Below are 288,358 nucleotides of genomic sequence, written 5' to 3' on the forward strand. Positions count from 1 at the left end.
GTACCCCACCATGGAACTCTGTCAAAACCCAACACTGTGCACAAAGAAACACATAGTCAGTCAATTTTTCCTCCAAATACTCACAAATAATATTATATCCAATGTCTATTCCAAAGCATAAATGGTGGTTCCGGGAATCATTAATTTTTCTATGGTGTTTGCATGTTTTTTTTCCTGGTTTTTGGTTCCTTGATGCATGGTCCAGAAACATGCAGCAAAGTGTGAGTGTGTATTATTAATCCTGCTCGTGCTCACCCACCTCGGAACAATTTCATTTGGTAGATGGTGTAAAGATAAGTGTGACCAGTAAACGGCAGTCACACATAAGAGATACGTGTGCAGTGCAGGTTGACTAAAGCCTGCTGAATAAATGAAGCTAGCAGGTATCCGTAAGCAAGCAACACCAAAACTTTGATGCTTCATTGAGAATATAGAACATTACACACAGCGCTCAAAAATCTGTCAAAATGTCTTAGCATGACTTTGATAAGATACAGAGCCGCAACGCTTGATGGATTGTCGGAGAAACGTACTGTGCTTCGAAATAATGGTATTACTATGGTGTGTGTGGACAAGGACCTCGAATGCCACCTATTAGGAAACATATTATTTGGCATTTTGTTTCGCAATATAATGCAAAACCAACTTTTTACCAATTGGAACCTGCTGAAGTGTATTTGGGATCTGAAGGGACGGCGTGGCACAGTGGGGAGAGTGGCCGTGTGCCACCCGAGGGTCCCTGGTTCAAATCCCACCCAGTACCAACTTCGTCACGTCCGTTGTGTGTTGAGCAAGACACTTCACCCTTGCTTCTGATGGGTGCTGGTCAGCGCCTTGCATGGCAGCTCCCTCCATCAGTGTGTGAATGTGTGTGTGAATGGGTAAATGTGGAACTAGTGTCAAAGCGCTTTGTGTACCTTGAAGGTAGAAAAGCGTTATACAAGTCAACCCATTTATCTGCATAAGTCACAAAAATGTGTGCGCGTCCACCATTGTAGCTCGCACTATATTCAATAAGCTTCTTACTTTTCTTTATCATGTTGCGGGGCATTCATCCTCCACTGTTGCCTTTTCTATCATAAAGTACTGTAGAGTTGTAACTTATATCTGTCAATAAACTCGCTACGGAACCGCTAAAACTACCAGTACAACAAAGATGACGGAGAGAGGACACTGTTGAAGTGGAGCCACTTAACGGTGTATACTGAAGAGACAGTCGGAAAGCGACTCGGAAGATAGTCCTTAAAACATTTCCATCAAAAAACCACCATTACATGTTGTGTAGACTACAAGGAAGTGTTTTGAATGTACAAATGTATGAGTTGGGAAATTCTGTTGGATGTAAATATCAACGGATTTCAATGACTTGCAAATCATTTTCAACCCATAGTCAGTTGAATATGCTACAAAGACAACATATTTGATGTTCAAACTGATAAACATTTTTTTTTTTGTGTGCAAATAATCATTAACTTTAGAATTTGATGCCAGCAACACGTGACAAAGGAGTTGGGAAAGGTGGGAATAAATACTGATAAAGTTGAGGAATTCTCATCAAACACTTATTTGGAACATCCCATAGGTGTGCAGGCTAATTGGGAACAGGTGGGTGCCATGATTGGGTATAAAAGCAGCTTCCATGAAATGCTCAGTCATTCACAAACAAGGATGGGGCGAGGGTCACCACTTTGTGAACAAATGCGTGAGCAAAATGTCAAACAGTTTAAGAACAACATTTCTCAACGGTCTATTGCAAGGAATTTAGGAATTTCACCATCTACGCTCCGTAATACCATCAAAAGGTTCAGCGAATCTGGAGAAATCACTGAACATAAGCGATGATATAACGGACCTTCGCTCCCTCAGGCGGTACTGCATCAAAAAGTGTCATCAGTGTGTAAAGGATATCACCACATGGGCTCAGGAACACTTCAGAAAACCACTGTCAGTATCTACAGTTTGTCGCTACATCTGTAAGTGCAAGTTAAAACTCTACTATGCAAAGCGAAAGCAATTTATCAACGACACCCAGAATGCCGCCGGTTTCTCTGGGCCCGAGCTCAGCTAAGATGGACTGATGCAAAGTGGAAAAGTGTTCTGTGGTCTGACAAGTCCACATTTTAAATTGTTTTTTGGAAACGATGAACGTCGTGTCCTCCGGACCGAAGATGAAAAGAACCATCAGGACTGTTCTAGGTGCAAAGTTAAAAAGCCAGCATCTGTGATGGTATGGGGGTGTATTAGTGCCCAAAGCATGAGTAACTTACACATCTGGGAAGGCACCGTTAATGCTGAAAGGTACATACAGGTTTTGGAGCAACATACAGTATGTTGCCATCCAAGCAACTTTATCATGGACGCCCTTGCTTATTTCAGCAAGACAATACCAAGTCACTTGTTACAACAGCGTGGCTTCATAGTAAAAGAGTTTGGGCACTAGACTGCCCTGCCTGTAGTCTAGACCGGTCTCCTATTGAAAATGTGTGGCACATTATCAAGCCAAAAATACCACAACGGAGACCCCGGACTGTTGAACAACTTAAGCTGTACATAAAACAAGAATGGGAAAGAATTCCACATGAAAAGCTTAAAAAATGTGTCTCCTTAGTTCCCAAAGGTTTATTGAGTGTTGTTAAAAGAAACGGTGATGTAACACAGTGGTGAACATGCCCTTTCCCAAATACTTTGGCACGTGTTTCAGCCATAAAATTCTGAGTTAATTATTATTTGCAAAAAAAAAAAAAAAGTTTATGAGTTTGAACATCAAATATCTTGTCCTTGTAGTGCATTCAATTGAATATGGGTTGAAAAGGATTTGCAAATCATTGTATTCCGTTTATATTTACATCTAACACAATTTCCCAACTCATATGGAAACGGGGTTTGTAGAAAAAAAAATCATAAATGATGCGCCTTATATTCTGGTGCGCCTTTGGTGTGAAAATAGACCTGAACAGAGCCGCTTATCGGCATTAAATCTTATAACCCGGTGTGCCATTTGGTCCGAAACATGCGGTATATATCAATCAATAAATGTTTATTTATTTAGCCCTAAATCACAAATGTCTCAAAGGACTGCACAAACCGTTACGACTACGACATCCTCGGAAGAACCCACAAAAGGGCAAGGAAAACTCACACCCAGTGGGCAGGGAGAATTCACATCCAGTGGGACGCCAGTGACAATGCTGACTATGAGAAACCTTGGAGAGGACCTCAGATGTGGGCAACCCCCCCCCCCCCCCCCCCCCCCATTAGGGGACCGAAAGCAATTATTAAAAGTATTAAAGTATTAAAAGTATTAAAAATAATATCGTGAGGAGCTATACTTGATGAATGGAGAAATGGACCTGTGTTAATTTTTGTTGAGTTGATTCTTATGTATTTCTGATTTTAATAACAGAAATTAGCACGCAAATTACTTAATAACAAACAGCAAGTAACACAATTCATATAAATAAGTTGTTCTGAAACTTTTTTCACGTAGTACCAAGTTAGAAAACCAAGTACCCCCATAATGACCAACATAAAATACAGTAATGTAGTAGGCCTAAGTATTCATTAAAAACAAGGCAGAGTTTTTGTATTTAAACTAGTATATCATTATTTTAGCCGAATGTTAAATTACACACGGTTCGAGCAGAAACACAGTGTTTGAATATTTCATTTTGTGATTCTTTAGTGTACCACTAGATAGAGCCCGTGTACCACAGTCCGAGAATCACTCATCTAAATGTAAAAAAAACATTTTAATCTCCCTTTACACTTAAAAAAGGCATTGGGTTGGGTGTGGTGTGTAGTATCTCTCACTTGGTGCTCCTGTAAACATAATGGAGAACAGGTTGATGCTCACAACGATGGCGTAGAACACTGGAAGAACTCGGAGACCGTTGGGCAAGGGGTCAGCCTGCCGAAAGGGTCAAACAAATATAATATATGAATGCAAATTGGGTGTGAGACCACATTTAAAATAGTGGTTATAAACAGTTTAATGTTGCATTTTATCAAATATAAAAAATACAATTGCCACATTGACCTGAATACAACAAACAATTATTGGCAAAAAGTCTGAAAATCTTATAGACTGGGTCTAGAGATTCTAGATATAGATCAACAGGTGTGAGAAAACGACTTTTCCCCAAGTGTGTCACAGTTTTTCTTCCTGTCACTCACACATAGGACTGTGTAGCTTTCACATTTGAACCGCTACGGTGCCTAAACCTGGTACCTGTTAGTCGATACAAATGGTAACACTTTTCGGTACTTTTATGTATGTTAATCAATGTTATTTTTTTGATAATACAATCAGTCCAGTCCAGTTGTTATAACTTGTTTTCTTCCACTTTTGAGTTTCATTTGCAAGTATTATAAAGAAGACTGTGCATGCAGTTGCAATACCAAGACGTTAGATGGCAGTAGTGTATAGACTACGGTGTGTTACCTAGATAAGAAGTAATCTTAGCCATTAAGCGGAATTGTGCCAGTGTAGTCTTATGTTGAGCCCTACAAAGTGTTCATCCTGTAAGTATTTATTACACCCCAGCTATTTGATTGTAATGTGCATCTTAAAGTCAAAGTACCACTGATAGTCACACACACACTAGGTGTGGTGAAATTACTCTCCGCGTTTGACCCATCCCCTTGTTCCACCCCCTAGGAGGTGAGGGGAGCTGTGAGCAGCAGCGGTGGCTGCGCTCGGGAATCCTTTTGGTAATTCCAACCCTTGATGGTGAGTGCCAAGCAGGGGGTCCCATTTTTATAGTCTTTGGTATGACTCGGCCGGGATTTGAACTCACAACCTACCTATCTCAGTGTGGATACTCTAACCACAAGGCCAAAGGTTGAAATTGCCATGTAAAATTGCTAATGCTAATCAATGAGCTTGTGAAAATTAACATTATCTTGCCCATTTTGGGAAATTGAAGGCTTTCCACACCTTCAAGTTTCTTCTATCAGGCATACTTGCTTTGTTGGCATGGAAAATTGTAACATTTCCAAGAGGCAGTTTGACTAAGTCGGTTTTGAGTGCCGTTTTGGTGTTTGATTTCCCTTCAAGTGTTGAACCGGTTCATTCGGCAATATCAAAATAAGGTACCGTAATACCTGGTTGTACCAACGGAATTCCTATCCCAATAAAAGTAGCGAAGTCCCTACTCACACACACCAGTAACTTGGTGAGATGCGGCCGAAACACAAACAAAAAGTTCGGGAAACAGTTAGCGACCAACCGGAGAGGCGTGATGATGGCAATTTCCCGATAATAGTGATCAAGAGCTACCAAATAACTCTTAAAGGCCTACTGAAACCCACTACTACCGACCACGCAGTCTGATAGTTTATATATCAATGATGAAATATTAACATTGCAACACATGCCAATACAGCCTTTTTAGTTTACTAAATTGCAATTTTAAATTCCCCGCCAAAGTATCTTGCTGAAACGTCACGGTATGATGACGTATGCGCGTGACGTCACGCATTATAGAGGACATTTGTTTTCATTGCATAATTCCACAGTATTCTGGACATCTGTGTTGCTGAATCTTTTGCAATTTGTTCAACGAGTAATGGAGACATCAAAGAAGAAAGCTGTAGGTGGGAAGCGGTGTATTATGGCCGCCTTTAGAAACACAACCACAGCCAGTGTTTCATTGTTTACATTCCCGAAGGATGACGGTCAAGCTTTACTATGGAACAGAGATGTCAAGCGAACACGGCTGGATTGGACCACACACACGAAGTACAGTGTATTATGAATCGATCATTTCGAAAGATCGTGTTTCGAAGAGGGTCCCTTGCGAAGGGCAGAGATGGGCATCGCCACCACTTGTCGACTGGTGCTGAAGAAAGGTGCAGGGCCGACCTTCAGGTTGTACAGGTACGACCATATAGTCTCACTAAAACACTAGTAACACAATAAGCAGATAAGGGATTTTCCAGAATTAACCTAGTAATTGTGTCTAATAACATGTGAATTGCTCCCACTGCCCTTGTCTTTTTTATTTTTATTTTATTTCTTATTTTTTTCCCCCTAGTCCAGGGGTAGGGAACCTATGGCTCTAGAGCCAGATGTGGCTCTTTTGATGACTGCATCTGGCTCTCAGATAAATCGGGGCTGACATTGCTTAACACGATAAGTAATGAATAATTCCGCTGGTAATCACAGTGTTAAAAATAACGTTCAAAATATTTTCATGCATTTTGATCCATCCATCCGTTTTCTACCGCACCTGCTCAAGAAATCACATTAATGGTAATAAGTATTGTATTTATTATTGGTTAGCTTCAGAATAGCGATGTTATTAAAAAGATAAGTTATGTATTATACACTAAAAATGTTGGTCTTACTTAATACTACGCAAATTTAGTTTTATTCAGTGTTAAAAAATATTATATGGCTCTCACAGAAATACATTTAACAATATTTGGCTTTCATGGCTCTTTAAGCCAAAAAGGTTACCGGCCCATGCCCTAGTCCTTCACTCTCACTTTCCTCATCCACAAATCTTTCATCCATGCTCAAATTAATGGGGAAATCGTCGCTTTCTCATTCCAAATTGCTCTTGCTGCTGGTGTCCATGAATGTAAACAATGTGAGGATGTGAGGAGCTCCACAACCCGTGACGTCACGCCCACATCGTCTGCTACTTCCGGTAGAGACAAGGCTTTTTTATTAGCGACCAAAGTGTGTTGGCCCTGCGATGAGGTGGCGACTTGTCCAGGGTGTACCCCGCCTTCCGCCCGATTGTAGCTGAGATAGGCGCCAGCGCCCCCCGTGACCCCGAAAGGGAATAAGCGGTAGGAAATGGATGGATGGATGGAAGTTACGAAATTTATTGTGGATGTTCTCTACTAAATCCTTTCAGCAAAAATATGGCAATATGGCAAAATGATCAAGTATGACACATGGAATGGACCTGCTATCCCTGTTTAAATAAGAAAATCTCATTTCAGTAGGCCTTTAAGCAGTTGATATTTATGAATTAATTTGGAGTTGCAATCCACCAGTATTTTTATTATTCTATTTAAAAAAAAAAGGGGTGTTGTCTTATATTCAGGTCAATCAGCAATTAGCCCTTAAAACACTTAAAAAGAGTTGCCATACCTTCCTAAGAATGAACTTGCGGAGAAAGTAAAAGAGAAATCCTGACAATATACCAGACAGCACTGGCGACAGGAACCAGGATGCCACTTTGGACGGCAACGGACAATAATAACCATGAGTTTTACGTCACACTTTTAATTTGCGTACTGTATACTTTATACTCACCTATGCGGAGAAGCTCAACCCATTTGATCCCATGGGGACCCCTGGCTACCATGGAATAACCTATTGTCGCGCCAACAATACAGTGAGTTCCAGAAATGGGGAGCCTCAGGAATGATGCAACCAGCTGCCACACAGCAGAGCCTGTAAAAAAAGACAAAGTGCATGGTCTGTGAATGACTGAGCATTTCATGGAAGCTGCTTTTATACCCAAGCATGCACCCACCTGTTCCCAATTAGCCTGTTCACCTGTGGGATGTTCCAAATAAGTGTCTGGTGAGCATAATTCAACTTTCTCAGTCTTTTTTGCCACTTGTGCCAGCTTTTCTTGAAACATGTTGCAGGCATTAAATTCCAAATGAGCTAGTATTTGCAAAAAATAACATTTTCCAGTTTGATTGTTAAATATATTGTATTTACAGTGTATTCAATGAAATATAAGTTCAAAAGAATTTGCAAATAATTGTATTCTGTTTTTATATACAATTTTTAGATTAATTATGTATATATTATCACACAACCCTTATGCTTAAGGGCTGTTGCTATAAGTATTATCAATTGTGCTGAAGTTGTACTTTTTCTATCAGTGCAAAGCAAGTCGTCTCGTATCAGTGTTTTCAGACCCTGAATCGGTCTGCTGACTGCCAAGGGAACATCGAGTGCCGTGAAGTAGACAGGGCGATATCATCAGTATCAACACATTTGCATTTCATTAATAGTCATATATTGTGTCTAACTGGGGCTGTTGAGATTACCCCCCTCTTTCAGCGACAGCTTCAGTGATGTAACCATGGACCTCCCAAATTAATAGAGGAAGCACGTGGCCTGGACTTTAGAGCATAGTTTGGATCTGTAACTAGAGTACAGCCCGAAAAAAGTCTCTCCTCAATTGAGCAAAATTGAACTCTGTCTCTGCATGATTCCTTGCTTCTTGTCTGTGTAATTGATTTCATCAGTGTTTGAACCTAACAACCATGTACACAACGTGCCAACTTCACTAGTTTTGGGTTTTGTAGTTGACCTTATACTTGAGTCGATCTGTCTTGTCTTGAGACTTGAGTTGTACTTGGGGACAAAAAGACTTGAGACTTACTTAAAGGCCTACTGAAATGAGATTTTCTTATTTAAACTGGAATAGCAGGTCCATTCTATGTGTCATACTTGATCATTTCGCGATATTGCCATATTTTTGCTGAAAGGATTTAGTAGAGAACATCGACAATAAAGTTCACAACTTTTGGTCGCTAATAAAAAAGCCTTGCCTTTACCGGAAGTAGCAGACGAGGTGCGTGTGACATCACGGGTTGTAGGGCTCCTCACATCCTCACATTGTTTACAATCATAGCCAGCAGCAGCTAGAGCTATTCGGACCGAGAAAGCGACAATTTCCCCATTAATTTGAGCGAGGATGAAAGATTTGTGGATGAGGAAATTTAGAGTGAAGGACTAGAAAAAAAAATAAAAACGTTAAAAAAAATAGGCGATTGCAGTGGGAGCGATTCAGATGTTATTAGACACATTTACTAGGATAATTCTGGAAAAATCCCTTATCTGCCCATTATGTTGCTAGTGTTTTAGTGAGATTAAATAGTACCTGACAGTCGGAGGGGTGTGGCCACTGGTGTGTTGACGCTCGAGTCCCTGAGGGAAGTAACGGCAGCTGCAGCAGGACGGAAGCTCCGCTGATGTCTCTGGCAAGAGGCGACTTATCACCGCAATTTTCTCAGTCGGAATCCATGTTCGCTTGACCGCTCTGATCCATAGTAAAGCTTTGGCTGTGTTTTTGTGGCTAAAGGGTAAAAGCTTCCCACCTCCATCTTTGTACTTTGAGTTCTCCATTATTAATTGAAAGAAATTGCAAAAGATTCAGCAACACAGATGTCCAGAATACTGTGTAATTATGCGATTAAAGCAGACTTCTTATAGCTGGGATCGGGCTGGAAAATAATGTCCGCTTCAACCAGTGACGTCAAACGCACGCTTCTTCTTACCGCGACATTTTCAACACGGCACTTCGCAGGAAATTTAAAATTGCAATTGAGTAAACTAAAACGGCCGTATTGGTATGTGTTGCAATGTTAATATTTCATCATTGATATATAAACTATCAGACTGCGTGGTCGGTAGTAGTGGGTTTCAGTAGGCCTTTAAGACTTGCCATATATTGGCTTTGACCCACATCTACTGATTACTTACCAAACATTGCACTTATCGATCCCGCCATCAGGACATGTTCAGAGCCGTTGTACATTTGGACGTCGATGATGCCCTTTCGAATGGTCTCGCTGACTTTGGCCCCCAGTAGGACCGAGCCCACCGTCTCAAAGATGGTAGCCAGGATGCAGGCCTGCCGCAAGGTGACCACTCCAGATCCGACCGCCGTGCCAAAGGAGTTGGCCACGTCGTTGGCCCCCACAGAGAAAGCCAGGACGAAGGCGATGATGAAGCCCAGCACCAAAAGCCACATGTGACCGGACATGTCCGACAGCGAGGACGGAGCCACGGTGGTGCTGCCTGCGGCGAAGGCGGCTAATGTGAAGTCCATCCCGAGCTTCCAAACAGAGGTTTTTTTTTTATACCAAGTTGAGATGGTTGTGGGAAATACTCTGATATAAAAATAAGCAATCAAAATGCATCACTATCTAGGTGTGCGTGGTGCTTCCCATTGTGAAGAATCCGTAGGCAGAGAACCACATCCATCGTCACAGCAAACCTGTGCTGCAAAAATAGAAGTGAACGAGTTATTCAGCAGTGAATCCGTGTGATCTTTGGAAGAGACATACATCCTAGTGCTGACATGCATAATCTATTGTAAGTATAGAAAAATAAATCAATCAATCCATTTACATGACATATAGGTTTTATACAGTCGTGGTCAAAAGAACCTAATGTCATGGCTGTCAAACTAGTCTACATTTTCTTTGTGGACTTGGAGAAGGCATTCGACCGTGTACCTCGGGAAGTCTCGTGGGGAGTGCTCAGAGAGTACGGGGTATCGAACTGTCTGATTGTGGCAATCCGCTCCCTGTAAAATCAGTGTCAGAGCTTGGTCCGCAGTAAGTTGGACATGTTTCCAGTGAGGGTTGGACTCCGTCAAGGCTGGCCTTTGTCACCGATTCTGTTCATAACTTTTATGGACAGAATTTCTAGGCGCAGTAAAAGGCGTTGAGGGGATCCGGTTTGGTGGCTGCAGGATTAGGTCTCTGCTTTTTGCAGATGATGTGGTCCTGATGACTTAATCTGTCCAAGATCTTCAGCTGTCACTGGATCGGTTCGCAGCCGAGTGTGAAGCGACTGGGATGAGAATCAGCACCTCCAAGTCCGACTCCATGGTTCTCTCACGGAGTGCCATCTCCGGGTTGGGTAGGAGACCCTACCCCAAGTGGAGGAGTTCCAGTACATAGGAGTCTTGTTCACGAGTGAGGGAAGAGTGGATCGTGAGATCGACAGGCAGATCGGTGCGGCGTCTTCAGTAATGCGGACCCTGTATCGATCCGTTGTGGTGAAGAAGGAGCTGAGCCAAAGGCAAAGCTCTCAATTTACCGGTAGATCTAGGTTCCCATCCTCACCTATGGTCATGAGCTTTGGGTTATGACCGAAAGGACAAGATCACGGGTACAAGCGGCCGAAATGAGTTTCCTCTGCCGTGTGGCGGGGCTCTCCCTTAGAGATAGGGTGAGAAGCTCTGCCGTCCGGGAGGAGCTTAAAGTAAAGCCGCTGCTCCTCCACATCGAGAGGAGCCAGATGAGGTGGTTCGGGCATCTGGTCAGGATGCCACCTGAAAGCCTCCCGAGGGAGCTGTTTAGGGCACGTCCAACCGGTAAGAGGCCACGGGGAAGACCCAGGACACGTTGGGAAGACTATGTCTCCCAGCTGGCCTGGGGAGCGCCTCAGGAAGAGCTGGACGAAGTGGCTGGGGAGAGGAAAGTCTGGGCTTCCCTACTTAGGCTGCTGCCCTGCGACCCGACCTCAGATAAGCGGAAAAAGATGGATGATGGATGGTCATGGCTGTATTGAGTTTCTAATAATTTTTACAACACTTATTTTTTGTGATAGAGTGATTGGATCACATACTTGTTGGTCACAAAAACATTCATGACGTTTGGTTCGTTCATTAATTTATTATGGGTCTAGTGAAAATGTGACCAAATCTGCTGGGTCGAAAGTATACATACTGTCACGACGGGGGGGTCGCAGCTTGCTGCGAAGTTTGTTCCCTCGGAATGCAAACGGATCACTCCGGACAGGACTTGCAGGTAGGGACATTATTCAATCTTGAACAAAAACTCAAAATGGTACAAAAATTCTGGGTATCACTCCATCTTATCTGTCTTGTCTTTTAACAAAGAAACAAGGAAGTCACAATCTTCGTTCAATTAATGTTCTGCAATTTGTCGTCCCCAAAGTAAGAACTGAACTGGGCAAGAAAGCATTTAGGTTTTCAGCACCGAAGCCTTGGAATAACTTACAATTGAAAATTCAACTTCAAACCCTTGTTATATTGAATGAGTTTAAAGCTTCTGTGAAAGGATTGCAGTTTACCTTGTCTGTATGCACATGTGTCATATGAGCAAGTTTTAATGTTGTAAATTTGATGTTTTATGTGTTGTTTACTGTTTTTAATGTAACCTTGCTGCTGCCCTCTTGGCCAGGTTTGATTGATTGATTGAAACTTTTATTAGTCGATTGCACAGTACAGTACATATTCCGAACAAATGACCACTAAATGGTAACCCCCGAATAAGTTTTTCAACTTGTTTAAGTCGGGGTCCACGTTAATTAATTCATGGTAAGGTCTCTTTTGGAAAAGAGATCTTTGATCTCAATAGGATTTTTACCTGGTTAAATGAAGTCTAAATAAATAAAAAGCAAAACAAAACAAAAAAATGTAAAACAAGGCGAAGGAACAAGGTGCAGATCGCACTTGAAGCTAAATTGTTGGGATAAACTATGGCCTGGAACACTCTGGGAACTGTGGCATGAAACTAGCAAGACTACTTGGCAAGGTAACAAAACTTAAGTGGACACGGCATGAATCGAACAATGACGCCAGGCCGACTGACTGGCAAAAGCAGGCTTAAATGGTGCCTCTGATTAGACACAGGTGAGCGTCCCGAACACCAGAGGCAGGTGAAAACAATAAGCTGCCATGGCAACCAAACCAAACTAGGGAGGTGTCAAACAGAAACTAAAAGAGTCTAAAACTAACACAAAATAACTCAACAAAACATGATCTAGACCACAGATCATGACACATACAGCAATTTTTATATTTGGTTACATGTTCCTAGGCAAGTTTCACTGCAATAAGGCACTTTTGGTAGCCATCCACAAGGTTCTGGTTGTATTTTTGACCACTCCTCTTGACAAAATTGGTGCAGTTCAACTAAATTTGTAGGTTTTCTGACATGGACTTGTTTCTTCAGCATTGTCCACACGTCAGGACTTTGGGAAGGCCATTCTAAAACTTTCATTCTAGCTTGATTTAGCCATTCCTTTACCACTTTTGACGTGTGTTCGGGGTCATTGTCCTGTTGGAACACCCAACTGCGCCCAAGACCCAACCTCCGGGCTGATGATTTTAAGTTGTCCTGAAGAATTTGGAGGTAGACCTCCTTTTTCATTGTCCCATTTGTATGATCATAGACTTCAGGAAAATCACAGCCCCACCATCCCCCTTCACTTTGATTGACTCTCCCACCCCCGTCTCCATTGTGGACTCCCTCCGTTTCCTGGGCACCACCATCACCCAGGACCTCAAGAGGGAGCCAAACATCAGCTCCCTCATCAAGAAGGCCCAGCACAGGATGTACTTCCTGCGGCAGATGAGGAAACTTAAGGTGCCGACCGAGATGCCGGTGCAGTTTTACTCAGCCATCATCGAGTCCATCCTCACCTCCTCCATCACCATTAGGTCCCCCGGCGCCACAGTCCAGGATAAGCACCTGTTCTCCCCCAGGACCAGGAGCCATGTGGGTCAGATCACTACTGACTCTTCTCACCCTGGCTGCAAACTATTCTCCCCTCTCCCCTCAGGCAGGAGACTACAGTCCATCCAGACCCACATCTCCTGCCACCAAACCTTCGCGACTTGGACTCAATATCCCTCTTCAAGTCAAGACTCAAAACACACATATTCCGGACTGCTTATTCTTTGTAATCATCCTATCTTATCTATCTTTGTTGTTATTATTGTTGTTTTTATCCGAATGGATTTTATTGTTTTGATTTTGTATGGTGTCCTTGAGTGCCCAGAAAGGCGCCTTATAAATAAAATGTATTATTATTATTATTATTATTATTAACAGTTTTTCCCCTTGGCCATCAGGCACATGAACAATAACAAGATCTGATAGCTCAGTTACAGCTCAATTTATTACCTATTCTGTGTTATGTGTTTTATGTTGCACGATTGCACCGAAAAAATGTCCTAGTTTGTGAACCCGTTCTCAAACAATAGCAATAAAAAAACTATTCTGATTCTGATTCCATTTACTCTCTGTAAAGCACCAGTTCCATTGGCAGCAAAACAGGCCCTGAGCATAATACTACCACCACCATGCTTGACGGTAGGTGTGGTGTTCCTGGGATTAAAGGACTCAATTTTTGTTCTCCAAACATATTGTGGCCAAACAGCTAATTTATTTGTTTCATCTGACCACAGAACTGTCCTCCAGAAGGTCTTATCTTATTCCATGTGATGTCGGATGGAACAAAAATTGAGCAGTTTGGCCACAATTGAGTGTATGAAAACTTTTGACCACGATTGTAGGTATGATATAAGCGAGACGTGGAATTTGAGGAAGTGTCCATGCAAAGATAATTTCTGCTAACTGCCCAACTGTTATCTGTTTCAACACATGAGTCTGAATTTGAACCCACCCCACATTTGTAGTCATACTTTATTTCTTTTTTTAAACTTTTTAAAAGTATGGGTGACATACTTTTTTTAAATTAATATTTTATAGGGTTTTATAACAACATAATGGTGTATATTATCAATATATCATTTATTTGGTCAGTTTTTCCTACTACAGCTATATAACAATAATAGTAGTATTGGACCCACACTAACAGTATCTGCTTAAAAAACGTTCAAAACAGGGTGAATAATTGGTCCTTTCACAGTTCAGTATTAATGAACAAAGTTATTTCAGTCACAATGGAAAGTAGTGTGACTTAAATCTCTTTAGCTCTTCTTGCATAACACAAATGGAGCAACATGATGGCAAAAATACAAAAAAAAAGTGAGCTCATGTGATTCCAGAAAAAAACAAAAACAACAAAACAGTTGGTACTCACATTTGTGCCAGAAGAGAACGTTCCCTCTGGTCTTTGTTGTTCGGAGCCAAGCAGCCTCGATGGAGCTGAATGCTAAGTGCTGTTTGGAACACCGGCTCTGGCTGTGAGGTCTGCCTCTTTATATATTCAGCAGGTTGGGGTCATGAGACTTACGGCTAATGTTTAGCCTGTTTTATCGCCATGTGGAAATAATTGCACCGGGCCTAATGGAAAATGAGAATTCATATGCTGAATTTCCACCAGGGATAATTAAAGTACTTCTATTCTATTCTATTTTATATATATATGATCCAGGAATTAAAAAATATATATATATTTGTTAAATTTAAATCATTGCACTGCCTTTTATTTAGCTACCTCTCTTTGTTTATAATATATATGTTCTGCTGGATCTACTGTTATTTTATGCTGCCCCATTTTTTTCTTTTGCTGCAGCTGTTATATATAATGTAATATCGTACATGGTAATCGGGATTTGTTATATATTGTATGAATTATACACAAATATAATACAAACCCCGTTTCCATATGAGCTGGGAAATTGTGTTGGATGTAAATATAAACGGAATACAATGATTTGCAAATCATTTTCAACCCATATTCAGTTGAATATGCTACAAAGACAACATATTTGATGTTCAAACTGATAAACATTTTTTTTTTTGCAAATAATCATTAACTTTAGAATTTGATGCCAGCAACACGTGACAAAGAAGTTGGGAAAGGTGGCAATAAATACTGATAAAGTTGAGGAATGCTCATCAAACACTTATTTGGAACATCCCATGGGTGTGTGGCCTAATTGGGGACAGGTTGGTGCCATGATTGGGTATAAAAACAGCTTCCAAAAAATGCTCAGTCTTTCACAGGAAAGGATGGAGCGAGGTACACCCCTTTGTCCACAACTGCGTGAGCAAATAGTCAAACAGTTTAAGAACAACGTTTCTCAAAGTGCAATTGCAAGAAATTTAGGGATTTCAACATCTACGGTCCATAATATCATCAAAAGATTCAGAGAATCTGGAGAAATCACTCCACGTAAGCGGCATGGCCGGAAACATTGAATGACCGTGACTTTCGATCCCTATCAAAAACCGACATCAATCTCTAAAGGATATCACCACATGGGCTCAGGAACACTTCAGAAAACCACTGTCACTAAATACAGTTCGTCGCTACATCTGTAAGTGGAAGTTAAAGCTCTACTACGCAAAGCGAAAGCCATTTATCAACAATATCCAGAAACGCCGCCGGCTTCTCTTGGCCCGAGATCATCAAAGATGGACTGATGCAAAGTGGAAAAGTGTTTTGTGGTCTGACGAGTACACATTTAAAGTTATATTTGGAAACTGTGGACGTGGTGTCCTCCAGAACAAAAAGGAAAATCACCATCGGGATTGTTATAGGCGCAACGTTCGAAAGCCAGCATCTGTGATTGTATGGGGGTGTGTTGGTGCCCAAGGCATGGGTAACTTACACATCTGTGAAGGCACCATTAATGCTGAATGGTCCATACAGGTTTTGGAGCAACATATGTTGTCATCCAAGCAACGTTATCATGGACGCCCCTGATTATTTGAGCAAGATAATGCCAAGCCACGTATTACAACAGCGTGGTTTCGTAGTAAAAGAGTGCGGGTACTTTCCTGGTCCGCATGCAGTCCTGCCCTGTCTCCCATCGGAAAAGTGTGGCGCATTATGAAGCGTAAAATACGACAGCGGAGACCCTGGACTGTTGAATGACAGAAGCTCTACATAAAACAAGAATGGGAAAGAATTCCACTTTCAAAGCTTCAACAATCAGTTTCCTCAGTTCCGAAACGTTTATTGAGTGTTGTTGAAAGAAAAGGTAATGTAACACAGTGGTGAACATGCCCTTTCCCAACTACTTTGGCACGTGTTGCAGCCATTAAATACTAAGTTTATTATTATTTGCCCAAAACATTTTTTTTATGAGTTTGAACATCAAATATCTTATCTTTGTAGTGCATTCAATTGAATATGGGTTGAAAAGGATTTGCAAATCATTGTATTCCGTTTATATTTACATCTAACACAATTTCCCAACTCATATGGAAACGGGGTTTGTATATACTCTGCATGAGTCTATTCAATGCCGACTGAACTATTATGTACAAAACGGTTTTCTCTATAGCTCATGTGTGTAAATGTACAGGGTGTATATAACCATGCCGGCACAAAATATGTTACTCTTCAACCTTTTATTTACTAACAGATGACTTCTACCGGAGAAACGTGAGCATCAGCAGAACGGGACTTGTTTCCGAAATGCTACAGTGCTTCCAGATTTGCTGACAGCTTCCTCCTTATCACTCATTTATTTAGCGCCTGTTGGACGAGGTGGATTTTGTGCAAGGTTGGAATAGTCAGCATACAAATAATGAACCAAATTTGGAATAGTTTGACCTTTCTGCTTGTAAAGGGAGGGAGTTCTTCTAATTAAGGTTATTCTCAAGGTGGATGTTTTTTTCCTCCCCGTGTATTCGAGGTTAATCAAAATAACTTTTTTTGCTGTCATATTGAACCATATTATTTATTCGGTATGGTGATGGCGAAGATATCCTCTACGGTGAATAGGATGGGAATTATATCCAACTTCTTAACAGCGGTGCCGAGGTATGGTGGAGATTAAGATGCGGGTGGAAAGTTCTCCAGATATGGTGAGTAGTGTGATTCCCCTGTGGTTGCTACAGGTGGTCTCCCTTATGTTTCCAGAAGGGCAGGATTATGCCCCATAGTCGCCGATCCATATTTCTGCCAGTGGGGGCTCGGTGTTAGTGATTTCCCGATACCAATATTTTTGTACCGGTTTTCTGAAGTGTTCCTGAGTCCATGTGGTGATTTCCTTTACAAGCTGATGTTGCTTTTTGATGCAGTACCGCCTGAGGCATCAAAGGTCATGGGCATTCAATGTTGGTTTACAGCCTTATTGCTTGCGTGCAGTGATTTCTCCAGATTTTCTGAATTTACAGACCGAAGATGATGAAATGCCAAGATTCCTTACAATAGCTCGTTGAGAAATGTTGTTCTTAAACTGTTCGACAAATTCTTCATGAATTTGTTCACAAAGTGGTGACCTTCGCCCATTCTCGTTTGTGAATGACTGAGCATTTCATGGAAGCTGCTTTTATACCCAGTCATGGCACCCACCAGTTCCCAATTAGCATTTTCACCTGTGGGATGTTCCAAATAAGTGTTTGATGAGCATTCCTCAACTTTCTCAGTCTTATTTGCCACTTTTTGAAACATGTTCCAGGCTTCAAATTTCAAATGAGCTAATATTTGCCACAAATAAAGTTTTCCAGTTTTCTAAAATTAAGCATTTGCGGTCCATTTAATCAAAAATAGGTTGAAAAGGATTTGCAAATCATTGTATTCTGTTTTTATTTACCATTTACACAATGTGCCAACTTCACTGGTTTTGGTTTTTGTATCTTATTCAAGAATAGTGAGATAAAGCTACACCATGGAAAGCCCTACTGTGGCCCGGCTGCTTCAGACAACAACAAAAAAGTAGTCGCTTGCCAAGGTTCCACACCATCAGGATTCTAGGAAACTAGCCAGGAAGATGTTATAGCTGGTAAGCTCACGTAAGAAAAGGGCTGCATGGCCAGGGCGGAGTAGTGTTTTGTACGTTTGATATAGCGATGCTAAGCTTGTTCAGATCTCATTGTCCTGCTGCGGGCAGGGGTCAAATTCCAGAGTGGTCTATCCAGTTTGTTCTGGGTAGTTTTGTAACAAAGGGTATTTCTCAGTAATAGTCAGCTATCGGGGATGCCACCTAATAGCATGCTGACAGGCTGTGAACCCTCAACAATTGGGTGGCATAAAGCGCGACTGCTTATTAATGCCAACTTGGTGCCATAAGCCCCCCTGTGGTTATGAGATCTTCTAAATACACAAAACCCGGGCACAGACCAGGTAGGGTTAAGCTCTGCCACACCTCAACTAGGTTGCAATGTTTCTTGTTCAAGTGGGGCGAAACCCTAAGGCCGTGGCAATAACTGTAATAGTAAGCTTACTCAGTAAATTGTTATTCAGTGATATGCTTTCAGTATGTTATTGAAGGAAACGATTGACAGCATCGACTATAAAAATATATTGAAAAAGATTGGGTATTTGGTATTGAGTCCAAGACGACTAGGGAACCTTTTCTGCTGCAGCCTTCCTCCGCCATCGCAGCCGTTGTGGTAGTTCTTAAAATCTACCGTCTTCCGCCTGCACCGCCGTTGAGTCTTCACCATATCCCGGGCTAGGGGCAGTCAGGTACTAGGCCTTTGCCAAGGGCCACCTGGGGTAACAGGTGTAAAGGGGTTAACCTCCTAGTGCCCCAAGACCCCATAGAGGAGCGTCCACTTCCGGATGCACTTTAACCTCAGGCCCAGGACAAATGTATCCGTTTACGTCAATAATTGCACTTCTGTTGATTTTCTTGATTGTTTTATATACATTGTGTAATAAAGTAAAACTGTTCATTTTTCAGTAATTTATGTTTTTTTTTTAGTTAGTTAAAATCAAGTCAAATTTAAATGTGTAGAGCAGGGGTGTCAAACTCATTTTAGTTTGGGGGCCACAGGGAGAAAAATCTACTCCCAAGTGGGCCGGACTGGTAAAATCACGGCACTTACTGCGGGGTCCGTTCTCCCGAAATGCAGACGGACGACTCCGGACGAAAGCGTGAGGTAGGAACATGATTTATTCCTCAAAATGACAAAGTAGTACACAAAAAAACGGAACACAAGGCGAAGGCACGACGTGCTGATCGCACTTGGAGCTAAAGCTAACACTTAGCATGGACTGTGGACAAGGAATTCTCATGAAACTGTGGCATGAAACAAACAAATCAAATATAGACAAGGCATGAAGCAAACAACTAGAAAAAGGGCAAAACTCACGTAACAGGTGCCTGTAGCAAAGAATGACGCCAGGCCGACTGACTGGCAAAGGCAGGCTTAAATAATGCCTCTGATTAATGCTCGAGCAGCAGGTGAGTGGGCGAACACTAATCAGAGACAGGTGAACATAATTAGCAACCATGGCAACCAAAACAAACTCAGAGGTGCACAAACAGGAACTTAAGGAGTCCAAAACTAACAGAAAACACAAAACATGATCGGGACCACGGATCATGACACAAATAAAGACAACGTCAGATTGTTTTCTTGGTTTGAAAATACAACAAGCACATTCTGAAATTCTTCTAATCATAATGTTGTTGGGATTTTATTACACATACATGTTGCGGTGAATAGTGTTCTATATTTATTTGTCGTTATTTATATTTTTCTGAATAAATGATGTGATGATGTTCATCAGTCAACTCATCGGTGTTCATTTCAAATCTATCAAGATAAAAAATTATATCAAAATCAATATACAGGATGTTGTTTATGTAGTTTGTTCATTTTCCTCGACGGATGTACTGACATCATGTGGTTTATTCTTTACATACCGTATTTTTCGGATTATAAATCGCTCCGGAGTATACATCGCACCAGCCGAAAATGCATAATAAAGAAGGAAAAAAACATATATACATCGCACTGTAGTGTAAGTCGCATTTTTGGGGGAAATTTATTTGATAAAATCCAACACCAAGAATAGACATTTGAAAGGCAATTTAAAATAAATAAAGAATAGTGAAAAACAGGCTGAATAAGTGTACGTTATATGAGGCATAAATAACCAATTGAGAAGGTGCCTGGTATGTTAACGTAACATATTATGGTAAGAGTCATTCAAATAACTATAACATATAGAACATGCTATACGTTTACCAAACAATCTGTCACTCCTAATCGCTAAATCCCATGAAATCTTCTTCCTTGATGTCGCTTCTAAACAACTCTGCCAACTCCAAAGGTATGCGTCGCTTCCTCTTGTCGTTTTCTGCTGCATATTTCACTACGTCCATCTTGTAATCTGCAGTACATGATTTACCTTTTGGTGCCATTTTTGTTCAGCCCTTCTCAGTTTTTATAAGTTACCGCCAACGATGAAATGATCCATTTTAATAGCTACGGCAGTAGCATATAGCATATAGATGTTAGCATTCCATGACCCACAATGCACTTCTGCCATGACCCTCCCCCGCCGAATTCTTATTGGTTGACGTGTGTGTGACGATTGCTGACAATTTCTTCGTCTCTTCCGCGAATGAGATAAATGATATTATTTGATATTTTACAGTAATGTGTTAATAATTTCATACATAAATCGCTCCGGAGTATATGTCGCACCCCCGGCCAAACGATGAAAAAAACTGCAACTTATAGTCCGAAAAATACGGTATGTAGCATCATCTACAAAGATACAAAGAATTGCTATTGCGACATCTGGTGGACACATTTAGAACTGCAGTTTCTTTCATTCAAAATTCCAGGGACATTTTTATACTTAAAGGCCATCTGAAATTAGATGTTCTTTTTAACGGGGACAGCAGGTCCATTCTATGTGTCATACTTGATCATTCCGCGATATTGCCATATTTTTTGCTGAAAGGATTTAGTAGAGAACATCGACGATAAAGTTTGCAACTTTTGGTCGCTAATAAAAAAGCCTTGCCTGTACCGGAAGTAGCAGGCGATGTGCACTTAAGGTTATGGGTTGTAGGGCTCCTTACATCCGCACATTGATTACAATCATGAACACCAGCAGCAAGAGCGATTCGGACCGAGAAAGCGACGATTTCCCCATTAATTTGAGCGAGGTTGAAAGATTTGTGGATGACGATAGTGAGACTGAAGGACCAGAAAAAAAAGGCAAGTGGAGCGATTCAGATGTTACTAGACACATTTACTAGGATAATTCTGGAAAATCCTTTATCTGCTTATTGTGTTACTAGTGTTTCAGTGAGATTATAAAGTCATACCTGAAAGTCGGAGGGGTGTGGTGACCGCCAGTGTCTCTGATGGAAGCCATGGAGGAGCCAAGAAAGTCGCAGCTGCCTCTTTGACAGGTGCAGGAGGACGCAAGCTCCGCTCATGTCTCCGGTTAGAGCCGACTTATTACCACAATTTTCCAACCGAAACCTGCCGGTTGACATCTGGTAGAGGAACATGTTCGCTTGACCGTTCTGTTCCATATTAAAGCTTCACAACAAACAAAGAAACACCGGCTGTGTTTGTTTTGCTAAAAGCAGCTGCAATCCACGGCTTTCCACCAACATCGTTCTTCTTTATAGTCTCCATTATTAATTGAACAAATTGCAAAAGATACAGCAACACAGATCTCCAGAATACTGTGTAATTATGCGGTTAAATCGGACGACTTTTAGCCGTGAGTGGTGCTGGGATAAAATGTCCGCTCCAACCAATAACGTCACAAGCACGCGTCAACATAAGCGTCATCATTCCTCGACGTTTTCAACAGGACACTTCGGGGGAAATTTAAAATTGCAATTTAGTAAACTAAAAAGGCCGTATTGGCATGTGTTGTAATGTTAATATTTCATCATTGATATATAAACTATCAGACTGCGTGGTCGGTAGTAGTGGGTTTCAGTAGGCCTTTAACAAACTCATCCCGTGGGCCGGATAAAACCTGTTTGCGGGCCTGATCCGTCCCTCAGGCCGTACATTTGACACCACTGGTGTACAGCAATAACAGTTTGATTAGTCACCTAATAAAAAAAAAAAAAAACTGGTTATTTGTTGCAGCCCTATTTGGAAGACTTTCAGATAATTAAACATTATTTTAAATAAAATTTTACAAAGTGTTTGGTCAATTTTACATGTGTATACACCAGGGGTCACCAACGCGGTGCCAGGTAGCCCGTAAGGACCAGATGAGTAGCCCGCTGACTTGTTCTAAAAATAGCTTTATTTTTTGAATTTTATTTATTTACTAGCAAGCTGGTCTCGCTTTGCTCGACATATTTAATTCTAAGAGAGACAAAACTCAAATAGAATTTGAAAATCCAAGAAAATGTTTTAAAGACTTGGTCTTCACTTGTTTAAATAAATTCATTTATTTTTTTTACTTTGCTTCCTATAACTTTCAGAAAGACAATTTTAGAGAAAAAAAAACAACCTTAAAAAGGATTTTAGGATTTTTAAACACATATACCTTTTTACCTTTTTAAATTCCTTCCTCTTCTTTCCTGACCATTTAAATCAATGTTTACGTATTTTTCATTTATTTATTGTAATCAATAATAAATACATTTTAATTTAATTCTTCATTTTAGCTTCTGTTTTTTCGACGAAGAATATTTGTGAAATATTTTTTCAAACTTATTATGATTAAAATTCAAAAATAATATTCTGGCAAATCTAGAAAATCTTTAGAATCAAATTTAAATCTTATTTCAAAGTCTTTTAAATTTATTTTTTAAAATGTTTGTTCTGTAAAATCTAGAATAAATAATGATTTGTCTTTGTTAGCAATATAGCTTGGTCCAATTTGTTTTATATTCTAACAAAGTGCAGAATGGATTTTAACCTATTTAAAACATGTCATCAAAATTGTAAAATTAATCTTAATCAGGGAAAATTACTAATGAAGTTCCATAAATAATTTTTTAAATTTTTTCTAAAAGATTCAAATTAGCTTGTTTTTCTCCTCTTTTTTTCGGTTGAATTTTGAATTCTAAAGAGTCGAAATTAAAGATAAACTATGTTTCAAAATTAAATTTTCTTTTTTTTTCCTGTTTTCTCCTCTTTTAAACCGTTCAATTAAGTGTTTTTTTCATCATTTATTCTCTACAAAAAACCTTATGTAAAAGGAAAAAAAATGTACGACGGAATGACAGACAGAAAATATATATATATATATATGTATATATATTTATTTATTTAAGTGTGTATCAAACTGGTAGCCCTTCACATTAATTAGTACCCAAGAAATAGCTCTTGGTTTCAAAAAGGTATATACTATACTCTGTCTGAGCTACATACTCGGTTAAACATATTTTTTTTCCACTGTAGTTGGGGTGTGAAAAATTGTAATCTGTTGTTGCTGAGTCAAAATACAATGCACATTTGTTTTGCAAGAACCGTGAGAATGTTGTCTTCTGTCCTTCTCATGGCTGTGTTCGGCTGAGTGGGTGACAATGACTCATTTAAATAACTTAATGTCTGTGTACATTCATACAGAGTAATTATATATGTGGTGTTTGTGGATACTTGTCCAGGGTGTACCCCGCCTTCTGCCCGAATGCAGCTGAGATAGGCTCCAGCGACCCCCCGCCACCCCAAGAGGGACAAGCTGTAGAAAATGGATGGATGTTATGGGATTATTTATGATAACTTGCATCATATTGGACAGACATGCACGATCTTATAAGATCCCCAAATTCTCTCTTAGCTCGGCTGGTAGAGTGGCTGTGCCAGCAACTTGAGGGTTCCAGGTTTGATCCCCGCTTCCGCCATCCTAGTCACTGCCGTTGTGTCCTTGAGCAAGGCACTTTACCCACCTGCTCCCAGTGCCACCCACACTGGTTTAAATGTAACTTAGATATTTGGTTTCACTAGAGAAAAAACGCTATATAAATATAATTCACTTCCCTTCACTTCACTTCTCTTAACAAAGACAATGAAGTGGGCTTTTTCTGTTTTGTGTTCCTGGTGTTTCCCTCTTGTTTTCATGAGTTTTATTTTATTTTATTTTATTTTTTTGCCTTTTGGCTCAGGACGCTTTGAGACTGTGCAACAAAGGGTGGCACATTCGTGACTTCTGCGGTGCTTTTTTGTAAACTTCTGGATCGGCATCCCGGGAGCCTTTTGGCCGTGCGGACCTGGTGCGGAGCTGGCGCCGGGACGGACAAACTTCACAGTGTCTTGGCTGAATGAGCAGGTATCGGACACCACCTCGGTCTCCTTGGACGTATCCTGGCTCATCCATGCAGACTGGACACTGGCCGAGAGTTGGTTGCTTTGTTGGGTCTGCTCCTGTCCCTGGACATCCTCCCCCCCACCCCAGCAGACGATGGCGTGGAACACCGCAGAGGCCACCGCAGTGTGTGCGGGTTTGGTTGCTCGTCTATGCATGGTGCAATCCTGTGTATCAATGTATATTATTGGTTGATTATTTTTTTGTTGTTGTTGTTGTTTTACTTTTGTGGCTGTGTGTAGAAGTGGCACTGCTGCAGTGGCAGCTTGTTGCATCAGCTCTGCTCTTTTAATATCTTTAATGCCCTTTGTGGTCTTTGATTCCCTCTTACACACATGTTTATGTTTGCTATGGCAATGAGGTTTTTTTTATTCTTCCTTGGCCACATTCTGGACTCCCTCTCCAGGGGCTCAGGCTTAGACATTTTTTTTTCCTCATTCCCCCAGCATTTACCTGTTTCTCACTTTTTTTGCAAGGGGCGCCGGAAGTTGTCAGACCCGTCAGCGATCCTGTTCTGTCTCCCTGTAAAGTTTGTCTGATCTTGAATGGGATTGTGCTAAAAATCTTAATTTCTCCTCGGGGATTATTAAAGTATTTCTGATTCTTATTTTGATTCTGATTTGCAAGTATTATAAATCAGACTTTGTATGCAGTTCCAATTCCAAGACGTTATATGGCAGTAGTGTATAGACCATGGTGTGTTGCTTTGTCAGGGAGTAGTCTTTGCCGTTAAGCAGAATCTAGTAATTTGTTGAGCCGTAAAAAGGGTTTATATTGTAAATATTCTATTTTATACACACTAGTAGTTTAATTGTAACGTGTGTCATGTTTTGTGGTCACATTCTTTTTGGTTTTGGACTCATTGTGCACTCTTGTTTGTTTTTGTCACCATGACAACTCATTAGTTTTCACCTGTCATGTCACGCACCTGATTGTGTGGTCCTCTGTCCTCTGTTGTCCTCTGTGTTTTTTATACACTTTGATTTTTATTTTACTGTTTTAATTGATTTTACCCTTTAAAATAGTTTTTAATCATATTTGTTTTTATATTGTTTTTATTGGTTTTATTTTTATTCATTTTTTGTTTTATTCAGTCATTGGTGGAGCATAATATTGTTTTTAACATGGCTGTGCAGCACTTTGGAAACGTTATTGTTGTTTAAATGTGCTATATAAATAAAGTGGATTGGATTGGATTGGATTCACATGGACTCATACACCTGTTATTCACCATAGTACTATTTAAGCCTGCAGTTGCCAGGCAGTCAGCCTGGCGACACCACCCTCTACACACCCTTCATACCCGATTGATTACGCGGTCCATGCCATAGTTGTTTTTGACTTCTTCACGCCACAGTAAGTGTTTCGTATTCATGTCCACAGTTTAATGAGTTTTTTTTAGTTCATGTTTCAGGTCCTAAGTTGTTTTTGCCTCCGCCTTGTGCGCGCCTTGTGTTTAGTACTTTTTGAGTGATTAATTAAAAGATGTCAGTACCTTCACGCCATGTCCGGTCCAGTTGATTTGCACTACGGGAAAAGAAACCGCACCATAATCCACGTCATTACAACATGCATCTTAGTCGTAGTTTCCATAATGAATTTAGAACTGAAGCTGAAATTGCTATGGAAAATAGCTAATGCCAATCAGTAAAATTCATTTATATTTAAAAAATGGTTGGACTGTTTGATGATATATTTTTGCATATTTAGACAATTATTATGTTAACATAATTTGTGATTATGTGGAGTACATACCGTATTTCCTTGAATTGCCGCTGGGGTGCTAATGAATTTAAAACTTCTTCTCACTCCTGCGCTTACCAAAGGCATGCGGTAAAAGTAAGCATGTGCTAATTATTTTAAAACCTCTTCTCACTCCGGCACTTACCGAAGGCATACAGTAAAAATTTGAGTGTGATGTAAGCTTGGACCTTAAATCATACTGAATAGCTCTTAATCTTCTTCCCTTTACGCCATGGGTGTCAAACTCTGGCCCGCGGGCCAAATATGGCCCGCCGTGTAAATTCATTTGGCCCTTGAGGCAATATCAAATTAAGATTAGAGCTGGCCCGCCGGTATTATACTGCGGCGATGCCCCTGTAACACTGCATTCACCGCTGAAACTCATACTTGCCAACCCTCACGATTTTCCAAGGAGACTCCCAAAGTTCAGTGCCCCTCCCAAAAATCTCCCGGGCCAACCATTCTTCCGAATTTCTCCTGATTTCCACCCGGACAACAATATTTAGGGCGTGCCTTGAAGGCACTGCTTTTAGCGTCCTCTACAGCCTGTCGTCACGTCCGCTTTTTCGTGCCGGTCCAGTCACATAATATATGCTGCTTTAACACACACAAGTGAATGCAAGGCATACTTGATCAACAGCCATAATGGTCACACTGAGGGTGGCCGTATAAAAAACTTTAACACTTTTACAAATATTCGCCACACTGTGAAGCCACACCAAACAAGAATGACAAACACATTTCGGGAGAACATCCGCACCATAGCACAACATAAACTCAACAGAAGAAATACCCAGAAACCCCTGGAGCACTAACTCTTCCTGGACGCTACAATATACACCCCTGCTACCACCAAACCCCGCTCTCCCAATTTTTATTTACATTTTATTTGATATGCCATTGATATTTTTTACTCATTATTATAATTTGAAACTCGATTTTGTATGTGACTATAAAGCTACATAAGCCTTGCTTGTTTAATATTCAATGCAAAACTTGTTTGGGTCCCTATTAAAAGGTTAATTTGTTCAATCTTTGTTCAGTTTTAAATTTTGGCCCACTCTGTATTTAAGTTTGACACCCCTGCTTTATGCGATTTCAAATTACTGGTATTGAAATCAGCCTCCTCCATTTTGAAAATGATGACAGGGGAAGTGTCACTCGTGACGTCACGAGTTTGACCCGGCAGTAATTCAAGGCAGGCGCATACTATATGCCCTGCGGCAATTCAAGGAAATACGGTACATATGTTTTCTTCTAAAACATTTAGTAAGACTTATTGGGCTTCACGGTGGCAGAGGGGTTAGTGCGTCTGCCTCACAATACGAACTTCCTGCAGTCCTGGGTTCAAATCCAGGCTCGGGATCTTTCTGTGTGGAGTTTGCATGTTCTCCCCGTGAATGCGTGGGTTCCCTCCCGGTACTCCGTCTTCCTCCCACTTCCAAAAACATGCACCTGGGGATAGGTTGATTGGCAACACTAAATTGGCCCTAGTGTGTGAATGTTGTCTGTCTATCTGTGTTGGCCCTGCGATGAGGTGGCGACTTGTCCAGGGTGTACCCCGCCTTCCGCCCGATTGTAGCTGAGATAGGCACCAGCGCCCCCCGCGACCCCGAAAGGGAATAAGCAGTAGAAAATGGATGGATGGATGTATGGATATTGATACATAATATTTCCAGGCTTTCGAGGGCCAAATCAAATGAAGTGGCGGGCCACATCTGGCCCCCGGACCTTGAGTTTGACACCTGTGCTTTATAGGGAGTGAGAGGACTTCATTCATTTCCCCTTGGGGATTAATTAACTCCTTATGATTCTGATTCTGATTCTGATTTTGAATGCCATCCATCCATTTTCTACTGCTTATTCCATTTGGGGTCGCGGGGGCGCTGGTGCCTATCTCAGCTGCATTCGAGCGGAAGGCAGTGTACACCCTGGACAAGTCGCCACCTCATCGCAGATTGTCAGAGTGTTATTCATGAACTAATCTGGTAATGTGGGTATGGTTTGTGCCATGTTAATTGCTGCTGTTAATGCAATTGCCTGCAGATGGCGCCAGATCCCCTTTTCTCTCCCCAAAGGCCCAATTGTTCCTATAGTGGAAATACCAGTTTTAGCACCTGGTGATGACAAGAAACAGCTTTCAGTTCAGTCCCTCGATGCTCATGGGGGGTGTTGGAGGTGCAAAAACAATGTGTTTGTTTAAACAGCCTTTAGACTGTGTGGAGAAGTTGAACACACACACTCACAAACGCACGTTCATTTGGGTTAAAACACGTGTCCCGTCCACTCTGTCATGAAGCACACCTCCACTCGAACGTACAAACTGAACCCAAGACACAATTTCGTCATACCAAACGTTAGGAATGTGCTCATATTTAAGGCCAGACAAGACAAGGCATGCAAATAAGTAACTGAAGTGTGCGGCTGGTTCTCCAACCCAACCCTTTTTTATTCCCCTCTTCCCTCCCTCCCTCCCATCCCTTGCCAAACAGGATCTGTGGGATCTCAGAGTCATTTTCTCAGGAGACAGGAATGTCAGAACACAGGGCCTTGTGCAGGCCGCAACATGCTACCCGCATTCCCTTCCACTTACAGTAAAAAAGTCTTGCTCACGCATCAATTTCCCGTTGTGTTGTGTTGTGTAAAAGACGCCAGGAGCGTACCAGACTAAGTCTTTTGGTCAGTGAGTCAGAGTGCGTCTGCACCAGGTCTGGAGCTCTGCCCTAGCCTCTGTGAACAAAGCCGTTCATGGCTCGAATCTCCTGTATTGACGTCATTAAACAGCAGTCATCAACAGTCGACAATTAAAAGTCGATATTACATTGGCGATGACAAATTCAACAATTTTAAGCAATACCTTTTTACTCATTGACTATGACCAACGAGGTCTTACCTAAGTAGGGAAATTATCATGAATAGTGCAGTTCCCTCAAAATTTTCCATTTATTTATTTTCATTGATTGACATTTTTTTACCTAATATATTCCCATACTGGTCCTGTGATGAGGTGGCGACTTGTCTAGGGTGTACCCCGCCTTCTGCCCGAATGCAGCTGAGATCGGCTCCAGCACCCCCTCCACGACCTCGAAAGGGACAAGCGGTAGTAAAAAGATGGATGGATGGGATATTCCCGTTTGGCCCTGTGATGAGGTGGCGACTTGTCCAGTGTGACCCCGAATTCCGCCCGAATGCAGCTGAGATAGGCTCCAGCAACCCTAAAAGGGACAAGCGGTACAAAATGGGAGGATGGATTGATAGCGCAGTTCCATCAAAATTTTCCATTTTTTTATTTTCATTGGTTTAAATATTTTAACCTATTATATTCCCATTTTGGCCCTGTGATGAGGTGGCGACTTGTCCGGGATGTACTCCACCTTCCACCCGAATGCAGCTGAGATAGGCTCCAGCAACCCCCGCGACCCGAACGGGTCGAGAGATAGGAAATGGATGGATGGATGGCTCTTTTTATTAATTTAAATACTTGAACCTAATGTATTCCCTTTTTGGCCCTGTGATGAGGTGGCGACTTGTCTAGGGTGTACCCCGCCTTCCGCCCGAATGCAACTGAGATATGCTCCAGCATCCCCCCCCCACCCCCTGAACGGGACAAGTGGTAGAAAATGGATGGATGGAGGGGATATTCCCATTTTGAACCTGTGATGAGGTGGCGACATGTCCAGGGTGTCCCCAAATTCCGCCCGAATGCAGCTGAGATAGGGTCCAGCAACCCCAAAAGGGACAAGCGGTAGAAAATGGATGGATAGATGGATAGTGCAATTCCGTCCAAATTTTCCATTTATTTATTTTCACTGATTTAAATATTTGAACCTAATATATTCCCATTTTGGCCCTGTGATGAGATGGCGATTTGTCCAGGGTGTACACCGCCTTTCACCCGAATGCAGCTGAGATAAGCTCCACCACCCCCACCCCCTGCGGCCCCGAACGGGACAAGTGGTAGAAAATAGATGGATGGGATATTCCCATTTTGAACCTGTGATGGGGTGGCGACTTGTCCAGGGTGTCCCCGAATTACGCCCGAATGCAGTTGAGATAGGGTCCAGCAACCCCAAAAGGGACAAGCGGTAAAAAATGGATGGAAAATGGATAGTGCAGTTCCGTCCAAATTTTCCATTTATTTATTTTCATTGATTTAAATATTTTAACCTAATATATTCCCATGTTGGCCCTGTGATGAGATGGCGACTTGTCCAGGGTGAATACCGCCTTCTGCCGGAATGCATCTGAGATAGGCTCCAGGACTCCCCCCTGCTACCCCAAAAGGGAAAAGTGGTAGAAAATGAATGGATGAATGCAAAGTGCAGTTCCGTCAAAATTTCCCATTTATTTATTTTCATTGATTTAAATATTTTAACCTAATATATTCCCATTTTGGCCCTGTGATGAGGTGATGACTTGTCCAGGGTGTACCCCGCCTTTTGCCCGAATGCAGCTGAGATAGGCTCCAGCGACCCCAAAAGCGACAAGCGGTAGACAAAAGGATGGATGGATGGATAGTGCAGTTCCATCCAAATTTCCCATTTATTTATTTTCATGGATTTAAATATTTTAACCTAATACATTTCCATTTTGGCCCTGTGATGAGCTGATGACTTGTCCAGGGTGTACCCATAATTCCGGGACGCTATAATAAACACCCCCCCGCTACTGCCAAACCCAACTTACCAACCACCTCACCCCGCTCGGAGGTCTCAAGGTTGGCAAGGATGCTATATAATAATGTAATATTTGGCATGATTAGTTAATAACTTGGAGGGGCGTGGCCTGCGGACATGCAGCAAAGTGGGATGTGCCAGGACCAGCTTCGAGATTAGCGACAGGTGCGTAGATGATACAGCTGTTTGTCTGATCACCTGTCGCTCTGTTAAAGGCAGCAGTCAGGAAGGAGAGGGGGGGTTGGATGGTGGAGAACGAAGCAGAGTGATAGCGAGAGCGAGACACGACTCACGACACGACGCAACACAGGAGGAAAAACGTTTGTGTGCTCACTTGAGAAAAAAAAGACAACTGCTGAAAAGCACCAAAAAGACTGGGACTGTGGAGAGGCGCCATCTTGGGCCGGGCTCTGGCATGCCCTGCCTCGCTGTCGGACTGCAGGCCACTCCTCCTCGCCGCCATCTTGGAGCGGGCTACAGTGTCAGACTGCCGGCTCCGCCTCTCCACAATAACATTTAAAAGATACACATTTTTTTCTGTCAAAATCGAAACAATTATTTTTTATTTAGTAAAAAAAAATACTTTATTAACACACACTTTTCCCAGGCTTTCGTTGGCAACATACAATGATGTAGCTGGCCAGATCTGGCCCAAGGGCCTTGAGTATGACACCTTAATGAAACTTGAAATTAAACATATTTACAAGATATTCATTGTTTTATTTTGTTATGCGAGTCTCCATAGAAATAAAGAATTGCATCATTTTTACATGTTTATTTTTCTCCAAACTTTACAAAGCCTTTCAAGGCCTTTGCAATAATGTACATGAAATAGAGGCCTGCCAGGTAAACCATAAATGACATTAATATAAATACCATACAATGAAATGCCAGAGGGAAATGTGAAGGAATATTTGGCCACTTCTTCAATTCTACCAGCATCTATTTTTCGATATCAGTAAGCTGAAGAAAGAAATGTAACAAGACAAGATGACCCCAGTTGATGCTACAATTGTCTGCATCTGTGAAGACACACCGCGGGCCAATTGGACATCACCCCTAGAAAGTCTTGATTTGCCCAACAAGTGAAATGAAGAAAGTCAATGGCTGGAGGTCGGCGACGGGTTGCCTGTGGCCTCTTGATGGGACGGATGTGGGCTTGGCCTATAGGCCGGGGAGTGAGTCGTGCTCGGACTGCTGAGGGGCGTGGATGAGCAGGAGGAAGACTTGGACTTAATCTGCAGCCACTTATCTCCCAAGGCCTTGGCGAAGTGGTCATCGACCGACACGCTGATGGAGAGCTGCTGGGCGTGAGCCTTCTGGTAATTTGCTCCCAGGCTCCTCTGGAAATGTTCTTCCACCACATGTTCGTAGTTGCATTTGGAGATCACTGGCACAGAAAAAGACACGGATGATTTGAGCATAAGAGGGTGTAAGAAGCGCGCTTTTGTTTTTGAAAAGTGCGAGACGCACCTGGTGACTCGCTCTGGTGGACTTCAGATCTGCAGGCCGGGTTCCTCAGCGAGGACGCACACGTGATCACGGAGGGACGCACCTGAAATGATCCATAGAATATACGGATTGGCTTATGAATGGAATTACTTTCTAATAAAATAGCAATCAATCACGTAGATGTATTATTCCATCATCATCATCATTTATTTTTATTCCGTTCATGAAAATGATAATACATATACAAGCCGTTTACAGTTCACACCTTCATTGTTTTGTGTTTCTTATACATTTCCATGATCAGAAAGGAGCAGATGGAAGAATAATATTCTTATATGTATCTGTCAGGTTCAAACACTGATGATATCTATTAATCAGACAAGAAGCAAGGAACCATGCAGAGACAGAGTTCAATTTAGCTCATGAGGAGAACGCATGGCGATGAACACTTAGTCACAGTCTCGCCCCTACGCTCTAAGGTTGCACCTACGGGGGGTGGGGGGGGCGGTGGGGGTGGGGGAGGGGGGGGCGGCTGCCCACATATGCGTTCCTCTCCAAAGTTTTTCATAGTCATTCACATTGACGTCCCACTGGGGTGAGTTTTTCCTTGCCCTTATGTGGGCTCTGTACTGCGGATGTCGTTGTGGCTTGTGCAGCCCTTTGAGACACTTGTGATTTAGGGCTATATCAATAAACATTGACTGATTGATACTTCCGTACCTATGAAAATTGATCATTTCAACATTGGCGGTAACTTCTAAAAACTGAGAATGGCTGAACAAAAATGGCACCGAAAAGGAAATCATATACTGCAGGTCAGTGGTCCCCAACCCCCCAACCACCGGGCCGCAGAATAATGTTTTATTAATTTTAATTATTTTTTTATTTAAAAATTTTTTTTAAAAATTATCAAAACAACATAAAAAAGACAAGATACACTAACAATTAGTGCACCCACCCAAAAAAACCCTCAATTTTTCATAACAAAAACCTCCCTTTTTCATGACAAAGGGAAAAAAAAAAAAATTGCAGCAGAAAACGGCAATCGAGCAGCAGAAAGAAAGTATGGAGTAAGGAAGAAACTTGTAAAGGGCCTGGCGACTGATACTCTAGTGCAGGCCCGGGCAATTATTTTGACTCGGGGGCCACAATTAGAGAAAAAAATGTGTCTGGGGGGCCTTTATATCTATTTTTAAGAACACTTAAACAAAACCTCAAAATGATCTCTGATAAAATGCTAAAAACGTTATGACAGACCGCCTTAAAAAACTTAATGGAATTTTACATTTTTCTATGAACGATAAAACACGGAATATTGACAGAATATGAAAGTCACTCCCCCTTTCCATCGACATATTTTACAATCAAGTGAAACGCAACAAAAATGCAGCAAACAGTGAAATATGAACGCGAAGGGTACAAAATAAACCCACCTACAATCTTATATATCTGATATATCACTAAGCTTTAGAGCTTTGTTTTGAAAATCTCCTTCCGTGTCTGAGCTGCTGTGACGTATATGACCATTAGTTTATTGGTTTATTAGTTTATTAGTTTATTAAGGATCCCCATTAGTCTACACTGCAGTGGAGACTATTCTTCCTGGGGTCCAGGCAAAAAACATCACACAACCACAGAACAAACGATTAAAATACAGAACAACATGATCCAATAATAAATTGTCATAATACAAAAATAGCAACAACAAAGAACCAAAAAATACTAATAAATGTTGTTACATAATAATTTTCATACCAAAGATAAAAATAGCAATATAAAAATAGATATACTGTATACATTTTTGCAAAAATTAAACAAAGAACCAATGGCCTAAAATATACACATTAGTGTACCAAAGACAAACAGTAAGTGACCATAGTAACTAATTAGATGACCATAGTAACTGATTAGTTTACCATAAATACTGGTATATTATCCAGGTTTGTGCAGCACTTTGAGACACTAGTGATTTAGGGCTATATAAGTAAACATTGATTGATTGATTGATTGATAAGCGCAGATTCCAACCATTGAAGTGCTTTGTATAGTTGAAGACTTCCGGTCAGTAGAAAACATGATTGCACATCATAATAGCAGCTACACTTTACATCTTAAAGATCTGAAAAAAAAATATTTAGGAATGTCCAGTGGGCCAGATTGAAAGGCCTCAATTTTCCCAGATCTGCTCTACTGCGACTTATATATGTTTTTTTCCTTCTTTATTATGCATTTTCGGCCGGTGCGACTTATATTCCGAAAAAATAGGGTAAGCATTTTCACAATGACACGTCCAATGAAAATCAAAAATCAGTTTGATATAATTCCAGTTGTTTCTCTTTGTAACTTTTTTTTTTTTATTCCAAAAATATTCTTGCAACTTTTTAAGTCTTTCTTTAGAGGAATTCCATGCTTTCACACCATCAACAGACAAGCACATTTGTTTCAAATTTGTTCGCACTCTTGGATGTTTAAGGTGATACGGCCTCCTCTGATTCTCATCTTCAGACGTCAACACGAATAATTTTCACAGGTCCTTCGGAAGAACTTAATTTCTAGCTTTGAACATCACTAATAGAGTATGCAATTTTACAATGTCTTTTAGTTTCAAATATCCTGACCTAATGAAGAGAGGATTTGAGTGGTCTCGATATCCTACTTTGAAAATAATACAAATTGCTCTTTTCTGTAAAAGAAATAAAGGCATTATGTTTCTGTGATATGTACTTCCCCATATTTCTGCACAATAATAAAAATAAGGTAGAATAATTGAACAATTTAACATTCCCCACACACAGAATTGGAGAAAAAAAAAAAAGCTTTTCTTATAATAGCCACACCCACATATACATAGCCACACCCACATATCATTGTGAAATTCAATATTTACATAGAAACATTTTGTAAATGTTTTTTTAACATATCCCAATTGTTTCCAAATGTTGCCAATAACTCGGCAGTAAAACGGCTAATTATATAAAACAGAAACCTCTTATTCATTATCTAAACTGAATAATTTTTTCTCTTTTATTTTTCTCTCCTTTTTTTTTCATAACCTTCAAGATTTTTATTAGGACTTTTCTTTCTCGTAATTTGTAAATACTTTTCTTTTAGTGGATTGTTTTAGTTCCTTGTTGACTACTTGCTTAACTTTTGCCGTTCCTGAGGAATGCTCCTGAGAATCATAAATACTAACGTACTATCTTTCTATCTATCTATCCATCCATCCATCCATCCATCCATCCATCCATCCATCATCCATCCATCCATCCACTCTTCCATCTATCTATCTATCTATCTATCTATCTATCTATCTATCTATCTATCTATCTATCTATCTATCTATCTATCTATCTATCTATCTATCTTCTTAGCAAAGAGAAAACCCCAGAAATGAGCTGCACCCTTGTGTAAGCCGCAGGGTTCAAAGCAAGGAAAAAAAGTAGCAGCTTATATTGAGGTTAATATGATAAGCATTCATTCAAGCATAAAATGGCGCTAAATAAACTATGAATATGAATACTTAGCCACTAGAGGGGACCAAACCAATCAGAGCACAGCACGCTGATCAGTATCATGGCCACTGATTGCTCAGCCTCAGGCAGAATTATTACATGAGATTAAAAGAGTAGAAGTGACTGAAGGATGTTCTTTCATGTTTAGAGGGCTCTAATAAATGTTGGAATATGCATTTCAGAAGGTTGTAAACAGTTTTGTTTGTCATGCTCTTGGAGTGTTATAATTGATTCCTATACTTTGCAGAGTCATTTTATTTTATTTTTAATGTATTTAATTGGGACAGTGCACATTAAAACCTCTAAAGGCCTTAGTGGACAGGCACTTTTTGCTCTTATTTCCAAAATTGTGTACATTACTGAATTGGGGTCTTATGCCGACATATGGGACACTCATACCGATATCTGGTGGTGTCAGAAAAGTATAATAATGGAATTGGGGGGAAAAAAAAGGGTAAATATACAAATGTGCATGTCACTACACATTAAGTACACATTTGTGTACTTATGGACCTGAAATATTATTTTTAGTTTTTATTCTAATGAGGGTCTAATAAGCCCGAATAGCAAAGAGAAATAAAAACAAGCATGTAAACAAACAGCTTGGGCCTTAAAGGGTTAATCAACGCTTGAATAAACGGACTTAGCATAAATGTTATTGTCTCAGCTATAGTCCCAATTTTTTGGGTCATTTGTATTTTACATTTTATCCTATTAGTTATGCAAACATTTTATTTAGTCATATATATATATATATATATATATATATATATTAATATATATATATTATATATATATATATATAAAAATAATACAAAAAATAATTTAAAAAAATATATATATTTTTTTGTATTTTTTTATTAATTATTTATATTTTAAATTAAAAATAATAAAAAAATTAAAATTAAAATAAAAACATATATATATTTTTTAAATTTTCTATTATATTTTTATATATATATATATCTATATATATATATATTTTTTTTATATTAATCTTCATACTGTATGTCTACTTGTATTTTATTCTTTATCTTTACACATGGTTCTTACTATTTTAGAAATGTTGTCAGACGAGCCATCTGCCTCAGGGGTTATCGGCCATGCTTGTGGGGACGCTTTTGTGTCAACGTCCTGGGGGCCATGGTGTGATGACCTCCTGGTGCAGATGGCTCCTGTGATAGTGTTTACTCCCATGTCTCCTCTGTACTCAGCCATGCAATCATTGGTCCATATCGTTGCATGTGTGTATGTTGTGTGTGTTTATGTTTGGCATCTGTGTCCGTGCGTACGTATCTGATAATGGGGGATATGGGTCACCGGGGTATTTTTTTTAACTTTGTAAAGCACTCTGCGTTGCATTTCTTTATAAATAAAGTTAGCTTAAGGGACACGATCATGTCCATACGGACGATTGTAGTGGTAAAGAATAGCTTTCTTTGAAATGATGGGGATTGCTAAAATTGGATGCCATGCATTATTGTTAACTTTCCGCTTGATTTTCTTCTGCATTTTAGCTCCTGAGAAGAGTTTATGTCCTAAAATGTGATGTGAAAACTGGTTTATGCCACCATGCTCAGCCTGGCATGGTGGCATAAACAGGTCTGTTCTGTTGGTCTTGTTGATGACATTCCTTCCCTGGCTCACATTTTCTTCACCAATCTTGCTGGATTGCATAGCTGGGACAAGCCGGGACCTGCTTGTGTACAGCTGGGTGGACTACCACCACAGTTGACGAGTAGCCCGGAGCTACAGTGACTCGACAAAGAAACAAAATGTACCAACGCTTTCCATCTTTACAGCCTTCATGGCTTTGATCTTGGTGAAATTTTTAATTGCTGTCTTTTATTTTCCCCAAACTTACCTGGATTCTGACTGGTGCATGGTGTGTTTTTTAGTCTTGTCGTCTGCATTCTGAGAATCCTTTCTCGGCTTCTTGATGAGGGCAAGAGGTTCGTCCATGACGGGGGCGTAGTACGCATAAGGACTGGTGGACTGGGTGGACGGGCTCCAAGTCGACGTTGGACTCTGAGGGCTATTTAACGCCGCCGGTGCCAATCTCTGGGCGGCTTTTGCCATTGCTTCTGCTCAGCACCCGCTCCCGCTGCTACAAAAATACAAAAAAAATCAAATAAAGGTTCCATTATTGTGAGGGACGTTCAAATAAATCCATCTATGACACTGACTTTTCCTCCAGCGTTAGGCATCTTTCATGGCTGCGCTTGCGTTTGATGGGATAGACTGCGGGGGTTCGAGCCCGCTCATTCGTCATATGCCTGTATCGGTCTTCACTTTCTCAGGTGAGGCTGACCTGAAAAGGAGGAAAATAGTACAATAAAGCAGTGTTTTTCCAACATTTTTTTGAGCAAAGGAACATGTTTTGCGTTGAAAAAATCCTGAGGCACACCACCGGCAGAAATCATTAGAAAATGAAACTCGGTTGACAGTAAAAAGTCGTTGACGCAATTGTTGGATATGAATTCAAACCATGACTAACCATGGCCTAAATGTAGCTCTTGTCTCAAAGTTGGTGTACTGTTACAACCTCAAGTCACTCCTTGACTTATTTGGAGTTTTTTGCTGTTTTCCTGTCTGTAGTGGTATAGTTCTTGTCTTGCGCTCCTATTTTGGTGGCTTTTTTTGTATTTTGGTATTTTCCTGTAGCGGTTTCATGTTTACTTCTACCCGCATCCATCCCTTTTTTTATTTTAGAAATTAAGAATAATTTCAGTAGTTTTTTATCCTCTTTGTGGGGACATTGTTGATTGTCATGTCATGTTCAGGTGTACATTGTGGATGCCCGTCTTTGCTTCACAGTAAGTCTTTGCTGTCGTCCAGCATTCTGTTAATGTTTACTTTGTAGCCAGTTCAGTTTTGGTTTTGTTCTGCATAGCTTCCATAAGCTTCAAGTCCTTGTCTTAGAGACACTCACCTTTTGTTTATTTTTGGTTTAGGTGTCAGACGCCCTTTTACCTGCACACAGTCATCTGCATATTGTGATCACCACAAACCATGTTTCCGACATCGACAACGCAATTAGCTACTTGCTGCCAGCTGCTGATATGGAAGAGTATAACTTGGTTACTCTGCCGAGCTCTAGACAGCACCGACACTCAACAAAGGCACATTTGCAGATTATTACTACTGGTTTTGCAAAAAATATTTTTAACCCAAATAGGTGAAGTTACATATTCCCCCAAGGCACACCAGACTGTATCTCACGGCACACTGGTGTGGTTGAAAAACACTGCAATACAGCAAAAATAATTCACTGATGAACTGTTTGTTTTGATCCATGACTGACAGTCCTGTGTTTTTCTCCGCCTAACTCACCGTTAATTTTCAACTCCGTTTAGTTGCAGAACTCGATCGACCTGATTTGTGAAGGTTACAACACTACACAGCTGATTTGAGGCTAACGATAAATGTTGTTTTTCTGCGTATTGCTGGTGTTTGGCCCATGAGTCATGTCTTCCAAGGGGCAATCAACACATTTTGTTATGATAGAGAAATAAACACTTTGAGGTGAAATCCCAGATGGAATTAAAGACAGACCCCCATTGGTGCTTACAGTCAATTCCCCGCTCAGTTACATGTTATATATATATATATATATATTATATATATATAATTATATATATTATATATATATATTATATATATATATATACATACAGTAAAGGCCAACCTTCTCATTCAAAGCGTTTTTTTAATTTTCATGACTATTTACATTGTAGTTTGTCACTGACGGCGTCAAAACTATGAATGGACATATGTGGAGTTATGTACTTATCAAAAAAGGTGAAATAACTGAAAACATGTTTCACCATTGTAGTTTCTTCAAGATGACCACACTTTGCTCTGATTACTGCTTTGCACACTCGTGGCATTCTCTCGATGAGCTTCAAAAGTAGTCACCTTAAAGAGTTTTCACTTCACAGGTGTAATAGTTTTGATGCCTTCAGCGACAATCTACAATGTAAATTGTCATGAAAATAAAGAAAATGCTTTGAAATGAGAAGGTGTGTCCAAACTTTTGGCCTGTACATATATATATATATATTATATATTATATATATATGTATATAATATAATTATGTATTATATAAATATGTATGTATGTATGTTATGTGTGTGTGTATGTATGTATGTATATATATATATATATATATATATGTAGATTATACATACATATATATATATATATATATATATATAAAATATGATAAATTATATATAATATAACAAGAACCGGCAGCATGGTGGGAAGAGGGGTTACTTGCGTCTGTCTAAACCATACGAAGGTCGTTCGTTCCATCTACAAACACATTCACGGTACAAACATACACATACATATACATTCACTGTACAAACATTCATATACACATTCTGTACATACAGTACACAAGTACATATATAATCACATTTCATCAAACATATATTAACGTTGTTGCCCTAGGGTAAACTGGTACAACATGGCATACTGACAAAGCTTAACCCATTGTTACTATAAAAATCTACAAGATAAATATGGTATCATTTTGTATACGTATTGTTGCATTTGAACAACTGTATTGTTGATAATAGAGGTAAACTATTGGTATTGTTCTTGATCAATTGCGCTTTTTCTATTGATATTTGTATTGCTCCAGTTGTAGTGTAAAAATGCTCATTGTCATTTGTATATTATTATTTATTTCGCTAACTGCTTCTTTGCTATGACTTTTACGATCATATTTGTACATATCGTATGTGCTGGTGTTGTTTTATTGTTGTTGTTGTTTTTGTTGTTATTGTTGTGTTTGCTGTTGTTGTTTTTGTCTCTCTGTCTAAACCCCCTCTTATCCCCACAATTTCCCCCTCTGTCTTCCTTTTTTTCTCTTTCTATCCCTCCTGCTCCGGCCCGCTGCACCAAATGATAATATAAATACATTTAATAAAGTCAAATTCAAATAAGGCAACAAGAGAATTATCCTACAGGGGGCGGTATAGCTCGGTTGGAAGAGTGGCTGAGCCAGCAACTTGAGGGTTGCAGGTTCAATCCCCGCTTCCGCCATCCTAGACACTGCCGTTGTGTCCTTGGGCAAGGCACCTTACCCACCTGTTTCCAGTGTCACCCACACTGGTTTAAAAATGTAACTTAGATATTGGGTGTCACTATGTAAAGTGCTTTGATTCACTAGAGAAAAGTGCTATATAAATATTATTCACTTCACTTCACTTCTCTTTTGTAAAGTAAATCTGAACAGCCGATATGGGCATCTTCATCAACTATGTGATTTGCCTGAGAAGCTGGAAAGGACAAAAGAAAAAAACAAACAAAAAAAACAATACAAAGGTCTTAGTAGTCCTGGGTTCAATGCCGGGCTCGGGATCTTTCTGTGTGGAGTTTGCATGTCCTCCCCGTGACTGCGTGGGTTCCCTCCGGGTACTCCGGCTTCCTCCCACCTCAAAAGACATGCACCTGTGGATAGGTCGATTTGCAACACTAAATTGGCCCTAGTGTGTCCAGGGTGTACTCCGCCTTCCGCCCGATTGTAGCTGAGATAGGCACCAGCACTTCCCGCGACCCCAAAAGGGAATAAGTGGTAGGAAATGGATGGATGGATAACAAGAACCCTATTGGCCATCATATGTTGCTGTTAATGGTTTGACAGAACACATTTGTTTTAAAATTGGCTATATTTTTCTCAATTATTTATTTTATGTACTAAAAAGTTTTTACCGGCCCAAATAAAACTGGTGTTACCCAGCCTCGTATGCACAGGGAGCGTGTGCACACATACAAAAGCAGTCCAAGAGAAGGAATGCACAATTTGAAGCAATGTTGTTGTTATAATAACCTAAACATTCATTGATAGCTAATGATCCATCCATCTAACTATTAAAATTGCTATTATTAGCCAACATCACTCAAAGCCAGTGCATGTGTTACGTACTGGCATAGTTATGTCATTACGTCCTAGAAGAGGCAAGATAGAGTGTGTAAAATACTTTGAAAAGTTAGCGCCCTCTAGGCATCTGTGTAAAATTTGTTGCCAACAACCCCTTTATACACATATATACACACATACCTATACACACATAAACGCATATACTGCATATATATATATATATATATATATATATATATATATATATATATATATATATATACATACACACACACACACATATATATAACATTTATATATATATATATATATATATATATATACCCATATAACATGTGTGTGTGTGTATATATATATATACATACACACACACACACACATATATATATAACACTTATATATATATAATTATATATATATATATATATATATATATATATATATATATATATACACATATATATACATACGTATATATACATACATACATACATATATATATATATATATATATATCTCCTCTCTGAGCTGCAACCTTATCGTGGTAGAGGAGTTTGCGTGTCCCAATGATCCTAGGAGCTATGTTGTCCGGGGGCATAAAGCCCCCTGGTAGGGTCTCCCAAGGCAAACAGGTTCTAGGTGAGGGATCAGACAAAGAGCAGCTCGAAGACCTATATGAAGAAGAAACATCATGGACCCAGATTTCCCTCGCCCGGAGGCGGGTCACCGGGGCCCCCCTCTGGAGCCAGGCCCGGAGTTGGGGCACGATGGCGAGCGCCTGGTGGCCGGGCCTGTTCCCATGGGGCCCGGCCGGGCACAGCCCGAAGAGGCAACGTGGGTCACCCCTCCAATGGGCTCACCACCCATAGCAGGGGCCATAGAGGTCGGGTGCATTGTGAGCTGGGCGACAGCCGAAGGCAGGGCACTTGGCGGTCCGATCCTCGGCTACAGAAGCTAGCTCTTGGGACGTGGAACGTCACGTCACTGGGGGGGAAAGAGCCTGAGCTAGTGCGCGAAGTCGAGAAATTCCGGCTGGATATAGTCGGACTCACTTCGACGCACAGCAAGGGCTCTGGAACCACTTCTCTCGAGAGGGATTGGACCCTCTTCCACTCTGGCGTTGCCGGCAGTGAGAGGCGACGGGCTGGGGTGGCAATTCTTGTTTCCCCCCGACTCAAAGCCTGTACGTTGGAGTTTAACCCGGTGGACGAAAGGGTAGCCTCCTTCCGCCTTCAGGTGGGGGGACGGGTCCTGACTGTTGTTTGTGCTTATGCACCAAACAGCAGTTCAGAGTACCCACCCTTTTTGGGAACGCTCGAGGGAGTACTGGAAAGTGCTCCCCCGGGTGATTCCCTTGTCCTACTGGGAGACTTCAACGCTCACGTTGGCAACGACAGTGAAACCTGGAGAGGCGTGATTGGGAAGAATGGCCGCCCGGATCTGAACCCGAGTGGTGTTTTGTTATTGGACTTTTGTGCTCGTCACAGTTTGTCCATAACGAACACCATGTTCAAACATAAGGGTGTCCATATGTGCACTTGGCACCAGGACACCCTAGGCCGCAGTTCCATGATCGACTTTGTAGTTGTGTCATCGGATTTGCGGCCTCATGTTATGGACACTCGGGTGAAGAGAGGGGCGGAGCTTTCTAGCGATCACCACCTGGTGGTGAGTTGGCTGCGATGGTGGGGGAGGATGCCGGACAGACCTGGGAGGCCCAAACGCATTGTGAGGGTCTGCTGGGAACGTCTGGCAGAGTCTCCTGTCAGACAAAGTTTCAATTCCCACCTCCGGAAGAACTTTGAACATGTCACGAGGGAGGTGCTGGACATTGAGTCCGAGTGGACCATGTTCCGCACCTCTATTGTCGAGGCGGCTGATCAGAGCTGTGGCCGCAAGGTAGTTGGTGCCTGTCGGGGCGGCAATCCTAAAACCCCCTGGTGGACACCAGCGGTGAGGGATGCCGTCAAGCTGAAGAAGGAGTCCTATCGGGTCCTTTTGACTCATAGGACTCCGGAGGCAGTGGACAGGTACCGACAGGCCAAGCGGTGTGCAGCTTCAGCGGTCGCGGAGGCAAAAACTCGGACATGGGAAGAGTTCGGGGAAGCTATGGAAAACGACTTCCGGACGGCTTCGAAGCGATTCTGGACCACCGTCCGCCGCCTCAGGAAGGGGAAGCAGTGCACTATCAACACCGTGTATGGTGCGGATGGTGTTCTGCTGACCTCGACTGCGGATGTTGTGGACAGGTGGAAGGAATACTTCGAAGACCTCCTCAATCCCACCAACACGTCTTCCTATGAGGAAGCAGTGCCTGGGGAATCTGTGGTGGACTCTCCTATTTCTGGGGCTGAGGTCGCTGAGGTAGTTAAAAAGCTCCTCGGTGGCAAGGCCCCAGGGGTGGACGAGATCCGCCCGGAGTTCCTTAAGGCTCTGGATGCTGTGGGGCTGTCTTGGTTGACAAGACTTTGCAGCATCGCGTGGACATCGGGGGCGGTACCTCTGGATTGGCAGACCGGGGTGGTGGTTCCTCTCTTCAAAAAGGGGGACCGGAGGGTGTGTTCCAACTATCGTGGGATCACACTCCTCAGCCTTCCCGGTAAGGTTTATTCAGGTGTACTGGAGAGGAGGCTACGTCGGATAGTCGAACCTCGGATTCAGGAGGAACAGTGTGGTTTTCGTCCTGGTCGTGGAACTGTGGACCAGCTCTATACTCTCGGCAGGGTTCTTGAGGGTGCATGGGAGTTTGCCCAACCAGTCTACATGTGCTTTGTGGACTTGGAGAAGGCATTCGACCGTGTCCCTCGGGAAGTCCTGTGGGGAGTGCTCAGAGAGTATGGGGTATCGGACTGTCTTATTGTGGCGGTCCGTTCCCTGTACGATCAGTGCCAGAGCTTGGTCCGCATTGCCGGCAGTAAGTCGAACACATTTCCAGTGAGGGTTGGACTCCGCCAAGGCTGTCCTTTGTCACCGATTCTGTTCATAACTTTTATGGACAGAATTTCTAGGCGCAGTCAAGGCGTTGAGGGGTTCCGGTTTGGTAACCGCAGGATTAGGTCTCTGCTTTTTGCAGATGATGTGGTCCTGATGGCTTCATCTGACCGGGGTCTTCAGCTCTTGCTGGATCGGTTCGCAGCCGAGTGTGAAGCGACCGGAATGAGAATCAGCACCTCCAAGTCCGAGTCCATGGTTCTCGCCCGGAAAAGGGTGGATTGCCATCTCCGGGTTGGGGAGGAGACCCTGCCCCAAGTGGAGGAGTTCAAGTACCTAGGAGTCTTGTTCACGAGTGAGGGAAGAGTGGATCGTGAGATCAACAGGCGGATCGGTGCGGCGTCTTCAGTAATGCGGACGTTGTACCGGTCCGTTGTGGTGAAGAAGGAGCTGAGCCGGAAGGCAAAGCTCTCAATTTACCGGTCGATCTACGTTCCCATCCTCACCTATGGTCATGAGCTTTGGGTCATGACCGAAAGGATAAGATCACGGGTACAAGCGGCCGAAATGAGTTTCCTCCGCCGTGTGGCGGGGCTCTCCCTTAGAGATAGGGTGAGAAGCTCTGCCATCCGGGAGGAACTCAAAGTAAAGCCGCTGCTCCTTCACATCGAGAGGAGCCAGATGAGGTGGTTCGGGCATCTGGTCAGGATGCCACCCGAACGCCTCCCTAGGGAGGTGTTTAGGGCACGTCCAACCGGTAGGAGGCCACGGGGAAGACCCAGGACACGTTGGGAAGACTATGTCTCCCGGCTGGCCTGGGAACGCCTCGGGATCCCCCGGGAAGAGCTAGACGAAGTGGCTGGGGAGAGGGAAGTCTGGGTTTCCCTGCTTAGGCTGTTGCCCCCGCGACCCGACCTCGGATAAGCGGAAGATGATGGATGGATATATATATATACATACGTATATATACATACATACATACATACATACATATATATATACACATATATATACATATATACATACATACATACTGTACATACATACATATACATACATACATACATATATATATACACATATATATACATATATACATACATACATACTGTACATACATACATATACATACATACATACATATATATATATATATATGTATATATATATATATACACATTTATATACACACATATATACATACATACATACATACATATATATATACACATATATATACATACATACATATATATGTATATATACATATATACATATATATGTATATATATATATATATATATATATATATATATATATATAATATATATATATATTGGAAAATGTGATACAGAAATAACGTGTATTGAAACCTATAAAGAGTTAAGTCAAGTCTATTGTTTGTCCATTATACTCAGTTAACACGTTCAAATTCACATTGACAGAACGACTTCAGTCCTTCAACTATATGCAAATCCAACATTGAGCTTGTTGATTCAAATACAATGGCGGTATAATCTCTTTTGCATACTACAAAAGGTTGCTCAGGGCTCTTTAAGCATAATCAACATGTCCTACACCTGTGAGCTACTCCCTCACATACGCTGCCATTGTGGAGGAAGGTGGGGGCAGGTCTAACCACACCTATGCTGATTTTCTGCTGCCTCGGGCATGGATATTTTTCCCTCATTAGGAAGGTAAATGTGGCTCCTCTTTGCATTTTGTTCTTTTAAATAAAGCTTGATCATACACCCTAACACATTTACAAGTTGCAAATAATTGTTCATTTCTTAATAATAATAATGATAATGAGTATCACTTACTATTTTTAGACTTAATGAATATTCTGTTATATATATTTTTTTATTGTTAAACTATCCATCCATCCATTTTCTACCGCTTATTCCCTTTCGGGGTCGTGGGGGGTGCTGGCGCCTATCTCAGCTAAAAACTATGTACACTGAGTCAAGGCATTGAAAAGAAAAAGAACCCAAACTCACCTTCTAGAATGTAGACTTTGAAGCCACTGCTCATGCGGGTGATGTAGTGGAAGTTGGTGACCGCCATGTTGGCCTGAGTGCAGTCCCACGAAAGAACCTTGACCCTCCGTGCCACACAATGAGTCTCGCCTCTGGATGTTGTTGGAAAAGGTGATGAGGTTGTGGCTCTGAGCTCACAACCAGGTAACGTATCAAGTAAGTGCAAACACCTTCAGCGGGTCACATTCCCTGCATTCCGATTGGCTCCTGCAAGAACCAATGAAAACTTCTCCATTACACCTTTGTTGTTGTTGTTTTCCTGCATGCAGGGGGAATGGTACGAGGATAAGGAATGGAGCAATTGTTCATAAATGTCATTATGATACATATACCTGTACAATATCCTGCCCTAATACCCTACTGTGCAATACTACCCTTCGAGTGCAATACGTCCGACACTGATTGTTATTTATTACTTCGGTACTCTTGTCTTGTTCTGAATATTGTACAGTATTTTGTATTTCTACAGTGTTTTGTATATTGTACAGGATTTCTTGTTATTTTTATTGGATAGTAGTCTGTTTATTTCAATTGTTAGTTCAATTGTGTAATTTATTTCACCCCATACTTGTTCCCACAACCGCACCTTAAGTTGGAGTCTTTAATCTCGTTATATGTAAATATAATGACAATAAAGTCTATTCTATTCCATTCTATTCTATTCTATTATAAAACATTCAACCTTTTTTTTATCGTGAATCTGTTTCCATGTTTCTTTAATGGCCCGAAGGTAGTAAAGTGTGGCTTTTGTTGCCCCCATCACCCTGCACACCCCCTACCCTTCCACACTGGCCTGCAATCCCACCAAACTGCATTTTTTCAGGCCTTGAGCCCACCGTAGCTCCGAGCCCTCCTGCAACCTGCCCGTACATGCACAGGTCTGCAAAGTGCCTCTCAGGCTTTTGTCTTTGGACACAAAGAATACTGCACAGTTTTTGCAAGCTGGACGTATACAACAGGGTCATGTCTCTCAGAGAGTTTATAACATCTTTACCTTGGAGTTTTAGGGCTAAGGAATAACGTTATATAGTGAACTATGACTATATATATTTAATTTAAACAGTTGCTGAGTAAGATTGTTTTAAAAACATGAAAGAGCTGCTCATTCATGCCCTGAAGTGACAACAAAGGCAACATGTTGGCTGACACTTAGCTCAATATTGCCTCCCTTTGGAAGTTTTTGCAATAGCACCACATTAAAGTACATCCATAATTTAGAAAATAGTATCATTCAATCCAGACTGCTATTAAACCAAATCTATGAGGGCAGAAGGGCACAAGGATACTGTTACATTCAAGTGTTGGGTGTTGTTGGTCGTGACCCCAAGAAGCAGAGAGGGAAGGCGAAGTTCAAGTGAAATGTATTTATTAGCACATATAAAGATATAGTGCAGCAGGGAAGTGCACATTAAGCCTATAGAGGAAACTATCCAGGTTTAGGTACAAAGCAAAAAGCACAAAGGTCAAGCGATGAGAGGACAAAGGCATTTAAAGCATTCTGATTGGCAACCAAGAACAGGTCATTGCCAATCAGGGACAGAAGAGGAAGCCAGGACCCAGACTGGAGAAATAGTAGCAAAAGGAGCTCTGCAGGAAATTGATTAAAAAATATATATAATTAAGAACGCTTGACAGTAAATAAAATTAAATATCAAAAACTATTAATGATTGACAAATGACTAATATGACTTTGTGCCTTGATAACTATAATACGTACAGCTTTCCACCAGTGGTGGGGCCTGGAGCCTATCCCAGCTGCACTCTGGTGGAAGACAGGGGATACTCTGGACAAGTCGCCACCTGATGGCAGGGCCAACACAGATAGACAGACAAACATTCATTACTATTCTTCTTATTATTATTATAATTATTGTTATTAATTGTATTATTACTGTTATCATCATCATTATTATTATCATTATTACTATTATTACTATTATTATTGTTATTAATTGTATTATTATTATCATCATTATTATTATTAAAATTATTACTATCATTTTTATCATTATTATCTTTATTTTCCGGTATACAGCATTGGCAATTTTACACCCATCAATGCAGAAATAATTATTAACATTTCAACAACATTTGAAGCTTGTTAGGTAAAATGTAATTAGTTGTTCCTTACTTCATCTGCAATATGTCCTAAATGTTTTTTCACAAAATTTAAAAAAATTCAACCAAAAAATTACGTTTTTAGTTATTTTACTGACTAACTAACCAACTAACTAACTGACAAAACCAACGGCAACAGTTGCATAACTTCCTGGCAGAGGTAGTAAAAAATATATATAATGTAATATAAAATAATGTAATATGATAAAATAAATTAAACTAAAATTAAAACAAATAAAATAAAATGTAATTAAATATAACATAATGTAATATAACTTAATTCAAACACCTTTGTTGATCCTCCAAGGGGCAAATCGTTTTGAACAGCAGGTTCTATAATATATTGTCGTATAATATAATATAATATGATATAATATGATATAATATTATGCAATATAATATATTACACTATAATATCATTTAATATAATATAATATAAAATACAGTAATATAATATAATATGATAACATGAAATAAAATAAAATAAAATATAACATAATGTAGCCCCGCGGTGAGATGGCGACTTGTCCAGGGTGTACGCTGCCTTCCGCCCAATTGTAGCTGAGATAGGCGCCAGCGCCCCCCGCGACCCCAAAAGGGAATACGCGGTAGAAATGGATGGACGGATAACATAATGTAATATAATTCAAGTCAAACAACTTTATTGATCCTGCAAGGGGCAATTCATTTTGAGCACCAGGTTCCCTAATATATTGTAGTATAATATAATATAATATAATACAATATGATATAATATAATATATTTCAATATGATACAAACGGTAGAAAATGGATGGATGGATGATATAATATACTACACTATATTATATAATAAAATAATATAATATAATATAATATAATATAATATAATAATATGATATGATAAAATAAAATAAAATATAACACAATACAACATAATGTAATATAATTAAATTCAAACAACTTTATTGATCCATCAGGGGACAATTAATTTGGAGCAGCAGGTTCTATAATACATTGTAGTATAATATAATATAATATAATATAATATAATATAATATAATATAATATAATATAATACAATATAATAATATATAATAAAATATAATATAATATAATATAATACAATATAATACATTATAATGTAATATACTACACTATATAATATAATAATATCATCTAATATAATAAAATAAAATAAAATAAACTAAAATGAAATGGAAAAAAAATAATAAAATAAAATAAAATAAAATATAGTAATGTGCATTCAATTCAAACAACTTTATTGATCCATCAGGGGACAATTCATTTTGAGCAGCAGGTTCTATAATACATTGTAGTATAATATAATATAATATAATATAATATAATATAATATAATATAATATAATATAATACATTATGATGTAATATACTACACTATATAATATAATAATATCATCTAATATAATAAAATAAAATAAAATAAAATAATGTGCATTCAATTCAAACAACTTTATTGATCCATCAGGGGACAATTCATTTTGAGCAGCAAGTTCTACAATACATTGTAGTATAATATAAAATAATATAATATAATATAATATAATATAATATAATATAATACAATACAATATAATACATTATAATGTACTATACTACACTATATAATATAATAATATCATCTAATATAATAAAATAAAATGAAATAAAATGAAATAAAATGAAATAAAATGAAATATAATAATGTGCATTTGTTTTTTTTCCTCTTTGCCCGGGTGGAACCCTTCTAACATCAACTGTATTCATAGCTCGTATGGCCAAGCACCATTTGAACCCAATCAACTTTCCCCAACTATCTCACTCCAATACGCATACAGTAGGTCTACCAGCAACTCGTCTGAACGCTTTGGTATTCAACAGCAAGAGAACGTGTATCTAAACATTTGAGTGCCACTGTATACTCTGTGAAGCACTCACGTGATACTCGTGTGTTGCTATTTATGTGCACTGGGACTGTAATGCAGTACAATATTTTGATTGCTGGTTATTTTTAATGTAATAAATATTCATGTAATATTGCTCTATATTCTTTCAAGAAAAGTCTGTTCAGCGTTAGCTGTTCCTCCCCAAGCGGAAAACCAGAAGACTCCTTTGTTCCCCATGCCATTCAACGGGAGGAAGATGCGGAGAAAAGGAGATGAAATATACTATACTACTGTGCAATATGCACAGTAGCATAGTGCATATTGCACTACATTACTTAGACCTGACTTTTTGTGTAAGATTATTATACTGGACATGTATTTTTTAAATTGTACTCCATACATATTTTTTGAATTCATACTTTATTATTCCATTTATTTATGCTATGTTATGTGCTGCTACAGTATGTCTTGCATACTGTATTCAGTGTTGCTGCTACTGGAACCTTTATTTTGCCGAAGTAACATGCCTGCAGGGTTCAAAAAAGTTTTGATCAGATACGACCTGATTATTATTGTTTCAATCCAATACAGAGAGTCGATTAAAAAGTGAGCTGTGGTCTAAAATTGTCCCAAGGTGTGAATGTGAATGGACGTTTGTCCATACTGTACAGCAGGGGTCACCAACCTTTTTGAAACCAAGAGCTACTTCTTGGGTACTGATTAATGCGAAGGGCTACCAGTTTGATACACACTTAAATAAATTGCCAGAAATAGCCAATTTGTTCAATTTACCTTTAATAAATACATTTATATATATATAAAAATGGGTATTTCTGTCTGTCATTCCGTCGTACATTTTTTTTCCTTTTACGGAAAGTTTTTTGTAGAGAATAAATGATGAAAAAACACTTAATTGAACGGTTTAAAAGAGGAGAAAACACAAAAGAAATGAAAATAAAATTTTGAAACATAGTTTATCTTCAATTTCGACTCTTTAAAATTCAAAATTCAACCGACAAAAATGAATAGAAAAACTAGCTAATTCGGATCTTTTTGAAAAAAATTAAAAAAGAATTTGTGGAACATCATTAGTAATTTTTCCAGATGAACATTAATTTTAAAATTTTAATGACATGTTTTAAATAGGTTAAAATCCAATCTGCAATTTGTTATAATATATAACAAATTGGACCAAGCTATATTTCTAACAAAGACAAATCCTTATTTCTTCTAGATTTTCCAGAACAAAAATTCAAAAAAAAATTCAAAAGACTTTGAAATAAGATTTAAATTTGATTTTACAGATTTTCTAGATTTGCCAGAATATTTTTATTTTATTTTAATCATAATAAGTTTGAAGAAATATTTCACAAATATTCTTCGTTGAAAAAACAGAAGCTAAAATGAAGAATTCAATTAAAATGTATTTATTATTCTTTACAATAATGAAAAAAAAATACTTGAACATTGATTTGAATTGTCAGGAAAGAAGAGGAAGGAATTTAAAAGGTAAAAAGGTATATGTGTTTAAAAATCCTAAAATCATTTTTAAGGTTGTATTTTTTCTCTAAAATTGTCTTTCTGAAAGTTATAAGAAGCAAGGTAAAAAAAATAAATGAATTTATTTAAACAAGTGTAGACCAAGTCTTTCAAATATTTTCTTGGATTTTCAAATTGTATTTGAGTGTTGTCTCTTTTAGAATTAAAAATGTCGAGCAAAGCGAGACCAGCTTGCTGGTAAATAAATAAAATGTAAAAAATAAAGGCAGCTCACTGGTTAGTGCTGCCATTTGAGCTATTTTTGGAACAGGCCAGCGGGCTACTCATCTGGTCCTTACGGGCTACCTGGTAGCCGCGGGCACCGCGTTGGTGGCCCCTGCTGTACAGTATGTGCCTTACACATATTGAACAGGAATCAAACAGGAATGAAAAGTACATTAGTTTTTGTTTTTTTTTAGCTCGCATATCATTAGAATTTTTACAACATTTTTCATTTAATGCTTACAAGCCACATCATGACTGTAAGTCCCTACTAAACACAAGTATAATGACATCTTATAAGAGTATATCATAACTTTTATGACAGTGTTGATTAATGCTCTTACGTTGTCCTTTGAAGAGTAATTCTATGCAGGACCATAATCACTCATTTGAGGGCCCAAAGCAAACCTACTCTTTAAAAAAATGACAGTAAAAATGACGGCAAGCAGTTGATAATTTGCTGGGATGTTACTGACGTCACTTCTGGCTCACAATGAATACATGTGGTGGTCAGGCTCGCTTTGTTCTCAATGGGTATAAGACACCTGTCAACGTCTTTCTACCGTGAGTCCCCCTGATGCCGACAGATCCTCACAGTAGCCCAGGAGTCTGGTGTTATCATTTTTTTTATTGTGCGCACACACACGCCAGGACCGTACGTCATTCTGCACTTTTCAGTCTCTTGGTCTGGAAGCACCTCACGACAGTCTTTGCTCCGCAAGTTTTCAGTCTTCTCTGGTTCACTCTTCATCTCCCTGTGGTCTTGTGCATGTCCGTGTGTCTGTTCACCAGCAACTCCAACTCCACCAACGTGTCTCGGTCCGGCTGCTGCTAATAAAGGCGACAGGTCTTGACTCCAGACTTGAGAAACTGATCAGGCGGGCCGGTTCTACAATCGGAATGAAACTGGACACACTGGTGACGGTGGCAGAGAAGAGGACTGTTGACAAACTAATGAGCATCCTGGATGATGCCAGTCACCCTCTGCATAGCGTTATCAGTAGCCAGAGGAGCCTGTTCAGTGCTAGACTGCTTCATCCCAAGTGCAGGACTAATAGACTCAAAAACTCCTTTGTCCCACACGCCATTAGACTGTACAACTCCTCTCTGGGGCGAGGGGTGGGGGGTACTAGGATGACAGGGGATGCAAAACAATAATAGTGCAATACGTTTTCATAACATGGTCACTACTGCCTACTTTGTCTTGTTATATTCTTATTTTACTGTTATATTGTAATTCCCATTGTTGCTTTTTAGTTTTTATTCTTATTGTAATATTTCACTATTTTGTTTCCATTTAAACCCCCATTATTTACTTTTATTTAAATTGATCTCAAGTCTGTACACTGCTGCTGGAATTTTAATTTTCCTAAAGGAACTCTCCTGAAGGAATCAATAAAGTACTATCTATCTATCTATCTATCTATCTATCTATCTATCTATCTATCTATCTATCTAGGTGATCTGATAACCACCCCCAGGTGGGTAATCTACTCACCTGCCGCTGGGTTCGAGGCCGGTCCTTGCTCTCCCCGCTCCGCGGCAGGCCCACACACCACGCCCCCCTCCACAAAAAACATTTACACTTTATCACCATTTAGACTTTTTCCAACAAAAAAAAGCCCAAATCTTGTGTGGTTTTTGGCTGTACGAATCGTTGAAATTGCGAAAAGGATAAACGTTTCTTCAGAGTTCCTTGAGAGGTGATTAAAAAGGGGGGGAATAGTGCAAGATTTGACAAAACACAAAAAGCATGCAGTTCACACTCCAGTCCAAAGAGTTGAAAAATGCATGAGTTTGCAGTGATGGCTTTGTTAAAGGTTTTCTTTGATACACTTTTAACGTTTATCATTTCCCCATTTAAGTATTATCTTAATATTTGTATTTCTTAAACACGTTTGCTACAAGTGTTCCGTAAAGCACCAACTCGGCGGGTCTAAATAAAAGAAAGCAAATGTCAGCAAAACCTGAAATAGTTAAGCTTTTATCAAAGGCAACAATCAAAAATGAAGCTTTCAGCACATACACAATGTTGACATCTATAGATATATTTTGATAAAGACGCTACTCGTAAAACGGCTTGTGCAATAGCTACAAACTGTCAGGCCTGCATCAGGAATAGGACTCAGATGCAGAGTGTAAAACAATCAGGCAAGCTTTTATACTGAACTGATCACTTTTCAACTCTTGACTCAGGGCAATAAAACAACGGCTATGAATTCTGGCAACTGGGCAATAAGGTTTCACAAAAAGGTGAAAAACAGAAAATTACTCCGAAAAGGAGGAAACAAAGATATCAATCTCTAACTACAAACCCTGTTTCTATATGAGTTGGGAAATTGTGTTAGATGTAAATATAAACGGAATACAATGATTTGCAAATCCTTTTCAACCCATATTCAATTGAATGCACTACAAAGACAAGATATTTGATGTTGAAACTCATAAACTTTTTTATTATTTTGGCAAATAATTAACTTGGAATTTCATGGTTGCAACACGTGCCAAAGTAGTTGGGAAAGGGCATGTTCACCACTGTGTTACATCACCTTTTCTTTTAACAACACTCAATAAACGTTTGGGAACTGAGGAAACTAATTGTTGAAGCTTTGAAAGTGGAATTTTTTCCCATTCTTGTTTCATGTAGAGCTTCAGTCGTTCAACAGTCCGGGGTCTTGGCTGTCGTATTTTTCGCCTTAAGGCTTCATAATACGCCACACATTTGTGATGGGAAACAGGTCTGGACTGCAGATGGGCCAGGAAAGTACCCGCACTCTCATTTTTTTACAAAGCCACACTGTTGTAACATGTGCTGAATGTGGCTTGGCATTGTTTTGCTGAAATAAGCAGCGGCGTCCATGAAACAGACGGCGCTTGGAAGGCATCATATGTTGTTCCAAAACCTGTATGTACCTCTCAGCATTAACGGTGCCTTCACAGATGTGTAAGTTACCCATGCCTTGGGCACTAATGCACCCCCATACCATCACAGATGCTGGCTTTTGAACTTTACGTCGATAACAGTCTGGATGGTTATCTTCCCCTGTGGTCCGGATGACACAATGTCAAATATTTCCAAAAACAATTTGAAACGTGGACTCGTCAGACCATAGAACACTTTTCCACTTTGCATCAGTCCATCTTAGATGATCTCGGGCCCAGAGAAGCCGGCAGCGTTTCTGGATGTTGTTGATAAATGGCTTTCGCGTTGCATAGTAGACCTTTAACTTCCACTTACAGATGTAGCGGCAACTGTAACCAGTGACAGTGTTTTTTTGAAGTGTTCCTAAGCCCATCTGGTGATATCCTTTAGAGATTGATGTCAGTTTTTGATACAGTGCTGTCTGAGGGATCAAAGGTCATGGTCATTCAATGTTGGTTTCCGGCCATGCCGCTTACGTGGAGTGATTTCTTCAGACTCTCTGAACCTTTTGATGATATTGTGGACCGTAGATGTTGAAATCCCTAAAATTCTTGCAACTGCACTTTGAGAAATGTTGTTCTTAAACTGTTTGACAGTTGTGGACAAAGGGGTGTACCTCGCCTCATCCTTTTTTTGGGAAGCTGTTTTTATACCCAATCATGGCACCCACCTGTTCCCAATTAGCCTGCACACCTGTGGGATGTTCCAAATAAGTGTTTGATGAGCATTCCTCAACTATATCAGTATTCATTGCCACCTTTCCCAACTTCTTTGTCATGTGTTCCTGGCATCAAATTCTAAAGTTAATGATTATTTGAAAAAAAAAATGTTTATCAGTTTGAACATCAAATATGTTGTCTTTGTGGCATATTCAACTGAATATGGGTTGAAAAGGATTTGCAAATCATTGTATTCCGTTTATATTTACATCTAACAAAATTTCCCAACTCTTATGGATACAGGGTTTGTATATAAAACATTTTCATTCAACATCTCGGTGGCCTTGTGGTTATAGTGTCCGCCCTGAAATCGGTAGGCCGTGAGTTCAAACCCTGGCCGAGTCATACCAAAGACTGTAAAAATGGGACCCATTACCTCCCTGCTTGGCACTCAGCATCAAGCATTGGTGTCAGAATAATTGTATTTAAGTTATCACAAAACTTTGTGTTTCAATGAGTTCCCGGCGAGAAGACAAAAGCTGTCTTTGAACCTCCCAAGAATAAGGATCGTAAAACTCCACTGTGTAGGGTCGGAAGCAACATCAATGTGTTCTGTTTCTTTCATGTATTGTAATCCACAGAACGATTTAGTTTTGACCCAAGAACTGCAAAGCGGAGCAGAAGCAGGGCCATTCTCCCCTCAGGGCACTTTTTCTTTGAACTGTTCTGTGACCGAGAGCAACGGTTGTGTACTACCTTTTCTGTGAACTGTTTACAACCTTTTCTTTGAACCGACCTTTTCTTTTAACTGTTCTGTAATAAAAGGCAATGGCTGTTTACAACCCCCTCCCTTAGAAACAGCTGTTGCCATGTAATCAGGGTAAGTCCAAATAAAAGAGGAGGTGTACAATCTTTCGCCAGAGCGTGATGGAGACTGCACAAGAGTACAGCCCAGACGTCTCTCCTCAATTGAGCCAAATTTAATTCTGTCTCTGTCTAATTCCTTGCTTCTTTGTCTGTTTAATACATGTCATCAGTGTTTGAACCTGACAGTTGGAATTGGGGGTTAAAGCACAAAAATGATTCACGAGCGTGGCCACCGCTGCTGCTCACTGCTTCCCTCACCTCCCATGGGGTGGAACAAGGGAATGGGTCAAATGCAGAGGGTAATTTCACCACACCTGGTATGTGTGTGTGACTATCAGTGGTACTTTAACTATTTTTAACTTTATATTTATGGTAAAGGGGTTGTACTTGTATAGCGCTTTTTTACCCCTTTTTTAAGGAGCCCAAAGCGCTTTGACAGTATTTCCACATTTGCCCATTCACACACACATTCACACACTGATGGTGGGAGCTGCCATGCAAGGCACTCACCAGGACCCATCAGGAGCAAGGGTGAAGTGTCTTTCCCAAGGACACAACGGACGTGACTAGGATGGTAAAAAGCGGGGATTGAACCAGTAACCCTCAGATTGCTCACAGCCACTCTACCAACTTTGCCACGCCATCCCATTTAGAATTAAATTCCACCTCAAATGTGAAAAAAATTTGTTAATGTGAAAAAAAATTGTTAAATGTGAGAAAAATAAGCTAGATGTGAAGAAAAGTGAGCTAAATATTGAAAATAAATTACGAATGTACGATTGGATAAATACATTCGGTCCTATTAGTGATTTTGTATGTTCTGCAGACAAATGAACGTATCTGTACTGTACATTGCAACATAAAACCAACATCCATGCACATCCTCGTTAAGGCAACAGGAGGCATAATGTTGGAGGCAGCCACGCCCCTTTTTCAGCTCTCCTCAGCATCACTTTCCACCGTCAAGCTCCAAACACTAACGTTTGCTACACCGGAAGTTCCCTGAATATCTTTTCAAAATCAACTAACCAAACACACTCACACCAAATCGACCACATTATCACACTTCAATAACACAATTTAAAATTATCATACAGAAAAACAAACATTACGCCGTTTGATTGTCCGCTTTTACTAGAAGCAACCAGCGGAAGTGAGCCACCCTCACCTCTGTAGCTTGACTCTGCATGCTCGGTGGTGACGCAGGGGAAGGCAATAGGCGAAAAAAAAAAAAAAAAAAAAATCCCACAGTGAGTGGAGGGCAAAGACGCAGGGAGCCAAGGCGGTGAAGCAGGAAGGACTGTACATCTCACTGATGCACGACCTTAGAGGACGAGCGTGTCGAATATAAAACACGTCTACCGTGGGGAGGGTTCTCCTTGTCACATTGGACGCCATTAACGTTTTCCACTCCGGACACACTCCTAGGTAAGTAGGTTCCGTCCTGCATTTTCATCAATCACATTACCAGCGGCTTCATTGAGCAAACGCAGACACGCCAGTGGACCATTTTTGAAATGGAGATTTTTTTTTTTTACACGAATATGAGTACTCGGTTTCGTTTGAATACATTTACAGCGCTGTTTTAATGACATAGGAATGAATTTGCCATGTTCGCATGTACAACTTGTAAGACGCATCCGGTGGGTGTACACCCCCCCCCCTCCCTCTCCCTCTCCCGCCTTCCAGAACGCCATCATGAACTACCTTCGTCGACGACTGTCGGACAGTAATTTCATGTCCAACCTGCCTAATGGTTACATGGGGGACCTGCAGCGTGCCGAGCCGACGCCTCAGCAGCAGCAGCAACAGCAGCAGCAGCAGCCAAGTCCCGCAGTGTCTCCGGGCCCGTCGGAGCGGCGCCAGTCCGCCAGCCAGCAGCCGCCGTCCGCGGGGACAGGCACCGGCTTTTTCTCGTCCTTATCCAACGCTGTCAAACAAACCACGGCCGCTGCCGCCGCCACCTTGTCCGAGGCCGCCGACCGGGCGGGGGTGTCCAGCAGCGCTAAGGTTCTCCTGGTGGTCGACGACCTGCAGACTGACTGGTGAGAGAACAATCTAGACCAGGGGTGCCCATTACGTCGATCGCGAGCTACCAGTCGACCGCGGGGGGTGTGTCAGTCGATCTCCAACCAGGCTTTTAAAAATAATAGACCTAAAAATTAGTGATCATCAATCTTCACCAAGATGTCACTTAAATGACATTCACGGTACCGGAGGGTCTTGTGAGATGACGCTGGCTGCTGCAAGATCATTATTATTAAAATATGACCGAGAGGAAGGCGAGAACAACTTTTTATTTCAACAGACTCTCGCGCCGTACCTTCCGTCAAAACTCTAAAGGCCGACTGCACATTTCCTATCTTCACAATAAAAGCCCTGCTTCATGCTGCCTGCGCTAACTAAATACAGAGTCTCGGAAAACTGGCGTGCACAAGCGATCCCTTTCCGAGACTCTTATTTTTTTAGCGCAGGCAGCATGAAGCTTTATTGTGAAGATAGGAAATGTGCAGTCGGCCTTTAGAATTCTGACGGAAGGGACGGCGCGAAAGTCTGTTGAAATAAAAAGTGTTTCTCGCCTTCCTCTCTGTCATTTTTTCATAATAATGAACTGGCAGCAGCCAGCGTCATCTCACAAGACCCTCGGGTGCTGTGAATGTCAATCAAGCAAGCTACGGAATTTGCCGCCAATGTTTTTCTTGTAAAGTGTATGGAAGCTGGATGAATTAGATGCCAAAAACCAACCACTTTCATGTGGTATTGTACAGAAAGGACAACTTTTTTTCTCCTCCATTTGAAAATGTGGGCGTTATCATCATTACTGTCTGATTCCAATCAATGCAAGTCATCAGAATCAGGTAATACACCAACTTATATTCTTGTCTTCGTGAAAGAAAGACATCTATATGTGTTACACATGCTTGTATTATCATTAAACACATTTAACTTGTTTACAAAAATGTCTCTTTCATAAATAAATACATATAAATGATATATATAAATGAGGTAGATCCCCTCGAGTTGGTCAATTGAAAAGTAGCTCACCTGCAGAAAAAGTGTGGGCTCCCTTGATCTAGACCATGGGTGTCAAACTCTGGCCCGCGGACCAAATTTGGCCCGCCGTGTAATTTCACTTGGCCCCTGAGGCAATATCAAATTAACATTAGAGCTGGCCCGCTAAGACTCTTACTTGCCAACCCTCTCGATTTTCCCGGGAGACTCTTGAAGTTCAGTGCCCCTGCCGAATTTCATCCCGGACAACAATATTTGGGGTGGGCTTTAAAGGCACTGCCTTTGGCGTTCTCTACAACCTGTCTCCACGTCCGCTTTTCCTCTATACAAACAGCGTGCCGGCCCACTCACATAATATATGCGGCTTATACACACACACAAGTGAATTCAAGGCATACTTGGTCAACAGCCATACAGGTCACACTGAGGGTGTCCGTATAAATAACCTTAACACTGTTACAAATATGTGCCACACCAAACCAGAATGACACATTTTGGGAGAACATCTGCACCGTAACACAACATAAACACAACAGAACAAATACCCAGAACGCCTTGCAGCACTAACTCTTCCGGGACGCTACAATATACACCCCCGCTATCACCAAACCCCGTCCACCACAACCCCACCGCCAAAAAGAGGCATTCAATTTTTATTTAAATTTTATTTGATATGCCATTGATATTTTTTAATTATTATTATTATTTTAAACTCGATTTTGCATGTCACTATAAAGTTATAAAAGCCTTGCTTGTTCAATATTCAATGCAAAACTTGTTTGGGTCCCTATTAAAAGGTTAAGTTGTTCAACCTCGGCCCACGGCTTTGTTCAGTTTAAAATTTTGGCCCACTCTGTATTTGAGTTTGACACCCCTGGTCTAGACCAGTGGTTCTCTACCTTTTTTCAGTGATGTACCCCCTGTATACATGTTTTTAATTCAAGCACCCCCTAATCAGAGCAAAGCATTTTTGGTTGAAAAAAAAGAGATAAAGAAGTAAAATACAGCACTATGTCATCAGTTTATGATTTATTAAAGGCCTACTGAAACCCACTACTATCCACCACACACTCTGATAGTTTATATATCAATGATGAAATATTAACATTGCAACACATGCCAATACGGCCTTTTTAGTTTACTAAATTGCAATTTTAAATTTCCCGGGAGTTTCGTCTGGAAAACGTCTTGTAATGATGACGTGTACGCAAGACGTCTCGGACTGTTAGGAATATGAGCGCTGCACACACACACAGCTAAAAGTCGTCTGCTTTAACGGCATAATTACACAATATTTTGGACATCTGTGTTGCTGAATCCTTTGCAATTTGTTCAATTAATATCGGAGAAGTCACAGTAGAAAGATGGAGTTGGGAAGCTTTAGCTTTTAGCTACACAAACACACAGTAAATCCTTGTTTAAAATTCCTGGAGGTGAAACTTTCCTATGGATCAGAGCGCGGTCAAGCCAACATGGATCCCTACCAAATGTCAACCAGCAGGTTTCAAAGAGAAGATTGTGGTTAAAAAGTCAGTTCTTACCGGAGAAAAGCTGAGCTTGGGCCGGTCATAGCTGCTGTCGACTCCCCTGAGACACTGCGCGTAAAGACACCCTTCCGACTATTTAACTCACTAAAACACTAGCAACACAATAGAAAGATAAGGGATTTCCCAGAATTATCCTAGTAAATGTCTCTATAAACATCGGAATCCGTCCCAATGCAATCGCGTTTTTTTTAAACTTATTTTTTTAAACTTATTTTTTTAATCATTTTTTTTTTCTAGTCCGTCGCTAGCAACATCCTCAAACACGAATCTTTCATCCTCACTCAAATTAATGGGGACATTGTTGTTTTCTGAGTCCGAATAGCACTTTTTGTTGAAGGCTCCCGTTAAAAATAATGTGAATATGTGAGGAGCCCACACACGTGTGACGTCATCGTCTGCGACTTCTGGTAGAGGCAGGGCTTTTCTCTTAACACCGAAAGTTGCGAACTTTATCGTCGATGTTCTCTACTAAATACTTTCAGCAAAAATATGGCAATATCGCGAAATGATCAAGTATGACACAGAATGGACCTGCTATCCCTGTTTAAATAAGAAAATCTCATTTCAGTAGGCCTTTAAATTGTATAACAGTGCAAAATATTGCTAATTTGTAGTGGTCTTTCTTCAACTATTTGGAAAAAAAGATATAAAGATAACTAAATACCTGTTGAAAAATAAACAATTGATTCAATTATAAATAAAGATTTCTACACATAGAAGTGATCATCAACTTAAAGTGCCCTCTTTGGGGATTGTAATAGAGATCCATCTGGATTCATGAACTTAATTCTAAACATCCATCCATCCATCCATCCATTTACTACCGCTTATTCCCTTTTGGGGTCGCGGGGGGCGCTGGCGCCTATCTCAGCTACAATCGGGCGGAAGGCGGTGTACACCCTGGACAAGTCGCCACCTCATCGCAGGGCCAACACAGATAGACAGACAACATTCACACTCACATTCACACACTAGGGCCAATTTAGTGTTGCCAATCAACCTATCCCGAGGTGCATGTCTTTGGAAGTGGGAGGAAGCAGGAGTACCTGGAGGGAACCCACGCATTCACGGGGAGAACATGCAAACTCCACACAGAAAGATCCCGAGCCTGGGATTGAACCCAGGACAGCAGGTTTCTTTACAAAAAAAATAAATCTTTAACAATATTTATGGAACATGTCCACACAAAAATTCTAGCCGTCAACACTGAATATTGCATTGCTGCATTTCTTTCACAGTTTATGAACTTACATTCATATTTTGTTTAGGTATTATTTAATTGATATATTCATAAAGGACTTTTGAATTGTTGCTATTTTTAGAATATTTATAAAAAAATCTCACTTGGCATACCTTCAAGTATCCCCAGGGGTACGCGTACCCCCATTTGAGAACCACTGGTCTGACCAGACCTGGGCAATTATTTTGACTTGGCGGCCAAATTTCGAAAAACAAAAGTGTCTCTGGCCCGGTATATCTATTTTTAGGAAAACTAATACAAAACCTCACAATAACGTCTGATTGAATGCTAAAAATGTTATGACAGACTGCCTTAAAGGTCTACTGAAATGAGATGTTCTTATTTAAACGGGGATAGCAGGTCCATTCTATGTGTCATACTTGATCATTTCGCGATATTGCCATATTTTTGCAGAAAGGATTTAGTAGAGAACATCCACAATAAAGTTTGCAACTTTTGGTGCTAACAGAAAAGCCCTGCCTTTACCGGAAGTCACAGACGAAGACGTCACATGTTGATGGCTCTTCACATATTCACATTGTTTTTAATGGGAGCCTCCAACAAAAACAGCTATTCGGACCGAAAAAAACGACAATTTCCCCATTAATTTGAGCAAGGATGAAAGATATGTGTTTGAGGATATTGATAGCGACAGACTAGACAAAAAAAAAAAGACACATTTACTAGGATATTTCTGGGAAATCCCTTATCTTTCTATTGTGTTGCTAGTGTTTTAGTGAGTTTAACAGTACCTAATAGTCGGAGGGGTGTGTCCACGGCAGCTTTATGGACGGGGCAAGCTCAGCTGATCTCCGGTAAGAAGCAACTTTTTACCACAATTTTCCCACCAAAACCTGCTGGTTGACATTTGGTCGGGATCCATGTTTGCTTGACTGCCCTCTGATCCATAGTAAAGTTTCACCTCTGGGAATTTTAAACAATGAATCACTATGTGTTTGTGTGGCTAAAGGCTAAAGCTTCCCAACTCCATATTTCTACTTTGACTTCTCCAATATTAATTGAACAAATTGCAAAAGATTCAGCAACAAAGATCTCCAAAATACTGTGTAATTATGCCGTTAAAGCAGACGACTTTTAGCTGTGTGTGTGTGCAGCGCTCATATTTCCTAACAGCCCGTGACGTCACGTGTACACGTCATCATTACGCAACGTTTTCAAGGCCTACTGAAACCCACTACTAACGACCACGCAGTGTGATAGTTTATATATCAATGATGAAATATTTTTATTGCAACACTTGACAATACGGCCTTTTTAGTTTACTAAATTGTAATTTTAAATTTCGCACAAATTATCCTGCTGAAATAAGGTCGCAGTATGATGACGCGTGGCGTCATGGATTGTAGCGGACATTTTGATCCAGTACCGATCCCAGCTTTAAGTCGTCTGCTTTAATTGGAAAATTACACAGTATTCTGGACATCTGTGTTGCTGAATCTTTTGCAATTTGTTCAATTAATAATGGAGACGTCAAGGAAGAAAGATGTAGGTGGGAAGCGGTGTACTGCGGCTGCCTTTAGCAACACAAACACAGCCGGTGTTTCCTTGTTTACATTCCCGAAGGTGAAGCTTTACTATGGAACAGAGCAGTCAAGCGAACATGGTTCCCTACCACATGTCAATCGGCAGGTTTCAGTGAGAAAATTGTGGTAATAAGTCGGCTCTTACCGTAGACATGAGGGGAGCTTGCGTCGTTCCTTGTGCACCTATCAAAGAGGCAGCTGCGGACTCTATTGCCTCCTCCGACCGACCGCCCCCGAACGTGGGATTCTTCCACCGTGGAGAAGGGGGAAAAAAAGCTCAGCCCGGCCCCTACGGCTGCCTTCGCTTCGCCTTGTCGAGAAACGTGGCTTCCCTCAGAGACACTAGCGGTCACCACACCCATGGCCACACCCCTCCGACTTTAAGGTACGACCTTTAAAGGCCTACTGAAATGAGATTGTCTCTAAAGGCCTACTGAAATGAGATTTTCTTATTTAAACGGGGATAGCAGGTCCATTCTATGTGTCATACTTGATCATTTTGCGATATTGCCATATTTTTGCTGAAAGGATTTAGTAGAGAACATCAACGATAAAGTTAGCAACTTTTGGTTGCTAATCAAAAAGCCTTGCCTGTACCGGAAGTAGCAGACGATGTGCGCCTGACGTCACGGGTTGTGGAGCTCCTCACATCCGCACATTGTTTACAATCATGGCCACCAGCAGCGAGAGCGATTCGGACCGTGTCTTGTCAATCCTACTTGATTGACAAGACACCCTTGTCAAAGATACTCAATTTCTCACAAAAAAACATCACTCATATTATTTTCTTGTTTTGTACCATATTCAGGGGGAGAGTTTTCCGTGGAAGGAAGGTCCAGGGCGAATATGACATCAAAGTCGAACAGGTAGGCTAAATATTGTGCAACAACCCCTGCTATATGCTGTCATGAAAATGTATTTCATCATTGTGCTTGACATTAAATCATCTTATTTATAACAACAATAATGTAGGATGCCTTCAAGTAGGAATGGAGGCCAAATATACAGGTTTTATATGTACTGGATGAATTCCGTCTGTACTACTGGGTGCTGTATCACAGAAAATCTAATATTTCGATACATTTGTTGCAGTTTACACGTATGGTTGCTCAAATATTTGGCCGAGAAACAAGCAGTCATAGCGGACTTAGCCAGACTACCTCTCGGCAATGCTGCATTTTTTTATGCCAACAAAGCAAGTATGCCGGAAAGAAAGCACTCAAGTACAGTAAGACTCCACTTTTCAAAATGTGCTAGCTGGATGCTAATTTACATTGAATATGCCACATACTGTACATGTTACGGAAAACCATTAGCAATTTCAACACCTCCAAATTTGGTAATGAAAACTACAAGTAAGTAGCACGTTACAACCAAACAGTAATAAGTACAATATTTACAGTAGGAACAATTTGTAGGTCTCAACAAATGACCAGACTGTAGCATCCTACTTAATGGCAAAAACTACCTCCTGACTACGGTAACACACCGTAGTGATCTATACACTTCACCCATCTAACGTCTTGGAATTGCAACTGCATCCGAAGTCCACTATATAATACTTGCAAATGAGATTTAGAAGTTTGAGAAAACAAGGTATGACAATTTGACAGCACAGTTATCATTATCAGTTTATTGTTGAATGTTATTTATTCATATTTTGGTTATTTAACAATTATTAACACGCAAACACAGTCAAAGGTAGTGTGAGATGACGAAATGGTATCAGTATATATCGCGATAGACATGTAATTGATATCAATATACAATGTCTTTAATAAAACGTTCAATTAATATGTAATTTTTGGTTGGAAGAAACCAAAAAGAATGTAGCATGGTTGGTTGCATGAACAAAGACACTTGGGATCTTAGCAAAACAGCAAGAGATCAGTGAGCAACGGGAGGGACACGCGTAACAGTATCTACTATCACGTTTGGTTGTGCCATATTGCTGTTTCGCTGTTGATTCTCTGCATGTAGTGAGAAGAGAAAGCGAAGTAAATATGAGTGCTGCAAAAAACAAAGAAATTGTCGGTAATACAGGAAAAGTCACCCCGATAGTATTGGCCTATTTTTTTTTTTTTTTTTAAACTGACCGTAGTCCTTTGCCACGCTCAGCTTTTCTTTTCAACTCACGTCCATTCCCTATTCGAATGTACGGAAACAACAGGCAGGAAGTAAAGTGCAGGACTGTATAGCTAAAATAAATCGCAAAACACAAAAAATGTGATACTTTAAAATAATAATTTGGTCCAATAATATTACAATAATAATGACTGCACAACATAAATTCATTTACACACTTAAATAAGAATAACAAACCAAATGAAATGTTACACGGACCATGGAACTTCCTGGCAGTAAACCTGTAAAACATATTTTTAGGTTTCCTTACGTTTACAGTTTTACACGTTGCATTATTTTGTTGTTCTTTATTAGGCTTTTTTTTTTTTTTTACATATTCCTTATTTTTGCACCTTAATTAGATGGATTGATGGAATTTAAAGAGGTTAATATTAAGTGTTTATTGTGATTTTAGAATTGTGTTTAAATTGATTGTTTGTATGTTATCTATAGATGTGTTGACATTTCCTTTATTTCTGCCTTGATAGCTGAAGGGATTATAATCAGAGGAAGGTTACATTCTAAAACAAAATGTTGACATATATTTTTCTCCTCCTGGTCCATATTTTCCATAGGTCATGAATCAATAATTATCGATATGGACCAATATAAAAAACTTACATTGTGATACAGTTTTTAGCCACATCACCCAGTCATAGTCAAAGGTACCAAAATCGGTACAGTTTAGTACCGATATTGATTCCTAGTTACCAGGAATTGGTAGCGTAGTGTTTCAAGAGTGAAAAGTACGCATCCCTACCTACAAATAATCCTTGGAAATGAGCTTTTCTTGTGAATTCATTGTATGGTAACTCCTGATTGCGCTTATTTCACATTCAAGTACAGTAGTAACCAAAATTTACGAGCTCAATTGGTTTTATGAGTGAGCTCGTAACTTGAAACACTTTGACTTTAAATCAATGTCGCCCAATTGTCAGGCTTGGTCAAAAATGAGACTCAGACGCAGAGTAGGGAACGTGCTGGCAGGCTTTTATTTTGAAAATTTCTGTTCTCTTCCAGAGTCAGGAAAAATCAACATAGGATATAACCTGACTAGTCGGCGAAAAAAGGTTCCACAAAAAGGAATAACCGAAAATCACTCCGAAAGGAAGAAACAGAAAAAGGTTAACAAAAGGTGTCACTCAAAAAAATGAGGAAAAGGAAGAACTGTAAGAAAAAACTGAAAACTCACGACTTCGGCTGCAAAACTAAATAAGCAAAATCGCTCTGCTGAGGAGGACAAAAAGAAAACTCAAAATATCAACAAGGGAATTCAGGATCAAGCTTTTCAAACAAGAGAAGAGGCAAGGCTTGGACAGGATGCTAGAGAGGCACGAACAAATGTGACAATCTGGCACAGAACAAAGGGAGGTGTGGGATTATAAGACACATGAGGGTAATGGGGAACAGGTGTAAACAATCAGGGATCAGGGATGACGTCAAACTGATGACACAAAAGGAAGGGAAAGTGACCTGAAACGAGTGGAGTTACTTTTCAAACTAAAACATGCAATTCACTTGACAGAAAAAAAACAAGACAAGAGATCCCTAACCGCAGTGTGACACCAATAGAGTTGTATAAAATATTTTTTTGACCTCCCCGAAGCATCACAATTTTAACATGCAACATACCTTTTAGAAATATAAAGCAAACATAGATAAGATATATTGTTTGAAAACAGTACAATGTAATGTACTACAAACAACTGCAGTAGTTTTTTTTTAATTAAAGTAATATGATTATAATGTACAGCATTCACTTTGAAGAGCAGAATTCTTCTGTGTCTTTGTTGGGCTCCTTCTACAGCGTTTGACAATAGGAATTGTTATTGTTGTGTTTTTTGCACGCGGGTGGTGTCTTTGAGTGACCGACTGTAGGTCACAGTTGTGTAACTTGATAGATAAAAAGACACAATGAGCAGGTTTTTAGAGTCAGGAGACAGAATAGACTAAAACGGACAGTTTCTCTATATTTTTATAAATAAATGTCCGTCGGCTGGATGTTGTTTTATCTTCATGGCTGGCTGCTTTTGTATAGTGCGAACTGACGGCGCTGCGCTCAGGCTGCCCAGCGGGTCAGCTTTACAGTCAGCACACAGTCTCTGTGCTCTTTTTTGCACTTACTTTCTCCGTTCCAGTGGCTCAAGGCAGGATTGTGTCCACCTCTGTCTGTAGGCTGTTGCTGGTAAGTGGGATGTGAGTTTTGAGGCTGATCTCACATAGATCTTATTATCTTCTAGCGATGGGAGAGGTGTGTAACTCAAATGTATGCTCGTAACTTAAAGCATAACAACAACAACAAAAAATTTGTTTGTATCGCTAACGACTTGTAAATTGAGGTATTACTGTACTATTTCTGACATCATGGTGATGAAAGAGTTATTCAACATGTGTGATACACCTTCATGTCCATCTAAATGATCCCTCTGTCTCCGTCAGGCATTTTCTTTGTCTTCTCATTCTGTCCCTGACTCGAGTGTTTTTTTTCTGTCATTTCCCTTGTGGCCTCTCCTTCAAAGCCTGACAATTTATGACTGCACCTCCTTCTGTGTCAGTGATGCATAATTGGTAGTTTGTCACCATCAGCGTCACTATGCTTGTATATGAGTTGTTGTAGGGGCATAAATACTGTCAATGTGTTTTTTTTTTAGGCGGAATTTTCTGAAATCAACATGGTGGCTGACTCGTCAGGCACATACACAGTCAACATGGACACCATTAGGAATGGCCATAAGGTTACTAAGTAAGTGGACTATTCACTTGAGTGCTGTTGTCTCTCAAATTCCCAAAACATTTCATAATTTCGAATTGAGGTTGCAAACAGGGAGTATAATTGCAGTCCCAAATGGAGTACTTCCACATTTCTCGACAGATTCAAGCTGTTCATACATCAAAATTCAAAACTCATTGTGGCTATTTAGCGCTCCCTTTACTTTTAGTGCTGTCATGCTTCATGCTAACATAGCATATTTGCATGCTATTGGTTTGCACGTTACCATTATATCAAATTTTGTAGGTATAGAACAAAAAGTAATGCCTGTTAGCATGCCAAGTTGTAACATGCGACGGGTTAGCACGTTAGCAGCTTAGCCAATTTTGTAGGTATAAAAAAATTAAATTTATATTAATTCAAAGTTTAAAAAAGGGGATGGGAATATACTTCCTTCCTTCCAGTTACTTAGCGATAAGGAATGGATCTGAATTTAATTTAATGTGGGCTCTACCGAGGATGTCGTGGTTTGTGCAGCCCTTTGAGACACTTGTGATTTAGGGCTATATAAATAAACATTGATTGATTGATTGATTGAATTTCACTCTCTTTAATTGCAATTCTAATTCAACATCCTGTAGGTTCAATTCAATGCAATTCAAATCAGTACAATACAATTCAATTCAATTCAAAATTCTTCAAATGTCTTGAATTGATATACCAAATTCTGAGGTTTGCACAGGCCTGTTGCACACTTTGGACCTGATCCACCAAGATCCCAAATGATAAGTGCTACATAGCATGTGCAAATAGAAAACAAAATGCATGTGTGGAGGTTTCTCTCCTCGGGGCTCCTCGAACCACCAAGCACTGACGTGACAGTCCAGCTTCAGGGTTTACAACACTGTTTTATTTTGTAATAAAGTATTTTCGTTGTGCTTATCAGCAAGTGTTCGTTTCCGGCTGTCTCTCTCTCGCTCTCGCTCCAGTTCTCCCCTCCTCCTCTCCGGCTGTTGCCTTTTAACAGAGCGACAGGTGATTAGATAACCAGGCTCAGGTGGGCCATCTACGCACCTGTCGCTGATCTTGAAGCCGGTCCTGGCACACCCAGTTTCGCTGCAGGTCCGCAGGTCACGCCCCCCTCCACAGCATGTTTTATTGGTGGGTGTGTTGCGGGTGACTATACTAAAACAGCGTAAGCAGTTGATAATAAGTGCAAAAGTCATGCAGACATATTTGCGTCTATTCCCGGCTATGGAGACACTGATTTCCTCATCATTTACAGAATAATGCCCCAACCTGTGGTTGCTATGTTGCGGAATATGCGGCACATAACTATAATATGTACCATTTTTTTCTGGGTTTTTAGAAGATCTTGTTAGGGGATTGTGAATTTGAGAAGCCTTTTGAGGGACCATTGATTAAGGGCTATACACTACAAATATAATTTGATTGTGTGGCCCCAATGTGGCCTCCACATGATTTGTATATGCAGTTCCATAAAGTAAAACAAAGCAGGTTGACTGCATTCTGTTAATGAACAAGGAAATCACTACTACTACTACAAAATAAAATAAACATCACCACACCATATGTAAACACTTTGTGCAATGTACGTAACATGTAAGCAAATATGAGACAGCGCACATGTCAATTCCGGTCCTTTAATATATATATATATATATATATATATATATATATATATATATATATATATATATATATATATATGTATATGTATATGTATATATATATATATATGTATATGTATATATATATATATATATATATATATATATATATATATATATGTGTGTGTGTGTGTGTATATTTATATATTACATATAGCATACTATTTGCACACTATTGACTAGTGATGCACCGAAAATGTGGCCGCCAAAAAAATACTTTGCTCACCGAAAGCGGATGTTGTGATGGCGAATCCACTTCCGCTGGCGGGCTACGTCTCTCCCCTCGTACACGAATGCCGTATCTTGCCCAAAGATGATGCGAAATCCGCATCCATGACGCATTTCTGTTTATACTGAAGTCACACTTAAAAATCGGATTCGGACTACCTCCTGATGTGGCCGAAACCTTACGCGAAAAGATCATATTCAAAGTACTTTGGAGCTTTTACACTGGCAAAAAAATATCCTATCTGTGTCATTTGAGGGCAAAAAAATCTGATTTGGTGTGCAGTTAAAACAATGTGGACCATAATATTTAAACGCATATTCATGAAACATATACAAAATAAGCTTCTGCTCCTCTGGGAAGGAATCGCTCTTCAACATGTTGGAGTGTCATTGTAGGAATTTATGCAGCCATGTAGCACTCACCAATGATTGAGTAAAGTTAGCTATTTGGAATCTTTGGTTCAAAAGTTACCCTTAAAACTAACTTTTTATGCCTCCTAATTTATTTCCTGGATGAGTTGTGCATATAGAACCTGATCTACTTAAGGTTCGCAACTTTTAAAACACGTACAAACTCGATAGCGTATGCAAAGCTGATCCAATAAGTTTGGGCGCAAAGGATTGTGTCTCTTAAGTTATCAAAATAAGACGCACAATCAATTTATTTGAGTTGATGTATAGGCGTAATATATGATGATTATCACAAGGCCCACAATACTGGGAGGAGGAGGAGAAGCAAATATAATCACTTAGCACTAGCAGAGTGATCAATTAGGACTAAAATTGTTCTACAGCTGTTGTTTTGCGTCTTTTGCTCATCTAAAATGTACGTACAAACGGGCATTCACAATTCTATATCGCGCACAAGGTGGCGTGTGTTGCATATTGCACAACATAACAAAACAGCACATACTGGACCGTTGGAGCATTTGATGTCATAAATGTGTAGGGAGATAAGTGTCTCTTATAGACCAAGCTTGTACAGTACATGCAAACTCTTCATTTAAATAGGGCAGTCTGCACCAATTTTGCACATGTTGTAAATTGTACACACAGTCTCAGTAGATCATTCGTAACATGCACACCAGTAAAAGGTACAATTTTGTTGTTTGCACTGTTTAGCACGTGTTTTTTGGATCTTAGTAGATCAGGCCTATCGTGTATTTTCCCATCAGATGTCTAATAACGTTTTGTCCGTGTCTTGTGGCCCAGATCCTTTAAGCCGGACTTTGTGCTGATCAGACAGCACGCCTACAGCATGGACAAGAATGGAGATCACAGGAATTTAGTCATTGGCCTGCAGTATGCGGGACTGCCAAGTGTTAACTCTTTACACTCCGTCTACAATTTTTGTGACAAACCGTGGGTGGTAGGTGCTTTGATAGTGTCAACGTTTATTGGGCAATGGAACTGATGAAATACAGAACATGTCGATGACTTTGTTGTTTCGTAGTTTGCTCAGATGTCGAGACTACACAAGCAGCTGGGACCAGAGGAGTTCCCATTGATTGAGCAGGTTTATTATCCAAACCACAAGGAAATGGTAAGATTTGACATCCACTTGTCTTTTTACTTCACCCTCAAATAGCACGAGCAGAGATATGTTTGTGCCAAACAAACGTCGCCACAAATGACGTCCACTTCAATAATCCATCTCGTGTGCCACCTGGGACCAATCTCATTTTCTGGGCTGGGGCTTGTCATTTATCATATAGGAGGCTCAGTTTTGGGTTCATTCGAGTTTATGTCAAAACTGGGCTTTTCTGTGTTTTAAAATGATATTCCCTGCAGAAACACAATCTTGTATACTTCACTGATGCATCCTAAGAGATTAATATAATTAATTTGTTTAATTTATTTATAGATTACTTCCTCTCAGTTTCCTGTCGTGGTAAAAATGGGCCATGCTCACTCTGGAATGGGAAAGGTAGATCTGCATTACTCATTCTACTATGTGAGCACTTTACATTATAACACCAATCTATATTCATACTTTTTTTTTTTTTTTTTAACCTTAGGTCAAAGTGGACAATCAATACGACTTTCAAGATATTGCTAGTGTCGTGGCGCTGACCAAGACATACGCCACCTCTGAGCCCTTTATTGATGCCAAGTATGACGTGCGCATCCAGAAGATTGGAGATAATTATAAAGCTTATATGTAAGTCATCGTCAAGGTATGTTCTGTTGCATCAAAAGGCAAACAGTCACATTCTTTTATTATGTCAGGAGAACATCCATTTCTGGCAACTGGAAAACCAACACTGGCTCGTCCATGCTTGAGCAAGTGGCCATGTCTGACAAGTAAGTAATTTTATTTTTATTGAACTTATAAACTTTTCTAAGGTTCTTATTTTATTACTGTTACCATATTATTTATATCTTTTTTATTAGTTATTTTCTATTTTAGTTATTGCTATTTTTCTTACTATTTAATGTCTATTTGACTTGATTTCTTATTTCACATTTTATTTATCTTTTTATTTTTATACATGTAAAAACAGTATAGATACATTTTGAATTATTATGGGCGCTTGAGTGCCATGCCATGTCTTTTTATTGTCAACGGTTTATTGTGTGCGTGCATGCAAGTGTGTGTGTGTGTGTGTGTGTTTTGTTACGTTTTGTGTTGGTCTTAAACACCAGGATGCAGAGACGGCAGGTAAAAAAAGTAAGTAATGCAAGTAATGCAAAAGTAAAAATGCATTTAATAACAAAAATAGTGCAGCAGGAAAGTGCACATGAAGCAAATTACATGAGATTGTTTGTTATATAATAAACATTTCTTTCAGCACTAATAGTTGTGTTTAATTACAGGTACAGAATGTGGGTAGACACTTGTGCCAACATCTTTGGAGGTTTAGATATCTGTGCTGTCGAAGCTCTTCATGGTAAAGATGGCAAGGATTACATCATAGAGGTACTGCGAGGCAGCATTATCGATTCATGCACTTGTTTTGTGATCAGGTAAAGTATTGTCATGTTGTTGTTGTTAAGGTGGACGACTGTTCAATGCCACTCATCGGTGACCAGCAGGATGAGGATCGTGTCCAGATTGCTGAACTTGTAGTGTTGAAGATGAACCAGACTGTTACACATGCCTCCAGCTCCTCCACGAGCCGTACCACAGTGACACAGGTGCACGAGCAATCCGAGCGAAAATAGTACTAAGAGAAAAACACCATCTCACTAAAGTGGTGCACTGATTATGCAGGCACACAATGAAAAACATGTTGAAATACATTAAGATAATTGCATGAGTCATCAAATATTAATGTAATATATATATATATATATATATATATATATATATACATATATATATATATACTAAAAGGGTTTTGGACATTTAATTAGACATGCACATTTCATTTTATTTCCTTGTTTTATTTCTTTTATTTGGAACAGTGTCTCACACATCCTTGTACCTCATACATCTTTAACTGCTTATCGCCCACCACACGCCCTACGGGGATATGAGCTTGCTCCATTGAAGTTCTTCCGTATGGGTTATGTTGTTTAAGTGTCAGTGGAAAATGTGAACACTGCATTATAATTAGCTGTTGCCATGCTGGGAAACATGCTGCCTATATAGGGCAAAGATAGTCCCATTTAATCTGCTATCCGCAGCTATTAATAGCATTTAAAGGTTATGATCTACTAAAGGGTGGTTTGTATTAAAACAAGTTTCAACTTTATTGCAGATCTACTAAGCTTATGCGCCGAATATTGCGCCTCCTAATTGAGCAAAATAGGGAGAGCAATCTGTCTTCATCTACAGTATATGTAGAATACATGTTGATAATCAGTACATTCACAATAATAAGACAAGGAGATGCCATTATAATCATTTAACACTCACAATTTGATTTATCAAGACTAAAACAGTTCTGTGTCTATATTTAGCACGTCTGGAATGTCACACACAAATGGCTGTGAGAATTTGAGAAAGGAAGTGATTGCGCTACAAAGACAAACAATGGACAGAGGAAATATTCCACCTGTCAGCATATTTAGACCCGCAGAAAAAAATAAATAGACATTGTCTATTCAGCAACATGATTTTATAAATCTATAACTGCTGGATGACAAGTAGATTCTGTTGCAGAGTTTCCCCTTAATATAATTGAATAGGGAGCTCCGCCACAGCATTTTTATTACTGCCACACCTTGAAAATAAGGGCCTTTTTTGTACTTAAAAATGAATTTAAGTAAAATATTATATTGTAGCCCCCAGAAGAAATCACGCAAAGTCAGACGCTATTTTTACATTTTATCGCCAATCTTATGATAACTAACAACGGCACAATTACAACAGGTTTTACCTCCCATGAAAACACTTTCGTCTCCTTGAATCTTCGCTTCCCCACCGGACACACAACAACACTTCCTCATTCTCCATCAATCACCTTTCAGGCACGGACTGTGTGTTTGTAAATATGGGAAAAGAATAGCTGGTTGTTACAATATGAATTGATATATATATATATATATGTATATATATATATATATATATATATATATATATATATATATATATATATATATATATATATATATATATATATATATATATATATAGCCTATTATTTGCGCACTATAGACGAGTGAAAACTTTACCACCAGAAAAATACTTTGATCACCGAAAACCATGCTACCAAAATGCATGCAATTGTCTGTAGTGTTGTCAGCATGTCTGTGATGTGGATGAGATTTTTATATACATTTCAGGTATACCCGCACTGGCAGCCATCTTTTAAATGTGCAAATATTAAGAGGACAGTGGCGGCTTTTAAAAAGAGAAAGTCCAACTAGAGCAACAGCGTGAAGCAGGCGTGACATCATGCTCACTTCAGCATTTTTAGTCAGGGGCATCAACGGACAGAAGTAGAATCTTTAATCATGAGTAAATTTTACAATAACACCAGAAGAAGATGCTACATTTACTACTAGTTATTTTTTATATAAAGAAAAAAGTCAATAAAAGTCTGTAAACACTTGAAAAAAATCTCAGCAAAGTACCTTGTACAAAAAGTAGCAACGATTGAAACAATTGCAAAACAATAAAAAATATATGTTAATACTAATTAATAAAAACACATTTGTTTTTCATGTATGTGTACATTTTTTGAGCCTTTTTAAAGAAAATCGTACTGTAGCAAATTACTCAATAACGTCATTGTGGCCAAGCCCATAACCACACCTCCACCGTCACAGGTAACTTAGCAGTTTAGGTGAAACCCTGTGTTGTCTAAATTGCTCTTCAGTATAACCTGAACAAGGTGGTACCGTGGTACATATTTGTATGCTGCATGTCAACAACGTGACAAAATCCCACTTTTTGGAACATATTATGCTCTAAATGTGAAGGGAAATGATTGTCTCCATGGTGATAGCTGGTTTAAATGTAAAAAAACTTGATTAAATAGGTTGTCTGCACCACTTTGGCCCTTGTTATCAATAGCACTAATAGTACTAATAGTACGTACAATTATATATTATGCACACACTGCAGTATTTTTATAGTATATCTGGATGTTAGTAGATCATGCCATTATTGTTTATGAATTTCTGTTTCAATGTTTGTTTAGAAACCAGTATCTCCTCAGCCTGTCTCCCAACCGAGAGTTCCACAGTCTCAGCAGCGGCCCCCGACTCAAGGTACAAAAAAAAAAGGAACAATATTCTTCTTTTTCCTTTCTTTTAAAGACTTAAGTTATTTTGCATCATGAATGTTTGCATCACACAGTAACTAAAAGTCCTATATTTTATATAGCGACCACATTTTGGCAAAACAAGTGCGACTTGTCCAGGGTGTACCCTGGGATAGGCTCCAGTAGGGACCAGCAGTAGAAAATGGATGAATAGATGGAAGTCCTGTGATGTAGTAGGCCAACATGAAAGTGTTATAGACATTTGATGTTGACTTTCAAAATAAAACCATGCATGGTCATTAGTCATTTTAGGATAAGGACATTGAAAAATGGGACTGTTATAATGAACTGTTTAATTTGGAAAAATACCCCCAAGATGTCGCCCAAGAAGTGTAATGGCACTTTATTGTGGCATTTTGGGGCGGCGTGGGTCAGGTGGCAGAGCGGCCGTGCCAGCAACTTGAGAGTTGCTGGCACAATATATATATATATATATATATATATATATATATATATATATATATATATATATATATATATATATACCCAGGTCTGCTCTATCTTTTTAAAAAAATAACATGGCTCTGCGATGAGGTGGCGACTTGTCTAGGGTGTACCCTGCCTTCTGCCTGATTGTAGCTGAGATAGGCGCCAGCGCCCCCCGCAACCCCAAAAGGGAATAAGCGGTAGAAAATGGATGGATGGATGAACATTGATACGACTGATACGACAGATATAAATAAATAAATAAATAAAAAAAATAATATATATATATATATATATATATATATATATATATATATATATATATATATATATATATATACATATATACTGACTGTTGTCAGTCGTTTGCAGTATGTTTTTTCTACACTAAGGATGTCACCCAGGAAGTCATATTTATGGTATTTGGGTATGGCCTTTCAAAATAAAAGCCATCAAAACTGTTTTTCTAATTTATTTCGATTTTGATTTAATCTGATTGACTGATACACGTGATACAAATGTATAGACAGGATATTAAACATTTCAAAATCCGATGTAAATGTCAGTTAACAGGAAGTACGATTAAAATTGAGTGTGGAATTTCAATGTAAAACAGCTACTCAAATGTGATTGTTGCATTTTTGCTTGGCCTTTTCAAAAAAAAAAATAACTTTCAGCATCTAATTGTTGAATTTCAAAATAAAAGCCTCCCCTGATGGAGTTGGTTGACAAATATTTAGTCTTTTTAATACTCATATTATTCCTTTGGCGTCCACTGGTAGCAGTATAACAGTGACTATATAAGCACAGGTGTAGGAGTCTTGCAATCTACCGTAGTACTGGTAAATGTTCAGGGTGGATATTATTCAGTGAGTCGTCTCACTTTTTCTTTAGTAGGTCTAAGTTGTCATGGCTATTTGTGGAATGTTTCATGTTCTGCAATGAAACCGGAACATGATTTGCCTTTTAAGTCTAAAAGTGTCAGCTACTGCAGGCCTGAGAACTCTCACATTGTGTAATCATGTTGTTTTTGGTGCGCAACCCACCTTTTTCTCATTTCAAATTGCAGTCAAGTAGTCAAACGCGGTGTGATTGCTCTTTTTTTTTCCTCAGGTGCTCCTCAGCAAGGTTCCCCTTCTCAGCAGCGTCCCCCGTCTCAGGGCCAACCCCCCGCACAGGCTCAGCAAACTGCAGCTGATCCAAATTCCCAGGTTAAGGGCAGCCAAGGGGCTCCTCAGCGAAACCAGGGAGGCTCCCCTCAAGCTCAGAGGCAGCAGTCTGTCACTCAGCAGCAACAAAGACCTCCTCCAGGGGGGGGCGGTCAGAAACCTCAGCAACAGAGACCCGCTCAGCCACCCAGACAGCAGTCACAAAGCGGGCAGCAGAGGCCTCCTGGCCAGCAGGCTCGCTCTGGGGGGGCTACCACCCAGCAGCCACGACCTGCAAGCCAGGGAGTTCCAGGAGGACGCCCCCCACTGCAACAAAAGCCACAGCCCCCACAAAAACCCAGCCAGGACAACTCGGCCGTGGGCGGTTCCCCACAACTGAAGTAAGTAAAAATAGTCAGGACGTAACAATACACTTTATTAGGAGTGTATTTAGGGCAGGGTAAAGCACTTTTACAGTATTACATCAATCATTTGGGCCACTTATTTTTCACACAGTGAACTTTTTTTCTTTTTTTTTTTGCAATGACATGCGCTTTTAATATTTTACATTTTCATAATCCACTATAATTTGTATGATTTACCAATGCTTGTTTGCTTGATCTCAGAATGATTGTGACACACAATAATCAACTTCTTCATGTTGGTGAAGCGTTGGAGAGGGAGGAGGGGAAGAGAGGCATGTGCTACGAGCTCCTTCTTGAATCGGATATAGTTTCTCACCTTTTTCATCAAAGTACTGGCATATCAAAGTTTCTTTGGCCCACTTGTAGTCAACAAAAAAAAACACTATGACTGAGTCATCAATACGAAAAGTGGGGCGTACAAAACCAAAAGGTAACAATACAACCTACCGTAACTGTCCGAATTCGGTATTGGATATTGGTCAAATACTCAAAAAAACAGACAGGATGATATCTGCTTGTATATAAAATCTTTGATCTAAGCAGTCCAGGTGCGTGTTTACTTGTGTAAAGCTGGACAACCATCGAGCATCTAAATCAGGGGTGTCAAACTAATTTTAGATCGGGAGCCACATGGAGAAAAATGTACTCTCAAGTGGACCGGACTGGTAAAATCACAGCATAATAACTTAAAAATAAAGAAAAGATTAGATTGTTTTTTTTTTGTTTAAAAAGTACTTTCTGAAAATGTACAAATCATAATGTTGTTGTTTTTTTTTACACTTACATGTTGTTCATCAGTCAACTCATTGGTGTGAATTTTGATGATGATGATGGATTAGATTTATATCGCGCTTTTCAATTGTTAGATACTCAAAGCGCTCACAGTGAAGTGGAAACCCATCATTCATTCACACCTGGTGGTGGTAAGCTACATCAGTAGCCACAGCTGCCCTGGGGTAGACTGACGGAAGTGTGGCTGCCAGTTTGCGCTTACGGCCCCTCCGACCACCACCTATCATTCATTCATCTTTCATTCACCAGTGTGAGCGGCACCGGGGGCAAAGGGTGAAGTGTCCTGCCCAAGGACACAACGGCAGCGAATTGGATGTCAATAGGTGGGAAGCGAACCTGCAACCCTCAGGTTTCTGGCACGGCCGCTCTACCCACTACGCCATGCCGCCCCTAATCTTTTCAATCTATCAAGATAAAAAAACTAATATCAAAATCAAATTACAGGATGTTATTTACTGTATGTAGTTTGCTCATTTTCCTTGACTGGTGCACTAACACCGTAGGGTTTTATTTTGTTTACATATGTAGCATAATCGACAAAGATACAAAGAATTGTTATTGCGACATCTAGTGGACACATGTAGAACAACAGTTTCTTTAATTCAGAAATTTCAGCTCATTTTTATACTTGGCAAACTCATCCCGCGGGCCGGATGAAACCTGTTTGCGGGCCTGATTCGGCCCACGGGCCGTATGTTTGACACCCTTGTATTTAGGCAAGTCGTCTTCAAAAAGATAAACGTGGTGTAGGCTGTAGGCTACCAAGAGCAAGCAGCTACACAACAGCTCAGCGCACAATTGCACCCAAGCTGGACATACGTAATAAGTGTCCTACATTGAACAATATTGCAGACTAAACAAAAGATATGTCAATATAAACAACAATCAAATGATTACATCAGCATATGATTTACACACCCAACATCTCTAAGGTAGAAGCATACTAGAAAGTGACGAACACATCCGCATTATTTAACTTACATGTGCTTAATTTTAAGGGGTCATAATCAGATTTTTTTCTACATTTAAAAGACTTCCTTGTAGTCTACAGAACATGTCATGTTGGTTCTTTCGTCCAATTTTTTTCATATGTATTCCGGGAATAAGTGGTAGGAAAGGGATGGATGGATGGATGTTGTTTTACAGACCATCTTCAAGCCTCTTTAGAATGCGCAGTTTTGTGGGCGATCTTAAATTAAATGCCTTAAATTCTCGTGGCGAAGCCCCTTTTGACTGTGTCTCCACCCCGTTAGCCATATTGTTGTTTTTAGTGCTTCCATGGCAGATATGTTAGAACTATACACCACATTTTATTAATAATGGCAACAGCGCATGTACGAGGCAGTCTGCCCCACAACAGGAAGATAGAGAAAAATAAGGAACTTATTGACGACAACTTTGGACTGCAATTGAATAAAAACGGCAGACTTGTTCAAAGCTCTCTGAGCAAACTTCTACCATATATGGCGATATCCGCTGATGTAACTTAGGCAAAATACGTCACTAATGTCTCAAATTCCAAACAACTCGTTTGGAATAAGTTTGGAAGAAGGCACAATTATTTTATAAATATCTCTGCCATGCCTTTTTGGTTGGACTTCAGAATTTCAGCACTTATAGGAATCTCAAATACACAAAAACAGGTACCAACAAGTAAAAGTTAGTTATGTATAATAAAGACCTTTTTAACAGCTGAATGTCCTCCAATAAGCACACCATTTTTGGTCTTTTCTTGTATTTTAGTGAAGTCGTTTACAAAAGGTAAACATGGTAGGCTATAGGCAACTAGGAGCTAGCAGCTACACAACAGTAAAGCGCACAATAGCACAGAGGCTAGACATATGTAATACGTATAGTTGCAGATTACTGACACATACAGTCTTATTAGAGTATTATAAAGTATTCAGTAACAAACGTGTTCACATCCTTTAACTTACTGCCTCACGTGCTAATTTAATTAATTATTGTGACCAACAGGTGTCACCAAAGAACAAATAAACACTTTTTTGATTGATTGATTGATTGATTGATACTTTTGTTAGTAGATTGCACAGTACAGTACATATTCCGTACAATTGACCACTAAATGGTAACACCCGAATAAGTTTTTCAACTTGTTTATGTCGGGGTCCAAGTTAATCAATTAATCTTCAAAAGCATTAGTCTGCCATAAGGTTAGAGTTTTTCATACCTACCATGGTTTTTTTTTCAGTGGATCTAACTTTTTCTAACATCTACAATACAAAATAATGAAAGTATGTTTGGTGTTGACCATATATCAATATTTTGGTACCGATACCAAAATGTATTGCGATACTTTTCGGTACTCTTCTAAATAAAGAGGATCACAAAAATTGCATTATTGGCTTTATTTTATCAAAAAAATCTCAAGGTACATTAAACATATGTTTATTATTCCAAGTGTGTCCTTAAATAAAATAGTGTACATACAAGACAACTTGTCTTTTATTAGTAAGTAAGCAAACAAATGCTCCTAATTTAGCTGCTGACATATGCAGTAACATATTGTGTCATTTTCCATTCTATTTATTTGTCAATATTATTAAGGACAAGTGGTAGAAAATGAATGATTAATCTACTTGTTCATTTACTGTTATATCTGCTTACTTGCGCTTTTAACAAGTTCTATCTACACTTCTGTTAAAATGTAATAATCACTTATTCTTCTGTTGTTTGGATGCTTTACATTCGTTTTGGTTGAAACCAAAAATTTGGGTGTCAATCAAATACTAAGTCGTTACAGTATCATACAATGGTCATATTCAAAGTCCTCATGTGTCCAGAGACATATTTCCCGAGGTTATAAACATAATATAAATAATTAAAAAAAACAGAAAATAGATAGATGGAATAAAGATTTTGTGATGCCAAAAAATATTGATATAATCATAGTAGTATCGACTAAATACGCCCCTGTACTTGGTATCATTATAGTGGATGTCAGGTGTAGATCCACCAATGGTGTTTGTTTACATTGTGACACCGGTGAGCTACGGTGTGTAGTGAAGCATGTTTAGCTATTCCTCATCTTGCAGGGATGATACTTGTAAGAAACGTACTTTATTTGTCGCCATTGAGACGAGGATTAGTGATTTAGAAGTAGCTAAAACACTGCCGACCGGGGCTGGACTTTAGCCGCTTGCTAGCTAGCCACGTCTTAAAGCCCCTCTTCCGGTCAGGGTTTCAGTGTTACAACTTAACCTCTATCATTAGTTTTGGAGCCAAAATGCATCCGTTCTCCCTTTTCTGTCTACACACTGTGTCTGCCTGTAAGTACTCTGTGATTGTGTGCTGCCGAACATGCTCGCCTGCTTGTAAATCAGCAATGACACAATGTGACGACGACAGGGGTGGGGGACCGGTACATTTCAGAGTCGGTATAGTACCAAATATGATTCATTGGTATCGCGGTACTACACTAATACCAGTTTACCGTACAACACTAGTCCTGATATCATACCGGATTGATATCAGCATTGGCCAATACTCAGGGAAGTGAAAATGTATCGGGACACCCCTACTAGTAAGCAAAGAGATAATATTTCTGTGAAAAGCAAACTAAGGGATGTTTTGTATCAGTAAGCAACATGAGTATGAGTATGTTCCACACTTCACAAAAGTCATCCATTATTCGAATCACTTCCGAGCATCCCCTGAAATGATTCGGTGCTAGTAACTGCACTTCTTCATCTTGGTGTCAAACCTGTCCTCTTTCCTCAACGTCTCTCCTCCTCTTCATTCCATGGGTATGCTGCATGACTTTAATAGTCTCCTCCTCTCCTCTATCGCCATCTCCTCTTTTTTATAGCAAGTCCCAGTCTCTTACCAATACCTTCAACATTCCAGAAACCCCAACGCCGCCGGTCAGCCTTAGCCAGGACGAGGTGAAGGCCGACACCGTACGCAATCTACGCAAATCTTTCGCCAGTCTCTTCTCGGACTGAGACGCCGACATCATCTTTGCTTACCCCCGGATCGGTCCTACAGATGACCTTGAACTCCACTCTCCCGTTTAACAGGAGCCAACGCAAGGTTACGATATCCACACAGCCACATATTCCAAACTGTTTGAAAACTGAAACATTCCTTCCCTGGCCACAATCTTCTGCTATCACACACACCCACACACAGACCTGTATATGCATGAGCACACACAAATAAGAAAGACTTCCGTAAAGTCATACTTGCCAACCCTCCCAATTTTCCCGGGAGACTCCCGAATTTCAGTGCCCCTCCCGAAAATCTCCCGGGGCAACCATTCTGCCGAATTTCTCTCGATTTCCACCAGGACAACAATATTTGGGGCGTGCCTTAAAGGCACTGCCTTTAGCGTCCTCTCTCACCTGAAACCTTCACCCCTTAACAGCAGCATGCTGTCCAGGCGCCCGCTTTTCCTCCATATAATGTAGCGTTGGACGGGTTTAACAATGGTCTTTACTCGAAGATGTCAAGAAATGCTGACACGTTGTATGATCTTTTAACTGGTTTAATGATAACGTTAAATTCAAGCACACACACACACACACACACACACACACACACAAGTGAATGCAATGCATACTTGGTCAACAGCCATACATGTCACAATGAGGGGGGTCGTATAAACAACTTTAACACTGTTACAAATATGCGCCACACTGTGAACCCACACCAAACAAAAATGACAAAACACATTTCGGGAGAACATCCGCATCGTAACGTAAACACAACAGAACAAATACCCAGATTCCAGAAAACACAGAGTGAGATGTTCTACCTCTTGTGCAAAACACAATTGCATAAAAAGACTTGACACATTGAAATGACTAGTAAAACATTTAAAAACACAACAAGCAACTTCTAAAACGTTAAAAATGACTCTAAAACACATACAAAGACTCCTAAGAGATGTACAGTGACATCTAAAACATGAATTACTCCTAAAACACATAACAAGACTCCTAAAACACATAATAAGACTCCTAAAACACATAAAAAGACTCCTAAAATACGTAAAAAGACTCTTAAAACAAATAAAAAACACAGAATGAGGTGTTTGCATCCTTTTCGAGCACATACACTTGGTGGCTTTGTAGGTGAACAGTGAACGTGAATGGAAGACCTGAAGGATAAAAGAACATAAAATGACATAACACTTTAAAATGACTAGTAAAACATTTAAAACACAACAAACAACTTATAAAACATTAAAAATGACTCTAAAACACATAAAATGACTCCTAAGAGATGCACAGTGACATCATAAACATCAATTACTTCTAAAACATGTAACAAGATTCCTAAAACACATAAGACTCCTAAAACACCTAAAAAGACTACTAAAACACGTAAAAAGACTCTTAAAACACGTAAGAAGACTCCTAAAATACGTAAAAAGACTCTTAAAACAAATAAAAAACACAGAATGAGGTGTTTGCATCCTTTTCGAGCACATACACTTGGTGGCTTTGTAGGTGAACAGTGAACGTGAATGGAAGACCTGAAGGATAAAAGAACATAAAATGACTTAACACTTTAAAATGACTAGTAAAACATTTAAAACACAACAAACAACTTCTAAAACATTAAAAATGACTGTAAAACACATAAAATGACTCCTAAGAGATGCACAGTGACATCTAAAACATAAATTACTCCTAAAACACGTAACAAGACTCCTAAAACACGTAAAAAGACTCTTAATACACGTAAAAAGACTCTTAAAACACGTAAAAAGACTCTTAAAACAAAAAACACAGAATAAGGTGTTTGCATCCTTTGCGAGCACATACACTTGGTGGCCTTGTAGGTGAACAGTGAACGTGAATGGAAGACCTGAAGGACAAAAGCCCCCCTTGCAGCACTAACTCTTCCGGGACGCTACAATAACATCCACGGCTTTTGTAGCTCAGTGCACAACTGCACACAAAACAAGAAGGAGACGAAGCAGAAGAACGAAGAAGAGACATGGTGACGACGAAAAAGAAGAAGAAATACGCTTGCATGTTCCAAAATGACTGTAAAAAAATAATTTAATTTCATCCAGGACAGCTCGAAGGGGAAGGGGTATGCTGACTTCACCTCAACCCCGCCCCCGCAACTATGCCCCCCCAACTCACCTCACCCCACCCCCAATCTCCCGAATTGGGAGGTCTCAAGGTTGGCAAGTATGCGTAAAGTAAGTGTGATTATTGGGTGTGGCGTACCAACCAAAAAAGGTGAAAGGCTTACACAATTGCACACATACAGTAAGTACAGTACAGTACAGTAGGATGTCCAGTGTTTGAGCTGTTGGGCGCTCATGGTGATGTCGTAGCTGCATGTCAACAAGGGGGCAATGGTTGCATTCTCCAACCCCCCAGCACATTGGTGCTTGTAACCGTGTTGTCGCCTGTAGTTCAATTAGCGTAGGTAACAGCTTTGTAGGTGTTGTGTGTTGCCACCACCTCTTTTTTCCTCCAGTTTGGGCCTGATCTACTAACAAATACCATGCGCAAAAAACAGTGTTTGCAAACTAAGGATGTCCGATAATATCGGACTGACGATATTATCGGCCGATAAATGCATTAAAATGTAATATCAGAATTTATCGGTATCAGTTTCAAAGTTATCGGTTTCAAAAAGTAAAATGTATGACTTTTTAAAACGCCGCTGTGTACACAGACGTACGGAGCAGTCCAGAGCGCCAATACACCTTAAAGGTACTTCGTTTGCGTGCCGGGCCAGTCAAATGATATAAATGGCTTTTCACTCTCACACACACACACACACACATACACACAAGTGAATCCCACGCATACTTGATCAACAGCCATACAGGTCACACTGAGGATGGCCGTGTAAACAATTTTAACACTGTTACAAATATGCGCCACCCTGTGAACCCACACCAAACAAGAATGACAAACACATTCTGGGAGAACTTCTGCACCGTAACACAACATAAACACAACAGAACAAATACCCAGAAACCCTTGCAGCACTAACTTCAATATACACCCCCCTCGACTCCCTACCTCCCCCCACCTCAAACTCCTCATGCTCTCTCAGGGAGAGCATGTCCCAAATTCCAAGCTGCATGTTAAAAAAATCAATAATAAACATAGCAGCACCATGTTGGCACTTTTTTCCATAACTTGAGTTGATTTATTTTGGAAAACCTTTTTACATTGTTTAATGCATCCAGCGGGGCATCACAACAAAATTAGGCATAATAATGTGTTAAATCCATGACTGTATATATCGTTATCGTTTGATATCGGAATCGGTAATTAAGAGTTGGACAATATCGGAATATCGGATATCGGTAAACCATAACATAGAGTGTACTATTAGAGGGCGTGTTGCGTGTGATCTACTAAGACTGTGTACAATTGATAACCGGTGCAGACCGCCTTATTTAAAGAAGGATTTTGAGTGTACTATGTAGCTTTCACCATGGAGACACTCATTTACTGCACATTCATGTTATCATGCTCCTACCTGTGGCGTTTTTCTATGTTTTCAAACATGCAGCAGACATTTATTTACCACTTTTTCTGCGCATTTTAGAAGCAGTCCTGCAGTGCATCTAGGAAAGAATCCACTTTTTTGTGCGCTAAAGGTACGCCGTGGAAGACGCTGGCGCAAAACTGCGAGCGTTTGCTAGAATATTCCAGAAGCAAGAAAATGTAGACGGACTATAAGCTGCTACTTTTTCACCAAGCTGTGACGGTGCGGCTAATATATGGATTTTTCTTCACTAATGGCCATAATGTTTGGTTAAATGTACTTCCTGTTTTGTGCCTTGAACCGGAAGTATAACAGCGTCCATTGCATTTTTGCTCGAAAGAATTCTTCCTTCATCACTCCAAGCAAAGTTTGTAAGTTTTACAATATAAAGAAAACAATTCTTACTTACTAAACTGTCCCACGTGTGACGTCTGTAGGAGTGTTTTCATGCATATCTGTGCTAGCTAGCGTCATTAGCATTAGGGAATGTGCTAACACGTTTACAAGTGTTAGTACTGTTTACTTACAATGTCATTCTATTTGCATTGTTTTAGTTTCGTAAATTCACCAAAACCTTACCGTGGAGTTAATGAGTCTGTTTAACCAATTGGAGAGCGAGCTTCCAGAAACAAACTGAAAACAATTAAGGTATGTAATTAAACATTTACAAAACCTTTCGTCCCAGTATCTTTGGTGTATAGTCCAGTGCAGCTAATAATTTTGGATATATTTATTTATTGAAAAAGTTGGTGGGTGTGCGCTCTATAGCCCGGAAAATAAGGTTTATGTATAAAGTTTTTTTTTTCAAAAAGGCCAGCAGACACCAAAACGCATACATTTTATTCAGTTTAATCAGCCCCTTAAGTCATCCAGTAGCAATATAAAAGTATATTGCTGAATAGGCAATATGTTTTAAATTCTCATGTTTGACTTACTGTACGTAGGGCGGACCCCCTCCTTTCTCACTACTACATAAATAAAGATGCAAAACAGTGGCCGCAAAACAGTTTTAGTCTTGATTAATCGAATATATAAATACTTATATTTCCTTTCTCTCCTCTCTGTGTTGCAGGCGTTCTGATAATCAGCATTTATTCCGCATGTTCATGAAGACAAACATGCTAAATTGATCCTTATTTTGCACATTTTGCACACCTGTTTGGTAAATCACCTTGTTTGCACCTGTTTTAATACACGCAAACATTTAGTAGATCAGGCCCTTTGTTTTCTGTGCACAAAAAGCTCAAAAAAAAAAAAAAAAAACGTCCAATCAAATGGAGCTGTCTCAGGGATGTCCAGTTGATTGCGATGTTTGTTTTTGTGCGTCTTCCATTCCAGTTTTATGTGATTGTTTAACAACTAGGGGGGGTAAGCATGCATTCAAATGAGGTGGAGTTTTCTTTTCCTTACTGAAGATGCATTTGCACAACGAGTTTACTGCAAAATTATACTTGAATTCAGTGGCACTTACTAATAAAGTCTATATTTTCAGGTTTTAGCCGGACAGAGAAACGACTTAGCTAAGAAAAAAATGCAGCTGCAGTCCACGTATATCAGGGGTCACCAACGCGGTCCCCGCGGGCACCAGGTCGCCCGTGAGGACCAGATGAGTCGCCCGCTGGCCTGTTCTAAAAATAGCTCAAATAGCAGCACTTACCAGTGAGCTGCCTCTATTTTTTAAACTGAATTTATTTACTAGCAAGATGGTCTCGCTTTGCTCGACATTTTTAATTCTAAGAGAGACAAAACTCAAATAGAATTTGAAAATCTTAAAAAATATTTTAAAGACTTGGTCTTCACTTGTTTAAATAAATTCATTTATTTTTTTACTTTGCTTCTTATAACTTTTAGAAAGACTATTTTAGAGAAAAAAATACAACCTTAAAAATGATTTTACGATTTTTAAACACATTTTACCTTTTTACCTTTTAAATTCCTTGCTCTTCTTTCCTGATAATTTAAATCAATGTTCAAGTATTTTTTTTTTTAATTGTAAAGAATAATAAATACATTTTAATTTAATTCTTCATTTTAGCTTCTGTTTTTTCGACGAAAAATTTTTGTGGAATATTTCTTCAAACTTATTATGATTAAAATTCAAAAAAAAATTCTGGCAAGTCTAAAAAATCTGTGGAATCAAATTTAAATCTTATTTCAAAGTATTTTGAATTTCTTTTAAAATTTTTGTTCTGGAAAATCTAGAAGAAATAATGATTTGTCTTTGTTAGAAATAAAGCTTGGTCCAATTCATTATATATTATAACAAAGTGCAGATTGGATTTTAACCTAATTAAAACATGTCATCAACATTTTGAAATGAATCTTAATCAGGAAAAATTAGTAATGATGTTCCATAAATTATTTTTTTTATTTTTTCAAATAGATTCAAATTAGCTAGTTTTTCTCTTCATTTGTTCGGTTGAGTTTTGAATTTTAAAGAGTCGAAATTAAAGATAAACTATGTTTCAAAATTTAATATTCATTTTTTTCCTGTTTTCTCTTCTTTTAAACCGTTAAATTAAGTGTTTTTTTCATCATTTATTCTCGACAAAAAACCTTCCGTAAAAGGAAAAAAAAATGTACGACGGAATGACAGACAGAAATAACCATTTTTTTATATATATAGATTTATTTATTAAAGGTAAATTGAGCTAATTGGCTATTTCTGGCAATTTATTTAACTGTGTATCAAACTGGTAGCCCTTCGCATTAATCAGTACCCAAGAAGTAGCTCTTGGTTTCAAAAAGGTTGGTGACCCCTGACGTAAATATTCAGTTAACATGTCCGCTTACTTTAAAAAAAAAAAAAAAAGCAATATCGCGTAGGAATAAATTCAGATTATGCATTTTCTCCAAAGCCAAGGACTGTCACATCAATAAATATGGATCAAATAAAGACACGGTATGGGGGTTGTCACCTGCGACACACCCATATTTGGTCCAAAATGTGGGAAAATAAACAAAAATGTCTTCCAGGGAACAGCGAATGTTTTTCTTAATATGGCAATAGCATGCTTTTTTTTTTAGTAGAACCAGAGTGTAAATGGGTTTCCCTGCAGACTGCCCTTAAGTGTGTGTGTGTGTGTGTGTGTGTGTGTGTGTGTGTGTGTGTGTGTGTGTGTGTGCTCAATGGTGCAATTTACAGTGTGAATGTTGCGTATCTGGTCAAACCAAATATACATTGTTGTGTTGTACACAGCTCCGAGTGCAATGCAGGTTGTCGCCTTTATTCTTCTGCTGCTATCTGTGCTTGTTGATATCGTGTGTATGTGTGTGTGCGTGTGTGTGTCTAACTTTGTTTGAATTAATTGTGCCGTTTTGTCAGAGTTGTTTCGCTTGTAAGTGAACGTGTTGGCTCGTGACCCAAGGCTTCATTTGAGAAGCGGGCATTGAGTGTGCGGTGTTGATGCATGTCAGATGTACAGCAAAGCTAACCGCTAAGAGAAGATTTTTTTTAAGGACAATCGGTCATGTTTTTAAAATATTAGGCCATTGTCTGTCATGAAATACGTCCGACCTGGAACACTGTAAGTCATTTTATAATTTTATGTTTTGATAGTTGATTCTATTTTTAACAGAATGCATTTATTTATAGCAGGGGTCTCAAACTCAATTTACCTGGGGGCCACTGGATGCAGAAACTGGGCCGCAAGAAAAGTTTTCTTAAAAAATCGAACATGCACTTTTTAATCAATTCACTTTCTTTGAATGGCTTTCTCTCCCTAGCAACATACTTGTCCACTCTCGCGATTTTCCCTGGAAACACCCGAATATCAGTGCCTCTCCTGTCAATCTCCCGGGGCAATCATTTTCTCGGTTTTCACCCGGACACATTTGTGCTAGCACTGTCTTTACCGTTCTCTGCGAACTACCTTCTCGTCCGTTTGACCACCATTCAAACAGTGTGCAGACCCAGTCACATATTGTATGAGGCTTCTGCAGACCCACGGAAGCGACTGCAAGACATACTTAATCAATAGCCATACAGGTCACACTGAGGGTGGCCGTATAAACAACTTTATCACTGTTACAAATATGCGCCACACTCTGAACCCACACCAAACAAGAATGACAAACACATTTTGGGAGAACATCCAAAACACAACATAAACACAACTGAACAAATACCCAGAATCCAATGCAGCCCTAACTCTTCCGGGCTTCAATAGGGGGTGTGGGTGTATATTTTAGAACGAAAGAGTAAGGGCTGCATGGGATTCTGGGTATTTGTCCTGTTGTGTTACGATGCGGATGTTCTCCCAAAATGTGTTTGTCATTCTTGTTTGGTGTGGGTTCACAGTGTGGCACATATTTGTAACAGTGTTAAAGTTGTTTATACAGCAACCCTCAGTGTGACCTGTGTGGCTGTTGATCAACTATGTCTTGCAGTAGCTGACTGCGTCTATTAAAATTGACGACAACATGTGACTGGGCTGGCACGCGATATATACAGGTTGAAGAGGACGTTTAAGGCAGTGCCTCCAGGGTGCCCTCTTAATATTGTTGTTAAGGTGAAATTAGAGACAATGATTATCCCTGGAGGGGCACTGACATTGGGAGCCTCCTGGAAAAATCGAGGGTATAAAAGTATGACGTTGCAAAGTGCCATTCATGTAAAACTCGCAGGCCGCACCAACATTACATTTTCACATCAAGGTGCGCGCCGCAAAATAACGTCTCACGGGCCGCGTGTTTGAGACCCCTGATTTATAGTGACGATATTTGACTGTGAATGTAAAATCATTTGCTTTGTTTACGCATCGTATAATCATTGTGGGAAAAAAATAAATTATCGTCAGTTTGAATGGAAATGATTGTCTGCCACATAGAAAAAAATATATATAGAACATAAATGTAAATGAAAGAATCAAAACCTGATGTGCTGACTTGATGTAAAAAATGGGAATGTATAATGAAAATCATGATGGATTATCAAATTAAATGTAAATTGGTGTTATATTCAATCTTTATATTATATGATGTGCAAATGTTGATGATTATGTTGAGATATGAACATGCCCAATAAAGTGTATGATCAACAAATGGATGGATTCAGCAATGTTGAGTTTGTGGGTTGAGAGTTCCAGGTTCGATCCCCGCTTCCGCCATCCATAGTCACTGCCGTTGTGTCCTTGGGCTAAGGACTTCAGTCACCTGCTCCCAGTGCCACCCTAACTGGTTTAAATGTAACTTCAGATAATGGGTTTCACTACGCTTTGAGTCACTAGAGAAAAGCGCTATATAAATTGAATTCACTTCACTTTATCATACAGCGTTGTATTGCTTATGTTTTCTGTGCTTGCAGTATCCTTAATTTATTTTCTCTGTAAATTATATCCCGCTTAAGAGATAAAGTGTTGATATAAAATGTATAATACACTTACATATATAGGCAGATATTCATATTACCTTTCATTTAATATTCATATTGTAATATATATATATATATATATATATATATATTATTATTTTTTTTTTTGAGTTACATGTTTTGGCAATTATAATATGAATATTAAATGGGGCGGCATAGATCGGTTGTTAGAGTGGCCGCTCCAGCAACTTGAGGGTTGCAGATTCGATTCCCGCTTCTGCCATCCTAGTCACTGTCGTTGTGTCCTTGGGCAAGACACTTTACCCACCTGCTCCCAGTGCCACCCACACTGGTTTAAATGTAACTTAGATATTGGGTTTCACTATGTAAAGCACTTTGAGTCACTAGAGAAAAAGCACTATATAAATATAATTCACTTCACTTCACATATATGTTTATCAGGAAAAAACACAGAGGCTGTTTCAGCCCTAGAAGCCTGTTTCGCAGGTTTCTCTGCTCTTCAGGGAATTTTATAAAATCCTTTTTATAAATATACATATATATATATATATATATATATATATATATATATATGTGTGTGTGTGTACATATATATATACACTCTGTGTATATACCGTATATATGTACACTTACCGTATTATTTATATATACTTATATTTTTTCTATACATATACATATACATATATATATATATATATATATATATATATATATATATATAAATTGTATTTGTGTTCAAAAATGTGAGTCTTAAAGTTAATTAAAATGTTGCAAGCTGGTAAATAATTTGTGATTTTTGATGGTTAATCCAAAATTAAAAGAGTGATTTATCTGATTGAAAGAAAATAATAATGTGACAGCACAAAATTACACCATTGTATTTGCAGCAGAACAGAGTCAGACCAATAATGAAGAAAACTGTATTTTAACTAATTGTTGTCCATGCAGTTCATATTAGAAACTTTTACTTTGACCACAAGGTGGCGTAAGCCTGTACAGTATACTGTATACTGTAGTGTATACATTGCTCTCATCTGACAAGCCGTTATGCATATTTCATACAGAACTCAGAGCAGTGAGTAGGTTTTAAATAATATATCTATTACTTGATATCTGTATGAGCCTTTGCATATTCCTCATATCCACACATTACTCAGTGCTAAAGAATAGTTTGAATTTATTGTAAGATTTGAGAGCTTGATAAGATGCAAAGTGGTGCAGTGACAATTTAAACAGAAATTAAAGCTGCTTTAATACATTTATCGGTATATTAATCATACAGTGCAGTAACAGTGGTTCATGATTACAGCATCAGTGGGTCCTTCAGACAATGACACAAGTGTAAGTCACAGAAAGTCATGAATAATAAAAACAAACAAACCGAGCGTGAGCAAAAGAGGAACGTATGAGTTCAGTCATGCATGTTTGATGTGTCTCTCTTAAAAGTTTAGAGATAGTAGAAGGTCAGTTTGGCTTTAAAGCAGAAAACCATATATTGTTCATCACAGGTGACACACTCCAGGCCTGGGGGCCAAATCTGGACCGGCACATTATTTTATGTGGCCCCAGTCACATAATATCTACAGTTTTTCACACACACAAGTGAATGCAAAGCATATTTGTTCAACAGCCATACAGGTCACACTAAGGGTGGCCGTATAAACAACTTTAACACTGTTACAAATAAGCGCCTCACTGTGAACCCACACCAAACAAGAATGACAAACACATTTCGGGAGAATATCCGTACCGTAACACAACAGAACAAATACCCAGAATCCCTTGCAGCACTAACTCTTCCTGGATGCTACAATATACACAACCCTGCCGCCCCCCTCCACATCCTCATGCTCTCTCAGGGAGAGCATGGCCCAAATTCCAAGCTGCTGTTTTGAGCCATGTTAAAAAAAAAGCACTTTGGGACTTCAATAATAATTGGAATTTTTTTTCCATAACTTCATTTTTATTTTGGAAAACTTTGTTACATTGTTTAATGCACCCAGCGGGGCATCACAACAAAATTAGGCATAATAATGTGTTAAATCCACGACCGTATATATCGGTTGATATGGGAATCGGTAATTAAGAGTTGGACAATATCGGAATATCGGCAAAAAAGACATTATCGGACATCTCTAGTTTACACCATTCCCTACCAGGCAGTAAAATCAAACTTTCTGCAACTTATCTTTCGCATTTCACTGTTGAATATTCTGTTTTGCCTGAGAAAGTGACAAGTGCGCTATTTTTTAATGCCAGTAAAAGTTTTCATTGCACACTAAAGTGCAAGGAGAGCAGAATCCAAATGACACAGAGGACATTATATGCTGCTTCACTCCTGAAAGGCAAGTGTTTTTTTTTTACAGCCTCCTTGCATTTCTTACCCTTACTACCCAACAGTCCGTTTTATTTTCTTGTCGAACAATTTTCAGCAGCAAATCCTTTGTGTTTTTAGTGAAGAATTTCCCTCCTCTTTAAGGCGCTCCTCCACATAGGAAGGTGTTCTTCTTTGCAGGACTCAAGTAAAACTCTGTGATTGTGTTTTGCTATAAAAAATAAAAAAAAGAGGATGATAAAAGAGAGGGTGGGGAAGGTGGTGGGGCACTTCTTTAAGAGACAGGTTATTTTGAGAGTTGACCCATTTAAACAGCCCTCAGAGGCCCAGAACTCAGGTGCATCTGGACGATGGCAGCTGCCAGTCACGTGTGTAATTAATTACATACGTGATGACGCCGTTAAATCAGCACACTGAAGCAAGAAAAGCTGGTTTGCGTCTGTAATTTGATGGCTGGATGAGCAAAAAGTGAACTAATCCCATGTTTTAAATGCGCTTTGTTGTCTCCCTGCTATACTTTACTGACCTCTTTACAATAATCCCTTGTCTGGTAAGGAATCATATTTGGTCATTTATGGCAGTGGTTCTCAACCTTTTTTCAGTGATGTAACTCCTGTGAATATTTTTTTAATTCAAGTACTCCCTAATCAGAGCAAAGCATTTTTGGTTGGAAAAAAGAGATAAAGAAGTAAAATATGTCATCAGTTTCTGTTTTTTTCCATTTGTATAACAGTGCAAAATATTGCTCATTTGTAGTGGTCTTTCTTGAACTATTTGGAAAAAAAATGATATAAAAATAACTAAAAACTTGTTGAAAAATTAACAAGTGATTCAATTATGAATAAAGCTTTCTACACATAGAAGTAATCATCAACTTAAAGTGCCCTCTTTGGGGATTGTAATAGAGATCCATCTGGATTCATGAACTTAATTCTAAACATTTCTTCACAAAAAAAGAAATATTTAACATCAATATTTATGGAACATGTCCACCAAAAAAAATCTAGCTGTCAACACTGAATATTGCATTGTTCTATTTCTTTTCACAGTCTATGAACTTACATTCTTATTTTAGAATAGAATAGAATAGAAAGTACTTTATTGGGGAAATTCAGCACCACAGTTCGCTCACAATAAACAATAATAGTAATAAATTCTATATGACATATATAATATATGAATAATATAAATATATTCTACATGTATTCTACATTTAAGTGCAGTCAAGAAGGAACATATGCATTATACAGTCTGATGGCTGTCGGTATGAAGGACCTCCTGTGTCGTTCCGTGTTATTTTGTTGAAGTATTATTCATCCATCCATCCATCCATCCATCATCCATCATCTTCCGCTTATCCGAGGTCGGGTCGCGGGGGCAACAGCCTAAGCAGGGAAACCCAGACTTCCCTCTCCCCAGCCACTTTGTCTAGCTCTTCCCGGGGGATCCCGAGGCGTTCCCAGGCCAGCCGGGAGACATAGTCTTCCCAACGTGTCCTGGGTCTTCCCCGTGGCCTCCTACCGGTTGGACGTGCCCTAAACACCTCCCTAGGGAGGCGTTCGGGTGGCATCCTGACCAGATGCCCGAACCACCTCATCTGGCTCCTCTCGATGTGAAGGAGCAGCGGCTTTACTTTGAGCTCCTCCCGGATGGCAGAGCTTCTCACCCTATCTCTAAGGGAGAGCCCCGGAGGAAACTCATTTCGGCCGCTTGTACCCGGGATCTTATCCTTTCGGTCATGACCCAAAGCTCATGACCATAGGTGAGGATGGGAACGTAGATCGACCGGTAAATTGAGAGCTTTGCCTTCCGGCTCAGCTCCTTCTTCACCACAATGGATCGGTACAACGTCCGCATTACTGAAGACGCCGCACCGATCCGCCTGTCGATCTCACGATCCACTCTTCCCTCACTCGTGAACAAGACTCCTAGGTACTTGAACTCCTCCACTTGGGGCAGGGTCTCCTCCCCAACCCGGAGATGGCACTCCACCCTTTTCCGGGCGAGAACCATGGACTCGGACTTGGAGGTGCTGATTCTCATTCCGGTCGCTTCACACTCGGCTGCGAACCGATCCAGCGAGAGCTGAAGATCCCGGTCAGATGAAGCCATCAGGACCACATCATCTGCAAAAAAAAGAGACCTAATCCTGCGGCCACCAAACCGGAACCCCTCAACGCCTTGACTGCGCCTAGAAATTCTGTCCATGAAAGTTATGAACAGAATCGGTGACAAAGGACAGCCTTGGCGGAGTCCAACCCTCACTGGAAATGTGTTCGACTTACTGCCGGCAATGCGGACCAAGCTCTGGCACTGATCGTACAGGGAACGGACCGCCACAATAAGACAGTCCGATACCCCATACTGTCTGAGCACTCCCCACAGGACTTCCCGAGGGACACGGTCGAATGCCTTCTCCAAGTCCACAAAGCACATGTAGACTGGTTGGGCAAACTCCCATGCACCCTCAAGAACCCTGCCGAGAGTATAGAGCTGGTCCACAGTTCCACGACCAGGACGAAAACCACACTGTTCCTCCTGAATCCGAGGTTCGACTATCCGACGTAGCCTCCTCTCCAGTACACCTGAATAAACCTTACCGGGAAGGCTGAGGAGTGTGATCCCACGATAGTTGGAACACACCCTCCGGTCCCCCTTCTTAAAGAGAGGAACCACCACCCCGGTCTGCCAATCCAGAGGTACCGCCCCCGAAGTCCACGCGATGCTGCAAAGTCTTGTCAACCAAGACAGCCCCACAGCATCCAGAGCCTTAAGGAACTCCGGGCGGATCTCGTCCACCCCTGGGGCCTTGCCACCGAGGAGCTTTTTAACTACCTCAGCGACCTCAGCCCCAGAAATAGGAGAGTCCACCACAGATTCCCCAGGCACTGCTTCCTCATAGGAAGACGTGTTGGTGGGATTGAGGAGGTCTTCGACGTATTCCTTCCACCTATCCACAACATCCGCAGTTGAGGTCAGCAGAACACCATCCGCACCATACACGGTGTTGATAGTGCACTGCTTCCCCTTCCTGAGGCGGCGGACGGTGGTCCAGAATCGCTTCGAAGCCGTCCGGAAGTCGTTTTCCATGGCTTCCCCGAACTCTTCCCATGTCCGAGTTTTTGCCTCTGCGACCGCTGAAGCTGCACACCGCTTGGCCTGTCGTTACCTGTCCACTGCCTCCGGAGTCCTATGAGCCAAAAGGACCCGATAGGACTCCTTCTTCAGCTTGACGGCATCCCTCACCGCTGGTGTCCACCAAGGGGTTTTAGGATTGCCGCCCCGACAGGCACCAACTACCTTGCGGCCAGAGCTCCGATCTGCCGCCTCGACAATAGAGGTGCGGAATATGGTCCACTCGGACTCAATCTCCCGCACCTCCCTCGTGACATGTTCAAAGTTCTTCCGGAGGTGGGAATTGAAACTTTGTCTGACAGGAGACTCTGCCAGACGTTCCCAGCAGACCCTCACAATGCGTTTGGGCCTCCCAGGTCTGTCCGGCATCCTCCCCCACCATCGCAGCCAACTCACCACCAGGTGGTGATCGGTAGAAAGCTCCGCCCCTCTCTTCACCCGAGTGTCCATAACATGAGGCCGCAAATCCGATGACACAACTACAAAGTCGATCATGGAACTGCGGCCTAGGGTGTCCTGGTGCCAAGTGCACATATGGACACCCTTATGTTTGAACATGGTGTTTGTTATGGACAAACTGTGACGAGCACAAAAGTCCAATAACAAAACACCACTCGGGTTCAGATCCGGGCGGCCATTCTTCCCAATCACGCCTCTCCAGGTTTCACTGTCGTTGCCAACGTGAGCGTTGAAGTCTCCCAGTAGGACAAGGGAATTACCTCGGGGAGCACTTTCCAGTACTCCCTCGAGTGTTCCCAAAAAGGGTGGGTACTCTGAACTGCTGTTTGGTGCATAAGCACAAACAACAGTCAGGACCCGTCCCCCCACCCGAAGGCGGAGGGAGGCTACCCTTTCGTCCACCGGGTTGAACTCCAACGTACAGGCTTTGAGCCGGGGGGAAACAAGAATTGCCACCCCAGCCCGTCGCCTCTCACTGCCGGCAACGCCAGAGTGGAGGAGGGTCCAATCCCTCTCGAGAGAAGTGGTTCCAGAGCCCTTGCTGTGCGTCGAAGTGAGTCCGACTATATCCAGCCGGAATTTCTCGACTTCGCGCACTAGCTCAGGCTCTTTCCCCCCAGTGACGTGACGTTCCACGTCCCAAGAGCTAGCTTCTGTAGCCGAGGATCGGACCGCCAAGTGCCCTGCCTTCGGCTGTCGCCCAGCTCACATTGCACCCGACCTCTATGGCCCCTGCTATGGGTGGTGAGCCCATTGGAGGGGTGACCCACGTTGCCTCTTCGGGCTGTGCCCAGCCGGGCCCCATGGGAACAGGCCCGGCCACCAGGCGCTCGCCATCGTGCCCCAACTCCGGGCCTGGCTCCGGAGGGGGGCCCCGGTGACCCGCGTCCGGGCGAGGGAAATCTGGGTCCATGATTTTTCTTCTTCATAAAGGTCTTCGAGCTGCTCTTTGTCTGATCCCTCACCTAGAACCTGTTTGCCTTGGGAGACCCTACCAGGGGGCTTTATGCCCCCGGACAACATAGCTCCTAGGATCATTGGGACACGCAAACTCCTCTACCACGATAAGATTGCAGCTCAGAGAGGAGAAGAAGTGCTGTGGAGTTTTACAAAATATCCTCAGGCCATTCAGGACATTTTGGGTGGGGGGTTCGGGGGGGTGGGGAGGAGATGCTCAAGCCAGAAAAAAAGGATAGCCGTCTTGAAAATTACTCATTAAATTATTATCCATCCATTTTCTACCGCTTATTACCTTCGGGGTCGCGGTTAAATTATCATTATTATAATTACTATTATTAAGTTACTTTATTATTTATTACTACATTTTTTTGTTATCCATTTTAAACTAGGATATGTTATAAAGTATTACTATTTATATTATTAAGTTTAAAATGTATTATTTATTATTATTATATTTCATATCACTCAATCCATGTTTATTTATATAGCCCTAAATCACAAGTGTCTCAAAGGGCTGCACAAGCCACAACCACATCCTTGGTTCAGATCCCACATCAGGGCAAGGAAAAACTTAACCCGGTGGGATGACAATGAGAAACCTTGGAGAGGACACCCCCCACCTAGAGGAGACCGGTGCAATGGTGAAATGCAATATTATGTTCATAATGTATTATGTATATTTATTATTTAAAATGTTAGGTAAATAATTGATTATTTACAACAATATAATTTATATTTTTAGGTTTTTAAATTGTATTTATCATTTATTGTTATCCTGTATTTCATTAAGTTAAAAAATTAATTATTTATTATTATTATCATTTGTATCCCTCAATCCATGTTTATTCATATAGCCGTAAATCACAAGTGTCTCAAAGGGCTGCACAAGCCACAACGACATCCTCGGTTCAGATCCCACATCAGGGCAAGGAAAAACTCAACCCGGTGGGCTGACAATGAGAAACCTTGGAGAGGACACCGCCCACCTAGAGGAGACCGGTGCAATGGTGAAATGCAATATTATGTTCATAATGTATTATGTAGATTTATTATTTAAAATGTTAGGTAAATAATTGATTATTTACAACAATATAATTTATATTTTTAAGTTTTTAAATTTTATTTATCATTTATTGTTAATGTGTATTTCATTAAGTTAAAAAATGAATTATTTATTATTATTATTGATATGTTCAACTAAATTCACGGTGGCAGAGGGGTTAGTGCGTCTGCCTCACAATACGAAGGTCCTGCAGTCCTGGGTTCAATCCCAGGCTCGAGATCTTTCTGTGTGGAGTTTGCATGTTCTCCCCGTGAATGCGTGGGTTCCCTCCGGGTACTCCGGCTTCCTCCCACTTCCAAAGACATGCACCTGGGGATAGGTTGATTGGCAACACTAAATTGGCCCTAGTGTGTGAATGTGAGTGTGAATGTTGTCTGTCTATCTGTGTTGGCCCTGCGATGAGGTGGCGACTTGTCCAGGGTGTACCCTGCCTTCCGCCCGATTGTAGCTGAGATAGGCGCCAGCGCCCCCTGCGACCCCGAAAGGGAATAAGCGGTAGAAAATGGATGGATGGATGGATGTTCAACTAATAAAGGAACCAATATAAAATACAAAGAAATTAGATTAAATTATTTAATCCAATCCATTTTATTTTTATAGCACATTTAAACAACAGAAATGTTTCCAAAGTGCTGCAAAACAATATTAGAAACAATATTCAAATTTATCCTCAGCGCCACCAATGACTGAATAAAAAAAAGTAAATACATATAAAAGCAATATTAAACTAAATATGATCAAAAACGATTTTAGAGGGTAAAACCAATTTAAAAAAAATAATAGAACTCAAAATTATTTGATTAGATTAAATTAGGGCTTCACGGTGGCAGAGGGGTTAGTGCGTCTGCCTCACAATACGAAGGTCCTGCAGTCCTGGATTCAAATCCAGGCCCGGGATCTTTCTGTGTGGAGTTTGCATGTTCTCCCCGTGAATGCATGGGTTCCCTCCGGGTACTCCGGCTTCCTCCCACTTCCAAAGACATGCACCTGGGGATAGGTTGATTGGCAACACTAAATTGGCCCTAGTGTGTGAATGTTGTCTGTCTATCTGTGTTGGCCCTGCGATGAAGTGGCGACTTGTCCAGGGTGTACGCCGCCTTCCGCCCGATTGTAGCTGAGATAGGCGCCAGCGCCCCTCGTGACCTGAAAGGGAATAAGCGGTAGAAAATGGATGGATGGATAGATTAAATTAGATTAGTTTATTTCAAAGAGGACAATGCAATTTCATAAAACACATGACTGACTACACCTGGTTAAAAAAGCCAGAATTAGCCAGAAGGGCCAGTTTTCATCCATAGTCACGTGGCCATGATGTAAAAAAAAAAAGGCAGTAAAATTACAATATTAAGAAAAAGAGAGAGAGAAAACAACACAACTATTACTGTATAGTAGATTTTTCTTTTTTTTTTTTACTGTTTCCTGACAAGAGTTGGAACTTAAGCAGCATCACACTAATAATACAAACAGTACATCCACAACAACATTTACCATCACTTGAGACCCACTTTTGCTTAGAATAATTACAATCTTAAATTAAACATGTCAACTATAGTGAGTCTTGAATGGAGACATCGTGGAGCACTTGGGTGAGTGGCCGTGCCAGCAACCTGAGGGTTCCGAGTCCGATCCCCACCTTCTACCAACCTAGTCACGTCCATTGTGTCCTTGAGCAAGACACTTCACCCTTGCTCCTGATGGGTCATGGTTAGGGTGAATGGGTGAATGTGGAAAAAGTGTCAAAGCGCTTTGAGTATACCTTAAAGGTAGAAAAGCGCTATACAAGAATACCGTATTTCCTTGAATTGCCGCAGGGCATATAGTATGCGCCTGCTTTGAATTACTGCCGGGTCAAACTCGCTTCCCAAAATAATTAACGCATGCTTAGTATTACCGCCTGGTCAAACTTGTGATGTCACGAGTGACACTTCCCCTGTCATATTTTTCAAAATGGAGGAGGCTGATTTCGATACCGGTAATTTGAAATTGCATAAAGGGAAGAAGATTAAGAGCTATTCAGTAGGATTTAGGGTCCAAGCTTACATCACACTCACATTTTTACTGCATGCCTTTGGTAAGTGCAGGAGTGAGAAGAGGTTTTGAAATAATTAGCGCATGCTTACTTTTACCGCATGCCTTTGGTAAGCGCAGGAGTGAGAAGAGGTTTTAAATTAATTAGCGCCCCGGCGGCAATTCAAGGAAATATGGTAACCCATTTATCATTTATTTATCATTTATCTACTGATATTTAAATAGCTCAGTGGTGAAGGTGTTTCCATAGAAAACAAGGGATATAAGTTCAAGCCTCGGTCAAGTCATGTCCTACCTTTTTTTTTTTTTTTTTACTGATTTTGTCATGATCCGTCGCCCGGATCATGTTTTGTTTAGTTATGATCTGTTAGTTTTGGACTCCCTTAGTTCCTGTTTTGTGCACTTTGGGTGTTTCTTTTGGTTACCATGGGTACTAATTGGTTTCACTTGCCTCTGATTAGTGCTCGGCACGTTCACGTAATCAGTGAGCTATTTATTGGCGTCGCTCGCCACAGTCGGTGTGGCTTCATTGTTTGCGGTATTCAACTGTTACGTTTTGATGTTCCTGATTCTTCCTCCTGTGTTTCCTGTGCTAAGTTTTGTCTTAGCTTCCTTTTTGCTTGTTTTTGGTTTGGTTATGATTTATGTTGAATAAATCATCTCCTATCTCATCGTCCAGAGCTGTCCGTTCTGCATTCCGAGAGAACAAACTTCGCAGCAAGCTGCACCTCCGATCGCGACAGATTTAATGGAGATTTGTGAAGAAAATTAAAAAAACTATTTTGTCAAGACATGGGGCTTCACGGTGGCAGAGGGGTTAGTGCGTCTGCCTCACAATACGAAGGTCCTGCAGTCCTGGGTTCAAATCCAGGCTTGGGATCTTTCTGTGTGGAGTTTGCATGTTCTCCCCGTGAATGCGTGGGTTCCCTCCGGGTACTCCAGCTTCCTCCCACTTCCAAAGACATGCACCTGGGGATAGGTTGATTGGCAACACTAAATTGGCCCTAGTGTGTGAATGTGAGTGTGAATGTTGTCTGTCTATCTGTGTTGGCCCTGCGATGAGGTGGCGACTTGTCCAGGGTGTACCCCGCCTTCCGCCCGATTGTAGCTGAGATAGGCGCCAGCGCCCCCCGCGAACCCGAAAGGGAATAAGCGGTAGTAAATGGATGGATGGATGGATGTCAAGACATGGACTTGGATTTGTTTTGTTTCTTCTACGCAAAAAGGATGATTGGCACGAGCCAAACGAGAGTGTGAGTACATATTTTATTTATTTATCACTATAATTAAAAAAAAAACAACAGAAAAACAAAGGCGGTACAAAAACTGGGCTATGAAACAAAAGACTAGAACCGAGGCTATAACTATAAACATGAAACCAAAACACTTGCTCAATGGCATGAATAACAATGAACTATAAACAAAAACTTACATGACATGGAACTGAGAACGAGACATGGATCTTTGCAAAGTGCGTAGCAGGTGGTAGGCATTAGAAGGAGGTGTAAGTAGGTCGGTAAGTACAAAGTTGCCAGGCCGAGGAACAGAAACCAAATGGCTTAAATAGCAGTGACATAGTTAGTGACGGGTGTGAGGGCTGAGTCCAAAAAACAAAACAAAACCTGATTCAAAGGCGTGACATATTTATTTCCATTTCCTGTGCAATTTCCCATACATTGAATGCAAGCTATGTCCTTTTTACATGCGATAAACATGACCCAAGTCAATGAAGTGAAACACGAGCCTTTGAGTAGATTATCGATTTTGCGGAGGAAACGTCGGACCAGTAGTGACGGGGGCACTACGAGGGTTAACTATGCATCAAACAATGTCAGGGGATTGCATAAACATCGTTATTACCTGTCGGGCTGATGTCAGTAGGCTGCAGCCGTTGGTGCTCAGTTCTATGTTAGGAGGGTCAGGGGCTTGTCATATATTATGTCACATCGGGGTCGCATGTTTACGACCGGATTGTTTTCCCAGGATGCAGACGGGACTCCGGAGGCAGTGTGCAGGTAGGAAAGTGATTTATTTAACATGAATCAATTGCACAGGGAGCTAAGGCAAAAAACTAGCACTGGAAATCTTACATAGAAACAGGACTCAAAGGAGTATTAACCTAACTTGTTGCATGAGCAAACAAGACTGCCAGGCAGGAATAACTCAATCAATCAATCAATCAATGTTTATTTATATAGCCCTAAATCACAAGTGTCTCAAAGGGCTGCACAAACCCCAACGACATCCTCGGTAGAGCCCACATAAGGGCAAGGAAAAACTCACACCCAATGGGACGTCGGTGACAGTGACAATGATGACTATGAGGAACCTTGGAGAGGACCGCATATGCGGGCAACCACCCCATAACGGTGAGAGTCCAGTCCAAAGTGGATCCAATATAGTAGCGAGAGTCCCGTCCATAGTGGAGCCGGCAGGAAACCATCCCAAGCGGAGGTGGATCAGCAGCGCAGAGATGTCCCCAGCTGATACACACGAGGTCCATCCTGGGTCCCGACTCTGGACAGCCAGTACTTCATCCATGGCCACCTGACCTGTGCCCTCCACAAGGGAGAGGGGGACAGAGGAGAACAAGAAAAGAAACAGCAGATCAACTGGTCTAAAAAGGGGGTCTATTTAAAGGCTAGAGCAGTGGTTCTCAACCTTTTTTCAGTGATGTACCCCTTGTGAACATTTTTTTAATTCAAGTACCCCCTAATCAGAGCAAAGCATTATTGGTTGAAAAAAAGAGATAAAGAAGTAAAATACAGCACTATGTCATCAGTTTCTGATTTATTAAATTGTATAACAGTGCAAAATTTAGCTCATTTGTAGTGGTCTTTTTTGAACTATTTGGAAAAAAAGATATACAAATAACTAAAAACTTGTTGAAAAATAAACAAGTGATTCAATTATGAATACATATTTCTACACATAGAAGTAATCATCAACTTAAAGTGCCGTTTTTGGGGATTGCAAGAGATCCTTCTGGATTCATGAACTTAATTCTAAACATTTCTACACAAAAAAAAGAAATCTTTAACATCAATATTTATGGTACATGTCCACAAAAAATGTAGCTGTCAACACTGAATATTGCATTGTTGTATTTATTTTCACAGTTTATGAACTTATATACTGAGGTAAAGTCTAAGTTCATTGTGTTCTTCATTGTGCTTTTGAAACTGCACATTTTTTTCCTCAGAATTTTTCACTAACTTGAAGTGTTTTGACAAAACGATTATTTGTGATATGTACATTTTCAGAATGTGCTTGTTCTATTTTGGCAAAAAAAACAAAAACAATCTGAAGTTGTTGTAGTTGTATATTTAAGTTATTATGGCATGATTTTAACCGTCTGACCCACATGCATTTTCTTCCATGCGGCCGCTGAGCTAAAATGAGTTTGGAACCCCTGATTTAAACATACATATTTTGTTGACGTATTATTCAATAAATATATTTATAAAGGATTTTTGAATTGTTGCTATTTTTAGAATATTTGTTTTTTAAATCTCACTTACCCCTTGGCATACCTTCAAGTACCCCCAAGGGTACGTGTACCCCCATTTGAGAACCACTGGGCTAGAGTATACAAATGAGTTTTAAGGTGAGACTTAAATGCTTCTACTGAGGTAGCATCTCGAACTGTTACCGGGAGGGCATTCCAGAGTACTGGAGCCCAAACGGAAAACGCTCTATCGCCCGCAGACTTTTTTTGGGCTCCGGGAATCACTAATAAGCCGGAGTCTTTTGAACGCAGATTTCTTGCCGGGACATATGGTACAATACAATCGGCAAGATAGGCTGGAGCTAGACCGTGTAGTATTTTATACGTAAGTAGTAAAACCTTAAAGACACATCTTAAGGGCACAGGAAGCCAGTGCAGGTGAGCCAGTACAGGCGTAATGTGATCAAACTTTCTTGTTCTTGTCAAAAGTCTAGCAGCCGCATTTTGTACCAACTGTAATCTTTTAATGCTAGACATGGGGAGACCTGAAAATAATACGTTACAGTAGTCGAGACGAGACGTAACAAATGCATGGATAATGATCTCGGCGTCTTTAGTGGACAAAATGGAGCGAATTTTAGCGATATTACGGAGATGAAAGAAGGCCGTTTAGTAACGCTTTTAATGTGTGCCTCAAACGAGAGAGTTGGGTCGAAGATAATACCCAGATTCTTTACTGAGTCGCCGTGTTTAATTGTTTGGTTGTCAAATGTTAAAGTTGTATTATTAAATAGAGGTCGGTGTCTAGCAGGACCGATAATCAGCATTTCCGTTTTCTTGGCGTTGAGTTGCAAAAAGTTAGCGGACATCCATTGTTTAATTTCATTAAGACACGCCTCCAGCTGACTACAGTCGGGCGTGTTGGTCAGCTTTAGGGGCATGTAGAGTTGGCTCCGAAATTTAACCCGAGACTCGCAACTCATAAATTGGGTTATCAAAATAACCCAGCCTTTTTTTTAGTGTGCAAGTTGGACCATATGATGTCATGAATGTGGAGTACCTCACAAACACTACTCGCTATTTTTAACCCGTTATTTGGAACTGAGTATAGCAGGGCCTTAGTTGTGTTTGCATGGTGACTCGTACCAGCATCTGCTACACACAGCCCGCAGTGTCACTCAATTAGGGTCGGCCTTGACATTGTACTGTTGTGTCCAACAAAGGGTAAACAATGTCGACATGAAGAAGGGCCTCACTCTTTCCGCCTCACTGAGGCACAAAACCGTTATTGTTTCCCACTTAGGAGAAAAGCTCCCTGAATGATGTATGATGGCTCTTGTGTTTAAAAAGGCTACACATGAGATCGGTTAGTGTTTAAAAAAAACGACCAAACCGCGACTGAGAATATTTTTTGCATGTGTGATATGACTGCATGCCCTCTCCTTGTCATTACATAACGAGCTTACAGCCACCAATACAAACCCCGTTTCCATATGAGTTGGGAAACTGTGTTAGATGTAAATATAAACGGAATACAATGATTTGCAAATCATTTTCAACCCATATTCAGTTGAATATGCTACAAAGACAACATATTTGATGTTCAAACTGATAAACTTGTTTTTTTTTTTGCAAATAGACATTAACTTTAGAATTTGATGCCAGCAACACGTGACAAAGAGTTGGGAAAGGTGGCAAAAAATACTGATAACATTGAGGAATGCTCATCAAACACTTATTTGGAAAATCCCACAGGTGTGCAGGATAATTGGGAACAGGTGGGTGCCGTGATTGGGTATAAAAACAGCTTCCCAAAAAATGCTCAGTCTTTCACAAGAAAGGATGGAGCGAGGTACACCCCTTTGTTCACAACTGCGTGAGCAAATAGTCAAACAGTTTAAGAACAACGTTTCTCAAAGAGCAATTGCAAGAAATTTAGGGATTTCAACATCTACGGTCCATAATACCATCAAAAGATTCAGAGGATCTGGAGAAATCACTCCATGTAAGCGGCATGGCCGGAAACCAACATTGAATGACTGTGACCTTCGATCCCTCACATGGCACTGTATCAAAAACCGACATCAACCTCCAAATGATATCACCACATGGTCTCAGGAACACTTCAGAAAACCACTGTCACTAAATACAGTTCGTCGCTACATCTGTAAGTGCAACTTAAAGCTCTACCATTCAAAGCGAAAGCCATTTATCAACAACATCCAGAAACGCCGCCGGCTTCTCTGGGCCTGAGATCATCTAAGATGGACTAATGCAAAGTGGAAAAGTGTTCTGTGGTCTGACAAGTCCACATTTCAAATTGTTTTTGAAAATATTCAACATCGTGTCATCCGGACCAAAGGAGAAGCGAACCATCCAGACTGTTTTTGACGCAAAGTTCAAAAGTCAGCATCTGTGATGGTATGGGGGTGCATTAGTGCCCAAGGCCTGGGTAACTTACACATCTGTGAAGGCATTATTAATGCTGAAAGGTACATACAGGTTTTGGAACAACATATGCTGCCATCTAAGCGCCGTCTTTTTCATGGACACCCCTGCTTATTTCAGCAAGACAATGCCAGGCCACATTCAGCACGTGTTACAACAGTGTGGCTTCATAAAAAAAGAGTCCGGGTACTTTCCTGGCCCACCTGCAGTCCAGACCTGTCTCCCATCAAAAATGTGTGGCGCATTATGAAGCGTAAAATACGACAATGGAGACCAAGGACTGTTGAACGACTGAAGCTCTCCATACAATAAAAATGGGAAAGAATTCCACTTTCAAAGCTTCAACAATTAGTTTCCTCATTTCCCAAACGTTTATTGAGTGTTGTTAAAAGAAAAGGTGATGTAACACAGTGGTGAACATGCCCTTTCCCAACTACTTTGGCACATGTTGCAGCTATGAAATTCTAAATTAATCATTATTTGCAAAAGAAAAAATAAAGTTTATGAGTTTGAACATCAAATATCTTGTCTTTGTAGTGCATTCAATTGAATATGGGTTGAAAAGGATTTGCAAATCATTGTATTCCGTTTATATCTACATCTAACACAATTTCCCAGCTCATGTGGAAAGGGGGTTTTGTAGAAATGACAATGCGAGGCACTGTTTGACCACACCCACCAAGACCCCCCAGCTTTAATAAACGTGCACAGATGACACAGTCATTGGATTGCCAACATGGCAGATGAAGAGGGATGAAAGAGGAGTGTGTGGTAAAGATTTAATTAAGCCTCACCGTGGGACGTCGCGCGGCGACTCCGGAGAGCGGGACAGAGGAGTGTGTGTTTGCTCAGTGCAGCTGTGAATAATGTCCACTCCATCCTGTACGCTGACCCACATGAGAGTGGGGTTTTTCCCGTCTTCCAGTTCTCCTGGAGGGGGTCTCCTTATGGAAAAACATATGTGAGCAGAAATGTCAGCGGGGCGTGTAGGAGGGGAGAGACGAGGAAGATCCATACATGTTTGAGTTTGACACCGGCATGCATTCGCAGGTTGCTGGGACGACTCCACTCGACGATTTTATTGGTCTGCCATCGTTGCATGATATCATTCCCTTTGAAATATATCCACTCTCTTTTGCTCCTACTCACTGTGCGTTACCATGGTTACCTGTCCCAAATGAATTGGCTTGTTCTCCAAATTTGATGTTGCTAGTGTTACTCGGAGTGGATTGTTCTTTTTTTTTTCTCCCCCCCTGTAAACAAACTCATCCTGATTTGCAACATTTCATAACTGTGTATTGAAAGGCCGACTGAAACCCACTACTACCAACCACGCAGTTTGATAGTTTATATATCAATGATGAAATATTCAATTTTTCCATCCATTTTCTACCGCTTGTTCCCTTTTTTGGGGTCGCGGGGGGCGCTGGCGCCTATCTCAGCTACAATCGGGCGGAAGGCGGGGTACACCCTGGACAAGTCGCCACCTCATCGCAGGGCCAACACAGATAGACAGACAACATTCACACTCACATTCACACACTAGGGCCAATTTAGTGTTGCCAATCAACCTATCCCCAGGTGCATGTCTTTGGAAGTGGGAGGAAGCCGGAGTACCCGGAGGGAACCCACGCATTCACGGGGAGAATATGCAAACTCCACACAGAAAGATCCCGAGCCTGGATTTGAACCCAGGACTGCAGGACCTTCGTATTGTGAGGCAGACGCATTAACCCCTCTGCCACCGTGAAGCAATGATGAAATATTAACATTGCAAAAAATGCCAATACGTCGGGTTAGTTTAATAAATTGCAATTTTAAATTTCGCGCCGAAGTATCCTACGTCGCGGTATGATGATGTCAGGACTTTGACTAGGATTTATTTTGCTTCTTCGATGCAGAGGAAATTTGGAACGAGCCAGGCGAGAATGTGAGTGCATGATTAATTTATCTATATACTATAATACAAAAATGGATAAACAAAGGGCGCGCTCAGTGGCGGATAATAACCTAGACCAGGGGTCGGGAACCTTTTTGGCTGAGAGCCAAAAAGCCAAATATTTTAAAATTTATTTCCGTAAGAGCCATATAATATTTTTTTTAACACTGAACACAACTAAAAACATGCATTTTTAAGTAAGACCAACATTTCTAGAGTATAATAGGTCTCTTATTCTGTGTAATAACATTGTTATTCTGAAGCTAACTATGGAGGGGCGTGGCCTGTGGGCCTGCAATGAACTGGGGTGTGCCAGGACCGGCCTCTAAATCAGCGACAGGTGCATAGATGGCCCACCTGGGCCTTGTTATCTAATCACCTGTCACTCTGTTATAAGCAGCAGCCAGGAGGAGAGACGGGGTTGGGGCTGGAGCCAGAGCGCGAGCGAAAACGAAAAAGAAAAATACAATTGCTGGAAAGCAACTGAGGGACTTATTGAAAAATAAAACAATATTGTAACCCTGAAACAGGCTCTCATGTCGGTGCTTGGTGGTCTGAAGAACCCCCAGGAGGGCAAGCCCCACACTAACCAATAATAAATAAATAACGTCTTACCATTAACGCAACTTCTTGAACAGGTGCGGTAGAAAGGAATGGATGGAATTAAAAATGCATTAGAATGTTTTATATTTTGAACATTATTTTTAACACTGTGATTACAAGTGGAATTATTCATTATTTATTGTGTTAAGCAATGCCAGCTCAGATTTATCCGAGAGCCAGATGCAGTCATCAAAAGAACCACATCTGGCTCCCGAGCCATAGGTTCCCTACCCCTGACCTAGACTAAACTCCAAACAAAACTGCACAATGGCGTGACTATATACAAATAGACAAAAGATACTATTAAAAGGTACAAAACAAACTTGCACAGAGGCATAAATACAAACAAGATCTTACGTGGCGTGGTCAAAACAATCATCAGTGTGGCAAGGCAAGGTAGGTGCGTGGTCATAGTAAGTAGCATGTAGCACAAGCATGTAGCAAGTAGTACAGCATAAGCAAAGTTCCCAGGCCGAGGGACAGAAACACAAATGACTTAAATAGTGACTATAATGATGAGAAACAGGTGTGAGGCTGAGGGCAGGGGCGTGACTTGGAGACCAGGTGGAAACTAATGAGTAACTATGGAAACCAACAAAACCAGGAAGTGCAAAAACGGGAAACAAGAGTCCAAAAACAAAACATAACATGATCAAACATAAACCCAGATTAACAGGCATGACAGATGACGTGTGCCAGTTCCCGTTCCCAGCTATAAGTCGTCTGTTTTCATCGCATAATTCCACAGTATTCTGGACTTCTGTGTTGCTGAATCTTTTGCAATTTATTCAATGAATAATGGAGACGTCAAAGAAGAAAGCTGTAAGTGGGAAGCGGTGTATTGCGGCTGTCAAACTACGACTTGGATTAAGGCTGTTTCTTCGACGCAGAGGGAATTTGGCATGAGCGAGACGTGAATGTGAGTACATCTTTGGCAGTCCTGGGTTCAAATCCAGGCTCGGGATCTTTCTGTGTGGAGTTTGCATGTTCTCCCCGTGAATGCGTGGGTTCCCTCCGGGTACTCCGGCATCCTCCCACCTCCAAAGACAAGCACCTGGGGATAGGTTGATTGGCAACACTAAATTGGCCCTAGTGTGTGAATGTGAGTGTGAATGTTGTCTGTCTATCTGTGTTGGCCCTGTGATGAGGTGGCGACTTGTCCAGGGTGTACCCCGCCTTCCGCACGATTGTAGCTGAGATAGGCGCCAGCACCCCGTGCGACCCGGAAAGGGAATAAGCGGTAGAAAATGGATGGATGGATGGAACTCACAAAAGACAAACAAAAAGCGCTCACAGTGGAGGTACAAAAATTGGCTATGGAAACAAACACTTGCACTATGGCATAAACTATGGACATAAACAAACGACTTAGCACAAAGGCAATTAACTTTGAACTATAAACAAAAACTTACATGGCATGGAACTGTGAACGAGGGCATGAAGGTAGGAACAGCATGGGTAAATGAAGATGCCAGGACGAAGACAGAAAAAGAATGACTTAAATAGCAGCTGTGATGATTAGTGAAAACAGGTGTGAGGCTGAAGACAGGGACGTGACTAGGAGACCAGGTAAAACTAATGGGTTGGCATGGAGACGAAAACAAACCAGGAAGTGCAAAGACAGAACTAAATATCCCAAAAACTAAACATAACCTGACCAAACATGGCAAAAAACAAAACATAATCTTACAGGCGTGACAGCGGCCGCCTTTAGCAACAAAAAACACAGCCGGTGTTTCATTGTTTACATTCCCAAAAAATGACGGCTAAGCTTTACTATGGAACAGAGATGTCAAGCGAACACGGTTGGATTGGACCACACATACAAAGTACAGTGTATTATGCAAGGAAAAATTCAAAAGATCGTGTTTCGAAGAGGGTTCCTTGCGAAGGTCAGAGATGGGCATTGCCACCACCCGTCGACTGGTGCTGAAGAAAGGTGCGGGGCCGACCTTCAGGTTGTATAGGTACGACCATATAATCTCACTAAAACACTAGTAACACAATAAGCAGATACAGGATTTTCCAGAATTATCCTAGTAAATGTGTCTAATAACATCTGAATCGCTCCTATTGTATAGTCTTTTTAAAAAAAAATTCTAGTCCTTCACTCTCACTTTCCTCATCCACAAATCTTTCAGCCTCGCTCAAATTAATGGGGAAATCGTCGCTTTCTCGTTCCGAATCGCTCTTGCTGCTGGTGGCCATGATTTTAAACAATGTTCAGATGTGAGGAGCTCCACAACCCGTGACGTCACGCTCACATCGTCTGCTACTTCCGGTACAGGCAAGGCTTTTTTATTAGCGACCAAAAGTTGCGAACTTAATCGTCGATGTTCTCTACTAAATCCTTTCAGAAAAAATATGGCAATATCGCGAAATGATCAAGTATGACACATAGAATTACACTATATTGGCCACCCATTCAAATAATTAGAATCAGGTGCCCTAAACACTTGGCCCGGTGTATAAAATCAAGCACTTACGCATGGAGAGTGTTTCTACAAACATTTGTGAAAGAATGGGCCTTGATTTCCAGCGTGGAACTGTCATAGGATGCCAACTGTGCAACAAATCCAGTCGAGAAATTTCCTCGCTGCTTAATATTCCAAACTCAACTGTCGGCTTTATTATAAGAAAAGGGAAGAGTTTGGGAACAACAGCAACTCAGAGAGGGGTCAGGAAATGCTGAAGCCCATAGTGCAAAAAGGTTGCAGACTTTCCGCACAGTCAGTTGCTACAGAGCTCCAAACTTCATGTGACCTTCCAATTAGCCCACGTACAGTACACAGAGAGCTTCATGGAATGGGTTTCCATGGCCGAGTAGCTGCATCTAAGCTATACATCACCAAGAGGGATGAATCTGTCAGGCTTGCCACTGACAGTTTGTTTGTGTTTTAGTTTTTCCTCTGTGTGTGTTTAGTATTTCCTGTTCTTAGTTCCTGTCAGCACTCTTATTTTGGTTCAGCTTCCTGTTTGTCTCCCTGTGTGCTGTTTCCTCTCAGCTGCGGCTGATTAGCACCTGGTCACACCTGGTGCCAATCAACCCGCTCCTATTCGTACTTGCTTTGTCTTCCAGTCGGTGCTGGATTATTATCTTGTCGATGTCGCTCTTGTCGCTCCTGTCATTTCGTGCCGTGTCTTGTATTTGCAGCTTAGCGGTAAGCTACTGTATACCCGTTAGATGTTTGTAGCTTACTGTTTTTTGTTCCATGCTTCCAGTTTGTTTTGTACTACACGTTACGACTTCTGTTTTCCTGCTCGCTACCCACTATCCTAACTTCCATGTTAAGCTCCTTTTATTTTCTAGCTCCCATGCTAGCTCCCTTATTTTGTCATCCGCCTCGTGCGCGCTTTGTGTTAGTATCCTTTTGTATGTTCTAGTTCTATTGTTTTCAATTAAAACCATGTTTACCTTCAAAATGCTTGCCTCCTTCTCTGCATCTTGGGGTTCATCACAAACAAACTCTGACAGAATCACACTTTTCCATCTGACAATCTGATGGACGAGTCTGGGTATGGAGGTTGCCAGGAGAACGGTACGTTTCGGACTGCACTGTGCCGAGTATGAAATTTGGTGGAGGAGGAATTATGGTGTGTGGTTGTTTTTCAGGAGTTGGGCTTTGCCCCTTATTTTCAGTGAAAGGAACTTTGAATGCTACAGGATACCCGTAGCTCGGTTGGTAGAGTGGCCGTGCCAGTAACTTGAGGGTTCCAGGTTCCATCCTCGTCCCTGCCGTTGTGTCCTTGGGCAAGACACTTTACCCACCTGCTCCCAGTGCCACCCACACTGGTTTAAAAAAATGTAACATGGATATTGGGTTTCACTATGTAAAGCGCTTTGAGTCACTTGAGAAAAGTGCTATATAAATATTATTCACTTCACACTTCACTTCACCAAAACATATTGGAAAATTCCATGCTCCCATCCTTGTGGGAACAGTTTGGAGCGGGCCCCTTCATCTTCCAACGCAACTGTGCACTAGTGCACAAAAAAAGGTCCATAAAGACATGGGTGACAGAGTCTGGTGTGGATGCACTTGACTGGCCTGCACAGAGTCCTGACCTGAACCCAACAAAACACATTTGGGATGAAATTAGAACGGAGACTAAGAGCCCGGCCTTCTCGACCAACATGTGTGACCTCACCAATGCGCTTTTGGAAGAATGGTCGACAATTCCTATAAACAAACTCCGCAACCTTGTGGACAGCCTTCCCAGAAGAGTTGAAACTGTAATAGCTGCAAAAAGTGGACCGACGTCAAATTGAACCCTATGAGCTAGGAATGGGATGGCACTTCAAGTTCATATGTGAGTCAAGGCAGGTGGCCAAAAACTTTTGGCAATATAGTGTATTTCGAAGCAAAATATAGTTTTTTTTACTGCTTTGGTGTATTGTTGCCCTAAAAAACACACTTTACTACTCTACTTCTTCCACTATAAAAGTTGCACAATTTGCAACATGTATGGTCAAGGAAAATCTGTTTTCGCAAAGACGTCTTAATCCAAATCTGCGCTAAAATACACGTGCCGGGTGGCATGCGTCCTATATGTGGTGCCCAAACTGCAAATGATGTCTGGGGCAAAAGGTTTGGACAGAGAGGATTACTTTGAAGACTTAAAAGCTTCAAGGGGACTTTAAGGAAGACATGCTTTTAATGCCAAGAGTACCTAAAACCCATTCCTGCTGTACTTGACTCTTGGTGCACCATCACGTCCAACGTTTTCTAGCAACATGAAGTCCTAGGGTTTGTATACCGGTTCTAGTATAGTATCGTGGTACTAATGAATCAAAAACAGTGTTATACTCTGAAAAGCATCAGTTCCCAATTTTTTATTTTTTTTTAACAGGCATTATATTACTGGGTTTACAAGGAGAGGAGCGTGTTCGGCAGCACACAATCACTGAGTACTTACAAGCAGACACGGTGTGTAGACAAAAAAGGAGAATTGATGCATTTTGGCCTAAAAACTAACAATAAAGATGACACTATAACACTGCCAGACACCTATTTGGAACATCCCACGGGTGAACAGGCTAATTGGGAACAGGTGGGAGAAACGTTTTTGGGCTGTACTCTAGTTACAGATCCAAACGACACTCTAGAATCCAGCCCACATGCTCCAGTATTTATTTGGGAGGTCCCTGGTTACATCACTGAAGCTGCTGCTGAAGGAGGTGGGGGAATTTTAGCAACCCCAGTTCGACACAAGATATAACCATTCATGAAATGCAAATGTGCTGACACTCGTGATATCGCCCTATTTCTGCTTTGTCTGCGTCAAGGCACTCGATGTTCTGGACACAGACACTGATACGAGATGATGTCCCTTTGCACAGATACAAAATATACAACTTTAACACAATTGATAATAACTATAGCAACGGCCTTTAAGCATAAGAGTTGTGTGATAACTTACACACAATTACTCTAAAAGTGCCATGCACGATAACTTAAAAATAAAGACAACTTCAGATCGTTTACTTTGCTTAGAAATGGATCAAGCACATTCTGAAAATGTACAAATCATATATACAGTATATATATTTTACGCTAACATGTTTGGGTTAAAAGTATTCCACCTTTATTTGTCCTTATTTATACTCTCTGAATTAATTATGTGACAATGTTCAACAATCAACTCATTGGTGTTAACTTTCAATCAATCAAGATAAAGAAAAACGATGTAAAAAACAAATTACACGATGTTATTTACGTAGTTTGCTCATTTTCCTCGACTGGTGCACTAACGTGTTTTTTTGTTGTTGTTTTTTTACATATGTAGCATCGTCTACAAAGATACAAATAATTGCTATTGCGACATCTAGTGGACACATTTAGAAGAGCAGTTTCTTTCATTCAAAAATGTCAGCTCCTTTTTATACTTAGTAAACTCATCCCGCGGTCCAGATAAAACGCCCGCATGTTTTACGTTTTACACCCCTCCTTTATAGGCAGAATAGAGCGGCTCTTATAGGCTTCCCTGATTACATGGCAACAGCTGTTTCTAAGGGAGGGGGGTCGTGAACAGCTATGGCCTTTGATTACAAACAGTTAAAAAAATGGTCATAAAACAGTTCAAAGAAAATGTGCCTGGCTGGGAGTCAGGTCCTGCTCTTTCTCCGCTTTGTAGTTCTCGGGTCAAGACAAAATCTTTCTGTGATTTACAATACATCAAAGAAACTGAACCCCTTCATGTTGTTTCCCATCCGACAGAGTGGAGTTTTACAAGCTTTCTTCTTGGTAGGATCAAAGACAGCTGTTGTCCTCTCGCCAGGAACTCATTGAAACACAAAAGTTTTGTGATAACTTAGATACAACTATTCTGACGCCGGTGCTTAATTAAAGTTCACAATTTGGATTAACTGCGGGCTTCACGGTGGAAGAGGGGTTCGTGCGTCTGCCTCACAATCCAAAGGTCCTGCAGTCCTGGGTTCAATCCCAGGCTCGGGATCTTTCTGTGTGGAGTTTGCATGTTCTCCCCGTGACAGCGTGGGTTCCCTCCGGGTACTCCGGCTTCCTCCCACTTCCAAAGACATACACCTGGGATAGATTGATTGGCAACACTAAATTGGCCCTAGTGTGTGAATGTTGTCTGTCTATCTGTGTTGGCCCTGCGATGAGGTGGCGACTTGTCCAGGATGTACCCCACCTACCGCTCGAATGCAGCCGAGATAGGCTCCAGCGACACCCCACGACCCCAAAAGGGACAAGCGGTAGAAAATGGATGGATGGTGGAGGAAGGCGTACACCTGTGCCCTTGTAGATTTATTTGGACTTTCCCTGATTACATGGCAACAGCTGTGTGGACAACCTTCCCGGTCGCCGCTCGGGTTCCACTGACCACCCAGGAAGGACATCTCTCTCTAGCAGGTTTGACTCTTTTATATTTCAATAACAGATGTCTTTTTCACCGTCGTCGCTCCCACTGCTCGCGCTCCGTGTCTCGCTCCTCGTCTCTCGCGTCTTGCTTCCGGTTGCTCTCCAGTCACTGCTGCGGACTCTCCTCCTTCTGCCCGGATCTCTCCTCCTTCTCCCCTCTTATACACTGCGAGGAGATTCGGAGATTGTTTACCGGTGTGCGAGCCACGCACCTGATCTAGATTGCGGCGTCGCTCCCGGCACGCCCCGCCTCTCCGCTCGGCCGCATTCTCCGCCTCCTTGCCGCGGGGGCGGTATAGCTCGATTGGTAGAGCGGCCGTGCCAGCAACTTGAGGGTTCCAGGTTCGATCCCCGCTTCCGCCATTTTAGTTACTACCGTTATGTCCCTGGGCAAGACACTTTACCCACCTGCTCCCAGTGCCACCCACACTGGTTTTAAAAAAAATTTAACTTAGATATTGTGTTCCACCATGTAAAGCACTTTCAGTCACTAAAGAAAAGCGCTATGTAAATATAATTCACATCTTGGGCAGGGCTCCAGCGTGCCCTGGCCCGCCGTTGGACCGTCGGCTCCGCCTCTCCACAAGCTGTTTTTTAAGGGAGGGTGGTCGTCAACAGCCATTGCCTTTTATTAAAACAGTTCTAAGAAAAGGTCCTAAAACAGTTCAAAGAAAAGGTACAGGGCTGGGCGTCAGGTCCTGCTTTCTCTCCGCTTTGTAGTTCTCTGTGGTTTACAAGACATCAAAGAAACAAAACACCTTCTTGTTGCTTCCCATCCTACACAGTGGAGTTTTACAAGCCTTTTTCTTGGTAGGATCAAAGACAGCTTATGTCCTCTCGTCGGGAACTCATTGAAACACAAAAGTTTTGTGATAACTTTGACACAATTATTCTGACGCCGGTGCTTAATTAAAGTTCACAATTTGGATCAACTGCGGGGTTTTCCTGTCTTTAGTAGATGCACTTTTTAATCAAGAGCGAGCTATTGATTTCCAATCCACGCAGCCTTCAAGGTGCCTGAGACACCTGCTATAGCCGCCAACTGACAGACACTTATGCCTGCAAACCAACAGCTGACACCAACTGGTGCCAGCGCACAATGCTGCAAAAGCTGACTCACACACGCTCACATGCAATCCTAAATGCCACACAATGTGATTTCCACCGCGTTGTCGTTCTGAATCATACCTCACACACGTGGCCTATGGCAGATGGGGGCTTGGTGGGTGTTTTGTGAGGAGGGCGCGGGAGATAATTTGCGCTCTTCATCAAATAATTTGTAAAACAACAAAAAGCTGCATATTCCGATACAAAAATGATTCCCGGGGCTGTCTAGTGCTGTGAATTTTGTATCTACAGTGCAGTGGGAACGCTTCGCTAAGCACATTTCCTGCAGCAGTTTCATGCCGAGGGCGACGTGGGGCTCACAGCCAACTGTCCCTGACACCGATTCAAAGGATGCAGACGCTGTGGTGATGTGAGACTTTGAGGTAAAAAAAAAAAAAAGTCTGAGCTGTATATCTGATGGAAAATCATTTTGTTTCCCCTTTCGGCGATTTCCCTATGAGAGGTTGCCTTAGCGAGTCAATCGCACGAATGGTTTTTGGCCGGAAATCAAACCCATGCCTTCTGCCATAAGGTAGAAGGGTGTGCAATTACAAACCCCGTTCCATATGAGTTGGGAAATTGTGTTAGATGTAAATATAAACGGAATACAATGATTTGCAAATCATTTTCAACCCATATTTAATTGAACATGCTACAAAGACAACATTTTTAATGTTCAAACTGATAAACATTTTTTTTTGTGTGCAAATAATCATTAATTTAAGAATTTGATGCCAGCAACACGTGACAAAGAAGTTGGGAAAGGTGGCAATAAATACTGATAAAGTTGAGGAATGCTCATCAAACACTTATATGGAACATCCAACAGGTGTGCAGGCTAATTGGGAACAGGTGGGTGCCATGATTGGGTATAAAAGCAGCTTCCATGAAATGCTAAGTAATTCACAAACAAGGATGGGGCGAGGGTCACCACTTTGTAAGCAAATTGTCGAACAGTTTTAGAACAACATTTCTCAATGAGCTATTGCAAGGAATTAAGGGATTTTACCATCTACGGTCCGTAAAATCATCAAAAAGTTCAGAGAATCTGAAAAAAAATCACTGCACGTAAGTGATGATATTATGGACTTTTGATCCCTCAGGCTGTCCTGCTTTAAAAACCGACATCAGTGTGTAAAGGATATCACCACATGGGCTCAGGAACACTTCATAAAACCACTGTCAGTAACTACAGTTGGTCGCTACATCTATAAGTGCAAGTAAAAACTCTACTATGCAAAGCCAAACCCATTTATCAACAATATCCTGAAACGCCGCCGGCTTGGCTGGGCCCGAGATCACCTAAGATGGACTGATGCAAAAAAAAATTAAGTTTATGAGTTTGAACATCAAATACCTTGTCTTTGTAGTGAATTCAACTGAATATGGGTTGAAAAGGATTTGTAAATCATTGTATTCCGTTTATATTTACATCTAACACAATTTACCAACTCATATGGAAACAGGGTTGGTACAAACTCATAAACTTTATTTTTTTTTTGCCGCACTTAAAACACACCTGGACAACACGCATTGTGAAGTTATACATTTTATAGTTATTTTTCTATAGAGCTTCTATTTTTGGGGGTTATAAGGGTTTTATTTTAACTAAATTTCTGGGTTCTCAAAATAATGAACCGTTTTTGGGTTGTTTTTCAATGAGTAACGCATTTTTGAGTAAAAGGCCTTTTTTTTAATTAAAAATGTATTTTTTCTTGAAGGGAATTTTATTATGGATTAATGTCATGGACATTATTTACATTCACACATCTTATGTACATGAAAATATTTGAGCATGCTGTATAGAACTTCTATGACCATATACGGCAATTCTTATAAAAAAAAGTCAATCATATCTTGCTTTTGAGTATATTTTAATGGAATAAAAATTGATCAGTAGCGGTAAAGAGTAGAACAAACCAGCAGTAAAATGTCAAATTTTTAACCAACTATTGGGTCAAGGGGTGCTAAATTGCTCAACCCAATAATTGGGTCTGGAATAACCCAACATTGTAGTGAGCATAACTCAGCTTTGATGTGAAATAAATTCAACCCATTATTTGGGTTATGAATCAACCAACATTGAGTCAGCATAACTCAACTTTTGGGTTGAATAATTCAACCCAAAATTTCGTTTGGGGAAAACTCCAACATTAAATTATCATTGTAACGATGTGTCACTTCATTTCTGTTAGTTTTTTGTGTTTTTGTATTTACTTCCGGTTCAGTGCTCTTATTTTGTTGTATTTCCTGTTTTTATTCACGGAGCACTATTTTTCTCTTTTCGTTGATTGGCAGCGGTTCACACCTGCTGTCAATCACACCAGTGTCTATTTATGTCTCACTCGAGCACTCCTCAGTGCTCGATGATAACATTATGTTGAGAACGTTTATCTGCACGACTGCTTTATGTTTGCTTTTGTTATTTTCTTTTGTGTATTAAATTCATCTTACCTCCACGCAACTCTCCTGGATTCTTGCATACTCGGGGACACACAACTGCAGCCATGCGACATCCCAACAGTATCATCGAGCCAGAAGAAAGTGTCCTCGCGAGAATCCCTGTCGGCAATCCTCAGCCGACGTTCTGGACCGCACAATTCCTGGAGGACTTGAAGGCCAGGTTTGTGCGGTCCCAGCCAACAGATGCGGACCCTCTCCCCGCGGCAACGCCACCGGCTTCGGCTCTCCGACCGGCGCGTCCCCCGCCGCCATCTTTCCTCTCGGCTCGACGGCTGACTACGGCTCTCCGACCAGCACGTCCGCCACTTCCTGCATGCCTCGCGGCTCCCGCGGCAACGCTACCGGCTACGGCTCACCGACCGGCGCGTCCTCCGCCGCCATCCTTCCTCTCGGCAACGCTGCCGGCTACGTCTCACCGACCGGCGCGCCCACCTCCTCCTTCACGTCTCGCGGCTCCTGCGGCTCCGTCGCCTACTGCGGCTCTCCGACCGGCACGTCCGCCGCCGCCATCCTTCCCGTCGTCTGCTGAGCTGCTTCTCCCTGCTCCTACGCAGCTTCCAGCGGCTGCTCCCCGGCTGCTCTTTCTGCCAGCTCCCGCTCTCTTTTTTGGATCGCCGAGAGCTCCAGTGGAGCCCACAGTGAGGTCACTTTTGTCCTCCTGCTGGGACTCGGCGCGGGACGTGTCTTCGTCCCTCTTCCTGGCCTCCTCCCGCCCGTCCCTGGTTTTCGCACCGGGGGACGCCGACGAGCAGGCATGTCTTCCCGCAAGTGTGGACGGTTTCTGGCAGCCGCCTAGTGGAGGGGGGCCCACAATACACTGCGGTGCAGCCAGGCACACACTGCTGTCATCCCCGCCAGCGTCTCCTTCCACGGAGACATCTACGTCCCTGGCGGGCTTTCGCCTAGCCCCAACGCCGGCTCCACGCCGAGCCCCAACGCCGGCTCCACGCCGAGCCCCAACGCCGGCTCCACGCCGAGCCCCAACGCCGGCTCCACGCCGAGCCCCAACGCCGGCTCCACGCCGAGCCCCAACGCCGGCTCCACGCCGAGCCCCAACGCCGGCTCCACGCCGAGCCCCAACGCCGGCTCCACGCCGAGCCCCAACGCCGGCTCCACGCCGAGCCCCAACGCCGGCTCCACGCCGAGCCCCAACGCCGGCTCCACGCCGAGCCCCAACGCCGGCTCCACGCCGAGCCCCAACGCCGCCAAGAGCAGCACCACGCCGGGCTTCGTCACCGCCGGCATCCGCTATTCCTCGGCCAGCATTTGCTGCTCCTCGCCCGGCGTCATCTGCCGCTTTCACGCCGCCGATGACATCTGCAACAATCACGCCTCCGATGACGCCTGCCGCTTCAACGCCGCCGATGACGTCTGCCGCTTTCACGCCGCCGATGACGTCTGCCGCTTTCACGCCGCCGATGACGTCTGCCGCTTTCACGCCGCCGATGACGTCTGCCGCTTTCACGCCGCCGATGACGTCCGCCGCTTTCACGCCGCCGATGACGTCCGCCGCTTTCACGCCGCCGATGACGTCCGCCGCTTTCACGCCGCCGATGACGTCCGCCGCTTTCACGCCGCCGATGACGTCCGCCGCTTTCACGCCGCCGATGACGTCCGCCGCTTTCACGCCGCCGATGACGTCCGCCGCTTTCACGCCGCCGATGACATCTGCCACTTCCACGCCGTTGATGACGCCTGCGGTTTCCACGCCGCCGGTTACGTCTTCTGCTTCCCGGCCTGCTTCAGCGCGCCCGCTTCTACGTCGGCCGTGGATGTGGCCGTGCCCTGCGCACTCTCCTCTTTTTCGGCCAGTGATTTGGCCGTTCCCTGGCCGCCCGCCTCGCCAGTTCCAGCGGCGCTCTACGCGGCGCCGCCACCTGACTTTCCCTCGCTGGCTGCGGGGACACGAGGTTTGGCAACCCTCCACCAAATCCTCCCTCCACCCTCCCTTACATTTTGGACTTTTTTCCATTTTTTTTTCTTTCCCAGGGAACATCTGGTATCTGTTCCTTGAGGGGGAGGTCCTGTAACGATGTGTCACTTCATTTCTGTTAGTTTTTTGTGTTTTTGTATTTACTTCCGGTTCAGTGCTCTTATTTTGTTGTATTTCCTGTTTTTATTCACGGAGCACTATTTTTCTCTTTTCGTTGATTGGCAGCGGTTCACACCTGCTGTCAATCACACCAGTGTCTATTTATGTCTCACTCGAGCACTCCTCAGTGCTCGATGATAACATTATGTTGAGAACGTTTATCTGCACGACTGCTTTATGTTTGCTTTTGTTATTTTCTTTTGTGTATTAAATTCATCTTACCTCCACGCAACTCTCCTGGATTCTTGCATACTCGGGGACACACAACTGCAGCCATGCGACATCCCAACAATCATAACTCAACTTTTTGGTAAACAATTCAACGCAAAAGTTGGGTTGAAAAAATTAACCCAAAATGTTGAGTTAAAATAATTCAAATAAGGGGTTCGTCCTTTTTTGACCCTGCAGTTGGGTTGAAATTGGTTTTTTTTTTAACCCAACATTTTTTTGTGTGTACAGCAAGAAACGCCACCACCATTATCTGTGAATGTTTCACACTTGAGTGTAACTATCACAAACACAAATTTATATTCCAAAAACATTAACCCACACATTGACAGCATTTTCTACAGCAATCTTGATCTGTAACTGTTGTTGTCAAAATGAGAGACAATGCGAGATCCTCATCACACTTTAACCTTTCACCTTTCACCTACTCAGTGGCCTTGTGGTTAGAATGTCCGCCCTGAGATCGGTAGGTCGTGAGTTCAAACCCCGGCCGAGGCATACCAAAGACAATAAAAATGGGACCCATTACCTCCCTGCTTGGCACTCAGCATCAAAAGTTGGAATTGGGGGTTAAATCACCAAAAATGATTCCCGGGCGCGGCCACCACTGCTGCTCACTACTCCCCTCACCTCCCAGGGGGTGATCAAGGGTGATGGGTCAAATGCAGAGGATAATTTCGCCACAGTTTGAACAGTCTATTAATCTGAATCATATTGCTGCTTTGTTTGATTTCTTTGGTTAATCCGTTCTATAATTTAAATTCCACATACTGATGTACTAAAGGTTTTAAGTATTGTACGTGCATACAAATGTACACACACACTAGGTGTGGCGAAAGCAGTGGTTGGCCTGGTAATCATTTTTGGTGATTTAACCCCCAATTCCAACTTTTGATGCTGAGTGCCAAGCAGGGAGGTAATGGGTCCCACTTTTATAGTCTTTGGTATGACCCCTTTTTGCAGAGGATGTGGTCCTGATGCCTTCATCTGGCCAAAATCTTCAGCTCTCACTGGATCGGTTCGCAGCCGAGTGTGAAGCGACTGGGATGAGAATCAGCACCTCCAAGTCCGAGTCCATGGTTCTCGCCCGGATAAGGGTGGAGTGCCATCTCCGGGTTGGGGAGGAGACCCTGCCCCAAGTGGAGGAGTTCAAGTACCTAGGAATCCTGTTCACGAGTTAGGGAAGAGTGGATCGTGAGATCGACAGGCGGATCGGTGCGGCGTCTTCAGTAATGCGGACGCTGTATCGATCCTTTGTGGTGAAGAAGGAGCTGAGCCGGAAGGCAAAGCTCTCAATTTACCTGTCGATCTACGATCCCATCCTCACCTATGGTCATGAGCTTTGGGTTATGACCGAAAGGACAAGATCACGGGTACAAGCTCCCGAAATGAGTTTCCTCCGCCGTGTGGCGGGGCTCTCCCTTAGAGATAGGGAGAGAACCTCCGCCATCCGGGAGGAACTCAAAGTAAATCCTCCGCTCCTCCACATCCAGAGGAGCCAGATGAGGTTGTTCGGGCATCTGGTCAGGATGCCACCTGAATGCCTCACGAGGGAGGTGTTTCGGGCACGTCCGACCGGTAGGAGGCCACGGGGAAGACTCAGCACACGTTGAGTTTGAGTGTATTTGGAACATGCACGCATACAACATGATACATCACAATTTCCAGTTTTTCTTTTCAACATGTTCGAAAAGGAGTAGGAAGAAGCAAAGCTTATTTAATCCTACCCCTTTTCTTTTACATACCAGTTGCTAAAACTTTTTGTTCACTTACTGTTCTCAATTTATTCACAATATACTCCATAAGTAATCACAATAAAATAAATAAATAAATAATAATTTAAAAATAATAATTGGTGGAGTAAGTCATATTTCATATGATAAGATAAGTAAGATTATTTTGAGAATTAATGAATGGATGGATGAAATAAATTGAGAATGTTTGTCATGGTTTTTCTTTTTTGTACTTTGTAAACACTTTGAGTTTGAAGAGTTTTTGAAGTGGATCATATTAGTACATTGTTTGATCGCTTTACTTAATTCATTCCATAATTTAATTCCACATAATGATATACTGCAGGTCTTAAGCGTGCATACAAATGTTTTCAATTACATTTTTCTCTAAAATTATATTTCTCCTCTTTTTTTGAGAATAATTGCTGTATGTTCTTGGGTAATAATAATAATGATAACTTAGATTTATATCGCGCTTTTCTACACACTCAAAGTGCTCACAGAGAAGTGGGACTCAACATTCATTCACACCTGGTGGTGGTAAGCTACATCAGTAGCCACAGCTGCCCTGGGGTAGACTGACGGAAGCGGATAAATAAATGATAAATGGGTTGTACTTGTATAGCGCTTTTCTACCTTCAAGGTACTCAAAGCGCTTTGACACTACTTCCACATTTACCCATTCACACACACATTCACACACTGATGGAGGGAGCTGCCATGCAAGGCGCTAACCAGCACCCATCAGTAGCAAGGGTGAAGTGTCTTGCTCAGGACACAACAGACGTGACGAGGTTGGTACTAAGTGGGGATTGAACCAGGGACCTTCGGTTTGCGCACGGCCACTCTTCCACTGCGCCACGTTATGGTTTGCTTTGTGAACAATTTTAGCTGTTTGCAAATTCACTATGTTGTGGAATTCAAGTATTTTGTCACGGAATTTCAGTACGTTGAGAAGACTATGTCGCTCGGCTGGCCTGGGAACGCCTCAGGACCCCCCCTGGGAGGAGCTAGACCAAGTGGCTGGGGAGAGGGAAGACTGGGTTTCCCTGCTTAGGCTGCTGCCCCCGCGACCCAACCTTGGATGGATGGCCGGGGTTAACTCACAACCTACCTATCTCAGGGCGGACACTCTAACCCAGTGGTTCTTAACATTGTTGGAGGTTCCGAACCCTACCAGTTTCATACGCGCATTCATAGAACCCTTCTTTTGTGAAAAATAAAATGTTGTTTTTTTCAAATTCAAGACAAAGTTATATGTTTGTTTTTTTCCCTGGTGTACAAAATGAACCGTGCATGAACTCACAACAAATTACACACCTGCAAGTCGTGTGACTTCTGCTGTTGCCGTATCCACGATACACCGATATGGAGAAGTTTTTATTTACATGCTGAGTCCATACTCGCCAACTCTCCCGATTTTTCCGGGAGAATCCCGAATTCCAGTGCTCCTCCCGAAAATCTTCCGGGGAAACCATTCTCCTTTAGCATCCTCTACAACCTGTCGTCACGTCCGCTTTTCCTCTATTAAAACGGCGTGCCAGCGCATTCACATCATTTATGTGGCTTTTACACACACATAAGTGAATGCAATGCATACTTGATCAACAGCTATACAGGTCACCGTATAGCTGTTGTACGGGTGGCCGTACACACTGTTACAAATACGCACCACACTGTGAACCCACACCAAACAAGAATGACAAACACATCCTCACCATAACACCACAGAGCAAATACCCAGAATGCAGCACTGTATCTATAATACGCACCCCTGCTACCACCAAACACCGCCCACCTCAAACACCCCCCCCCCTCCCCCCACGCCCCATCTCCCGAATCCGGAGGTCTCAAGGTTGGTGTCAGGCTTGCCTCTGACAGTTTGACTATGTTTTAGTTTTTTCTTCCGCATTTGTCTTTGTTTCCTCTGTGTATGTAGTGTTTCCTGTCAGCGCTCTTATTTTGTTGGTTTCCTGTCTTTCTCCCTGAGTGCTGTGTTCCCCCTCAGCTGCGGCTAATTGGCACCTGACCACACCTGGTGTCAATCAGTCCGCTCCTATTTAGACATGTCTTCCCATCCAGTCACTGCTGGATTATTGTATTGCATGTCGCACTTGGCGTTGCTACCTGTCGTGTCGTAACTTGTCGAGTCAATGCAGCGTTGCGGTAAGCTATGTTTGATAGCGGACTTTAGCTTACTTTTTTTGTTCCCTTCTTCCAGTACGACTTCTGTTTTCCATGCTAAAGTTCCTTTTTGTTTTCTAGCTCCCATGCTAGCTCTCTTATTTTGTTATCCGCCCACGTGCGTTCTTTGTGTTTCAACCGACATAGCTCGGTTGGTAGAGCGGCCGTGCCAGCAACTTGAGGGTTGCAGGTTCGATTCCCGCTTCCGCCATCCTAGTCACTGCTGTTGTGTCCTTGGCCAAGATACTTTACCCACCTGCTCCCAGTGCCACCAACACTGGTTTAAATGTAACTTAGATATTGGGTTTCACTATGTAAAGCGCTTTGAGTCACTAGAGAAAAGCGCTATATAAATATAATTCACTTCACACACTTGCTTTGGTTTTGTTCTAGTACTTTATATTGAAACCATGTTTCCTTATTCAATGCCTGCCTCCGTCTCTGCATCTTGGGGTTCGCCCCCAACTAATTGTGACACAATAATCCAGCAGTGACTGCATGGGAAGACAGGTTTAAATAGGAGCGGACTGATTGACACCAGGTGTGGCCAGGGGCCAATCCGCCGCAGTTGAGGGGGAACACAGCACTGAGGGAGAAAGACAGGAAACCAACAAAATAAGAGCGCTGACAGGAAACACTACACACACAGAGGAAAGGAAAGACAAAATGCAGAAGAAAATACTAAAACATAGTCAAACTGTCAGAGGAAAGCCTGACACCAACCTTGAGACCTCCAAATTCGGAGATGGGGTGGGGGGAGGGTGTGGTTAAGGTGGGCGGGGTTTGGTGGTAGCGGGGGCTGTATATTGTAGATCCCGGAAGAGTTAGTGCTGCAAGGAATCCAGGGTATTTTTTCTGTGGTGTTATGGTTTAGCTCGGTTGGTAGAGTGGCTGTGCCAGCAACTTGAGGGTTGCAGGTTCAATTCCCGCTTCTGCCAACCTAGTCACTGCCGTCGTGTCCTTTGGCAAGACACTTTACCCACCTGCTCCCAGTGCCACCCACACTGGTTTAAATGTAACTTTGATATTGGGTTTCACTATGTAAAGTGCTTTGAGTCACTAGAGAAAAAGCGCTATATAAATATAATTCACTTCACTTCATGGTGAGGCCGACTCACCGAACCCCTAGGGTTCCATCGAACCCAGGTTAAGAACCACTCGCCCACCGAGTGGGTGGGCCAAGTGTCTTGCCCAAGGACACAATGGCAGTGACTAAGATGGCGGAAACGGGGCTCGAACCTGGAACCCCTCAAGTTGCTGGCACGGCTTTCTACCAACTCTTTCAACATTTCTGGTTGCCGACCCCGGACTTAGCAGATGCAGCGTGTATATTTTGTTCCTAAACTGCATCATCATGAAGGATGAGACTGCATCGCTTGAGGGTACTCACCCTCCCCCCCTATCCCCCCCTCCCCACACCCCTCCCCAACATAATTTGCGTAGGCCTACGCACGTGACCACGCCTCCCGACGCAGGCTCGGACACGCCTCCCTCCCCTTCCGCCATCACAAAAACACACCCACGCACACACACACACGCACACACGCGCACACACACACACACGCACACACACACGCTTATTACTAACGATGTGATGGTGAAGCAGACAACATGTAAGACGTCAGTGAAGAGCAGCGCTTGACGCATGTTGGCTCCCGTCAGGTGCGGCCGGGCTGCAGCAATAATACACTCCGACCACCGTGGTCTCAGCATCCGATCAACGGTAAGTCAAATCCTTCGCTCGAATCTTCCCTATTTTTTTTTTTTTTTTTTTTGCAAAATCACCCCTATGTCTAGCATTTTTCATTTTATATCCACTAGTTTCTGTTCTTTCCCCCTGCGCAAATGATGTCATTCGCGCCACATTTGCGCCAAATTACACGCAGGGCCGATGGTGCCGCAGCACTAAAAATAAAGACCGCGCTTACCTAAACAAACCCCCCAAAAAACACTTAATTTCCACCGAACTAGTCCCTCTTACATGGTTGACATGCTGAAGTACAACATTGCAGGCTGACAACTTTTGCAATCGGCTTCCTAAAATATCTGCAAAAATATGCATTAAAGAATGAAAACGCTTAAAAATAAAGATGATACAACTCATTTAAAAAGCACAGTTGTGTTGCAAGTATCACATTCGTTGTCCATTTGTAACCCCCCACTCCCCCCTGAGATTTTTGGCCCTTGTGTGGTGAAGGGTGCTGTAGCCATGGAGACAGGACGTGGCATGCGATTTTAAAAACTTGAAGGGTGAGAAAGAAGCACAGAAAGAATGAAAGAAAGGGGTTTTGTGCATCTATTGAGGGGCTGCATTTAAAGCGTGAATGAGGAGTAAGCTTACATTTTAGTGGGTTTAGGCAAAAAAAAACTAACACATTGTTGCTACTTATATATGTGCTGGAATATCAATCAATCAATCCATGTTTATTTATATAGCCCTAAATCACAAATGTCTCAAAGGACTGTACAAACCACTACGACTACGACATCCTCGGAAGAACCCACATAAGGGCAAGGAGAACTCACACCCAGTGGGACGCCAGTGACAATGATGACTATGAGAAACCTTGGAGAGGACCTCAAATGTGGGCAACCCCCCTACCTCTAGGGGACCGAAAGCAATGGATGTCGAACGGGTCTAACATGATACGGTGAAAGTTCAATCCATAGTGGCTACAACACAACCGCGAGAGTTCAGTTCAAAGCGGATCCAAGACAGCAGCGAGAGTCCCGTCCACAGGAAACCATCCCAAGCGGAGTCGGATCAGCATCGTAGAGATGTCCCCAACCGATACACAGGCGAGCGGTCCATCCTGGGTCCTGACGAGCGAATAGAGAATAGAATAGAATTTTATTTGTCATTTTTACAGTGAACGGGTTCAAAGAACAACGAAATTGGAGAAGATCCCCTAAGGTGCATACACTATAATTTAGTAATATAAATAGTAAAAAAAATATAAAAAAGAAGATATGCATTTATATATGTAGATATCTACACACATACATATATATATATATATATATATATATATATATATATATATATATATATATATATATATATATATATATATATATATATATCGTATTTCCTTGAATTGCCACAGGGCATATAGTATGTGCATGGCTTGAATTACTGCCGGGTCAAACTCGCTTCGCAAAATAATTAGCGCATGCTTAGTATTACGGCCGGGTCAAACTCGTGAAGTCACGAGTGACACTTCTCCTGTCATCATTTTCAAAATGGAGGAGGCTGATTTCAATACCGGTAATTTGAAATCTCATAAAGGGAAGAAGATTAAAAGCTATTCAGTAGGATTTAAGGTCCGGGCTTACATTACACTCACATTTTTACTGCATGCCTTTGGTAAGTGCCAGAATAAGAAGATGTTTTAAAATAATTAGCGCATGCTTACTTTTACCGCATGCCTTTGGTAAGTGCAGGAGTGAGAAGAGGTTTTAAATTAATTATTATATATATATATATATATATATATATATGTGTGTATATATATCGCCCTGCGTTGAGGTTACTTTTACCGCATGCCTTTGGTAAGTGCAGGAGTGAGAAGAGGTTTTAAATTAATTATTATATATATATATATATGTGTGTGTGTGTATATATATCGCCCTGCGTTGAGGTGGCGACTTGTCCAGGATGTATGGCGCCTTCTGCCCGAATGCAGCTGTGATGGGCTCCAGCGGTAGAAAAATGGACGGATATATATCCATCCATTTTCTACCGCTTATTCCCTTTTGGGGTCGCGGGGGGTGCTGGTGCCTATCTCAGCTACAATCGGGCGGAAGGCGGTGTACACCCTGGACAGGTCGCCACCTCATCGCAATATGTAGAAAATGGATGGATGGATGGATATATATATATATATATATATATATATATATATATATATATATATATATATATATATATATATATATGTATATATATATATATATATATATATATATATACATATATATATGGCCCTGTGATGAGGTGGCGACTTGTCCAGGGTGTACGCCTTCTTCCGCCAGATTGTAGCTGAGATAGGCACCAGCGACCCCAAAAGGGAATAAGCTGTAGGAAATGGATGAATGGATATATATACATATATATATACACATATAACATTATTGCACATAGTCCGAAAAAATAAAAAGACGAGGACATGACGGACAAATTGTGCTCACTCAGGCCTGTTTAATGCTACTATGGCTCTTGGGTAAAAAAATTGTCTATTTGAGCCCGCTTTTCCCAGGTCTATAGCACAGTCCTGGGAAAATTAAGGCCCGGGGGCCACATGCGGTCCGTTGAGCTTTTTAATCTGGCCCGCCGGACATTCCAAAATATTTTTTTAGATCTTAATGATGCGCAGTGATGCTTTCAAATGACTGTGAGTCTTGAACTATATACAAAGTATTTCAATGGTTGGAATTAGCGCTTTTGTATGATGGTAATCTAAGTCACAGCAAAGTTCTAAACCAGATATATCACATTGTAGGTGGGTTTTTTTTTACCCTTCATGTTCATATTTTGCTGTGTTTGTTGCAAATATGTCAATCGAGAGGGGAAGTGACGTTCATTTGCTGTCAATATTCAGTATTTTATCATTTGTAGTTAATATTGTAAATCCCACCATCTTTACTGTCATGTCCATTCTGGGTGTCTCATTCAGTAAAAAAAAAAATCTAAATTCCATTCCGTTTTTTAAGGCGGTCGGTCATAACGTTTTCAGCATTCAATCAGAAATTATTATGAGGTTTTGTATTTGTGTTCCTAAAAATCAGATATACCGGCCCCCGGACACATTTTTTTCTCAAAGTTTGGCCCCCAAGTCACAATAATTGCCCTATAGCATCTGCCCGAGGGTAGCAGTTCTAGGTGGCAGTGCCCGGGGTGGAAAGGGTCTTTATAGATGCTCTGTGCTTTTCTGAGACAGCGGGAGCTGTACAGGTCAGTCAGAGAGGGGAGGGGGCATCCGATGATCTTCTGGGCGGTCTTTACGACCCTCTGGTGTGCCTTCCTCTTTGTTAGAAGTGTTGCAGGCCATTGCTGGAATTGAGCAGTCATTCTACACACATATTGACAATAAAAAATAGCCTATTTACCTTAAAGGCCTACTGAAATGAGATTTTCTTATTTAAACGGGGATAGCAGGTCCATTCTATGTGTCATACTTGATCATTTCGCGATATTGCCATATTTTTGCTGAAAGGATTTAGTAGAGAACATCGATGATAAAGTTCGCAACTTTTGGTCGCTAATAAAAAAGCCTTGCTCGTACCGGAAGTAGCAAACAATATGTGCGTGACGTCACGGGTTGTAGGGCTCCTCACATCTAAAAGTTGTTTACAATTATGGTTACCAGCAGCGAGAGCGATTCGGACCGAGAAAGCAACGATTTCCCCATTAATTTGAGCGAGGATGAAAGATTCGTGGATGAGGAAAGTGAGAGTGAAGGACTAGAAAAAAAAAAGACCATACAGGGGGAGCGATTCAGATGTTATTAGACACATTTACTAGGATAATTCTGGAAAATCCCTTATCTGCTTATTGTGTATACTAGTGTTTTAGTGAGATTATATGGTCGTACCTGTACAACCTGAAGGTCGGCCCCACACCTTTCTTCAGCACCAGTGGCGATGCCCATCTCTGCCCTTCGCAAGGGACCCTCTTCGAAACACGATCTTTCAAAATAATCGCTGCATAATACACTGTACTTTGTATGTGTGGTTCATTCCAACCGTGTTCGCTTGACATCTCTGTTCCATAGTAAAGCTTGACTGTCATCTTTCGGGAATGTAAAAAATGAAACACCGGCTGTGTTTGTGTTGCTAAAGGCGGTCGCAATACACCGCTTCCCACCTACAGCTTTCTTCTTTGACGTCTCAATTATTCATTGAATAAATTGCAAACGATTCAGCCACACAGATGTCCACAATACTGTGGAATTATGCGATGAAAACAGACGACTTATAGCTGGGAACGGTGCTGGAACAAAATGTCCTCTACAATCCGTGACGTCACGCGCACGCGTCATCATACCGCGACGTTTTAGCATGATACTTCCGCGCGAAATTTAAAATTGCAATTTAGTCAACTAAACCGGCCGTATTGGCATGTGTTGCAATGTTAATATTTCATCATTGATGTATAAACTATCAGACTGCGTGGTCGGTAGTAGTGGGTTTCAGTAGGCCCTTAACTCATGCTGTCAAATGATCAGATTAATTAAACTTTTTAAAGTCATTAATCCTGGATTAATCACGTGCTATTACTTGCTTGCACAATTCAAATTAACGTGACGAAAAAGCCCAATATTAGGTTAAAGTTAAATGGGTTATACTTGTATAGAGCTTTTCTACCTTCAAGGTACTCAAAGCGCTTTGACACTATTTAAAGTTAAAGTTAAAGTACCAATGATTGTCACACACACACTGGGTGTGGCGAAATTATTTTCTGCATTTGACCCATCACCGTATTTCCACATTCACCCATTCACACACACACATTCACACACTAATGGCGGGAGCTGCCTTGCAAGGACCTAACTAGGACCCATCAGGAGCAAAGGTGAAGTGTCTTGCTCAAGGACACGACGGACGTGACGAGGTTGGTTGAAGGTGGGGATTGAACCAGGAACCCTCAGGTTGCTGGCAAGGCCACTGTCCCAAGTTAAAGCATGGTAATTATTTTATGTTGTATATAATATATACAAATATAATACATCAGTATATATATCATTAAAGTTAAAGTTCCTATAATTGTCACACACACACTAGGTGTGGTGAAATATGTCCTCTGCATTGACCCATCCCCTTGTTCCACCCCCTGGGAGGTGAGGGGAGCAGTGAGCAGCAGCGGTGGCTGCGCTCTGGAATCATTTTGGTGATTTAACCCCCAATTCCAACCCTTGATACTGAGCATCAAGCATGGAGGTAATGGGTCCCGTTTTTATAGTCTTTGGTTATGACTTGGCCGGGGTTTGAACTCACGACCTACCGATCTCAGGGCGGACACTCTAACCACTAGGCCACTGAGCAGGTTTTATTTTATTGTCAGAAATGCTAAAACTTTTTTCACCAAGTGCCACCTCAAAAAACACTTATGGCTCCCCAAGTACCATCATAATGACCAACATTAAAAAACACAGTAGCCTAGTAGGCCCAAGTATTCAGTAAAAACAAGGCAGAGAGCAAGTAGGGTCCTGGCATATATTCAACCGGGATTAATCCCAGTACATCAGATCACCAGCGGCTGGGACAATATGTGTAATTAGGTCATTTGCCATTACAATATATTGTTTTTTTATCAGTGACAGAGCAGGAAGGGGCTAGGAATATTTTTGCGGTAAAATATTAAATGAAATGCACCCGGGGATAGGTAATTGGCAACACTAAATTGGCCCTAGTGTATGAATGTGAGTGTGAATGTGAATGTTGTCTGTCTATCTATGTTGGCCCTGCGATGAGGTGGCAACTTGTCCAGGGTGTACCCCGCCTTCCGCCCGAATGGAGCTGAGATTGGCTCCAGCACCCCCCGCCACCCCAAAAGGGACAAGCGGTAGAAAATGGATGTATAGTACCCTCTCCCGGATCTTTGGAATCAATTGTACCAATTTCTAGCAATTTTGTGTGTACTAATATTTAAAACAAAAATACAAATTATTTAATAATAAATTATTTTTATTAATTTACATTTACATTCAACAATGATAATGATAAATGTGCTGTTTAGTTGTGACATTTTGTTTTCTTACACTTTTGAGTAGAGATGTCACAAAATGGCTTTTTTGCCGATATCCGATATTCCGGTATTGTCCAACTCTTAATTACCGATTCCGATATCAACCGATACCGATACATACAGTCCGTCAAAGTTAGTTTGTGACGAACCCCAAGATGCAGAGACGGAGGCAGGCATTGAAAAGGACAACATGATTTGATTAAAATAATACAACAAGAAAAAAGAAAAGCGTACTAACACAAAGCGCGCACGAGGCGGATAACAAACTCAGAGAGCTAGCATGGGAGCTAGAAAACAAAAGGAGCTTAGCATGGAAGCTAGCAAAAACAAAAGGGCCTAGCGTGGAAGCTAAAGGGTAGCGAGCAGGAAAACAGAAGTCGTACTTGTAATATGAAAACAAACTGGAAGCAGGGAACAAAAAACAGTAAGCTACAAACATCTAACGAATATAGCTCACCGCTACGCTGAAAAGATACGGCACGACATGACAGGAGCAACAATACAGAAGCGACAATACACGACAATAATCCAGCACAAACTGGAGGAGAAAACAGGTCTAAATAGGAGAGGGCTGATTGACACCAGGTGTGGCCAGGTGCCAATCAGCCGCAGCTGAGGGGACACAGCGCTCTGGGAGAAAGACAGGAAACCAACAAAATAAGAGCGCTGACAGGAAACACTACACACACAGAGGAAACAAAGACAAATGCAGAGGAAAAAACTAAAACAACCAAACTGTCAGGGACGAACCTCACACAGTCGTGGAATTAACACATTATTATACCTAATTTTGTTGTGATGCCCTGCTGGATTAAACAATGTAACAAGGTTTTCCAAAATAAATCAACTCAAATTATGGAAAAAAATGCCAACATGGCACTGCATTATTTATTATTGAAGTCACAAAAATGCATTATTTTTTTTTTTACATGTCTCAAAACAGCAAATTGGAATTTGGGACATCCTCTCCCTGAGAGAGCATGAGGAGGATGAGGTGGCCGGGGTTGAGGTGCGGGGGTAGAGGGCAGCGGTGGTGTATATTATAACCTCTCGGAAGAGTTAGGTATGCAAGGGGTTCTGGGTATTTGTTCTGTTGTGTTTATGTTGTGTTACGGTGCGGATGTTCTCCCTAAATGTGTTTGTCATTCTTGTTTGGTGCGGATTCACAGTCTGGCGCATATTTGTAACAGTGTTAAAGTTGTTTATACGGCCACCCTCAGTGTGACCTGTATGGCTGTTGACCAAGTATGCATTGCATTCACTTGTGTGTTTGAAAAGCTGTAGATATTATGTGACTGCGCCGGCACGCAAAGGCAGTACCTTTAAGGTTTATTGGCGCTCTGTACTTCTCCCTACTCCGTGTACACAGCAGCGTTCTTAAAAAGTCATACATTTTGGTTTTTAAAACCAATACCGATCATTTCCGATATTACATTTTAAAGCATTTATCGGCCGATGATATCGGCAGACCGATATTACCGGACAACTCTAATTTTGAGTCTCATTTGCAAATATTATACTTTGCATACAGTTGCAATTCAAAGACGTTATATGACAGTCGTGTATAGACTACGGCAGGGGTCACCAACCTTTTGAAACCAAGAGCTACTTCTTTGGTTACTGATTAATGCGAAGGCTACCAGTTTGATACACAATTAAATACATTGCCAGAAATAGCCAATTTGCTCAAATTACCATTAACTCTATGTTATTGTTAATAATTAATGAGGGGTTAGTGCGTCTGGCTCACAATACGAAGGTCCTGCAGTCCTGGGTTCAAATCCAGGCTCGGGATCTTTATGTGTGGAGTTTGCATGTTCTCCCCGTGACTGCGTGGGTTCCCTCCGGGTACTCCGGCTTCCTCCCACTTCCAAAGACATGCACCTGGGGATTGGTTGATTGGCAACACTAAATTGGCCCTAGTGTGTGAATGTTGTCTGTCTATCTGTGTTGGCCCTGCGATGAGGTGGCGACTTGTCCAGGGTGTACCCCACCTTCCGCCCGATTGTAGCTGAGATAGGCGCCAGCGCCCCCCGCGACCCCAAAAGGGAATAAGCGGTAGGAAATGGATGGATGGATGGATGGATATTTATCTTTGTGGAAACACTGATCATCTTAATGATTTCTCACAATAAATATATATTTTTGATGACATGTTTTAAAAAGGTTAAAATCCAATCTGCACTTTGTTAGAATATATAACAAATTTGACCAAGCTATATTGCTAACAAAGAAAAATCATTATCTCTTCTAGATTTTCCAGAACAAAAATTTTAAAAGAAATTCAAAAGACTTTGAAATAAGATTTAAATTTGATTGTACAGATTTTCTAGATTTGCCAGAATAATTGTTTTGAATTTTATTCATAATAAGTTTGAAGTAATATTTCACAAATATTCTTCGTCGAAAAAACAGAAGCTAAAATGAAGAATTAAATTAAAATGTATTTATTATTCTTCACAATAAAAAAATTAATTTAATTGAACGTTGATTTAAATGGTCAGGAAAGAGGAGGAAGGAATTTAAAAGGTAAAAAGGTATATGTGTTTAAAAATCCTAAAATCATTATAAGGTTGTATTTTTCCTCTAAAATTGTCTTTCTGAAAGTTATAAGAAGCAAAGCAAAAAAAATTAATGAATTTATTCAAACAAGTGAGACCAAGTCTTTAAAATATTTTCTTGGATTTTCAAATTCTATTTGAGTTTTGTCTCTCTTAGAATTAAAAATGTCGGGCAAAGCGAGACCAGCTTGCTAGTAAATAAATAAAATGCAAAAAATAGAGGCAGCTCACTGGTAACTGCTGCTATTTGAGCTATTTTTAGAACAGGCCAGTGGGCGACTCATCTGGTCCTTACGGGCGACCTGGTGCCTGCGGGCACCGCGTTGGTGACCCCTGCTATAAAAGTATCGACTTTGGTATTATTTTACAACTATTTTTATTTATTTATTGAACAATCACATATTTGCACAAGTGTATTTTAGAAGAAGAAATACACAGCACTGCAGGTTTGGCTGTTGGGATTGTTTGTGTGTGAGCAGGCGTGATATTTAGGTGTGCTGGCGAGACATGGCAGGGACATGGCTGGTCAGTTCTCGTGTATCACGATGAACAGATGGCAGCTCGGGGTTAGCTTGTGGGTGAGTGCCATCAAGAAAGTCTATGTTTGCATCATAGTCTTTTGGTAAATTGGCTCTTTTTGTTTTTATCATACCTAGGAAATATAGGACTCAATAAATATTCTAAACCCCGCAGTAAAGATTTTTTCATGACATTTTTTGTTCATTTATTAAATCAGTGGATGGGTTTGTTGTCAAGCTGCATTTTCAATCCAGGCTGTAATCAGCTGAAAGTGTGCTTCTTCATGGCTTTACAGTGACTATTTGTCACATTGTAACATCATTAGTCTATCAGTTTGTTTGCGATCATTATAAAACCTACAACTTCAAAATGTGGTAGGAATATTAAAACTAAGTGTAAAGGTCTTAGTTATCATTTCCATCCATTCATCCATTTTCTACCGCTTGTCCCTTTCGGGGTCGCGGGGGATGCTGCAGCTTATCTCAGCTGCATTCGGGCGGTAGGCGGGGTACACCCTGAACAAGTCGCCACCCCAACACAGGGCCAACACAGGTGTTGCGATCCGTGTCTCGGATCTTCAAATATTATTGTTTATTTTTCCATCTCTGTTCTCATTCTCCGTCTGATCCGTTTATTTCCCGTTTAGTCCATCACCATGGTAACTTATTAGTTTCAGCTGTTACTCCCGGTTCCTGCACACCTGTTCTCTGCTAATTACCTTTTCTTTATAAGCCAGCCTCTTCTGTTTATTCTTTCTGGGACTCTAATTTGCTCACATGCAACAAGTAACGTCTGGTATGTTTTTCTCGCTAGCTCATTAGCTAAGCCACTTTGTTGTCATCTTTAGCTCACATGCTAATCATCTTTGTTTTCATTTTTGTGCCATCGTGCCAAATCTTAGTTCTTTATATTTCCTAGCTTTCACGCTAGCGTCTTTTGTTTCCCTTTTTATTAGCTCCAGTGTTTTTGTTCAGAGCTCACTTTTTGTTAATAAATTTGTTAGATCTTACCTTTGTTGTGTTCTTCGTTTGACGCATCCTCGATGGAATCAAACCCGGTACCACGATGCCGAACCGGCGTTACAACAGGTTCCATTTTAATCAATTCCAGTACCAAACTGGTACTTTAAAAACGGTGCCAGTGCTTAAACTGTGTTCAAATTGATACATAAGAAATGGATAACATGCAACAGATTGATTGATTGATCGATCCATCCATTTTCTACCGCTTATTCCCTTTGGGCTCGCGGGGGGCGCTGGTGCCTATCTCAGCTACAATCGGGTGGAAGGCGGTGTACACCCTGGACAAGTCGCCATCTCATCGCATTAATTGATTGAAAAAAACAAAAACAAAGAAACAAGAAGAATTACAATATTAATAATGAATGAATGAATCGAAAAATATAATAGTAATAATAATGTGTCTACATTAAAACATTCTTGTTCATACTGCATTAATATATGCTCACTTTAAACTTTCATGCAGTGTCACGCTTTGATAAAAGGATTGGACTCAGATGCAGAGTTGGGACTTTAGACAGGCTTTTATTTTGACAACTTCCTTTTACCTCCAAAGTCAAGAAATAACATTGTCTATAATCACAAAAAAAAAACTACTCGGCGAAAAGGTTCCAGAAAAAGAAGGAACAACCGAAAATCACTCTGAACGGAGGAAAAGACAAAAAAAAAGACAAACTATAATTGACGTCGTATATGCTATAAACAGTATTTAACAAAAAACGCTCCAACAGGAGGACCAAAACAACATCTATGAAAATTTCTACACTACCTAATCTAATAAAGTTTTTAACAAAAATAGTCACTCACAAAGTTGAGGAATGAATGAAAAAATTTTAACTGAAACTTACCACTGCGGCTGAATAACTAAATAATCAAAATCACTCTGCTGAGGAGGAAGAAAGGAAAACTCAAAATATTCACAAAGGGGTTCAGGATCAAGGGACATAAGCACAAGACAAGGCAAGGGATGGACAAAGACATGGACGCTAGAGAGCACGAATAAACGAGACAATCTGGCACAGAACAAAGGAAGGAGTGAGCTTATAAACACATGAAGGTAATAGGGAACAGCTGGAAACAATCAGCGAACAGGGATGACATCAGACTGATGACACAAAAGGAAGGGCAAGTGACCAGAAACGAGCGGAGAGTTACTTTTCAAATTAAAACCATAAGACCAGATTCGCACCTTCTTTCTCTCGTATTATCACTTGCACGGCTCCGCTAGCATCACAGCTAACGTTACCCGTGCTGCTACCTCTCTGCTCCGTGAGGGCGTATACGTATGTGACATGTGTAAGAAGGTCCACTTGCTGTCTGTGAGAAGGAGAGACAAGAAAGAGTCATAAAAGCCTGAAGTGTAATGCCCACAGCTAAAAGATACTGCGTGAAAATGTATACTCGAATATCACGATATAGTCATTTTCTATATCGCACAGAGTCAAACCCGCGACATATCGCGTATGTCGATATATCGCCCAGCCGTAATAGAACCTGCTCTTTAGTACATTCTGGTGAGGATATGGATAAAGTTGCAAGCGTAAGAATTCATTTTCCCTCTGTTTCCGTCCTCAGGTTGTTTTAATATGTCGCACTGAATGGAGGGCATTGGAGTTCCATTAAGATGACCCGAACACATCCACCTGATCTACTGGCAAGAACTCTACGGAACGTTCCTTTGTATCCAACCACCAAACACGTCCTTCCTCATCACTCTTTTTTGCAATGTGACTTGAAGATGATTGACAAACCAGAAATCATAAACAAAAGACACTGCCGCAGCTTTGACTTTCTTGAATCCCTGGACGACCCACAGTCAGTCTCTTCACCAATGGAGTACCCTTTTAAGCGAGCAGAGCAGCAGATATCAAACAAAGACCTAACGTGGAACGGACCAGATCAACGAGGACATCTTCACTTTTCATCTCCAGATCTGTTTAACTCCAGGCACGTTCAGCAACACGCCAGCCATGAGAAAAGCGGCCATCTCACATGGTCAGATTCGGTAAATAGAAAAAGATCTAGAAGTGCTCCAAGAATCAAATCCACGCTCACTCCTGTGCCCATCTCAGTGTCCCCTCTGGAAATCAACAAGGACAAGGTGGCCCCACAGCCACCATTAGATACTTTGAGGACCTCCGCGACACAAAGAGAAGCTTATTCCTCCAATAGGGCTTTTTTGAACGAGGTCCACCCAATCAAACTGCAACCCCCTCTTTATGTATCTGATTGTTTTGACGAGGGTAAATCGGACAAAACGGTGACAACCCCTCATGTCAGGTGCCGTGTGGACATCAAACCAGATGCTGCTGTACTTCAACACACATCCAGACAGATTCCCAACCTACGCCCTGAACGTCAGGCTTGGCAGCGATACTCGCAGGCCGGTAGCAGCCGGGGTGTGTATGTCCCTCGGCATATTATCTCCTCACCCACACCGACTCCAAGTGAATGCTACAGTGGGGATTTTAGACAAGGATATCACTACAACACCAGCATGTCTCCCCTATCTTACCAGCATCTAGACATGTACAGAATGCCCTCGCAAACAACACCGTATCTAAATCAGGAACAAAGAGCTTATTCCAACCCGAACATCCCCACTAAATTTTTTTACACCGAGGACCCTGTTCGATATCCAGTACATCCTTATTCTAGGGCTTACTTTCAGGATGATAGATCCAGTTTAGCCAGCCGTGGTAGTACTATGACTAGTCAGTACGATCCAAGGAATCGATGGGTCCATACCCTGCCTCTCAGGTCATATTACACAGACCCTTTTTCTAATCAAGACCCGGCACACTCTGTATATAGCACACCCTACTCTACAAGTGAGGCAGGGTCATACTTTTCTCAAACCCCCACCAGCTCTTACTATGGCGATGATCACCGCTTCAATCCATACCACCAAAGTTGCACTAATTTGTATTATAACAAGCCGTTTAACTCTCACGAGGAGCGGTACTTTCCATTGAGGCAGTGCCACACGGAAGGCCGTCGCCGACCCCGCATGTCACAGGCTTTTTCAGAAGACTGGTATCGCTCAAGTATATCTGGTTATTCCAATCAGAGTTCTCAGCTCACCCCACCGAGGGTAAGGACAGAGCCTGGTGCAACACCATGGTATAGTACCTATGGCACAGAGACAAGTAGATTAGGGACAGAGGCTAAAAACCATTCAAAGTCTTGGGACAATATTCTTTATCCCCAACATGAGAAAGAGCAATCAGTGCCTCGTGGCCGAAGCTATGAGAACCTGTTTTACCAAGCAAGGCACGGGTCCTCTCCCAGTGTCACATCTCAACCTGTTATCCTTAACCTATCCAGTTCCCCAAAGCGTTATGCTGCCTTGTCCCTCTCTGAGACCTCTTTAGAAAGAGGCTCAAGCAATCCGTGGAAGAATACTAAAAGCAGCCACTGGTTTGTGACCCCCGAGATTACCATAACAGATAATGACATATGCGCAGGCAACAGTGAGCGACTTGGCGTGCACCCTGTCAACTGGAATACCCTAGACAATGAAAAGAAAGCTGCTCCCAGAGTGATAGACGTCAAGAAGTCATTCAACACAACAGAAATGACCAAAGAAAGAAAACGCAACAATGTCTCCCTTCAGCAGAGTCTGGAGCAGCTGGATGAGTTGCTAGCTGACTTGGTTGTTGATTACAAGCCACCAACCAGCAGGAAGTCTAGTGGGGACTTTCTGGATCAGCTTAAACAACTGATTACTGAAGATAATGAAAAAGTCAAGGGATCTTCTGAGATTGAAAATCTTGAATGTTTGAATACTCAGCTCCCTTCTTCTAAATCCAGTCCTGACACAATCAAAGACCTGGATAGTGGATGCGATGCTTTACAAAGAAGTGCAGAAGAATGTTCTCCGGACCACAGTGTGGGGGAAGATGAAACCATGGTGTGTGCTAACAACAAGTGCAAGCGTTCTGAGAATATGTTCAATGCATGTTTGTACTACAAATCATGTCACAGTTGCTACACATTTTACTGCTCACGAAACTGCCGCAGGGATGATTGGGAGACCCACAAAGAAAACTGTCTGTACGGCCGTGTGAGCAGTGTCTGTAGGCACACACTCAAGTTCTGCAGAGAAAATGCCGAGATTCATAAAGCCTTCTCTCGTATCGCAAAAGCGGGGTACCTTTCTAGAGGCAGAGGTGTCCTCTTTTTGGGGTTCCCCAATCCGGAGACGGCTGATCATTTTCTGGAAGTTGGGCTTGAGAGCCTTGTCATGTCTCCCACATACCTATCTCTCAGAGAGCTAGATGGCTTTAAGGACAACTTGGGTGAATACTGCAAGGATCTGCAGCAGGCGGGTAATGAATATGACACCAGTGAATGTTTCCTCTTGAATGTATCCGTAGCTGTCGGTGAACTTGTGCCTAACAGACCGTCACCAAGGGTCCAAACACCGACGGTCCGAAAATATGCAAAGGTATCCTTGGCTTCTTCAAGCCCGGATAAAAAGCTAGTGAAGAAGGACAGTGAAATGGAAACTCTTATCCTCACCCCACCTCCAGGAACGCCAGACATTGATCAGGAGGGTGAGGAGGGAAGAAAAGCCAGAGAGGTGTGCTTTGTCAACATTCAGCGTGAGCTCAGGATTAGGGGAGTCTTCCTTCGTCATGAGTATCCCAAAATCTATAATCAGCTATGTGAGTTTGTGGAAACCAACACGAGGTTCACTCCAACAACTATTTACCCAATAGATAGGAGAACAGGAAAACAGTTCATGTGCATGATCATGGCCGCATCAGAGCCGAGGACATTGGACTGGGTGGGCACCCCCAATCTCTTGGATGATATTATTTAAAACGCAATGGAGAAGAATGATTATAAGTCAGTCGCACTTTATGTGCCTATTGTAAATACATGAGTTTTGAGAAATTGAAGACTGACCAAATATTTGCATTTGGCCACTTCCCCTTTCTGCCTCGTTGACCTTTTGCACATGCTCACAGTTTTATTCCCCTGCAATTTAATAGATTGCATGTAAAGTGGGCACAGCACAACAATGGTGTTAAAGATGTGAACGTGTATTATTTATCATTAATACATTCCTGCTCAACGGTGTATAATGAAGCACATTTGCAGGATACGCACATCATCTTGCATTCACATAATAGACACATGAGTCACAGACAGACATGTCTCATTTAATAGAAGTCCCTTTGAAATGTTTTCTCATATCTCTTGTTTGTATTATACCCTGCAATTGTAATAACAACTGTTAAGTATTGGGAGTACATTCATTTATTTAGTGAACAGTATTTGTGTGGCTGTTTTAGTTCATGTTTAATAGAAAATGAAGTACAATTGACACAGCCTTTTAGTTTTCCACCTCAGTAAGAATTTTGGATCGTGTCATGCTTGAGTAAATTGCTTTGTTGGAAGGTGGCCTTCATTTAGGACTATATTAAATTAATGTATAGATTAAAGTTTTTCTCCGGGTGTAAGAGGTTGATTTAACAACCCTTTAAAATGATGGATTTATTTTCTTCAAGGCATGATGTTTTTTATCGAGGTATTTTATTATTAATGTTGCTTGTAATACACTTTTAAAGAAGAGAGAGTTATAAATGTGATTGATGATATTGAATGATACAAACTAACACTTCAGTTTGTTTTAGGCAATATGCAATCGAAGAGCAACAATGAAATATATTGAAGAATAATTATGTATTATTAATGTGGAATCATTCCTTGGAACCTTGTGTTGTAAAACTTGTTTATTTTTATTTTTATTTAAATATAAATGATGAGAACGTTCATAAATTATCTGCAGCACTACTGTATATATATGCCTGCTTTCACTCTCATTGCCGACTAAGCTAAATCTGCTCTTTTACTGGATTATATCTTTGTGCAAGATCTTAGAAATTTATATTTTGTGATGTTTATAACATATATATAGATATATAATAAATGGAATTGAACAAGTGACCTCATGTTTTCTCACCCCACCCCAAATTCTCCCACCCCCCCCACCCAGGGGCGCCGCTAGGGATTTTGGGCCCCATGAAAAGAATCTTTACAGGGCCCCTGTATCTTTACAGGACCCCTCTGTATTTTAATTTCATCATCATTAGGGGCCTCTCTGGGCCCCCCTCCATCATGGGCCCCTAGAATCCGTCTCCTTTAACCCCCCCTTTTCGGTGCCCCTGCCACCACCACACACACATACTCGGTAATTGTTCTTTATGATATCTGGGGTTAGAGTGTCCTCCCTGATATCGGTAGTTCGTGAGTTCAAACTCATTCCAAATACTATAAAAATGGGACCGATTACTTCCCTGCTTGGCACTCAGCATCAAGGGTTGGAATTGGGGGTTATCCATCCATCTATCCATTTTCTACCGCTTGTCCCGTTCAGGGTCGCAGGGGTGCTGGAGCCTATCTCAGCGAAGGCGGGGTGCACCCTTGACAAGTCGCCAGGGCCAACAGAGATTGACAGACAACATTCACACTCACATTCACACACTACGGCCAATTTAGTGATGCCATCAACCTATCCCCAGGTGCATGTTTTTGTAGGTGGGAGGAAGCCGGAGTACCACGCAGTCACGGGGAGAACATACAAACTCCATACAGAAAGATCACGAGCCCGGGATTGAACCCAGGACTACTCAGGCCCTTCGTATTGTGAGGCACATGCACTAACCCTTTGTTCCACCGTGCTGGCCCCGGAATTGGGGATTAAATCACCAAAAATGATTCCGGGGCGCGGCCACCGCTGCTGATCACTGCTCGCCTCATCTCCCAAGGGGTGATCAAGGGAGATGGGTCAAATGCAGAGAACAATTTCACCACACCTCGTGTGTGTGTGTGACAATCAGTGGTACTTTAACTTTAACGTAACCATCTACTTTTTGATTATTACACTTTGATTGATGTATTGAGACTTTTATCAGTAGATTGCACATTACAGTACATATTCCGTAAAATTGACCACTAAATGGTGACACCCGAATAAGCTTTTCAACTTGGCGGAGGGAGAAGTTGGGAGAGTGGGCGTGCCAGCAATCTGAGGGTTACTGGTTCAATCCCCACCTTCTACCGTCCTAGTCACGCCCGTTGTGTCCTTGAGCAAGACACTTCACCCTTGCTTCTGATGGGTCCTGGTTAGCGCCTTGCATGGCAGCTCCCGCCATCATTGTGTGAATGGGTGAATGTGGAAATACTGTCAAAGCGCTTTGGGTTCCTTAAAAAGGGGTAGAAAGGTGCTATACAAGTACAACCATTCAATTCATGGTAATCCCTTTGGTGTTTGCTGTTTTTATGCAGGAAAAAACTAAAAATATAAACAGACTTTAGAAAAAAAGTTGAAATGTAATTTGTTTTGTAAATCAATGCACCAAATGGTTCATATTATTCATATGTTTTTATTGTAATGTGTTGTGTGTAAGCCTTGCGTCATTTTGATTAGACCACCATCTTGTGGAAAACCATGTGTATTACATTTTTTTAAATCGATGCAGCAAAATAAAAAAAAACATTGTCGAAACTAAAGAGTTTATCAATAAATAAATAGTTATTCATCGGAAAGATTGTATTTACAATGACACAAAAAAAATGTATTTTATCATTTTAACAGCTCAGATGTAGATATTATGTCATTGGTTAGAAGAACAAAGCAACCATTAATGATGGCACTATTATGCCCCGAGATGCTTAAATTATACGTGGGAGTATCATAAGGATTTGTGAAAAAGAATGAAACATTTAAAAATATATATATAAATCAATCAATGTATATTTATATAGCCCTAAATCACAAGTGTCTCAAAAGGGCTGCACAAGCCACAACGACATCCTCGGTTCAGAGCCCACATCAGGGCAAGGAAAAACTCGACCCGGTGGGATGACAATGAGAAACGTTGGTTCAATTAATAATGGAGAAGTCAGAGTAGAAAGATGGAGGTGGGAAGCGATGTATTGCGGCCGCCTTTAGCAACACAAACACAGCCGGCGTTTCCTTGTTTAAAATTCCCGAAGGTGAAGCTTTACTATGGAACAGAGGGGTCAAGTGAACATGGATCCTGACCACATGTCAACCAGCAGGTTTCGGTGAGAAAATTGTGCTAATAAGTCGGCTCTTACCGTAAACATGAGCGGAGCTTCCGTCCTCCTGCAGCTGCGGACTATTACCTCCTCCCACCGGAGACACTGGCGGTCACTACACACGTGGCCACACCCCTCCGACTTTCAGGTACCATATAATCTCACTAAAACACTAGTAGCACAATAAGCAGATAAGAGATTTTCCAGAATAATCCTAGTAAATGTGTCTAATAACATCTGAATCGCTCTCACTGCCCTCGCCTTTTTTTTTCTTTCTAGTCCTTCACTCTCACTATCCTTATCCACGAATCTTTCATCCTCGCTCAAATTAATGGGGAAATTGTCGCTATCTCGGTCCGAATCGCTCTTGCTGCTGGTGGCTATGATTATAAACAATATGAGGATGTGAGGAGCCCTACAACCCGAGACGTCACACGCACATCGTCTGCTACATCCGGTACAGGCAAGGCTTTTTTATTAGCGACCAAAAGTTGCGAACTTTATCGTCGATGTTCTCTACTATATCCTTTCAGCAAAAATATGGCAATATCGCAAAATGATCAAGTATGACACATAGAATGGACCTGCTATCCCCTTTTTAATAAGACAATCTAATTTCAGTAGGCCTTTAAAGGCCTACTGAAATGAGAGTTCGCAACTTTTGGTGCTGATAAAAAAGCCTTGCCTTTACCGGAAGTCGCAGACGATGACGTTACAAGGGTGAGGGCTCCTCACGTCCTAACATTGTTTTTAATGGGAGCCTCCAGCAGAAAGAGCTATTCGGACAGAGAAAACGACAATTTCCCCATTAATTTGAGCGAGGATGAAAGATTTGTTGATGATGATATTGATAGTGAAGGACTACAAAAATAAAAATAAAAAAATAAAACAAAAAGTGACGGCAGTGTGAGCGTTTCAGATGTAATTAGACACATGTACTATGATAATACTGGAAGATCCCTTATCTGCTTATTGTTTTATTAGTGTTTTATTGAGATTGTAAAGACATACCTCGAGGTCGGATGGCTGCGGTGAACACGCAGTGTCTCAGAGAGAAGCCGAGGAGCCAAGCTCACAGCTGCCTTTTAATCAGCTACTGCAGGAGGATGAATAATCCAATGATGTCCCCGGTAAGATTTATATATCACAATTTTCCCATCCAAAAACATGCTGGTTGACGTAGAGAAACATGTTCGCTTGACCGCTCTGTGTTAAAAACAAAGAAACACCGGCTGTGTCTCTGTGCTAAATCCACCAACAGCATTGTTCTTTATAGTCTACATTATTAATTGAACAAATTGGAAAAGATTCAGCAACATGGATGTTGAAATTATTGTGTAATTATGTGATGAAAAGAGACGACTTTTAGCCGTAACTGGTGCTGAACTAATATTTCCTGACAGTCCGTGACGTGACGCGCACGCGTCATCATTCCGCGACGTTTTCAACAAGAAACTCCGTGGGAAATTTAAAATTGCAATTCATTCAACTAAATCGGCCGTATTGGCATGTGTTGCAATGTTAATATTTCATCATTGTGCGTCTGCCTCACAATACGAAGGTCCTGCAGTCCTGGGTTCAAATCCAGGCTCGGGATCTTTCTGTGTGGAGTTTGCATGTTCTCCCCGTGAATGCGTGGGTTCCCTCCGGGTACTCCGGCTTCCTCACACTTCCAAAGACATGCACCTGGGGATAGGTTGATTGGCAACACTAAATTGGCCCTAGTGTGTGAATGTGAGTGTGAATGTTGTCTGTCTATCTGTGTTGGCCCTGCGATAAGGTAGCGACTTGTCCAGGGTGTACGCCGCCTTCCGCCCGATTGTAGCTGAGATAGGCGCCAGCGGCCCCTGCGACCCCGAAAGGGAATAAGCGGTAGAAAATGGATGGATGGATGGATATTCAAACTATCAGACTGCGTGGTCGGTAGTAGTGGGTTTTAGTAGGCCTTTAAAGTGTTCTAATATCCATTTATATGCCTGATGGACCCAATATCCTGTGATGAAATGGCGACTTGTCCAGGGTGTAAAATGCCTTCCGCCCGAATGCAGCAGAGATTGGGTCCAGCAACCCCCCGGGATCCCAAAAAGGGACAAGCGGTAAAAAATGAATAGATGGACGCACCGCCATATCGCCTTAACAAGCACTGCGCATGCGTGTTGTCCTCGTGATGACAGCAAATGACAGCAGTGTTCGCTCTGGCTGAGCCCACAGAGAGACGGCCAGCCGCAGACAAACAATCGCTCCCGCTTGACAAACCTCACGACCGGCTTTGTTTGGCGCCACGGCGATACAACAACATCTGAATTCGAAGTCTGGTAAGTTTCCCGATTCATGCTGTGGGTTTGGTTGGGTCTTATTTTGGCCACCGAGTAGCTCGTACACCTAAACTAAGCTAAACTAAGCTAAACTAAGCTAAGCTAAGCTAGGCTAGGTTAGCTCATAGTTAGCTTTCCGCACCACTTTGAATAGCGTGTGGTTAGCAGCGCACCTTGCTAAACTTTGGCCGGCTAATGATGGGTTAGCCTCCGTATTTTGTCCTCCAAGGTTATTTTACCCAATTAGTCCTGATTTGGTTCTCCCCCGCTACTGGTCTGGTAGCAGTGGACCGCGGCGTCTGTTCTCTCGGTGTCCCCCAAAGCTTATTGTGATTTTGCTCGACCTGACGTCTAATTAAACATTTCGGTTGTTATGCTGTCAAACTAGTCAACTTCTGCTTCAACGCGGTCGCATCAAATTCAATTCCACACAAAATGTATACATCAATGTTTGATAAAGGTGCTCCATACACACGCAGGCGTTTATGTGCAAAACTGAAGTGAGAGTATAGTTTCGTTATATACCCATCCATTTTATACCGTTTGTCCCTACGCATGTTAAATACACTCACTGTTGCTACTCACTCATCACACTTTTGATCGATTGAAACTTTTATTAGTAGATTGTACATAGGTCTGGGCGATATGGCCTTTTTTTAATATTGTGATATTTTTAGGCCATATCGCGATATACGATATATATTACGATATTTTGCCTTAGCCTTGAATGAACACTTGTTGCATATAATCATAGCAGTATGATGATTATATGTGTGTACTGAAGATGCGCGGATAGGCAATTATATCAGCCGCAACCGCATCACTAAAGTGGTCATCCTCCCGCAATCCACCCGAACCAACATTTCATCAAAGCCACACCCACCCACTGTTATATATCTAATATAGACGATGCAAGGCATTAGTGGGGTTAGAAAGTGTAACTCCCTCCAAATAGCACGGACACAATGGCTTTCTTGAACTGATTTATTTGAAGGCTTACTTTCCCATCAAATTCACAGTGAAAACTGTAATAAATAAAGCAGGTTACAAACGTAAAAATAATAACATGCACAGCATGTGGATCAAACATTTTACCAAGTAAAATACCAAAAAAGGACAAATACCTCGTTAGCCATACCCGGAAGTAGCTTCCTTACATCCGTCGACGGACCAAACGAGACACTTCAAAATAAAAGTATGCCCACATACTGTTTCAAAGAGTGCTGCTCGTTTTTCGTATGTGGGTAACAACATTTAACTATTTATAAATGGTTGATTTCTATAGGCTAGTAAGGTAAAGTGTTGTACCTGACAAGTTTGGGCTACCTTGCTTCTGCAGCCTTCATCGGAGGTGTCACGTGATGTTAGCGTGACGTTGTCTGTGACGTGATATATGGATTGTACCATCAAGAGTTGTCAGGTACAACACTTTACCTACTAGCCTGCATAAATCAACCATTTATAAATACACGTCAGTAGGCTAAATGAACCTCTTCAACATAACATTTAACTATGTATAATATAGCGGCTGGCTACAGGGTGTTAGCCAATGACTTCGGCTGGGGCGCAGGATTTCCGGGAGAGATAGGGAAGTGACGTTGTCGAGAGGAAGTGAGAGTTCGCGTTGTCCCGGGAAAAACGTTAGAGACATGAGAGCTGTTGTGTGGTTGTATTACATCTTGTGCAATAAAGACAAGACAAACAAAGAAGTTTTATGAGCCTACATTCCTGGGATTATTACAATATATATTTCCGAATTGGTTCAACCACCACCCGCCCGAATCTATTTAAAATTTATTTTTTCGTCATGTCACCCGCCCGACCCGCGGTTTATCCGCGGACTCTGCGGTTGTGACCGCAAACCGCGCACCTCTAGTGTGTACATTAAAACATTTTTATTCATACTGCATTCATTTATGTTACTTTTAAAGGCCTACTGAAACCCACTACTAGCGACCACGCAGTCTGATAGTTTTTATATCAATGATGAAATCTTAACATTGCAACACATGCCAATACGGCCGGTTTAGTTGACTAAATTGCAATTTAAAATTTCCCGCGAGGTATCCTGTTGAAAACGTGGCGCGAAATGATGACGCCTACGTTGACGCCTGCTTGTGACGTTATTGGTTGGAGCGGACATTTTATCCCAGCACCACTCATGGCTAAAAGTCGTTTCTTTTCATCGCATAATTACACAGTATTTTGGATATCTGTGTTGCTGAATCTTTTGCAATTTGTTCAATAATAATGTAGACTATAAAGAAAAATGCTGTTGGTGGAAAGCGGTGGATTGCAGCTGCCTTTAGCAACCAAAACACAGCCGGTGTTTCTTTGTTTGTTGTGAAGCTTTAATTGGGAACAGAGCGGTCAAGCAAAAATGTCTCTCTACCACATGTCAACTTGCAAGTTTTTGGGTGAGACTATTGTGATATTAAGTCGGCTCTTATTGGAGACTTGAGCGGAGTTAGCGTCCTCCTGCAGCAGCTGTCAAAAAGGCAGCTGTGACTTTCTTGGCTCCTCCATATGACTTCCCTCAGAGACACTGGCGGTCACCACAGCCCTCCGACTTTCAGGTTTGACTTTATAATCTCACTAAAACACTAGTAACACAATAAGCAGATAAGGGATTTTCCAGAATTATCCTCGTAAATGTGTCTAATAACATCTGAATCGCTCCCACTGCCGTCGCCTTTTTTAAAATATATATATATATATATATTTTGTATTGCTTCACTCTAACTTTCCTCATCCACAAATCTTTGATCCTCGCTCAAATTAATGGGGAAATCGTCGCTTTCTCGGTCCAAATCGCTCTTGCTGCTGGTGGCTATGATAATAAACAATGTGAGGATGTGAAGAGCCCTACAAACTTTAAAGGCCTACTGAAATGAAATTTTTTATTCAAACGGGGATAGCAGGTCCATTCTATGTGTCATACTTGATCATTTCGCGATATCGCTATAATTTGGCTGAAAGGATTTAGTAGAGAACATCGACGATAAAGTTTGCAACTTTTGGTCGCTAATTAAAAAGCCTTGCCTGTACCGGAAGTAGAAGCCGATGTGCATGTGACGTCACCGGTATGAGGGCTCCTCACATTGATTACAATCATGGACACCAGCAGCGCGAGCGATTCGGGCCGAGAAAGCGACAATTTCCCCATTAATTGAAGCGAGAATGAAAGATTTGTGGATGAGGATAGTGAGAGTGAAGGACTAGAAGAAGAAAAAAAAAGGCGAGGGCAGTGGGAGCGATTCAGATGTTATTAGACACATTTACTAGGATAATTCTGAAAAATCCCTTATCTGCCTATTGTGTTACTACTGTTTTAGTGAGATTATAAAGTCATACCTGAAAGTCGGAAGGGTTTGGTGACCACCAGTGTCACCAGTGGGTAGAGGTCAACGTCCGCAGCTGCAGGAGGACACAAGCTCCGCTCAATAAATACGTTAACAACTGACTTATTACCACTATTTTCTCACCGAAACCTGCGGTTGACATGTGGTCGGGATCCATGTTCGCTTGACCGCTCTGTTCCATAGTAAAGCTTCACCTTCGGGAATTTTTAACAAGGAAACACCGGCTGTGTTTGTTTGGCTAAAGGCTAAAAGCTTCCCACCTCCATCTTTCTACTTTGACTTCTCCATTATTAGTTGAACAAATTGATAAAGATTCAGCAACACAGATGTCCAGAATACTGTGTAATTATGCGATTAAAGCAGACTACTTATAGGTTGGATCGGGCTGGAAAAAAATGTCCGCTACAACCGGTGATGTCAAACGCACGTGTCATCATACATTTCATCATATGCGTCGTCATACCGCAACGTTTTCAACAGGACACTTCGCAGAAAAATTAAAATTGCAATTTAGTAAACTAAAAAGGCCGTATTGGCATGTGTTGCAATGTTAATATTTCATCATTGATATATAAACTATCAGACTGCGTGGTAGGTAGTAGTGGGTTTCAGTAGGCCTTTAAGCAATGGCACAAACATTCAAGTCATTTCCAAAACATAACGTGCAAGATTGTCAGAGACCTTTTAAGTGTCAAATAAAAATGAGCTGCATAATAGGAAATCAAATAGTATTCGTCCTTCACTGTAGTAGGTTACGACGAACGTTGTGAAATTCTCTTTATTCTCTAGCAAGTGACTTTTCAATTGATGCTACATATTAGCAGTAATGCTTCTTTTTATAGCAACGCTTTTGCCCCACACTTGACAAATTTCTGTTCGACACTTGAAGCCGAACCACCGCCAGACGATGGATCCCCTACTGTTTTTATCATGAATTAAGTCTTCCTTCATTTTTTACCAGATCCGCACCTTCTTTCTCTCGTATTCCCACTCATACGGCTACATTAGCAGCTAACGTAGCCCAGTCTGCTACCTCTCTGTTGGGCGAGGGCGTATACGTATGTAACGTATGACGTGACAGTATGTGACGTATGTAAGAATGTGCGCCTGCTTGTCTGTGAGGACAGACAGGAAAGAGTGAGAAGAACCTGAAGTGTAATGCCCGCAGCTAGAAGCAACTGCGTGAGAACGTACTGTATACTCGAATATTACGATATAGTCATTTTCTATATCGCACAGAGACAAACCCGCGAAATATCGTTTATATATCGATATATCGCCCAGCCCTACAACAATGTATGGTAAAGGTGCTCCATACACACTCAGGCGTTTTGTGCGAAACTGAAGTGGAAGTGTTGTTTTGTTATATACCCATCCATTTTTGTCGTTTTTTTTTTAAATACACTCACTGTAGCTGCTCACTCATCGCACTTTTGATTGATTGAAACTTTTATTAGTAGATTGATTGATTTATTGATTGAAACTTTTATTAGTAGGTTGCACAGTACAGTACATATTTAGTACAATTTGCCACTAAATGGTAACACCCGAATAAGTTTTTCAACTTGTTTAAGTTGGGGTCCACATTATTCAATTCATGGTACAAATATATACTATCAGCATAATACAGTCTAGGGCTGGGCGATATGCCCATCCATCCATTCATTTTCTACCGCTTGTCCCTTTTGGGGTCGCGGGGGGTCGCTGCAGCCTATCTCAGCTGCATTCGGACAAGTCGCCACCTCATCGCAGGGCCAACACAGATAGACAGACAACATTCACACTCACATAGTAGTGTTGCCAATCAACCTATCCCCAGTTGCATGTTTTTGGCGGTGGGAGGAAGCCGGAGTACCCAGAGGGAACCCACACAGTCACGGGGAGAACATGCAAACTTCACACAGAAAGATCCCGAGCCCGAGATTGAACCCAGGACAACTCAAGACCTTCCTATTGTGAGGCACATGCACAAACCCCTGTCCACCGTGCTGCTTGTCCCTATGCATGTTAAATCAGTTTTTTTTTTTTTTTAAATACACTCACTTTAGCTACTCACTGATCACACTTGATTGATTGATTGATTGGTTGAAGCTTTTATTAGTAGATAGCACAGTACATCCAGCCATCCATCCACTTTCTACCGCTTGTCCCTTTTGGGGTTGCTGGAGCCTATCCCGGCTGCATTCGGGCGGAAGGCAGGGTACACCCTGAACAAGTCGCCACCTCATGGCAGGGCCAACACGGATAGACAGACAACATTGACACTCACATTCACACGCTGGGGCCAATTTAGTGTTGCCAATCAACCTATCCCCAGGTGCATGTCTTTGGAGGTGGGAGGAAGCCGGAGTACCCGGAGGGAACCCACGCAGACACGGGGAGAACATGCAAACTCCACACCGGGATTGAACCCAGGACCGCTCAGGACCTTTGTATTGTGAGACAGATGCACTAACCCCTCTTCCACCGTGCTGCCCTGCACAGTACATATTCCGTACAATTGACCATTAAATGGTAACACCCAAATAAGTTTTTCAACTTGTTTAAGTTGGGGTCCACGTTAATCAATTCATGGTACTAATATATAGTATCAGTATAATACAGTCTTGGGCTGTATCAATGTATGGTAAAGGTGCTCCATACACACGCAGGCGTCTTGTGGGAAACTGAAGTGAAAGTGTTGTTTCGTTATACGTCCATCCATTTTACACCGCTTGTCTCTATGCATGTTAAATCGTTTTTTTTTTTTACTGCACTTACTGTAGCTACTCACTGATAACACTTTTGATTGATTGATTGATTGATTTATTGATTTAAACTTTTATTAGTAGACTGCACAGTACAGTACGTATTCCATAGTCCCTACAATTGACCACTAAATGCATACTTGCCAACCTTCCCAAATTTTCTGGGAGACTCCCGAATTTCAGTGCCTCTCCCGAAAATCTTCCGGGACAACCATTCTCCCGAATCTCTCTCGATTTCCAGCCGGACCTGAGTGAGGACAGCCTGTCGTCACGTCCACTTTTCCTCCATATAAACAGCATGCTGGCCCAGTCACGTAGTAACCTCTACGGCTTTTGTAGAGTGCACAACTGCACACACAACAAGAAGGAGACTATTATATATGTCTCCGTTATCCATAGGTTTATCTATAACCCATAAAGTAGGCAGGCACGGAGCTATTTCCCAGCGTGTGTTGTGTATATTGTAGCGTCCCGGAAGAGTTAGTGCTGCAAGTGGTTCTGGGTATTTGTTTTGTTGTGTTTATGTTGTGTTACGGTGCAGGTTTTCTCCCCAAAATGTGTTTGTCATTATTGTTTGGTGCGGGCGGGTTCACAGTGTGGCGCATATTTGTAACAGTGTTGCAGTTGTTTGTACGGCCACCCTCAGTGTGACCTGTATGGCTGTTGATCAAGTATGCTTTGCTTTCACGTATGAGTGTTTGTAAAAGCCGCATGTATTACTTGAATGGGCCGACACGCTTTTTGTACGGACGTGACGGCAGGTTGAGGAGGGCACTAAAAGCAGTGCCTTTAAGGCACGTCCCCAGTTTTTTTGTCCGGGTGGAAATCGGGAGAAATTCGGGAGAATGGTTGACCGGGAGTTTTGCGGGAGGGGCACTAAAATTCGGGAGTCTCCGGTAAAAATCGGGAGGGTTGGCAAGTGTGGTGATTATTCCAGCCGGCACGTTAATACACTGACACACAACATCCAGAGTCCCATCGTGCATTGCTTCAAAACTACGGCAAGTAGTAATGTCCAAAAAAGATGGTGACAGAGAATAGAACGACCCCGCCCCACCGGCTTTAAGTGCTTTTTGGATATGATGCCACAAACTTCGCACACCTATCTGTGGGCAGTTTTGCCCATTCCTGTTTGTGGTGCCTCTCAAGCTCCATCAGGTTCGATGGGAAGCATTGATTTTCATCCAGGATGTCTCTGTACATTGTTGCATTCATCTTTTCATCTCTCCTGAACTAGTCTCCCTGTTCCTGCTGCAGAAAACCATCTCCACAACACGATGGCCTGGTGATTAGCAAGACTTGGTTTTCTCCAAATATGATGCCTGGCATTCACGCCAAAGAGTTCAATTTTGTCTCATCAGACCAGAGAATTTTGTTTCTCATGCTCTGAGAGTCTTTCAGGTACATTTTGGCCAAGATTTTACTTAGAATTGGCTCTCATCTGGTCACTCTACCATGCAGGCCTGGTTGGTGGTTTGCTGCCGAGATAGTTTTCCCTCTGAAAAGTTCTCCTCTCTCCAAAGAGGATCTGACGGAGTGACCATCAGGTTCTTGGTCACCTCCCCGATCAAACTTAAATGAATGGAGCAATGTAGAGAGACATACTTGATGAAAACCAACACTTCCCATCCAACCTGATGGAGCTTGAGAGGTGCTGCAAAGAGGAATGGGCAAAACTTCCCGAAGATAGACGTCACACACACGTCAGCCAATAAGAATTCGGCGGGGGAGGTTTATGGCAGAAGTGCATTGTGGGTCTTGAAATACAAACTGCTATATGCTACTGCCGTAGCTATTAAAATGGATCATTTCATCGTTGGCGGTAACTTATAAAAACTGAGAAGGGCTGAACAAAAATTGGACCGAAAAGGAAATCATGTACTGCAGATTACAAGCTGGACGTAGTGAAATATGCAGCAGAAAACAACAGAGCATATTGGTTTAGAAGCGACATCGAGGAAGAAGATTTCATCTGATTTATCTATTAGGAGTGACAGATTGTTTGGTAAACGTATAGCATGTTCTATATGTTATAGTTGTTTGAATGACTTTTACCAAAATATGTTACGTTAACATACCAGGCACGTTCTCAGTTGGTTATTTATGCGTCATATAACGTACACTTATTCAGCCTGTTGTTCACTATTCTTTATTTATTTAAAATTGCCTTTCAAATGTCTATTCTTGGTGTTGGATTTTATCAAATACATTTCCCCCCAAAATGCGACTTATAATTATTCTCCATTGCGACATATATATGTTTTTTTCTTTCTTTATTATTCCTTTTTTGGCCGGTGCGACGTATACTCCGGAGTGATTTACAATCCGAAAATTACGGTACATATTATATCATGGCTGCAATCTGCCTTATCAGATAAAGCATCAAGACCTTTAATTTGATTCCTTACTCACTTTCCCTACTCCAGTATTAGGAAAGTTACCGTAACTTTTGTTAGATGATATGCTGGCGTTCCACATTGTTTTACAATTGCCATATTCACGTTTGGCTCGACTAACCATATTGTGGTGCGTTTGGTGACAATCTGGAAAGATGGATTAATACTTTATGCTACAACTTTATTTGGCTCTATGATGAATTATTTTGCAGCTGTACTCGCTTAAAAAAAACTAAGTCACCAATGTGTTTTTGATTTAACTAAATACTACAACTGAGACTGTTTATGAAAACTGAGACATGCGCCCAAAACTGAATCATGCGAGAACCTTGGGCAGGGCAATGTATGGACCAAAACTGATAGTACAGTATTTTTCGTCCAAATGGCGGTATATGTTATATACCGGTTATCTTAAAACTAACGTGCAAAAATGCTTAAGGTTGATAGTACTCAGATGATTTGTGTTGTAAGTAGTAATATGTTGTTTATTCTTATAGAGTAATTATTTAGCCACGGTTGTATGACATTGCTCCACAATTCAAACTACACTTTATCCCAGGTTAAGTAGGTATTATTCAGCCATTTTTTAAACATTTTGCTGCTTCTTGACATGTAGCAGATTACAATACACTTTGCTTTAAATAAGGCACTCCAGAGCCTCTTCAAAGGCTATCGTAAAGTAGTTCCATACTGTGAATCAATTTGGTTAAGGAATGCCTCGTACATCCTGTAACTTTTCCAATGAATTTGTCCAGTCACTCACTCTCAAAAACACACTCAAAAGTGGTTCAGGCAGATTTTTGTGTAGCTAAGGGAGAGTGTGTAGCTCAGGCCAAGGTTGCTTACGGCCAGTGTCAGGAATGATGTAAAAAGGAATTTACAAGAGGAAGTTGGAGTATCGCCATGGTTATTGGAGTATCGCCATGGTTACCTTTTGCTTGTGTTTTAAGAGATCATTTGGAAACTTTAGTGCTGTGATGTTTTTTAGTGTTAATATTCAATTTTGTACTCCCTCTGCCTTCTTTTCCATGCATTCTTTAAAATGTTTGTCATTTGCCGTCAGTCTTCATAGATTTTCATGTTAAGAAGTACTGTTCTACCATAATTGGCATCATTGTCACGAAGCGTTGACGGTTGCATTTACCCTTTTGTATGGTTTCTCTTCTGCTATGCAGTTCCTCTGTGAGTGTCTCACCACGTAGTTTAATGTAGCTGCTAGGTCTACTACTAAAGCTTGCTCCCACAGAAGGCATTGAGGCTGTTCACCTCCCAGCAAGCCACCTAATACTGTTGTTTTTTCAGTTCCGTCCAAATATGTGAGGAATGTACTTACTCATGAGTGCAGAAGTGAGAGTTCTTAATCCACATCCTACTCGATTGGTCATCTGACAGTAATGTCTATTCAAAAATGAAAACAAAAGATACATTAAATCATCTCTATTTTGATTTGTGTGTACCGTTTACACCCAAACGGTTATCCCCTAACTCTCTGCACTGGAGGTCTTAAGGCCTCTTTTCTACTGGATGTCAAGGAACGTTCAGTCTTCCGTAACTATTGTTCCCAGGAGTAAACAGCAGAGTTGGAGTTTAGTTAGTCTACAGTCTTTAGGGATATACAAGTCCATGTGGAGGCTACAGTCCATTCAAGAGACAGGCTGTTTAAGTCAATTAGACAAAAACTTATATTTATAGTCTGTTACTTTGATTAATTGTTTGAGTTTCCATCCATCCATCAATTTTCTACCGCTTGTCCCTTTCGGGGTGGGGGGTGGTCTACCTAATACAAATGTTACCGATGTAAATTTATTAGGAGAAAAAGGTTATGGCAAGCGTAACATTTTTTAAATGTAAACTATTTTACCTAAAATATGCATCATGGCTAAAGTGTGTTTAAAAAAAAAAGCATTTTATTTAGAGATGTCCTATATATATATATGGCCTATAAATGCTTTGAAATGAAATATTGGAAATGATCGGTATCGGTTTCAAAAACTAAAATTAGAGCGGTACATGTCTAGTAAAACACGGATATAAACCCAGTCAGCAGCCCCTCCCCTCTCCGCTCTCCTTTCTCCCCTCACCCACACACAACACAGGAGTTGACGACTGCAGCATGAGCGGTTTACTGGTGACGCTTGATGACCTCATCAAACCGCCGCGAGTGGAGCATAACAACATCAAGAGTGTGTTGTTGCCGGTGCTGTAGCCCGGCTAACAAGCGAGCTCGCTCGGTGAACGACTAATCACACCATTTCTACGGTTTGGGATTATTTTAATGTGTGTCTGACGGATAAAAAACTATCAATTTGCAATGACTGCAATAGGTTGGTTATGCGAGGAGGAGCCAAGACGTCTTCCTTTTAATACGAGTATTTTGATCTCTCACCTCTTCAAGAATCATAAGGAAATACACGATGAATACAAGGGAAAGATGTATGAAAAGCAAACACCGAATAATTTTGTAACAGCTGAATGAATGACTAGCATAGTTAGTGTAAATAAATATTTATGAATTAATTAGTCATCTTTGTTGTCAGCAAGCCTGTGCTTAACGTATCGTAAACTAAATTTAAAGTCGATGTCTGATAGGGTTGTATGTTATACTGGTATTGGTATAGTGCCGCGATACTAACCAATCATATTGGGTAGTATACCGCCTCTGTAAATTACCGGTCCTGTAACAACTTGGTATCGGATTGATACCCAAATTTATGGTATCATCCACAACTAATGTAAAGTATCAAACAACAGAAGATTAAGTGATTATTACATTTTAACAGAAGTGTAGATAGAATATGTTAAAAGAGAAAGTAAGCAGATATTACCAGTAAATGAACAAATAGATTAATAATTCCTTTCCTACCACTTGTCCTTAATAATGTTAACAAAATAATAGAAACGAAAATGAAACAAAATGTTACTGCATACGTCAGCAGCTAAATTAGAAGCCTTTGTTTGCTTACTTACTAATAAAATACAAGTTGTCTTGTATGTTCACTATTTTATTTAGGGGCACACTTGTAATAAGAAACATATGTTTAATGTACCTTAAGATTTTTTGCTAAAACAAAGCCAAAAATGACATTTTTTGTGGTCTCCATCATGTAGAAAAGTACCGAAAAGTATTTAAATAATTTTGGTACTGGTACAAAATATTCATATACAACACTACTGTCTGAAAATGAGCCACTGAATTTGTGTACGCTTTACAATTTGATTAGTCAACTAATCGTTAAGATAGTCGATGACTAATTGTCTAGCTAATATAATATAATTTATAATATTTGTTAGTTGCAGTCCCAGTACATACATGTAGAAATCACATTAAATTAATAATACGGTTGGGCAAAAACTGAAAAAAGCAATACAATTATACAGGCTGAAAGTTGGCTCTAATACTGCTAGTTTAATAGTAACATTCAATTAACACGCTAAATGACAGGCTACAAAAAACTAGTAGAACACACTTGTACGATCCATCCAGTTTCTATACCATGTATCCTAATTAGTAGGGGTGTGGGAAAAAATCGATTCTAGTACGAATCGAATCGAATACGTTGTGCGATTCAGAATCGATTCTCATTTTTAAAAAATCGTTTATTTAATTTTATTTAAATTTTTCATTTAATTTAAATTTTTTATTTTATTTTTTTAATCAATCCAACAAACCACTACACAGCAATACCATAAAAATGCAATCCAATTCCAAAACCAAACCTGACCCAGCAACACTCAAAACTGCAATAAACAGAGCAATTGAGAGGAGACAAAAACACGACAGAACAAACCAAAAGTAGTGAAACAAAAATTCATATTATCAACAACAGTGTCAATATTAGTTATAATTTCAGCATAGCAGTGATTAAAAGTCCCTCATTGACATTATCATTAGACATTTATAAAAAAAAAAAAAAAGAACAATATTGTCACAGTGGCTTACACTTGCATCGCATTTCATAAGCTTGACAACACACTGTGTCCAATGTTTTCACACAGATAAAATAAGTCGTATTTTTGGTTCGTTTAATAGTTAAAACAAATTAACATTATTGCAATCAGTTGATAAAACATTGTCCTTTACAATTATAAAAGCTTTTTAAAAAAAATCTACTACTCTGCTAGCATGTCAGCAGACTGGGGTAGATCCTGCTGAAATCCTATGTATTGAATGAATACAGAATCGTTTTGAATCGGAAAAATATAGTTTTTGAATCGAGAATCGCGTTGAATTGAAAAAAATCGATATATTATCGAATCGTGACCCCAAGAATCGATATTGAATCGAATCGTGGGACACCCAAAGATTCGCAGCCCTATTAATTAGCATCACGGGTAATGTGTGCTTATGCTGACATTCATGTGCGTGTTTTTCCAAAATAAAGCATTTTTTTAATGAGTTTTTAAAAAAGTTTCAAGCAAAAGCCTGGATAAACAAGGTGGCGCCTGAATGGGTGGCACAACGTCTTGCCCTCTCTGTACTTCTGTTTGTGTTGTTCGTGACAAATCTCTCAACTCGAATCACCTCTCTGCTGGTTTATGAACGCCAAGCACTTTTAGACAATCAAATTACATGTTGAATCACTGGCTAACTTTAAACTGGGTGGGCAGAAAACCTATATCCCCCCACCCCCAGCGTACCTTCTGTGTAAATAGGCTCTTCCTGCTAGACGACGACGGCGCGGATGCCAAGGGAAAAGTAGCGGCCGCCTGGTCAAAACGCCAGGTGGATATGACAGATGAATATCCCCATTCTTTTTAAAATGGCCAAGGCCTGCAAACAACTGCCAGCCCCTCTTTTTCTAGCGGTGTATATTTGTGTTGTTTCACTCCAGCCCTCTACTGTGTTCACTAATTTACCGACCACCCAAATATAACAAAACATTTTAGAAATTGCTTTTCTGACTTTTTGTCAAGTTTACCAAACTTAATATAGACGTAGTTGTTTGATACCTTAACGTTCATGTCTGCTGTCCTCCTAAAGCTGCTCTCTAATTTATATACTCTCCGGAAGAGCAGGGAAACCTGTGAAACAGGCTTGTAGGGATGACATTGAAACTGTGCGTGTGTGTGTGCGTGTGTTCTGGTATCTTAATTAATGGGGACATCGCTCTGTTTACACAGTCACCTTTAGGGGACCTCTGACGGTATGGGGACAAAAAAAACAGGTCCCCTAAAGGGAAACCTTTTTAAATGGTAGTCAGATCCATTCTGAAGATGCCCAAGTGATTTTTAAGCTTTGGCCCATAAAACATGTAAGGTTAGGTTTAGGGTTAAGGTTAACCCTTACCCTAACACGTACAAATTTTATGTGAATTATGCAGTGTTATTTAAATTTGGTCCCCATGAACCATATTAACTCTTTTTCCCCAGGGTCCCCTGTAAGAATTATCAGCACATTACTTCATCAATCCAGAGATTTAGAGATAGAAAGATAGACACGTGTATGAGCAGGGCAGTGGTCATTTTACCTAATTTTTTTTATGCCTCCACAACCTGTAGAAAGGTTGGTCCCCATTCCAAATGATAATGTGTTTGTGTGTGTGTGTGTGTGTGTGTGTGTGTGTGTGCATGTGTGTGTGTATGTATAATATAATATTATATATATATATATATATATAAACACGCACAAAGCGGTGAGTCTAGATCTTTTGCGGGAAATCCATTCATAGCTCATCACTATGTGTTAAATTCTGCATAACCAATTACATTTGTCAGGCACATCAATTTGAATGCTGTGGTTGTCTATTAGCTGTTGTACACGGCCATGGCCTTGCAGCCATTCCCATTCTAAAGCAGTTTTAAATGATCTAATAGTCTCTTTCCCCTTCCAGAGTCCAAACTGTGTTTGCTCCGTTAACAAGCCACAAGAGACTATTTTGCAAAGTACTGTCCAAGTAATGATTCAAATTTCATGATGTTGTGCTCAGTTTGCTTGCCATGGCTTTCTGTAGCTTAATAAAGGTAAAAAATATTTACATTTTCTCCAATTTAGTGATTCAAGTGCTTGTGCGTTCTCTTCCTCTTCCTCTCTCTTCCTTTATGACATGGTTGTTGTTGTCCAGCTCTTTTTCTTAAAAACATATACTTTTGAACATTTGTGGCTGAAAAGTTGAGAGTAGTAACTTTTGATTTGTTGTGTTTTGTTACTGTATCGAAAATGAGTTAAACAGTGAATTGTTATGCCCCTATAAAAAGACATACAATCTCAGTATTTGGCACAGGTGGTATCTCGTCTTTCAATTGTAGACGTGACCTTTTTTCACTTAGATTTTATGTCGTTGAAAAGATGTTTGCATTTGATTTTAATTTGAAGGCCTTAGTAAATAGGGACTGGGCAGAAGGTGTGGTTACTGACACAGAACTAGCATTGCTCTAGCCTTTCAATCATGTGGACATGTGGATAATAAGACTACAGGGTAAACATGGTACAATAAAAAAGTTAATTTAAGTATTACATACAGGCTTTCGACCGCAGGCGTCAATCTAAAGGCCCCGCGGGCCACATCATTTTATGTGACCCTTTAAGGCCTGGAAATAATGCGTGTCAATAAAATACTTAAACTTTCTAGACTCTAGATCAGGGGTCACCAACCTTTTTGAAATCAAGTGCTACTTCTTGGGTACTGATTAATGCAAAGGGCTACCAGTTTGATACACACTTAAATAAATTGCCAGAAATAGCCAATTTGCTCAATTTACCTTTAATAAATAAATCTATCTATCCATCTATATATATATATATATATGAATGGGTATTTCTGTCTGTCATTCCGTCGTACATTTTTTTTCTTTTTACGGAAGGTTTTTTGTAGAGAATAAATGATGAAAAAAAATTAATTGAACGGTTTAAAAAAAGAGAAAACAGGAAAAAAAATTTAAATTAAATTTTGAAATATAGTTTATCTTCAATTTCGACTCTTTAAAATTCAAAATTCACCCGAAAATAAGAAGAGAAAAACTAGCTAATTCGAATCTCTTTGGAAAAAAATTAAAGAATTTATGGAAGACCATTAGTAATTGTTCCTGATTAAGATTGATTTTAGTATTTTGATGACATGTTTTAAATAGGTTAAAATCCAATCTGCACTTTGTTAGAATATATAACAAATTGTACCAAGCTATATTTCTAACAAAGACAGAACACATTTTTTTTTAAAGAAAATCAAAAGACTTTGAAATAAGATTTAAAATAGATTTTAAAGATTTTTTAGATTTGCCAGAATAATTTTTTTGAATTTTAATAATAAGTTTAAAGAAATATTTCACAAATATTCTTCGTCAAAAAAACAGAAGCTAAAATGAAGAATTAAATAAAAAAGTAAAAAAAATAAATGAATTTATTTAAACAAGTGAAGACCAAGTCTTTAAATTATCTTCCTGGATTTTCAAATTCTATTTGAGTTTTGTCTCTCTTAGAATTAAAAATGTCGAGCAAAGCGAGACCAGCTTGCTAGTAAATAAATAACATTTAAAAAATAGAGGCAGCTCACTGATAAGTGCTGCTATTTGAGCTATTTTTAGAACAGGCCAGCGGGCTACTCATCTGGTCCTTACGGGCTACCTGGTGCCCGCGGGCACCGCATTGGTGACCCCTGGTCTAGATGGATGTATTTCAACTGTGATGCATCTAAAAATAGATTATTTCCCCCACCTCTCCTGACTAATATGAAGCGACCTCCTGAGGGCTATTGTGACTGTGATGAGTCCCACAATGAACATTAGTTTGACACCCCTGCATTAGATGAAGGATGAATTGTAGAATCACAGACAAACAACTCAACATATGTATGGCAATGAACGAAACGTAACCAACTTCCATTACATAAGTTAGTATGTGACGAAGAGAAGGAGTAGAGAATAATAGTCTTCCTTTTTCCCTTCATGCAAATCTCCTGATGTTAGCATCCTTTTGACATATCTATTATCGTCATTACTTTATATTTATTTATTCCAAGGTGTCACAGCATCCTGTGACTGCATCATTGACTCTAATAATTTCTCACATTTGGCTATGATAAGGAAATCCTACTATGTATTTGTCATTAATGTTGGGTTCTACTAAAACATCTGTACATTTGTTTTTGAGTAACATTCCTCTTTTGTTATATAATTTGGATATTTAACATTTTCATTGAAAAACACATTTCTTCCAAAAGGTTATTGCTTTGATAATTCAAGTTATCTTTCTCATCCACTGTCTTGTAGCTCTTTGCCTCAGTTTGTGTGAGCGAGTGAAGATGGTGAAGCCAGACATCCATAATCTGGCCCACCACCTGAAGCAAGAGCGGCTTTATGTGGCATCAGAGAAGCAGCTGATCCAGAGGCTAAACAGTGATGTCCTGAAGACAGCAGAGAGGCTTTACCGGGCGGCCTGGATTGCCAAGCAGCAACGGATCAATCTTGATCGTCTCATTCTCACCAGGTCAAATAAACCTTTAGAATCTTCACTTTATAAAATATAAAATGTTTTACTGTGATATGCATTTTGTTGACACATTGTAACTGTGTACCACAAATATGACTGCAACTGGCAAACAAACGCGTCCTCAACGCAATGTAGTATATATGTAGCATCGCTAGCGGCTAACGTCCCCCCACACTGCAAAGCCACTTATAGGCCAGCAATCCTCGCCAAGATGGCGGCAAAAAAACCCAACAGAATTTCTTACAAATATCATCACTGGAAGACGAGGATGAGCTAAAAATGCTACACTACACGCTGTAGGAGGATATGCTAATTTGTTTACATGTTCTACAAATTAGGGGATTAAAGTGGCTTTAACCATTTGACATGGTTGTTTGTACAGTTCTTTTACTTTCAAACATCAACTTTTGAACATTTGTGGCCGAAAAGTTGAGTAGTAACTTTTTTTTTTGGTTGTTTTCTTACTGTACTGAAAATGAGCTAAACAGTGAATTGTTATGCCCCTGTAAAAGTATATCGAATCTCAATATAGAGCACAGGTGGTGTCTCGTCCTTCAATTATAGATGTGACCTTTTTTGTCTTAGGTTTTATGTCGTTAAAAAGATGTTCGCATTTGAATTTCATTTGAACGCTGATACTACAGTGGTTAAATTGATTTTTATTCATAATCAATTTATGTTGTTTTTTTATGGTTTGCGAACTTGGGAAATAAGTCCCTGGACATGGGAGAGCATTAAGGAAACAAAATAAAATATTCAAAATAAGATCCAATAGTAGGAAATAATCGAAATATTTATTTTATATTGTTACACATATTAGGGGGTTACATTTCTCACTGAGCATGTGTGAATGACGTGGTTGTTTCGCGGGAGTGAGCCTCCGTTGTCGTGTTGCAGTAAAGTCATTAAAATGTACATTTGTTGTCATAGTTATAGAGTCAACACCGCCATCCTCTGTTTTTAATTATAATTGTGATTAAAAAATTTATGATTATTTTTTTATGTTATAATCCTGAGCCTTATGTCAATATTTTTGTTGTTGTCCCTGTCGTGTGTGAATGTTTTTATGACCATTTTATTTTTTTCGGTATTTTTATTTGTACTGCACTGATGGATGGTACTACATTTTGTTTTTAATTACAATGACAATAAAGGGACTCTATTATGTTATATTCTTTTCTATTGTCTTCATAGTGTGGAAGCCTCTCCAGCTGAATGCTGTCAACATGCCAAAATGCTGGAAGACACACAGTTCGTTGATGGCTACAAGACTCTGGGCTTCAATGAGACCATGTATGGTGAGTTCCTGGCCCGGCTGAGGGAGAACCCCCGGCTGGTGGCATCGTGCTTGGTGGCAGGAGAGAGGCTTAACCAGGAGCACACTCAGGGTGTCATCCACACTGTCTTCACCTCACTTTATGGAAACTGTATCATGCAGGAGGATGAGAGCTACTTGTTACAGGTTTGGTGTACTTCTTTAGTTATGGCATAACCCGTTTAAATTTATCTATGATTAATTACAATTTTTGGGATTTTCTTCTTGACTATAGGTGTTGCGGTACCTAGTAGAGTTTGAGCTAAAGGAGAGTGACAATCCACGGCGACTACTGCGACGAGGCACATGTGCCTTCAGCATCCTTTTTAAGCTCTTCTCGGAGGGCCTTTACTCAGCCAAACTCTTCCTCACTGCCACCCTCCACGAACCCATTATGCAGTTGCTGGTGGAAGATGAGGACCACTTAGAAACAGACCCAGGCAAAGTGACGGAGCGCCTCACTCCAGTCCAGCAGGAGCGCTTGGGAGAGAAGGGCTCTGAGGGCTACAAACAAAGAGTGCAGTCGGCTGTGGAGACTAATGAAGCGAAGCTGGTTGCTCTCGTCAACAAGTTTATTGGTTACTTGAAGCAGAACACCTACTGTTTTCCCCACAGCCTTCGATGGATTGTGTCACAGATGTACAAGACCTTGTCATGTGTAGAAGGTCTGGAGGTGGGTGAGGTTCGTACTATGTGTACGGACCTACTGCTGACCTGCTTCATCTGTCCGGCGATTGTTAACCCGGAGCAGTATGGTATCATCTCTGATGCTCCCATCAATGAAGTGGCTCGTTTCAATTTAATGCAGGTAAGTGGCATGGTTAAAAAAAAAAATCTGTTTAACATTTTTAGAAGCCACTCTGTACTGACCGTCTATTTAATGCTTAATCTTTTTATTGATTCAGGTTGGTCAGCTTTTGCAGCAGTTAGCAATGGCTGATGATGATGCAGACCCTAGGCGGAAAAGCTGTTTGTCCAAATTCGAAAAAGTAGGACTGCACCTTTTGGTTTCCTATAAAGCTATAATGATTGGTAATCATTCAAAGTAGTTAATTTTTGTACTTCTTGTTTTATACAGAGTTGTGTTGCTGCTTTTCTGGATGTTGTGATTGGTGGAAGAGCAGTGGAGACACCACCAATGTCCTCCATGAATCTTCTAGAGGGTTTAAGCCGGACTGCAGTCTATGTTACACATCATCAGCTGATAGCACTGGTAAATTATTTAGCTGCTGCTCCGTGGTGTAAATTATAAGGTGAAAATTATTTGAACAATTATTCAGACCCGAAAGACCAAGTTTTTTTTTTACGTGGCGACACATTACTCCGAGGTTTCGAATTATCGCAATAATTTCGATCAATTATAGTCTTATTTATTTAGCGCAATGTATTTTTTAATCTCTAAATTTACTATCTCTATGCCTGCACATTTCCTTGCTCTCTTCTTGTACTTGACTGAGAGTATTAACGCTACCAACATGCTACACAAAGGTAATATGCACTTCGAAAAAGAGGTCTCACTCTGTCTTGAAACCTGACTGGTGATGGTAGTGAATTTAAAGACTGTGATAAGATTAATTCTATCTAACAAATAATGTAAAATATTCATAATTAACTTAAGGAAGTATCAAAAGTGGTTTGTATGAGTTTGAAGGTCTTATTTTTTATTAACGTAACATACATTTCTGTATTAGACAAAATATAGATAGATGGCGTCACTTCCGGGTGTTTTTTGACACACATTAAGCTGCCTTTAAAGTAATTTAATACATCAATATAGGCATATATTACATGTACAATGGTGTGTACATTTTATTTAAAACCAGAGCACACTTACACGGAATAACTTTTTATTGACTTGATGTTTTATTTAGGTAAATAAAAGACTGCGTCCGTTTTAAAAACAGTACTTTTCTTTATAAAGCCACTTTTTTTTTGTTTAAATACTTACTTTAATAATACAATAAATACAAATTCTAAATTGGGGGCTTTTTTGCAGCATTTTTTGGTGACATTAAAAAAAGAAATTAGTTAGATTAGTTAAAGATCATGATCATTTATTTTTTCAATTGCTTGACAGCACCAATTACTCAGTTTGGCTGAGAATTGAGCTTCATCAGGTCAAGTGAAGGTACATTTTATTCTTAAACATACCAAGGCATGTAGGGCTATCATCCACACATTCCCTGTAATTCCTGCTGGTTTCTCTGAATAAGCCTTATACAGTCAGTCATACAATTTGAAATAATATTTAATACCTTTGAATTCTTACAGACTACCAGGGTTTGTAATGTAAAATGTTTTTTAGGAACTATCTCTAGAAGTTCATCATCATCATCTTCCGCTTATCCGAGGTCGGGTCGCGGGGGCAACAGCCTAAGCAGGGAAACCCAGACTTCCCTCTCCCCAGCCACTTCGTCTAGCTCTTCCCGGGGGATCCCGAGGCGTTCCCAGGCCAGCCGGGACACATAGTCTTCCCAACGTGTCCTGGGTCTTCCCCGTGGCCTCTTACCGGTTGGATGTGCCCTAAACACCTCCCTAGGGAGGCGTTCGGGTGGCATCCTGACCAGATGCCCGAACCACCTCATCTGGCTCCTCTCGATGTGAAGGAGCAGCGGCTTTACTTTGAGTCCCTCCCGGATGGCAGAGCTTCTCACCCTATCTCTAAGGGAGAGCCCCGCCACACGGCAGAGGAATCTCATTTCGGCCGCTTGTACCCGTGATCTTATCCTTTCGGTCATGACCCAAAGCTCATGACCATAGGTGAGGATGGGAACGTAGATCGACCGGTAAATTGAGAGCTTTGCCTTCCGGCTCAGCTCCTTCTTCACCACAACGGATCGGTACAACGTCCGCATTACTGAAGACGCCGCACCGATCCGCCTGTCGATTTCACGATCCACTCTTCCCTCACTCGTGAACAAGACTCCTAGGTATTTGAACTCTTCCACTTGGGGCAGGGTCTCCTCCCCAACCCGGAGATGGCATTCCACCCTTTTCCGGGCGAGAACCATGGACTCGGACTTGGAGGTGCTGATTCTCATTTCGGTCGCTTCACACTCGGCTGCGAACCGATCCAGCGAGAGCTGAAGATCCCGGTCAGATGAAGCCATCAGGACCACATCATCTGCAAAAAGCAGAGACCTAATCCTGCGGTTACCAAACCGGAACCCCTCAACGCCTTGACTGCGCCTAGAAATTCTGTCCATAAAAGTTATGAACAGAATCGGTGACAAAGGACAGCCTTGGCGGAGTCCAACCCTCACTGGAAAAGTGTTCGACTTACTGCCGGCAATGCGGACCAAGCTCTGGCACTGATCGTACAGGGAACGGACCGCCACCATAAGACAGTCCGATACCCCATACTCTCTGAGCACTCCCCACAGGACTTCCCGAGGGACACGGTCGAATGCCTTCTCCAAGTCCACAAAGCACATGTAGACTGGTTGGACAAACTCCCATGCACCCTCAAGAACCCTGCCGAGAGTATAGAGCTGGTCCACAGTTCCACGACCAGGACGAAAACCACACTGTTCCTCCTGAATCCGAGGTTCGACTATCCGACGTAGCCTCCTCTCCAGTACACCTGAATAAACCTTACCGGGAAGGCTGAGGAGTGTGATCCCACGATAGTTGGAACACACCCTCCGGTCCCCCTTCTTAAAGAGAGGAACCACCACCCCAGTCTGCCAATCCAGAGGTACCGCTCCCGATGTCCACGCGATGCTGCAAAGTCTTGTCAACCAAGACAGCCCCACAGCATCCAGAGCCTTAAGGAACTCCGGGCGGATCTCGTCAACCCCTGGGGCCTTGCCACCGAGGAGCTTTTTAACTACCTCAGCGACCTCAGCCCCAGAAATAGGAGAGTCCACCACAGATTCCCCAGGCACTGCTTCCTCATAGGAAGACGTGTTGGTGGGATTGAGGAGGTCTTCGAAGTATTCTTTCCACCTATCCACAACATCCGCAATTGAGGTCAGCAGAACACCATCCGCACCATACACGGTGTTGATAGTGCACTGTTTCCCCTTCGTGAGGCGGCGTATGGTGGTCCAGAATCGCTTCGAAGACGTCCGGAAGTCGTTTTCCATGGCTTCCCCGAACTCCTCCCATGTCCGAATTTTTGCCTCCGCGACCGCTGAAGCTGCACACCGCTTGGCCTGTCGGTACCTGTCCACTGCCTCCGGAGTCCTATGAGCCAAAAGGACCCGATAGGACTCCTTCTTCAGCTTGACGGCATCCCTCACCGCTGGTGTCCACCAAGGGGTTTTAGGATTGCCGCCCCGACAGGCACCAACTACCTTGCGGCCACAGCTCCGATCTGCCGCCTCGACAATAGAGGTGCGGAACATGGTCCACTCGGACTCAATGTCCAGCACCTCCCTCGTGACATGTTCAAAGTTCTTCCGGAGGTGGGAATTGAAACTTAGTCTGACAGGAGACTCTGCCAGACGTTCCCAGCAGACCCTCACAATGCGTATGGGCCTCCCAGGTCTGTCCGGCATCCTCCCCCACCATCGCAGCCAACTCACCACCAGGTGGTGATCGGTAGAAAGCTCCGCCCCTCTCTTCACCCGAGTGTCCAAAACATGAGGCCGCAAATCCGATGACACAACTACAAAGTCGATCATGGAACTGCGGCCTAGGGTGTCCTGGTGCCAAGTGCACATATGGACACCCTTATGTTTGAACATGGTGTTTGTTATGGACAAACTGTGACGAGCACAAAAGTCCAATAACAAAACACCACTCGGGTTCAGATCCGGGCGGCCATTCTTCCCAATCACGCCTCTCCAGGTTTCACTGTCGTTGCCAACGTGAGCGTTGAAGTCTCCCAGTAGGACAAGGGAATCACCCGGGGGTGCGCTTTCCAGTACTCCCTCGAGGGCTCCCAAAAAGGGTGGGTACTCTGAACTGCTGTTTGGTGCATAAGCACAAACAACAGTCAGGACCTTTCTCCCCACCCGAAGGCGGAGGGAGGCTACCCTTTCGTCCACCGGGTTGAACTCCAACGTACAGGCTTTGAGCCGGGGAGAAACAAGAATTGCCACCCCAGCCCGTCGCCTCTCACTGCCGGCAACGCCAGAGTGGAAGAGGGTCCAATCCCTCTCGAGAGAAGTGGTTCCAGAGCCCTTGCTGTGCGTCGAAGTGAGTCCGACTATATCCAGCCGGAATTTCTCGACTTCGCGCACTAGCTCAGGCTCTTTCCCCCCCAGTGACGTGACGTTCCACGTCCCAAGAGCTAGCTTCTGTAGCCGAGGATCGGACCGCCAAGTGCCCTGCCTTCGGCTGTCGCCCAGCTCACATTGCACCCGACCTCTATGGCCCCTGCTATGGGTGGTGAGCCCATTGGAGGGGTGACCCACGTTGCCTCTTCGGGCTGTGCCCGGCCGGGCCCCATGGGAACAGGCCCGGCCACCAGGCGCTCGCCATCGTGCCCCACCTCCGGGCCTGGCTCCAGAGGGGGGCCCCGGTGACCCGCGTCCGGGCGATGGAAATCTGGGTCCATGATTTTTCTTCTTCATAAAGGTCTTCGAGCTGCTCTTTGTCTGATCCCTCACCTAGAACTTGTTTGCCTTGGGAGACCCTACCAGGGGGCTTTATGCCCCCGGACAACATAGCTCCTAGGATCATTGGGACACGCAAACTCCTCTACCACGATAAGGTTGCAGCTCAGAGAGGAGATCTCTCTGAGATCTCTAGAAGTTGTTCAGTTCTAACTCCTTCATTGCTATCCGTTATTTAATGTATATCTCTTGCAGGCTTTCTAAATATTTCTTGTTTAGAGTGTGGTGATTTCAACAAAGAATGCAATTCTCTTCATGCTCAGGTGGATTTTGTGCGTGGTGTGATGGCTGGGGACCACCTTCGGGAGGAGGAGCACATGGCCCTTGAAACCCTGTTGGCCAATGTACCCCAATCACAAACTGTGAAGAGCAATAGTCTGGAACTTACCCCTTCCAACACCCCGCAGCTCTCCCCTGCTAGCACTCCTGCCAACAAGAAGAACAGACTCCCCATAGGTACCTATCTTTTACAATTTATTTATTGGTGTGCTGACTATGATGCAACCGCTACAGTCTTGATGTGCAGATCTAAGGGGCATTTTGCTCGCACGCGTCGAAACGAGAACTGAAGGATCAATTATAATCTTTCTAATGAGAAACAAAATAAACAAGCAGGGCAGTGATGGCTAGTTAGAGGCCTTTGTTTTTATAGAGAGTTAATGAGCTTCTCAGCTTGTTATGAAGATAATTAGCATGGTCTGGATTGGGGCTCAATTACAGAAATGACACCCAATTAGATTACCAAATATAAATGAACTCAATTGTGATTGGAATTGGTGGAAAAGATGCTCTGACTACCTTCATTAGTATTTTCAAGACAAACGCTTCTATGGCTTCTCCCTTTCAATTAGAACTAAACCACTTGCTTCTGAAATATGATCTTAACACACAGTTTTGCCACTTGAAATACTTTCAAATCAATGTGTGAGAGATGTTCTGTACTCTGTATTCTATCTTGTTCTTTTTTCTCTCCTGTGCTGCCAATGAATCACCAGGACAACACTTAGCTGCTATTACATCCTGGGACCCCACAGCCACCTCCCTGTCCGCTCACATTCCATTAGTAACCCCATTTGGTGGGTAACCTGTTAGTTGCATTGAACATGGAAGTTATTCATCTCAAGCAGGGGTGTCAAACTCATTTATTTTGAGGGCCACGTTTAAGTTATGGCTTCCTTCGGAAGGCCACTAGTGACATTTAAGATATATGAATATAAATGTACAATTTCCTCATGATAATTATGCACAATAGCCTCTGCCAGGGGTGTCCAAACCGTTTGATCAAGGGTCGCATAATTTAAAACGAAAGTATGCAGGAAGCTGCTTTATTATGTTTTGTACATAAAAAAATACAACAATGTAAGTCAGTCAACGCTAAAACAGTGGTTCTCAATCTTTTTTCATCAATTATAAAACTTGGTTCTCCAAATACCACCATAATGACCAACATTTGAATACAGTAGTGTAGTAAGCCTAAGCAAGGCAAAAGTCCTATTTACAACTATATTTAATATATTTGGCCACAGTAACATTACACAGTTTGAACAGTAACATTGTGTTTGAATATAGGAAAATAAAACACTATAATTTACTCACGTGATTATTTGGAGTATCACTAGATGGAGCCTGCGTACCTAATTTGAGAATCACTTTGCTAAACTATTTGGGGAAAAAAAACATTGTTCGCGCTGCCATTGTGTTGTAGGTGTCAAAGCAAAACCCCAAAATTCTGATAAGCTGCTTCTTCTTTCCCAGATGTTGAAACCTGTGTTTTATAAAATGCTGCGGCTAATTTATGGATTTTTCGGGTTCACAAGCCTCACATGGAACCAACAAATTTAGCCTTGTCACATCAAACCAATGAAATTGCTGAACGGGTCACAGTGGACCAATAAGATTGTTCACATTTAAATCAAACGCACTATGAACTCTCCCTCATTTTGGAGAAGACACGACAAAATGCACACAACTTGCCCAAAGCCATCACAAAAAGAAATGGCCGCCGCACAGAACAGAAATCCACTACCACCAACAACGGGCTTTAAAAGTCCAGACCGCCGTGCGTGGAAGAAGAAAGCAAAAGCCCAGAGACAACCTGCTTCGAAACGAAAGTCTCGCTGCTGAACGAAGCCACCATAAAAAATAAATTTTCAGAACATGTCAAAGGCCAATTAAACAACTATCTGTGTACTAAAACTTGCCCACGGACCACACTTTGGACACCCCTGACCAAGCATGTGTCTAATATATTTTTTTATGTACAAATTGAAGTTTTGAAATCATTAGTCAAGGTGACTTGCAGATATTTAAGTATTTATTTGAGCTGTTGACCAGATATTTTAGTTTAAATGATGTACAATTACATTAAGTACATGCAATGTTCCTGTCAAAATTGAAAGAACAATTATATTTAGTAAGAAGAAGTACTCTATTGACACACATTCCCAGGGTTTTGCAGCCCACAAACATTTTTTTGTGGGCCAGACTTGACCTCTGCCTTGAGTTTGTCACCTGTTATCTGATGTGTGTGCAGCTTTGTGTTAATTACACTTTTTAACAACACTGCATGCCCCATAAGAGTTGTCCACCCTGGCTGCTCTTGTACATGCTTTTTCTCCCTGATTTGCACCATTTGTTTAGTCTTTATTGTAATTTTAACTGTGCCTTTTAGTTTTCATGAACATATGACATCTAAAATGCCATACCCCAAATAATGAAAATGAAAAACTTTAGGTTGCATGTTTCACTAAGGTACAAGTTGAACATTTTGTTGTTTTTAAATCACATATTCCACTATTTTCAAGTTGACTCTTGTACACAAGTAATGAGGTACGATCTACACTAACACATCAATTCCATTGGGTTAGCTATACAACTTTTCCAAGGGGTCTGATCATTTTTGTCAGCAAGCTGTAAAAGTCAAATACCAAAGTTGGAAAAACAGTACAGCGCAACCTCCTATTCATATACATTTTGAATCAATTTGATATCTTGCGAAATATGCTGAGGCTTCTCCTGTTAAACTCGAGGTGATTTGACAGGAGTAGGTAGACATGCCTTTTTCCGTCCAAACCATATATTATAACAATTCTAGTATTAAGTACTGAGTACTAAAAGTTAAGGCTGTCTTCGACAGAGGATTTTAATTTATTAGGAGAAATAGGGTTATTCGTTTAGTGGCCTGGCGGCCAAAATCTGGCCTGGAAATGACACCATACCGGCTTCCGAGTTGATTTCAAAACATGGAAGACAAACACTTTTTCAGCAAATTCCTAAGAACACAACAGTGCTCTTTTTGTAAAGAGTCGCACGAGACGAGCCTCGGTCAAGTTCCCCCATGTAGAAACATCCTCCCAACACTATTTAAATATTCCTATAGGAGATAAATTGACAGCTGAAATGGAAAGCAGATATAAATTACTACCTATTACTCTATAAAAAGTATTTGTCTGCACACAATAGTATTTTACTAATATCGAAACTTTGATTGTTTGAATACAGCCCTAGTAAAAGTACTAAGTATTGTTGGATTTCAGAGAACTCTTTTCCCAGAAAATTATGTCTGAATTCTGAATTTTATGATTTCACAAATAATTGACACACTAGGAATTCCACAATATCTTTTTTAGGTTACTACCTCAATGACAAGCTGTCTTACTTAAGGTTCAATTCTTGATTTCACAAATAATTGACTCATCAGAAATTCCACAATATATTTTTTAGGGTACTACCTCAATGACAAGCTGTCCTACTTAAGGTTCAAATCTGTGTTTATTTATGAAATAGTTGTTTCATTATCACCAGGAACACACACAAGGAGTGCATTCAAAATTCACAACCCTGTCCTTGGTGCAGTGATAATTTAAGGATAGCTTTAGACTGCAGGGGAAAAAAACTACCACATATCATTTTGATATGTTTTATATGACAGATGCTTGGAGTAATCTGTCAATCATTGGTAACCTTCGCTCCCATTAGTAGTCACTTTGCCTCAAAGTGGAAATTAGATTATCGCAGTACCTGCCAAGGATATTTTGCCTGTCCTTGCTACATCTTATTCACTTTAAATTGTCTACTTTCATTCCCCCTTGTTTCTATGAAAGATTGTTTTAACACTCAATTCCTGTCTCATGGTTATTCATCCATCCATTTCCATCCATTTTCTACCGCTTATTCCCTTTCGGGGTCGCGGGGGGCGCTGGCGCCTATCTCAGCTACAATCGGGCGGAAGGCGGGGTACACCCTGGACAAGTCGCCACCTCATCGCAGGGCCAACACAGATAGACAGACAACATTCACACTCACATTCACACACTAGGGCCAATTTTAGTGTTGCCAATCAACCTATCCCCAGGTGCATGTCTTTGGAAGTGGGAGGAAGCCGGAGTACCCGGAGGGAACCCACGCATTCACGGGGAGAACATGCAAACTCCACACAGAAAGATCCCGAGCCTGGATTTGAACCCAGGACTGCAGGACCTTCGTATTGTGAGGCAGACGCACTAACCCCTCTGCCAATATGAAGGGTATTTCATTATAATTCAGCAATATTCCCAAATACTGTGAAACATTATGAGACTAAGAAGCAACACACAGTATATTGTAATGGGTTGTTAAACCTGTACAGTATTTCCGCTATGGCCCAGGTTACGTTCCAGGCCCTTCACTGTACTAAATGAATTTCCACGATGTAGGGACATTATTAATTCTGTAATTTTAATGAATATATACTTTCTTAAAATACAATCTTAAAAAGATGATGCATTTTAAAGGCTTCATACACTCAAAAACCTATGTATATTTAACATCAAAACCGAAATGTACTCAATGGTATTCACAATCCGCGATGCACTGAGACCGCAGTAAGTGAGCCGTGAAGTGGCAAGGGAACTCATTATACTATATAGAGGTTTTTAGTCAGTGGTTGAAAATATACCATGTATTTATTGCCAAATTTTAGTCAAAGTGTGCATGCAGTACTATCATCTTTATCATTAAAGAACATGCATGTGTTTTTTCTTCAAAATAGTTGTTATAGTAAAAAAGGTTTAGGCACACTTTAATTTAGAGTACATTATATTTGAACAGATCTAATACAGATAACACCATTTTCAGTGTTTCATTCGTGTCACTTCCATTTCATGCATTACATTTCAACAGTCCTAATTCACTGTCTTCTGTATTTTTTACATCCACATTTGACGATAATCTTAATATAGTAAAATATTTGCCATAAGAAATGTGTTAGAGTTTCAATCTCTCTGTTATCTTCTCAATCCTTTCTAACAACCAATCAGCAGCTGCTCGGAGCCGCAGCCGTATTAATATAGCCCAGGAGGTGGAGGCAGAGGCTAGCTCCCAAGAGTTGTTGCAAGAGCTCATGCCAGAAGAGGTACTGGTGATGTCGCTGGGAAATGGACCTCAGACTGTCCCTGGAATGATGTCAGAAAATGAGGTAATGCACTTGAATTGATAATGTTGTGACCTAAATGGCACATCTTTTGTTTGTTTTAATCTATATTAAGGGAACAGACTGAGCTCTGCATTGCTTTTAGAGTTTTCAACTATATTGACAATTTTTATGACCACAGACCATGACCATGCAGGATTTCCCCGAGAATGCCACTTTATACGTGGTGGTGAGAGCATGGTCAATATGACATTATCATATATGATGTCATTATCATTTAGATTTTTAACAATGCATATCTTTTCTTTAAAAAAGGTAAAACATGTTTTATATATATTTAAAAACAAATGTCTTATTAACTGTTAATAATATCTATTTTTCCTGTATTATCAAAATCCGCTTTATTGGCCAAGTATGTTTGACACAAATCATTTTACTTGGTAGACTGTGCACTATTTGTTTAATGCAATTTCAATTGTTGCTGCTTATTGTAAAATGTTACACATGCTGCACTATATTCTGCCCTCACAGAATGTTGGAATTTAGTTTGCCAAAAATGTAAACAGTCCTCTGAATTAGAGATGAAAAAAAAAAACTTGTTTTGTTGATATTTTCCACAATGAAGTCACTGTAAAACTAAGGACACTAAGGAATTTACATTTTATATACACATGAATTGCACATACATGTAGTAACCACGTTAATTTAATAATATAGTTTGGAATAAACTGAAACAACTTAGTACATTTATGCAGGATGAAGGCTATGCTCTAATGCTGCTAGCTTATTGCTAACGTACAATGGACCAGCCCATTGACAACCTAACCCAAATTATCATGGCCAATTGCAGGGCACTTATAGACAAGGACTCACACTCACATTCATACCTATGGACAATTTACAGTCTGCGATGAACCTAATATACATGTTTTTCGAATGTGGGAGGAAACTGGAGTACCTGGAGAAATCCCACGTACACACAGGGACAACATTATTGTCGGTAGTAATGTCAACATAATTAGGGTGGTTTACAGAGACTTGAACAAGAAAAGCAATAACAAACTTGAAATACCTTGCAATGCAATGTTCTCACCTCACTTTTGCCCGGCGTCAACTCTGTTTAGGTGCGCAACCTGCTGGAGTGCTCTTGACAGAGGAGTTTTTGAGATTTTTTTCAATATATAAAGCATAGAAGAGCTTTTTTATTAGAATTTCAAACGTATTATGGCCAATAGTACATAAATAATGGACTATATAGTATATCCATTCATAAAATATAATACTTAAGTTTGTTTTAATGTAAAAAAAAATGAATAAATAATGTACAAATAACTTATTTTTAAGACATAGCTGCATTTATTTTGCCATGGCGCTGCGCCACGATCAATTACATCTAGAGGAAATCCCGCCATGGTTAGAACTTTCCGCTAATACCATATGATTGAATACTGTCTGACTTGAAGAATTGATTTACAATTGCTGATAACCACCAGCAAGACGAGCCGACTGTTGTGAACAGTGGAACATCATGGTATCGTCTGACAACAGAAAAACACGCGAAAAAAAAAGGCTTCTCTCGCCTCGATGAAAGTATAGCCAGATGGACGTGAAAGAGAGATAACGAGATAGTTATTTTAAGAAAAATATCCCTCAGAGCAGTAGTGTCCAAAGCCAGGGGGTGTCTTTTCTACTAGCCCTAAAGCTAAAATGTAAATTTTTTTTTGTTTTTTTTTACAACTTTGCATACATAGGCCTACATTAGATGATTAGTTTAGGTGGCCCCTATCCTTTGATTTGTTTTGTATGCAGCCCTAGCTGTAAAATATTGTACACCTGTCTATAGCATTCTAAAGAATAGGGATTGATAAATTATTGGCTGGGTCTATCATCGGCGCTGATATTTGGCAGTTTGACTTGGACGATCTATATATGCCTTCTTTTATCAGTATCGTTTGATTAATTATTAAGTTTTTTAAACCAACTACAACAGGAATACAACAGATCCAATATATACACTCATATGATATCAGTATTAAGTATAAAAAACTGTGATAAATGGAGAGTATGTTAGTTATTCTTAGTTAGACATTAGCATTCCAAGTTAGATTGATGTACAAAAATCCTATATTTCTACCAATTTTCAGGAGTATTCCTATATTTTGAAATGCAAATGTTGATGCTCCTCTTATCTTGTGATATCCCCTGATGTGTTTTAGTACTAAATTATCCATAACATTAGCGCTGCATAAAACATATGGCTTCTAGTCCGCCGTTTCCTAAAAATTAATGTGCCGTGACTCTCGTGTTGTTTTAAACAAAACTCACATGGTTACTAGTCTTGCATGACACCCGGTCCATTTATATATGTATATTTTCATTTCCACTTTCACGGACAACCCTGGTTTTAAAGGCAAAAACCGTCAACTGTTTTCTAGTTCGGCGCGATAACCAGTTTGTGTCTACACTCGATTAATAGCTGAATCTTAACGAGTGACGAGGCTATGACTGACAAAGTCGACTCGGCCACTTCTTGAACCAGATATGTTGCATCGGTTTACCGTTAACAACCCTACTAACTGCTGGAGATTCAATGTAAAGTAGATGTGATTGATCCAACTATCTATATTTTCGATACTATTGATACCTACTATAGTATAAGATAATCAATACTAAAGTGATTAGATTTTATCTTTTTGTTGTTCTTATTGCAAAATATTTATTTATTTTTTTGTTTACAAACTCAAAATATGTTTCTAGATACAGGAAGACTTTGATGGCACAACTTCAATGATTTTTTTGGGAGCCAATATTATTTTTTTGTTTAGTTATTGTGCACAATCCACTTAATTTTGCCCCAGAAAACTGTCATTTTCAGCAATACAAGCACATTCTAACTGTAATGCAATAAGCTTAATATACATATTATTGTATTTACAGTACTTTATTTACTTGATCAAAAACATTTTTAGTTCCATAATCTATTGTCAAAGTAATCAGAGCAGATCGGACACCAACCATGCTGATCAGGGCATTCCTAATGTGTATGGATTTATATTTATTTGTTTTGTATGGATTTTTATTTAACTTAAACAAATGAAGTGAACAAACTATCAATAATTGTCAATTTGGGACGAAGATTTACGATGAAATACATCTGCTTCTCTATCCTTTTCGGACATGATAAATTGTACAACTGTAATCATGTGATTTTTAATCATGTAACTTGTTCAGTGTGTATTTTAAAAAAAACCCCAGACCATATATTTTCTTGCATCTTGTCAAAGTTTGTGTGGTTTTAATTAACATCATCATGTGAGTATGTGAGATTATTTACCTGTAATGGCAATGGTGTCTTAGGCAGCCCTTTTTTTGTTAACGATACTATCCACTCTGTTGATGTCTCTAGGTTTTAAACTCGCAGATGGCTGAAGGGTCCCAAGGCGACAGCCATGCCGATGACAATAAGCTGCATGGTAAACCAGACAAAACTCTGCGCTTCTCCCTCTGCAGTGACAACCTGGAAGGGATCTCTGAGGGTTAGTGTTCTGTCTTAACCGTTTTGAAAAAAAAAAATAAGACATCCAAAATAAGTTAGCTCTGACATGATCATCAGCCCAATCTATATTACCGCTACAATACTTTTTTTTGTTCCCTTTTAATTTCACCAGACTTACTATAAAGCATAAATATAAATGACTGTGGGTGTAAAAAATGTATTTGTCAATGTTGAAATTACCGAATAATACTTACTTCAAATTAATACATTTCACTTAACCACCATCCTTAATGGATATTCACTACTGTTGTAATTTGTAATATGGTATTGTGAATACACTTGATTGATTGATTGATTGATTGATATGTCTGAATATATATTGATTCCAGGTTTACCAAACCAACTAGAGCTCAGATCTTAATTTAGAATATTTTCTTCAGGTCCATCTAATCGTTCTAATTCCGTGTCTTCTCTCGACCTGGAGGGTGAGTCAGTTTCTGAGCTGGGAGCTGGACCTTCAGGGAGCAACGGTGTGGAAGCTCTCCAGCTTTTGGAGCATGAACAGGGTATGTTTTTTTAATGTTTTTTATTTTATTGTGTTATTAATTTTGCAAGAAGAACATTGTGTTAAAATGTATTAAAGGGGTCATATGATCGTTTTAATGTACATCTACATAACATGTAATGGTGGTGCTTTGCTGAAAAGTTAGGCTTTTTCAGACCATCATCAAGACGCTTTCTAAGTGTCTCAGAAAGCTTGCTGTTTTTAAAGGCCTTCATATTACATACAAATGAACCCTTCCATGCATCGCCGCCTCCGACTGTGTCACTGCCCTGTAAGCTATGTTGTAGTATTAACGGTACACTTCCGTACTGACATAAATGTTAGAAGTATACCCTACTTTTTTATTAAAGATGGTGGTAGTGGAGGATTTTAGAATCCAACAGTACATGTACAAGTTAGTTTGACACCCAATGAAAAGCAAAGAAGTAATTTTAAAACCAAGGAGATTCCAGCAACTCAAAGTTTAGTTTATGGGCTTTTTTTTTCCAACACCTTTCTTTCCAGGAAGCAATGAGTATACAGGCTACGTGTTAGTATAACATCGGCATCCCTATATAAAATAGGAATGCAGACGTTATAGAATATACTGAATTGTGCACAGTCTCTTTATTCCATTTAAATGCAAACAATGCTATATCACTAATATAATATTACATTTGTCAATCTACTATTTTTGGACTTAGCGTTTCATAGTATGCCATAAATTGAAGGAAATGTCCCTATGATTAAATGTAGTTTGGGGTAAATCCTTCTGTAGAATGCCTTCTGTCCAAGGCTGCTTTTTTTTTAAGCAGAGCTCTGGGCTTCCATGTCTGGCTGCAATTTTGTCTTGTTCTCACATCCAATACTCCGACTACTTACAGTAAAATGTCACGAAACACGAAAGTTTACCTAGCAGTTTTTCAGATAAGCCTAGAAGTTTGTGTATCGACTGTAATGCAACCAATAACAGGTTATCTGAGGTAATTGGGTTGCACCATGAAGATACATTTTTTGGAATCACATCTGCCGCTAGGGAAAATATAAAGGGTGGACTCGTGCAGAGGTCTCCTGAAAATCTTTAACCATTTATTGGTAAACGTCACAAGTTGGGGGCAAATCTCAAACGGCTTGTTTGGAACAAGACAACATTGTTTTATAGATACAAGTACAGAAAATAGGTGCCAACAGGCAAGATAAATGGGTTCTGCATAATATGATCCCATTTATGTCAGTTTTTTACTATCTTTTTTACTACTTTTATCAGAATATTATTTTATTATTAAAGGTTGTTCTATGCTTTAAAAATGCATATTTATGTTATAGTTATGTTGACACTGTGTGAATTAAAAATGTTGTATAAAAAATATGGGTTCTCGCCTTCAGCCACCACTCAGGACAATTTGGATGATAAACTGCGCAAGTTTGAGATCAGAGACATGATGGGCCTGACAGAGGACCGGGACATTTCCGAGACAGTCAGCGAGACGTGGAGCACCGACGTGCTTGGGAGTGACTTTGACCCCAACATGGATGAAGATCGGCTGCAGGAAATGGCAGGTAGGGCTTTGCTCTTGTACTTGTAAGTAGTTTCTGCTAGTATTACCTTGATTTTAGCTTCATGAGGATTCTTTATTCTCTGCTGGATAAGTAATTTCAGTGAAATGTCATCACCTTGTGGCACGTTGGGGAAATTGCACCATTTGACAATTCTGTGTCACTGTATCCCATCAGGGGGACATATGTGCTAGACTATCAATCATTAATTAGTAATCATCAATCAGCATCATCATAATGTGAATTGTTTCAAATATTATTTTACATATACAGGTTTGAAATTAAAAACCATACATAGTATGAATATTTGCAATTCAGCCTCAAAAATAAATATGACAATAAGTAGACACCTTTCTGTCAAAACTGAACACTGTTATTTGTAAAAGCTAATGTGTTTTAATGTATCATTATATTTTGCAGGTGGTCTCAAAGTTGAGATCAGTGTATGTAATTTTGTTGATACACGTTATGATAAATCCACATAATAGAACACCGTAATCATTTGGCGGACAGCTGGTTAAATAAAATGTAATCCTCTAAAAAAATATAATGTGCATCCTTCAGCAGTTTATTGTCAAAGTGGAATACTACAAAATATTATTTAATGAAGTCAACTTAAAAAAAATACTGTGCATCATTAAACAGTTTATTGCCAAAGTGGAACACTACAACAGATTTCATAAGAAGTCTTCAAAAAAAAAAATACTGTGCATCATTAGACAGTTTATTGCCACAGTGAAATTCTACAACCGATTTATAACTAGTTTTATTTGGTTCAGCATTTCTATAAAATACTTCCATGCAATAATACTTAATTTATTTTCTAATCGGTAATTAAGAGTGTTATGTTTGATTTTCAAAAGGTTTTCCCAACAATTTGCAATTTCAAGAGAAGATATGACTTATATCAGGCAGTACTCCCTAAAAATATTTAGTTCAGTTTGGCATTACCACCATTTTCTTTCTTCTTAGCTTCTGTTTCCAATCTGTCTGTCTCCTCTTCCTCTGGATCTCTCTGTCAGTCCGTCTCTCTCTCTCTCTCTCTTTGACATTCATTCGGTCCCTGCAGTCTTATTGACCTTGGTTCCTTCTCATTTGCATCCGCCATTTTTCATTCTTCGGAATATGGTGTAGGGGGACTTTTCCATCATTAAGTGAATTTACAGCGATTTCCTTATGTGTTTTCTCCAAGGGATTGGGTTATGAGCTGCACATTAAATATCCATTAATACCTCATTATCCCACTGATAAGATTACCATGATAATGAGGCAGAAATTCTAATTGTTTCACTTCTTGTTGTGCTACTCATTCTATCATCGACCTGAAAGACAAGTAGTCTTGAAGATTGTAAACGTGGACAACAAGATGGGAGCCCTGCCCCCACCAACATACTTGCGTGTGTGTGTCATTAATTGGAAGCGTGATGGACCTGCGGGTGCAGCTATGTCAGGGCATCTTGAGCCCACTCCTACACACCTGCCTGCCATTTGCCACTCCTCTGCATTCTTCCGCCTTGTTAAGCTGTGTTCTCTCAAGTGGAGGTGGTCACTATGCAGGCGACTTAATAGCATCATGGGAGGGCAGTAATTTGTTTGAGTAATGTGAGGTGTAATCAACAGCTCAAAGTCAAGGAAGGCCAGGTTAGGTGAAATGTTACCATTAACCTTTGACTTTTGGTGCTGGCCTATTTTAACTTTTGGGTGCCAGTATAAAATATGTATGTGACTTCCAATCGTCTGTGAATGCAGCGTCTGTGTGGTCCAAACAATTGTCGTCCATCCATAACATTTTTAATTGAGTTAATCACATTTCACTCCTGTAAACTTCACTCCTACTCAGGTGGCACCCAAAAGATACACTTCTATAAGAAAGAACTATATTTTTCTGTATGAATGAAATGGATGTCCTAAATGTGATATTCTTCAGGGTGGTGATGAAGGAAGCTGAGCATCTCTTGATAACACTATCAATTTGTTATTTTTTCATAATTGATTGTTAACATGTTATATTCGAAAGTCTGAGTTTAAACCATTTACCCCAAAACTTGAGTTCCTCTTTGGTTTATTGTCAAGTGTTTGGGTTCTTGATATTCTCCTTCAATTGATCATTATACTTCAGCAAAATTCTGAAAATGCAAAGGATATTTCACTCTTCAGCATTAAGCCAGATTAATATGATGTGTGCTCCAATATTGCTCATTTAACTGATATATGAGCAGTCATATTACTTCTGTTTTTGTCGTAAGTTTACCGGTTAAGAATATCAGAATTCCTAATAGTGTTTCCTTAGCGTATTCTATTCACAGAATTTAAATGAAAATGAAGATAAGGTTTGTGCAATATTGACAATATACAATATAAATTATATCTTAATTTTGCTGACGATGGCGCTTATAATACTGTTGTCATCAGGGTTTCCTCCAGCTTGCCAATGTACATTGTAACAAGGCTGTATGCCAGTAATGGTAGGTCTTTCAAGGAGTGGTAGGTCTTTCAATTAGGGGAAGCCCGTTTTCAGCTTCTCACTAAAGCAGGAGTAGGCAAACTTTTTGGCTCAGGGGCCACATCGGCTTTTGAAATTTGACAGACAGACCGGGCAAACACATGATGCATTTAAAAAATTACCATATCTGTTGGAACTAAGTAGACTTCAAATAAACACAACAATGGTATTACAGGGTTAGCAGTTACATTATGTTTCAGTGGGAGCAGTGTTGTTGATCACCTTTTTTTGCCAATGCGTCAAAGTCTAGTATCAGTTTTGTTGTGGCAATTCTCAAATCAGCTCTTTGCCTCATTTTTTTCTAATATTTGGCAAGCCGGATTACAAAGACCAACGGGCCAGATGTGGCCTCCGGGCCGTAATTTGCCTATCCTTGCTCTAATGACAAGTTACAGAATTGTAAAATTCTCCATATATTAATGGCGAACAACAAAATAAAACTTAAAAAATGCTCTCGCTGTGGTTAAAAAGGCAAAAATCCCTAATTTGCCCATTTTGCTGTCATTTTAAATGGGATTAAGCTTCAGACAGATGATCCAATCATCATGCGGAAACCCAGCGTCCAGGCTAGCTGAGGCCGAGTCGAGGGATGTTCTGCATCCGCGGGGTAAAAAGGCCAGCATTTATCCAAAGACTGTCAAGTTAGGCTGTAGTGCAACAACCCACACTATGCTCTAAATGAATCAGAAGAAAGTCGCAAAAGTTGTTGATTCTGAACAAAAATTGAACGCATTCCAGTTCATATTTAGCCAATTAAATGTAAACACATCCATCCATCCATCCATTTCTACCGCTTATTCCCTTTCGGGGTCGCGGGGGGCGCTGGCGCCTATCTCAGCTACTATCGGGCGAAAGGCGGGGTACACCCTGTAAACACATAAGTACATATTTCAATGTTGCCTGCAAATTTGAAAGCAAAAAACGAAAGAAGGCTTCCTCAACCCAATGTAGCGTTCTCGCTAGCAAGATAGTGAATAATGTCCTTTAACAGCAAGTAGTTCTTCCCTCCATGGCGATAGATAAACGGTGTTTCTTACAAATACCATTATCACTGGTGCACTAGAGTACAAGGAATAGCTAAACATGCTACACTACACACCGTAAGAGAATACCACAAAGCACAGCTAACCGAGATTAGACAGAGCTCTTAAATGCAAACAGGAGTGGGTTGATCTACAATCATATAAACAGTAAAGATACAAAGTATGCTATCTGTATGTGGTCGATACGACAGTGATTAGAACCAACCAGTATTTTTTATAATCACTATGTATTTTTTTTTGTCTTATTGTTTACAAACTCAAGAAATAAAAGCCAATTGTATTTTTTGCTCTTGTTTAGTTATTTTGCACTATTGATCGGCAATGCTAAATTGGCCCGTGTGTGAATATGAATTTGAGTGTGAATGTCTATGTTGGCCCTGCGATGAGGATGCAACTTGTTCAGGGTGTACCCTACCCTCCGTCCGAGTGGAGCAGGTACCCCCCCCGTGTAGAAAATGGACGGATGGCTGGATGGACTTTGTTGTAAAATTTGTTATAAAAGAGAATAATAAAATTATTTAAATATTAAATGATCTTGTTACACTGCCATCCTATGTTTTGTGAGATTACAGTTGTGATCAAAAATTTCATAATTTAATGATCCTAAATATTAGAGTGTCTGAACATTGCAACTAGAAATTTTTCAATATGTTACCGCATATGTCAGGAGCTAATAGTGTCCACCCTGAGATCAGTAGGTCGTGAGTTCAAACCCCGGCCGAGTCATACCAAAGTCTATAAAAGTGGGACCCATTACCTCCCTGCTTGACACTCAGCTTCAAGGGTTGGAATTGGGGTTTATATCACCAAAATGATTCTCGGGCGCGGACACCGCTGCTGCTCACTGCTCCTCCGTGGGGATGGGTCAAATGCAGAGGATAATTTCACCGCGCCAAGTGTGTGTGACAATCATTGGTTCTTTAACTTTGAACTTTTTTAAAATTAGTAGCCCTTGTAACCTATTTTGAAATAATTGTTATTGTTATTATTATTATTATTATTACACTGTACATTATATGCATGCCAAATAATTATATATATTTTGTTATTGCAAGAGGCTGCAATATAGGTCATAGTATAAATTTGAGACCTATCGGCCATCCCTAAAGAAGGTTTTAAAAAACAAATAGTCTTAAAAACAAAACAAGTATACGATGCCTTTGACAATGAAGGTGACTTAGTACAGAAAGTTATATATTTTCTCTCTTTTATCAGGGGCAGCTGCAGAAAACATGCTCGGCAGCCTGCTGTGTCTCCCAGGCTCAGGCTCTGTGTTGTTGGACCCCTACGGTTCCACAATCTCCGAGACCACAAGCGAGGCCTGGAGTGTGGAGGTCCTGCCGAGTGATTCAGGTGGGGTACCAGGGTCATCCTTCTGTCGGCTTTTGACCGTTTGTTGTCTCCGGTGTTGTGATGTCTGCGCTTTACTCCTACGACAGTCATTAATATGTGTTTCCATGTGTGCGTCTGCATGCATATTCATGTTTTTACAGCTTTTTAGTGGGGGTTGGGCCACCAGGTGTGCGGGCACTATGCGTTCCATAACCAAAGTGTGTGTGCGCATCTGTCATCATATTTGTATGCACTTGCCTGTCTTTCAGACCAGATCCTTGTGTGCCAGTAAAAGGCAGCTCAGGGTTTCCTTAGAGGGACCTCCAGGTGTGTTTGCACCTGTGGGGAAGGAAGCGCAAGGACAGCATCTGTCCTCAGTCAGTTTACGTGGCATCAATCCTTCTTTTTTTTTGTTCCGTTTTGCATTGTTTTGAGACTGAAAGGATTTTATATTCATGTGAAATGCTCACTTTTCACAGTTAGTTTTGTATAAAAAAATCTGCCTTTTACAAGATAATAGTGTTACAAATATATCACTTTGTATTTATTATTGTAGATCTGGTGTGCAGTAGTAAAAATTGCATTTCATCATGCCATGGGGTGTTTATTGTATCACTCATGCTATTTAGCATAACTAAATGTTTGCTGCAAAACAACGTTAGTCCAAGTGTTAAATATTTTTTATTATTTTTATTAATACAATATCAACTTGTTTTTTAGCTTCAGTTCCTTGTAAAATAATTTTAAGTGTATCTTTGGAAATATATGGTTTATGTTGTATTAATTGTAACACACCATTGCAATACGTGACATGCATGAGTATCTTGATTGCTTTGAGTTTCGTTTGCTGATCTTGTTCTGCTCAGTAGTAGCACGATCAGAGGCTTTCTTCAAGTAGTGTGCTTGTTTCATGGTTTGGAAGCAGAAAACTACACTCTGCAGAGCACTTCACTAGCACATTATTACTAACGAGCATGCAAATGAGTACTGCTGTTCATATGGAACCTCTGGGTTCGACCCAACTGCTCCATTGGGCAGCCAAAGAACTGGCCTCACTAGCTTTATGGTTTTGTTTGGCTGTTATCATTCGTAGTAATGTATCCTTTGATTCCATGCATATGTGTGCACTCGGCAATGACCGTCAAGAGGGAAGCGGTGGAGTGACGAAATGGTCATTGAAGCCACCCCTATGATTATAGCGTAGTTCAAGCGGGACTTGACCACACACAAAAAAGAAAAGTTGGTTTTAAATTTATAAAAAAAAAAATATATCTTTTAAACTATTCAGCCTATTTATTTTTCTTTTCCAGAAGCTCCAGACTCGAAACAGGAGGAACGACTCCAGGAGTTAGAGAGCTGTTCAGGGGTTGGCAGTACCTCAGATGATACGGAAGTCCGTGAAGTCAGCTCGAGACCCAGCACCCCAGGCCTCAGTGTTGTCTCTGGTAAAAATTTCACCTCTATTCCTCCCCTTGCCAGAAATACATTGTTACGTCTAGTCTGAAAAGACAGGTAGGGACCCCTACATTACAATCCAAAGATAAACAGAGTTGGAGCCAAAATCTTCCGCTTACATGAATGTTTTCATTGATACTATCAGAAGTATCAATTTAAAAATTTATAATTTTTTTGTTGGTGTAGGTTGAACTGTTCTGCAGGATAATGAGAAGTGATTATATTACAATATAACCTTTTATTGCAAATCTAAATGTTTCTTGAACAGGTTACATGAATAGAAAAGTTTGTATATTGGAAAAAAAAGTATCCATAAGAAACAATGTAACTATGATAAATGGGTACCAGCCTCGGCAAGTCCATATTTTAGTAAACGTTTGTATACTTTGAAGTTGAACACGATGTAAGGCACTCCACAGTACTGTTTATCAAACAAACAACAAGGGAGTGATGGGTCAACTTTCTTTTTAATAACTAATAAAAACAAACTACTCGCTGAACTGTCCTCATTTATAGCATAACTGCCAACACCCAAACTTACTGTCACTAGCACTGTGGTGCACTCACAATTTAAAATCACAAAACTACATCGCTTAAACAGCAAGGTCGCTAAAAATATTAGGCAAAAAAATAAAATCCACTTTACCTTGTCGGTAAATCTTCTCGGCGTGCAGCTGAAGAGCAAAGTAGTGGAAGGAGGCAGTGTCGACAACGCTGTGGATATGTCCATTGATTCAAATCACACATTGCTTGTCCATTTGCGTTCATTGAAGTCATATTGAGTTATCAAAACTTGAAAACAGCTGTACAATGCTAAAAAATAACACTTCAAAAGCACATTCAGGAAAACAGAGTACAGTAGTTATCGACAGCACTGCTTTGATGTGATGAGGATACATGGAGTTGTCCCACATTATCCATCTAATGCGCAATGATTCCAACTAAAGTATCATTCTTACCTCTGCCATAACCCATAGGAGCTTACTCAACCAATTTAAAGTTGGCCCCCTTCTAGGAGATGAAGCATAGAGTGCACAAAAAAATCCTCTTTTTTGTCTTTCTTTTGACCGCTGACACATTTCCCAGTAGACTTTTGTGCCACTGAGTTGCTTTTGTCCTAAGCGTAACCACTGCTGTTTGTGTGTGTGTGTGTGTGTGTGTGTGTGTGTGTGTGTGTGTGTGTGTGTGTGTGTGTGTGTGTGTGTGTGTGTGTGTGTGTGTGTGTGTGTGTGTGTGTGTGTGTGTGTGTGTGTGTGTGTGTGTTTTCTTTTTACCCTGCAGGTATCAGTGCAACCTCAGAAGACATCCCCAACAAGATAGAGGATGTGCGCTCAGAGTGCAGCTCAGACTTTGGAGGAAAGGACTCAGTGACCAGTCCAGATGGGGAGGAGTCAGGCCACGGTAGGAGAGTGTCACATTCCCGCTAGGCTTGCTAAGTCATTAGTCCAGTCCAAGTCAGCCAGAACCATCCATCTCTGTCACTTTCAGAGTGGCCACCAATCTAAATCACTGTTTCCTCAACTTGACATACCAACAGTTACACTTTTACTAAGAGAGGTTTTATAGTGCAGCCACTAAGGATGTAATTCACAAAACAATTTTAGAGCGGTTTGCATTTGTGTATTAGTTGTTCGTTTGGTAATTGCTGTTAATGATATCATATCCCCTTGTTGTTGCAGGAGCACACCATTTAACATCGCCACCCTCACAGGCAGATTCCTTATTGGCCATGTTTGATCCTCTCTCCTCTGGGGAAGGTAATTTTCACTCCTAAAATGCTCCACAGCCAATCATTGTTGGACTTTAGTGTCATTAAATCCAGACCCTAATGTTGTGGACTCTCAACACAGCTTGAGCAAAATAAAATAAGAGCGCCTGTTCCTCCCCCAGTTTTAATACTAGTTGTTGGGCATGATAGTATACATGCCATTTCATTAAGCCCATTAGTTTAATGGGAATGGAGTCTTTTGTTCTCACTTGTCTATGCTTTGCTTTGAATTGCTAAACTTGTTTGGAGAGGAATGCTAGTGGCTGTGGCAAGGTGAAGGGATGACAGGTTGAGAGACCTCACCCCAGGCTCTTTGGCACTGTCCCCTTGTCCCACTGTGCTTATGGCAAAAAAAAGCTGCCTTTGGAAGCTTTTCAGAAGATGAGAATATACCCTTGGAACAGGTGGCCTACCTCCACCTAGGGCTTGTATCCCACTTATGTCTTCCTTTAGCACTTTCCCAACATTTTTTAGGTGATTTTTCTCCTTATTTGTGTTTTTTACAGCTGCTGTTTGGATAAAGTTTTATGTAATGGTTGAATCAAATACCAAATTTCTTGAATATATTAAGGCCGTTTCATAATCATTTGATTTCAAAACCACAGAAATGGAATCTTGTAGATTTTTTTTTTTGTATTTTATAAAAACAGTAATACATATTATTAATTACATTAAAATGTCTATCAAGTGCTAATCAAAACCAAATAATAGGCTGTAAAAATTAGTAGTGTCCACATCCGAAAAGGTATATATGTCCGATGTATGATCTTGCATCTAAAATGTCCAATATAAGCTTCGATACAAGAAGTCCTGCAGCGCATTTACTTTTGCAAATTTGGACTGCCACTTAACATCTAAATGTCCTTCAATAAGCACCCAAGGTTGGTATATTCTTCTATTTTAGTCAAATCATTTACAAAATATAGTAAGTGTTGTCCTCTGAAAAATAGTGCTGTTTAGAGTGCCACTTTTGTAAAAGTAAACATGAAATATAACAAGTAAGGAGAAGTGTATTAGAAAGTGACTGCTAGTAACAAACGTGTCTGCATCATTCAACTTACTGTACCATGAACTTAACTTCATAGGTTATTGTGGCCACTCCACTTCAGATAAGATACATACATTTAAAATGGTTAGCAATAAATAAGTTAGTGTTTTTCATACCTACCATTGTTCTGACTAATTTCACTAAATCAAACTTTTTCTAACATTACACATTAAAAAAATAATACAAGTAAGTATGAGTCCTGCTGATATTGTATCAAATCAATATTTGTATTGGCGCCGACTTAAGGTGTTCAGTATAAATATTTCATTTATTCAATTCTGATATCTGATCGGAAGTCAAAGTCGTTAAAATATAAACTTCAATCTCATTAAAATAATGAGATTTCAATTTCATTTATCTTACCTGTGAATTTTCTTGTCACAGCTGCTTCTACTGGAACGATAGTGAGACCCAAGGTGCACTATGCCAGGCCAGCTCACCCTCCCCCAGATCCCCCCATCCCTGAAGCCTGCGCTCTGGGTCAGGAGACGCGCCACTCACTCTTTATGCCCCACAGCTTGGCTCAGGCTGAGTTGGAGCACACCAAGCAGCGCCATTCCTTTCCTGACCGATTGGTCCGTAGCCGAAGTTCTGACATTGTGTGCCCAGGCCGTCGACCAACAAGTGACCCCGGCCTCAATCGCCGTGTCGCAGTTGAAGACCGTGACCCTGTTGGGGCTTTTGCTTTGGGGCCATCTTCGTCACCCAGCAAGGATTCTTTGAAAGGAGAGGTAACAGTCATTGCCATCAATTACACAATGCTATAATGTGCAACTACATTTTTTTTCTCTAAATTAATGTGTAAATTAAAGTCTCAATTTCTTTGGCAATAGAAGAAAATTAAGTTGTTACTTAAGCATAACTTGAACGGTTTCAAATATAAATTTATCATAACATTTACAGCCTTGGACAACAATGATTTTTTTTTTAAAGGGGAGCTAATGTTTTGGGCTGCCGAGACTAGTGTTTTAAAGTCACTTGCAAAATAAAGATTTCATGCTTACTGTAGTCCACTAAGGCTTCTTTGGGCTATGTATTTATGCTTATTATAAGGGACTTGTTTTCATAGAGCAGGTTTCTTGTTTCTGTACTGACATTTGTCAACACCGTCTCCATTGTCCAACAATAGCAACTAGGAAATCAATATGTATATCTGTGTACCAAAGGTAATCCTCGACTGTTTGTTGAGTCAGGAATAGACAGAACAAATTGGAATATGTCAAACGCATCATCTGCCGCATCTCAACATTTTTATGGATACATGATCTTCGTTTGGACGTTTGTGGTGGCATGCCATGTAGACTGGCTGCTACATGTGTGATGCAGAATGGCAATGCTGTGTATGCTGCTAAAAGGTAGTACATATTTTTAATAATTTGTTTGTCTGATTCTGTTTTCCCTTTTCTCTCCTCTGCACTAACTTTCTAACTTCCGGTGTGAAACGTGCATGTTAACTGTAAATGGTAAATGAAGTGCACTCGTATACAGCTATTTCTACCTTCAAGGTACACAAAGCCCTTTGACACTATAACCACATTCATGATGACACGGCATCAGGAGCACCTGGGAGTTCAGTACCTTGCTCAAGGATACCTCAACATGGTCACAGGGGAATGTAGCTCGAACCCGCAATGTACCATATCACCAACAGTTTAATCAAAACGTATGTTTCTTGTGGGAACGAATCAGAAATAGCATTTTGTAACAATATATTAACTCTTTATTTCTCAAACGCCAAAACAGTGGGATATATAATACTTCAGCCAACGACAGGTTGGACTCTGGACTCAAGTTGTCCTTGAAAACTTAAAGCATAGCACAAAGCCTTGAGATAGCTCGTATCTCAAATTACTTGTAAAGTAAGGGATACTCGTGGGTTGAGGTACCGTTGTACCTTAAAAGCTTAATTTCAGTTCCAGTACAGTGGGCATTTGTCCTTATTGTGTGTTTGTGTTTATTTTTTAGTAGCCGGTTATCCTTTATAACAGACTACAATTCACATGTTTTTCATTTTCTTTTATAGGTTGAGGAAAGAAAAGACAGTGATGATGAAAAGTCTGATCGCAACAAGTCATGGTGGAAGAAGCGTTTCGTGTCAGCCATTCCTAAAGGTAAGGAAATCAACGGGTACACTTTTCTCAACAAAACAATCATCTTTTAAAAAAACAAACAAACAAAAATTGGCACTGTTTTTGCAGTACTCCTTCATTTCCAGTTTCAAGGAAAAACTAAAGTTTTCTTAATCACAAGTGAAGGAAAATCTCACGCTTTAAAGAGCAATGCAGGCAGCGATTTATAACATGAGGAAAGAGAATGATGATCTATGTCGTACGTTGCCGATGTTCCGGTTGGAAAATGTTTTGTTTGTCAGAGTTACTTTAGAGACACGTTCAGTCCCTTTTCGCTCACGTCTCACTAGCTGCAGATTTATATAGAGTGTTCAAAGCTAATCACTCATCAGAGGAGATTTTGCTGTGTACATTGTGTGGCGCTAGCCCTCTCAGCAGTGCTGTCAACCAGCAGCTAATGGTCATTAGATGGGCCTCTCTGTCATCACCACTGATAGATGGCACATCTCTTGTTGGAATTCTACTCTACCACCATATCTCATGCATCTGTCCGGGGAATAATGAGCTGCGCCTGCACGGACTGACTGCACATTACTCCTTGAGATAATTGTGTTTCTTAAGTAAACATTAAACTGATATTCATAAAAAGAGGCCACACACAGTAGTGTTTGGAGCCAATGGAGCCTGAACCACCAGTCTGCCGCCAACCTGTGCAGAGTGCAATGTGTTTGTCCTGCTGCTCTGCCTGGTGACACACAGTCGGTTGTCCCGCAGAGTAGCAGCCTTTGTGTGAAAGGCCAACCCCTGTTTGTTGTGTCCCTCACAGTGCTGTATTGGACCGCGGAAAGTGATGTCCCAGGTAACACTGTCGTGCTGTCGTCATCGAGCTAGCTTTACCACCAAAGCCATGGCTGCGGCATTGTGCCATGCTGCTTCGTAGATCTTGCCCTTTTAGAGTTGTAAATCTGTTATGCGACATGGTGCATCTTGACCGCCCAAAATCCTCATCCATGCATCTTGTTTTTCTCATCTGTTTCATGGAATTATTTTTGCTCTTTTAATGTGTGGACAAAACAGAATATCAATGTAGACCCATTTACCCAGTGTTCTCTGTCTTGTTTATCAAATCTTGGACTTGTTTGTCCTGTTTTCACCATTTGTGTTAATAGGATAAGCCCCAATAGACCTTTTGGACTGCATTCGACTTAATTTTCCATTATGAGTTTCATTGGACTTTAATGATATTCTGGTGGTCTATTCTCTATTTCAATTATACTTTGTTGCTTTTTTTGGTTGGATAATTCCATTTTGGACTTTTATTGGTATTAGACGTTTCATCAGTTGACCACCCATTCCTATGTGCATATTTAATAGATGGCTAATTTACTCACCTCCAGTTCTATCAAAATATTTGCAACTCTATCTTACTCAAACTATTACATACTCTTCACAGCTCCAATAGCAGCATTTCGAAAAAGAGACAAGCAGGACAAAGACGATACAGCCCAGGAGCGAATCCTGCAAGGTTTGTTTATATTAAATCTCCAAGTGGATGAGAAGACACTTCTCCGTTGCGTTTAACTGTCGGCGGTTGTTGTTTGGTTCATCAGATGACCTCTTACCCAGACAAAGCTCCCAAGTCCAGGCAGCTGAAGACATTCTGGATAAGTACAGGAACATAAAGAGGACCAGCCCGAGTGATGGAGCCGCAGTGGGAGTGGTTTATGAGGGTGCTGGAGGTCAGGATTAACAATGCAATTTTTTTTTACCTATTCAACTTGTTTACTTTGCTATATTTTCTATGTCACTGGAAACATTAATTTGTGCAGTTGTATACTATTGCAAATGACAAAAAAACAATAGTAAACATTGTCAAAGCCAAACATTTGTGACAGTGTCAATCACATGCAAAATAATTTATTTTCTGGATTTAATTCAGAAATACAGTGGAACCTCAATTCACAAACTTAGTTGGTTCTTCAATACGGTTCGTGAATAGACAACTTGATATTTTTAAGCAAATTTCCCTATAAGGGGTTCCAGCCACAACAAAAGTTGATATTTTAGTAAGTGTCTGTACACTTTTATCCCAATAAAAAGCACTATACAGTACTGTATATAAAAAAAAAAACATAAGGGCGTGATAGACCAACTATCTATATGGTAAAGCTGTCAAAACAACAACAACAAGCTAAACTGTACTCTTTTTCAGTTTTTCTGCCAACATGCGCACACTATTACTAGCCTTGTGGTGCACTCAGTTTGAAAGCAGAAAGCTCCTTAACTTAAACAGCTAGGGTCACTACAATGATTAAAAAAAACAAATAATCCACTTTATCATTTTGGCATACAGCGGGTGGGGGCAGCTGTGGAGCTTCTTGGATGTTTTAATCGACACATCGCCTGTCCATTTGTTTCTTTGAACTCAACTGGAGGTAGCAAAATTAGAAAATTTGTGAAAAATGTTTTAAAGGACCATTAAAGAATCAGCACCTCAAAGTCCGAGTCCATGGTTCTCGCCCGGAAAAGGTGCCATCTCCAGGTTGGGGAGTACACCCTGCCCCAAGTGGAGGAGTTGAAGTACCTTGTTCAGGAGTGAGGGAAGAGTGAATCGTGAGATCAACGAGTGGATCGGTGCTGCGTCTTCAGTAATGCTGTTGCTGTATCGATCCATTGTGGTGAAGAAGGAGCTGAACCGGAAGGCAAAGCTCTCAATTTACCAGTTGATCTACATTCCCATCCTCACCTATGGTCATGAGCTTTGGATTATGACCAAAAGGACAAGATCACGGGTACACGCAGCCGAAATGAGGCTCTCCCTTAGAGATAAGGTGAGAAGCTCTGCCATCCAGGGGGAGCTCAAAGTAAAGCCGCTGCTCCTCCACATCGAGAGGAGCCAGATGAGGTGGTTCGAGCATCTGGTCAAGATGCAACCCGAATGCCTCCCTAGGGAGGTGTTTAGGGCACGTCTGACCGGTAGGAGGCCACGGGGAAGACCCAGGACACATTGGGAAGACTATGTCTCCCGGCTGGCCTGGGAACGCCTTGGGATCCCCCGGGAAGAGCTGGACAAAGTGACTGGGGAGAGGAAAGTCTGGGCTTCCCTGCTTAGGCTGCTGCCCCCGCGACCCGACCTCAGATAAGCGGGAGAAGTTGGAAGGTTAAAAGGACCCAAAGTAACACCGAGCACTGCTGTTTTGACTGAATGAGCACCAAAAATCAATGGTTTATGATTTAAAATTATTTTGAACATGCATACAATTACAATATGATACATCACATATTTAAACTTTCTCATTACGTTAAGTTGGTTGCACTGTGAGACACACAATGGGTGGATAAAAGGTTTGTACACCGATGCCTATTTGTATTAAGTCTGTGGTTCAGAACATTTCGTACAATGAGGGGTTCGTAAATTGAGATTTCACTGTATGTTTGAACTAACCAGATTATGTAATGGCAATTTTTGTTGAAAGAAGTGATAAAGAACTACTGTAAATCGGCTGGTCCGACGGGTACCTGGACAGCACAAAAGCTTGTATAACTGCAGACACGAGCTCCAATTTATGGTGACTGAATGAGTGACTGGAAAAATCATGTTAGTCTCGCAGAGATTGTGTTTTTTCCTTCTTCTCTTAAATATGTTGCCATTTGAAACAAAAAAAAGATGAATTTCATCAAAAGATTAACTCAAATTGGAAAATGTTTTTTTTTTTTCAGTATATCTACTGGTAAATAAAATTTAAACTGGTTTGATTTGTCATTTCACAGATATTTGCGTGGAAGACAGCGTGCACGATTCTCAGAGAGATGATGCTCTGCAGAACATTTCCACTGATGACCTCCCAGACTCTGCCAGTCAGACAGCTCAGCAGCCTGGCTCAAAGTTCTCTTTTAGGTCTGTAGAAAGCTACCACGACCAGTTTACTTTTTTTTTTTTTTTTTTTTTTTTACAAAACACTGCTTTTGTACAACAATGTTTTTTTTTGCTAGATATTAACAAAAGATAGCTATTGTCTTCCAGTGATGCCAAGAAAAAGTTGAGGTTGGCCTTGGGCTCTGCAGACTCTGTGGCGCTGCCCATAATGACCTCCACAACTCCTCGAAATGGTCTGCCTGACCATATGGACCCTGAAGGTATCTTTACATGCTGCAGATGTACATCTTTACATAAGCAGCTATGATAATCAACATCCGAACTTTCACAAATGATGCAATTATTGATCCTAATAAGTTCTTTGCCCAAAAATGTACCACTGTCACATGCCCATGTTGAGAAATAGCACATTAGGCAGAAAGAAATGACGTCATGGGAACTGTAAAGCCATTGAACTCCATTTGTTAGCCATCATTCCCAAAGACAGTGCAGATGTGTTCTGCATCTCTAATGCTGCCCTTCTTTTTGCCCCCCTCCTTGTTTCAGACAATGAGATCGTATGCTTTCTAAAGGTCCAGCTCGCAGAGGCCATCAACCTTCAGGACAAGAACCAGATGGCCCAGATTCAGGAGACCACGCGCTGTGTCAGCCGGTTTGATCCCCGCACCTGCAGGAAGCTTCTGGCTGCTATAGCTGAGGATTACAGGTAAACTATACGATTTGAGCATCACCTGGATTTTGTTTGTGACAATAAGATGTCCTGTGCATTTGTTTCCTTTAGAAAGCGGGCTCCATACATCGCTTATTTAACAAGGTGCCGTCAGGGCCTGCAAACCTCACAGGCCCATCTGGAGAGGCTTCTCCAGAGAGTTCTCCGAGACAAAGAAGTGGCCAACCGCTATTTCACCACTGTCTGTGTTCGCCTCCTTCTTGAACACATGGAGTCCAGGATGCTTGACTTCATCAAAGGTACTGTACTATCTATCACTGTTTTTGTGATTTATATATATATATATATATATATATATATATATATATATATATATATATATATATATATATATATATGCATTTATGGTAATTATTTTCCCTCTCTCAGCATTCAAAGGCTGCACGGCATCAGATGACAAGACTGCAGCGGTAGAGGATTTTCTGCGCTACTTGTACGGCGCCATGGCCCGTGATGCCATTTGGCAGTACGCAAGTGAGGACCAGCTGCAGGATGCCCAGATGGCCATCGAGCGCAGCGTTATGAACCGCATCTTCAAGCTGGCCTTTTACCCCAACCAGGATGGAGACATTCTCAGAGATCAGTTAGTAGATGCACTTTCTCAGCTGACATGATGCCATACACAAGGGGTGTCCAAATTGCTGTGTCCGCGGCTGTTTTTTTATTGGCCCAAGTCATGTTCTAAAGACAAAATGTACACGTCCCGGATTAGAACCTTACATAAAAAATAAAAAAAATAAAAAATGGAACTGGTCCAAATCCCCCTATAAAATGTGACCTGGAAACAAAACTGGCCGACAATTTGGGTATCTTACTGGATATGGTCTTTGATAATTTTCGTGCATCCTCAGAATGTACTGTATACACGTGTCTTGCAGGATATGGTAATTTTTCCTTAAATATGTTTTGTTAGCCGATGGTAAAAAATACTTAAAAGAAATTCAATATCTCAAGATGTTTAGATTAGATATTACACTAATTTAACCTGTTACCTTTAACACAATGCAAATAGGTGGGGGTTTTGTTCAGATAGTTTGGCATTTATTGATTGATCTACATCATATTGGTTTTAGTATCTTCACTGTACAAAATTTATCAAAGTGACCTCTGCATCCTTCAGTTTTTCTGTGTGAGGCTCTTGCTGGAAAACATTTGGACACATCTGCCGCACACCAGCATCATGCAGTCTTTTTTTTTTTTTTTTTTTCAAAACAGTTATAAGCATACGAGTGTACATCACAACTACGATTCTTGTCCTATCTAACAGCAACAGTTAAAGAAAGAATGCAGCTCATTTTTTTTGCGTAATCAATTACCTTTTACAGCTGTACACAAGGGATGTGCCAATTGATCGGCCATTGATCAATATTGGCTGATTTTCTTGAAAAAGTACTTGATCGGGTGATTAATGCCTTTCAATACTGATGGAAAATACCGATCTCCCTTGGCTAATATTTTATTTATTTTTAGTCCCCTGGCTGACAAGCGAGCAGCAATTGTGTCTCCATATACAGTGTGTTGTCGCCCCACTAAGTTGATAATAATTACCTCTACTACCGCATTTTAAAATATCTTAAGTATTGTCAAGATTGATTATTAAATATTAGGACAAGGCTAAACATCGAGAGCAAGCAGGAGAAGGCATGTTAATAGCTAAGTTAGCCGCTACACTAGCTCGAAACAACAGAAGAAATAAGTGCCTAGAAAAGTTTTGAGTGTAGATCGAAGCGCATTACAACAAAAAGTGAGTAGCTATTAACATGAAATGAGCAAGAATATTCATAAGAGAGGATAACAACTGTTGGTGTGTCAGCATTGTCACAGTCAGTACACGGCACGTAAGACTTAAACTTTCTTTATTGTCATTCAAGCATGTACTTATAAAAAGGAAATTTCATTGCGAAGAAGAGCTTATCGATGCATAAATTAGTGGTGTCGTCACCAGGAGTCATATCAGTATATGATTGATATTAGAATGATGAGATCAATGGTATTTTTTTTCCTTAAAGTTACTTTTTTAAAAATATTTTTGTTAATGTTTACAACTTCCGGAGAACACAGGAGAACTTTGAAGGAAAAAATTATTTCCAAATTTTTGATTCTGTTTAGTGATTATGAACTTGGTTTCGCTCTAACAATTGTATCTAGTAATACAAGAAAATTCGGAACTAGTTTATATTTTACGTTGATATTATTAAACTGTCAATAATAGCAGTCACTATAAAGAAATGGAAACATGGACTGTCATCCTTATTGGTAGCGGCCAGTCTCACTCATGGGTGATCGGAATCAGAAGCATAAATACATTATCGGAACATCCCTACTTTTACCGTGTTTTTCTGCAAGGAGATAAAGGGAGAAAACACGGTCCGAGAGGCTTTACTGCTCACGGCCTCTAGGGGGCAAATTTGAATGGTGTGATGGTATGATGTGCTGTGATGTATTAAGCACTTCTCCATTTTTATTTTTATGGAAGTTCAGCAACAGTAGCCCTAAGTGTTCCCATGCAGCCTTTAAGGGAATTGCAAATCCTAGTCATAATTTAGAGCCTTACCAAATTGATGAAATCCAAAAAGAAGCTGGCTTTGTTTTAAATGCACTATTCTTTTTTTACCCCTTAGGCTTTTCCATGAACATATCCAGCGGCTGTCCAAAGTTGTGACGGCAAATCACAAAGCACTTCAAATCCCAGAGGTATGAAGACATTTGTGATCTTCTTTGTGTAGACAAGGACAAGATGCTCAGCTTTGGATATGTGTCCTCCTGATTCCAGGTTTACTTGAAGGAGACTCCCTGGCCCTCTGCACAGTCTGAGATCAGGACCATCAATGCCTACAAGACGCCCAGAGACAAAGTCCAGTGCATCCTACGCATGTGTTCCACCATCATGAACCTCCTTAGTCTGGCTAATGAAGACTCTGTCCCTGGAGCAGATGACTTTGTTCCTGTCCTTGTTTTTGTCCTCATCAGGGTGAGTCTTGTCCTCCTTCACTTTGTCCTTCATTTAATTAATAGACTCATTATAGTCTTGATTTTAAACAGCTGGAATTATGATTATCCATTAAAAAAACATGTTTCTTCCTTATATCCGTATGTGTGTTTTGTAATATGAACAGTGTAGCGTGAGATTTTTTCTTTAACCAGCTAATGTGGGCCCATCCCCGCATCTCCTCCCCTCCAGGCAAACCCGCCTTGCCTGCTGTCCACCGTTCAGTACATCAATAATTTCTACGCCAGCCGACTGAGTGGGGAGGAGTGCTATTGGTGGATGCAGTTCACCGCGGCGGTGGAATTCATTAAGACCATCGACGATCGCAAGTGAAGCAGAACCGCCACCTGTATGGGCAGACTGTGGGGGGAAGGAGCCGGGAGACTGGGAACCTTCCCACCCAACTGGCCCTCCGCCTGCTTGTCACGTGTATAGCTTGTACATAGCCACAGACGCTCAAAGATTACAGAATATATAATATTACTGTTCATACGTTGAAAAATCCAGGTCTTAGCCGTGGTGGGAAAACGGCTTTGGGGAAAAATTGCAACATCCTTGAACTTGATATGGGTCTTTTCCTTTTTATCTTTCTGTTTCTCCGTTTTTTTGGGTGTCTGTCTTTAGGAGTTTATATAAAATATATAAAAGCAGGTACAATTATAAAATCAAATCAAACCTGAATGATAAATCTATTTAAAGGGACCAGATTTTGTTGGTGTGATCATCTCATTTTAAGGAAAGTCGTTTTGGTTATCTTACATTAAATTGTATATTGGAAACATTGTTACAGAGTTCTAGTGACTCTTTCCATTAGCCTACCACTCTATTAGGCCCTATTCTCCATGTGCTTTAGTGAAAAAAGGTGGGCAACATGCGCAAAATTTTCCACTGGGACTTCAATCTGTCACTCTGCGCCTTCATTCAAGATGTGCAGGCTATAAATGTGGATGTTGTCTATGAAATCTGGCCTTCCGCGTACTCTTAGTTCTTTCGCACCTCTGAGGCTGGAGTAAGTCCAGCGCCTATAGAAGCTGAAACATTATATTGCACTTAAGTTTGGATGCAGTGTACATCACACATAACTCAATGGTTAACAAACCTTCCAGAAAACAATCACATATATTCTATTCACTTCAATTGAGACCCCTGGAATCATCCACTGAGGTGTGGATAAAGGCACCGTAATGTCATGTTTGGACATTCTAAAGGACGTACAACGATTTCATCCGGACAGTGATCATTGAACTAAAATACATACATAATGTAGCATTTATCAATTGATGGTTATAAAGTTAATATCAAACTAATCTGTCACGCTCCCTACGCAAGCACACAAACAGTTTTAGCCCCTCTGATGTGTCACTGCTTCAAAAACATTGTACTGAACAGAACTCTTAACATCACAAATAACATCAGAGTGTCTATTATAAAGAAATATTGTTGAATCTACGAAATACTCACATGCATCCGGAAGGAAGAAGCTGTTGTAGCATGCATACACACACATTACCATGACAACACACACACATGACAGGCACTGCCTGGATTGATACAAATCCATGATATCCATTGATACAAAGGTGCCCTGGCAAAGTCTGCCTCATTATTAATGAGCCTCCCTTCATTTCAGACCCAAGCATGCTGGATGGGAGAATACACATAAGAACTTGCGTTGGATTAAAACAAAAACAGAACTTAAGTGCAAGCGGGAGAATAGGGCCCTTAATGAATAATAACATGGCAGCTTATTTAAAGACACACTCAACCCAAATGCAGGTCAGTTGATGATTTGGACACGTTTGTATGAAATAGATTATATTGAATTCTGTTTTATGCTTTAACTCACATGCATATCTTAAGAGGCACTTGATGCTGCTGTGATTGTTCTAGAGAAGGTTAGGAAGGCACCTGTGCGGTCCTACTTTGTGGCTGCTAGGTGGTGAAAAGGACACAGGGTCAGCTCGTGCACAGTATAGATGTGGCGGCATTAAAGATATATATATTGAAAATTAGTGCCTTCATGTGGGTGTCCTGTACAGGTTACTATTTGTTTTTTTCTGCAAAAACACACCACCATACCGAAACAAACAAATGCTTTCCACTGGGCCTTCTGCCTTGAAGACCACCATGTTACTGATCGCCATGCCTCTGTCACTTTAATGCACTTGAATTTGAACAAACGCCCCCTTTTGTTTTATATCTGTGGGATTATCTTGAGTGGCAGTGTTGTACGTCTGCTTGCACTCACTTCTGCTGGCCTTTACCTAGAATTGCGTTTTTGGTCATTTAGCTGCATCTCTGTTGCGATATCATTAACCTAAGTGAACATTTTTTTTTTTTTTCCGTATGTGTGCCAGAAAAAATGACGTCGTGGCCTGGGGCAGTGAATGCTCTCTACCTCCCCTATACACACATTCAAGAAAGGGACAGACGTTTGTGCACTTCTGTTTATTTCTTCTCCTTCATCCTCATATATTTGACATGCTGTGTTATCTCATATTTACGATTATAGCAGAAGCATGGGTGCGATTTGTCTGAAAATACTGTTCTGTAAGCCCCCTTATGCGCAATGTGCCACATTTAGTTTTTTGCGCCTCCACGACACGTCTTGTCAGCCAGCGGACAGCATAAGACGTTACAGTACATACAGTAGAAAAGGGATTCATATGGCCCCATTTGTTGCGGTTTACCTGACACATGAAACGTGACAAATTGGGAAGAAATGCACTACCCACTTTAGACGCCTGACGGCAGTAGAATGTTAGATATCTTAAAATGTTTTGTGGCAATTGCAACTTGCACCACAGCGTCAGTTGCTTTGTTGAGTGGCACTTTCCATTATTTTTAGCAGACTACATTGCAAAATGAACAACATCTGCCCAGTAATGAAGCCATATGAATCTCTTCCCTACTAAAATGACAGCATATTTGTCAAGGGCGTGATTGTGACCCTTCACTGAGTTTTTTTGGATACCAAAAGCTTTTCCCCGAGTCCTTCGAACTGTATCAGAACTGTTTGTTTTTTTTGCACAAAATATGTATGTTCCTCAAATGTATTGGCAGGGAGCAGTGCCACCGTGTGAGATTATCACATATGCTCACTTTCTTACGCTCATGAGAACCAATCCACTGGAACATTAAGTTGTAGGTGGCCTCTATTGTAGTGGTTTTCAAACTTTGTTCACCAAACCATAATGACCAACAATAAAAACACGGTAGCCAAGTAGGCCTAAGTATTCATTAAAAACAAGGTAAAGGTTTCATTTAAAAGGTATATTCAATATTTTGGGACACTAAAACATTACGGTTTGAACAGTAACACTGTGTTTAGTCAAATAAAACGCAGTACTTAAATACTGAATAAAATATTTGGCATACCACTAGACCAGGGGTCTCAAACTCAATTTACCTGGGGGCCACTGGATGCAGAAACTGGGTGAAGCCGGTCCGCAAGAAATGATGTCTTAAAAAAAACTATCATGCACTTTTTAATGAAATCGCCTTCTTTGAATGGCTTTCCCGCCCTTGCAAAATACTAGCCAATTTTCGCGATCTTTCCGGGAAACACCCGAATATCAGTACCCCTCCCAAGGGAATCAGTCTCACGGTTCTCACTGGGACAACATTATTAAGGCTTTAGCGTCCGCTTTTCCACCTTCAAACAGTGTGCCAGCCTAGACGCATATTGTAGGTGGCTTAAGCAGATACATGGAATAGACTGCAAGACATACTTGGTCAACAGCCATACAGGTCACACTGAGGGTGGCCGTATAAACAACTTTAACACTGTTACAAATATGCGCCACACTGTGAACCCACACCAAACGAGATTGACAAACACATTTTGGGAGAACATCCGCACCGTAACGCAACAGAACAAATACCCAGAATCCAATGCAGCCCTAACTATTCTGGGCTACAATAGTGGGCGGGGTTGGGGGAATGGGGGTGTATATTGTTGCCCGGAAGAGTTAGGGCTGCATGGGATTCTGGGTATTTGTTCTGTTGTGTTTATGTTATGTTACGGTACGGATGTTCTCCCAAAATGTGTTTGTCATTCTTGTTTGGTGTGAGTTCACAGTGTGGAGCACATTTGTAACTGTGTTAAAGTTGTTTATACGGCTACCCTCAGTGTGACCTGTGTGGCTGTTGATCAACTATGTTTACAGAAGCAAAGTACGTCATATGGCCGGGATGGCATGCTGTTAGTGCAGGCTGTAGAGGGCGCTAAAGGCAGTGCCTCCACGGTAACCCCTTAATAATGGTGATCAGGTGAACTACAGGGTAATGGTTATCACTAGAAGGGCACTGAAAATCGGGAATCTCCTGGAAAAATCGAGGGTATATAAGTATGATGCTGTACAGTGCCATTCATTTAAAATTGTGTTTGTGTTTTAGACTCCTACACTAGACAAAGTCCGTAGTTTGAGAATCACTTAATCTATTGGGTGCATGGTAAAACAGAATCTGACGAGATTAGGTCTGGTGTAACTCCTACATGTAGTCTTGCTCTGCTCCTTGTGCAACTTGAGTTTAAAGCAGGGTTGTCAAACTCCTTATAGATTGGGGGCCACATGCATTAAAATCTACTGCCGAGTGGGCCGGACTGGTAAAACCACGGCACGATAACTTCAAAATAAAGACAACATCAGATGCTTGCCTTTGTTTAAAAATAAAACAGGCACATGCTGAAAATGTACAAATCATTATGTTGCTGGGGTTTTTTTTTTACACATGTGGTTAATAGTATTCTATCTTTATTTGTCGTTATTTATACTTTCTGAATAAATTATGTGCTGATGTTCATCAGTCAACTCGAAGATTAAAAAAAATGATATCACAATGAAATTACAGGAAGTTATTTATGTAATTTGCTGTTTTTCCTACGTGTTTTTTTTTTTCTTTTTTACATATGTAGCATCATCTGCAAAGATACACATAATTGCTATGGCGACATCTATTGGACACATTTAGATAGATCGATTGTACTTTATTGATTCTTTCAGGAAAATTCCCTCAGGAAAATAAAAATTCCAGCCGGTGTGTACAGAAATTAGATCTAATTTAAAAAGTAAATAATGGGGAAATCAAACAGAAAAATATTACAACTAGAATAAAAATAAAAAAAACAATGAGAATAAATACCGTATTTCCTTGGAATTGCCGCCGGGGCGCTAATTAATTTAAAACCTCTTCTCACTCTGGCACTTACCAAAGGCATGCAGTAAAAATTTGAGTGTGATGTAAGCTTGGACCTTAAATCTTACTGAATAGCTCTTAATCTTCTTCCCTTGATGCGATTTCAAATTACCGGTAGGGCTTCACGGTGGCAGAGGGGTTAGTGCGTCTGCCTCACAATACGAAGTTCCTGCAGTCCTGGGTTCAAATCCAGGCTCGGGATCTTTCTGTGTGGAGTTTGCATGTTCTCCCCGTGAATGCGTGGGTTCCCTCCGGTTATTCCGGCTTCCTCCCACTTCCAAAGACATGCACCTGGGGATAGGTTGATTGGCAACACTAAATTGGCTCTAGTGTGTGAATGTGAGTGTGATGAGGTGGCGACTTGTCCAGGGTGTACCCTGCCTTCCGCCCGATTGTAGCTGAGATAGACGTCACGAGTTTGACCAGGCGGTAATTCAAGGCAGGCGCATACTAAATGCCCTGCGGCAATTCAAGGAAATAACGGTATATAACAGTAAAATAAGAATATAACAATTTAAACTAGGCAGTAGTGACCATGTTATAAAAACGTATTTCACTGTTATTATTATTTACAACAGCATTCAAAAATGTCCGCTCATTTTTATACTTGGCAAACTCCTCCCGCAGGCCGTATAAAACCTGTTCCTGGGCCTGATCCGGCCCTCGGGCCCTAGGTTTGACATCCCTGGCTTAAAAGCTCCGCAGAGAGGAGAAACACGAAGACCTTGCGTCTGATTTGACATTTGCAAGCTTGCACAACCACGACATGCGAGGAAAGTCGGTTTTGTCTTTACTGTGATGATGATTATTACTGCGTTTGTTGTACGTCTTTAGAAAATAAAACTGATGTTTTCACGGCCCTCACGTATCGTGTTTGATACATTATGTCCGCTGTGTATCGCATCTACTGGTTCACGCACATTAGTGCGCTATTATTCAGGGCGGCTTCTTGGACAGTTGCAGGTACATCTGCTTCACCATGTACAATAGACGGCGGGGGGAAATTTATGCATGGAATCTAATTGTTGGGGTGGGGGGGCAACATCCAATCTAGTGGCCACAAATGGCAGCCCCTCTGCAAACATTTCATTACTGCTGACAAGTGTTCAGCAAATTGTAATTGGAGATATCCCCTCATTTTGAGCCTTCCTTAACTTCACCGATTCCCCTTCTTAATTCTCTCTCTCTTTTTTTTTTCTCCATCATAAACTTCTTTGTGGGGTGCTATCTATCCCCTGATTATATCTGGCAATTGCTAATTTAAATTCAAATTTGGGGCGGGAGGGCTGCAAAGTTAATTAGTTGCACAGACCAATGGCTAAGAGATGCTAGATTTGGAGATGTGATCTTTTCGACGGGTTCAGGGACACAAAGAAGCCCTGCTGGTTTGTCTCACACGGAGCTGCACCTGCAATATGCGGCGTCTGCAGGGGTGTTCCTCTTTCTGCTGGCCTAAGATAAACCATGATCATACATTAATAAAAGTTCATTTTTATTTTTTTATTTAATTTCCATAAGTACACTATATTGCCAAAGGTATTTGGCCACCCATCCAATCCAGTGATTTCCAGCGTGGAACTGTCATAGGATGCCACTTGTAACTGAGTCTGGTGTGGATGCACTTGACTGGCCTGCACAGAGTCCTGACCTGAACCCAATAGAACAGGGGTCACCAGCGCAGTTTAAATTTGAAAAAATCTCCAATTCTTTCACGGATGTTTGATACACTATCAGTAAACGGGACCAAAAAAAAATCCTCCATTTTTCAAAAGGCATAACATTAAAACAGTAAAAACCAACAAGAGGAATATAATGAATATTAATGTTCTTATTTTTTTAAAAAGGATACAGTTTTTGTACACTCAACACACTCGGCGTAACAAACAATGGTTTTCTTTTTAGTTACTACAAAATAAGCAATTGTGGGGCCAAAGAAAGTTGTGATTTGGGCCTCTAGAGAGGCCTTAGGCAGGGTTTATAACAATATTCACACTTTTATTTACATAACATTTATTTAATATTTGCCATCAAACTTAAATTTAATTTATGCATATTTTCTACTAAAACATCCATCCATCCATCCATTTCCTACCGCTTGTCCCCTTTTTGGGGTTACTGGGGGTGCCGGTGCCAATCTCATATTAATGGAAATAAATTGCTCAGTAATTATTTTTTTTGTGCAAGATAATTTTGATATCATTAAAACAGGCCAGTGATGTTATTGTGGTTTAAGGAACCCTTTGATGCACCTGTGATAAGCTCCAGCAACCCCCCTGCGACTCCGAACGGGACAAGCGGTAGAAAATGGATGGATGGATAAATACTTTTTGATTGATTGATTAATAAAACATTAATTTGTCAACCTTCCCAAATCAACTTTGCCTCGGATTCAAACCCCACGCTACTGCCTTTCAAGACAGGCAGAGACCCGCCTGCACGGCAAAATTTGCAATTATGTTCTTATCAGTGACGGAGCAGGAAGCGGCTAGAATTAAGTTTTGTGCTCAGAATTTAATATGAAGCGCCCCGTCATTCACTAATTGACATTTCACACAAAGAGAATCGTGGAGCATCACATATAGGGAGGGTTTGCTCTTTGATAAAGAAGGTGAGAAACACTTTTAAGTTCAGGAAATAACTTGTAGCAAAGTATAAGAATCATTTTTTTATTGCCAAATAATATATTTTGATGTATTGTTGCAAAAACAGCTGGTGAAACACAATAAATAAAGCCAAAATAGCAAAAACCAGGACTTGTCCAGGGTGTACACCGCCTTCCGCCCGATTGTAGCTGAGATAGGCACCAGCAACCTCAAAGGGAATAAGCGGTAGAAAATGGATGGATGGATGGAAAACAAAAACCTTCTATCCATCCATCCATCCATTTTGTACCGCTTATTCCCTTTTGGGGCGGCGGGGGGCGCTGGTGCCTATCTCAGCTACAATCGGGCGGAAGGCGGCGTACACCCTGGACAAGTCGCCACCTCATTGCAGGGCCGCAAGAACCTTCTATAAATAGGCAATTGCAAATGTACATCAGAATTAAAAAAAAAAGTCTAATATCAAATCAGAAATACTTTATTAATCCCATGAAGGGAAATTACAATTTTCATCACAATCCCATTCAAGATATATAGAAATTTAAGAACTAATGAAAACACACACATTATGTGCAAGAGAGTGCATGTAAAAACAAGAAAAAAAAGTAGTATGATAAAAAACAAAGCGTAAAGGTACCTCTCCCTATGCCACTCATCAACAAGAGTTGGGCATCGATGGAAACCCAGATGACATTTATTAAACAGACGAGAAGCAAGGAGTCATGCAGAGACAGAGTTCAATTTGTCTCAATTGAGGAGACACATGTTTTGGGCTGTATTCTACTTACAGATCCAAACTACGTTCTAAAAGTCCAACACGTGTGCGTCCTCTATTTACATCACTAAAGCTGTCGCTCAGGGAAGGGCGGTAATCTCGACAACTCCAGTTAGACACAATATATGATTATACAAAAAAATGCAAATGTGTTGACGCCGGTGATATCGCCTTGTCTCTGCTCTGTCTGCGTCGAAGCGGTGTTCGGCCTCGGCAGTCAGCAGGCCGTTCCTTGACACTAAACACTGGATTGCCAGCTTTGCACAGACAAGGAAAAATACCACTTCAGCACAATTGACAATAATTATAGCAACGGCCCTTAAGCATAAAAGCTGTGTGATTTATATACATTATTATTTTAACAAGCTACCTATAAAAATGTGCTGCCTAACACTACTGAGCATGCACACTGATGCACACCAACGCTGAAAATGTCCTCAAACAAAAAAACAAAACAAGAGCAGTTAAGGTAAAAAAACAAACACAAATGTTGCCATATTGTGGTTATTTTTAGCAGTATTTCAAATACCAGTAAACTTACCAAAAATAAAAACGATACAAACCTTGATTGACCCTAAAATGCACGGCTGGTTGTTTGTCTATATCAGGTCAAAATAATTTTAGATTGGGGGGCCACATGGAGACAAATCTACTCCAAAGTGGGCCGGACTGGTAAAATCACGGCACGATAACTTAAAAATAAAGACAACTTCAAATTATTTTTTTGTTTAAAAATATAACAAGCACATTCTGAAAATGTACAAATCATAATAATTTTTTGTTTAGACGTACATGTTGCGATTAATAGTATTCCGTCTTTATTAGTCGTTATTTATGCTTTCTGATTAAATTATGTTACGATGTTTATCAGTAAACTCATTGGTGTTAATTTGCAATCTATCAAGATAAAAAAGTAATTTCAAAATCAAATTACAGGATGTTATTTATGTAGTTTGCTCATTTTCCTCGACTGGTGCACTAACATGTGAAGTGAAATATAATTATATAGCGCTTTTCTCTAGTGACTCAAAGCGCTTTACATAGTGAAACCCAATATCTAAGTTACATTTAAACCAGTGTGGGTGGCACTGGGAGCAGGTGGGTAAAGTGTCTTGCCCAAGGACACAACGGCAGTGACTAGGATGGCGGAAGCGGGAATTGAACCGGCAACCCTCAAATTGCTGGCACGGCCACTCTACCAACCGAGCTATACCGCCCCATCATGTGGTTTATTTTATTTTATTTTTTACATATGTAGAATCATCTGCAAGGATACAAATAATTGCTATTGCAACATTAAGTGGACACATTTAGAACAGCAGTTTCTTACATTCAAAAATTTCGGTTCATTTTTATACTTCGCAAAGTCATCCGAACGCTTGGCACCCCTGGTCTGTGCGGTATGGTGACAAAATAAATGTCATTTATTTGGATGAGCTCCTATGTGGATAATAATACAAACTTCATACTGTAGAGGTTGCCCTCTAGTGGGTTCTTCGGACCACCACACACTGCCAGGGGAGCCCGTATTTCAGGGAAAAACAGTGTTTCATTTTCATAAATGTGCAAGCCTTTTGCTTTCTAGCAAAATACATTTTTCTGAATTTTTGTGTCTCTCTCATTCTCTGGCTCCCATTCCAACTCCAACTGCGTGTCTCACACCGGCTGCTGCTAATGAAGGCGACAGGTGATTAGATAACAAGGCCCACCTGGGCCATCTACTCACCTGTCCTGTCTTCGAGGTAAGTCCTCCTGGCACACCCCGTTCCGTGGCAGGCCCACAGGCCACGCCCCCTCCACACATACATATGTGAATAATAATAATATAAACTAAAAAAGCACTTGTTTGTAGAACTATTTCAACATTTTCTGAACAATTCATCAAAATCCATCCATAACTTATGTTGCTAACTATTGGTCTACACAACTGGTTGCATTGTTTCTTACAAAGCAGCACATTTTTCCCCGAACACCGGGACCAATGTTCCGATTCTCACGGAATTGTTGACATTTTTCTGAATTTTTGTGTCTCTCTCATTCTCTGGCTCCCATTCCAACTCCAACTGCGTGTCTCACACCGGCTGCTGCTAATGAAGGCGACAGGTGATTAGATAACAAAGCCCACCTGGGCCGTCTACTCACCTGTCCTGTCTTCGAGGCAAGTCCTACTGGCACACCCCGTTCCGGGGCAGGCCCACAGGCCACGCCCCCTCCACACATACATATGTGAATAATAATATAAACTAAAAAAGCACTTGTTCGTAGAACTATTTCAACATTTTCTGAACAATTCATCAAAATCCATCCATAACTTATGTTGCTAACTATTGGTCTCCACAACTGGTTGCGTTGTTTCTTACAAAGCAGCACATTTTTGCCCGAACACCAGGCCCAACGTTCCGATTCTCCCGGAATTGTTGACATTTGTCAATTTTCCGTCCTACTTTTGATGCCCGACCGAAAGAAATAGCGCCGACCAACAAAGAAGAATTAGTCGCCAGCATTTTGATGTAGGAAAACCATGCAAACTCTTTCCATGGACATGCCTGAGAATGTGAATCATGAAAAAAACAGAATTGGAACAAGGAATCGGAACGTTCAAATTCAAACAAAGCTCGACCGTATTTGCCAACGAAGTCTTTAAAAAAGGTAAAGAGGATATTACGCAATTAATTCAACCCCTTTTTTAATCATGTATTTGCCAAAATGAATCCCCGAGCGCGGCCACCGCTGCTGCTCACTGCTCCCCTCACCTCCCAGGGGGTGGAACAAAGGGATCGGTCAAATGCAGAGGTTAATTTCAACACACCTGGTGTGTGTGTGACTGTCAGTGGTACTTTAACTTTAACTTAAAAACCAAGGTACCACAGTACTGTTAGTAGTAGTTGACTAGTGCGGCGCTAACAAAACCAAGGTACCACAGTACTGTTAGTAGTAGTTATATAGTGGGGCGCTAACAAGACCGAGGTACCACAGTACTGTTAGTGGTAGTTGACTAGTGCGGCGCCAACAAAACCAAGGTACCATGATGATGTTAGTAGTTGACTAGTGCGGCGCTAACAAAACCAAGGTACCACAGTACTGTTAGTAGTAGTTATATAGTGGGGCACCAAAAAAACCGAGGTACCACAGTACTGTTAGTGGTAGTTGACTAGTGCGGCGCTAACAAAACCAAGGTACCACGGTACTGTTAGTAGTAGTTGAATAGTGCGACACTAACAAAACCAAGGTACCACAGTACTGTTAGTAGTAGTTATATAGTGGGGCGCTAACAAGACCGAGGTACCACAGTACTGTTAGTAGTAGTTGACTAGTGTAGCGCTAACAAAACCGAGGTACCACAGTACTGTTAGTAGTAGTTGACTAGTGGGGCGCTAACAAGACCGAGGTACCACAGTACTGTTAGTAGTAGTTGACTAGTGTAGCGATAACAAAACCGAGGTACCACAGTACTGTTAGTAGTAGTTGACTAGTGCGGCGCTAACAAAACCAAGGTACCACAGTACTGTTAGTAGTAGTTGACTAGTGGGGCGCTAACAAAACCAAGGTACCACAGTACTGTTAGTAGTAGTTGACTAGTGGGGCGCTAACAAAACCAAGGTACCACAGTACTGTTAGTAGTAGTTGACTAGTGCGGCGCTAACAAAACCAAGGTACCACAGTACTGTTAGTAGTAGTTGACTAGTGGGGCGCTAACAAAACCAAGGTACCACAGTACTGTTAGTAGTAGTTGACTAGTGGGGCGCCAACAAAACCGAGGTACCACAGTACTGTTAGTAGTAGTTGACTAGTGCGGCGCTAACAAGACCGAGGTAACACAGTACTGTTAGTAGTAGTTATATAGTGGGGCGCTAACAAGACAGAGGTACCACAGTACTGTTAGTAGTAGTTGACTAGTGCGGCGCTAACAAAACCAAGGTACCACAGTACTGTTAGTGGTAGTTGACTAGTGTAGCGATAACAAAACCGAGGTACCACAGTACTGTTAGTAGTAGTTGACTAGTGCGGCGCTAACAAAACCAAGGTACCACAGTACTGTTAGTGGTAGTTGACTAGTGTAGCGATAACAAAACCGAGGTACCACAGTACTGTTAGTGGTAGTTGACTAGTGCGGCGCTAACAAAACCAAGGTACCACAGTACTGTTAGTAGTAGTTGACTAGTTCGGCGCTAACAAAACCAAGGTACCACAGTACTGTTAGTGGTAGTTGACTAGTGCGGCGCTAACAAAACCAAGGTACCACAGTACTGTTAGTGGTAGTTGACTAGTGCGGCGCTAACAAAACCAAGGTACCACAGTACTGTTAGTGGTAGTTGACTGGTGCGGCGCTAACAAAACCAAGGTACCACAGTACTGTTAGTGGTAGTTGACTAGTGCGGCGCTAACAAAACCAAGGTACCACAGTACTGTTAGTGGTAGTTGACTAGTGCGGCGCTAACAAAACCAAGGTACCACAGTACTGTTAGCAGTAGTTGACTAGTGCGGCGCTAACAAAACCAAGGTACCACAGTACTGTTAGCGGTAGTTGACTAGTGCGGCGCTAACAAAACCAAGGTACCACAGTACTGTTAGTGGTAGTTGACTAGTGCGGCGCTAACAAAACCAAGGTACCACAGTACTGTTAGTGGTAGTTGACTAGTGCGGCGCTAACAAAACCAAGGTACCACAGTACTGTTAGTGGTAGTTGACTGGTGCGGCGCTAACAAAACCAAGGTACCACAGTACTGTTAGTGGTAGTTGACTAGTGCGGCGCTAACAAAACCAAGGTACCACAGTACTGTTAGTGGTAGTTGACTAGTGCGGCGCTAACAAAACCAAGGTACCACAGTACTGTTAGCAGTAGTTGACTAGTGCGGCGCTAACAAAACCAAGGTACCACAGTACTGTTAGCGGTAGTTGACTAGTGCGGCGCTAACAAAACCAAGGTACCACAGTACTGTTAGCGGTAGTTGACTAGTGCGGCGCTAACTAAACCAAGGTACCACAGTACTGTTAGTGGTAGTTGACTAGTGCGGCGCTAACAAAACCAAGGTACCACGGTACTGTTAGTAGTAGTTGAATAGTGCGACACTAACAAAACCAAGGTACCACAGTACTGTTAGTAGTAGTTATATAGTGGGGCGCTAACAAGACCGAGGTACCACAGTACTGTTAGTAGTAGTTGACTAGTGTAGCGCTAACAAAACCGAGGTACCACAGTACTGTTAGTAGTAGTTGACTAGTGGGGCGCTAACAAGACCGAGGTACCACAGTACTGTTAGTAGTAGTTGACTAGTGCAGCGCTAACAAAACCGAGGTACCACAGTACTGTTAGTAGTAGTTGACTAGTGCGGCGCTAACAAAACCAAGGTACCACAGTACTGTTAGTGGTAGTTGACTAGTGTAGCGATAACAAAACCGAGGTACCACAGTACTGTTAGTAGTAGTTGACTAGTGCGGCGCTAACAAAACCAAGGTACCACAGTACTGTTAGTAGTAGTTGACTAGTGGGGCGCTAACAAAACCAAGGTACCACAGTACTGTTAGTAGTAGTTGACTAGTGGGGCGCTAACAAAACCAAGGTACCACAGTACTGTTAGTAGTAGTTGACTAGTGCGGCGCTAACAAAACCAAGGTACCACAGTACTGTTAGTAGTAGTTGACTAGTGGGGCGCTAACAAAACCAAGGTACCACAGTACTGTTAGTAGTAGTTGACTAGTGGGGCGCTAACAAAACCGAGGTACCACAGTACTGTTAGTAGTAGTTGACTAGTGCGGCGCTAACAAGACCGAGGTACCACAGTACTGTTAGTAGTAGTTATATAGTGGGGCGCTAACAAGACAGAGGTACCACAGTACTGTTAGTAGTAGTTGACTAGTGCGGCGCTAACAAAACCAAGGTACCACAGTACTGTTAGTGGTAGTTGACTAGTGTAGCGATAACAAAACCGAGGTACCACAGTACTGTTAGTAGTAGTTGACTAGTGCGGCGCTAACAAAACCAAGGTACCACAGTACTGTTAGTGGTAGTTGACTAGTGTAGCGATAACAAAACAGAGGTACCACAGTACTGTTAGTGGTAGTTGACTAGTGCGGCGCTAACAAAACCAAGGTACCACAGTACTGTTAGTAGTAGTTGACTAGTTCGGCGCTAACAAAACCAAGGTACCACAGTACTGTTAGTGGTAGTTGACTAGTGCGGCGCTAACAAAACCAAGGTACCACAGTACTGTTAGTGGTAGTTGACTAGTGCGGCGCTAACAAAACCAAGGTACCACAGTACTGTTAGTGGTAGTTGACTGGTGCGGCGCTAACAAAACCAAGGTACCACAGTACTGTTAGTGGTAGTTGACTAGTGCGGCGCTAACAAAACCAAGGTACCACAGTACTGTTAGTGGTAGTTGACTAGTGCGGCGCTAACAAAACCAAGGTACCACAGTACTGTTAGCAGTAGTTGACTAGTGCGGCGCTAACAAAACCAAGGTACCACAGTACTGTTAGCGGTAGTTGACTAGTGCGGCGCTAACAAAACCAAGGTACCACAGTACTGTTAGTGGTAGTTGACTAGTGCGGCGCTAACAAAACCAAGGTACCACAGTACTGTTAGTGGTAGTTGACTAGTGCGGCGCTAACAAAACCAAGGTACCACAGTACTGTTAGTGGTAGTTGACTGGTGCGGCGCTAACAAAACCAAGGTACCACAGTACTGTTAGTGGTAGTTGACTAGTGCGGCGCTAACAAAACCAAGGTACCACAGTACTGTTAATGGTAGTTGACTAGTGCGGCGCTAACAAAACCAAGGTACCACAGTACTGTTAGCAGTAGTTGACTAGTGCGGCGCTAACAAAACCAAGGTACCACAGTACTGTTAGCGGTAGTTGACTAGTGCGGCGCTAACAAAACCAAGGTACCACAGTACTGTTAGCGGTAGTTGACTAGTGCGGCGCTAACAAAACCAAGGTACCACAGTACTGTTAGTGGTAGTTGACTAGTGCGGCGCTAACAAAACCAAGGTACCACAGTACTGTTAGTGGTAGTTGACTAGTGCAGCGCTAACAAAACCAAGGTACCACAGTACTGTTAGTGGTAGTTGACTAGTGCGGCGCTAACAAAACCAAGGTACCACAGTACTGTTAGTGGTAGTTGACTAGTGCAGCGCTAACAAAACCAAGGTACCACAGTACTGTTAGTGGTAGTTGACTAGTGTGTCGCTAACAAAACCAAAGTACCACAGTACTGTTAGTGGTAGTTGAGTAGTGCGGTGCTAACAAAACCAAGGTACCACAGTACTGTTAGAGGTAGTTGACTAGTGCGGCGCTAACAAAACCAAGGTACCACAGTACTGTTAGTGGTAGTTGACTAGTGCGGCGCTAACAAAACCAAGGTACCACAGTACTGTTAGCGGTAGTTGACTAGTGCGGCGCTAACAAAACCAAGGTACCACAGTACTGTTAGTGGTAGTTGACTAGTGCGGCGCTAACAAAACCAAGGTACCACAGTACTGTTAGTGGTAGTTGACTAGTGCAGCGCTAACAAAACCAAGGTACCACAGTACTGTTAGTGGTAGTTGACTAGTGCGGCGCTAACAAAACCAAGGTACCACAGTACTGTTAGTGGTAGTTGACTAGTGCAGCGCTAACAAAACCAAGGTACCACAGTACTGTTAGTGGTAGTTGACTAGTGTGTCGCTAACAAAACCAAAGTACCACAGTACTGTTAGTGGTAGTTGACTAGTGCGGTGCTAACAAAACCAAGGTACCACAGTACTGTTAGAGGTAGTTGACTAGTGCGGCGCTAACAAAACCAAGGTACCACAGTACTGTTAGTGGTAGTTGACTAGTGCGGCGCTAACAAAACCAAGGTACCACAGTACTGTTAGTGGTAGTTGACTAGTTCGGCGCTAACAAAACCAAGGTACCACAGTACTGTTAGTGGTAGTTGACTAGTGCGGCGCTAACAAAACCAAGGTACCACAGTACTGTTAGTGGTAGTTGACTAGTTCGGCGCTAACAAAACCAAGGTACCACAGTACTGTTAGTGGTAGTTGACTAGTGCGGCGCTAACAAAACCAAAGTACCACAGTACTGTTAGTGGTAGTTGACTAGTGCGGCGCTAACAAAACCAAGGTACCACAGTACTGTTAGTGGTAGTTTGACTAGTGCGGCGCTAACAAAACCAAGGTACCACAGTACTGTTAGTGGTAGTTGACTAGTTCGGCGCTAACAAAACCAAGGTACCACAGTACTGTTAGTGGTAGTTGACTAGTGCGGCGCTAACAAAACCAAGGTACCACAGTACTGTTAGTGGTAGTTGTCTAGTGCGGCGCTAACAAAACCAAGGTACCACAGTACTGTTAGTGGTAGTTGACTAGTGCGGCGCTAACAAAACCAAAGTACCAAAGTACAGTTAGTGGTAGTTGACTAGTGCGGCGCTAACAAAACCAAGGTACCACAGTACTGTTAGTGGTAGTTGACTAGTGCGGCGCTAACAAAACCAAGGTACCACAGTACTGTTAGTGGTAGTTGACTAGTGCGGCGCTAACAAAACCAAGGTACCACAGTACTGTTAGTGGTAGTTGACTAGTGCGGCGCTAACAAAACCAAGGTACCACAGTACTGTTAGTAGTAGTTGACTAGTGCGGCGCTAACAAAACCAAGGTACCACAGTACTGTTAGTGGTAGTTGACTAGGGCGGCGCTAACAAAACCAAGGTACCACAGTACTGTTAGTGGTAGTTGACTAGTGCGGCGCTAACAAAACCAAGGTACCACAGTACTGTTAGTTGACTAGTGCGGCGCTAACAAAACTGAAGTACCACAGTACTGTTAGTGGTAGTTGACTAGTGCGGCGCTAACAAAACTGAAGTACCACAGTATTGTTAGTAGTAATTGACTAGTGCAGTGCTAACAAAACCAAGGTACCACAGTACTGTTAGTTGACTAGTGCGGCGCTAACAAAACCAAGGTACCACAGTACTGTTAGTGGTAGTTGACTGGTGCGGCGCTAACAAAACCAAGGTACCACAGTACTGTTAGTGGTAGTTGACTAGTGCTGCGCTAACAAAACCAAGGTACCACAGTACTGTTAGTGGTAGTTGACTAGTGCGGCGCTAACAAAACCAAGGTACCACAGTACTGTTAGCAGTAGTTGACTAGTGCGGCGCTAACAAAACCAAGGTACCACAGTACTGTTAGCGGTAGTTGACTAGTGCGGCGCCAACAAAACCAAGGTACCACAGTACTGTTAGTGGTAGTTGACTAGTGCGGCGCTAACAAAACCAAGGTACCACAGTACTGTTAGTGGTAGTTGACTAGTGCGGCGCTAACAAAACCAAGGTACCACAGTACTGTTAGTGGTAGTTGACTAGTGCAGCGCTAACAAAACCAAGGTACCACAGTACTGTTAGTGGTAGTTGACTAGTGTGTCGCTAACAAAACCAAAGTACCACAGTACTGTTAGTGGTAGTTGACTAGTGCGGTGCTAACAAAACCAAGGTACCACAGTACTGTTAGTGGTAGTTGACTAGTGCAGTGCTAACAAAACCAAGGTACCACAGTACTGTTAGTGGTAGTTGACTAGTGCGGCGCTAACAAAACCAAGGTACTACAGTACTGTTAGTGGTAGTTGACTAGTGCGGCGCTAACAAAACCAAGGTACCACAGTACTGTTAGTGGTAGTTGACTAGTGCGGCGCTAACAAAACCAAAGTACCACAGTACTGTTAGAGGAAGTTGACTAGTGCGGCGCTAACAAAACCAAGGTACCACAGTACTGTTAGTGGTAGTTGACTAGTGCGGCTCTAACAAAACCAAGGTACCACAGTACTGTTAGTGGTAGTTGACTAGTTCGGCGCTAACAAAACCAAGGTACCACAGTACTGTTAGTGGTAGTTGACTAGTGCGGCGCTAACAAAACCAAGGTACCACAGTACTGTTAGTGGTAGTTGACTAGTGCGGCGCTAACAAAACCAAGGTACCACAGTACTGTTAGTGGTAGTTGACTAGTGCGGCGCTAACAAAACCAAGGTACCACAGTACTGTTAGTGGTAGTTGACTAGTGCGGCGCTAACAAAACCAAGGTACCACAGTACTGTTAGTGGTAGTTGACTAGTTCGGCGCTAACAAAACCAAGGTACCACAGTACTGTTAGTGGTAGTTGACTAGTGCGGCGCTAACAAAACCAAAGTACCACAGTACTGTTAGTGGTAGTTGACTAGTGCGGCGCTAACAAAACCAAGGTACCACAGTACTGTTAGTGGTAGTTTGACTAGTGCGGCGCTAACAAAACCAAGGTACCACAGTACTGTTAGTGGTAGTTGACTAGTTCGGCGCTAACAAAACCAAGGTACCACAGTACTGTTAGTGGTAGTTGACTAGTGTGGCGCTAACAAAACCAAGGTACCACAGTACTGTTAGTGGTAGTTGTCTAGTGCGGCGCTAACAAAACCAAGGTACCACAGTACTGTTAGTGGTAGTTGACTAGTGCGGCGCTAACAAAACCAAAGTACCACAGTACAGTTAGTGGTAGTTGACTAGTGCGGCGCTAACAAAACCAAGGTACCACAGTACTGTTAGTGGTAGTTGACTAGTGCGGCGCTAACAAAACCAAGGTACCACAGTACTGTTAGTGGTAGTTGACTAGTGCGGCGCTAACAAAACCAAGGTACCACAGTACTGTTAGTGGTAGTTGACTAGTGCGGCGCTAACAAAACCAAGGTACCACAGTACTGTTAGTAGTAGTTGACTAGTGCGGCTCTAACAAAACCAAGGTACCACAGTACTGTTAGTGGTAGTTGACTAGGGCGGCGCTAACAAAACCAAGGTACCACAGTACTGTTAGTGGTAGTTGACTAGTGCGGCGCTAACAAAACCAAGGTACCACAGTACTGTTAGTTGACTAGTGCGGCGCTAACAAAACTGAAGTACCACAGTACTGTTAGTGGTAGTTGACTAGTGCGGCGCTAACAAAACTGAAGTACCACAGTATTGTTAGTAGTAATTGACTAGTGCAGTGCTAACAAAACCAAGGTACCACAGTACTGTTAGTTGACTAGTGCGGCGCTAACAAAACTGAAGTACCACAGTATTGTTAGTAGTAGTTGACTAGTGCGGCGCTAACAAAACCAAGGTACCACAGTACTGTTAGTTGACTAGTGCGGCGCTAACAAAACCAAGGTACCACAGTACTGTTAGTGGTAGTTGACTAGTGCGGCGCTAACTAAACCGAGGTACCACAGTACTGTTAGTGGTAGTTGACTAGTGCAGTGCTAACAAAACCGAGGTACCACAGTACTGTTAGTGGTAGTTGACTAGTGCGGCGCTAACTAATTCGAGGTACCACAGTACTGTAAGTAGTAGTTGACTAGTGCAGTGCTAACAAAACCGAGGTACCACAGTACTGTTAGTAGTAGTTGACTAGTGGGGCGCTAACAAAACCAAGGTACCACAGCACTATTAGTAGTAGTTGACTAGTGTGGCGCTAACAAAACCAAGGTACCACAGTACTGTTAGTAGTAGTTGACTAGTGCGGCGCTAACAAAACCAAATAACCACAGAACTGTAAGTAGTAGTTGACTAGTGCGGCGCTAACAAAACCAAGGTACCACAGTACTGTTAGTAGTAGTTGACTAGTGCGGCGCTAACAAGACCGAGGTACGACAGTACTGTTAGTAGTAGTTATATAGTGGGGCGCTAACAAGACAGAGGTACCACAGTACTGTTAGTAGTAGTTGACTAGTGCGGCGCTAACAAAACCAAGGTACCACAGTACTATTAGTAGTAGTTGACTAGTGCGGCGCTAACAAAACCAAGGTACCACAGTACTGTTAGTAGTAGTTGACTGATGCGGCGCTAACAAAGCAGTCATTGTGCAAAACTAGTGCAGTGATCCTCAAACTGCACTGCAAACAAGTAGTACGTCAAAAATAATCACCTCGTGAAACATTCAAACACAGTGTTACTGGTTAAACTGTGTAATGTTACAGTGGCCAAGTAAATAGACTTGTTGGGTTGAGTTCTCTGCGATGAGGTGGCGACTCGTCCAGGGTGTACCCCGCCTTCCACCAGATTGTAGCTGAAATAGGCTCCAGCGCCTCACGCGACCCCGAAGGGAATAAGCGGTAGAAAATGGATGGTTGGATGGATGGATGAGTTGAGTTTTTCCTTGCCCTGATGTGGGATGTCGCAGTGGCTTGTGCAGCCCTTTGAGACACTTGTGATTAAGGGCTATATAAAAAACCTTTGATTGATGGATTGATTGATACATAAAACATAAGCCTTGTTTTTAATGAATACTTAGATCCTGTATTATTTATCCTGTATTATGGTGGAAAAAAGTTTGAGAACCACTGAAATAGTGTTTTTATTTGACTCTCTTCAGCTTTCAGACTGTTTTTTTTTTATTTTTAAATGCATGCCGTTCTTCCAGCGTCCTGCAGATGGCAGACACACCATTCCTCAGCACGAGCTTTTTCTGAGAGCAGCTCTAGACAAAGAGCCGCACAACTACTTGACATTTGGCTGTCTGCAAACGAAGCTCTTTTGTTCATCACAGACATGAATGCAATTATTATTATTATCTTTAGTAGTCGGGAAGTTATTGGTTCCATTTATTATGATGGTAAAAATTTTGATTCGCACTGCAGTTATCCATATATGGAGAATATATCTGTCATAGGATCGGTGTCTAGGGCAGAGGAATATTTATCTGAACAGGGGAAATGATAATAAATAAGTAAGAACAATAATAACAAATATAAACACCCCTCACGTGCATAACGTCCAATCTGCTTTGGGTGGCACAATCTCATCGCTAAGGACCAAATAAACAACATAAGGCAACAGCACGTCAATTAAATAAAGGATATGGGGGGGCCCTCAATGAGCAAAATGTCAAATGCACATATTAAAACTCCGATGAAATAGCCGCGAGGATGCGGGCAGACGAGATTAAAACTCAAAGGGATGCCAAGCCTGGGCGCCCTGAGGTGGTGATGCTGCAGAGATGCAAACAGTCAAAGTGAGCGCCATCGCTAAATTGTCAAGACAAAGAGGTGCAAAAGGAAAGCCACAAACACAACTCGGCAAATAACACCACGTTATCGCATCATTTCAAGAGCTTTAAATTTTCCTTTACTGCTCACCACCGGGAATATCAATTATGGAAAGGTGTCGATTACAGTGGCACGCTATAGCTTTCTCTTCATGTTGTGCAAAAAGGACATTTTTTTTTTTTTTTTTTATCGGCACGGCTAATCACCTATGAATGAAACGGGTGGGTGGCGACATCAAATTGAACCGTGAAAATGGAACGGGAATTAGATGCACTTAGCCGTCACATGTTAATGGCAGCAATCAACAGCCAATTATCCGCCATACTTGAGTACCTTGACAAGCACAGGTGTAGCCTACAACTAATACAAGCCTCGCTTATACCATTTCCATAAATTTAGCGGGCTTTGATTGAACACGCAGTCAGGTGGCACTTTCCTGTGGCTCACAACTTTTATATTTCACTTGCATATGCATCGGTAAACCCGCCGTCGTTGGCATTTGGTCCCCCGCTAACTTTTCCAGGAACTTTTAATACTAATAACCAGTGACGTGCGGTGAACTATACACCAGGTGAGGCATAGATACTTTTGGAGTTTTTTTCTTCTTTTTTTTTCAAACTTAAATTCATGAGCAGTTCTAAACAATGTTGATTTAGGTCATACTTACCAACCTTAAGACCGCCGATTTCGGGAGGGGGGGGGGGGTGTGGTTAAGAGGGGAGTATAATTCACCAACTCGAGTGTTACATATACCGTATTTCCTTGAATTGCCGCCGGGGAGCTAATTAATTTAAAACCTCTTCTCACTCCTGCGCTTACCAAAGGCATGCGGTAAAAGTCAGCATGCGCTAATTGTTTTAAAACCTCTTCTCACTCTGGCACTTACCAAAGGTATGCAGTAAAAATGTGAGTGTGACGTAAGCTTGGACCTTAAATCCTACTGAATAACTCTTTATCTTCTTCCCTTTATGCAATTTCAAATTACCGGTATTGAAATCCGCCTCCTCCATTTTGAAAATGATGACAGGGGAAGTGTCACTCGTGTCGTCACGAGTTTGACCAGGCGGTAATACTAAGCATGCGCTAATTATTTTGCGAAGCGAGTTTGACCTGGCAGTAATTCAAGGCAGGCGCATACTATATGCCCTACGGCAATTCAAGGAAATACGGTCTATTTCATATATATATATGTATAAATATATATATATATATATATATATATATATATATATATGAAATATATATATGTGAATGTGAGTGTGAATGTTGTCTGTCTATCTGTGTTGGCCCTGCGATGAGGTGGCGACTTGTCCAGGGTGTACCCCGCCTTCCGCCCGATTGTAGCTGAGATAGGCGCCAGCGCCCCCCGCGACCCCAAAAGGGAATAAGCGGTAGAAAATGGATGGATGGATATATATGTATGAAATACTTGACTTTCAGTGAATTCTAGCTATATATTTATCTTATTATATATATATATATATATCAATAAAATAAATAGTTGAATTTCAGACGGCACCTATCAAATACACAGTAATAAAAACACAGTTGTTCTACTAACTGTACTGTGCTTGCTGGTTACTAAAAAAAAAAACAACAACACTTACCTTTCACTATTTGAGTAACCTTTGCTCTGCCATTTGCGTACTGGCGATAGTCACTTGCCGTCAGGTGCGCAACACCACATAAATCATTGGCCAATCAAAAAGCAACCCCAAAACGCTATTGCCAACATTCACCAGGAGATGGCGACAGACAACATAGAATCATTCTATTACAGATGGCTGTAACTTCCTCGTCCTTATGCTTCGTCTCCTTGTGTGTGCAGTTTTTTATTAAAATTCGTAGATGTTGTAAGGTGATTGGGCAGGCAAGCTGTTTATATCGTGGGAAAGCGGGCGTGAAAACAGGCTGTCCCCACTCAGGTCCGCATAGAGCTCGAGGGGGCGTGGCCTCCAGCTCCGCTGAATTTCGGGAGGTTTTCGGGAGAGGCGCTGAATTTCGGGAGTGTCCCGGAAAATCCGGGAGGGTTGGCAAGTATGATTTAGTTTGCACCTTAGAATAACAGGAAAACAAAGGGAGTAATTTTCTTTCATAAAAACATTATCATAATGATAATATGGTATGACAAATTGGTCCAAAAAGTATTTGACAAAGTTGTTATTAAACACTTTTTGGTCCCCTTTTCTTTTAACAAAATAAATCAAGTATTGCGAGTGTGCCAAGACTTGGACTATGGGGTGGTTTGTTTTTCCGAGGCAAAGGAAAGTTGGCACGAGCAAGACATGAATGTAAGTACATATTTATTTCTTAACACTATAACTCAAAAAGGCAAACAAAAGGCGTGCACGAGGACGAAAGTACAAAACTTGGCTATAAACTGTTCAGGGGCCTAGTGAAGTGAAGTGAAGTGAAGTGAATTATATTTGTATAGCGCTTTTTCTCTAGTGACTCAAAGCGCTTTACATAGTGACACCCAATATCTAAGTTACATTTAAACCAGTGTGGGTGGCACTGGGAGCAGGTGGGTAAAGTGCCTTGCCCAAGGACACAACGGCAGTGACTAGGATGGCGGAAGCGGGAATCGAACCTGCAACCCTCAAGTTGCTGGCACGGCCACTCAACCAACCGAGCTAAACCGGTTAGAGTGTCCGCCCTGAATTCGGTAGGTCATGAGTTCAAATCCCGGTCGAGTCATACCAAAAACTTTAAAAATGTGACCCATTACTTCCCTGCTTGGCACTCATCGTCAAGGGTTGAAATTGGGGGTTAGATCACCAAAACTGATTCCCTGCTCATTGCTCCCCTCACCTCCCAGGTGGTGATCAGGGGTGATGGGTCAAATGCAGAGAATAATTTTGCCAAACCTAGTGTGTGTGTGACAATCAATGGTATTTTAACTTTAACTTTAAAACAAAGACTAGCACAAAGGCATGACTATGGACAAAAGAAACAAAACTCAATAACTGTGACATAAAGAAAACCAAAAAACTTACGTGGCATGGACAGGAAGGAAACTATGGAAAGTGTGGTAACAGGAGTTGAGGTAAAGTTGCCAGGTGGTCAGCCTGGCAACTACAGGTTTGAATAATACAGGTCATTAGTGCAAACAGGTGTGAGACATGAGGACAGGGGCGGGACATGAGGACAAGGTGAAAACTAATGAGTCGCCATGGCAACAAAATAAACCAGGAAGTGCAAACATAGGAACCGATTGTCCAAAAAACTAAACTGAACATGACCAAAACAAAACATGATCCCATAGACGTGACAGAGTGTATCTTACTGTTCTGTTTTTGGTCCTGAAGCAGCAATAACACCCACAAACGCTGGCTTACTCTAATAAAAATGCCATGTTTGTCATGAATACACTTTAAAAAGAAAAAGAAAAAAGGCTGGCTTCCGATGCTAGCTTTAGCGCCCCCATTTCTCCCAGTATGGCGAGTCAGATTACTGCTGAGGCATTGAACAATATATCGCCCTCCTACTTTGAGGCAGAGGTACTTGCTGCCTCATGGCCGGCATTTTCCCCGTGGCATCAAAAACTCAAAACTCCTTTGTCCCACACGCCATTAGACTGTACAACTCCTTTCTGGGGCGGGGGGCGTGGGGTACTAGGATGACAGGGGATGCAAAACAATAACAGTGCAATACATTTTTATAACATGGTCACTACTGCCTACTTTCTCTTGTTAAATTCTTATTTTACTGTTACATTTTTATTCCCATTGTTGCTTTTTATTTTTTTATTCTTATTGTAATATTTCTTTATTTTGTTTCCATTTAAACCCCCATTATTTACCCTTTACTTTTTTTAAAATTGATTTCAACTCTGTACACTGCTGCTGGAATTTTAATTTTCCTGAAGGAACTCTCCTGAAGGAATCAATAAAGTACTATCTATCTATCTATCAAGCACGCGGCCCCTCTCACGCACACGCTCAATGCACTTTGTGTGTAGCCGTGGAGGCACCACCTGTGTCTGCCTCACTTCTGGCCTGCTGCGTTATTTTGATCAGGAAACACAGAGTTTCCGCGATTTTCACCATGAAAATGATCCAAATATACAGGAACCACACCAAAATCATAGCATAGACCAAAAGAGATATATACAAACTTTTTTTATTACAATGTTTTTTGAACATCTCATAGTTAAGCCTTTTACCCCTCTTGGCGGCAAGGTGAGGCACTGCCTCACTTGCCTCCCCTGACAGCACTTCACTGCCAATAACCCTTTTTGATTCCTGGTAATCTGTGGCAATGGCATTTGCACTCAGCATGGCTCTTTCAAGGGAGTCGTGCTATATTTAGTTACACAACTCAAATATCACAGAAGTAATCATTATTTTCTATTTTCTACAGCAGTGGTTCTCAACCTTTTTTCAGTGATGCTCTGTGAACATTTTATTAATTCAAGTACCCCCTAATCGGAGCAAAGCATTTTTGGTTGAAAAAAAGAGATAAAGAAGTAAAATACAGCACTTAATAAATCAGCAGTTTCTGATTTATTAAAGTGTATTACAGTGCAAAATATTGCTCATTTGTAGTGGTCATTCTTGAACAATTTGGGAAAAAATATATAAATAATAACTAATAACTTGTTGAAAAATAAACAAGTGATTCAATTATAAATAAAGATTTCTACACATAGAAGTAATCATCAACTTAAAGTGCCCTCTTTGGGGATTGTAATAGAGATCCATCTGGATTCATCAACTTCATTCTAAACATTTCTTCACAAAAAAAACAAATCTTTAACATCAATATTTATGAAACATGTCCACAAAACATCTAGCTGTCAACACTGAATATTGCATTGTTGCATTTCTTTTCACAGTTTATGAACTTACATTCATATTTTGTTGAAGTATTATTTAATACATATATTTATAAAGGATTTTTGAATTGTTGCTATTTTTAGAATATTTAAAAAAATCTCACGTACGCCTCGGCTTACCTTTAAGTACCCCCAGGGATATGTATACCCCCATTTGAGAACCACTGTTCTACAGCTTGTCTCTTCTTGGGGTTTTTAAATTATATTACATTTATCCATCCATCCATTTCCTACCGCTTTTCCCTTTTGGGATGACGTAGGGTGCCTCATCGCAGGGCCAACACAGATAAACAAACAACATTCACACTCACATTCACACACTAGGGCAGGGGTCGGGAACATTTTTGGCTGAGAGAGCCATGAAAGCCAAATATTTTAAAATGTATTTCCGTAAGAGCCATATAATATTTTTAACACTGAATACAACTGTCAGGTTCAAACACTGATGACATCTATCAAACAGACAAGAAGCAAGGAATTAAACAGGGACTTGATTCAATTTAGCTCAATGAGGAGAAACGTGTAGACCTGTACCCTTCTACAGTGTCGTCCCACGCTCTGACGAGGGAATTCTACGCCTCCAGATGAGGGTTGCAGGTTCGATCCCCGCTTCCGCCATCCTAGTCACTGCCTTTGTGTCCTTGGGCAAGAGACTTTACCCACCTGCTCCCAGTGCCCCCCACACTGGTTTAAATTTAACTTAGATATTAGGTTTCACTATGTAAAGCACTTGGGCTTCACGGTGGAAGAGGGGTTAGTGCGTCTGCCTCACAATACAAAGTTCCTGCAGTCCTGGGTTCAAATCCAGGCTCGGGATCTTCCTGTGTGGAGTTTGCATGTTCTCCCCGTGAATGCGTGGGTTCCCTCTGGGTACTCCGGCTTCCTCCCACTTCCAAAGACATGCACCTGGGGATAGGTTGATTGGCAATGCTAAATTGGCCCTAGTGTGTGAATGTGAATGTTGTCTGTCTATCTGTGTTGGCCCTGCGATGAGGTGGCGACTTGTCCAGGGTGTACCCCACCTTCCGCCCGATTGTAGCTGAGATAGGCGCCAGTGCCCCCCGCGACCCCAAAAGGGAATAAGCGGTAGAAATGGATGGATGTAAAGCACTTTGAGTCACTAGAGAAAAAGCGCTATGTAAATATAATTCACTTCACTCATTTATTTGGACTTTCCCTGATTACAACAACTAAATGCGTGCATCTTTTATTCTTTTTAATAACATTTTTATTCTGAAGGTAACCAATGATAAATAAAATACTTTTAACCATTAATGCGACTACTTGAACAGGTGCGATAGAAACGGATGGATGGATTAAAATGCATGAGAATGTTTTATATTTTGAACGTTATTTTTAACACTGTGATTACCAGCGGAATTATTAATCACTTATCGTGTTAAGCAACGTCAGATAAGATTTATCAGAGAGACAGATGCGGTCATCAAAAGAGCCACATCTGCATCTAGAGCCATTAGTTCCCTACCCCTGCCCTAGGGCCAATTTAGTGTTGCCAATCAACCTATCCCCAGGTCATCGCTATGGTATATTCTTTTATAACCTGTAATGGATAGTCCGCAATTGCAGAATGTTTAAGAGGCGGAATATTACATTTTACTAATAAGTAGGTAGAGTGGGTTTAAAACATTGTCATGCAGAAATATCAATGCTATTTTTTTTACCATGAATTGATGAACGTGGACCCCGACTTAAAGAAGTTGAAAAACTTATTGGGGTGTTACCATTTAGTGGTCAATTGTACAGAATATGTACTGTACTGCGCAATCTACTAATAAAAGTTTCAATCAATTATTCAATCAATCAATCAATCAATCAATCAATCAATCAATCAATCAATCAATCAATCAATCAATCAAACCATTAACTTATACAACATGTACAGTACATAAAAACAGAAACATTTAATTAATGTACAAAAATATCACCTAACATCTTTGACAATCAAAGCATGATCTTAACAATCCACATGTGTTATTAATGTGTGAAACTCCTATCTGAGAATGAAAGTGTAGCTCCTCTCCAAAGTGCAAGTGCTCCTAAAGCAGGAATTAAAATTTTGTATTCCTACAAAATGCAAACTCGGGCAAGGGACCAATGCACTGCTGCTATTTTTTTTTTATTCTCTTAAAAATGTGTTTGTATGTTTTTTGTGCTGAGCTGTTTCAAAGAGCAGAATGTTTTAAAAAAATTCAATAAAGCAATTAAATGTCCAGTCATGGCATCAAAAACATAGAAATTACATATCTAGGGTACACTTACTAATGACAAAAAAATAATACGTTTATCTCAGAATAATTCCAATTGACATACAGTATACCACAAATATTTAGACTTACACTTCCTTTTTTTGTCATTCAAATTTGAACTTTATAGTACAGATAGAACAGAATTTTGGTTGCATTAGTTCGTTTTAGTGCAGGATAAAAGAGCAATAAGGTGCATTTATAAATAAATACATTACTGTACAGATACTAAATATTTCACTTTTGCATATGCATCCACGTTTATGGACGTATGTTATATTGTCTTTATATTCCCGCGAGTTAATCCGTTTTTGGGGGGAATTGAGGGTGCTGTCCACGCATGTGGCCACTGAGGCCTTTTGAGGTTAAAATACAAATGGCTTACAAAAGAACAAATCGGATCCCATCGTTCATTCAAAAGAGACGTTTAAAAGTCTGGACTCGTTCACAAACGTCACAGCACTAGTTTCAGCCACACTTCGAAGTTGGGGTTTGTTGGACCCGTTTTCATTTTTTATTAAAAGAAAAATTATACAATTAATCAATTTTTCAAACTGAGACTCACTGACTTTGGCTAATTTTCTGTGAAGAACATATATCAGAATACATATATAATGACCACTCACCATACACCTCCATTACACATTTCTATTACATATAAGATGTCCGGGTCCACTGAAACCGGGGATAATAGAAGTGTGGAAATTGATGTTCTGTGTACCCCCCCCCCCCACCCACACACACACACACACAAACACACACACAGCAGGCCTAAACAGGAGGACAGAGTGTAGGTACACAGAAGATCAGAGGGTAAAATGTGCGAGAAAATGAGAGCAGACAGTGTTGACAAATAATGTTGCAACCTTGTGTGGGAACCGCAGGTGCAGAAACTCAAAAGAAGATTCCCTGTGGGATGCAGAAACTGGCAGATAAATTTTCATTGCAACGTTTATATTGTTGTTACTCAGCCAGCGTTTGTGAGTCTGATGGACCCGCTGCAAAATACTGAACAGATGCTTCCCTTTTCACAATAAACATCTGTTCAGTATTTTAACATAAAAGTGTTTGATTGTGAGTAACAACAATTTGAATATTACTCAAGGGTTAATCACATTAATGATCAATGAGGAAGTATATTTCTACACTGATGCCATGTAAATTCATTGACAATATTAGGTCGGTTTAATTTAGATGATGTTTTTCCGAAACAAGCTTGTAAAAATGAAAAAACTTTGCAGCTGCACACTCGCCGACATTTGGTGGGTAAATAGAAACATTACATGAATTCATCAATTCTATGGATTCTCAACAAGTCATTATTCAGAAGAGTATATTTTTCATGGTATAATTGAAGGTCATTTTTGCAGGAAATTTGACAAGGTAGGAAAAAAATCCCAGGTAAAATACATTTTAATTTTTTTAAATCCTGCAATGCAATGGTGTGCAAAATGCGGCCCGAAGCTCATTTGTTCCGCGATCAAATGCAAGCGACCAAAAAAGGTCGCTTATATTTGAGGGGGAAAAGCATCCACAAGCTTAGAGAGTGTGCATTGTGAGTATACAGTAGGAACGGTTGTATTTTTCCCCCTCATGCCTGTGAGAATCCTGCGTGGGCTTGACGCGTTAAGAAGTGGGACTATCCAGGCCTAGCTGTAGTGTGCTCAAACAACCACTAGGTAGCATCTGTGAGCAGATAATACAGTATCATCTCAGGTCGGTGGTGTGTTCTAAAGTGATGGATGAGGCAAAAAATAATTACACATAAACAGGATGTTTTGATCACTGAATTTTATTTTCCTGAATGGGAATAAAAAAAAACAACAAAAAAAAAACGATTGGTATATTTGAATTTCGTTTTGAACTACAACAAATAAAATTGAAAATCAAAGTGTTCTTTTTTTAATAAGTAATAACTAGATTGAAAAAAGGTATGTTTTCATTCTATATTTTATACAACTAAAATTTAAATCACCAGTCAGAAGACAGGAAAAAAACGGTCGAGCAACATATTTTTTTCCGAAATCTGAAAAGGATTTTTTTTATTCAAAGACAAACTAGCAGACCGGCATGTAGGAAAAACACAGTTGTTTTATTTTGTGTTTACATATAAAAAACATATTGCTCATCACCATCTGGTCTTCCTGATGCAGGATACTAAAACATAATATTTGTTTTCCAACAGGCCAGTCAAGTGCTTGTCTTTAAATAGCAACTTCCATTAGGGTGTCATGAAAATAAAAACATTTTTTAAAATTTTTTTTGTTCAGTTTTTATTTTCCCGCTGACTGATTATAGCATTTTTCGTGATATGAAATATGAAATGTAGATCACGCCCTTTTTTAAATACATGCAAATATAACAATAATAAATGGTCCGTGTACCTTCTGGTCATTCTATTTTTTCAATTCTGAAACAATAATCAAAAAATAAAATTAGGGCCGTTTTTAGATTTGTATTATACATGGCAGATTTTAAAACAAACACAAAAGAGTGGATTTTCATTAAAATATTGGATTTTGTGCTGTTTTCCTTTTATGGATTTAAATTTTTCCAGATAAACACAAAAATCGAAAGAAAAAAGAAAACCTTCATCCAAAATGCAAACGTGCATGGTAATCTGTGTGATGACAAATTGAACCGGAAGCATTTTAACTTTTCTTTTGTGTTTAGCATGTTTTTAGCATAACGGTAACACATTTGTTCAGCAAGCGTCCTATTGTTGTTTTGAAAAAGTCCTATTGAATAGTTGTCTAACTTTTGTTTCAGAAATGGAAATATAAAAAAACCCGAAATTAGTTTTTTTATTTGTATTCAAGAATTTGGAATAGAATGAACGGAATGTACACAGACCATAAATCAAACCTTATTTTTATTGCTATTTGATTTTTTTTCCCATTTAAAAAAAACACCTTTTGTTGTTTTTTATTTTTCTATGTTTTGTATTTCAAAATAAGAATCATATAAAGAAAACACAAAAATTAATTCCCATTCAATTAATTACAAAAAACATTTTTTTTTTTTTTCGTATTTTCTGTTATCACTACACATATGTATTGTTGCATTTGAACAATTGTATTGTTAATAATAGAGGTAATTATTGTTATTATTCACTATCAATAGTGTTTTTTCTATTGGTATTTGTTTTGCTCCATTTTTAGTGTAATAATGGTCATTTTCATTTCTGTATTATTTATTTTTTTCACTAACTGCTTCTTTGCTGTCCCTTTTACCATCATATTTGTACATACTGTATCCTGTTTGCTGATGTTGTTCTGTTGTTGTTGTTGTCTCTCTGTCTTATCCCCCTTTTGTCCCCACAATTTCCCCCTCTGTCTTCTTTTTTTTTCTCTTTCTATCCCCTCCTGCTCCGGCCCGGCTGCACCAAATAATAATATAAATCCATTCAATAAATTTAAACACAAATAAGGCAACAAGAGAAATATCCCACACTTCTCTTTTTGTAAAGTAAATTTGTACAGCCTAAATGGGCATCTACATCAACTATGTGATTTGCCTGTTTTGTTGTAATTCAAAATAACAATTATATAAATAAAACACGAAAAATAATTCCCATTCCATTTATAAAAAAAACGTCTATTACCAAAAACATGGATATATATATATATATATATACATATATATATATATGTATAAGTTTCAATGTAATCAATTGGTTTTTGCTTTAGTCCCATTTATGAAAAAAAAAAAATAATAAAAAAATCATACCCACAGCCAGGTTGTGATGTCTCAAATAAATGAAAACTACACATATTTACGTACACCAAGTGTGTCTAAAGTACTATAAATTAATATATAATTTATATATATATATATATATATATATATATATATATATATATATATATATACACACACATTTGGACACATATATATATATATATATATATATATAGTAACACACACGCTTATTTATATATATACAGTATGTATATATATTTATATATATATACACACACACTATATATATATATATATATATATATATATATATATATATATATATATATACACATACTGTATATATATAAATAAGCGTGTGTGTGTCTATATATATGTGTGTCCAAATTTATATTTATACATATCCATCCATCCATTTTCTACCGCTTATTCCCTTTCGGGGTCGCGGGGGGCGCTGGCGCCTATCTCAGCTACAATCGGGCAGAAGGCAGGGTACACCCTGGACAAGTCGCCACCTCATCGCAGGGCCAACACAGATAGACAGACAACATTCACACTCACATTCACACACTAGGGCCAATTTAGTGTTGCCAATCAACCTATCCCCAGGTGCATGTCTTTGGAAGTGGGAGGAAGCCGGAGTACCCGGAGGGAACCCACGCATTCACGGGGTGAACATGCAAACTCCACACAGAAAGATCCCGAGCCTGGATTTGAACCCAGGACTGCAGGAACTTCGTATTGTGAGGCAGACGCACTAACCCCTCTGCCACATATATATATATATATATATATATATATATATATATATATATATATATATATATATATATATATATATATATATATATATATATATATATATATATATATACATATATATGTATATATATATATATATATATATATATATATATATATATGTATATATATATATATATATATATATATGTATATATATACATATATATGTATATATACATACACGTATGTGTGTATGTGTGCAAATTATATTAATATAATGGATATATAATTAGTATAATTGGATATTAAGAGTATGCGAAAGTTCGACGACTCCTACCTTCTTTACTTCCATGACAACCTCTTCAAAGTTTTTTAATCACTCAGAAATATCAAGCAGCTAAAATGTGCCAAACATGAATATGTTTGGAGAGTGATTTGCATTTTTCCCATCACGCATTGCAATGTAAATCATTGTAAGTCAATGGGTGTCAACGTTCAGTGAGCAAGTTGTAGAGAAAATAGAGAAAAACAAAGAAATAATACAATCAGGCTTTTTCTTTCAAATGGATTATTAGCGTTTTACAAGTAAAAATATACATATAATAAAATTGATAAAATGTATTTGGCCCTCGATGGAAAAAGTTTGCAGTGGAGTAGGTGCTGTTGTTGTTTACGTTGCTCATGCACACATGTTGACTTGTTTGTGTGGCTTACATTGTGAGAAGAACTGCACCTTGTGTCCAAGTGGACAGTGAGATGGTGTCTCTGCCTAGCACGACCTCACTGTGAACCTGATCTGGACTGAAGATGTGCTGCTGATGCTGATCATGTCTGTCACGGGGTGGATTTCAGGCCTGATCTCTGGCTGCTGCCTTCACAAGTCCCTCACACACACACACACACACACACACACACACACACACACACACACACACACACACACACACACACACACGCATTTCAGTCATGCATCCCCCGTATGATTGTCCCGTCCAACAGGTGACGGGTCCCCCCAATGTCATCTGTGTCATCGGCCTCTGTTCAGAGACAACATTGAGGACCCGTAGAGAGAGAGAGAGAGAGGTGGCTGGCAACATGCCCGATCTACAAGTGAGCTGTCCTATCACTGACATCAAGTAAGCCGAAGAAGATGTCACGTCTTCATCTTGCGAGAGTTCAATCCCCCTTTCAGGATGGATCAAGCTCTCTGTCGCTAAATGTAGCGGCTGGTGTGTACAAAACATCCCTTGGGATACGGTGTGGCTTAACAAGAGCGGGGACCTTTTTTTTTGGTGGGGAAGAACCGCACCATTGACAGCAACTCATTTCATTCAAACCAAGCCACACTCGGCGTGAGGAATGTGCGTATTTCCTGCATAGATTTAAAAAAAAAGAAAAAAGAGTTCTAGTCAATGGATAGTCAATGACTAATGGCACCGTCTCAAATGAAGCAATCGTATTTCATAACATTCGACATATTACAATAGGAGCATTGACAGTCCATTAGCTTTTAAGAATGACCTGCTCCTTTTCTTCCTCCTTCCTTTGCCCCGCAGCCACTTGACTTGTTCTACTTGACTCCTGAACCATTTTAATATCAGGCTGCCGTGGTTTTTTCCCCCTCCTGTAAGCCGGTGTCTTCCCTTTTGGAGTACATTATTTATTGTCATACATTTTGATATCAGAGTTTTTATATATATATATATATATATATATATATGAACTCAAATTGTATTAGATGTAAATATAAACGGACTACATTGATTTGCAAATCATTGTCAACCCATATTCAGTTGAATATGTTACAAAGACAACATATTTGATGTTCAAACCGATAAATTTTTTTTTTTTTTTTTTACCAAATAATCATTAACTTTAGAATTTGAAGCCAGCAACACGTGACAAAGAAGTTGGGAAAGGTGGCAATAAATACTGATAAAGTTGGGGAATGCTCATCAAACACTTATTTGGAACCTCCCACAGGTGTGCAGGCTAATTGGGAACAGGTGGGTGCCATCATTGGGTATAAAAAACAGCTTCCCGAAAAATGCTCAGTCTTTCACAAGAAAGGATGGGGCGAGGTACACCCCTTTGTCCACAACTGCGTGAGCAAATAGTCAAACAGTTTAAGAACAACGTTTCTCAAAGTGCAATTGCAAGAAATTTAGGGATTTCAACATCTACGGTCCATAATATCACCAAAAGGTTCAGAGAATCTGGAGAAATCACTCCACGTAAGCGGCATGGCCGGAAACCAAAATTGAAAGACCGTGACCTTCGAACCCTCATACGGCACTGTATCAAAAACCGACATCAATCTCTAAAGGATATCCCCACATGGGCTCAGGAACACTTCAGAAATCCACTGTCACTAAATACAGTTGGTCAATACATCTGTAAGTGCAAGTTAAAGCTCTACCATGCAAAGCGAAAGCCTTTTATCAACAACATCCAGAAACGCTGCCGGCTTCTCTGGGTCCAATATCATCTAAGATGGACTGATGCAAAGTGGAAAAGTGTTCTGTCGTCTGACGAGTCCACAATTAAATTTTTTGGGGGAAACTATGGACGTTGTGTCCTCTGGATCAAAGAGGAAAAGAACCATCCCGATTGTTCTAGGCGCAAAGATGAAAAGCCAGCATGTGTGATGGTATGGGGGTGTATTAGTGCCCAAGGCATGGGTAACTTACACATCTGTGAAGGCCCCATTAATGCTGAACGGTACATACAGGTTTTGAAGCAACAAATGTTGCCGTCAAAGCAACGTTATCATGGACGCCCCTGCTTATTTCACTAAGAAAATGCCTTTCTACGTGTTACAACAGTGTGGCTTTGTAGTAAAAGAGTGTGGGTACTAGATTGGCCTGCCTGCAGTCCAGACCTGTCTCCCATCGAAAATGTGTGGCGCATTATGAAGCGTAAAATACGACAGCGGAGACCCCGGACTGTTGAACGACTGAAGCTCTACATCAGTGGTTCTTAACCTGGGTTCGATCAAACCCTAGGGATTCGGTGAGTCGGCCTCAGGGGCTCGACGGAACCTCTGCCGCGGAGGTCAAGACGCACCCAACTCATCGTAAAAATAAAAACTTCTCCTTATCCGCATATTATGGATACCCCCAAACAATGCTCCCTCTAATTTCCATCTGATTTGCAGGAGTGTAATTTGTTGTGAGTTCATGCACTGTGTTGGTTTCGTTCATTGAACAAAGGTGATGCTCATGCACGGTTCATTTTGTGCACCAGCAAAAAAAACCATATAACTTTGTCTTGAATTTAAAAAAACAAACAAAAAAAACATTTTATTTTTCACGAAGGATGCGCATATGAAACTAGTGGGGTTTGGTACCTCCAACAAGGTTAAGAACCACTGCTCTACATAAAACAAGAACGGGAAAGAATTCCACTTTCAAAGCTTCAACAATTAGTTTCCTCAGTTCCCAAACGTTTATTGAGTGTTGTTAAAAGAAAAGGTGATGTAACACAGTGGTGAACATGCCCTTTCCCAACTACTTTGGAACGTGTTGCAGCCATGAAATTCTAAGTTAATTATTATTTGCAAAAAAAAAAAATAAGTTTATGAGTTTGAACATCAAATATCTTGTCTTTGTAGTGCATTTAACTGAATATAGATTGAAAAGGATTTGCAGATCATTGTATCCCCTTTATATTTACATCCAACTCATATGGAAACTGGGTTTGTATATATATATATATATATATATATATAATTTGACACACTTACACACAAAAAGGTGTAACAATTTTTTTTTAATGGGGGCCTCAAAATAAAATTCTGCTTTAGGCCTTGCGAGAGTGAAGTAGTAAACAATGCTTTTGTAATATAACGTTATTAATTTGCTTTCATGGTCTAACCAGGAAACGTGAAAAGTGCAGAGTTTTCAGCGGGTTCGAACGCATGCGCCCTCTACAGTCGGTAGCCACCTATTGCAGCTTCGACAAACAGGCCAGGGAGTCAACATGTCTGCTCAGCTTTGTTTCGAGCAGAGTGCAACGTCTTGTTAGCAGCTCATATTAATCACTGCTGAAGCGCCATCAATAAAGCAGCCCGACGGAAAAATGGCAATTAAGCATTTATTGGCCCGATGTGATCAGTGTTGTCCAAGGTCATAAGCAGACATCAATGGCGGCGTGTGTGTGTGTGCAAAACACAACGTGTGTGTTAATCAAGCGCAACTTTAACTTGGTGACAACGGCCTCTGCTAGACAGGAGTCCACAGTGCTATATATTAATTAAGGGGCTTCACAAACAATAATGGCGACAATAACGACAGTCCTCCCTCTTTGTCCTGCGCGCTCTGCCGCCAGACGACATCAGGAGTGCATGTGAGAGCAGATAGCGGAGGTGGAGGAGGGGGGAGATAGAGAATGTAATCTCCTTGATGTTACACGGCGCAGCCTAAACTGATAAATTGCAGATTAAATGGCGGCCACACTCCACTTCACCCTGCAGCCCGCATCAACCCCCTTTTTAGCTCCTCGCATTTTTTTTTTTTTTTTTTTTTTGCTATTCACTGCCTTCTTGGCCTGTCAATTCTGCCTAATCGTGAGAGGCACTAAAACACCAGGTCTTGACAGAGCCAGATCAAGAATGATGAACATCGCTCAATGGCAACAGACTCGTGCCCCTAACTCTACTCGAAGGCTCGCATCACTTATGCAGAAATCAGCGGCGGGCCAGCATCCAGGAATTATGCCTGCTGACAGGAGATGCATGAGGTAGGCATTGTGCAGCTCCAGCAGCCTTGACAAGTTATACTTAACCGCGGCGATGGCGACCCCGAACACAAAGGATGCGGCGGCTTATTAATGGCCGAGCATCCATGTCAATAATCCCTGCTTTTGGGTTGTGTCCAGAGGCATGCATCTTGCTGCTACTAAGTGACGTTTGGTTATAATGCATATTCACATACTGACAGCTTGTCCTCTCCGTGGAATGTAGGCCACAAAACTTTCCTTTTGCAGGTACAGCGAATGCAACAGCAGCTGTAAAAATTAAATTAAAAAAAAGTACAATATACCGTATTTTTTAGGATATGGAGCGCAGTCATGTAGGCCACAACCACAACGTTTGAAATGAAATAATGAATAATAATAATAATAATAATAATAACTAGGGCGGAGGAAATAATCAATTGCGATTCTCACGTTGTGCGATTCAGAATCGATTCTCATTTAGAAAAAAAATCGATTTTTAATTTTTATTTTATTTTTTTCATGTTTTATTTATACAACAAAACAACACACTGCAATGCAATTCCAAAACGAAACCTGAACCAGCAACACTCAGAACTGCAATAAACAGAGCAATTGAAAGGAGACACAAACACGACACAGAACAAACCAAAAGTAGTGAAACAAAAATGAATATTGTCAACAACAGTATCAATATTACTAATAATTTCAGCATAGCAGTGATTAAAAATCCCTCATTGACATTATCATTAGACATTAATAAAAAGTAAAAAAAAAAGAACAATAGTGTCACAGTGGCTTACACTTGCATCGCATCTCATAAGCTTGACAACACACTGTGTCCAATGTTTTCACAAAGATAAAATAAGTCATATTTTTGGTTCGTTTAATAGTTAAAACAAATTTACATTATTGCAATCAGTTGATAAAACATTGTCCTTTACAATTATAAAAGCTTTTAAAAAAAAATCTACTACTCTGCTAGCATGTCAGCAGACTGGGGTAGATCCTGCTGGAATCCTATGTATTGAATGAATACACAATCGTTTTGAATCGGAAAAATATGGTTTTTGAATCGAAAATCGCGTTGAATCGAAAAAAAAAATCGATATATAATCGAATCATGATGCCAAAATCGATATTGAATCGAAACGTGGGACACCCAAAGATTCGCAGCCCTAATAATAACGGTACAAAATATTTTGTAAATATTTATCTATTTACACAGCAGTAAAACGGCTGATCAGACAAAACAGAAGCCATCGTCATAGACCCACTAGCTGCGGAAGCTAGCTCTCCAATGACCTAAACTGACTCAAAACCTCCACCGTGACGTTTTGGGGAATTTACGAAAGTGCTATCCATCCATTTTTCTGCCGCTTGTCCCTTACGGGGTCACGGGCGGTGCTGGAGCCTATCTCAGCTGCATTCGGGCGGAAGGCGGTGTACAAGTCGCCACCTCATTGAAAGTGAAACGATCCGAAAAGAATGCCTTTGTACACTTTGTAAGTTAAACAGACTAACACGGACGCTTATAAACGTGTTAGCATATTTGCTAATGCTAACGACGCTAGCTTGATTAAATTAAGATAACATGTGAAAACAATCCTACAGACATCACACATAGGACAGTTTAGTAAGTATGAATTGTTTTAGTTGTATTGTAAAACAATACAAAGGTTATTTATTATTATTTTGAGAAGAAACGCTATGAACGGTTATACTAACGGTTCAAGGCACGAAACAGGAAGTCTATTTTCAACCCGCGGCACCTGCAGTGTTTATATTCGTCACTTACCTGTCTGGGTGATGATACTGGGGTAAAATAGATTTTTCAACTTTAATTTCCTGATGACACCATCGACATCCCAGCTGGGGAGCAGATTTTCTTACCTAATCCATAAGCATAAATATAAGGAAAATAAATCATTAAATTCCTGACCGCATGTTGCTGATGTCGTCCATGGAAATATTTGTAATGTATATTAAAGTTTTTCTGAATAAACTTCCACCGTGACATTTTGGTGAATATACAAAACTGAAACAATACAAAAAAAGAATGCCATTGTAAGTTAAAAAGACTAACAAAGCCGCTTGGAAACATATTAGCATATTTGCTAATGCTAACGGCTCTATCTCGATTACATTACGATAGCATGTGAAAACATTCCTACAGACATCACACATGGGACAGTTTAGTAAGTATGAATTGTTTTAGTTATATTGTAAAAAAATACACTGTGGAGTGGGGCGTGGCCTGCGTAGATGGCCCAGGTGGGCATTTTTATTTAACCACTTGTCGCCTTTATTAGCAGTAGCCGTGATGAGACGAGTAGTTGGAGTTGGATGTGCTGCTGGGCAGGCGCTGAAAGACTTGTGCTGCTGGGCAGCAAAAAAAAAAAAGACCTCTTCGCATCTCGTGAGAACGAAATAATACAGTGTTATACCCTGAATTCCTGGCAGTGTGTGGTGGTCTGAAGAACCCACTAAAGGGTAACCGCTACAAATACAAAGGTTTTTTAATTATTATTTTGAGAAGAAACGCTGTGAACGGTTATAGTAACGGTTTAAGGCACAACATAGGAAGTATATTTTTAACCCGCAGCGCCTGCATTGAGCAATCTCCTCCTGCACAAACAATAACATACATTTTCCAGTGTCTCTGTTGGTTTTAGATGAAAACTATTTGTTGAATACAAAAAAAAAACATTATGGCCGTTAGAGAAGAAAAATCAATAAATTGGTGGTACCATATTATAAGCCGCATGATTCAAAGCGTAGGAAAAAAAATAGCGGTTTATAGTCCAGAAATACAATCCTGTTATTATTTGGGAACCAGGATGAGGTGATAGAAGAAAGATAAAAATATAACAACTCTTTTTTTGGCAGCATCAGACAGAGTTGTGTCTAAGTTGCAATTTTGCATCTAACAGCACATAACTGTGGTGCGTTCAAGGAACCGTGTTTAAAGTTGGAAACAGTGGCGTCACTATAAAGCCTGATGATGGGTCGAATGCTTGATGAAAACCAATATTGATGAAACTTAGGCATGAATTAAGATGTAAATATTGTAGACTTTCTTTTAGTATAGTTTGCCCTCTACTGCGCGTAGACCGTGGCATAGAAGGCTTGATGGGAGTGTGTACATGCAAGTGGAAACTGGTTTACAATCCAGTTATCTAGATATGTTATTCCTAGCTTTAAAAAGGCGACAATCTTATTAAAGTGATTTCCATAAAAAATCCTGGAAAGGTTTACAAGCTGCATGTACCTTATTAAGTTATTTTTTATTAGTTTCAACCAAGTTCAATCCGGCTTTGTGCGACCCTAAACTAGATTTTTTTTTGTCTGTGGCCCCATTTATGTTTTAATATTACTGAACTTATCTATTACTAATATTAGACTTCTGAGCGCCCCCGACCCGCCCTAAACCTAGCATAAACACACTCACTATATTTGCATGCTAAACAACTAATTATTGATTGGAATAATTGTGTCAAACCACTGGCCTCATTTGGCCTTTTAGCATAGCCTCTGCTTTGACTTTTATCAATGTTCCTTGAACACACCACAATTATGTAATATAAGACGCTTAAAGGAAACTTAAACATAACTTTATCAATTCCTGCCACAAATATATATATATATATATACATACATAATTATATATTTCTTCTATCACCTCATCCTGGTTCCCAATTAATAATAGGATTATATTCCTGGACTATACAACCCTATTTTGTTCCCTACGCTTAGCATCATGCGGCTTATAACATGGTGCCTCCAATTTAGGGATTTTTCTTGGCTAACGGCCATAATGTTTTGGATTCAACAAATAGTTTCCATCAAACGCCAACAGAGACACTGGAAAAGGTATTGTGGAGGGGGGAGTAGCCTGCGATCCTGTAGCAAAGCGGGGTGTGCCAGGACCGGCTTTGAAATCAGCCACAGGTGCGTAGATTGCCCATATGGGCCTTGTTATCTAATCACCTGTTGCTCTGTTATAAGCAGCAGCCAGGAGGAGAGACGGGGCCGGAGCTGGAGGAGAGTTGGACTGAGAGCCAGAGTGTGACAGTGATGAAAACCAACACATTCATTGTGAACCTCAACCGGGCTCTCATGTCGGTGTGTGGTGGTCCAAAGAACCCACTGGGGGGGGGTAACCTCCACAGGTGGGTTATTGTTTGTGCATTGGCGGCATCTTTTAGAGGAGTTTGCAAAAACCCCAAGTGCTGCGGGTTAAAAATATACTTCCTGTTTCGTGCCTTGAATTGTGAGTATAACCCTCCACACTGCAAAAACTGAAATCTAAGATTAAGATTAAGATTAAAGACACCAAGTATAGTATCAGCACGTGGTGGATACTGCAGCGATTATGTCGATATTTTTTTTAATCATCAAATAATCTGACGTTTTTTTTGTTATAGCTTTACAAACTCAGTAAATATGTAACAGGACACAGGAGGACTTAAAGGGAAAAACATTGAATATTTTAAATCAGAGCCAATAGTTGGAAATAATTGAACTATTGAATTAATATTGTTACACTGCCTGTGTTTTTTTAAAATTATGATTGATTAAAAAAAAAAAAATTATTTAATGATCTTGAAATTTTGAAGTGTCAGTATGGCCAATACTGACCCTGTAGCTACTTTTTAAAACGTGTAGTGTCGCCCGAAACTACACTGCAAAGTCTGAAATCTAAGTGAGATTAAATATCTCAAATAAGGGTGATATTTGCTTATTTTCTGTCTGATTAGATTCGGTATGTCCAAACTTTTTCCACTGAGGGCCGCACACGGAAAAAATAAAGCATGCAGGGGCCATTTTGATATTTTTCATTTTCAAACCATAACAAAATATATGGATTTATTTTATTTTTACTTTTTTTTTTTACTTTTAGGGCTGCTGGGGACAATAAAGGGTGAAATGTTAAAAACAAGTCAAATTATTATTATTTTTTTGTATTATTTAATGCTTATAGTAAATATCTACAGTATATCAACTTCAGGATGATATAAAGTTAAAAAAATACAAAAAGGTTTTATGCATTTTCTGTCAATGACAACTTTGTTTTTTACAATAACACTGAAATATGCAGTATTTCCCCCACTGCCCAAAACATTCAGAAAGCAATGTTTGATGTGTAGTAATTATAGCCTTAAAAGATCAATAATGCAGGACACCATTGATTTTAATTATTATTTTTTAGTAATCACAGTGAAAATATAAATAAAATCCCAATAAATATATTTGGGATCTAAAAGGTGCCCCACTTATAAAGTGATTATTTTTTTTTACTTTCAACATTTAAGTTACAAAATCTATGTCAGATATATATGTCGATTTTAGGTTTGAACTATTGTTTTATGCTCTTTTGTCAAAGAAAACGTTTATGTTTTTGTATGGCAACCACACAAAATATGCAATATTTTCAATTTTAAAACATTTTCAAGGGAAATATTTGTAGCCTGGAATAGGTCAATAATTCATTATAACATAGATTTTTTTTTTTGGAGCAATGTCAAAAAAAGAAAAATAAAGATAGACAAAAGGAAAAAAAAACAGCCTGCATGGCAGCTTTGTGTCAACATTGCAACTTGTTCTAGTTAGATTTCACTGCATTTTTTTATTTTTGCAATAGCATTTCCAGAATGTGTGGCGGGCTGGTAAACAATTAGCTGCGGGCCGCAAATGTCCCCCGGGCCACACTTTGGACACCTGGATTAGATAATTCTTCTCACTAAGCAGATTTTGTGTTAGAGTGTTTTACTTGTTTTAAAGGTTTTGGTCCTAAATGATCTCAGTAAGAAATTACAGCTTGTTGCTGAGATTTGATGACCTATATTGAGTAAAAGATGCTTGAAACTAGAATATCAACTGATGCAAAGCTGTGTCATCAACACTTAAAAGTGTTAAAGTGATTTTTTTTAATTCTAATTTCTTACTTCAAGCATGAAAAGAAAAGTCATAATCATTAATTCAAGATAATTGCACTAGTATTTACTTCATTTAAGAATATGTTTCAACATATTGAGCGCCAACGTCTCTTTTTTTTCTACCAAGAAAAGTGCACTTGTTATTAGTGAGAATATACTTATTTTAAGGTATTTTTGGGTTCATTGAGGTTAGCTAATTTTACGTGATTTGGAAATTTTTGAAAAGCCGAATTTTCCTGTTGTATTGGCAGATAATTTTGCTTAGTTCAATTAAAACACCCCTAATTTTTGTATTTTTTTTCTTGGTTTTGAACACTTACTTTTTGCAGTGCATAGCCTTTCTGCTCAAAATAATTCTTCCTTCATCAATCCAAGCAACCTTTTGTATTCCTTTTTCCTTCTCTCGCTTTGTCCTGAGTACAAAATGTTGATGCAAAAAATGGTGAGCCTTGATGTCCTCTTTTTTTTTTTTCTACCTAGAAAAGTGCACTTGTTATTAGTGAGAATCAGTGATGTGCAGTCATGGAAAGAAAAAAAATGTAAAAAGAAAAAAAAAAATTAAATTGTTATATGTATCCAGTGATTATACTATAAAGTTATTTTCCATTTAACTTCACCAGTTTAAAATCGCTGGATTTTCACATTTGCCGTTCAAATACTGAGAAGAGACTTGCGGTGAGGCAGCAGCCAGTCGAGCCTCACCATGGATTGTGCAATGACTCCGCTAACTGCTGTCTGCTGTGCAGTGAGACCGTGTTGCTATATGAATTATATTATACATTTCCATAGTTTAGTTAGCTGAGGTATATAATGTACAGTGTATTTTGTCAACAACTGTACGTGTGTAACGTATTTATTGTGCTGAGCAATCATAAAACAGCTGCGAAGACGCACTGTGTGAGGCACGCTGTAATCCCGCCTCATGGTGGCAGAGGGCGCTTGTGATCCCAGGGATAATTCTTGCGATTACTCGGCTGCAGAATCAATCAATCAATGTTTATTTATATAGCCCAAAATCACAAATTTCTCAAAGGACTGCACAAATCATTACGACTACAACATCCTCGGAAGAACCCACAAAAGGGCAAGGAAAACTCACACCCAGTGGGCAGGGAGAATTCACACCTAGTGGGACGCCAGTGACAATGCTGACTATGAGAAACCTTGGCGAGGACCTCAAATGTGGGCAACCCCCCCTCTAGGGGGACCAAAAGCAATGGATGTCTAGCGGGTCTAACATGATACTGTGAAAGTTCAATCCATAGTGGCTCCAACACAGCCGCGAGAGTTCAGTTCAAAGCGGATCCAAGACAGCAGCGAGAGTCCCGTCCACAGGAAACCATCCCAAGCGGAGGCGGATGAGCAGAGTAAAGATGTCCCCAACCGATACACAGGCGAGCAGTCCATCCTGGGTCCCGACGAGCGGTCCATCCTGGGTCTCGACTCTGGACAGCCAGTACTTCATCCATGGTCATCGGACCGGACCCCCTCCACAAGGGAGGGGGGGGACATAGGAGAAAAAGAAAAGAAGCGGCAGATCAATTGGTCTAAAAAGGGGGTCTATTTAAAGGCCAGAGTATACAAATGAGTTTTAAGGTGAGACTTAAATGCTTCTACTGAGGTAGCATCTCGAACTGTTACCGGGAGGGCATTCCAGAGTACTGGAGCCCGAACGGAAAACGCTCTACGGCCCGCAGACTTTTTTTGGCTTTAGGAATCACTAATAAGCCGGAGTCCTTTGAACGCAGATTTCTTGCCGGGACATATGGTACAATACAATCGGCAAGATAGGATGGAGCTAGACCGTGTAGTATTTTATACGTAAGTAGTAAAACCTTAAAGTCACATCTTAAGTGCACAGGAAGCCAGTGCAGGTGAGCCAGTACAGGCGTAATGTGATCAAACTTTCTTGTTCTTGTCAAAAGTCTAGCAGGCGCATTTTGTACCAACTGTAATCTTTTAATGCTAGACATGGGGAGACCCAAAATAATACGTTACAGTAATCGAGACGAGACGTAACAAACGCATGGATAAAAAAAAAATCTTAATGACAATGATGATGAAGAGAAGGAGAATGAGGGCATCGTTTTTTTTTTAGCCTCGTTACCTCAAGATAATACCCATCCAGATTCAGAAGCGAGACACACAAACATTCCACTTGGAGTCAGTGTCTTAACCTGTGATGATCTTCACCAACTTGTTCATTATCCACCTCAGGATTCGGAAGTACTATCTGGAAGTTTGCGCCCTCTGATTATTTTTTTCCATCCAGGAAGTTTTCACTGAGGATAAACAAGAACGGATCACCATTGGATTTTTTTGAATTGACACAAAACACAAATAAAAATATGAGGACATACATGTTTTTCATTAAAATTATCATCGCTGTCTACTAAAAAGATATAATAAACCCCCTATATTTACAGACCACCGTGAACATTTATATCATATAGCTGTGGTATAACCCGGTTGGTAGAGTGGGCGGTGCCAGCAACTTGAGGTTCCAGGTTCGATCCCCACTTCTGCTGTTGTGTCCTTGGGCGAGACACTTTATCCACCTGCTCCAGTTTCACCCACACTGGTTTAAAAATGTAACTTAGATATTAGTTTTCACAATGTAAAGCACTTTGAGTCACTAGAGAAAAGCGCTATATAAATATATTTCACTTCACTTCACTAATGATCTCAGCGTCTTTAGTGGACAAAATGGAGCGAATTTTAGCGATATTACGGAGATGAAAGAAGGCGAATAATAATAATAAGTGACAACAAGCTACAGTTAGCAAGTCAAGTGCAGCGGCCGTTTATTTTCCCCTCTCGCCTGGACTTTTAACATGGAGGATTACATATCTAAAATGAAACCGTTTTCTAAACTGGACTTTCAATCAAAGCAGGAGGTAATAATTAAAGGATGTCCAACGCCGGAGATAAAAGGTTTGCTTCAGACACTGATCTCCATCGAGACAGAAGTGACTTTAAAACTGAAGAAAGATAAGGGAAACTTCTGTAAATAAGTTATCGATGTTTTGTTGAGAAGGAGCGGCGTATTGACTTGATTTCTAAGTAAAGGTAAGACCATAACGTTTTTTTTTAATTAAATGTGCTTTTTTGTGTGCTACAGTTTGTATGTGTAAAAGGAATGCTGGTATGAGCATTTAAACACAACCGTTAAAAGCTCATACCAGCAAAACTTATTGTTTTGTCGTTTATATGTCTTTTTCCATGTTTAGTCGAGATGCCACCTCAGTAGAAGCATTTAAGTCTCACCTTAAAACTCATTTGTATACTGTAGCCTTTAAATAGACTCCCTTTTTAGACCAGTTGATCTGCCGTTTCTTTTCTTTTTCTTCTATGTCCCACTCTCCCTTGTGGAGGGGGTCCGGTCCGATCCGGTGGCCATGTACTGCCTTGCCTGTGTATCGCTGGGGACATCTCTGCGCTGCTGATCCGCCTCCGCTTGGGATGGTTTCCTGCTGGCTCCGCGGGTGAACGGGACTCTCGCTGCTGTGTTGGATCCGCTTTGGACTGGACTCTCGCGACTGTGTTGGATCCATTGTGGATTGAACTTTCACAGTATCATGTTGGACCCGCTCGACATCCATTGCTTTCCTCCTCTCCAAGGTTCTCATAGTCATCATTGTCACCGACGTCCCACTGGTTGTGAGTTTTCCTTGCCCTTATGTGGGCCTACCGAGGATGTCGTAGTGGTTTGTGTTGTGGTTTGTGCAGCCCTTTGAGACACTAGTGATTTAGGGCTATATAAGTAAAACATTGATTGATTGATTGATTGATAGTTCTGAACTCGGCCGATTCCTTGTGTTTGAACACTTCCTCGTTTGTTTTAATCACCATGGGAACGTAATGTGCTCCTCCTCACGGGCTCCTGTCACACACCTGTTTCTGATTATTATTTTGTGTATTTAAGCCCACCTGATTCCTCAGTTTGTCCTCGGCTCATTGTTTGCTTCTTGCAACACGTCACATTTTGTATCCTGTGTCATAGATGATTTTGTGCTAAGTTCCGCCTTAGCTTCACGTGCGTTCGGCACGTCGTTTAGTGTTATTTCTGTTTCCTGCTAAGTTTTAGCATTAGCTTTCTGTGCGTTGGCACGCGCTTTATTTTTCACCTTTTTGCACCAGTGTTCTTTTGTTTTATCATATTAAAACTTATTCTTACCTGCAATCCTGCTGACTGGTCGTTGTGCATCCACAAAGTGGCAACTCCGCGCAGTAATTGCGCCGCGTACGCGTGACACTGCCAATCAAATGCTGAATATGATACTCTTTAGGGTTCATTTTGTCCACTAAAGATGGATTTCATTTTGCCCACTAAAGATTATCCATGCGTTTGTTACGTCTCGTCTCGATTACTGTAACGTATTATTTTCGGGTCTCCCCATGTCTAGCATTAAAAGATTACAGTTGGTACAAAATGCGGCTGCTAGACTTTTGACAAGAACAAGAAAGTTTGATCACATTACGCCTGTACTGGCTCACCTGCACTGGCTTCCTGTGCACTTAAGATGTGACTTTAAGGTTTTACTACTTACGTATAAAATACTACACGGTGTAGCTCCATCCTATCTTGCCGATTGTATTGTACCGTATGTCCCGGCAAGAAATCTGTGTTCAAAAGACTCCGGCTTATTAGTGATTCCTAGAGCCCAAAAAAAGTCTGCGGGCTATAGAGCGTTTTCCGTTCGGGCTCCAGTACTCTGGAATGCCCTCCCGGTAACAGTTCGAGATGCTACCTCAGTAGAAGCATTTAAGTCTCACCTTAAAACTCATCTGTATACTGTAGCCTTTAAATAGACCTCCTTTTTAGACCAGTTGATCTGCCGCTTCTTTTCTTTCTCCTATGTCCCCCCCTCCCTTGTGGAGGGGGTCCGGTCCGATGACCATGGATGAAGTACTGGCTGTCCAGAGTCGAGACCCAGGATGGACCGCTCGTCGGGACCCAGGATGGACCGCTCGCCTGTATCGTTTGGGGACATCTCTACGCTGCTCATCCGCCTCCGCTTGAGATGGTTTCCTGTGGACGGGACTCTCGCTGCTGTCTTGGATCCGCTTGAACTGAACTCTCGCGGCTGTGTTGGAGCCACTATGGATTGAACTTGCACAGTATCATGTTAGACCCGCTCGACATCCATTGCTTTCGGTCCCCTATAGGGGGGGGGTGTGGGGGGGGGGGGGGGGATGCCCACATTTGAGGTCCTCTCCAAGGTTTCTCATAGTCAGCATTGTCACTGGCGTCCCACTGGATGTGAATTCTCCCTGGCCACTGGGTGTGAGTTTTCCTTGCCCTTTTGTGGGTTCTTCCGAGGATGTTGTAGTCGTAATGATTTGTGCAGTCCTTTGAGACATTCGTGATTTGGGGCTGTATAAATAAACATTGATTGATTAATATGTTTGTAAATCTGACTGTGATGAAGTCAGTGCCTCACCAGCCATGAACCTCACCACACGTTACTGGTGAGAATATACTTATTTTAAGGTATTTTGGGGTTTATTGAGGTTTGCTAATTTTACTTGATTTGGAAAGTCTTGACAAGCCGAATTTTCTTGTTCTATTGGCAGATAATTTTGCTGAGTTCAATGAAAAAAACCCAAATTTTTGTATTTTTTCTTGGTTTTTGCAGTGCATAGCGTTTCTGCTCAAAATAATTCTTCCTTCATCACTCCAAGCAACCTTTTATATATTTTTTTTCCTTCTCCCGCCTCGTCCTGAGTACAAAATGTTGATGCAAAAAAGGTGAGCCTTAATGTCCTCGTTAGCGCTAAATGGACAGGAAAGTGTTCAATTTGCCGCGACCGGGAGGATTGGACCATTGTGCGTTTTCGCAAAGGGGGATGTAACTCGTGTTACACATTCCTAATTTAATTCAAACAAACTTATTATTGAACTTTGAAAAAAAACATTGATTTTATCCTAACTTTTACCACGTCACATTTTTTAGCTATTTGATCTATAGTAAGGGGAAGTTTTTTTACAAAAGCACGGGTCATGATCATGTGGTTGTCAATAACACTCACACGTATAAAACTACTTTTTTAAGTAATAATTTCCTAATTCAAGCATGAAAAAAAAATCATGATGCCGAGCGCATATCATTATGTCAAAATAATGGCACTAGCATTTACTTCATTTAAGAATATTTTTCAACATATTGAGCAAAAATGACTTTTTTTTTCCACCAAGAAAAGTGCACTCGTTACTTATGAGAATATACTTATTTTTAAGATATTTTGGGGTACATTGAGGAAGCTAATTTTACGTGATTTGGAAAGTTTTAACAAGCCGGATTTTCTTGTTCTATTGGCAGATAATTTTGCTTAGTTCAGGGGTGTCCAAACTTTTTCCACTTAGGTCCGCGGACTGAAAAATCAAAGCAAGCATTTTGAAATTTTTTTATTTCAAAAACCAATACAATATATGTATAAACAATATAAATTCAGGCCTCCACCCAAAGCTTGATCCTGGGGACCCCAAAGTGTTTTAGTCAAAAAAATATTAAAAATGTCTCATTATTCAGTATTATTTTGTTTTATTATTATTCACGTTTTAAATCCCCAGATCAACATTAGGTCCATCCGTCAATATAATGATTTTAAAGATTTAAGTTGAATGCTCTTTTTGTCAAAGAAAACCCTGTTTTTGATGGAAAACAACACAAAATATGCAATATTATCACCCAATATATTTTTTAAGTGGAATATTTGAGATTATATAATAATTGGAGCCTTAAAAAAGTCAATAACCAATAACACCATTGATTTTAATTCATTATTATTTTTTGAGCAATGACACTTAAAAAAAAATCACACTAAAATGAATGGGGATCCAAAAGGGTTTTACTCATTAAAGTGTTAAAAAATAAATTATGCATTTTTTTCAGATCTATCCGTCAATTATAAGTTTTATTGTTGTTTATGTTTTTTGTTTCCCCATTTTCGGCCCTTCTTTAAAAAAAAAAACAGCTCCGTTTTTTATATGGCAAACACAAAATATGCAACATTTTCCCCAAAAAATGTATCAAAGTGGAAAATTTAACGTGACGTAATTGGAACTTTGAATAGGTCAATAATTCCAAATGACATTGATTTTGATTCATTATTATTATTTTTTAAAGAAAGAAACAGCCTGCATGACAGCTTTGTGTTATTAGAGTAAACATTGCAACATTTTCTTGTTACATTTCACCCGTTTGCTCTTTTATATCACTTTTTTACGTTTTAACAATTTTTCAATCGTATTTTTAAAATGTGCCGTGGGGCCGTTAAAAAGATACCTGCGGGCCGCAAATGGCCCCTGGGCCGCACTTTGGACAACCCTGGCTTAGTTCAACTAACACACCCCTCATTTTTGTAGTTTTTTTCCTTGGTTTTGAACACCGGCTTTTTGCGGTGCATAGCGTTTCTGCTCAAAATAATTCTTCCTTCATCACTCCAGGCAACCTTTTGCATTCTTTTTTCCTTCTCTCGCTTTGTCCTGAGTACAAAATGTTGATGCAAAAAAGGTGAGCCTTGATGTCCTCGTTAGCGCTAAGTGGACAGGAAAGTGTTCAATTTGCCGCGACCGGGAGGATTGGACCATTGTGCATTTTCGCAAAGGGGGATGTAGGTCGTGTTATACATTCCTAATTTAATACAAACAACCTTATTATTAAACTTTGAAAAAAAACATTGATTTTATCCTAACTTTTACCACGTCACATTTTTTAGCTCTTTGATCTATATTAAGAGGAAGTTTTTTTGCAAAAGCACGGGTCATGATCATGTGGTTGTCATTAACACTCACAAGTGTAAAACTACTTTTTTAAAGTAATAATTTCTTAATTCAAGCATGAAAAAAAAAATCATGACGCCGAGCGCAGACTGCCTTTTCAATAAAAGGACCACAACTATGGAACTCTTTACCTGACACTTTGAAAAGTATATCTGCACTTGTCACTTTCAAAAAACAAACACAATTATGGCTAGTTGAGCAATAATCGTGTTCCCATGTTTAGTTTTTACTAATTTTTACTAATTGTTTTTTTATCTATTCTGCACTTTGTGTTGTTATTATTATTATTGGCTTTTATCTAGTTTGCACTTTGTCTCTATTATTTCTATTATCATTATAATCGACACATTTTTGCACATGATGTTGGATCTGTGTTGTTGTTGTTGTTGTTGGGGACAGGTGTTGTAAATTAGCTTTGGCTACAAACACTATGATGCATACATTGGATAATTGTTTCAGATGTCTAGGTTTTTTGTATCTGTCCCTATTTCAAATAAACCTTAATATATGTAGGCGCCAGCGACCCCAAAAGGGAATAAGCGGTAGAAACTGGGTGTATATATATATATATATATATATATATATATATATATATATATATATATATATATATACACCCAGTTTCCATATGAGTTGGGAAATTGTGTTAGATGTAAATATAAACGTAATACAATGATTTGCAAATCCTTTTCAACCCATATTCAATTGAATGCACTACAAAAACAAGATACTTGATGTTCAAACTCATAAACTTTATTTTTTCTTTGCAAATAATAATTAACTTAGAATTTCATGGCTGCAAATCGTGCCAAAGTAGTTGGGAAAGGGCATGTTCACCTCTGTGTTACATCACATTTTCTTTCAACAACACTTAATAAACCTTTGGGAACTGAAGAAACTAATTGTTGAAGCTTTGAAAGTGGAATTCTTTCCCTTTCTTGTTTTATGTACAGCTTAAGTCGTTCAACAGTCCGGGGTCAAGATAATGGCACTAGAATTTACTTAATTTAAGAATAATTTTCAACATATTGAGCAAAAACGCCTCTTTATTTTTCTACCAAGAAAATTGCACTTGTTATTAGTGAGAATATACCTATTTTAAGGTATTTTTGTGTTCATTGAGGTTAGCTAATTTTACGTGATTTGGAAAGTTTTAACAAGCCGAATTTTATTGTTCTATTGGCAGATAATTTTGCTTACTTCAATTAAAACACCCCTAATTTTTGTATTTTTTTTTCTTGTTTTTGAACACCGGCTTTTTGCAGTGCATAGCGTTTCTGCTCAAAATAATAATTTCGTCACTCCAAGCAACCTTTTGTATTTTTTTTCCTTTCTCTCACCTCGTCTTGAGTACAAAATGTTGATACAAAAAAGGTGAGCCTTGATTTTTCAACATATTGAGGAAAAACGTCTCTTTTTTTTTTTTCTACCAAGAAAAGTGTATTCGTTATTAGTGAGAACATACTTATTTTTAAGGTATTTTTGGGTTCATTGAGGTTAGCTAATTTCACGTGATTTGGAAATTTTTGAAAAGCCGAATTTTCTTGTTTTATTGGCAGATAATTTTGCTTAGTTCAACTAAAATACCCCTCATTTTTGTATTTTTTTTTCTTGGCTTTTTGCAGTGCGTAGCGTTTCTGCTAAAAATAATCATTTCGTCACTCCAAGCAATCTTTTGTATTCTTTTTTCCTTCTCTCACCTCGTCTTGAGTACAAAATGTTGATGCAAAAAAAGGTGAGCCTTGATGTCCTCGTTAGCGCTAAGTGGACAGTAAAGTGTTCAATTTGCCGCGTCCGGGAGGATTGGACCATTGTGCATTTTCGCAAAGGGGGATGTAGCTAATTTAACTCAAACAACCTTATTATTGAACTTTGAAAAAAAACATTGATTTTATCCTAACTTTTACCAAGTCACATTTTTTATCTATTTGATCTATATTAAGGGAAAAGGTCTTTACAAAAGCACGGGTCATGATCATGTGGTTGCGTCCCTAAATAACCACATACAGTGTTTACGCTAAGGGGCGTCCTTGCAAGTCAATATATAGATCCTTTTCTAATTAATTATCTGTCTTCACCAAAAAAAAAAAAAAAGAAAAAACCCGCCTGGGGGGCAGGCCTTCTAACCTAATCCATAAGCATAAATATAAGGAAAATAAATCATTAAAATCCTGACCGCATGTTGCTGATGTCGTCCATGGAAGTATTTGTAATGTATATTCAAATTTTTCCGAATAAATTAGGCGGAAATGCATTCCCATGTAAATTTATTCCGGGTGCAGGTGGGGGGGTTGCAGCAAGATCTGCCAGATTATGCATAATTGTAGCATTGTAACCCTCATTTCTGCATCTGGCTCGGCGTCGCGTGGTCATTAAATTCTAAAATAATAGCAACCTCGCAGCGTCTCGGTTCTAATTGCCCCTTCCTTACAATAGTCCTCTCTCCGCACAATATGATAAAGTGCACCGGAGGATGTGTTAATAAGACGGCATTTCTAATTGAGGAGGACAGTCTTTGGAGTTGTGCTGTCCCTGGATGCCGAGTGCAGTGACTTCACTCATTCACTGTCTTGCATTGTGCCTTTTTTTTGTTGTTGCTGTGCCTTTGAAGGCACAAACAACCGCAGTGCTGTCATTTTCCTTGTCATTTTTAATATAAACTCGCCGCCTGCAAAGCTAGCTGCACTTGCACAGGGAAATAACGCTCTGTGAAGATTATTACTAAATCAATGCGTTTTGCTAATATATCAACAACATCCAGATTTGTTCAATATTACCTTTCTGACAGTGTCAAACAAAACTGAGCATTAAAGGGATTTTTTTTTATTTTATATTTTTTTAATTTAACTTTTCAGCGAGTGTGTGTGGGGGAAAAATAGACAAAAGCTCTTTCTGTACAGTATGTACCAGCTCTGTTCCCATGGCATCAATGTAAGTTTTTTTTTAACCTAAATTACAGTTAAATAACATAAGTCACTCACACTAGACACAGAACACATGAAGGTGAGGCACTTTTCTTTTTTTTTGTTCCATATGCACTTACAGTGGAACAGAAAAGTATTTAGTCAGCCACAGATTGTGCAAGTTCTCCCACTTAAAATAATGACAGAGCTCTGTAATTTTCATCTTAGGTACACATCAACAGTGAGAGACAGAATGTGAAAAAAAAAATCCAGGAATTCACATTGTAGGAATTTATTTGTAAATTATGGTGGAAAATAAGTATTTGGTCAACCATGCAAAACTCTCACTGATGGAAGGAGGTTTTGGCTCAACATCTCACGATACATGGCCCCATTCATTCTTTCCTTAACACGGATAAATCGTCCTGTCCCCTTAGCAGAAAAAACAGCCCCAAAAGATTGATGTTTCCACCCCCATGCTTCACAGTAGGTGTGGTGTTCTTGGGATGCAACTCAGTATTCTTCTTCCTCCAAACACCACGAGTTGAGTTTATACCAAAATGGATACATGGATGATGCAGCAGAGGATTGGGAGAATATCATGTGGTCAGATGAAACCAAAATAGAACTTTTTGGTATCAATCAATGTTTATTTATATAGCCCTAAATCACAAATGTCTCAAAGGACTGCACAAATCATTACGACTACGACATCCTCGGAAAAACCCACAAAAGGGCAAGGAAAACTCACACCCAGTGGGCAAGGAGAATTCACACCCAGTGGGACGCCAGTGACAGTGATGACTATGAGAAACCTTGGAGAGGACCTCAGATGTGGGCAACCCCCCCCCCCTCTAGGGGACCGAAAGCAATGGATGTCGAGCGGGTCTAACATGATACTGTGAAAGCTCAATCCATAGTGGCTCCAACACAGCCGCGAGAGTTCAGTTCAAGCGGATCCAAGACAGCAGCGAGAGTCCCGTCCACAGGAAACCATCCCAAGCGGAGGCAGATCAGCAGCGTAGAGATGTCCCCAACCGATACACAGGCGAGCGGTCCATCCTGGGTCCCGACGAGCGGTCCATCCTGGGTCTCGACTCTGGACAGCCAGTACTTCATCCATGGTCATCGGACCGGACCCCCTCCACAAGGGAGGGGGGGACATAGGAGAAAAAGAAAAGAAGCGGCAGATCAACTGGTCCAAAAAGGAGGTCTATTTAAAAGCTAGAGTATACAGATGAGTTTTAAGGTGAGACTTAAATGCTTCTACCGAGGTAGCATCTCGAACTTGTCGTGTTTGGAGGAAGAAGAATACTGAGTTGCATCCCAACAACACCATACCTACTCTTATTAACTATGAACCAGGGTTGTACGGTATACCGGTATTAGTATAGTACCGCAATCCTAATGAATCCTATTCTGTACTATACCGCCTATGAAAAGTACCAGAAATATGTCCCTGGACACATGAGGACTTTGAATATGACCAATGTATGATCCTGTAAGTACTTGGTATTGGATTGATACCCAAATTTGTGGCATCATTCTAAACTAATGTAAAGTATCCAACAACAGAAAAATAAGTGATTATTACATTTGAACATTTTTAAACGTTACATTTTTTACATTGTTTACTTTCTCTTTTAACATGTTAAAAGAGAAAATAATCAGATATTAACAGTAAATGAACAAGTAGATGAATAATTCATTTTCTATCGCTTGTCCTTTTCACAAAATAATAGAATGACAAATGACACAATATGTTACTGCATACGTCAGCAGACTAATTTAGGAGCAGTTGTTTGTTTATTTACTACTAAAAGACAAGTTGTCGTGTATGTTCACTATTTTATTTAAGGACACACTTGCAATAAGAAACATATGTTTGATGTACTGTAAGATTTTTTTGGTTACAATAAAGGCAATAATGCGATTGTCTTGTTTGTCTTTAATGAAAAAAGTACCGAAAAGTATCAAAATAATTTTGGTACCATTACCGGTACCAAATTATTAGTATTGGGAAAACATTACTGTGAACAATAAAACACTAAATATTGAAACCGTAACACCGTAGCTCCCCTCCTTCCCAGACCACCTCCTTGATCGACATCTTTTTTAATCGAGCCAGAGCAACAAAAATGCTCTTTGCACGGCAAAAGGATGAAAAAATCCACTTATTCGATGTAATACCCCTGTTTGGCAGAACTTTCTACAACAGTGATATTACATCGGGTCTCAGACCACTCTGCCCTGTCCCTCGTCTGCATGAAGCAACACTTGCTATGGTTATTCTACTGTGTTATTCATCTGTTAATGACCCAACTTTGTCTTGGGACCAACGATCTTCTGCGTCTTCTTCCTTACGTTTACCAGCCCATCAATCCATTTTCTTCCGCTTGTCCCATTCGGGGTTTTAGGGGGGTCGCTGGAGCCTATCTCAGCTACATTCGGGCGGAAGGCGGAGTACACCCTGGACAAGAGGCCATCTCATCGCACCTTACGTTTACCTAAACATCATTATCCAGCACCATCTGCTGGTCACATTGTGTATCACAGTCAATCATATCATGACACATTGTAACTTGTATGACACTCAAAAATGCAGATTTTAATCATTGGAATCATTTTTATAATTTGAAAACATCCAGCGGGCAGCTTTGAAGTGTTTATTATGTTGTATTTTAATGCTGTTTTGCTTGACCCATGTCACCTGACTTCAAACGTGACACATCATTGGCTGGTTCTAAGACATGATCGATTGCTTCAGGGATTTTTTTTTGTACCGAAAGTGAGTCCTGGGGATAGGTTGATTGGCAACACTAAATTGGCCCTAGTGTGTGAATGTGAGTGTGGATGTTGTGTTGGCCTGCGATGAGGTGACGACTTGTCCAGGGTGTACAACGCCTTCCGCCGGAATTGAGCTGAGATAGGCTCCAGCACCCCCCCGTGACCCCGAAGGGAATAAGCCGTAGAAAATGGATGGATGTCCCTTGTGTTTTTTGATGTTCCCCTCTTACACATATGCTTATGTGTGTTATGGCTATGCGTTTTTTTCTTTCCTTGGTATTAATCTGGACCTCCTCTCCAGGGGCCCAGGCTTAGACCCCCCCCAGCATTTACCTGTTTTTCACATTTTGTGTTAGTTGCGCTCCCCCCCGCAATCCCGAAAAGGACAAGCGGTAGAAAAATGGATGGATGGATAGAGTTTTGCTTTTTGAAGAAGCACATTTTTCGACACTGAATTTTTTACATTGAATTTTTACACACTGAATTTTTTTCAAACTGATTTTTTATAAACTGATTTTATACACACTGAATTTGCATGAACTGATTTTTTACAATGAACCTTTACACACTGATTTTTTTTTCAAAAAAATTGTCTGATGTAAAAAAATTTCAGTTTAGAATCAGAAATACTTTATTAATCCATCCATCCAGCCATCATTCCATTTTCTACCGCTTATTCCCTTCGGGGTTGCGGGGGGCGCTGGAGCCTATCTCAGCTACAATCGGGCGGAAAGCGGGGTACACCCTGGACAAGTCACCACCTCGTCGCAGACTTTATTAATCCCTGAGGAGAAATTAAGATTTTCAGACCAATCCCATTCAAGAGCAGACAAACATTAGAGGGAGACAGAACAGGATCGCTGACGAGTCTGCCAACTTCCAGTGGCCCTTACACAAAAGGTGAGAAACAGGTAAACGCTGGGGAGGGGGTGAGAAAAAAAATATTCAGTCCAAGCCTGGGCCCCTGGAGAGGGGGTCCTTACTGAGTCCAAGTGGGAAAAACTAATAACCATAGCACAAATAAGCATTTGTGTAAGAGGGAAACAACATCAAACATCAAAGACCACAAAGGACATTAAAGGCATTGAAAGAGCAACCAGTCATTTCTACATACAGCTACAAAATAAATAAAAAAAGAAACAAAAAGAGTAAATAGCAAAAAATTAAATTACATACCGTATATCCTTGAATTGCCGCCGGGGCGCTAATTCATTTAAAACCACTTCTCACTCCGGTGCTTACCAAAGGCATGCGGTAAAGGCAAGCATGCGCTAATTATTTTAAAACCTCTTCTCACTTACCAAAGGCATGCGGTAAATTTAGGCCTGCGCTTAAAAATTTGAGTGTGATGTAAGGATACCATCATGAAAAGCACATTTAATAAAAAAAAAACGTCATGGTCTTACCTTGACTTATAAATGAAGTCCATGCGCTGCTCCTTCTGATCAAAAGCATCGATAACTTGTTTATAGAAGTCTTCCTTATCTTTCTTCAGTTTTAAAAGACTCCCTGTCTCGATGGAGATCTTCATTTATTACCTCCTGCTTCGATTGAAAGTCCAGTTTAGAAAACGGTTTCATTTTAGATATGTAATCCTCAATGTTAAAAGTGCAAGCGAGAGGAAAAAATAAACACACGCTGCTCACTCTTGCTGCTTGTTGTCACTTCTTCTGCAGCCGAGTAGTCGCAAGAAGGATCACTTGCGACCTCTACCACCAGGAGGCGGGAGTCATTTAATGACTCATATTTGACACACGCAGCTACGGTATATTAACAAAACATAGCTGCTTAATGTTCTTTTTAGCATATTCAATAGCTTGGACCTTAAATCCTACTGAATAGCTCTTAATCTTCATCCCTTTATGAGATTTCAAATTATTGAAATCAGCCTCCTTCATTTTGAAAATGATGACTCGTGACGTGACGAGTTTGACCCAGGCGGAAATCCTAGGTATATGCTAATTATTTTGCAAAACGAGTTTGACCCGGCGGATATTGTAGACATGCGTTAATGAGAATAATATTTTGCGAAACGAGTTTGACCCGATGTTAATCCTCAGCCGGCGGTAATGCTAAGCATGCGCTAATTATGCTGCGAAACGAGTTTGCCCCAGCAGTAATTTTAGGCAGGCGCATACTACAGGACTGTCTCAGAAAATTAGAATATTGTAATAAAGTCCTTTATTATCTAGACATTAAACTTGTCAGAGTTCTTTTGTGTCGAACCCCAAGATGCAGAGAAGGAGGGAGGAATTTTGCAGGAAAACATAGTTTGATTTAAAATACTAGAAATCGAACAAACAAAGGGTACAAACAAAAAGTACGCACGTGGGCGGATATAACAAACTAAGGGCTATGAACAAACAAATCGGAAGCAGGGAACAAAAAACAGTAAGCTACAAACATCTACCAAACATAGCTTGCGATCACACGACCAGTAGGAATGACAAGTAGAAAACGACATTGACACGACAATAATCCAGCCCTGACTGGAGGAGAAAACAGGTCTTAAATATTGGCTGGCTGATTGATCCCAGGTGTGGCCAGGTGCCAATCAGCCACAGCTGAGGGTTACACAGGACTCAGGGAGACAAACAGGAAACAGAACCAAAATAAGAGTGCTGACAGGAACTAAAGACAAACGCAGAGGAAAAACTAAGACATAGACCAAAAATTGTCAGGGACAAGCCTGACAAAACTGTCATACATTCTGGATTCATTACACATCGACTGAAATATCGCAAGCCTTTTATTATTTTAATATTGCTGATTATGGCATACAGCTAAAGAAAACTCAAAAATCCTATCTGGAAAAATTAGAATATTTCTTCAGACCAAGTAAAAAAGCTGTATGCCATAATCAGCAATATTAAAATAATAAAATGGCTTGCAGTATTTCAGTTGACGTGTAATTAATCCAGAATGTATGACATTTTCATGTTTTTAGTTGCATTACAGAAAATAAAGGACTTTATCACAATATTCAAATTTTCTGAGACAGTCCTGTATATACCCGGCGGCAATTCAAGGAAATACGTTAAATTCAGTGTGAAATATTTTTTCGCGTACGGCATCTCCGGTAATGCGGACGTTGTACCGAGCCGTTGTGGTGAAGAAGGAGCTGAGCCGGAAGGCAAAGCTCTCAATTTACCGGTCGATCTACGTTCCCATCCTCACCTATGGTCATGAGCTTTGGGTCATGACCGAAAGGATAAGATCACGGGTACAAGCGGCCGAAATGAGTTTCCTCCGCCGTGTGGCGGGGCTCTCCCTTAGAGATAGGGTGAGAAGCTCTGCCATCCGGGAGGAACTCAAAGTAAAGCCGCTGCTCCTTCACATCGAGAGGAGCCAGATGAGGTGGTTCGGGCATCTGGTCAGGATGCCACCCGAACGCCTCCCTAGGGAGGTGTTTAGGGCACGTCCAACCGGTAGGAGGCCACTGGGAAGACCCAGGACACGTTGGAAAGACTATGTCTCCCGGCTGGCCTGGGAACGCCTCGGGATCCCCCGGGAAGAGCTAGACGAAGTGGCTGGGGAGAGGGAAGTCTGGGTTTCCCTGCTTAGGCTGTTGCCCCCGCGACCCGACCTCGGATAAGCGGAAGAAGATGGATGGATGGATTTTTTTTCGCAACAAAGGCACGAATGAACCGCCATAAAAAATCCCTGGGGATACCAGTCATCCACTATTTTGGGTATAATCCTACCTGCATTCGAAGCAGTTCAATCAAAAAGACCTTTTAATTAAGTCCAAATAATGCAATGCATCATATTAATGCCACCTGCCTCCCTCCTTTTAACCTGTTGGTTTTTCTATTAAGTCCGACCGAGCTCAACATCCCGAGACTGATGACTTCACGATGACACTATAAATCCCTTTCATACAATCAAATCTGAACTGACCCTTTTGCCGACTCAGCACCTGTGATAGTAGTTGCTTAAAAAAAACAAAAAAACAAGACAGGTCACAGATTAAAGCAAGACTGGCTCACCTGCACTGGCTTCCTGTGCACTTAAGATGTGACTTTAAGGTTTTACTAATTACGTATAAAATACTACACGGTCTAGCTCCAGCCTATCTTGCCGATTGTATTGTACCATATGTCCCGGCAAGAAATCTGCGTTCAAAAGACTCCGGCTTATTAGTGATTCCTAGAGCCCAAAAAAGTCTGCGGGCTATAGAGCGTTTTCCGTTCGGGCTCCAGTACTCTGGAATGCCCTCCCGGTAACAGTTCGAGATGCTACCTCAGTAGAAGCATTTAAGTCTCACCTTAAAACTCATCTGTATACTCTAGCCTTTAAATAGACCTCCTTTTTAGACCAATTGATCTGCCGCTTCTTTTCTTTCTCCTATGTCCCCCCCTCCCTTGTGGAGGGGGTCCGGTCCGATGACCATGGATGAAGTACTGGCTGTCCAGAGTCGAGACCCAGGATGGACCGCTCGTCGGGACCCAGGATGGACCGCTCGCCTGTATCGGTTGGGGACATCTCTACGCTGCTGATCCGCCTCCTCTTGAGATGGTTTCCTGTGGACGGGACTCTCGCTGCTGTCTTGGATCCGCTTGAACTGAACTCTCGCGCCTGTGTTGGAGCCACTATGGATTGAACTTTTACAGTATCATGTTAGACCCGCTCGACATCCATTGCTTTCGGTCCCCTAGAGGGGGGGGGGGGGGGGGGGGGTGCCCACATCTGAGGTCCTCTCCAAGGTTTCTCATAGTCAGCGTTGTCACTGGCGTCCCACTGGATGTGAATTCTCCCTGCCCACTGGGTGTGAGTTTTCCTTGCCCTTTTGTGGGTTCTTCCGAGGATGTCGTAGTCCTAATGATTTGTGCAGTCCTTTGAGACATTTGTGATTTGGGGCTATATAAATAAACATTGATTGATTGAAGACAATGATGTTTCGGTCCAGTTTAAATTGTAGTTCCCCAGTAATGATATTAGTTATTGCTCTAAATTATGCAGTACTAAATATCGAAAATGAATGTGACTTAAAAAAAAAATCCATAAAGCAAAACAGCCATGCAACACTTACAGGATAGTGTGTTTAAAAAGCGGTCGTTAGCGGTCTGTTTGGTTATTTCTTTGAGGATAGATGCATCAATGGGGGTGACACGTTGATGCTACTTGTAGCCAGACAGCAGGGGAGGGCATTAAAAGCTAGTTTGCTTCTCTCAGAGACTCCAATTAAACACGAGCAAGGCGATACAAGTTCCTGTCTTCGGACGTGTTTTATGAGCTCCTGTGCAGCGTGGGGGGAATTCTCCGGAATATACTGTACATCTCTCCGCAGTTTGGCCATCTCGACCGCACGCCTCAGTTCATTAGTGTTATAAATGGAAAGCATTTTAGAGCCAGATGTACTTCTTAAGTCTTATTAGCTTCAGATGATGTTGTTTAAGGGGCATATGAGGGCTCCAATTAAAGCTGTACAAAACTAAAACCAGAACTTTCCCCAATATTGTTTTTTTTTCCCCCCCAGCGCTAAATGTAACTTTTTCCAGGCAATGGGGAAAAACAACATGTTTATATACAATAAAATGACACATTGCAAATGTATTCATTTAAATATTTTAGCCAGAATTTAAAGTTTAACTCGATTAAGTCCTGTCAAGAGTAGGACTATAGTGTGGATTGTTTTCCCGAGGTGCGAAGTGACATGGCGTAACGGTAATGACATATTTTAATTATAGCACTCAAAAGTACTACAAAAACAAAGGGTATAAACAAAACCTCGCACAAAAGCAGAACTATGGACATGAAACAAAACTCGCAAACTATGGCATGAATAAAGAAAACTTACTTGGAACGAGAAAAGAACAGGAAAAAGAACAGCGTGGATCATCAGCATGGGTGTATAGAGGGTGATGTCGCCAGGCTGACTGCCTGGCAACTACAGGCTTGAATCCTGCTGTGATTATTGACAGGTGCGTGAGTCCAGACAAATGAGCCAGGTGAAACTAATGGTTGTCATGGAAACTAAAACAAACCAGGGTGCACAAAATCAGGAACTGATGGAGTCAAAAACAAAACAGAACATAACTAAACAGACGTGACACACCAGACTGTATCTCATATATGTATTTATAGATAATATATAGCATCTACGCAGCAACCACTGAATTGAGTTATATTATATACATTATTGTATTATATATTGTGTATATATATTGTATATGTATAGGGGTGGGACCTAATAAGTCTACTTCTTCCCACTCCCTTTTGAGCCAATCTTGACATCTACAAAAGATTAGTCACATGCAATGTTTTCAATGTAGGTGTAAAAATAATGTATATATATATCTCTTTTGTATTTCATGTCATTCTTTTGTTTTGTTTGCATGGCTCAAAATAAACCATTCATTCATTCATTCAAGCCACACCGTGGTTGAAAAACACTGGTCTCGTCAATACACATATTTATAATTAAATGTAGTGTATGTATTTTAGCACAACCTAATTGTATGTTGATGTATTAATGAGTCCCTTCTCATGCAGTATATTTGGCTAGTACTTTTTTTTTTCTCGGTAGAATGACCTAAGCCTAAATTAACATTTGAACAATGTTGGGCCCCAAGGTAAAAAAGTTAAGAACCCCCGGTTTAGTGTGGGAATCTTGTGTATGCGGGCCCAGAATTTGGTGCTACGCCCCAGGTTTCGGAGTGGCCAAGTGTAGCACTATTCAATCAATCAATCAATGTTTACTTATATAGCCCTAAATCACTAGTGTCTCAAAGGGCTGCACAAACCACAACACAAACCACTACGACATCCTCGGTAGGCCCACATAAGGGCAAGGAAAACCCACACCCAGTGGGACGTCGGTGACAGTGATGACTATGAGAACCTTGGAGAGGACGAAAGCAATGGATGTCGAGCGGGTCTAACATGATACTGTGAAAGTTCAATCCATATTGGATCCAACACAGCTGCGGGAGTCCAGTCCAAAGGGGATCCAACACAGCAGCGAGAGTCCTGTTCCCAGCGGAGCCAGCAGGAAACCATCCCAAGCGGAGGCGGATCAGGAGCGCAGAGATGTCCCCAGCCGATACGCAGGCAAGCAGCACATGGCCACCGGATCGGACCGGACCCCCTCCACAAGGTAGAGTGGGACATAGGAGAAAAAGAAAGGAAACGGCAGATCAACTGGTCTAAAAAGGGAGTCTATTTAAAGGCTAGAGTATACAAATGAGTTTTAAGGTGAGCCTTAAAGGGGAACATTATCACCAGACCTATGTAAGCGTCAATATATACCTTGATGTTGCAGAAAAAAGACCATATATTTTTTTAACCGATTTCCGAACTCTAAATGGGTGAATTTTGGCGAATTAAACGCCTTTCTATTTATTGCTCTGGAGGCGATGACGTCAGAATGTGACGTCGCCAAGGTAATACAGCCGCCATTTTCATTTTCAACACATTGTAAACATTGGGTCTCAGCTCTGTTATTTTCAGTTTTTTCGACTATTTTTTGGAACCTTTGAGACATCATGCCTCGTCGGTGTGTTGTCGGAGGGTGTAACAACACTAACAGGGAGGGATTCAAGTTGCACCGAAGATGCGAAAGTGTCTGCCGCCAGACCCCCATTGAATGTGCGGGAGTGTCTCCACATTTTACCGGCGATGACAGACATGACACAGAGATGTATGGATAACCTGCAGATGCATTTGCAATGATAAATTCAACAAAATCACAAAGGTGAGTTTTGTTGTTGTTGACTTATGTGCTAATCAGACATATTTGGTCGCGGCGTGACTGAGAGCTAATCGATGCTAACATGCTACGCTAATCGACGCTAACATGCTATTTACCGGCGGTGCTAAAGCAGACATGGCACAGAGATGTATGGATAACCTGCAGATGCATTTGCAACAATAAAGTCACAGAAATCACAAAGGTGAGTTTTGTTGATGTTGACTGCCAGCTAATCGATGCTAACATGCTAGGCTAATCGATGCTAACATTCTATTTACCGGCGGTGCTAAAGCAGACATGGCACAGAGATGTATGGACAACCTGCAGATGCATTTGCAACTATATTAAGTTTCCTTCCACCCACATTTAATGCGAAAAAAACACTTACCAATCGACGGATTTAAGTTGCTCCAGTGTCACGAGATGCGAAAGTCCTGATCGTTTGGTCCGCACATTTTACTGGCGATGCTAACGCAGCTATTCGGCCATTCTATGGCTATGAATAGCGTCAATAGCTATTTGCTCAATAGCTTCAGTTTCTTCTTCAATATTTTCATACTCCAACCATCCGTTTCAATACATGCGTAATCTGTTGAATCGCTTAAGCCGCTGAAATCCGAGTCTAAATCCGAGCTAATGTCGCTATATCTTGCTGTGGTATTCGCCATTGTTTGTTTACATTGGCAGCACTGTATGACGTCACAGGGAAATGGATAGTGGCATCGCAAATAGCGAAAATCAAGCACTTTAAAGCTTTTTTTAGGGATATTCGGAGACCGGTAAAATTTTTAAAAAACTTCAAAAAATACAACATGCCACTGGGAACTGATTTTTATTGTTTTCAACCCTTTTGAAATTGTGATAATGTTCCCCTTTAAATGCTTCTACTGAGGTGGCATTTCGAACTGTTACCGGGAGGGCATTTCAGAGTACTGGCTATTATGTTGATTAAAGCTGAAGAAAAGCATCTTGCAGTCAAAAGCATTTAATTTCTTTTTTCAGTAGACATTTTTGGAACATGTAATCTACCCGACTCTGCTTAAATCAGGAGTTTTTTATTTTTCAGGGAATCCACTAAATTGGTTCTTCCCGAGCTGCGGCGAAGGCAGGAACAAAGCTCCTTAGCATCCTCCAGCACAGGTAGGCGCCTGAGGCCGAGTCGGGCTGCACTTGCCATCCCTTTTCCAGACCTGTCACTATTCATTCCCGCTCTGCCCTTCTCCCAGCGCCACCACCTCAACAGGGGCATCGCTCATGATAGAAAACAACGAGCTTGATTTGTGAACTCTCGCCGTCTTTGTAATTTCATCAGTGTAATGGGATTATATTTCAAATCACCCCGGCTTTGTTCATTACGTCCCTAAACTCCTCTGACAGACAAAAACTTAAATAAAATGTGCATGTCAACCCTGGTTGACTGGAGCTGCTCTCGCACTTGATTAGACAAACAGTGCAGCGCAGCTGTGGAACCTGGGAAATAATGTGCTCATTTATTCATTTTTCAGACAAGTCACAATAGATTTTTAACGACTAGTGTCTGACCTCCCCTAGGTACTTGGTGCTTAGGGGGGTTAATAAAGCCTAACGCCGAGGCGAGGAGCACACTCATGGGGCGCCTGTGATAAAATAAAGACAGGATCAAATCAAGACTCTCCCACTGCCTGCAGAGAGGAGGACTTGGCGAGACTTGTGGCTGAAGAAAGAAAGCAGTGTTCCACTTAGAGTCCAATCCCGCAAGTCTCTGCGGGACAATTAGTCGGGCGATGGGAAGAAGTGGTCTTTTCTCAGTGCACTGGGCCATGCATATTCCACGCCGCAGCCACGGCCATCGCAGAGATTCCAACAAGAAAGTCTCCCAAAACTTGTGTGGCCTTTTCACAACACAGGGAGAAAAGTCTGCAAATTGATGTCACTGATTCTCTCTAAAGCAGTGTTTTTCAACCACTGTGCCATGAGATAGTTTGGTGTGCTGTGGGAGATTATAAATAACCTAATGTAAATAATCAAATGTACTTTTAATGTATATACTTGTTCTTATGCTATCTGAACTCACTATGTTCTCTGCTGGCTGTACATATCCTACTAAGTAAGACCTACACTGTTTCAATGTCCATTTCTCTGTTGATGCAATTGTTGATGACTGAAGTACTGATATCAACCAAATCTCCTCATCCCACCACCCGGATTGGAAATAATGTAAATAATTCAATGTATATACTATGATGATTAACCTGTGTGATGACTGTATTATGCTGATAGTATATATTTGTACCATGAATTGATTAACGTGGACCCCGACTTAAACAAGTTGAAAAACTTACTCGGGTGTTATCATTTAGTGGTCAATTGTACGTAATATGTACTGAACTGTGCAATCTACTAATAAAAGTATCAATCAATCAATCAGATGATCTAATGTCATCTATTTGGGTTAAAAATATTCTTTGCAAACCAGTAATTATAGTCTGCAAAGTATGTGTTGTTGTTGAGTGGTCGGTGCTGTCGAGAGCTTGGCAGAGTAACCATGTAATACTCTTCCATATCATTAGGTGGCAGCCGGTAGCTAATTGCTTTGTAGATGTCGGAATCTAATGCTTAAACCAAAAATAGACAAAAGGTGAGTGCCCTTAAGAAAAGGCATTGAAGCTTAGGGAAGGCTGTGCAGAACGAAACTAAAACTGAACTGGCTACAAAGTAGACAAAAACAGAATGCTGGACGACAGCAAAGACTTACTGTGGAGCAAAGACGGTGTCCACAATGTATACTCGAACATGACATGACAATCGACAAGGTCCGCACAAAGAAGGATAAAACTGAAATATTCTTGATTGCTACAACAAAGTGTATGCGGGAAATATCGCTCAAAGGAAGACATGAAACTGCTACAGGAAAATACTGAAAAAAGGGAAGACCAGTGTTTTTCAACCACTGTGTGCTGTGAGATACAGTCTGGTGTGCCGTGGGAGATTATCTAATTTCACCTATTTGGGTTGAAAAAAAAAAAAAAAAAAAAAAAAAAAAAATAATAATAATATATATATATATATATATATATATATATATATATATATATATATATATATATATATATATATATATATATATATATATATATATAAAAAGTAATTATAGTACGCTAATTATGTGTTATTGTTGCTGGTGCTGTCTAGAGCTTGGCAGAGTAACCGTGTAATACTCTTCCATATCAGTAGGTGGCAGCCGGTAGCTAATTGCTTCGTAGATGTCAGAAACAGCGGGAGGGATTGTGAAGGTAAACAGGTATCTAATGCATAAACCAAAAATAATCAAAAGGTGAGTGCCCCTAAGAAAATGCAATGAAAGCTTAGGGAAGGCTGTGCAGAACAAAACTATAACTGAACTGGCTACAAAGTAAACCAAAACAGAATGCTGGACGACAGCAAAGACTTACTGTGGAGCAAAGATCCACCCGAACACGACATGACAATCAACAAAGTCCCCAAATAGAAGGAAAAAACTGAAATATTCTTGATTGCTACAGCCAAGTGGATGCGGGAAATATCGCTCAAAGGAAGACATGAAAATGGTACAGGAAAATACAGATAAAAGAGCAGACCAGTGTTTTTCAACCACTGTGTGCCGTGAGATACCGTCTGGTGTGCCGTGGGATAGTTTCTAATTTCACATATTTGGGTTGAAAATATTTTTTGCAAACCAGTAATTATAGTCTGCTAATTATGTGTTGTTGTTGAGTGCTGGTGCTGTCTAGAGCTCAGCAGAGTAACCGTGTAATACTTTTCCATATCAGTAAGTGGCAGCCGGTAGCTAATTGCTTTGTAGATGTCGGAAACAGCGGGAGGCAGCGTGCAGGTAAAAAGGTATCTAATGCTTAAACCAAAAATAAACCAAAGGTGAGTGGCCCCTAAGAAAAGGCATTGAAGCTTAGGAAAGGCCATGCAGAACAAAACTAAAACTGAACTGGCTACAAAGTAAACAAAAACAGAATGCTGGACGACAGCAAAGACTTACTGTGGAGCAAAGATCCACCCGAACATGACATGACAATCAACAAAGTCCCCACAAAGAAGGTTAAAACTGAAATATTCTTGATTGCTACAACAAAGTGGATGCGGGAAATATCGCTCAAAGGAAGACATGAAACTGCTATAGGAAAATACTGAAAAAAGAGTAAAAGCCACCAAAATTGTAGCGCAAGACAAGAACTAAAACACTAAACACAGGAAAACAGCAAAAAAACCTCCAAATAAGTCACAGCATTATGTGACAGGTGGTGACAGTCCACCTACTTTGAGACAAGAGCTGTATTGATGCATTGGTTATGGTTTAAAGTCATATCCAACAACTTTTTACTGTCAACCGAGTTTCGTTTTTTAATGATTTCTGCTGGTGGTGTGCCTGCGGATTTTTTTCAACGTTAAAAAATGTGCCTCGGCTCAGAAAAGGTTGAAAAACACTGCTCTAACTCACATCCGCCCATTTGTTTCTTTCACCAGTGCCCTGCTTTTAAATGGCAACTTTGCAGCACTATTAAGCGTGCAGTTAGATGTTGTGCATCCTGGGAAAATGTGGCGAGTTGAGCAAAAACGCACAGTTTCAGAGAAGGAGGGAGAGAGAGAGAGAGGGGCTCGTTGCAGATTTGCTGCCACTCCGCATCCATCCTGTTTTCCTGCCCGCCTCATCGCTCTATTTGTCTGAATATGTGTCATTTTGGCTCACTCAGGTCAGCAGCATTTCGAGTTCCTCGTTCGTCAGAGCTTCTTCACAATTGTAACGTGATACATGTGAGATAGGAGGGCTATTCAACACATGCTTGGATATAAATGACAAACGCCTCCTGCTTTAGATGATTCCACATCCTGTTTACACCACAGACTCCTGAACCCTGACAGGGAGTCTTCATAACCTGCGTATAATACCACTCTCTGCAAGGGTCGCACTGTAAAATCTTACCGGGATTCCACAGCATTTAACAGTATTGTTTCACAGGACAATAATGTAATAAAATACAGTATTTTTATACAGTATTTCACAGCATTTAATTCAACCAATCAGTCAATCAAAGTGTATTTATATAGACCAGGGGTCGGCAACCTTAACCATTCAAAGAGCCATTTCAACCCGTTTTACAAAATGAGGAAGACAACGGGAGTCGCAATTATTCTCACCAATATCTGCTGGTGGTCACCCAGATGAAAAGAATAAGGGCATGCTATGAAGTCATTGCCTTAAAGACCTTCTACAACATGTACAAACTGCTTGCCAGTCCAGCAACATGTTTTGAGAGGCTTCCGCAGATGCATGCACACGACTGGAAGGCATACTGGGTGAGACAGAGTACACTGACGGTTGTGATATAAACAACTTTAACACTCCTACTAATATGCGCCACATTGTGAACCCACACAAAAGAAGAACGACAAACACATTTCGGGAGAAAACACAACATAAACGCAACACAACAAATACCCAGAATCCTTTGCATCCATGACACACCTGACTATGTTACACACCCCCGAGAGCATCAAACCCCCCTGCCCCCCACCTCCCTGCGTGGTTGAGGTGGGCGGGGTTTGGTGCTCGCAAGGTGTATAACACTGTTTGTTTGTTTTGATTGATTGATTGATACTTTTATTAGTAGATTGCACAGTACAGTACATATTCCGTACAATTGACCACTAAATGGTAACACCCGAATACGTTTTTCAACTTGTTTAAGTCGGGGTCCACGTTAATCAATTCATGTTATTTGTTGTGTTGCATTTATGTTGTGTTACAGTGAGGATTTTCTCCCGAAATGTGTTTGTCATTCTTCTTTTGTGTGGGTTCACAATGTGGCGAATATTAGTAGGAGTGTTAAAGTTGTATATATCACAACTGTCAGTGTACCTTATGTCACCCAGTATGCCTTGCAATCTCATACATGTGCCGATAGAAGCAACAAAATGCATGTGTCTGTTCGGCACGCAAATAGCATTCCGAGAATGGTGGGCGCGATGACGTTCAAGAGGACGCAAATAGCATTCCGTGTACAGCGGGTGCGATGACGTCTAAGAGGATGTTAAGAGTAATATCATAACGGCACGCCCTTAATATTGTAGTCCGAGTGAAAATTGGAGAACCTTGATTCCGGGTGGGAGAGGCATTGAATTCTGGAATCTCCCCCCAACAATCTGGGGGGTCGGCGATTGTGCAGCTGAGCCGCATGCGGCTCCGTAGCGGCGGGTTGCCGACCCCTGATATAGACCTAAATAACAAATGTCTAAAAGGGCTGCACAAGCCACAATGACATCCAATCACAGTAAAGTACTGTCAACGCTACTGTGAAAAAATAGAATTATAGTATATCATAGTAGAGAATAGCAGTGCTTCTCAACATTTTTTCAGTGATGTACCCCCTGTAAACATTTTTTATTCAAGTACCCCCTAATCAGAGCAAAGCATTTTTGGTTGAAAAAAAGAGATAAAGGAGTAAAAAACAGCACCATGTCATCAGTTTCTGGTTTATTAAATTGTATAACAGTGCAAAATATTGCTCATTTGTAGTGGTCTTTCTTGAACTATGTGGAAAAAAAGACATTAAAATAACTACAAACTTGTTGAAAAATAAACAAGTAATTCGATTATAAATAAAAATTTATACACATAGAAGTAATCATCAACTTAAAGTGCCCTCTTTGGGGATTGTAATAGAGATCCATCTGGATTCATGAACTTAATTCTAAACACTTCTTCACGAAAAACAAAAATAATTAACATCAATATTTATGGAACATGTCCGCAAAAAAATCAAGCCGTCGACACTAAATATTGCATTGTTGCATTTCTTTTCACAGTTAATGAACTTACATTCATATTTTGTTGAAGTATTATTCAATAACTGCGATGAGGTGGCGACTTGTCCAGGGTGTACACCGCCTCCCGCCCGATTGTAGCTGAGATAGGCGCCAGCGCCCCCCGCGTCCCCAAAGGGGAATACGCGGTGGAAAATGGATATATATATATATATATATATATATATGTATATATATATATATATATATATATATATATATATATATATATATATATATATATATATATATATATAAAATAAACAAAGTGCAAAACCATAGGCTCACTCAATCTCAGTAAATAACTTAAACTTGGAACACAGCATCATCGTTTTCACAGCTTTTTGGTTGTTAGAGGTAGAGTGTTTTAATTTCGAGTTCTAAATCTTTTTTTAAAGGCACAAAAAAACAGGTCGGGTATTGAGAAACTTACATTTATAAAGATAAAACTTAGCCAATAGTATAATGAGGTTGCAAAAGTAAAATTCATTTTCAATTTTTTTTTCAATACAGTGTAAAACCAAATATATATTATTTAATATATATAATTGTTTTAGTGGCTTAAGAGATATTCCTGGCTCTGAATTTCTTCATTGCTATTTTTCGTTTTTTGTGCATTACTTGTTGCCGTCATCATTATATGAACAGGTTACTCATCAGTTACTCAGTACTTGAGTAGTTTTTTCATACTTTTACCCAAGTAAATATTTGGGTGACTACTCCTTACTTTTACTTGAGTAATACATCTCTAAAGTAACAGTACACTTACTTGAGTACAATTTCTGGCTACTCTACCCACCTCTGATCACATCCACTCAACACCCACTAATAATACATGCACTTATTTGGAATATTTGTAAGCCAGGCCTCTAGTGTATACTTCCTATTTTGTCATTGTATTCTTAAGACTGCTCACTCCAAATTCTGAACTGCACAACCTTGGGTTTGCTCTACTTTAGAGGTTCTACTGTACTAGAAGACAAACAACTAACAGGATTTGCAAAGAATCGTCCATATTTCACTTTTTTTCTTCTTCTGGGCTCTGCCTCATTTCCCTCCTTTTGGTTGTTGCAGATCTCTGTTGGGCGCCTCCGGGGACCTGAGAAAATTACATCCTACCTGATAATTAGCAAAGTTCAGAGCAAACTAAAACCTGTTCTCCTATAGCTCCCGACACTGGCAGCTTTCTCTTAGCAACTAATTAAGTCCGCCTCTGAGGTTTGCAGAGAGCGATGGTCCTGGATGCTGCAACAGCAGAATTAAAAAACAAAAGAAAGAAGGAGGAAATCAACTGAAGTGAGAGTTTGTTTGTTATTATATTTTTTCCTTTTCATCTTTTTATACCCACAAATAAAATACGACAATGCTATTCCTTGAGGGGATGTTATTATTTCACACATGGATGCATTCTTCAAATAGAAATAACAGTGCTTGGCTGCCATTACACAGCATAGCAAATAGGAACGATCCCTCCGTCCATAATGTTCTTTAATTATTATAATGTCATCATCCGTATCCGGCAATGTTGCATGAAAAAAAAAAAAAAAGAAGAACAGCAGAGCACACCGGGTATTAAATGCAAATCGCTAATCTCGCTTCTTCGCGCAGAATGAATGAAATCACGTCGCACAGATGGCATTATTAGTGATGTTATCAGTGCTGCTTGCAAATCATATTTTCCACTTGCATGTTCAAAGGCTGGAGATGAATACATATTTTTGGTGTGTTTAACAGTTTGAAGGGTTGGGAAATTAATGCAAGGGCAGGGAAAGTTGTACAATATGGCAGGTGGACTCGTAAGCAAGAAATGATCCAATCAAAAACAGTAAGGGTGAGAATCTTTGGCAACTCACAATAAAATGAGATCTACCACTACAATACAATATCTTAATATTGATATTGTATTAGGGCAGGGGTCACCAACCTTTTTGAAACCAAGAGTTACTTCTTGGGTACTGATTAATGCGAAGGGCAACCAGTTTGATACACACTTAAATAAATTGCCAAAAATAGCCAATTTGCTCAATTTACCTTAAACTCTATGTTATCATCAATAATTAATGATGTCTATCTTTAAGGAAACACTGATCATCTTAATGATTTCACACAATAAATATATATTTTTGATGACATGTTTTAAATACGTTAAAATCCAATCTGCACTTTGTTAGAATATATAACAAATTGGACCAAGCTATTATTCTAACAAAGACACATCATAATTTTTTTTTAGATTTTCCAGAACGAAAATCCATCCATCCATCCATTTCCCACCGCTTATTCCCTTTCGGGGTCGCGGGGGGCCTATCTCAGCTACAATCGGGCGGAAGGCGGGGTACGCCCTGGACAAGTCGCCACCTCATCGCAGGGCCAATACAGATAGACAGACAACATTCACACTCACATTCACACACTAGGGCCAATTTAGTGTTGCCAATCAACCTATCCCCAGGTGCATGTCTTTGGAGGTGGGAGGAAGCCGGAGTACCCGGAGGGAACCCACGCATTCACGGGGAGAACATGCAAACTCCACACAGAAAGATCCCGGGCCTGGGATTGAACCCAGGACTGCAGGACCTTCGTATTGTGAGGCAGACGCACTAACCCCTCTGCCACCGTGAAGCCCCAGAATGAAAATTTTAAAAGAAATTCAAAAGACTTTGAAATAAGATTTGATTTCATTCAACAGATTTTCTAGATTTGCCAGAATATTTTTGGGGAATTTTAATCATAATAAGTTTGAAGAAATAATTCACAAATATTTTTTGTCGAAAAAACAGAAGCTAAAATGAAGAATTAAATTAAAATGTATTTATTATTCTTTACAAAAAAAAAAAAATACTTGAACATTAATTTAAATTGTCAGGAAAGAAGAGGAAGGAATTTAAAAGGTAAAAACATATATGTGTTTAAAAATCCTAAAATCCTTTTTAAAGTTGTATTTTTTCTCGAAAAATGTCTTTCTGAAAGTTATAAGAAGCAAAGTAAAAAAATAAATGAATGTAGTTAAACAAGTGAAGACCAAGTCTTTAAAATATTTTCTTGGATTTTCAAATTCTATTTGAGTTCTGTCTCTCTTAGAATGAAAAATGTCAAGCAAAGCGAGACCAGCTTGCTAGTAGATAAATGAAATAAAAAAAAAAATAGAGGCAGTTCACTGGTAAGTGCTGCTTTTCGAGCTATTTTTAGAACAGGCCAGCGGGCGACTCATCTGGTCCTTACGGGCGACCTGGTGCCCGCGGGCACGGTGTTGGTGACCCCTGTATTAGGGTTATACGGTATACCGGTATTAGCATAGTACCGCGATACCAATGAATCATTTTTGGTACTATACCGCCATTGGTGGATCTACACCTGACATCAACTGTAATGATACCAAGTACAGGAGCGTATTGAGTCAATACTACTATGATTACGTCAATATTTTTTGCCATCACTATATCTTCTTTTGTTTTTTTTTGTATTTTAATTTATATTATGTTTATAAACTCAGGAAATATGCCCCTGGGCACATGAAGACTTTGAATATGACCAATGTATGATCCTGTAATGCAGTGTTTTTCAACCTAGTGTGCCGTGAGATACGATCTGGTGTGCCATGGGAGATGATCTAATTTCACCTACTTGGGGTAAAAAATGTTTTTTGCAAACCAGTAATTGTAGTCTGCAAATGATGTGTTGTTGTTGAGTGTCGGTGTTGTCTGGAATAACCGTGTAATACTCTCCCATATCAGTAGGTGGGAGCCGGTAGCTAATTGCTTTGTAGATGTTGGAAACAGCAGGAGGCAGTGTGAAGGTAAAAAAGGTATTTAATGCTTAAACAAGAAAAAATAAACAAAAGGTGAGTGCCCCTAAGAAAAAGCATTGACGCTTAGGGAAGGCTATGCGGAACAAAACTAAAACTGAACTACAAAGTAAACAAAACCAGAATGCTGGACGACAGCAAAGACTTACTGTGGAGCAAAGACGGCGTCCAGAAAGTACATCCGTACATGACAATCAACAATGTCCCCACAAAGAAGGATAATCCATCCATTTTCTACCGGTTATTCCCCTCAGGGTCACGAGGGGCGCTGGAGCCTATATCAGCTACAATCGGGCGGAAGGCGGCGTACACCCTGGACAAGTCACCATCTCATCACAGGGTAAAAATAACTGAAATATTCTTGATTGCTAAAACAAAGTAGATGCGGGAAATATCGCTCAAAGGAAGACATGAAACTGCTACAGGAAAATGTCAAAAAAATAGGGGCGCAAGACAAGAACAAACACTACACACAGGAAAACAGCAAAAAAGTCAAAATAAGTCAGGGTGTGATGTGACGGGTGGTGAAAGTACACCTACTTTGAGACAAGAGCTATGGTGATGCATGCTTGGTTATGCTTTAAAGTCATATCCAACAATTGCGACGACGACTTTTTACTGTCAACTGAGTTTCGTTTTTTAGTGATTTCTGCTGGTGGTGTTCCTCCGGATTTTTCCAACGCAAAAAATGTGCCTTGGCTCAAAAAAGGTTGAAAAACGGACATGGCGTGAAGGTAAGGACATCCTTTAATTGGTAACTCAAAAAAAGTACAAGCGAAAAGCGCTCACAGAGGAGGTACAAAAACTTGGCTATGAAAACAAAAACTTGCACTAAGACAAAACTATGGTCCTAAAACAAACCTTGTAAACTATGGCGTGAATTAAGAAAACTTACTTGGACCGAGAAAAGAGTATGAAAAAGGCAGCATGGTTCATCAGCATGGATTACGAGGGTGGTAGAGGGTGATAGAGGGGTGATGTCGCCAGGCGGACTGCCTGGCAACTGCAGGCTTAAATGGTGACGTGGTGATTGACAACAGGTGCATGAGTCCAAGTGAATCAGGTGCGTGAGTCGTGAGAACGGGGGAACTGATTGGTAGTCTAGTCATGGAAACAAAAACAAACCAGGGTGTGCAAAAACAGGAACTAATGGAGTCAAAAACAAAACAGAACATGATCACAAAGAAACCACAACAGAAGCATATCCATCCATCCATCCATTTTCTACCGCTTATTCCCTTTCGGGGTCGCGGGGGGCGCTGGCGCCTATCTCAGCTACAATCGGGCGGAAGGCGGGGTACACCCTGGACAAGTCGCCACCTCATCGCAGGGCCAACACAGATAGGCAACAGAAGCATAAGTGATTATTAAATTTGAACAGAACTGTATATAGAACGTGTTAAAAGAGAAAGTCAGCAGATATTAACAGTAAATAATTCATTTTCTACCACTTGTACGGAAACCCTTGAGCCTTTAGACTTGACTCAAATTTAGTGTGAAAACCTCAAAAGCTTTTGCAGAATGTGTTAGTATTCTGCTTGTTATAAACACTTAGAAATGATGTTATAATAGTAGCATAATGTAGAGCATTTTAAACACATCATATTAGATGATTAGCATGCTTGCCTTCCGTGCAATTTCTGACGAAATTATTGGCAGATTTGCATTTGAAAATGTTTGGAAATTTTTAAAACGCTCCCAGAAAATTTGGGAAATTTTCTGGAAAGTAAGGAACATTTACTGCAAAATAAGGGACATTTTCTGTAAAATAATAGAACATTTCTGGAAAATGCAAATAATGTTCTGGAAAATAAGGAATATTCTTGGGAAATTGAGGGACATTTTCAAGTAAGGAAGCAATATTATTGGGAAAATATATGTGGATTTCTGGAAAATAAGGAAACATACTCTGGAAAATAAGAGCTTTTTTTTTAATATATAGAATGTTCTGGTAAAAATGGAAATCTTCTGGACAACAAGAGAAATCTTTTGAAAAATATTTTTTAATTTAATTGTTTTCAGTTCAGTTTCAGTTTATTTGGAACATGCACACTATACAATGTAATTCATCACAAGTTTCCAGTTGTTTCATTACAGCACGTTGAAAAAAGGAGTAGGAAGAAGCAGAGCTTATTTAATCCTACCCCTTTTCATACTATAGCAAATTTACCGGGCCGCGGATCGATTGGTTACGGGCCGCAGAAGAATTTTTTATAAATTTTTATTATTTGAAAAAAATATATATATATTTTTTATTTTTTTTCCCTTTGTCATGAAAAAGGGAGGTTAACCAAGTACTGTATTTTTCAGACTGTAAGTTGCAGTTTTTTCATAGTTTGGTGCGACTTATACTCAGGAACGACTTATGTGTGAAATTATTAACACATTATCGTAAAGTATCAAATAATATTATTTAGCTCATTCACGCACCAGGTCGCCCGTAAGGACCAGATGAGTCGCCCGCTGGCCTGTTCTAAAAATAGCTCAAATAGCAGCACTTACCAGTGAGCTGCCTCTATTTTTTGCATTTTATTTATTTACTAGCAAGCTGGTCTCGCTTTGCTCGACATTTTAAATTCTAAGAGAGACAAAACTCAAATAGAATTTGAAAATCCAAGAAAATATTTTAAAGACTTGGTCTTCACTTGTTTAAATAAATTCATTTATTTTTTTTTACTTTGCTTCTTCTAACTTTCAAAAAGACAATTTTAGAGAAAAAATACAACCTTAAAAATGATTTTAGGATTCTTAAACACATATACCTTTTTACCTTTTAAATTCCCTCTTCTTCTTTCCTGACAATTTAAATCAATGTTCAAGTATTTTTTTTATTTTTTATTGTAAAGAATAATAAATAAATTTTAATTTAATTCGTAATTTTAGCTGATGTTTTTTCAACGAAGAGTATTTGTGAAATATTTCTTCCAACTTAATATGACTAAAATTCAAAAACATCATTCAGGCAAATCTAGAAAATCTTTAGAATCGAATTTACATCTTATTTCAAAGTCTTTTGAATTTTTTTTTAACATTTTTGTTGTGGAAAATCTAGAAGAAATAATGATTTGTCTTTTTTAGGAATATAGCTTGGTCCAATTTGTTATATATTCTAACAAAGTGCAGATTGGATTTTAACCTATTTAAAACGTCATCATAAATGTCAGGCTTGGACTTGGATTGAGTGTGCTCCTTCGACGCAGCGGGATTACAGGATGAGCCAGGCGTGAATTAAGGTACATGTTTATTTGGAATTCTAAATACAAAAATAAACAAACTAAGGGCGCTCACAAAGAGGTATAATACGTGGCTACAAAAATACAATCAGGAAAACAAAACAACTGCTCGATGGCATGAAAGACAATGAACTAAGTTAAACTTGCACTGTGGCAAAACTATGAATAACTAACACAAAAAAAACTTACTGTGACAGGTACAAGGGGCATGGATAGCAAGGTAATTGAGGGTGCGTGAAGGCATGAAGCAGAATGCAAATAGCAGCTATGATGATTAGAAACAGGTGTTGGACTGAGGGCTGGGCGTGACTTGGAGACCAGGTGGAAACTAATGGGTTACTATGGAAAAACAAAACCAGGAAGTGTAAAAGGGGAAACAAGAGTCCAAAAACAAAAACATAACATGACAAAACAAGATCCATAGGTGTGACAATAAATATATATTTATTGTGAGAAATCATTAAGATGATCAGTGATTCCACAAAGATAAATATCATGAATTATTAATAATAACATAGAGTTTAAGGTAAATTGAACAAATTGGCTATTTCTGGCAATTTATTTAAGTGTGTATCAAACTGGTAGCCCTTCGCATTAATCAGTACCCAAGAAGTAGATCTTGGTTTCAAAAAGGTTGGTGACCCCTGGACTAGACGTATAAGATTTCATGGGATTTAGCAATTAGGAGCGACAGATTGTTTGGTAAACGTATAGCATGTTCTATATGTTATAGTTATTTGAATGACTCTTACCATAATATGTTAGGTTAACATACCAGGCACCTTCTCAGTTGGTTATTTATGCGTCATATAACGTACACTTATTCAGCCTGTTGTTCACTATTTTTTATTTATTTTAAATTGCCTTTCAAATGTCTATTCTTGGTGTTGGGTTTTATCAAATACATTTCCCCAAAAACATGCAACTTATACTCCAGTGCGACTTATATATATATTTTTCCTTCTTTATTATGGATTTTTGGCAGGTGCGACTTATACCCCGGAGCGACTTATACTCCGAAAAATACGGTACACAACAAGAGCCTGTGTGTTGCCGGATATTGCTAATCAAGCGTTATAACCGGTTAATATCATATGAACTCAGCACCGCTAATTAAATTGTAGCTGCAGAAAAATAAAATCCCCTGATTTGAGTGCAATAAAAAAAAACAGGAGCTAATTGTGATCTGTCATAAGCCTTGAGTTAAACACTCCAATACAAGTTGCTCATTAGAGACGCCGGGGCCACCAATGAGTGGCTCTGCAAATGGAGTCGGCTTTAAAAGGCAACTCAACAACCTCCTTGATAAGGCTGCCGCTTGCACCGAGGCTGTTTGTGATGCGCAGGCCATGAGAGACGAAGGAAGCGGGCAGTCATTATTTTCTCCACAATTACCTGAAGTCCTTGATAACGAGCGGGGGAAAAAAAAAAAAAAGCCATATAATTAGAAAAACACCAGCGACGCCATTATTGTCAGGAGAACACAACGGTATAATGAAGCAATTATAAATGAGCAGCGTTGTGCTTGTCATTAATTTTTTTTTTGCTTTTAAGGATGTGTAGATGAAGCATGGCTACGCGTCAGCGGCAGAATGAGCTGAGGCCATGTTCCGGTGGGTACGGCTGAGGAAAACACTCTAGGGTGTTGTGTGCGTGTGTGTGTGTGTGTGTGTGTGTGTGTGTGTGTGTGTGTGTACTACACGGTCTAGCTCCAGCCTATCTTGCCGATTGTATTGTACCATATGTCCCGGCAAGAAATCTGCGTTCAAAAGACTCCGGCTTATTAGTGATTCCTAAAGCCCCAAAAAAAGTCTTCGGGCTATAGAGCGTTTTCCGTTCGGGCTCCAGTACTCTGGAATGCCCTCCCGGTAACAGTTAGAAATGCTACCTCAGTTAAATCATTCAAGTCCCATCTTAAAACGCATTTGTATACTCTAGCCTTTAAATAGACCTCATTTTTAGACCAGTTGATCTGCCGCTTCTTTTCTTTTTTTCCTCTGTCCCCCCCTCCCTTGTGGAAGGGGTCCTATCCGATGACCATGGATGAAGTACTGGCTGTCCAGAGTCGAAACCCAGGATGGACCGCTCGTCGGGACCCAGTGTATCGGTTGGGGACATCTCTACGATGCTGATCCGCCTCTGCTTGGGATGGTTTCCTGCGGACGGGACTCTCGCTGCTGTCTTGGATCCGCTTTGAACTGAACTCTCGCGGCTGTGTTGGAGCCACTATGGATTGGACTTTCACAGTATCATGTTAGACCCGCTCGACATCCATTGCTTTCGGTCCCCTTTTGAGGTCCTCTCCAAAGTTTCTCATAGTCATCATTGTCACTGGCGTCCCACTGGGTGTGAGTTTTCCTTGCCCTTATGTGGGTTCTTCCGAGGATGTCGTAGTCGTAGTGGTTTGTACAGTCCTTTGAGACATTTGTGATTTAGGGCTATATAAATAAACATTGATTGATTGAAATGTTAAATGAGACTAAAAAGTGTAAGCAATCAAGATATAGCAACTGACCTGCACAGTCATCGTCCGCTTGAGATCTAAAAAAATCAATTTTAATATTAAACAAATGAACATTTATTAACACATGATCATCAAAAAATTGAGAACTGGTATCGTTTCCCACACTGCAAATACTGAAATGTAAGTAAGATTAAATATCTGGGTGATATTGTTGTGTACAGAGGAGGGACCAAGGCAGAACTGTGATTTCCAAGGTTTATTTTAAACCTTCGATGAATACATGGCGTGTGTATGCTACTCCAAGTGAATGAGTGCGACTATGTGTAATATTAATATTGTAAATGTTACCAAAGGTTGTTGTCTGTGAGTGTTGGTTTTAATCTTTCGTCGAATCGAGAGCGGCAAAGCGAAGAGGCAGTTCGTGGACAGGCAATGGGTCGTGGGTAGGAGCGAGGCATCGGGGTCCGGGTCCGAGCATGGAGGTCGTGGATCGAGGAGAGCAGTCAGGAATCCGGATGGGTGTCGAATGACAAGGCTCGATCACGGAAGGCAGGAGAGTCACTATGAAAACACAAAAGAACATGAACCAGGGATACACGGAGAGAGAGAGCAAAAAACAAAGGTGAGGAAATCACGGGGAAAGGAATGCCAGACGTAATGCTTCTTGAAGAGTTAGCAACGTCCTGGCAAAAGTTTCTCGGGTCTGCTGGTTTTTATGCCGCTCCCTTTCATCAAGTCCAGGTGTGTTGATTCCTGATTGTGTGCAGGCTCGTTGCTGCGTGGGCGTGCTGTCAGCAGAGGCGCCTCTTAGCGTACTGCCAGCGGAGGCGCTCGCAGCTCCAGCCGCCGAGGAAACGCGGGTTCGACTCCGCATCATGACAGATATTTGCCTATTTTCTGTCTGATAAGATAATTCTTCTCACTTAGCAGTTTTTATGTTAGAGTGCTTTACTTGTTTTAAGGGGTCTGGTCCTAAATGATCTCAGTAAGATATTACAGCTTGTTGCTAAAATTTTTTATGACCTTTATTGAGTAAAACATGCTTGAAATTAGAATATCAAGTGTTGCGAAGCTGTGTCATCAACACTCACAAGTATAAAACTACTTTTTTAAAGTAATAATCTCTTACTTCAAGCATGAAAAAAAAAATCATGATGCTGAGCGCACATCATGTCAAGATAATGGCACTAGCATTTACTTAATTTAAGATTATTTTTCAACATATTGAGCAAAATGTCTTTTTTTTCTGCAAAGAAAAGTGCACATGTTATTAGTGAGAATATACTGATTTTAAGGTATTTTTGGGTTCATTGAGGTTAGCAAGGCCGGAAACCAACATTGAATGACCATGACCTTCGATCCCTCAGACGGCACTGTATCAAAAACCGACATCAATCTCTAAAGGATATCACCACATGGGCTCAGGAACACTTCAGAAACCACTTTCATTAAATACAGTTCGTCGCTACATCTGTAGGTGCAAGTTAAAGCTCTAGTATGCAAAGCGAAAGCCATTTATCAACAACATCCAGAAACGCCACCGGCTTCTCTGGGCCCAAGATCATTAATGCTGAAAGGTACATACAGGTTTTGGAACAACTTATGCGCCGTCTTTTTCATAGACACCCCTGCTTATTTCAGCAGGACAATGCCAAGCAGCATTCAGCACGTATTACAACAGCATGTCTTCGTAAAAAAAGAGTGCAGGTACTTTCCTGGTCCGCCTGCAGTCCAGATCTGTCTCCCATCGAAAATGTGTGGCGCTTTATGAAGTTTAAAAAATGACTGAAGCTCTACATAAAACAAGAATGGGAAAGAATTCCACTTTCAAAGCTTCAACAATTTGTTTCCTCAGTTTCCAAACGTTTATTGAGTGTTGTTAAAAAAAAAGGTGATGTATCACAGTGGTGAACATGCCCTTTCCCAACTACTTTGGCACATGATGCAGCCATGAAATTCTAAGTTAATTATTATTTGCACAATAAAAAAAAATGTTTATGAGTTTGAACATCAAATATCTTGTCTTTGTAGTGCATTCAATTGAATATGGGTCGAAAACGACTTGCAAATCATTGTATTCCGTTTATATTTACATCTAGCATAATTTCCCAACTCATATGGAAACAGGGTTTGTAAAACCCGTAACACAATAACACCCTCACCTGTCTCACTTCTTTTTAGTCAGGATAATATGAAGCAGGCAACATGAATCCAAACTTTTTAAAACACATTTTTTCCCCCTTGTTTTATTGGTCAATTCACACGCATGTTAAACTACTAATGCTTTGATATATAAGCTTTTCCTGTAAACATGAAAACACAGATTGAATAAAGAATACTTAGCTCTCCTTTGGCTGCGGGAAACGGTTCTGTCATGGGTTGTCCACATTCATCTCAGCTGGGGGGCCGGCGCTCGCAGTTTTATTCTACCTGACAGAGGAGAACTGGGGACTCTTTCTCCTGGCACCCCGGTACACACGGCACTGACACTCTCCTCTGAAGTGCCACATTAATTCTAATAAAGCGCCGCCTTACCGGGGGCCTGAAAAGACCAGACCAGGACAGCCGCGGGTGGGGTTGGGTGGGGTGGGGGATGGGGGGGTTAGCCAGACACTAGTATAAATGCCAGGCTTAATGAAGGGAGGCAGCGGTGGCACAGCTGGCGAGGCAGTGCAGGTGGAACCTCCTGCCCCAAGGCTCCTGGGTGACCATGCTGCCATTGGCACCCCAGATTGCATTTTAATTAGCAGCTACATCTTCCAATGCCGGGTGCGTCTTTTCATACCTGTCCGTTTACAAGAACGCTGCAGAGTAATGATAAAAAATGAATGAAGGAATAAGGATCTTTTTGTTCACGCTTGGCCTGTCGCCACTCGACATGATTCTCTATACGGGAGAGGCGGCATTTTGCCTGACTTATGTGCACTTCTCCCACTGCAGGGGAGGCATCCATCCATCCAGCCATATTCCTCCTATTAAGCAGCTCTATCCACCAGGAGGTACGCACCTGTTTTCTTCGTCCTTCCACATCCTCACTTCGGAGAGAAACGTCATCTTTCTTCTTCCTTCCATTGTCCCTTAAAGCTCTTGACATTTCAAATGTTTCTTGAGTAGGAGAATCTGGTATTTGTACCTTTGGTGACAAATGGAGTCCGATTTGGCGACACCCGTCGCCCTCCATGTGTCAAGACCTGGACAGATGAGAGGGGTCTGGGGGTAGTGGTCATGGATGCGTAAATGGGGTCCAGATACAAGGTTTTGTGGTGTCTTGGGTGGGGGAGGTAAGACCATGCCTCTTGCATTACAAAGTATTTGACACGGTGGAGGAGGGGTTAGTGCGTCTGCCTCACAATACGAAGGTCCTGCAGTCCTGGGTTCAATCCCAGGCTCGGGATCTTTCCGTGTGGAGTTTGCATGTTCTCCCCGTGATTGCGTGGGTTCCCACCGGGTACTCCGGCTTCCTCCCACCTCCAAAGACATGCACCTGGGGATAGGTTGATTGGCAACACTAAATTGGCCCTAGTGTGTGAATGTGAGTGTGAATGTTGTCCGTCTATCTGTGTTGGCCCTGCGATGAGGTGGCGACTTGTCCAGGGTGTACCCCGCCTTCCGCCTGATTGTAGCTGAGATAGGCGCCAGCGCCCCCCGCGACCCCAAAAGGGAATAAGCGGTAGAAAATGGATGGATGGATGGATGGACTAGTGGTTAGAGCAGGGGTGTCAAACTCATTTTAGCTCAGGGGCCGCATGGAGGAAAATCCATTCCCAAGT

General features: G+C 40.7%; 5 protein-coding genes and 2 long non-coding RNA genes across 12 annotated transcripts in view; 4 read left to right on the top strand and 3 right to left on the bottom strand.

The window, feature by feature from the left end:
- slc20a1a (solute carrier family 20 member 1a) overlaps positions 1–14,680 on the bottom strand; it is a 31,008-nt gene extending 16,328 nt beyond the window's left edge. For both annotated transcript variants that reach the window (XM_061905028.1, XM_061905027.1), the window contains exons 1-6: positions 14,570–14,680; positions 9,464–9,985; positions 7,271–7,411; positions 7,106–7,191; positions 3,811–3,907; positions 1–34 (exon numbers count right to left, since the gene is read on the bottom strand). The exon at positions 1–34 is cut by the window's left edge and continues 86 nt beyond it. In XM_061905028.1, coding sequence (XP_061761012.1) covers positions 1–34; positions 3,811–3,907; positions 7,106–7,191; positions 7,271–7,411; positions 9,464–9,812 — 707 coding nt within the window. In that variant the 5' untranslated portion in view covers positions 9,813–9,985; positions 14,570–14,680. The remainder of the gene's footprint in view (positions 35–3,810; positions 3,908–7,105; positions 7,192–7,270; positions 7,412–9,463; positions 9,986–14,569) is intronic.
- A 16,920-nt stretch (positions 14,681–31,600) lies between these two features.
- On the bottom strand, positions 31,601–46,832 carry vgll4l (vestigial like 4 like). The gene is given in 7 exon segments (XM_061906841.1): positions 31,601–32,230; positions 32,314–32,425; positions 37,665–37,877; positions 37,879–37,908; positions 37,987–38,097; positions 38,099–38,115; positions 46,630–46,832. Coding segments are annotated over 7 exon segments (840 nt in total). The 5' UTR covers positions 46,697–46,832; the 3' UTR covers positions 31,601–31,940.
- An 11,280-nt stretch (positions 46,833–58,112) lies between these two features.
- syn1 (synapsin I) lies at positions 58,113–89,367 on the top strand. Of its 2 annotated transcripts, none has more exons than XM_061906842.1 (14): positions 58,113–58,310; positions 58,572–58,927; positions 65,034–65,091; positions 69,001–69,092; positions 72,191–72,347; positions 72,432–72,521; positions 72,843–72,905; positions 72,997–73,139; positions 73,208–73,282; positions 73,796–73,898; positions 73,976–74,116; positions 76,570–76,639; positions 78,232–78,667; positions 83,313–89,367. In XM_061906842.1, exons 2-14 carry the CDS (start codon positions 58,581–58,583, stop codon positions 83,446–83,448), a joined length of 1,911 nt encoding a protein of 636 aa, XP_061762826.1. In that variant the 5' UTR covers positions 58,113–58,310; positions 58,572–58,580; the 3' UTR covers positions 83,449–89,367. The 2 variants fall into 2 exon arrangements, with proteins under 2 accessions (XP_061762826.1, XP_061762827.1); XM_061906843.1 differs by having other exon boundaries at positions 83,351–89,367.
- On the bottom strand, positions 68,952–78,623 carry LOC133556688 (uncharacterized). Its single transcript, XR_009807568.1, has 3 exons — positions 78,165–78,623; positions 70,134–70,244; positions 68,952–70,076 (listed from the first exon to the last, which is right to left on the bottom strand). It is a non-coding gene; the product is annotated as an uncharacterized LOC133556688 (long non-coding RNA).
- Positions 89,368–111,690: 22,323 nt separating the features above from the next.
- LOC133556692 (uncharacterized) lies at positions 111,691–209,345 on the top strand. The gene is made up of 2 exons (XR_009807569.1): positions 111,691–111,872; positions 208,835–209,345. It is a non-coding gene; the product is annotated as an uncharacterized LOC133556692 (long non-coding RNA).
- On the top strand, positions 128,970–145,216 carry unm_hu7912 (un-named hu7912). Its single transcript, XM_061906844.1, has 2 exons — positions 128,970–129,138; positions 140,837–145,216. The coding sequence occupies exon 2, from the start codon at positions 140,886–140,888 to the stop codon at positions 144,087–144,089; it is 3,204 nt and encodes a 1,067-aa protein (XP_061762828.1). The 5' UTR covers positions 128,970–129,138; positions 140,837–140,885; the 3' UTR covers positions 144,090–145,216.
- On the top strand, positions 149,494–206,505 carry gapvd1 (GTPase activating protein and VPS9 domains 1). 4 transcript variants are annotated; one of them, XM_061906849.1, is made up of 29 exons: positions 149,494–149,652; positions 166,363–166,579; positions 167,777–168,044; positions 168,133–168,705; positions 168,803–168,886; positions 168,976–169,110; positions 173,725–173,917; positions 174,457–174,537; positions 178,762–178,916; positions 182,278–182,407; positions 182,808–182,933; positions 184,298–184,471; positions 189,230–189,367; positions 190,657–190,791; positions 192,083–192,202; positions 192,481–192,558; positions 194,002–194,097; positions 194,227–194,348; positions 195,641–195,728; positions 197,140–197,211; positions 197,297–197,425; positions 199,458–199,584; positions 199,711–199,823; positions 200,110–200,269; positions 200,345–200,532; positions 200,663–200,876; positions 202,915–202,987; positions 203,067–203,264; positions 203,475–206,505. In XM_061906849.1, the coding sequence occupies exons 2-29, from the start codon at positions 166,395–166,397 to the stop codon at positions 203,613–203,615; spliced, it is 4,296 nt and encodes a 1,431-aa protein (XP_061762833.1). In that variant the 5' UTR covers positions 149,494–149,652; positions 166,363–166,394; the 3' UTR covers positions 203,616–206,505. The 4 variants fall into 4 exon arrangements, with proteins under 4 accessions (XP_061762833.1, XP_061762829.1, XP_061762830.1 ...); XM_061906845.1 differs by having other exon boundaries at positions 194,002–194,348; XM_061906846.1 differs by lacking the exon at positions 174,457–174,537 and having other exon boundaries at positions 178,759–178,916; positions 194,002–194,348.
- Positions 209,346–288,358: the final 79,013 nt, after the last annotated feature.

Source organism: Nerophis ophidion, linkage group LG07 (genome assembly GCF_033978795.1).
Source record: "Nerophis ophidion isolate RoL-2023_Sa linkage group LG07, RoL_Noph_v1.0, whole genome shotgun sequence".
NCBI lineage: Eukaryota > Metazoa > Chordata > Actinopteri > Syngnathiformes > Syngnathidae > Nerophis > Nerophis ophidion.

What these genes read in the sequence shown, in the direction of transcription:
- syn1 (XM_061906842.1), top strand. Translation starts at nt 58,581, where the DNA reads ATGAACTACCTTCGTCGACGACTGTCGGACAGTAATTTCATGTCCAAC. An exon ending in TTTGTGACAAACCGTGGGTG is followed by an intron (nt 72,348 to 72,431) that starts GTAGGTGCTTTG and finishes GTTGTTTCGTAG; the next exon opens with TTTGCTCAGATGTCGAGACT. An exon ending in GCAGCGGCCCCCGACTCAAG is followed by an intron (nt 76,640 to 78,231) that starts GTACAAAAAAAA and finishes TTTTTTCCTCAG; the next exon opens with GTGCTCCTCAGCAAGGTTCC.
- unm_hu7912 (XM_061906844.1), top strand. Translation starts at nt 140,886, where the DNA reads ATGACCCGAACACATCCACCTGATCTACTGGCAAGAACTCTACGGAAC.
- gapvd1 (XM_061906845.1), top strand. Translation starts at nt 166,395, where the DNA reads ATGGTGAAGCCAGACATCCATAATCTGGCCCACCACCTGAAGCAAGAG. An exon ending in TGGGGAGGAGTCAGGCCACG is followed by an intron (nt 192,203 to 192,480) that starts GTAGGAGAGTGT and finishes TTGTTGTTGCAG; the next exon opens with GAGCACACCATTTAACATCG. An exon ending in GCTATAGCTGAGGATTACAG is followed by an intron (nt 200,270 to 200,344) that starts GTAAACTATACG and finishes TGTTTCCTTTAG; the next exon opens with AAAGCGGGCTCCATACATCG.